This window comes from Saimiri boliviensis, chromosome 1 (genome assembly GCF_048565385.1).
Source record: "Saimiri boliviensis isolate mSaiBol1 chromosome 1, mSaiBol1.pri, whole genome shotgun sequence".
NCBI lineage: Eukaryota > Metazoa > Chordata > Mammalia > Primates > Cebidae > Saimiri > Saimiri boliviensis.
Window position 1 is genome coordinate 88,668,132 of NC_133449.1, and position 288,358 is coordinate 88,956,489.

A 288,358-nucleotide genomic window follows, 5' to 3' on the forward strand; every position below is an offset into this window, starting at 1 on the left:
TTAGTTTTCAGGCACACATGTAATTTTTACAAATGTTAACAGAGACCCCTACCTCATGGAGCTTATATTCTGCTGGAAGAAAACAGACAATAAATAAGTAAATAAAACATATAGTATATTAGATTATAATAAATAATAAGGAAAATAAATAAAACCATAAAGAGGAGAGGGAGTAGAGTGGGAAAGATTATTAATTTTAGATAGGTATGGCATGGAGAAAGAAAGATTTCAGTGAAGACCAGGAAGAGGTCGTGGAAGGAGCCATGCGTTACCTGGAGGGAAAGCATTCCAGGCAGATGAAACAGAAAACAAGAAGGGCCTGGGATTGATGGATGCCTAGTTTCACTAAAGTGGGCGATATAGCCGAAGCAGAATGACCCTGAAGGAGCATAGCGGGCAATAAGATAGGAGAGTTATGGGATGCCAGATCAGGTGGACACCAAAGATATTATAAGAAATGTTCATTTTTTACTATGAGTGAGAAAGTGGCCTGGATGTATTCTATTAGGCATCGTATAAAAGGTCTTAGTGATCTTAGTAGATAAAAATAAAAAAGGAAAATGTATAAAGATTAGCATGAAAGACACCCCACCTCATTATTTAAAAATTATATCATTATTTACAATGAAAACCAAACAGAGTCTATGGACAAAACATTAGTAAGAGTTTTAAAATATAATGTAATATTGGAAGAGAATTTGGCCTGATTTGTATTTTCAAAATACCACTCTGACATTTATGATGCCAATAGACTGAAAAGGCAAAACAAATGCCAGGAGACAAGTTAGGAAGCTATTACAAAATATAGGTGAGAAATCACAGTGGCTTGGAACTGGGTGGTAGCAGTCAAAGTGATGAGAAATGGCTGGGTTCCGGATTTATTGTGAAGGAGAGTCTATGGGATTTGCTGACAGATTGAATGCAAAGTATTAAAGTCAAGCAAGATGCCAAGGTTTTTGGTCCAAGCAACCAGAAAGATGAACTGTCATCTCCTAAAAGGAGAGGCTGTGGGAGGAACAGAAGCTCCATTTTGGATAGGTCAACCTTTGGATGTCCATTAGACATGCAGGAGAGATATCATATAGGCAGTTCAATATAAGAGTCTGGAATTCAGAGGAGTGGTACAGGTTAGAGATTATATATTTGACAGTCATCAGTCAATGGCTGGTATATAAAGCTATGCAACTTGGTGACCTTATCAAGAGAGTGTGTGTAGATAGAAAAGAAAAGCGATCCAAGGACTGATTTGGGGGTTAACTCACTGGTGGAGTTAGGAAGCTAAGGAGGAGGTAGTAATGCTGACTGAGGAGTAACCAGGCATGCAGGAGGAAAAGGAGAGTGATTAAATTCATCAAATGCAGTTGATAGGCTAAGAAGGCTAAGAACTGGATAACTGGATATCGATGCAAAAACCTTAAACAAAGTAACAGCAAATTATCTTTAGCATTGTTTGAAAATGAAATAATGTAATGATAAAACTGGATTTTTCACAGGGCTGCAAAACTAATATAGCATTAGAAAATCAACTCACATATTTACCATATTAACATTAAAAGGGGAAAAACCAAATGATCATATTAATGATGGAGAAAATAACTGAAGAAAATTCAACATTCATTTATAATAACAATTTCCAGCAAAGTGATAAAAGACTGAACAGTCCCTAACCTGACTGTGTTCACCAAAACATCTACAGCCATGATCCACTGGATATTCAAATAGGGGAACTGTCATTTTAAAATAAAAAATAAGGTAAGGATGCTTACTATTGAATGTATTCCATTAGGCATTGTATGGGAGGTCTCAGTGATCTCAGTAAATAAGAATAAAAAAGTAAAATGTATAGGATTAGCATGAAAGATACAACACCTCATTATTTAAAAATTATATCATTATTTACAATAAAAACTAAAAAGAGTCTATGGACAAAATGTTAGAGTTGAAAAATATAATTAGATAAAAATATTGGTTTAAAATTATTTTATTTCTCTACTCCAACAATAGTTAGAAAATATAATTTTAGAAAGATATCCTTATAGTAAAAACAGTAATATATATATTTTACCTAAGAACACAACTAAGGCGGGGTGTGGTGGCTCAAGCCTGTAATCCCAGCACTTTGGGAGGCTGAGGCGGGTGGATCACGAGGTCGAGAGATCAAGACCATCCTGGTCAACATGGTGAAACCCCGTCTCTACTAAAAATACAAAAAACTAGCTGGGCATGATGGCGCGTGCCTGTAATCCCAGCTACTCAGGAGGCTGAGGCAGGAGAATTGCCTGAACCCAGGAGGCAGAGGTTGCGGTGAGCCGACGAGATCGCGCCATTGCACTCCAGCCTGGGTAACAAGAGCGAAACTCCGTCTCAAAAAAAAAAAAAAAAGAACACAAGTAATAAAAGATATGTAAATCATTTGTTGAGAAAAATTATAAAACCTGCTCTAAAGACACTAAAGAAGAACTACGTAAGTGATCTTGGAGGTCAGTGATATACGATGACTTTGGATTAGAAGACTAAATACGATGAAGACATAAATTAACCCTAAATTGACCCGTAGTTTGAATGCAATGTCATCAACTTCTCAAGATGTTTTTAAAATAAATTCAGTAAGCTCATTTTAACATCTATGTGACAGACCAAAGGCCAAGAACAAGTAGTACTCTTAAGGAAGGGGTTCTTGCTCTACTAGAGAAAGAGATTTATCATAAAATTATCATAAATAAAACAATGGGAATTTGCTGATAAATCTAACACTAGAACAGAAAAGATAAACAAGAAACAAAACCTTACATAGATATATTTTACTATACTTATGGGTGTAGCATTACATGTAGAAAGACAAGGGACTATTTAATACATGATGTGAAAAAATGGCTACTCATATGGAAAATTTGAAATTATACCTCCAAGACACATACACAGAGCAATTTCTAATGAATTACAGACTTAAAGGTAAAAGGGAAAATTTTGAACCGTGTATTTATTACTTTGGGCTAGGGAAACAAGGATTGATCATAAAAGGAAAATATTTCATTAGAGTTTTAAAATTTTTTAACAACTCCTTTAATATTAAGAACTTTTGCTCATCAAAATATTCCAGAAAGAAAATGAAAAGACAAGCCATAAACTGTGAGGAAGATTAGAACAAAGATTCCATTTTAAAATATCTACAAAAATTCAACAAATAAGAGGCAAAAAAAAAAAAAACATCAAAATGGTCAAAATATATTAACAAGCATTTTCCAGAAGAAAAAAAATAAATGACTAATAAATATGTGGGAAAAAAATTTACCTGAAATGGTAATCAGAGAACTTCAAATAAGCCAAATGAAATACAATTTACAATCATCAATATGACAAAAATTTAAAAATCAGATAATACTAAGTATGAAAAGAATGTGGAGCAATGAGGATTATACACTAATAATGAGAATTCAAATTAGTACAACCATTTGGAAGTAAAATTAACCTCATCTTGCAAAACTGATGAAGATTACCCTTGGATTCAGAAGTTCCACTCCTAAGAATACATTATCCATACCCTAAAGCAGCACCATCCAATAGAAATTTAATACAAGCCACACGAGAAATTTAACAATCTCCATAGATACATTCAAAATAGTTTAAAAAGTGAACTTACTCTGAATAATAAATATAGTTAATTTAACCCAACATAACCAAAGTATAGTTTCAACATGCAATCAGTATAAAAAATATTAATTAGATATTTTCCTTTTCTGTTCTAAGTCTTTAGCGGTTGATGTTTATTTTATATGTAGAGCACACACCAATCCCAGCTTGCCACATTTCAAGTGCTGAATAGCTATGTGTCTAGCGGTTATCCTATTGGACACAATAACTTAAAGAATCACAGGAAACGTGTACAGCAGGTTTATCTTTATGGCAATTCATAACAATAAAAGCCTGTAAACACTCCAGATGTACATTGACAGGAGGGTAGTTAGTTTAATAATAGATTGCCCATATAATGGAATACTATGCAGCAATACAATGAAAGAATGACAGCCACAAGCACTCTTATTAGAATTTTAGAAAGAACTGTTGTCTGAGAAAAGCAAATTTCACAGGAACACATACAGTGTAACACCATTTTCATAAAGCCCAAAAAGAACAAAACTAGACAATATGTTGTTTAGGGATACATACATATGTGGTAATTCTATGAAGAAAAGCAGGGGAATAAAAACAAAGATAGTGGTTACCTCTGAGTAAGGAAGGGAAATGGAATCAGGAAAAATTACAGACATTTCAAGGACTGAGGCAACTATTCTGAAAGGTATTTTCTTAGGTAAGATGTTTATTATTTTGACTCATAGCTCACACATTGATTATTTTGTATTAAATGCATCATAATAAAATGAGGGAAAAAATGAAGAAGTTGTTCTGGAAAACACCAGATCACTTTGCCTGTGGCATTTCCTTTTTTCCCCTTCACACATTTTCAACATTTCTCTATAGCTGTGGAGAAAACACAAAATGGCCAGCCATGCTGTGTAAATGTCACAGTTTAAAAGCAAACATTTATCATGTGTCAAGAACTGGACTACATACTTTATATCCAATATCTTATTTAACCATCACAAAAACAACTGGGTAGGTGCTTCTAAGCTCCCCAATTCACACATTAGGAAATCAGCTTAGGAAGATGAAATGAATCCCAGATGAAATAGATTGCCTAAAGTCACCTGGTCAGGTAAGTGGCCCAGACAGAATTTGAACTCACATCTGATGACTCTTAGCTCCTGAACTTCTAACGATCAAGTTATAATGTTTCTTCTCAAGTTGCTACTGTCTCTTGGTCTTAGTATTTACTTACAAATGCACTTAGTTGCATCCTGTTGCAAACACGAAATGATCATGCCAGATTTTATTTTTTTTAATATGGGAAGGCTGCAGTTGGTGAAGCCAAGAGCTAAAGTAACATTAATCTGGACTATGAATAATAAATAAAGCAATTTTGTTTTAAGAGGAGGAGTCTCACTCTGTTGCCCAAGCTGGACTTGAAGTCCTAGGCTCAAGCGATCCTCCCACCTCAGCATCCCAAGGAGCTGGGACTACAGTTGCATGCTACCACACCCAGCTTGATCGAGAAAATTATTTAGGCCAGATGTGGTAGGTCATTCCTGTAATCCCAACACTTTGGGAGTCGAACGTAGGAGGCTCACTTGACCTCAGGAGTTCGAGACCAGCCTGGGCAACCATATTGAGATCTCCTCTCTATAAACATTTTTTTTTTAATTAGCCAGACATTGTGGCTCTTGGCTGTAGTCCCAGCTACTCAGGATGCTGAAGTAGGTGGATTGCTTGAGCCTAGGAGGTCAAGGCTGCAGTGAGCCATGATCACACCATTGTACTTTAGCCTGGGCAACAGAGCAAGACCTTGCCTCAAAAAAAAAAAAAAAAAAAAAAAAAAAAAAAAAATTATATATATATATATATATATTTACACCACTAGTTAAATACTTTCTCTATGCTGTATGCTGGGTAGGCATTCTGTCTCTAACCTTCACCATGCTGCTGGATATTTACTATCATCTTTTGCAGATGAGAAAACTGGGGCTCAGAAAGACTTCACTACTGGCCAAAGTCCCTACTTTAGTTGATGGCAGTATGGGAATACAAACCTAAGCTGTGGGTGCTTCCTGAGTCTTAAGAAATGCTGGGAAGCAGGTAGGCGGTCAATACCTTCTGTCATTAGAATTTGCAGCTGGGTTGATACTATACAAGAGCAATATTGTATCTTTCCATGTATGGTCAGGAAGGTATTTAAAATGAAGATGGTGACATTTATATGTAAACCTGATGACATATATAAACCACACCCTTGGCCTGGACATGCAAGAGGCAAGACAGGATGAATCCTCTACATTACTGGTGGTACAGAGGGAGGGCCGGTGTTAAAGCGAGAGAGAACCAAACCAAAAAAAAGACGGCCAGGAAGGAAAGTGAGTAATAATTCTAAAGATGTTGTTCAGTTAATGAAAATAAAGGCAGAAGCAAATTATTGGGTGGTTTGGGCAGTTTTACTTTTTAAAAAGTAAGCTTTTGAAAGCTTGATGCCATATACAGTGAATAATTCATGCCCTTTGGGATCACAGAAAGACTTTGAGATGCTCTTGGAAAAAGAAGAAGAGGAAAAAATCTGTCCAGAGGGTTTTGCGGTTTGCGAAGAGATGGGTATGTGTACTACATGCTAATGCAACTCTAACCAGATGCCCGCATCAGCAAATCTCACCACAGACCACATGAGAAGGAATCAGGCTGGCTTTCTATGGGATTTCAACCAGGTTTACAAGTGTTTTTTGTTGTTGTTGTTGTTGTTGTTGTTTTGTTTTTAAATCATCACAGTGAACATTCTATGTGGTCTGCAAGGCTGAAACAGCCTATTCTTTTACTTCTCTCTCCATTATCCATATAGCATTCTGTCTCGTTTCCATCAAGATCAGCCTAGCTCTTTGATATTTACCCAACCTTGGCCCCCATTCTCTCCCCAAATTCACGTAGCTCTGAGATGTCCTAACCAAATCTGAGAAACTTGTGATAACAGCAACTGAAGGAGGAGGCTAGGGTTGAAGGAACCCCACTGGACAATCTGATCAAGACTTCTGTTAGTTCTAAGAAATATATCTTCAAGATATGTTTCAACAAACCCTGGGCATTAAAGGAGAAGAACAAAAGGAGAAAATAATTTACACCATGAATTCCTCCCACCAGCCTTCTCATTCCCAGGAAGCTCTGGTTTCCCCTTTTGGGATCTGCGGAAACCCAGAGGGCATGACAGCCACAGGGGTCCCAAGAAACACAATGGGTGAGGCTAGGATGTTCCTTCAATAGCCACGGCAGACATAATCTGAAGAAAATCAAGAGCCAAGACCTGACCTACACAAAGGGATAGATGCAAGGGTGACTGTGAGAGTACAGGGCAGGGAGCTGTGCTGAGGAGTCAACACAGTGCTGGATGCATCAGTCTAAGAGAAAACAAGACTGTAACAACTGCTTTCATCCCCAGAGGTGACTAATGCTATAGTGCTGTTAGAGGGGGTGTGACCTCCAGGCAATGTGGTCTCCACAGACACACATCCTCAGTTGCTTCCAGAGACACTGGTAGTTCCTGCAGCTGCTGCAGTCCAATAACCTTTAAAAATTTGTTTCTATTAAAAGCAATGAGTCCTAGCAGATGCTCTGCCTGCATCTGCTACCTTCTTATCTGGTTGTGCCAACTCTTGGGTCTCTTAGACTGAAGTTTAAAAAATAAGGATGATGATAATGACTCATTTTTATTAAGCACTTACTATATGCCACAGATCTTTACACTGGGGAGCTATTACTTTATTTATTCCAATGATATGTTATTGTAATTATAATTATAATAATGATTATTGTTTTCAGTATATCAATAGCAGATCAAGAAAATGAAACACAATTCAATTAGATAACACATTCAAATTTACACAATTTTTAAGAGTGAGAGCTCAGGTTTTGAACACAGGTCTGATTTTAAACTCTGTGCTCTTAACCCCTGTACCAGTACCTCCAAAATTTGAATGATGCATAGATCCCTTTAAAAGAGAAAAACATTCCTGTGGATTTCCAATACTGACTAAAACTAGATATAAACGCCTTCAAAATCATTAAACCACAACCACACGTACACATTAAAAACATGTAATAACTAAACTATAAGACCGATAAAATTCAAATTAAAACCATTAATTCACTGTTGTTCTGCTGAAACTAGATCTTCAGTATTGGTTTTAATAAGAAAAAGATGAGCCTCAGGTCAGGTTCTGTACTGAATAATTTTTTGTTGGTATTTTGGCTTCAGTAATTCAGATAATGCCTGTTAGCATAAGTATGTTATTAATTATTTCAAAGCTTTGCTTGCTGGTTCACAACAAATAGTCCTCATATTTTTCCAAAACATTGCCAACAAGCCATCTTCAAGTGCCAATTTTAATTAAGTGTCATTTGATAACTCTGTAATGCTGTCTTGTTTGCTTGAAAAGAAGGTTATGATTGCAGCATTATTGAAATTTTCATTAAATAAATCCTGATTGCCAGAAGCAGGTCTCATTTCATGTGCCTGGCCACGCTTACAGGGAATGAGCAATGACAGTTTGGCTTGTTCAAAGATGGGATCTGTAGAGGGTGTCTGTACAATTTTGGAGTGCCTGTACAGGAGCATATTGTGAATTTGACGGGCCTGTCTGCCCTTACACCCTCTGATGGCTCAGCTCTCCCATCACGTGTCTTCCTGTGATACTTTCATTAATGCATCACTCCCTGACACCATTTGACTTTCATTTAGTGAAAATAACATTTATAAAAACAAATGTAAATGTCCGCATGGGAAGTGTGTTCCAGTCTTGGAATAAGTGATCTTTAAAATGCCTAAATATGCCTGTCATGCATTGCATTATAATTGAAATGCAACAGAATTTTTAAAACCTTCTTTTATGAAACATTTGGGCTGCTGAAAGCTTTTGTCCATGAGCTCCAGTCTGAGACTCACAGACCATGTATGCTCATTTCCTAGCATCCAGTAAGTAGGGAGTGGCACAGCTCTTTCAAGGCTTCTCCACTATTGAAAACCTTGGTCCTAAAGTCAACTCTCAGATACGTGCAGAGCCTCCATTCTCAGCACCTTTCCACTAGAACCTAAACATAGGCTCACACTCCCATTTCTGTGTGCCTTACCCACAGATACAGAACCATCTATTTCCCAGGCACCCAGATTTCCCCAAGAGAGGTTTACCAGTAAGTAAAGGAATAGCTTTGTGTCCTATATTGACTTGTGAGAAGACAAGCCTCATCACCCTCTCTGAATAAGGAAATTGTAGTCCAAATATTTTTGTCCAAAATCATGAGAAGAAGTTACATATCTCCGTTTATGCTTTTCTCATGCAAACACACTGCTTCATCTGAGTAAGATTTGTAGAAGCAGGGGATTCTCACATTATGAATATGATTCAAAAGGGAAGAGTACACAAGAACAGGGAAGAATCAAGAACCTTTTTTCTTCTCTATTAAGATGAAATACCACCACTTCCTATTTTCAAAATAACAGCAACAATAATGTGCTGATGATGCAGAATTTTAGAGGAACTTCTCTAACCATTACGGTTTTCTCTATTTGCCATTGTTTGAGAAGCAATTATTAAGAGTAAAGGGTTTCTTAATCACAAGACTCTAAAATCCATTTAATTCAATATATACTTATATAATGGGGTTCCAATCAAGACAAATGTGTTAATTGTACTTTAATGACAACACTGCTATTCGGGAATCAGAAACTTTTGACACCAGCTTCCTCAGTTTTGGGGAAATGAACAGAATTACTCAGACATCATGTAAATGCCAACAATTCCTCTCAGAGAAAACTGTTATTCCCCCACAAATGTGAATGCAGATGGTGTAGGCTGAAGTTTGCATTTTTTGGTTGGATAAATTTGATCCACCCACAGTCAGTGAGAATGTGCCCTTAAAGATTGTGATAACTGTTCTAAAAAGCAGGTTTAATAATTAATGCTCCTTAAATGGCATTGTTTAAAGAAGAATACTGCCGACTTGGGAAAATCATTGTTGACTATTGCCAGTGACTCTTCTAGAGTTCCCTTGAAACAAATGGAAGAGGAAATAAAACCTTCTCAGGCTCACGGATTAGTGTCTGTGGGTCACAGAAGCAGCCACTGCTGTGACAATGCACATTATACTTGGGGTGGTTCTTCTATTACTTCATCAGCAATCCATAAATGAATCTGGCCTTCGCTGTACTTTTGAAGAGGAAACTGTGCTCACTTGCAGCCGGGAGAAATGAATTATAAGATAACATGATAATGTGGCATTGGGGGAAACCAATGGTTTAGAGCTGAGTTGGTGGATGGGATAACAAATGACTAGCAAGATTAGTTTGAAGAACCTCTAAGCCTTCCTTGAGGAGGCCCTCTGGAAGAAAAAACTACGAGAAAGATGGATTTTCAAAAACATGTATTCATAAAACATTTGTACCCATTTTAGGAGCAAAATAAGATGGGGGGGGCCTCCAGTTACATTTACAATTTGTATGATAAATATGCCAGACACAGTGTCTGGAATTAGAGATACAAGGTAAATAAAACATGGCTGCTTCTCTCAAAGCAGTTCACATCTATTGGGTGGCCATGTGCGGGTGAATGTTGTTGCCTAGGTTAGGAGGTTTGCATTTTAACAGCAGGATTTCAAAGTATGAATAGACGTTTCCAGGTTCATAATTTGTCTGTATAAGAGGAAAGTTTTTGGTGCCTCAGATTGCTCCTTCTCTGTAACAAGCTACTGGTTAACCTAAAGCAACTCGGTTAACACACAAGGACATAGCAAAAGCCACTCCTCAGTCACAGGTTCTGTGGGAGGAAGAGATTGCTCCATGGAAACTGTAGCTTATTTCACTCTTTACAAACTAAATAGATAGATTTTTAGAGATGTTTTAGAAAGAAAAAAGAAAATTAACATTTGTTAATTTAACATTTGTTAAAAATATCAGGAGAACGCAAATCATAAAATGAATTTCTGTGGAGTGAATAATTAGCTTCAACCACTAGTAAAGAAGAGGAAGTTTATCCCCTGGTTTCAGTTTCTGTGGTCTTTCTCATTAACATGGTGAAGTTTCTTCCTCAGGATCACCTGGGCAGAGGGCAGCCACTTATGAGTCCTACAGCAGAGATGGCAATCACTGTAGGCATGGCCTCATGAAAAATGATGGTGGCTCATTCAGAGAATCAAAACACACTATTTCTGACTAAAGAGGTCAAGACAAAGTAAGCTTCAGATTAGGAAAAGCCACCTCTTTTCCCACCTCTCCCCATCATCATTCAGTTTACTGCCAAGTTATTAAAAGGTTTTAAATGGCTGGCCACATAAAAAGTCAGAATTGAGTTCTACTGGGGGCAAAGGGTCAGAGGAAAAGGAGGCTTCTGATGCCTTGATCAGCCTCTGTATTTGGAAGAAGTGGACTCTGTTATTAAGAAAAGTTAGCTGGTCACTGGAGCTAAGGGTGTTTTGTTCCCTTAACTGCAGAGGTTTGCTGTATTTACAATGCAATTGTCTCCAGAGTTTTCATGTCCAGAAAGCTAGTGAAAGAATAATAAAACAAATATGGCAGGAACTACTTCACTTATGGTTGCCAATTATATCTATATGGTTAAAAGAGAATGGGCAGTTCTCTGCCCTCCTAATTTCCTTACACTGTTAACCATTTCCCTCTGTTAAAGTTCTCCCCTCCCTTTGCTCACACTCTGATTCTCCTACAACTTCTCTGACCTCTCCTTCTCAGCATCTTTCACAAATTTCATGCTTCAGCCCATCATAGGGTGACATTCCCTCTTTCTCTTCTGTCCCTCTGTTAGTAAGGTTTTAATCTGGACTGATGTAACAAGCTTCTTCTTTGCCCCCTGATTTTAATTTTGTTTATCTACCATTCAGCCTCTATATAGATGCCAGAGAAATTTTCCAGAGTAAACCTCATCAATCTCTGCCTTACTTTAAAGCACTCCAAGGTCCCCCATTGTCCATAGAACACAGACTCCTTGGTCAGTCATAAAATAACTTTATGATCTGGCTCCTGTCTCACCTCTCCAAACTTAACTTTCACCACACCTCTCCGCACGATCTGGTCATGCACAATTATTTGCAGCTCCACAAGGTTGCATTACCATATTAGTCCATTTTCATACTGCCGATAAAGACACACCCAAGATTGGGAAATTTACAAAAGAAAGAGGTTTTATTGGACTGGAGAGGCCTCACAATCATGGTAGGAGGCAAGGAGGAGCAAGTCCCATCTTAGGCCTCACAATCATGGTAGGAGGCAAGGAGGAGCAAGTCCCATCTTACATGGGAGGTGGCAGGCAAAGAGAGGGCTTGTGCAGGACAACTCCCATTTAAAACCATCAAATCTCTTAAGACCCATTCACTATTATGAGAACAGCATGGGAAAGATCTACCCAATAATTCAATCATCTCCCACCAGGTACCTCCCACAAGACATGGGAATTATGGGAGCGGCAAGATGAGATTTGGGACACAAAGCCAAACCATATCATTCTTCCCCTGGCCCCTCCCAAACCTCATATCTTCACATTTCAAAACCAATCATGCCTTCCCAGCAGTCCCCCAAAGTCACTAACTCAAAAGTCCACAGTCCAAAGTCTCATTCAAGAAAATGCAAGTTCCTTCCGCCTAGGAGCCTGTAAAAGCAAAAGCAAGTTAGTTACTTCCTAGATACTACGGGGGACAGGCATTAGGTAAATACAGCCATCCCCAATGAGAGAAATTGGCCAAAATGAAGGGGCTACAGGCCCCATGCAAGTCTGAGATCCATCAGGCCAGTCAAATCTTAAAGCTCTAAAATGATCTCCTTTGACTCCATATCTCACATTTAGGTCACACTGACACAAAAGGTAGGTTCTCATAGTCTTGGGATATTCCACCCCTGTGTCTTTGCAGGGTACAGAATTCCTCCCAGCTGCCTCAGTGGGCTGGCACTGAATGCTTGCGGCTTTTCCAGGCACACAGTGCAAGCTGTCTGTGGATCTACAATTCTGGGGTCTGGAGGAAGGTGGCCCTCTTCTCACAGCTCCATTAGGTGGTGCCCCAGTAGGGACCCTATGTGGAGGCTCCAACCCCACATTTCTTCTGAAATCTAAGCGGAAGTTCCCAAACCTCAATTCTTGACTTCTGTGCACTCACCAGCTTAACATCACATGGAAGCTGTCAAGGCTTGAGGCTTGCACCCTCTGAAGCCACAGCCTGAGCTGTATGTTGGCCCCTTTCAGTCATTTCTGGAGTGGCTGAGATGCAGGGTACGAAGTTCCTAGGCTGCACACAGCACAGGGACCCTGGGCCTGGCCCTTGAAACTACTTTTTCCTCTTAAACCTCTGGGCCTGTGATGGGAGGGGCTGCCACAAAGGTCTCTGACATGCGCTGGAGACATTTTCCCCATCGTCTTGGTGATTAATATTCAGTTCTTTGTTACTTATGCAAATTTTTGCAGCCAGCTTGAATTTCTCCTCAGAAAATGGGATTTTCTTTTCTATCACATTGTCAGGCTACAAATTTTTCAAGCATTTTTGCTCTGTTTCCCTTTTAAAACTGAATGCCTTTAATAGCACCCGAGTCACCTCTTGAATGCTTTGCTACTTAGAAATTTCTTCTGCCAGATACCCTAAATCATCTCTCAAGTTCATAGTTCCACAAATCTCTAGGGCAGGGGCAAAATGCCACCAGTCTCTTTGCTAACACATAACAAGAGTCACCTTTTCTCCAGTTCTCAAAAAGTTCCTCATCTCCATCTGATGCCACCTCAGCCTAGACCTTATGTTTCATATCACTATCAGAATTTTTTCAAAGCCATTCAACAAGTCTCTAGGAAGTTCCAAACGTTCCCACATTTTCCTGTCTTTTTCTGAGCCCTCCAAACTGTTCCAACCTCTGCCTGTTTCCCAGTTCCAAAGTTGCTTCCACATTTTTGGGTATCTTTTTAACATGCCCCACTCCACTGGAACCAATTTACTATATTAGTCCATTTTCACACTGCTAATAAAGATATACCAGAGTTTGGGAAGTTTACAAAAGAAAGAGGTTTAATAGGACTTACAGTTCCACATGGCTGAGGAGGCTTCACAATCATGGTGGAAGGCAAGGAGGAGCAAGTCACATCTTACATGGATGCCAGCAGGCAAAGAGAGAGCTTGTGCAGGGAAACTTCTATGTTTTTAAACCATCAGATCTCATGAGATCTATTCACTATCACAAGAACAGCATGGGAAAGATCTGCCTCCATAATTCAATCATCTCCTACCAGTCCCTTCCACAACACATGGGAATTATGGGAGCTACAAGATGAGACTTGGGTGGTGATACAGAGCCAAACCATATCACATACCATCTCACTGGAATGCCCTTACCAGCTTCACCAGGCCTGCCTCACCTAGTCCTAGAAGCCTTCCCTGATCAGGCTCATGGCACCACCAAATATGGGTGAGATAGCATTCCTTTCTGATCTTCCTTAATTCCCACTACCTGTCTTCATTACAATATCCTCTTGTAAGGGTTTGTATAGCATTCAGACAGAAAATTTGATTTACTATAAGTATTATGGGAATAAAGAATTTATTGTAGGAGTTAGCCCTTACACAAATATGGGAGGAGCTGAGGAAAAGAAAATCTAGAAGGGAGAGTCGGATGGTCAAAAAGAAAAAAAAAATAGTACCAGGCAGGTGCTTTGAAGCAAAGGTGTGAGTCAACCAGCAGGAACTTGAAGTGAAATTGAAAAAGCCATCAAAGTGAGACCACAAAAGGAGAGCTCATGAAGGAGAGCTATGAAAATTGTTTCTCCTGGAAAGAGTTGCCTGTGCAGAGATGCACTTTTGATGTGTCCCCAGCCAAGCACTCGGTGGTGGACCTGGGGTCACTGTTTGAAAACAAGCTGGAGGGAAAGAAGAGGAGCCCATTGAGCACTTCTGCATCTATCTATCACCACAGTCAATGGTAACAACCTTCTGAGAGTAATGAATTCTACTTCATTTCTGCAAGTAGATTTCAAGCAAGTTCTTCTTTCAAAAAACCAGTCAGAGAAATTATTGTCCTGGGAAATAAAATTTCCGTCTTTGGCTGAGTTCACCTAACAGAATCCAGCACACCTTCACAGTCTGTACTCTAGACTGTGAAATAAGAAGATAGGGAGTATGTTGCATCCATTTTAAATTATTCAGCATCAAGCACAGTGCCTAAGACATAGGGAGGACTCAATAGAGGTCTGGACAATGAGTGAAGAGCACTAACATGGCAGATATGGCCTTTGTGTTTTCAATCATTCTCAAAGCATATGGTGGAAATGGTGCTATGCACTCTTGGGTCCAAAATATCTCATGTGTCAAGCAAGACTGGACTCTAGTGACTAAATAATTGTAAAATAATTCTACTTTGAAAATAAATGTAATTATATATATCAACATACTTGAAATTTAAAAAAGGAAGACAATGTTAAATAAAATCAAGTTTACCTTTTTCCTTTAATGTTATCAACATCTTCAGTTTTATTGTGTTTTATTTTGACTTTAAGGTGGTCATTCATTTTTGGTTTTCTTATTTTTTTAGGATGCTGACAGTAATGTCTATTTTTTAGGATGCTGACAGTAATGCATAATGAAAGACCATATTATGTCAACAAATTTATCCTGAGGTTAATTGTTCTTATTAGAAAATCAAAATGTTGGAAGTACATCGGATTTCTGTTTTAAGTCTACTCCAAGAATGCCCAAGTTTGTATTTGTCTGTCCTTACCTCCAAGAAATAAAAGCAAGTCTCCATCGACAGAAAAAGAAAAGTAAATTTAGTTATTAAAAGTCCTCAGTTGGGTGTAGTGGCTTACACCTATAACCCTAGCACTTTGAGAGGCCAAGGTGGGAGTTGTTTGAGGCCAAGAGTTCAATATCAGCCTGGGCAATACAGATAGACCTCAACTCTACTAAAAATTTAAAAACTGGCTGGGCATGGTGACACATGCCTGTAGTCCTAGCTACTCAGGAGGCTGAGGCAGGAGGATCACTTAAGCCTGGGAGGTAGAGGCTGCGGTGAGCTGTCATCACACCACTGCACTTTGGTCCCCCAGCCTGGGCAATAGAGTGAGATTCCATCTCAAACAAAACAAAGAACAAAACAACAACAAAAAAAACTTCACATACAATTTTGTGACTTCATTCTTCATTTTAATTCTACTTACCCTGAATTTCAAAATTGTAGATTATCTTTCTGATAAAAAACAAGGGAATACTTATGGATAATGGAATATTTCGGGAGAAAAGGGTCACTAAAGGTTTTACTTGGTCCGTACAAAGACTTTAGTACACATTTCTCTCTCTGTATACTCTCCCTATCTTCCTTGTCAGCCAATATGTGTAGTAACATCATCAGAACAACTTCTTTATTCAGTACTGTGCTTCTGGTTTAATAAACTACTTTTTAAAGCTTTGAAATGAAATTAGTATTTCTAGATTCTCAGTTGACTTTTATCATCAAAAATCTGTGTCTATAACTCTTAAAATAATTAACTCTTCCCTTCTGTTAGCTGCTCTGGGGTGGTTTTATCCCCATATTCTCAGAATGAAGGGGCTAGCATGATGCCAAAGGGAAACATGAAGCCACAGAATAAAAATGGCTCATGTTTCATCTCTGCACATATCTCTTACTAAAAATATTTTGAGAAATTTGATAGTAAAATAAACATGACTATATTATAAAAGAGAATGTAAAATGTTCATACATTTGTAATATAAAATAAGGGACACCAAAGAAATATTGACCTTACTGGGGCTCTCTTTGGAAAACTTCTCCCTCATTAAACGTAGTTTGATGAGAATTGTTGATGACCCTCTCATCTCAGAATAAGCATTATTTTCATCATGACTAATGAAAAACACCTTGGTTTTAGATAAATGGAATTTGTTTTCATTCTCAGAGAGATTTAGGTCTGGAAGTTACTATCTAAATTGGCACTGTCAAGTTATTCCAAGAAGCATTTTTATGTCTCTTTTTATTACCAGACATAATAGAAGACAACGTGTCATTTGATCAATGATGCTGTCATAAACCAACACCCACGTGTCAGCCCAAAAAGAACAAATGACAAGGGGGTCAGGGATTGAAAAGAGGAGTCTTGTGTTAGAAGGCCACTGTCACACTGGAAGATGTTCCTGGATCATGTTGGTTTAAAACCACCTAGACTGAACTCTCTCCCTCCCTTCCTCCTCCCATCTTCCCTTCTTCCCTCCCCATTCCTCACCTCCTTTGTTTCTTTTGGAGCCCAGCTTGTCAGCATGTGATTTTTTCCAGATTCTTGCCAGATTTTCTGTTTGGGTAAACATCAGTATTTGTGGTTGCAGTTCAATTTGTAAATTTTAAGCAGAAACGATTTAAAAGGTCTTCAAGGATGAGAAATTATTTAAATCCTGTAAGTTAGAACAGTGCAAATTCACTAACTCTGGCAGTAAGCAAGAGGTTTCCACATAACAGTGTCACCCTGACACAGTAAATCAGGGCTGCCTTGGCTTAGAAAGGGGTGGGTGAAGGTTGAGGACTAAGTTGCCCAAATTTGTGCCCTGACATCAGGCAGCAGATAATCACTCTTGCTGTTAATGGCATTCACTTCCACTTGGCTGCTCCATGCCCTAAAGATGTTCTAGTTTGAATACTGTGGGTCTCATTTCCATGTTAACTACATCCTTTGATCCCATATTGGTAGAATGATTTTAAGTCCTGGATGCCTGGGATAGTCCTGGCAGTAATTACTAACAGAGTCTCCTTTCACTCTCAAAATTGTTCTGGTTTACAAAGTAAGTTAAATCATTTCTTTAGAAATCTCACTCTAAAAACTAGCATTAAAACTGAGCTATTTCTCATTATGTCAGAGCCACAGAAATAAAAATATAGAATTAAGGCAGGTAATTTAGCCACAGTGAGGTGGGAATGATTCAGCAGGACCATCTGGCAGAAACAAAAGAAGGATCGCGGTCTTTTTGGGTCACCGAGGCAACGGAGGGAGAGGCTCTTCTCCCCAGAAAGGGTGGCTGTACGGTCCGGTTCTGCAGAAGTCAGTGTCAGCCTGCCAGTCAACCAGCCTCAGCCTGCCGCTTCCTTGTCTGGTCCCTAGGTCCCTCTCCCTGCTGCTCTGGCTTTCTAGGACAGAGCTGCCCCCAAGGAATGGGGTGGTAGCTTGAAAACTGTAACACCTGCGTTGGAAGCTTATGCTTATCACTTACCAGCTGTGTGACTTAGGGCACATTCACTTCACCTCTCTAAGCCTCACCCTTTCTATCAACAAAATGAGAATAATCAGCTGGCTGGTAGGGTTGGAATGAGGATCAGAGATTATGTAAGTACAGTATTTAGCCTGATGTCTAGCACAAAATTAGCACACAGTAAGTAGAAGCTGTTTCATAGCCTAAATCTGAATTCTGAACAATTTAGGTATGTGACACTCCGTGTCTTATAAATGGGCTCCTCTTGTTATACTCCTTACTCTCATAGTAAATCCCTTGAGGACAAAGTCTCCATGTTATACCTCAGTTTTGCCTGCAGCCCTTCAATACATTTCTGATCAATTAATCGGGTGCCTCCCAAGCTGAGCGAATACTCCCAGCCAGAGCCCACCAGCTTTCTTTCCCCTTCCCCAGCAGGAGCTAAGATTTCATACCACCAAGGTTGCCTGAGGTACCCACAGGGAAGGGGAGATTGTGAAGAAAGGCGAAAGGCCCCATGTGGAATCAAAATAAATTATTCTTTGAAAGCAGTGAAATTTCACTGCTTTTTTTAACCATGTTCATAAATAATGGAAACGCAGCATTATTTTTCTTCATTCCAAAGTATAAAAATAGAAAAAAGGCCTTGGATTTTCAGCTTGCAGTGCTGCATTGCTGACAACTGACACTCCCGCTTTCATAAACAATGACCCTACCCTGAGATGTTGTTACGTCTTGAATATGTGTATATGCTGCATATATATACATACTGAAAGTATTTTGTTTAACTAGGAGTTTGATTGAGAGGTTTAAGAGAGTGCAAGAACCAGATAAGCTAGAAAATTGCCAAATCTATTTATCCTCACTGCCAGCTCAGCTTAAAATCAGTGTTTCCTCAAGCACTACAGCATACATAGCTACTAAGTATAATGCTATACTTTAATTTGATTATATGCCTGTGAAGAAAAGAATGTTACATGATTCAGTCATGTTGTCATAGCTAAATGTTTGAGTTTTCCAAGGGAAGGGGCAGTATTCTGCAAGGTTCTTTGAACTGACTGCACCATGGACTATACCATAGTGAAGCCATGGACCTCTGTGACCCATACGTGCACCTCCAGTTGACCTCCCAGAGCCAGGAAGTCTAAGGTAACAGAGAAACCGCAAGAGAAGAAAAAGAGCTAGCTCCTGCAGTGCCTGATTAACCGACCTTGTGACATTCTACCACCGTTCCTGCCTCAACTGATAGGTCAACCTTGTGACATTGGGCCCTGTGACACCCCTCCAGCTTGCAAAAAAACTGCTCTAAATTGTAACTTTCCATTACCTACCCCCAACCTATAAAACAAGCTCCTAACCCACCACCCTCTGCTGACTCTCTTTTTGTACTCAGCCTGCTTGCACCCAAGTGAATAAACAGCCTTGTTGCTTACACAAAGCCTGTTGAGGTGGTCTCTTCATTCAGAGCATGCTTAACAATTCTAGATGGATACACATCAACTCCTAGGACCCAACTTCTTTTGCAGGTATTGGGTATAAATTTACATTAATACTGGTCTTACTACAAGTATTTCTGAGAACACTTATTTGCCCTGAGATTTTTATAAAGCTTTCCCTGGTCAAATCAGGGACTACTGCTTCCCTTCTTCCCACTGACTCCCGATGTCAAAACATAAGACATATGACTTCCATATTAGTGCACCCCAATGCTCAATCATGACCCCACTTCAATTTCTGCTTACTCTGAAATCTAGAAATGTGGGAATAAAAACAATGACCTACAGATCATTTGCTACAACTAAAATGTGATGCAGATTTACTCCATCTAATTTTTTAAAGAGGCCAAGACCAGTCTCTCTGCAAGAAACTAAACTAATATGAGAATTTCAGAATCCACTTTGTTCAACCAAAAGCAGCACCAAATTCCCCAACAAGCTTACAATTACATTTTCCCCCACCTCTGCTTAGTTTTCACAGTAACATTTTTGTTATGTAAATTGGCCCATACACTTCACTTGTTATCCAAAGAGATCAAAGACAAGTCCACTAAGGCGAATCTTCACTCTGCCTGCAACAGTTGGCCTTGACCTCCTCTAGTCCTGAGTGGGAGAATGGGTTCAAAAGGGGAAGTGCAGGTGAGTGGAGGTACGTGTTACCAATGGCAGAATTGTGGCGGCCAGCTCAGGCGGGGTCAGTGGTGTGGAGGTCCAAACATCCGTAGGGCCAAAGCAGTCCACGTACCCCTTCACCACGTAAGCAAACTGGAAAATTGCCATTGAAAAGGCCCCTACTTTTGCAGTGATGAGCGGTCTGCTTCTCCCTGTCATGACAACAGCTGGGAGGAGAATAATATAATACTTTCACACCAGGCTCTCTTACAGTACTTCTGCATGCTTCTCTTATTTTATCTTCGTGAGAGCCCTTTAAGTTAAGTGTTCACACCCCCATTTTGGAGAAGAAGAAACGCGCTTCCAGATAAGTGTAACGTCCTGAGATTCTACAATAAGGACAAAGCCACGACTGGAGCCGAGGTCTCCGTCTCCAGCACACTGCGCCTTCCTTCGCTGGTTGCTGGCCACCTCCCAACACTCTAAGTCGTCTGTCAGGTGCCTCTCCTCAGCCTCTACTGCCCGTATCCGATGAACTTACCCTCCCCAGGTCTAGCAGTCATCACTGGCACTTATCCTGAGCCCTCGAGTGCAGGACCACCAGGTGCCATTATGTAGGTCGTGCACTGCTCAGCGAAGAGGATTGATTAACATGATGGCTGGCATGACTGTCCTGTCTCAGTAAGGAAAAGGTATGCCATGCCCCAACAGGCCAGGTGTGGCTGGTTGTACAGCTGGTATGCTAGGCTCATATATGACAGCCTGCTACACTTACATAATCCCATCTAATTCCATCTATATGCTCTATCCTTAATTTGTACTCTATGGAATCATATAATTTATATTATGTGGTATAAAATATATTATATGGTATAATATAAATTACATGATAGAGCAATAAAATACCATGAAAATTTAATGTGTAAAAGAACAAGTGTACTAAGAACTACAATGTTCTAATATTAATAATAATGTGAATTTAAGGAGGCTAACTTGAAAGATTTAGTGTTCAAAGATCATCGTGTTGTACTAAAAATTCACAAGCTAAATCTTTATGGTCTCGCCATATTACAAGGAATTTTTATTCCTGCCATAAATCTCATAGTATACATTATAAAGCCTATCATTTTATAGTAAGCCTACATTAGATTCACAGAAATAATTGAAATTACAGGATAATAATGTGTTAAATAGAAAAGGAATTCGTTTTTTAAACTCTAAAAACCTCCAAATTAAGAATTTCTGAATGGCAAATAAATGTCTCTGGTCACTTCATAATGTCATAATTTTAAAAAGACCAACCCACATTATTTTCCCTCTTGGGATAGCAACATGCTTAGTTAGTAACTGAACAAATTTCTATAGGCTGAAAATCAGTCTTTGACATTATTGTTGTCAGTCTCTCTATTGGCTCACCTAACTTCTACTTGGAAAACAGTAATAAAGAAAGTAAAGATTACCTAGCATGGACAATGATGTCCTCCAAGTGCTGGGGTGCCTGTGGTAAATTGTTGGCAGAAGTGGCTGTCATTATGCCTGCCTTTGTTTGCACACCACTTTATAATGTGACATTATGTTTCTCTCCTCAAGAGGTGGTGTCAACAGAATCCAGTTGACTCCTTGAATCTGTTCTGGGCTTTGTGACTTGGTGGGACCAACAGACCACAGCAAAAGTTATGTGTAGTGTGGCAGTTCTGAGCCTCTTGGAATGCCACCAGGTGAATACCACACCAAGGCAGTCTGCTGAGGAATGTGAAGCACAGCTAAGATATCCCAGGCAAAGTCATCTTGGACCAGCCAGCTCCCAAATGACTCAATAGCTGATCACAGCCAAGTCTAAAACAGCTCAACTGAAAACCCAGACCAAACTGCTAGCCTCCAGAATCACAAACGAAATGAACAGTGGTTGTTTTCAGATATGATGATTTGGTGTTGTTTGTTAAGTATCAAAATGTAACTGATTCAATACACAAGGAAGGAAACAACATCGTCCTGTATTTAGATCAAGTTTCCTTTAGACAGAAAAGTCCTTGTATACATTTCTCTACTTCAACTCATTCTACTCTCCTACGTGTAGAATTTTATTCTTTAGATAGTAACTTTCACCACTGTTAGGATGCCTTTCTTTCCAGCCAAACTGATACACAAGTGCTTTCCCATTGACCCCAGAGACCTTAGCTTCTCATGACTGCCGTGAAAAGAAAAACTGACCAGGAAATTAATTTCACAGATTTGTTTATAAACCATTTCAAATATCTAACCTGTGACAAATCTTCCCTGATTAAGAATTATATCGTTTTGTGAAAGTCCGGGGAATAAAATCTGCTTGAAAGACCTACTTAGTCCTCCAGCCCTGTGGTGTAAAAATGTGCTACTGCCTCAGCGTTGAGATTTGAGATCTTTGAGAGGTAAGAAACTTTTCAGTTATAAAATCATGAATCTAAAATGGAACTTGACTTTTTAGTACAATTCCTAACAGATAGATTCCTAAGATGTCAATCATAATCATTACCATCATAATCATCACCACCTGTTGTTTGCACAGTTCTTAACCCCTACGGAAGTCTGAGCAACCTGAAGGTGGTACTAAATGCAAGGTGTCATCTGAGATAAGGAAGAACTAGGAAATAACCTCAAAAAAAAATTTCTTCATAAAGTAGAAAAATTGTGAGGACACACACAGAGTGCCAGTAACAAGTTTAAAAGAATGAAGGTGGTCAGGTGGGAGATTTACAGAGGTAGAAAAAAGATCTGTATTCCACATAATTCATAAGGGTTGAACATTTAGTAATAAGGCATTTAATTCCAGTTTATCACCACTAATCTCCTGCTTAGATGTTAAAGCCTCATTTTTCTTTGCCTTCTGCACTTAATACTGCAGCCAAAGAGCTATGTCCAGTTGCCACAACAGCTATGCCCAGTTCTCTAATTCCGGTATGAATAGTCTTTCTTCTCATTCTGGAAAAAGAGTGCAACTCCATATAGCTGCTTCTGAGAGCAGGCCATATATATTCACACTCTAAAACACTTTGTCTGTATGAGCGCTCATAAAGTGCATACAACTTAGGTGGAGTTAAACAACCCAGAATAACATTGTAAATTCTAGCCCCTGAGGTAAAGCAACTGACACTGGAGGTTATTCTGGAATGAAAATCCAGATAAAGTGCAACACATTTAAAATTATGCCAGATAAAGAATGGACATGGCCTCAACAAGTAAAAAAGATGATTCAATAAAAAAGATGACTCAAGAAGTACAAAATAGCTGGTGATGCGCTGGAACCAGCTCCTACCAGCTCACGAGAGCAGATTGCTAAATGTTTGGGAATTTTGCAGCCTGACTGACATCACGTGGGTAGCTTGATATAAGCTGTGGTGGGAGAAGTTACACCATGGAAATTAACAAGTGCTACAAATGCGTTTTTTCTGGAGAGCTGGTTGTTGAACATTTACTAACATATCTGTGAAGTTCACTGTCTCCAATTATTTGCAGGCTTTTTTTGGAATGAGATTATATTTGGTTATAAGGAATGTTTCTCAAGGCTTTGCAATACAGTATCTGCAAAGGAAAATGAAAATAAACTCCCAGGAACTCCAGTGACATGCTCTAAAGTGGCAAGGAATCTAAATAAATATTGAATGTATAAAACAATGAGGGTATATAATAATGGCAAAACTAAGATCCCAGACAACAATAAATGCGTGCTACCTAACCAATGAGTAGTCTTAAAAATGTAAAGTTCATGTATTTATTAGAAGGAGAGCTAGAATACTGAAAAAATTAAACTTCATCAAGTAAAAGGGCTAAGTATACAGTAAAAGCATGAATAAAAGTCAAAGATGAAAAGTCAAAGAGTCACCATAAACATTTGTAAAGAAAGTTCTAAAACTCACAATACAGTAAATGGAACAAAATGAAATAGGAAAACAAAACAGAAAGCAATTTAAAAAACAGCACACACACCAAATACACACACACACACACACACACACACACACACACAAACTCAACAAATAAAGCAAAAAGCATAAAAGAGAAAAAAAAAGCATGTAAAACTAGAACAAATGGCATGTTGCATGGTAGAAAATAAGCATTTATATAGATCAATATTATATAGTTCAATAAAATGTAAATGACTAAACTTACCTGTTAAAAGAATGAGACTGTAGAAATGGATTAAGACACAAAATTCAGTTAAGTGATTATGAAAGTCACACGTAGAACATAAAGACACAGAAAGGTTGAAAGTGCAAAGCTGGAAAAAGCTGGTATAATTATATTTAATATCAGATAACAAAGACTTTGAGGTAAGACTGGATAAAGAAAATGTGGCACATATACACCATGGAATACTATGCAGTCATAAAAAGGATGAGTTCATGTCCTTTGCAGGAACATGGATGAAGCTGGAAACCATCATTCTCAGCAAACTAACACAAGAAAAGAAAACCAAATACTGCATGTTCTCACTCATAAGTGGGAGCTGAATAACGAGAACACATGTACACAGGGAGGGGAACATCACACACCAGGGCCTGTTAGAGGCTGGGGGGCTAGGGTAGAGATAGAATTAGGAGAAATACCTAATGTAGATCTACAGGGTAATGGCTGCAGCCAACTACCATAGCACATGTATAACTGTGTAACAATTATACATTCTGCACATGAACCCCAGGACTTAAAGTATAATTTTAAAATAAGAAAAACTGACAGAACTATAGAGACTTGCATCATCCTGATCATATAAAATTTCAATAGAAATATCTCAATTAGTTTAAATAAAACTTAAAATGTTAGTAAATATAAAGATTTTAGGAAAATAATAAGCTGAATGTATGGGGCAAAAATAGAAACTGGATACAAGTAAACAGAGAATTTGTTGATTCTTCTCAAACTCACATTAAGTATTTGTAAAAATTAACTTGTGTACCAAGCCATAAAGCACATCTCAACATGTTTAGAGGAAAAATAGAATCAATACAGAACACATTCTCCAATCATTATGCAATTTAGTTGGAGGTCAGTAACAAAAAAGATAAATTTAAATATTTCTGAAGTTTGTAAATTTCAAAAACACACCTCTCAATTATTTATGTGCCAAAGAAGAAATCCTAATGGGAAATTGAGAAATACTTAAAAATAAGTTGTAATGAAAGATCTTATTTGTAGAAGATCAATATTTGTAGAAGAGGGCCAAGGCAGAAATTACAGAAAAATTTACAGCTTCAGTATGTTATTAGAAAGGAAGAAAGGTTGAAAACTAATGATCTGACATATAAATAAAAAGTTTTAGAAAGGAACAAACAAATAGAGGAAAAATAAAAGCAAAAATCATGGAAACAAAACATAAAGATAGAATTGGATCAGCAAAGGGTTAAGGCAAAAGTTAGTTTTTTGAAAGAACAAGTATAATAAAGACAATTCTGGTAAGTTTGATTCATAAAAAGATATTAGACAGAAATAAACAATACTAGAAATTGTTTAGAATAGATTTAAAAAGGGAATACTAAAAACCTTTGTGATAATAATTTTTAAAACTTAAGTAAAATGAAAAGTTCCTAGAAAAACATAACTTAACAAATTTAAGAAGAAAATTTAAGTAAAATAGTAAGTAGCAAAAGACTACTTAAAGAGTGACAAACTTTGTATAAAATCTAAAAACAGGCAAGAAATTAAATAACTTATTCTTTGGAGATACATACGTTTGGTGACAAGATTAATTTTACAAAACAAAAGAAATAATAAACACAAAATTCAGATTAATGGTCACCTTGGGCATAGGAACATAAGAAGGTAATAAAGGAAAATCTACTAAGTAGATGCAACAGCACTGGCTATTTCCTTTATTCTCTAGCCCACAACTGTTTGTTGCATTATTATGCTTAATAAATTACATTTATGTTATCTGTAAGTTGTGAATATGACATAGCTTTTAAAATAAAAATTTCAATTTTGAAAAGATTTGTGCTTATTACATAAAGACTAATTACAGAGCTCTCCAAAAGCTAGATGGGGGCTTCTGGAGCAGAGGAATTGGGTAAAATGTTTAATTGGTAGTGAGTTTCTTGTCACTGGAATTATTCAAGTACAGAGGAGAAAACCCTTTTAAATTAATATGAATACTTAAAGTAAACGTAAGTATTACTTGGTTGATTGAATTAACTTCCATCTACATCTGAAATACTATAATTTCTTGGCTCAGTTGTTAAGCAAACTAATTTAACTGTTCATGTTAGCCAGTTTGTTAAAAATATGAAGTCCAGATAGATACTGCCCTTGTCTGCCAATTCCAGAATTAGAATAAATCAGTTATTCCCAGAAAAAGCTAGGGATCAACTTTACCCAGCAAATCACTTGCTTCTGTTTTTTTCTTAATAATTCAATCATTCGTTACATGTTTTTCCTTGGTAAGGCAGGGGAGAGGAAAGGAGGGGTGGGATAGGCATATATTTTTAGCATTTTCATGAAGCTCAATTTGATGCAACTAATTATCTAAAGATAGTATTGAAGCTAATTTTAGCATGTAATAAGTTTAGGCAGGATCTTAGAGAATATTCTGCCTTTTCATCTTCATAGGTTCTAGAATTGAAAGTAGAAAGTCACTTTTCTAAAAGTGTTGCCAAACGTTCCTCGGATCCTTCACTATCAAGGAGGGGAATGCCAGCAAAAGTGCTGGGCTGTCACCTCAGGGAACATTTAAAACTAAGTTAAAAGCAGAGATGAAATAAATTCATTTACGCCAACTGCCAAAAGGCAAGGGCAATCTTCAGAGTCTGGAAATGACAGAAGGCAGGCAAGATATGCATGAGGAGGTGGATATTCTGTATTTACTAAATCCCCGCTGGAAACATAGCCGATTTCTTAGATCACTCAGTTCAGTCAATTATCCCTGCAGATAACCCTATCAGAGGTACCTCCCACCTACAGAAATCTGCCTAGGGTTTGCTAACCCACCTGGTTATTAATTACAGAAAAAAAAGAAGAGAAAAAAAAAAAAGAGGATCACTGAATACAACCCAGAAGGGCTAGTTTTCTCTCAGGTGGGCTGACAAAAGAAACTGATGCTGAAAACTGAAAATAGCCCCAGCCCTTCACTTATTATTAGCCCTCTTAGTGATGTGTCATATGGCAGGTTGTGTCTTCTTTGGAGAAAGTCAATCACGTCACTCTGTTGAGAAGAGAATGGTGAACAGCAAGGAGACTTTTGCAATGAAATAATGCAAACTATTCCAGACATGCATAACGGTTCTATTTGCCGTGTTCCTTAGGTCAGGGTGTAAGAAACCCAATCTTGAAGGAAAATGCAGTAGCTTATCTTGCCCCAGAAATCACTGCTGATACACAGGGATTTGGCTATTCAGCTGGAAGTAACAAAAAAAAAAAAAAAAAAAAAAAAAAAAAAAAAAAAAAAAAAATCCCTTATTGGGTCACATGACCCTACCCCTTCTCAAGTCAGATCTCTTTTTCATAAGGGCACTGTGTGGAGCTTCTGAGATCCGTGGAGGTTTTCTCTGCAAATACAGGAAGAAAGCAGGTGGATAAATGCATAACGATGGCCCTGCTTCTGGCCTCTTTGCTGGCATTCCTGAGCTTGGGATCAGGATGTCATCATCGGATCTGTCACTGCTCTAACCGGGTTTTTCTCTGCCAAGAGAGCAAGGTGACAGAGATTCCTTCTGACCTCCCGAGGAATGCGGTTGAGCTGTGAGTATCAGAGGGAGTGGGAACAACTGTATGGCTAGCATTTGTGCATTGAGTACTATTATTATTTTTACATTAGGCTAATATCTGTCAGGCTGAAACATTTCTGCCCGTTGACCGAAGTCCTGAATAAAACAACAGACTCCCCAGCCCAACCCTCCCCAGCCTGTGGCTTTCCAAATATCTTAGATGAGAGTTTGTCAGGGAACAGCAGTGTGAAAACCTGAATCCAAAGGCGAAGGGAAAAGTTTTTAGTCTTTTCACTGCATTTGCTCTTTGGTTTCATACTCTCTTTAGTGGAACCGGAGATGGAAAATGATGGCAAAGTAGAAACTTAGGAGACCTAGAATTGGAGGCAGAAAGGTGGCTTTGGTGTAAGCAGAATACACAAGGTATGTCGCCTGAGGACACTGAATCTAAAAGGCCAGAGTCTTTGCGGCTTTGAAGATACCAGCAAATAATTCCTGAACTAAGATTCTACTTTTGGGGGTAAAAAGGAGGTGGTGGAGAGGAGAAAATGTGTGAAAGAAGCAGAGAGATGGAGAAGTACAGGATAATCTTTTACACAGCTGGAAAAATGTGATTAATAATTTAGAAACTTACTTAACTATTTTAACAGGAAGTAGACTTCTAGAGTTGGACAGGAATTTATGCACGATCTCACTCTATCTCTTTCTTTTGTAAATTAGAAGTCTGGTGTCTGAAGAGTAAAGAGAGAAAGGCCTTTTGACTCACAGTCTACTATTTTGTTTTGTTTTGTTTTGTTTTCTCAATTCCCTGTGTCCTACTCCATTAGAGCAACAGTGAGGCAAATTGTCCAGTTACTGCTTCCCCTGAGAACTGGCAAGTTGGGACTCAGGGACTTTAGACACCCTCTTTGTTTTTGTTCCAAGGATTTTAAACAGAAGCCTGTTTCAATCTTTGTCACTGAAACCTATGGACGATTTGTATTTAATTGAAGAAGGTGGTCATTTCTTCAGTTCACCAATTACCATGTTTACACTAAAACATTTTAGTGTTGCATTTCAGATTTTCACCCAGGGACAATGAGTTGCAGAATTACAGACCTGGTTGACTCTGCTTGCCACTTTTCCCCTTAACATCTCAAGTCTTCAGTTCTTATCCAGAGGCAGCTGCAGAGGCAGGGAAAATAGCTGGCCAGTTCTGTGTTTTGGCTACACTATCTCAGATTAGACAGTTACTCCTGATTATGCTGAAGAATGTGCCCATGTACAAAAACAGTCTGGTTTATTAGGTAAACATAAGCACGGGAGAGGGCCAATGTACCTGAGCTTTTAAAAGTCATTTGCTCCTAAGTGACTCTGAACAATTACTTAAACCCCATCTGAGCCTCAAGTTCCTCATATCTGAAGCCATTTTAATGCAACCCACTTGGTTAAATTGTTTTGAACACTAAAAGATATAGATGCCCCCCCTGCACCATAATTTCCACCTCTCTGGGACATACTCCACTTCTTCCAGTGTTTCTATGTGGGCCAATCAGTGCCATCCAGTTGATAAAGCAAACAGCCCCAAACAAGTTTTAATTTTAGGGTGATTCCACACTAGCCTGTCTGCTTTCTGAAATGTCATTACCAGAAGAGAGATTTTCTTTTTTTATTCTGCAAAGAAAACATGGGGGGAGGGGAGCGGGGGGAGAGGAAGAGATGGAGGGAGAAAGGAAAAGAGAAAGAAAAGAAAGAGAAGAAAGAAAATTCACCTTAAACCTTCAGGAAGTATATTTGTATGAATTACTATGAGAGGAGCAGGATGATGAATTTTTGAAAAAAGATAATACTAAGGTATAAATGACTAAAACATATCTCTGGCCAAGAGCATTTTGCAGCTAAGGAAAGAGGGCATGAGGTATTGAGATAGTATGGAAGGAGATTGTGGAAAAGAGCATGACGGACAGAGCACCAGAAACAAATTTCACAATCTTGACAAAGGCTAGCTCTGGGTCAATTCCTTACTTCGGTGTATGTAACAGAAGACAAAGTTGCATAAAACTAAGAAAGGGATAGAACGTGCTTGCCAGTTGGTGCCATTTTCCCCCACCTGTGGAAGGAGTATAGTTAAGAGCTTTAGAAGCTCTCCCAGATACCCAATCTTCTCAAGATTCTCTCCTCTCCACACTCATCAGTAGGGCTTGAGTTGGACCATCCCAGAGTTTGGCTTTGCAATCTTCTTGGAAAGGTGTACTAAGATAAGAAGAGAAATTTTTCTTTGTCTATTAAATTTTTAAGAAGGAAAATGTTTTGAGGCCAGTGTGTCCATTACTGAAGACCAGATAAAATGTCAAGTGAATTAGAACTTGGACATACCGTTAGAATGAAAGAGCAATTGCCTTTATTTCTGCTTCCTTAAAAAGACCAAATCAAGGTTATCTAAGACATTGGCAGAAGAAAGATGAAATGGCCTGCTCAACTAAGTATCTCTAATTCACCTTCTAGTCTTCCAGGTTTGGGTATCGACTTTAATGATGATTGCATAAATATAGGTAGATGTATTATTGGACTTCATTGACCACAACTGCTTAATCCATCAACATGTCACAGCTTCCCTGTTACTCAGGCTCACCTGGTGGAAAACAAATCCTATGTTTTACTATGTACATTTTTATCCTATCATTCCATTCACCTTGCAGCAGTTTCATTTCATTTGATATATCTGCCAGATATCACAAACATTGCTAATTTCCTATGATCTGCACATGCTGATCTTAATGCTAAAAGAACAGAAGCACCATCAACAGGAAGGTAGATTTCATTTACTAGGGAGCTCCTACTGTTTGCTTTATGCACTGTGTTTTGCATATACCACTTCATTAAAACTTCACAAAAAGCTGCAAGTTTGGTATTATTATTGCTCTGTTTTTCAAATAAGACAAACCAAAGCACAAAAAAGTGAGTAACTTGGGCAGTTATCCCTGCAGCTCCTGGATAGCAGAGCTGGGATCCAAACTTGAGTCTTTTATATCTCCTCTACATGCCATATGACATGAACATCATTTGACTCTGTACCTTTCTTATTCTAGGGAAAAATAAAGTAATCCTTTACTTTTTTTTCTTTTTTTTTTTTTTTTTTTTTTTTTTTTGAGACAGAGTTTCGCTCTTGTTACCCAGGCTAGAGTGCAATGGCGCAATCTTGGCTCACCGCAACCTCCACCTCCTGGGTTCAAGTAATTCTCCTGCCTCAGCCTCCCGAGTAGCTGGGACTACAGGCATGCACCACCATGCCCAGCTAATTTTTGTATTTTTAGTAGAGATGGGGTTTCACTATGTTGACCAGGATGATCTCTTGACCTCGTGATCCACCCCCCTCGGCCTCCCAAAGTGCTGGGATTATAGGCGTGAGCCACCATGCCCAGCCTAGTCCTTTGCTTTTTAAACCAGAAATCAGCTTTATGGGCTGTACAATTTCTTGCAACTATTCACCTCTATCACAGAAACAGAAAAGCAGACATAAACAACATGTAAATTAATGAACATAGACTTGTTCCAAGAAAACTTTATGAACACAGAATTTGAATTTCATATTACTGTCATGTCACAAAGAAAGCATTATTTTTATTTTTTCAACCATGTAAAACTATGAGAAAGATTCTTAGCTCATTGGTCGTAAAGAACATGGGGCAAGCCAAATTTGGCCCTAGACTATACATTGCCTGCTTTAGACTACAGCTGAGAGATTGGGTCAATATTACTGGTTTGAGTGGGATTTAGGCAGCCTAAGGCCGCAAGGCACCATGGAGAAACTACTAACCTAGGTGAGCAGGGTCACTCATGGGCAGCCTTAAAATGGTTCTGATGAGTCAGAGATGGTAGAGCACAGTGTCTAAAATTTGAGATACCAGAATTTAAACCCAGGATTTGCCACTAAACTTTAATCCTGTTATCTGGACCCTTGGCTGTGTAATGGCAATTACTATGTATGCCTACCTGGCAGAGTTGCTATGAGGATTACATGAGACAATACAGGTAAAACCCTTGGTACAATGTCTCTCACGATGTTGTTATTGTTGATGAGAATAATGTTATTCTCAACTGTAGAATATTAGGCAAAAATTGCCTACCACAGAGGGCTTTCATGAGGATCATGTCAGTCAAGAGGTATGAGACTGATTTGGAAAACTGATATAAAGATCTTTGTAACTCTGAGGTAGCTTGCAACCTCCCCTTTGTTTAAGAATAATCTTCCCCCAGTGTACGTAGCAGTTAATTTCCATGGACTTACTTTCTGGGTAAGAAAATGTGTCCCTTAATGCTGTCAATATTTGCCAAGAACTCAGGGAGCAGGTTCATTCTAACCATATAGTCAAAGGAATCGTGGTTTCTGACTTATCCTAGAAACTCAGCTTTACCTAGAGGTGGTCAGTGGATCTAGAAAAGTGCCTTTGATCTTACTTTATTCTTCCTGGAGTTAGAATTCCTAAGGAGAATGCGTACACCCATTCTACGTCTGAAATTTGAAGTCTAAGCAACAGTATGGATGCAATGATCTTTTTCTTCAGCAGGGTCAGATGATTATAATACTGAAGAAGAAAAGGGTCTATTGATGATCATTCTTGTCTTAGGGAGACCTGTCCTGAGATTATATTATAGACTACCTGTGTTAAGCCCTGTCCTCATAGCAAGTTCCCATGTTTTGTTGCAATCTCATTTCACTAGCCTTTACTTCTAATTATCTTTTCTCCCCTTACTTTCTTTTTTGCCTTATATTCCTTGTTGTCTTGTCCTGGTTTAGATCCCCATATTCTATAACCATAGATTATTTAGTTACGAATTTTAAAGTGTGTCTAGGTGAGGCTTTGATACGTCCTTAGTTCTGAGGAATGTATCAGTTGTGTACAAAAAGGGTAGCCTTTGCTATACCGAGGCGTTCTGTGATGTCCAACAATGAAACAGATTTTTTGATGTTTGTAAACATGCTTAACTGCACCATTTTCTAAGAGCATTCTGAGGCTTAACATTCTACAGAGCACTTTGGGAAAGGGTGGTCTATCCAACCCCAGCCACCAGGATAAATTCCTTCTAAAGCCTGAACCACAACCCAGAACATTTGACTCACCAATTCAGTTCTCAATATCACAGCCAGAAAAGGACCATTGGGTGGGTTTTTATGGCTTTGTGCCTGAGAAGTAAGTATTTTAAAATGTGCTGTGTTCTCATGAAGAAGATGGCTCTGAAGTATAGACTACAGGTAACCCTGAGGTAACTAGGTATTACCTGTTCTGAGGTGAAGAAAGAAAAGATCAAACAATGGATTACAAAACTATGAAAACTACTCCTAACTTCCTCATTTTTGAATGTTGACAATTTACTTCTCATCATATAGGTTTCAAACTTTTCCAATCACACACCTAATCAGTTTACAAATTCCTTTCACATTTCTACTACTGATAATAATATTCTTTTAAAAAAAAAAAAATTGCCATCATCTTTGCTTGGGCCTTGACAATCTAAATTCTGGATTAAATAATTACTTTCTAATTCATCTCTTTCCTATCAATCCCTCTTTTCTCCAAACTAGCCTGCACGCCATCATTCTATTTTCTCCATAAAACACCACAGCCACCATGTTGTGATTTCCCAGTTCAAAACCATTCAACAGCTCATCTTTCTGACTTTATTCTCCAACAGGAGACTACTCCACAAGCTGATATGGCCTTGTCCGCAAGCAGAGTTGGTGCATTTCCACTTCTCTGTGTCTTTACGTTATGCCTCTTGTTTATACTATTCTCAGTTTATTCTTTGTCTCTTGAAATCCAACCTACCTATTATCATCATGCTCAAAGGCTGCCTCTTTCATGAAGTCTTCCCTTCCCACTCTGACTTTATTTAAACTTGCTTTCATTCAAACACTGGTGCAGTTCATTTCACGCTTAATCTTGCCTTGCATTTAATTTTTCAGGTCTGTCTTATTTCCTCAATTGCAGCGAAAATTTCCTTTGTACTCCTTAGTGTGTCTGGTTCAATACAATGTGTGTTCTGGACCTTCAATTACATGTAGAACAAATGATTCAATAAATCAGGAGGTATTATATCTGTTTATTTGCTCTGCTCCTCAGTATTGAATAAAAGATTCTTATAAAAGATGATTATTGCTTTCTTCTGCAGTGAACTAGTATAGGATTTATTATTTTCCTTGTTTTTTTTTAAGAAAATGCTTGTGTGTTATTCCAGAATACATTAATTTATACAGAAAGAAAGATACATTGACTAGAAACAAGGTCTACTAAGTTAAAAGTTGAATATTCTATACTCCAGGCACATCAGTCAATTTTTTTGACTTATGTAATAATACTTGCCTCTCTATACCTAATAAAAACATTGAAAAGAGGAAAGTGATTTTGCCCAAACAAAATCACTTTAAACCAGGCAGAAATGTTCGAAAAATATAATTTTTGCCAATTAAGGTCAGATTCTAGACCCTGAGTTTTAAGTTTTCTATACTCCTCAGATATACTGTGATTGCTGTAGTTCTGTGTAATTATGAAAACCAAATACCCCACTGTGCAAATTGCCCTGCGTGCCCATGTTTGGAGTCTCCTATAGCCTTGTTTAGTATACTTCTTTGAAAGAAACAAACAGCACAGTGTTCACGCTAATATATACATAATCCTTTTTCTTGACATAAAATCCTGTACCTACTTTTGTGAAAAATGATATATCTATGTCCAACATTTGGAATTTAATTGGGCTGGGGGAAAGGGAGGTTTATATCCCCTGCAGAAGAATCAGAAAAACGACTAAAGGAACAGCTATAGAATGCAGTACCTGGAAAGAGACAAAGTGGAAATTACATTGCAGGGAAAGAATACTTTAAAGTAGAAGATGAACTTTATCCTGAGAATTGGCTAAGAGCTACAATTTACAGAGTCATTATTAGCAATTGAAGAGTAGGGGTTTGATAGCACAGAACTGTACTTGCTTAGTGATGATAAAACCCCCTTGTTTACCTAAAGGTGCATGCTATCCTTTCTTACCCGAGTCCTCTACTAAAGAAGCCTATGCTTCAAAAGTAGGACATCTTGGCAGCAAATGGGAAATTCATTTAACTTTTGATTATCCTTCTCCAAAGCCACTAATTGGGTTATCTAGACACTGTGGTTGATTGGACTATACTTTTCTTTAGGCTCTTAGATTTAGACTCTTCAATTTAGCTTTATTTAGACTAGATTCTAGCTTATATAGCGCACAAGGCCAGCTAGAAAAGACAGTAATTATTTTTAATTGCTGAGGATCTGATTATAATGAGATATAGATGTTTGTTCTTAATCTGACCTCTCCCTGAAGTATCTCAGAGCATGTTTTGTGTCTCTGACCTGAACATGCCATTACCTTGTTCTTTCATATGAAATAGGCTAGCTGATCTGAAAATCTTCAAAGGATATGCAAAATAATATTTGAATAAAGCAGCCAAACCCGTGCTATACACTTGAATTCAATTATATTTTTAGCCTTCAGAGTGACGTGAGTCCACTTTCTTTCATATCTTCTCTCAGACCTTTTTCAGCAAAAGCCAACGTAGTTATCACAGAGTCCTATGTCAGAAACCATGAAGAATGCACAGCTGAGCCCATTTTTGTATCTTTCTAATGGCAAGCTTGATGAATACCCCTAAGAAATAGGGACCTCAAACGTTTAACTGTTTCGATGAAACAGAAAGATCAACAAATCGAGGATATTGAGAGAAAACTCATTAGTAGACTAATGAAAGTTTGATGTAAAATGAGCTGAGATTTTTTCCATTCTCAAATGCTTTTTACAAACATCTTCAGGCACCAAACTTCCTAAAACCAACAGACTTTGTCTAGGCCTTAGACAGATTCCAGCAGCTGTGTAATCCTTAAGCTCCTCTGATACCACTTGTGGGATTTCGGGAGTAAGCATGTTTCCCTTGAGCTGAATGGTTGTGTTACGTTAAGATGCAGCATGGAAACCCCCCACACAAACCTCTCCTGTTATTTTCAATTTGGTGAGGGGTTTTTTAACAAATAATTTGTGAGGGCTCCTATCTCCAGCAATGATTTAATAACTAAACAGGGTCTGATTCATCACTGAGAATTGCATCCCTCATAAATTTTCCTGGAATAAGGACAGGAGAAAGACTCCTTATATGAAAGGGCCACATCCTTGAGCACTAGGATTTCTGAAGTGCCTTCAATTTCAAATATTCTGTCCCTTTTAATAAAGTCTACAAAATTTTGGTTTATAAGATAGGAATACATCCCTAGAAGATGGCGTTGCCTCTTGTGGTTCCTTATCATCTCACAGCAGTAGCCTCTGAATTGGTCTCTGAGAGTGCCATTTTCTCTCCTAGCAGATCCCTGCTCTGAAATCTCATCCTGGTTTAATTCCTCTATGGGCACCAATTCCCAAATTCAGAACAAAAATCCAAAGTCACAAGTTTGACTTTCAGATCTGCTGTATTGTGGCCTCAAATTAACTCTTCTGTCTCATCTCTTCTCTCCGTCCTCTCAACCCTATGCTCTGTGTGCTATTTTCTACTCTCCAGCTTCCAAATATGTTTTAGATTCCCCTACTCAAGTACTATTATTTTCTCCAGCCTGAATATACTCTCCTACTCCAATATTATTTACCTTTGAGACCAAAGAAAAGATGCTCATTTTTCATGAAGAATTTTTTGAACAGCAAATATTCACTGATTATACACATGCAAGGTTCTGTATTAGGCACTGGAGAGGAAACAATAGGAAAGGCAAACTCCCTGTTCTCATGAAGCTGCTGAAAAAGAACTCAGACAAGCATTAACAATGTTTTTCCTTGCTCTTACCCACAACTATCACTATCTCTCTTGGAATTCAGAATAGTCATTGTCAAAATCATCATTAATTTGACAATTAATTGATTGCTACTTTGTACAATCTGAACCTGCCTGATGCCAGAAGAGAGGTGATGAAAAGATGGCCATTGGCCAGTCCCCTCTAGACTTGTCTTTTTGACCACCCTGGGATGATTTCAGGAGCTATACAGGGCCACTTCCAAAATACTCCATTGCTTTAAACCTAGTAAATCCTTGCTTTATTTTATAAGAAGGGCACCAACCTGAACTAAAATATAATGAACAAGCAGCAAATTAATGATGGGGTTCAATGGAGACATGTCCAAATATTTAAATTTAACTAGAAGTTTTCAAATGGTCAAAATGCAGTGGACTGAATCTTTTGAGTCTGGATAAAAGGTTAACACAGAGGTAGAAAAGAGCACCAAAGGGGAAATGTAGGCTGAATTGTTTCCTTTGCCAACTTCACCATTTTTCCAAAACTGCTTGTATTCATAAATACTATTTTATGTCTGTTGGGTAAAAGTTTACCTGTCAATGGGCTGTGTATGCCAGCTTCCCCCAAAGCAGCTGGGATAATCCTGAATCTAGTAACAGACCAGAGCTAATCTTAACAAAGCCCATAGGCCTCCAAAAGTGGCACCCCTTAAAAGATTCTCCCTTGGCATAAGGGGGACAGTAATACTGAATGATCTTGAACTTATAAGTAATTTCCTTGTCCTCTAAATTTCAAATTATTTTGCTTGGTTATATTAGCTTTAGGATAGAAAAATACATTAAATGCAAAAGAATGATCACTGTCCACCATCAGATCCCAGCCTGAGCAGGTATCCACAGTCAGCACCAAACCCTTGCCACTGCCACGTACCCATCAAAGCAAATTTCTTGTCAGGGTAGGAAAGGAAGAAACCTTCATTTAATTGCTGTTTGTTTGGTGGGCAAGCAGTATAGCATTTCTGTAAGTAAATACATTGGAGAGGACAGTAGAAAATGCAACAAGAAACATTGTTGTAAGTTAGAAAACAAACTGGAAAAGCAATGAGAGAAAATATGAGAATTATGATGAACAGCAAAGAAGTAATCTGGAATCCTGCATACAGTAGCAAAGTTGCTTATCATTCCCCTGATTGTGCGAATCTACTGAACTCCTTAAATAAGAACACACAGCCTTGGAATGGCATCTCATTCCCCCCAAACAAACACTAGAAACAAGGGGAAAGAAGCACAGCAGTTATGCTATCAGATAGGAAAATTACAAAGTAGCCCTGGAAGCAGATGCTTGGGGTAAGATTCTGGAGGAAAAGGAGCAGCAACAGCAGCAGAAGATGTCAGAACCTCAATAAAAGAAACCACTAGGCTGTTTGTTGGGGGAATTGCTGCATCAAAATCTTTATGTCTTGACTCAGGGTGGTTGGATTTCCCAGAGAAGATTCCTCCAAACTTCTTCTGGAGGATGGTGTCCTGACTACCAGCATTCTGGTGGCTGGGAAAAGAACTAGAGCCTCAGCCTCCAGCAGTCATGAGTGGCACCTGGCATCCTCAAGTCCAGAAACCCTGTTTTATGCTCTCTAAACAGTAAATCTTTGGAGTTTTGCTTGGGTGGGTAGAGGCACTCCCTTGATCGTTCTGAGGGGAAAGTCTGGATGTCTCTTAAATATACTCTATATATTTATAAAATATCCTCTTTATTTTATCCATTTTATCCTATTTCCACCCCTGCCCCACTCCTAGAGATACCCAGGATCTCCAATCCTGAGTATTTCAGGGATGATGCAGTATAAATCACTTTGACTTAGGATTCTATTTTCTAGAGTCTACCATTCAACACTTCTCAACCTTTAATGTTCCTGCAAAGCAGAGGAACACACTGTGAAACGCAGATTCCAATTTGGCTTTCAGGGATGCTGCCAGTGCTAGTTCCAGAACCGTATTCCTCCATCTCTGCAATCCTAAAATCTTCCTGCTCTTGTCCTTCTGTCCTTGTTGCTTTATTCATTTAAAAACCAAATTCCCTTATTTTCTTCTCAGTGGAGTTCCAGGAGGAAACAAATAGTTGTTTGTTTAATATGCCATTTCTACCCAGAAATTCCCATTCATTATTCACCCACTCAATCTGGCTCTGTCTCCATGGTTCCAATGAGCTGAAAATTATTCTTGTCACAGGTACCAATAAACTTCTCTTTATTTTCGATATGTTTTATATGGTGGTTACATTGCATTTTACATCTTACAACTCTGAATGTAAGAGGAATGTGCACAATTCATATGACAGAGTCAGTGGTCACTTCTCTGTTCACATGTTACACGCCTCTCAGGAACACTCCACACAAGCCACCATTTAAGTACATGACACACCTTTCTCTTTTGACTTTCAGTTTCTGTGATAACCACACTAGTTTTCCTCCTACAACTCAGGCCAAACTTTGGTCTTCTCTGCTGAATTCTCTATTGCTTTTCACTCTCTAAATGTTGAAGTGCCCAGGCTTCATCCTAGACCTTCTTCTGTCATGCATTTGTTCTCTCTGTATGGTGAGCTCATCCAGACAGCTTCAAATACAACCTATATTCAGAATATGTGTGCCATTTCTGACTACTTTATGGAGCCTGAGACATGTAATATTCAACTGAAACCTTGACTTCTCCACTTACCTCTTTTACAAGCATCTCAAAACCAGTAAATAGAAAATAGTACACTTAATTGCCTTCCCTCAAGCTCCACAGAATCTCTTCTCCCAGCCTTCATCATCTGTACAAATGCACATGTCATCAAATTCTCACTCCCAAATCCAATCCATCAACAGGTGCTGGGGATTTGACACATAAAATACAGCTCCAAAGACTCCACTTACCCATATCGTCCCTACCATCACTCTAGCTTAATCCACCATCACCCCTCACCTGGGCTACTGCAGTATGCCCTACCTTTTCTATTTTCTGTTTCACTTGAATTAATAGTCTATCCCCTTGCAGCAGCTAGAGAAACATTTCAAAAGCATATGGCATCCAATTATATAGAACTTCATCTAGAATAAAATTTATTAGACTTATGTTTTATGACTGCCTACTATGACAGGCACTGTTTGAGGTGCTGGAGAGTCAGCAGTGAGCAAAACAGACAAATTAACTTTCCTTGTGAAGCCAACACCCTGGACCCTTTCTACTCTTCAGATACACTAAGCTCTTTCCTACCTTAGATCTTTTCACTTACTTTTCTTTCTGCCCAGAATGTTTTTCTCACTTCTCTTCACATCATTCAGCTTGATGAGATAATATGAGAAGACTTTTCATCTTTTCAGTCTCTACCCAAATGCCACCCCCCTTAGAAGGGTCTTTTTGACCACTCTGTTATTAGTAACACATCCATTGCTCTAGCATGTGACACTTTTATTTCTTTCATGAACTTACTGTAACTTAAATGTTCTCATTTATTTATTTTCCTTCCCACCACTTCGTCACTAGAAACTAGAACTAAAGTTGAATGATGGCAAAGATTTCAACATGTTCAACAGTCCCTGGCACAGGGTAAACAGTCATTACATATATGAGTTGAAAGAATAGATGAAATGGCTTCTCAAGCAAACAGTAATTAGAAGGAAAGACTGAACGTAACATACATCTGCCAAGTCCTACTGTGTCACTATGCCACATGTCACCTATAGCATCTTGCCCAACAGTTTTGCACTGTTTTTTGTTTTGTTTTGTTTTGTTTTGTTTTGTTTTGTTTTGTTTTGTTTTGTTTTTGGATGTCAAAGCCCTCACATTTTTTGCCTGAAAAGAACATTCTTCATACAGCTCTGGGGGTGGTAGTTCCTAAGTGATGCTAAGTAGTAATCAAATTATTTTTGAGGCTAATGAGCACATCACACCCTGGCACTCGGCCACATCAGCTCAGAGGCGGCTTCACAAAAGCTTCCTCTTCCTCATCACCCAGGCCTTGGTTGGTATGTTTCGAGAGCTGGTGGCCAGCAAGGGCCCATGTAAACAGGCAGGACCTTGCTGGGCTAATGTGAACAGAAGGACCCACAAAGGTCTTGGTTTGCTTTGGTTTTTCAGGCCCTTCTCACTGCAATTCAGCAGACATGGATGGAACATGTCTTCCATGTGACCCACTGACAGGGGACACAGGTGCCAGGACTCCATCCTCAGGACTCTAGTCTAAGTGGAGAAGGCACACATCCAATGAATGATAAAATAAGGCAGAAGGAAAGTCCTAAAAGAGTCAGGAAGAAGACTGTGGGATCAGAGGAACACAGGCAGGATGAATCGGGGCACTGGGAGAAGGGCACGCAGAGGTGGCACGGGTGGAGGGTTCAAGGAACCTGAGAGGTGGGAATTTGGGAAGCCCAGGAGAGGCACTTTGAAAATAAGAAAAATAAAATAAAATTAAGAACTAGTCCAAAGTCACTCAGCTTCTCAGTATCAGAATTGAAATTGATATCTCTTACATACCTGATTCTAAAATGCCCAGTATTTGTACAAACCAGGAAAAAAAAAAAAGAGACAGAGGACTTCTTTTTATTCTGAACTCCTAAAGTAAAAGTCTAAACTCTTTATCTGAGCACTTACATATGCACAATGCTGGACTCATCTTTGATACAGAATTTATGTATTATTTTGTCTCCCATATATAGCAAACTGAGGGTTAGCACTGTATTCTTCTCCTGCACCCAGCCATGGTTGGCGACATAGTTTGGATGTGTACCCCCTCTATATCTCATGTTGCAGTGTAATCCCCATTGTTGGAAGTGGAGCCTGGTGGGAGGTATTTGGGTCATAGGGGCAGATCCTTCATGGCTTGGTGCTGTTCTCCTGAGTGAGTTCTCATGAACTCTGGCTGTTGTACAGTGTGGTATCTCCCCCTACCTTGCTCCTGCTCTGCCATGTGAGATGCCTGTTTTCCCTCTTCAACTCTCACCATGAGTAAAAGCTCCCTGAGACCTCTGCAGAAGCCAAACAGATGCCACATCACACGCTTCCTGTTTAGCCTGCAGAACCTGAGTCAATGAAAGCTCTTTTCTTTATAAATTAACCAGTCTCAGGTATTTTTTAATAGCAATGCAAGAACAGCCTAACACAGATGGATACAAGCAACTACTCAATGAGGAGGAGAGATAAACAGAGATTGAATCAGTGGGGTTGTGAAAAGTAGAAGGCTAAAAAGTAAATACAATGACCATTTCCAGAAATAAATTACAAAGTAATCAGAAGCTGTCTAATGTCAAGGAGCTGCCTGGGCAATATGTATGTCTGTCTATAGAGCAGGCGATAGACAGGGCTAGCTCCAATTATCTGTTGCCTTTTACACGTTGCTTATGAAGATGGTGCCCAGAAGTAATTGACTCTCAGCAAGCTGAATAGCTGATCTTCTGCAGATGTAGAGGCTTAGCAGAAGTGAATGCCATGTGAAAATGGAGGATAAAGGAGGCTCAGGAAATCACTGTAAATACTCCCTAAATGCTCCTCACTGAATTAGATAAACCTTGATGATGATATTTCAAAAATCGCATAGAGTTCAGGAAAAAAAATTACAGATCTATCATGACCTCATAGCCTTTTCTAAGATTTATTTCTAGCTATGGGGAATCGAACCTCTGTCTTCTCATTTTGGAGCTTGAATTAGGCCATTCTTGCAGTACTATAAAGGAATACCTGAGACTGGGTAATTTATGATGAAAAGAGGTTTAATTGGCTCACAGTTAAGCATGCTGTGCAGGAAGCATAGAGCTGAAATCACTGTTTCTGGGGAGACCTCAGGGAGCTTTTATTCATGACAGACAACAAAGTGGGAGCTTGTGCATCACATGGCAATAGCAGGAGCAAGAGACAGAACGTTGGGGGTAGGGCAATGCCACACACTTTCAAATGACCAGATTTGTGTGAACTCAAGGCAATACTCACTTAAAACCAAGGGGATGACCCAAGCCATTCATGAGGGATCCACCCCCAAGACCAAAACACCTCCCATCAGGTCCCACCTCCAACCTTGGAGATTACATTTTAACATGAGAGTTGGATGAGGACAAGTATCCAAACTACATCAGATGTGATTTAATATTCAGGCCAAAGCTGCCTGACAAATCCATAGTTCCCTATGTAATACAATCTGAGAAGGACAAAACTGTCACAGCTGCCCCCAAATATATCCTCTGCTACTTATCACAATACCACCATTAATAAATCAATCCTTGGAGCTTTAAAAGTTGCCCTAACTTCCAGTACTCTGTATTTGAAACATAAAATTTCTTGGAACTTAAAAATTGTAAGCTTTTAAAGGCTGGCCCTTTAGCATTTCTCCAAGTATATTCCTCACAACCCTAATTTTACGGGACATTTCATAAAAAGTAAAATTTTTAAAGGTCTTCCATGGTCAGCTTGGTTTGGAAAATGCTGCTCACTATACCCCCATTCTAGCGATTCACATGCACACACATATTAAAGGTGCTCAGAGGCACTCCAATTTTGTATCACTCTAAGTATTATACCTTCCACACTTCAGGAAACTGATTTAATAAAATGCAGCTAACTGAAAATACGATTTGGCAAATGGGTCTCCATATACACCCAGAGGAACTTAAGGGTTGAAAAAGGTACTATGGATAACCCAAAATAGATGGTAAACCAAAATCCGTTTTTAAAGTTCCATGTGGGCCAAGTCTCCTGGGAAAACCTGCATTGTTCTTCAAATTAGAAAACTTTTTGCCAGATGAACTTGAGACAGTATATATTACCCCCTTCCCCTTGTTTTAGGAATGAATAATGAAGCCCAGTGAAATGAAATGATTTGTCTAAGATCACGGGGGTAGTTAAATGCATTGGTTGTCCTTTATTGCCAAAGCCAACAATTTTAAGCTTGCTATTTCTAAATTTCTAGGGCAGACATGGTGATAAAACACTTTTCTACTCATACGAAGTACACATGACCTCCAACTACCACCTTTACCTCATACCCCACACACCCAAGGAAATATCTTCCAGATACTATGAGCATTAGAATTCCACTGGCATTTTGTTTTACTTTTGCATTATTTAAAATAAAAAAACAGCTTTGAAATATAACTTACATACAATACAATCTTCTAATTTAAAGTTTACATTTCAATGGCTTGTTTTAAAAAACTTTATTATCCGAAAAGAAAAACCCATACATGTAAGCTATCATCCTCCTTCCTACCCATCCTCCATTCATCCTGAGCAACCACTAATCTACTTTCTGCCTCTATAGATTTCTCTATTCTGGACTTTCATATAAGTAGGATCATACAATATAAAATCTTGTTAGCATCTTCTTTCACTTAGCGTAGTATTTTCAAGGTTCATTCAAATTAGAATGTTATCAGGACTATTATTTTTGGGGTCAGAAATATTCAATTGTATGGATATGCCACACTTAGTTTATCCATTCATCTGTTGATGGACATTTGGGCTGTTTTCACTTTTGGGCTCTTATGAATAATGCTGTTTTAAACATTTGTGTACAAGTTTTAGAGTTGGCATATGTTTTCAGTTTTCTTAGTATACACCTAGGAGTACAATAGCCGATTCATATTTAATTCTTTATGGGATCACCAGACTATTTTTCCAAAGTGGCTGAGCCATTTTACATTCCCATGAATAGTGCAGAAAGTTTACTATTTTTTCATGTTATTATCATTGCTTAATATCTGACTTCTTGATTCCAGCAATCCTTTTGAGAATAAAGTGCTATCTCATTGTGGATTTTTATTTGCCTTTCCCTAATGGCTAATGATGCCAAGCATCTTTTCATGCATTTATTGGACAATTATATCTCTTCCCTAAATTTCTATTCAGATTCTTTGCTTATTTTTCAGCTGGATTATTTGTCTTTTAACTTGTGAGAGTTCTTTGTACAATCTAGATATAAATTCCTTATCACATGTATAATTTAAAAATGTTTTTTCCCGTTATGTGAGCCTTTAAACTTTTTTGAAGGTGTCCTTTGAAGCATAAATGTTTTTAATTTTGATAACATTCAAAGTATTTTTAAAATTCTGCTGTTTGTGCTTTTGGTGTCGTATCCAATAATCCTTTGCCAAATCCAAGATTAAGAAGATATATATCTTTATGGCTTCTGGAAGTTTTATAATTTTAGCTCTTACATGTGGTATTTGATCCATTTTTAGTTAATTTTTGTATATGATGTTTGGTAAGTGTCCAGCTTCAATCTTGCATGTGAATATTTAATTGTCCCTTACTAAACAATTGGGGACTTTATTGAAAATCAGTTTGACCATAGATATACAGTGTTGTTGTTGTTTTTTTTTCCCCCCCTCTGGGCTGTCATTATTTCTGTTCCATTTACCAACATATCTATCTTTGTGTCACTATCACACTGTCTTGATTACTGTTTCTTTTTAGTAAGTTTTGAAGTCAGGAAGTACAATCCTCCAACTTTGTTCTCCTTCAGGATGGTAGCTATTTAGAGGCTCTTGCAATTCCATATACATTTTAGAATCAGCCTGTCAATTTCTACAAAGAAATAAGCTGGGATACTAACAGGAATTGCATTGAACCTGTAGACTAGTTTAGGGAGTATTGCCATCCTAACAATATTAAGTTTTCTGATCTATGAATATGTAATGTTGTCCTATTTTAATTTTCTTTCAATCATTACAGTTTTCAAGAAAGAAGTTTTACACTTCTTTTGTTAAATCTATTTCTAAGTTCTTTTTATAATACTATCATGAATGAAATTTTTCTCTTAATTTTATTTTTAATTTGTTCATTACAAGTATAGAGAAATATAATTGATTTTAGTATACTCATTTTGTATATTGATTTGCTGAACTCATTTATTAGTTCTAATAGTTTTTTAGTAGATTCCATAGGACTTTCCATATACAGGAATATATCATCCATGAATAGAAATAGTTTAACTTCTTTCTAGTCGGTATGCCTTTTATTACTTTTTCTTATCTAATTACTTTAGCTAGAACCTTCACTTAAGTGTTGAATGGAAGTAGCAGGAGTGTACATCCTTGTCTTTGTCCTGATCTTAAGGAAAATCATCCAGTTTCTCACCATCAAGTGTGATGTTAGTGGTGGTTTTTTCATAGATGCCTTATTATCAGATTGAGTAACTATGAACTATATGGGGCCACTTATATGTATGTTTTCTTTCACCTTTGCCAGCCCTCCAAGAAAGCAAGATCAACCCCTTGTCCTTCTCCTCCCCTCAGCCTACTCAATGTGAAGATGACAAGGATGAAGACCTTTATGATGATCAATTTCTGCTTAATAAATAGTAAACATATCCCACTCTCCTTAAGTTTCTCAATATTTTTTCTCTAGCTTACTTTATTGTAAGAATGCAGTATGTAACATACATATAAAACGTGTTAATATTTTATATTATGAATAGGGCTTTTGGTCAACAGTAAGCTATTAGTAGTTAAGTGCTAGGGGATTCAAAGTTATACATAAATTTTTTGCTGCATGGGGGTTGATGACCCTAACCCCTACATTATTCAAGGGTCAACTATAGTCTTTATTATTTCCTTCCTTCAGCTTGCATTAGATTTAATTTGTACTTCTTTTCCCAGGGTCTTATGATGAAGGTTGGGTTATTAATTTGAGATCTTTTTTTTTCAAATACAGGTATTTATAGCTACAAACTTTTCTATAAGCTTTACTTTAGCTGGATTCCATAAGTTTAGTATGTTGTCTTAATTTTCATTGATCTCATGTTTTGTTTTGTTTTTTCACTTTAGGTGCATACTATATCCGGCATTTCTCCCCATGTGATCCCTCCCCAACCTCCCCACCCTCCCCACTTCTGCTGTCCCTCCCCTACCCCCCTCAACTGCATCCAGTGTGTGATGCTCCCCTCCCTGTGTCCATGTGTTCTCATTGTTCAACACCCACCTAATGAGTGAGAACATGCAGTGTTTGATTTTCTGTTCTTGAGTCAGTTTGCTGAGAATGATGGTTTTCAGATTCATCCAAGTCCCTACAAAGGACATGAACTCATCGTTTTTTATGGCTGTGTAGTATTCCATGGTGTACATGTGCCACATTTTCTTTGTCCAGTCTATCATTGATGGGCATTTGGGTTGGTTCCAGGTCTTTGCTATTGTACACAGGGCTGCAATGAACATACATGTGCATGTGTCTTTATAGTGAAATGATTTATAGTTCCTTGGATATATACCCAGTAATGGAATTGCTGGGTCAAATGGTATTTCTATTTCTAGATCCTTGAGAAATCACCACACTGTCTTCCACAATGGTTGAACTAATTTACACTCCCACCAACAGTGTAAAAGTGTTCCTATTTCTCCACATCCTCTCCAGCATCTATTGTCTCCAGATTTTTTAAGGATCGTCATTCTAACTGGTGTGAAATGGTATCTCAATGTGGTTTTGATTTGCATTTCTCTAATGACCAGTGATGATGAGCATTTTTTCATATGTTTGTTGGCCTCATATATGTCTTCTTTTGAAAAATGTCTGTTCATATCCTTCATCCACTTTTGAATGGGGTCGTCTGTTTTTTTCCTGTATATCTGTTTTAGTTCTTTGTAGATTCTGGATATTAGCCCTTTGTCAGATGGGGAGATTGCAAAAATTTTTTAACATTCTGTTGGTTGCTGATTCACTCTAATGATGGTTTCTTTTGCTGTACAGAAAGCTCTGAATGTTAATTAGATCCCATTTGTCTATTTTGGCTTTTATTGCCATTGCTTTTGGTGTTTCAGTCATGAAGTCCTGCCTATGCCTATGTACTGAATGGTTTTGCCTACATTTTCTTATAATGTTTTTATGGTGTTAAGTTTTATGTTTAAATCTTTAATCCATCTGGAGTTAATGTCCGTGTAAGGTGACAGGAAGGGGTCCAGTTTCTGCTTTCTACACATTGCTAGCCAGTTTTCCCAACACCATTTATTAAACATAGAGTCCTTTCCCCATTGCTTGTTTTTGTCGGGTTTGTCAAAGATCAGATGGTTGTAGATGTGTGATGTTGCTTCTGGGGCCTCTGTTCTGCTCCATTGGTCTATGCCTTTGTTTTGGTACCAGTAACATGCTCTTTTGATTACTGTAGCCTTGTAGTATAGTTTGAAGTCTGGCAGTGTGATGACTCCGGCTTTGTTCTTTTTGCTTAGGATTGCCTTGGCTATGCGGGCTCTCTTGTGATTCCATATGAAGTTTAAAGTAGTTTTTTTCCAGTTCTGTGAAGAAGGTCATAGGTAGCTTGATGGAGATAGCATTGAATCTATAGATTAGTTTGGGCAGTATGGCCATTTTCACAATATTTATTCTTCCTAACTGTGAGCATGGAATGTTTTTCCATCTGTTTGTGTCCTCTCTTATTTCATTGAGCAGTGGTTTGTAGTTCTCCTTGAAGAGGTCCTTTATATTCTTTGCTAGTTGTATTCCTAGGTATTTTACTCTCTTTGTAGCAATTGTGAATGGCAGTTCATTCTTGATTTGGCTCTCTTTAAGTCTGTTATTGGTATATAGGAATGCTTGTGATTTCTGCACATTGATTTTGTATCCTGAGACTTTGCTGAAGTTGCTTATCAGTTTAAGAAGATTTTGGGCTGACACAATGGGGTCTTCTATATGTACAATCATGTCATCTGCAAATAGAGACAGTTTGACTTCCTCCATTCCTAATTGAATACTCTTTACTTCTATTTCTTGCCTGATTGCTCTGGCTAGAACTTCCAATACTATATTGAATAGGAGTGCTGACAGAGGGCATCCTTGTCTAATGCCTGATTTCAAAGGGAATTCTTCTAGCTTCTGCCCATTAGTATGATATTGGCTGTAGGTTTGTCATACATAGCTTTTATCATTTTATGATACATTTCCCTCTTGACACTATATTAAAGGTGTCTCAGAGATTCTGGTGAGTTGTGTCATCATTCTGATTGGTTTCAAAGAACATCTTTATTTCTGCCTTCATTTCATTGTTTATCTAGTCAACACTCAGAAGCAAGTTGTTCAGTTTCCAAGTGGTTGTGCGGGTTTGAGTGTGTTTCTTAATTCTGAGTTCTAGTCTGATTGCGCTGTGGTCTGATAGACTGTTTGTTACGATTTCCATTCTTTTGCATTTGTTGATGAGTGATTTGCTTCCAATGATGTGGTCAATTTTAGAGTAAGTTTAATGTGGTACTGAGAAAAAATGGATATTCTGTGGATTTGGGGTGGAGCATTCTGCATATGTCTATTAGGTCCACTTGATCCAGCTCTACATTCAAGTCCTGGATGTCCTTGTTAATTTTCTGTCTTGTTGATCTGTCTAATATTGACAGTGGAGTGTTGAAGTCTCCCACCATTACTGTGTGGGAGTCTAAATCTCGTTTTAGGTCATTAAGAACTTACTTTATGTATCTGGGTGCTCCTATGTTGGGTGCATATATGTTTAAGATAGTTAGCTCTTCTTGTTGGATTGATCCTTTTACCATTATGTAATGTCCTTGTCTGTTTTGATCTTTGTTGGTTTGAAGTCTATTTTATCAGAGATTAGGAATGCAACTCCTGCTTTTTTTTTTGTTCTCCATTTGCTTTGTAAATCTTCTTCCATCCCTTTATTTTGACTCTATTTTTGTCTTTGTATGTGAGATGGGTTTCCTGGATACAGCACACCGATGGGTCTTGACTTTTTATCCAGTTTGCCAGTCTGTGTCTTTTGATTGGGGTGTTTAGGCCATTTACATTCAATGTTAATATTCTTATGTGTAAATTTGATCCTGCCATTTTGTTACTGGATGGTTTTCTTTCTCATTAGTTGACTCGTTTTCTTCATTGCATTTTTGGTCTTTGCTAACTGGTTTGCTTTTGCAGTGGCTTGTGCTTGTTCCTTTCCATGCTTAGTGTTTCTTTCAGGAGCTCTTGTAGGGCAGGTCTGGTAGTGATGAAATCTCTTAGTAATTGCTTGTCCGTAAAGGATTTTATTTCTCCTTCACTTACAAAGCCTACTTTGGCTGGATATGAAATTCTGGGTTGAAAGTTCTTTCCTTTAAGGATGTTGAATATTGGCCCCCACTCTCTTCTGGCTTGCAGGGTTTCTGCCAAGAGATCTGCTGTGAGTCTGATGGGCTTCCCTTTGTGGGTGACCTAACCTTTCTCTCTGGGTGCTCTTAGCATTTCTTCCTTCATTTCAACCCTGGTGAATCTGACAATTATGCGCCTTGGGGTTGCTCTTCTTGAGGAATATCTTTGTGGAGTTCTCTGCATTTCTTGAATTTGAATGTTGGATTGCCTTGCTAGGCTTGGGAAGTTCTCCTGGATAATATCCTGAAGCATGTTCTCCAGCTTGGATTCATTTTCCCCATCATATTCAGGTACACTGATCAGGTATACACTGATCATGTATAGATTAGGTCTTTTCACATAGTCCCATATTTCTTGGAGACTTTGTTCATTTCTTTTCACTCTTTTTTCTCGTCTTGCCTTCTCTTTTTATTTCATTGAGTTGATCTTCAGTCTCTGATATCCTTTCTTCTGCTTGATCGATTCATCTGTTAAAACTTGTGTTTGCTTCATGAAGTTCTCATGCTGTGTTTTTCAACTCCATAAAGTCGATTATGTTCTTCTCTAAGCTGGTTATTCTAGTTAGCATTTCGTCTAACCTTTTTTCAAGGGTTCTGGTTTCTTTGCATTGAGTTAGAACATGTTCCTTTACCTCAGAAAAGTTTGTTATTATCCACCTTCTGAAGCCTGTTTCTGTCCATTTGTTGCACTCTTTCTTGGTCAAGTTGTGATCCTGCATTGTTGAGGAGTTGTGATCCCTTGAAGGAGAAGAGGTGTTCTGGTCTTTGATGGTCTCATCTTTTTTGTGCTGTTTTATCCCATCTTCATGGATTTACCTGGCTGTGGTCTCAGGAAGCTCCTTGATGAGGTTGCTTATCTTCCTGCCAAGGCACTACTGGGTTTCTAGGGACTCCTTCAGGTTACTAGGGAAGCTTCCTTTTATATTTACCTGGGAGATTAGGCCCACCTCTTCCACCAACCTGGAGATGTTGCTGGGTGGTCAAGAATGCCTTTCTGTTGCTATGTAGGCTTCCTGTCTTGTTAAAATATGTAGCCCAGTCCCACCCATCTAATGGTGGGTTGAGCCCTTCCTCTGCTGGGCTGGATCATCCAGGTTCAGCTCAGACTGTGGAACTGGCTGCACAACCTGCCAGAGTCAGAGCTTCAGCCCTCTGGGGTTTGTGGGGGAGGGTAGGGACCCACACAGCTGCACCTGGCCATCTCTCCCTTTCAGCTGCCTCTCTCTCTGGTCATGGGGTAGGGGCCCACCCAGCTGTTCTGTCTGTCCTCCTCCCGCTTACAGCTCCCTCTCTCTCTGGGCAGGGGGAGGGAGCGATAGCTAGGTCTGGAGGCTCTCCTGGCAGACTTTCAGGCTTATGCATCTGTTTAGGTTGGTGCACCAATCCAGGACACTGTCCTAGATAATTATTCAACTCCATGCTTGTAATTCCCAGCACTTGACTGGCAAAGATCCCCTGTTCTGTGTATTGCTGGGGCTTTGGGGAAAGTGTTGTATCTGGACCAGAGTGCCAGAGGGGGAGCCTCCAACTCACTGGTCAGATGCACTTTCTGGGTGAAGCAACACCCCTTCCCACCTTGGTCTGCCCTGCCTGGGCTTTTCTCACCATTGAACTAGACCCATTGAAATGCACCTGGTACCTTAGTTGGAGCTAGGAGATCTCTGGATTTCTGTATCTATCTTGCTGGGTGTTGTGTGCCGGAGTTGTGTCTATTCAGCCATCTTGGAGGGTTTCTCATCTCATGTTTTCTGTTTTCCTTTTTTTTTTTTTTTTTTTTTTCAATTTATCATCTATTTGTTATTGAGTACTATGCTTGTTAATTTTGACATATTTGTGACTTCTCAAATATTTTCCTAATATTTATTTTTTATTCCATTTCATTGTAGTTGGAGCACATACTTCGTATTATTTCTATTCAATCAAAATTGTTGCCATTTTTTTAAATGGCTTAGCAAATAGTCTATCTTGGAGAATGTTCCATGTGAACTTAAGAAGAATGTGTATCTTTTATTGTTGAATTAACTATTCTATATATATCTGTCAGGTCTAGTTGATTGATAACATTGATCAAGTTTTTTATTTCCTTGTTGATATTCTGTCTAGTGGTTGCGTCCATTATTGAAAATAAGTACTGACATCTTCAAGTATTATTTTTACATCTATTTCTCCCTTAATTTCTGTTGAGTTTTGCCTCAGTTATTTTGGTGCTCTGTTGTTAAGAACATATATGCTTATCACTGCTATATCTTCTCGATGGAGTGATTTTTTAATATTATAAAATATTACTCTTTATCTCCAGTAACACTTTTGCTTTAAAGTCTCTTTTGTTGGATAATATTTTAGCAACTCTAGCTTTCCTGTAGTTGCTGTTTGCATGACATACCTACTTATTTATTTGTGTTATAGAATACAATATGTGCATCCCTTTGAAACTACTGTTGGATCATATTTAACTTAGTTTAAAAATTTTTGCCTTATAAATTAAATTGTTTAATCTATTCATATTTTATGCTATTATTGATATAGTTGGATTTACATTCACCATTTGGTTTTTATGTCTCATCTTGTTTCTCTATTCTTGCTTTAATATTTTCTTTTTCATTTCATTAAGTGAATATTTTCTAACATTGTTCTTTAATTTCTTTAATGACTTTTTACTATGTGTTTTAATTTTTTTAATATGCTTGCTCTAAGATTTACCATATACACATTATCTCATGAGGATAAGCTTCAGATTTTCAAAAGATTAATTCCATTTTGTATGTGTGTGAGAGAGAGAGATAAATAGAGAGAGAGAGAGATTGTTATACCTATATAACTCTGTTTCCTATCAGAGAAGAAATGAGAAAAATATGTATTTATAGAATCCTTTTAGATTACTTCATTACCATTTTTGGTGTAGATTCAAATTACCATTATGGGTTATTAGCTTTAGTCTCAGGAATTTTCTTTGGTATTTATTATGAAGCAGGTCTGCTGGCAACAAATTTTCTGAGTTTGTATTTATCTTGGAAAATATTTTGCCTTCATTTTTGAAAGATAGCAAATATGAACATGGTATTCTTGGTTGACATTTTTTTCTTTGAACACTTTAAATATGTTATCACACAGCATCTGTCCTCCAATATTTTCAAAGAGAAGTGAACTGATCATCCTACTGGATTTCCTTACACATAATGTCATTTTTTCCCCTACTCTTTTCAAGGTTTTCTTTGATTTTCAGCATTTTTACTATGATGTGTTTGTCTGTGGGTCTCTTGATGTTATCTCCTACTGCAGCTTGTCAAGCTTCCTAGATGTGTAGGACATTATTTTTTTAATATATTTGAGTTGTCAGCCATTATTTTTTCATTTTTTTCTTTCTTTCTCTCCTCTCCTACAGTTCCCATTATGCCTATATTGGTGTGCTTAATTTTGCCCTTCATTTCTCTAAGTCTTTTTCATTTTGCTTCATTCTTTTTTCTCTTTGTTCTTTGGCTTGCAAATATCTACTGATCTATTTTTAAGTTTGCTAAATATGTCATCTGCAAGTTCAAATCTACTTTGGAGCTCCTCTAGTGATTTTTAAAATTTTAGCGATTTTACTGTTTGACTCCAGAATTTTATTTGGTTTTTAAAATATTTTTAATTTCTTCACTGATAGTCATTATCTGATGCAATATTTTTATATCTTTATTTCCTTAATCATGTTTTCCTTTACTTACATATTTATAATGGCTACTTTGAATTCTTTGTTGGCTAAATATGACATCTGATCACTATCATTGGCAGTTTCTGTTGCCTGCTTTCTTTCCAGTTTATGGGTCATACTATCTTGTTTCTTTCATGTCTGGCAACTTTTTGCTGAAAACTTCACATTTAAATAATATATTGCAGCATTCTGCATATTGGTTCCTCCTTACATGGCATTTATTTATTTATTTATTTATTTATTTATTTATTATGTACTTATTTATTTAGTGACCTTGTGGGTTACTTTAGTGAAAGCCTCTAATGTTACTCTTCAAGGACTTATAGCTTTGAATTGCTCAGTCGGGGAGATAATGGTGGTACAGATAGGGCTCTCTTCCACTGTTTCCCTGACCACACCCAGTTGTTAGATTTCACTAACTGCAATCAGACAGTGCTATTGTTCTCAACAATTCCCGAGGGCATAAATTTCTCTGCAGATTAATTTAATCCGATCATGGCTCCTTCAAAGAGATCATTCTGAGGCTAGTGCTTATTATTTGTTCTGTCTCCCAGATGGCTCCTTAGCATTGTACAGTTTACCCAGTTCTATCTACCTGGCCTAAATTAGAGCTTCATTAACTCAATGAATTTCCAAATTGCCTGTCACAATAACCTCTATTGTTCTCGAGCATGCTCTCAGGCTTAAACTTCTCCACATTCTATTGCAAATAAAATTTGTTCTTTTGAGGGGGAAAAAAACAGCCAGTAATCTGTTGTACAGTCTGCCTGTCCTCCAAGTCAAAATCTCTTAGCTGGGCTCAGAAATGGCAAGCTTCTCTCAGAGACCACCAGTCTAGGAGCTAAGCACTCAGTGGAAGAGGTTATTAGCTTGAGATCTTCTAACTTGACTCTCCTGACATGGATCTGCTGTCTCATAAACTGAGACAAGAGGTGTCAGAGACCCATATTCTTAAGCAAGTCATGGTCACGGTAGAGTCTTGCTTGCATAAGTGTGGCTTGAACAACATTCTCCTCTTAACTGCAGTTGCACAGGACTTAGCCTCAGCAACAGGCAGCTGACAGAAGAATGAGACATGCTGAAGTCTTCCTTATCTTGGGAAGAAAGTCCTATAGTTAGGAGATAGGGAAGAGGGAACTATGTGTTCTTTACTGCGGCAGTCTGGAGTGGGGTCTCCACCCACTCTGAAGTGGGAGGAGAAAGGGAGAAAGTGGTCTTGGTTCAAGTACTACAAACTTGCCTTTTTTTTTTTTTTAAACTGGGTTTTAATAAATGTTCTTGAATAAACGTGTTCTCCTTTGCTCTTCTGCCTTAGAATAATTTCGAGAAACTGAATAGTTTTTGTTTGGTGTTTATAATTTTTATCAGTTCACTATGGAACAAGGACAGCAGAGCTCCTTAAATTTTCATGCTAGAAGTCAATCCCACAACTATGTTCTTGACCAAGCAAAACAGAGTAAGTGGGCTGTGGTTGAAAGAAGCAAAGCAGTTAGGTACCCAGGATTATCATCTCTGACGTTTTTGGTGTGCCCTTGAACAAAAAAGAACAGTTGGGCAAGCCAGAGGAAATAAATGGTATTGCAATGAAGTTACTTATATCATTTTTTACTTCAATGTTTTCCATGTACATTATTAGTGTTAAATAATTCAGTATGCATGTCCTAAATACTGGTCTGGTGAATGGTAATGGCTCTACCACCTGCAAAATAAGGCCAGTAACAGCTCTTTTTGGCAGACATAACAGTTTCTTAAACAGTGTGATATGGAGAGCAAAATATCAAAATAAAATTATAACAAAAAAAAGGATACTTCCCAGTAGGCCTTGGTTTTTTAGATTAAAGGGGAAGAACAGATTTATTTTCTTTGAGTAGGATAGAAACAAAAATGACCTTTTCCCTGAGTATTTACAGCCTGACCATTTGACTGAAGTAATTTCAGCAACAGAGAGCAAGCAGTTGTACCAAATGGAAAACAAGCCAAAAGTTATATCGAAGTCCTGAGTTCAGCATCTTCACAGCAAATCACTGAGACTCTAAACAAAGCAGTACATCATCCAAGACCTGTAACTACAGGCAACACATCTTTATTGAACACTTACAGTGTATACTGCCATGTGCTGGGATTTAAGTGCCAAGGATACAGCCCTGACACAAAAACCCTTTTAATGCAGCTAAAGACACACACACACACACACACACACACACACACACACACACAGAAAAATAGAACAAAGCTTTTCAGGTTGTCATGTGATAACATAAGGATAGGAAGGGCAGAGCAATATTTGAGTCCTGCAGAAGTTCTTTAAAAGAAGAGGTAACTACACTAGAATAAACATAGGATAGGACACTTTCTTGAAAAGGTGAGAAATGTGCTGGGTATAAAAAAGGACTTACATATATGATAGTAAGAGAGAATGCATAGTAGGTAGAAAGAACTTCTGGAGAACAAATCAAATAGCAGCAAATTGAAGATATAATTTTCACTCCTGAAGAAAATAGTATTTCTCTGAATTATCTATTTTATTTCTAGAAACATGACAAGTACAATGCTTGAGTGGGGAGAAGGTAGTTGAAGCGTTTCCATGTCATATCTTTACATTCAAGATAATAGAGCAAGAAATAATGTAGTTCCTTTAAAAATGTGTGGAGGTTTGGGTGGAAAGAACCAAAATGTGGTGTAGAGAAACTTTCTGAGGTGAAATAAATGGCTTCTCAAATCTCTATAACTGAATATAGACTCTGCCTTAGTTTGCAGTTGAAAAATACAAATGTCTTTTAGCAAAGAATTGATTCTTTATTCATTTATTCATTTTTATTGCCTGGAGCAGGGACTGGCTCAGATCACACTATACCTAGAGTCTTTGGATTCAACATCATATGTTTCTGACCTACTTAAACATGGTGTTAATTTAGTATTTTATGCATAAAAGCAAATAAGCTCCAATTAGATATAAATAACTTTTCCCAAAATTAACTTGAATTTATCTCTTGTTTGTTGGTCTTCAACTTATCTTTCTTTTAAAGAAAGAAAATAACAAATAAGTAAAGGACTGAGTATAAATAATAAATATTATGAATATGTTTTAAATATCCTATCTCCCCATTTATTGTGTTTTTCTAACTCTGCTTTCAGGTGAGCCCACCAGCTACTGATACATGGCTCATTTAATTTCATTTTTGCATCACTCTGTTAAGCTGCCTTCCTTCTAATAATCATTATGGTATAAGTAACACTCCTGGAGAAATCAATTTTTTTTTTTTCACTAAATGGAAAAGCCCATTTACCTCCCCAGAATCATGATTGGGGCTTTCTTTATTTTTCTGTAGTTTGAATTCTGTAACACCCCCCTTCTTATTTTCACCTAAGTTGAGTAGCTTGTCTGATACACCCTCTGGGGAAGACTAGTCAGCCTCAAGGAACATACCCCTGGAGTAGGAAATAATTTGAACCATTTAGAAATCAGAAGTACATTTCTGAGTAACTGGGTAAATGTCATTTTGCTAAAGATCGTTTAAAGGATAAGTCCCTTAAGCCCCTGAGGGATAAAGTGTCTTATTTTCTTTCCACTAAGAAATATGCAAAGATTCAAAAGGCATTCAGATTTGTAAGAACATAGGTCTGAAAGTGTTATGCATGTCTTAAACCTCAAGAGATATTTTTGAATAAATGAAATTCATGACTTGCACTAAATTGAATTAATGAGTTAAACTAAATTGGACTGGATTGAACTAAATTAAATTGACTTCTCTAGGCTGACAGAATGACTATCATGAGAGCAGAGGGGCCAGAGTGTTCCATTCACCAGATAATCAAGGCCAGAACTTGGAATGATCAGGGAGTCCAGACCCTCCTGGCCATTGAGGAAATTAAGATTAAGTTATTTACCCAAGGACAGATAGCAAAATGGAAGTAGAGCAGAGACTCCACACATAATAACAATATAGGCAAATATTAAGTAAAGTATGTACTTAATATGTGTGAGCCCAATTATTGTAATTATTACAAGAAAGCTCTAAGTGCTTCCTTGTACCACCTTATTTATTCCTCCTAGAAACACATCAGGGTAGACCCCTCTATTATCCTCTTTCTCAGATAAAGCAAATGAGGTACAAAATAATTAAGTAACTTGCCTAAGTGGTATATCCAGGATTTGAACCCAGGAAGTAAGATCTCAAGACATTGCTCATATCCGTTTAAAGACATCACAGTCCTTTGAGAAAGAGAGTTTATAGCATAGCACAAATAAGATTTGAAACCAAATAAAATAAAACATGTTAAGGCAATGAAGAAATAGAAGAATTTTCTCCCTCTGGAAAACTTGAAATTATAAATTGTCCTAATTTCCTGAACTTAAATATTTTAAAATAACCAGGTTTTACAACTTCAAGTTTCCTGAATTTCGACCTCAGTAGGGTCTGACACACCATATTGTACAGAATCTTGGAGGTGTGTCAGGATTCTAATTTCTGAGAATACTATATAAACTAAAGGCTTTTGAGATAACACATCATCTCACATTTATATATATGTATCCTTTATATTTGAAAACACAGCTCCACGATGTTAAAAAAATGTTCAGTTACTATCTTGGGATTTGTAGGCTCCAGTCAGTGATGGACACCATGCTACATCCTCAGCTCCAGAATGGCCAGCAATCCTAACATGGTATTATTTCCCTGCCTTATACACAAAAAGGCCCATCTATCTCTGGATCTGCTGCTCACATCGGTGAGGACTAATTGAGTGCTTCCAGTGAGACCTGAACATCGAGAAGCACTTATCCTATTGGAATCAGAAATACACAAGTGATTCTAGTTATTGACTATTCTAGTAGTGACGATCTGCATTCGATAGACTTCTGAGGACATGGAAGTCATCCTGTGGATAGGTTACTTAGCAGCCCCTACTAACTAGAAACTAAATAGAAATCAGGCTCTCTGGCCTGGCTGTGAGGTCAGGGAAGCAAGGGATGACTCAGAATCCTTAGGAGTTAATGGATGACATGAGGTATGAGGAAGAGTGGAAGACAGTGGCATTTATGGAGCTGTGTGAGGAGCAAGACAGTCAGGGGAAAGGGATAGTGAAAACAAAGTATAGTTTGGGACAAAAATTTTAGAGGAATTTCAAACAGATAACTGGGAAAAAAAAAAACCAGAAAACAGATAAACAATCTAGATGATTCATATGCTTTAACAACCCTCAAAGATGGGAATGTGAAATTAGGATTGTGAAAAAATAATAAAGTGATGTTAAATTTTCTTGTCTAAAATTCCTAAATTCTGTTTTCTACCTTCTGAAAAATTGAAACATTACATGTTATTCGCCGGTCTTCTGATATCACTTCTAGTCTTCGTCATCCTACAATGATTAAGAAGTTTCCTATTTACATGTCCAAGTTTTTCCAGAGCTTTGAGATGTCACTCATCTAGGTCTGAATTAGATACTCATTTAAAGCAGCTGTTCCTGCCCTCTCTCCTCCCACATATTGAACTTCATTTTTATAGGAAACAAAAAAAAAAGACTATTTGACACTTTCCTGGACAATTCTCCCTGATTAAGAAGGTAGATGTCAAAGAGAAGACAGGTACTTTAGTGTTGTTATCTGTGAATGTTACAGTAGAGCAGGCTCATCATGCCTTGCTTTTCTTCTTGAACTGAATAAAGATGAAAAGTCAGCTCTGTGTAGGTCTTAGCATTTTTTTCCAAGATCCCAGCTCACTGTAGGGTTTAGGTTCCTGCTATCCGTTTGTCTTTACCCTTAATATTATGTTCCTTTATTTTGTGCATGAATAACTTTCTTAATACAATATTTTTCAAGTTTTTTTTCTCTGTATTTGGTCCATTTGTATGTGGTATCAATTATAAATGCTTATAATTTTACTTTATTACATTAAGAAAATTCACCCATTTATTCACTCATTTATTCAACAATTGTCTATTCAGCATGCACTGAGATAGTCACTGTGAAGCACAGAGAAACTAGACACAGATCTGAGTTCAAGAATAAACTGACCCAGTGTGATGGCTCATGCCTATAATTCCAGCACTTGGGAGGCCAAGGCAGGCAGATCAGTTCAGGTCAGCAGTTTGAGACCAGCCTGGCCAACATAGTGAAAGCTCATCTCTACTGAAAATACAAAAATTAGCCTGTTGTCATGGCATGCACCTGTAATCCCAGCTACTCAGGAGGCTGAGGCCTAGGAATTGCTTGAACCCAGGAGGCAGAGGTTGCAGTGAGCAGAGATCGCACCACTGGACTCCATCCAGCCTAGGCAACGAAGTGAGACTCCATCTCTAAATAAATAAATAAAGCACAAATCAATGTGCCGCAAAAGATACAAAAGTCTTGGGTGAATTCAGAGAAGACAGATAGCAGAGGCAGGATTGGCAAGATGAGAGCGTGTATCAGAAAAGGAAACTTCACTGTATGGATGTCAGTAGATCTTTACCTTGGATGATTTAGATAAGGGAAGACAAAAAGATGTATTTGTGTGTAGACTGTGTGTGTGTGTGTGTGTGTGTGTGTGTGTGTGTGTGTTTATTGTGATGATGGTCACTGAGAAAGAAATGGAGTATTTCAAAGAAATGAAAGGACAGGTTCAACTTTTTTCCTCCTTCTCCATGATGCACTTTTCTTGTTACTTTTCATCTCTATTATTTTATATGCTTAGATATTTCAGTTATTTTGCTACTGTAAGACTTTTTTCCTTTCTTTTCTTTTCTTTCTTTTTTTTTTTTTTTTTTTTTTTTTTTTTTTTTTTGAGATACAGTCTCGCTCTGATGCCCAGGCTGTAGAGCAATGGTGTGATCTCAGCTCTCCGCAACCTCCACCTCCCAGGTTCAAGCAATTCTCCTGCCTTAGCTTCCCATGTAGCTGGGATTACAGGTGCACACCACCATGCCCAGGTAATTTTTGTATTTTTAGTAGAGACGGGGTTTCACCATGTTGGCCAGGCTGGTCTCGAACTCCTGACCTCACTGATCCACCAGCCACAGCCACCCCAAGGGCTGGGATTTCAAGCATGAGCCACTGAACCCAACTCTCATCCAAGATTATTATTCTGTCTTTCCCACGTTTCCTTTTCCTTCTACTGACTTTTCTCATATCCATTCTTAGTTGCCCACTATTTCTCCACCAGCTTACGGAAGTGAATACTCTTTCTATCTGATGAATTTAGGAAGCAGACATATTGCATGAATGCCTCCTTGTGAGGGAGGCTTGTAAGGCATCTCTATCAGTTTCACATTCCATCTTGAGAGTTATGTCCTAGGACAAGGAGTGAACCCAAGATTAGAAGTGAGAAGACCTGGGCAGTGACTGCAGAACCAAGAGCACATCATTACACAACCTAAGAAAAGTATCTAACTTTTCTGGGCCTCAGTTTACTCCTCTATACAGTGACAGAATTGAACACAGTGATCCCCAGTCCCTTCCAATCCCACTAAACAGAAGGAAAACTTGAGCCCTGGAGATTACTGTAACTGAGGCCACTCAATCATTTGATTTTACAATCAGCTTCATGTCCAGTTTACTGTTCTTTCGGTATTATTTGAATATGTCCCCCGAAGTTTGTGTTGGAAACTTAATCCCCAATGCAACAATTGTATCAGGTGGGGCCTTATGGGAGATGTTTAGGTCATGAAGGCAGAGAGCTCTCATAAATGGATCAATATTGTTATATTATTGCATTATTGCAGGAATGGGGTTTTTTATAAACATGAGTTTAATCCCTTCTGGCCTTCTCTCTCTCCTTTCTATCTCCTCCTTTTTTGCCTTTCCACCCTCCCCCATGGGATAAAAAAAAACCCTTGCCAGACATGGGACCCCTAATCTTGGACTTTTCAGTCTCTAAAACTGTAACAAATAAACCTCTATTCTTTATAAATTGCCCAGTCTCAGACATTCTGTTATAGTACCACAAAACAGACTAAGACACCTTCCCAGCTTACCATTTCCAGAGATCCTTTACCGTTGTTTCATTTGTGATTCTAGGAATCCCACTTGGGTAGTGGAAATTTTGCTTCTCTTACCAGCCTTTTTCTCCTGGCTTGTTATGATTAAGTGGCAGCAGGGATAAGCTAGAAATACCCAGTGTCTACTTATGGATAGTTTGCCCGCTAAACCCTACCCTGGGAGGAGGAATAGGAGAGGTTAACTGAGCTCATCAGCCATTCAGTTTCCTAGTCCTTAGGTCTGTTAGAAACTGGCATTTCATCTGTACCACAACAGCTAATGGCAAGACCGTGGAGTTAGGAACACTTTAAATTGAAGTGCATGGCTGGTTCTGGCTTTCCTTATCTAAGTCCAATATTTACAACCAACAACAGTCCTACAAATTTGAGGCAGTGATAGATTTTAGATTCCTTGGGTAATTGAATGTTATTTCCTAAGGAAAGAAGAAAGCAGAGATTGTTTATCATCAATTCATTCATTAATTCAACAAATACTTATTGATTGACTACTGTGTGTGAGGCAGTACTCTACATGCTATAGATACAGCAGAGAACACAGCTGACTACAGGAAGAGATGATCAGCTCTCATGGAGTTGATATTCTATAGCAGATGACTGATAATGAAAATGAAAAACAGGTAATGAGATATATAATATGTTAGGTCAAGCTTTCAACCAGCAGCTCACAGGCTGCATGAGGCCCAGGATGGTTTTGAATGCAGCCCAACACAACCTTGTAAACTTTCTTTTTTTTTTTTTTTTTTTTTTATTGCATTTTAGGTTTTGGGGTACATGTGATGAACATGCAAGATTGTTGCATAGGTACACACATGGCAGTGTGCTTTGCTGCCTTCCGTCCCCTCACCTGTATCTGTCGTTTCTCCCCATGCTATCTCTTCCCACCTCCCCACCCCCCGCCCCTCCCCCATTTCCCCCCAACAGACCCCAGTGTGTAGTGCTCCCCTCCCTGTGTCCATGTGTTCTCATTGTTCAACACCCGCCTATGAGCGAGAATATACGGTGTTTGATTTTCTGCTCTTGTGTCAGTTTGCTGAGAATGATGGTTTCCAGGTTCATCCATGTCCCTATAAAGGACGTGAACTCATCGTTTTTAATGGCTGCATAATATTCCATGGTGTATATGTACCACATTTTCCCTATCCAGTCTATCATCGTTGGGCATTTGGGTTGGTTCCAGGTCTTTGCTATTGTAAACAGTGCTGCAATGAACATTCGTGTGCACGTGTCCTTGTAGTAGAATGATTTATAATCCTTTGGATATATACCCAGTAATGGGATTGCTGGGTCAAATGGGATTTCTATTTTTAGGTCCTTGAGGAATCGCCACACTGTCTTCCACAATGGTTGAATTAATTTACATTCCCACCAACAGTGTAAAAGTGTTCCTATTTCTCCACATCCTCTCCAGCATCTGTTGTTTCCCGATTTTTTAATGATCGCCATTCTAACTGGTGTGAGATGGTATCTCAATGTGGTTTTGATTTGCATTTCTCTGATGACCAGTGATGATGAGCATTTTTTCATATGTTTGTTGGCCTCCTGTATGTCTTCTTTTGTAAAGTATCTGTTCATATCCTTTGCCCATTTTTGAATGGGCTTGTTTGTTTTTTTCTTGTAGATCTGCTTTAGTTCTTTGTAAATTCTGGATATCAGCCCCTTGTCAGATGGGTAGACTGCAAAAATTTTTTCCCATTCTGTTGGTTGCCGATTCACTCTACTGACTGTTTCTTTTGCCGTGCAGAAGCTGTGGAGTTTGATTAGGTCCCATTTGTCTATTTTGGCTTTTGTTGCCATTGCTTTTGGCGTTTTGGTCATGAAGTCCTTGCCTACACCTATGTCCTGAATGGTTTTGCCTAGATTTTCTTCTAAGGTTTTTATGGTATTAGGTCTGATGTTTAAGTCTTTAATCCATCTGGAGTTAATTTTGGTGTAAGGTGTCAGGAAGGGGTCCTGTTTCTGCTTTCTGCACATGGCTAGCCAGTTTTCCCAACACCATTTATTAAACAGGGAGTCCTTTCCCCATTGCTTGTTTTTGTCAGGTTTGTCGAAGATCAGATGGTTGTGGGTATGTTGTATTTCCTGTGAGGCCTCTGTTCTGTTCCATTGGTCTATATCTCTGTTTTGGTACCAGTACCATGCTGTTTTGATTACTGTAGACTTGTAGTATAGTTTGAAGTCCGGTAGTGTGATGCCTCCCACTTTGTTCTTTTTGCCCAGAATTGACTTGGCTATGCGGGCTCTCTTTTGGTTCCATATGAAGTTTAAGGTGTTTTTTTCCAGTTCTGTGAAGAAGGTCATTGGTAGCTTGATGGGAATAGCATTGAATCTGTAAATTACTTTGGGCAGTATGGCCATTTTCACGATGTTGATTCTTCCTAACCATGAACATGGAATGTTTCTCCATCTGTTTGTATCCTCTCTTATTTCGTTGAGCAATGGCTTGTAGTTCTCCTTGAAGAGGTCCTTTACGTTCCTTGTTAGTTGTATTCCTAGGTACTTTATTCTCTTTGTAGCAATTGTGAATGGCAGTTCGTTCTTGATTTGGCTCTCTTGAAGTCTATTACTGGTGTATAGGAATGCTTGTGATTTTTGCACGTTGATTTTGTATCCTGAGACTTTGCTGAAGTTGTTTATCAGTTTCAGGAGATTTTGGGCTGAGATGATGGGGTCTTCCAGATATACAATCATGTCATCTGCAAATAGAGACAATTTGATTTCCTCCTTTCCAATTTGGATACCCTTTATTTCTTTTTCTTGCCTGATTGCTCTGGCTAGAACTTCCAGTACTATATTGAATAGGAGTGGTGAGAGAGGGCATCCTTGTCTAGTGCCAGATTTCAAAGGGAATGCTTCCAGTTTTTGCCCATTCAGTATGATATTGGCTGTTGGTTTGTCGTAAATAGCTTTTATTGTTTTGAGATACGTTCCGTCAATACCTAGTTTATTGAGGGTTTTTAGCATAAAGGGTTGTTGAATTTTGTCAAAAGCCTTCTCTGCATCAATTGAGATAATCATGTGGTTTTTGTCTTTGGTTCTGTTTATGTGGTGGATTACGTTTATGGACTTGCGTATGTTGAACCAGCCTTGCATCCCCGGGATGAATCCTACTTGATCATGGTGGATGAGCTTTTTGATATGCTGTTGCAATCGGTTTGCCAGTATTTTATTGAAGATTTTTGCATCTATGTTCATCATGGATATTGGCCTGAAATTTTCTTTTCTTGTTGAGTCTCTGCCGGGTTTTGGTATCAGGATGATGTTTGTCTCGTAAAATGATTTGGGAAGGATTCCCTCTTTTTGGATTGTCTGGAATAGTTTCAGAAGGAATGGTATCAGCTCCTCCTTGTATGTCTGGTAGAATTCAGCTGTGAACCCATCTGGACCTGGGCTTTTTTTGGGTGGTAGGCTCTTTATTGCTGCCTCGACTTCAGACCATGTTATTGGTCTATTCAGGGTTTCGGCTTCTTCCAGGTTTAGGCTTGGGAGGTTGCAGGTGTCCAGGAATTTATCCATTTCTTCCAGGTTTACTAGTTTATGTGCATAGAGTTGTTTGTAATAATCTCTGATGATGGTTTGGATTTCTGTGGAATCTGTGGTGATATCCCCTTTATCGTTTTTTATTGCATCAATTTGGTTATTCTCTCTTTTCTTTTTTATTAATCTGGCTAGTGGTCTGTCTATTTTGTTGATCTTTTCAAAAAACCAGCTCCTGGATTTATTGATTTTTTGAAGAGTTTTTTGTGTCTCTATTTCCTTCAGTTCTGCTCTGATCTTAGTTATTTCCTGTCTTCTGCTAGGTTTTGAGTTTTTTTGATCTTGCTCCTCTAGCTCTTTCAATTTTGATGATAGGGTGTCAATTTTAGATCTCTCCTTTCTTCTCATGTGGGCACTCATTGCTATATATTTTCCTCTAGAGACTGCTTTAAATGTGTCCCAGAGATTCTGGTATGTTGTGTCTTCGTTCTCATTGGTTTCGAAGAACATCTTTATTTCTGCCTTCATTTCATTGTTTATCCAGTCAACATTCAAGAGCAAGTTGTTCAGTTTCCATGAAGCTGTGCGGTTCTGAGTTAGTTTCTGCATTCTGAGTTCTAACTCGATTGCACTGTGGTCTGAGAGACTGTTTGTTATGATTTCTGTTCTTTTGCATTTGCTGAGGAGTGATTTATTGCCAATTATGTGGTCAATTTTAGAGTAGGTGTGATGTGGTGCTGAGAAGAATGTATATTCTGTGGATTTGGGGTGGAGAGTTCTGTAAATGTCTATTAGGTTTGCTCGTTCCAGGTCTGTGTTCAGGTCCTGGATATCCTTGTTGATTTTCTGTCTGGTTGATCTGTCTAATATTGACAATGGGGTGTTAAAGTCTCCCACTATTATTGTGTGGGAGTCTAAGTCTCTTTGTAAGTCATTAAGAACTTGCCTTATGTATCTGGGTGCTCCTGTATTGGGTGCATATATATTTAGGATCGTTAGCTCTTCTTGTTGCAGTGATCCTTTTACCATTATGTAATGTCCTTCTTTGTCTCTTTTGATCTTTGTTGCTTTAAAGTCTATTTTATCAGAGACGAGAATTGCAACTCCTGCCTTTTTTTGCTCTCCATTTGCTTGGTAGATCTTCCTCCATCCCTTTATTTTGAGCCTTTGTGTATCCTTGCATGCAAGATGGGTTTCCTGGATACAGCACACTGATGGGTTTTGGCTTTTTATCCAATTTGCCAGTCTGTGTCTTTTGATTGGGGCATTTAGTCCATTGACATTTAGGGATAGTATTGTTATGTGTGAATTTGATGCTGTCATTTTGATGCTACCTGGCTGTTTTGTTGGTTAGTTGATGCAGATTCTTGATTGTGTTGCTGCTTTTTTACCATTTGGTGTGTTTTTGGAGTGGCTGGTACTGGTTGTTCCTTTATATGTGTAGAGCCTCTTTCAGGAGTTCTTGTAGAGCAGGTTTGGTGGTGATGAAATCTCTGAGTGCTTGCTTGTTCACAAAGGATTTTATTTTTCCTTCACTTATGAAGCTGAGTTTGGCTGGATAGGAGATTCTGGGTTGAAAGTTCTTTTCTTTAAGGATGTTGAATATTGGCCCCCAGTCTCTTCTGGCTTGTAGGGTTTCTGCTGAGAGATCTGCTGTGAGTCTAATGGGCTTCCCTTTGTGGGTAACCCGACCTTTCTCTCTGGCTGCCCTTAGCATTTTCTCTTTCATTTCAACCCTGGTGAATCTGACGATTATGTGCCTTGGGGTTGCTCTTCTTGAGGAATATCTCTGTGGTGTTCTCTGTATTTCCTGGATTTGAATATTGGTCTGCCTTGCTAGGTTGGGGAAGTTTTCCTGGATAATATCCTGAAGAGTATTTTCCAGCTTGGATTCATTCTCTTCATCACATTCAGGTACACCTATCAGACGTAGATTAGGTCTTTTCACATAGTCCCACATTTCTTGAAGATTTTGTTCATTCCTTTTTGCGCTTTTTTCTCTGTTCTTGCCTTCTCTTTTTATTTCATTGAGTTGGTCTTCGACCTCTGATATCCTTTCTTCTGCTTGGTCAATTCGGCTGTTGAAGCTTGCGCATGCTTCACGAAGTTTTCGTGTTGCGTTTTTCAGCTCCATCAATTCACTTATTCTCCTCTCTATGCTGTCCATTCTCGTCAGCAGTTCGTCCAATCTTTTTTCAAGGTTCCTATTTTCTTTGCGATGGGTTAGAACATGTTCTTTTAGCTCATTGTAGTTTCTTACTACCCATCTTCTGAAGTCTGATTCTGTCATTTCATCACCCTCCTTCTCCATCCGGTCTGGTTCCCTTGCTGGTGAGGAGTTGTGATCACTTTTAGGAGGAGAGGTGTTCTGGTTTCGGGAGTTTTCATCCTTTTTACGCTGGTTTCTACCCATTTTTGTGGGTTTATCCACCTGTTGTCTGTCTCTGTCCCAGGGAGTTGGAGCTTTATGAGTTTCCGTTGCACTACTGCCTTTTTTGATTTTTTTTTTTTTCAGGTCGGACCCGCCTAGCTAGCAGCACGCCTAGCCTCTGCCTGCCCGCAGGGGCTTTGCTGAGCTGCTGTGGGCTCCGCCCAGCTGCCCTGAGCTCTTCCCTGTAGTCCTTTTTATATGGGCGTAGTTAGAACTGTCTGGGCAATGGTGGCCCCGCCTCTGTTATGGCAGACTCTCTCTGTTGTGGCAGGTTGCCTCGGCAACGGCGGGTTGCCTCGGCAACGGCAGCCTGCCTCCGTAGCGGTGCAGAGTCTCAGTAATGGCGGAAGCCCCTCCCCCACGGAGCCGGACCGTCCGGGTTCAGCTGTGCTTGGTTTGAAGGGCTCAACCCAGAGGGTTTCCAATTACTGTTTTTGTTTTTCGTTTTTGTTGGGGGTGGAGGGGTGGGACCAACCGAGCCTGATCACCTGGCTCCCTGACTCAGAGTCTTTTCTTTTAAGTTGAACGACCCCGCGTTCCGGTCGCTTGTTGAAAAGGCGCCGGGATTTCCCGTGCTGCGACTCACGGAGTCGGCTCGAACCGCGGCGCGGCTCCTGGCGGATTTTTTGCCTAGGAATCTCCTGGCCTGGCTCGCTATTTCAGATGAATGGGCTATTCTGCCGTCTCAGGGCTCTGCTCGCCAGCTAAGAGGGCTCCCAGACCAGTGGCTTTTGTACGGAGAACCGCAGCAACAGGGAGTGGTCACAGCAGCCGCGCGGGCGGAATCAGCCCCGCGGGGGCCAAAACAGCCGCACCGGCTGGGACTGCGACGCTGGCGACCCCTCTGCCTGGGTATCTCCTGGTCTGTGGGCAATAAGAGTTCGTCTAGAAATGCGGCGTCCACTCACCCTCTGCACTTTCACTGGGAGCTGAAGTCCTGAGCTGTTCTTAGGCGGCCATCTTGAAAGTCGGATCCCGTAAACTTTCTTAAAGCATTACAAGATGTTTTCGTGATTTTTAAAATCTCATTAGCTATTGTTAGTGTTATCGTATTTTACGTGTGGCCCAACACAATTCCTCTTGTTCCAGTGTGGTCCAAGGAAGCCGAAAGATTGAGCATCCCTATGCTAGACGGTGATGTACACTACTGAAAAAGTAAGAAAACAAAGAAAGGGAATAGGGAGGGTCAGACATAGCAGATACACTGTCCAGGAAGCCCCTCAGCAAAAGAACCAATTGAGTGAAGCCTCCATGTGGTGAAGGATGGAACCACGTGGGTATCTGAGGGATGAACGTTCCAGGAGAGACAAGCAAGAGCAGTGACTCTGAGGCAGGAACACATTTGCTTGTAAAAGGAACAACAAACAAGTCAGTGACAGGTGACAGGAATGGATGAGTGGACAGGGATTAGTGTCAGATAAGATCAGAGAGTAACAGAGAAAGTTGCATGTAATGAGGGGCTGGTGGACCCTTGTAAAGACACCAGTTTCCCTTCAGGGTGAGGCAGGAAGCGATTGAAAGGATGTGATCTGATTAAAGCTTTACGAAAATTACTGTTGACTAAAGGAGGTCAAAGGAGAAGCGGGAAGACCACATAGGAGCCTATTAAAATAATCCATCTGACAGGAGATGATAGATCATATAAACGTGTAACAGAGAAGGTGATGAGAAGGGGTCAGATTCTGGGCACAGTTTGAAGACAGTGACAACAAGATTGCTGACAAATCAGATTGGGGACATGAGAGAAAATAGTGTCAAAATGGTTATAGTGTTATAAACCTGAACAATTAAAAAAAAAAAAATGAAGCTACCGTTTCCGAGGCTGAGGAAGAATGCAGCAGAAACAAGGCAGGGAGGATGAAGATCGTGAGAGAGACTTAACCTAGGAACAAGTCTTTATACTTTCAGAAACAATTCTATAGCCTAAAGATTGTGATTTGGATATTTAATTACATTTTGGTTTTTTGATGCCACCCAGGCTAAACTTTTGCCCATCCCTTGCCCTTAGAACATTACACTAAAAACTTACACTTCAAGAAAACTCAAGAGCTCTTGAAGCGTTACATTATACCTCAGTAATAGCTTAAAAAACTCTCCTAATAGCTAAGCGAGATCCCTCCAGCTACAGGCTTAAGCCACGTACTCTAGTATGTCTAGTGAAGATGCAGAGAGACCCCTCTCTCCTCTGATGATAACTGCTCATTTTATTGTCAACACTCTGCACACTTCTTCCTTGCTTTGTCCTCTCCCAGTGCTTCTGCTGAATCCCTTATCTCCCTCCCCTGGGGAGTAACACTGAGTGGAGGTCTCTGGTATCTGAATCTTGCTTGAAGGGCATGATTCCTTTTATTTGAAACTTTGTATTTTCTTTTTAATTGACAAATAATTATTATATAAATTATGGGGAACAATGTGATGCTTCAATACACATATACACTGTAGACTTATCAAATTAAGCTAATTAACATATTCATCACCTCAAATATTTGTCATTTTATTATTATTATTTTTTTAATTTGAGATGGGGTCTCACTCTGTCACCCAGGCTGGAGTACAATGATGTAATCACAGCTCCCTGAAACCCGAACCTCCTGGGCTCAAGCAATACCCCTAGCTCAGCTTCCCTAGTAGCTGGGACTACAGGTGCGAGCCACCACGCCTGGCTAATTATTGCATTTCTTGTAAAGACGGTATTCTGCCATGCTGCCCAGGCTGGTATCAAGCAATCTGCCGGCCTCAGCCTTCCAAAGTGCTAGGATTATAGGTGTGAACCACCACGCCTGACTGAAAACATTTTAAATTCTTGCTTTTAGCTATTTTAAAACATGAAATCACGATTCCTCTTAAAACAGAGTTTATAGACCTGATAGGGAAAATAGACTCTATGTGACTCGGGTATATAAGTCTCTTAAATTCTTTATGCTATGGATGTGTCTCATCTCAAACCAAAATGTGCAGGAAAGGAAGGAAGAAGGAGAGGAAGGATAAAGGAAAGGAGGGAGGGAGGAAAGTAAGGGAAGAGGAAGACTGCAGTACTTGGAAAAGGGGATGACAGTGGGCTAGGGAGACAGACTCTGTATGTCTTCATAACCCCAAGACACCCTTCATTTGATAAATGTAGAAGATGAAATTTAGAAGGGTGACATGACCTTTTCAAAGATACAGAGCCAGGATTTGGCAAGGCCAAGATTGGAACCCAAGATCCTGGGTGTTAACCTTCAGCAGAAGTGAGTCAGCCCTCTTCACCAGGAAGGACTTTAAAGTGAGGCAGAGAATAATAGCTTCCATATAACAGACAATGGAAAGCTATGGCACACCCTGGAGCATGAGTTGGAAATCATGTTTCTGGAGTGTTCTCTGGGTAAGTGTCCAAGACACAAGACAAATTGGAAAAGGGAGAGACTTGTAAAATGGAGGAGACAGAATGCAGGCCATAAGGTTATTTAGTCGTGAGGAGTCCAAGACTCTTAGCCAGTATAAAACTAAAAATTAAGAAGAAATAGTGTATCCAAGACAGATTTTCAAGGAAGAAGTGATCAGACTTTTGAGTAATGAGAATTGAGAGCAAGAGACAAGTAAAAGAAGACCCCGACTGTAGTAACCATGGAAGCTGATTCACTGTTTCATAAGCTTGTTGTCGCCCTGTGAATCCATTTGTAGAGAAGGCTAGAGCCACCTTCCCCACCCCTCCTTTATGCATTAGGAAGATGACAGTTCTGTCAGCAAAATCAGTAAGGCTCCAGCTCATTGCTGTGTAAGCCAAGAATATGCCCGTGTAGGTCTGTCAATCTGTTTTCAGCTCCTTCTTTCCATCATGAAGGTACAAAGGAAAATGTTCAGAACATGCTTTACGAAAAGCATATTATATCCTAAAGCTGAAAAAAAGGAAAAGTTCACCTCTCTCACCATCAATGCCAGGATTTGAAAAGCACCAAAAAATGGGTAAAAGAAAATAGGCTACAGCAAGGGCTCTGATTCTTTAGTTAGGAACAATTTGCAGGGGCATGCATGTTGCCTGACTGAGCAGGTATCAGGAGGGTAAATACAAAAGATTTGACTGAAGTGCTTTGGATGACAAGTTTCTCAAATAAATAAATAACTGGGAAAACATCCTGTTCAAGAGAACGGGTATTGCTTTATTTTTGTCCTGAAGATACAGATCACGAAAAGATGAGGCAGAGAAGAAATACTTCCTCAGGGATATTTTTCTTAAGAAAAAGAAATCATTGGTATTAAAAATGAAAGACTCATGGACTTTGATAGGGTGGCAACCAGTCTTTTGTTGCCAGGCTCCAATGTTGGAGTTAAGGTTGCAATGCATATAGCTCTTCCTTGAGCTGCTATCTATATACGCACCAAGATATCCAGAATGACAACTTTAGGGCAAAGAAAGTCATTAAGTCACACAGAAGTCTGTACTGATACCCAGAACCTCAGCTAGGTATGGACAGCCCCCAGAGAATATCTGGAATCTAGCAGACACCTAATAAACAATAAGCCCACTTCCTGCACTGCTTTCCACTATAGAGATGCTTAGGACTAGGGGCTTTTAGAGACATCAATACAGGCCAGATTTCTGTTCCTGAGAGTTTTTTTTTTTTTTTCATTCATAATAGCTGCCATTTACGGGTACTTTTCAGTTTACAAAGCACTTTTGCATTATCTTAGTTGGTTCCCACAAAGGAAGATAGAGGTTATTATTTTGTACTGATGAGAACACTGAAGGTCAGAGAGGTTAAATGACTTTCTCAAAGGTATACACTTTACAAATAATGAAATAGACTCTGATCCAAAGTGGTAAAACTTTGAAGTCCAAAGGTAGGTTATGGAAATCACTCGGCAGTATCGGGCATATAGAAGCTGCTCAATAAATAGCAGCACATTACTCCCTAACACACAAGAACTTCACTGACACCCATTATTCAAAACAACTTGTCACATACTTCAGCAATTCTTCTTTCAAAGGATGACCATGTTAGACAGAATAATTTAGTTTATTATCACTTGTGGTCTGAAAGTCTCAAAAGGACTTCTAATTCCTGATAATTTATTAAGCTATGAAGAAAAACCCAAAATCACTAGTGTTCTCCGAGCCTGTCACAATGCATCTCACTCTTGTATTCTTTGTTCAACCTATGTGGGTATAATGTTGGTTTAGACCTAAAAATATGGAAGCAAAGTGGAAAAAAACAAAGATATACTCAGCATCGACTAAAGATCAGCAACTGTGGTAAGCCTTTTAAAAACAACTTTCAAAGAGCTGGCCTTGTAGCAACTCTTTTCATGGAAGAGAGTGAGGCTTAGGGAGGTTTTATGATACGTCCAAAGCATAATTGGTATGAGAATGAGCCAGGATTTGAACCCAGAAAGAGTGTCTAGCTCCAGATCTGTCCTATTTCAGTTAGACTCAAAATCTCTTGATTCTAGAGATTGCTAGAATGCTATGGAATGCAACTTGCACCAACAAATTCTAACTTTTTCAAGGACATATAATATCTCTGTATCAATACAATTTGAAGTGCTACATTCTTCCCTGACTTATTTTATATAAATGTCAGCCAACTACACAAGACCATCCTGTCCAACAACAGGAACCAGAATTCATCAGTATTATCCACAAGGGAACATAATACATTTTCCTCAAGTTTTGATTTATAATGAATTTCGCTACCATCCTGACTTAGGAGATGAAATTCTGTACCTAAAATATAGGGTTGCAATAGTTTCCTTTCCTTTTTTTTTTTTTTTTTTTTTTTTTTTGAGATGGAATCTCACTCTGTCCCCCAGGTTGGAGTGCAGCGGCATGATCTCAGCTCACTGTAACCTTCGCCTCCCCTGTCCCAGAGATTCCTCTGCCTCAGCCTCCCAAGTACCCAAGGTTACAGGTGTACGCCACCATGCCCAGCTAATTTTTTTGTATTTTTAGTGAAGACAGGGTTTCACCATGTTGGCCAGGTGGATCTTGGGCTCCTAACTGATCAGTGATCCACCTGCCTCGGCCTCCAAAAGTGCTGGGATTACAGGTGTGAGCCACCACACCCAGCCTCCTTCCTCTTTAAAGAACCATCATAGAGCCCGCTGTATACCTGCTGCTGCCACTTGCTGTAATCACATTCTATCATTAATTTCTCATAGTAACCCTACAATGTAGACTATTCTTAGCCCCAGTTTGCAGATGGGCAAGCTAAGGCTCAGCAAGGTTGTGCAACATGCTGGCTCTAAGTGCGAAATCAGAAACACACCCTGAGTCTGGATTCCTTTCCTCATTTTTGTACTTCTGTCCACTGGTTTTATGTTGAAAATTACAATCATAACAACTATAAAGGGAGAGTGTCCAAAGGTGTACATGTTACCTGGGATTTCAGTGGCAAACTGTTCTAAACATTTATATAATATTTGCACAAAAATCCTGCAAGATAATTCCGTGATAACAGGTCTTATCAAAGAAAGCAAAACAAACCAGTGATCTAAAATGTGTCATTGCAAAAAAGAAAAAAAAGAAATAATTTGCAGGTGCGAGACAAATTGAACTGATGGGCGTAAAATGGAAATTAAGAAAATATTTTAGGTTTCTGGCATGTAAGTTTCTAGAGAACAGAGATGGGAAAAAAAAAAAAAAAAAAAAGATGGTCCTTCTTGTCTCAGCATTTGGCTAAAGTACGTATTATTTGCTTTTGGAACACTGCTTACCAATGTATGTAACCTAAATTTGCTCACACTTACAAGCACAGTAGCAAAAAATCACTTTGAAGTAACTGAATTATAAAGGCTCTAGCTTCTTGCCCCACTCTCTTATTCCCCAATAATGTTAAGTATTCATTCTTAAAGGGTCCCTGAATTACACTGGACATTTCCGGGGTCCAGATCACATGTCCAGAAGTAGTCTTATCCTACTCACTGATGTCCACTGCCCATGTAACTGGTGGAGGTCCCCAAACACTGGTGGGACCTCCATTCTGTTGGTGTCTAGGCTCTTGACACCATCGTAAGAAGGAATTCAAGGACAAGTTGGAAAATAGAGAAAGTAAAGAGATTTATTGCAAAGCAATAAATACATATTAAGAAAGGGGAGTGCGGGTGTACTCAAGAGAGAGAATCCCATCCAAAGGGGTTTGGCTTCTATCTTTATGGGTTTCTTTAAAACTAAGGGGTGGAATATTCATGAAGATTTCTGGAAAAAGGTGAAGAGTTCTCAGAACTGTGGTGCCACTCACATTTACACCAAATATGGGTGTTCTTGAAACTGACATGGTGCTGGTGGATGTGTGACTGAGTATGTTATTGAGCATATAATGAGGTCCTAGGTGAAACCTAGGTCAAGTCCAGTGCCACACTGGGTCCAGTCAGTCTTAGCCAACGTGGCCCACATCTGGTTTTCAGGGTCTAATCAGCCTCTAGCTTATACAGCTATTTCAACAGCTCTCTTTTTGTAGTCATGTGAAACTGCTGCCTGAAATTTTCTATTCTCCCCTGACCACCCTGTATTATTCCTGTCTCACATGAAGCTCCTTCACATGAAACCTCTCCAGTCCCACTGCTGCCAAGTGAGAGCCACAGGGGTGCCAAAGCCACTGTTTCTCAAGGCGCAGTTGGTGCCAGGACCCCTTTGTGACTGAGCTCACTAGTTGAGCTGAGGCGGGGAGAAAGCATCTTTTCCCCCATTTAACCCCATTCAGCAAGCCACTCACAGAAGCCTCTCGACTTGGCTGTGTCTCTGAAACCTTCCCACTGCCCTCCCTTCCACTCCTTCATCCTTTCCTCCTTGGGAATAGCTCTCCCAACTTCTACCTGGAGACCCTCTCTGCAGAATGCTCAGGCACAAGTCCACCACCTTGGAGTAGAGAGACACCTTTTTAGCTTTTTCTCTTTCCACCCAACCATCCATCAAATTAACATTTCCCAAGAGATGTCTCAGGGCTATTGGCTACATCTACTCATCAGGTTGGCCCAGACACCTGTAAATCATCTGAAACCCATACCCCAGTTTGTAGTTCAGGGCTCAGCAATATTTGCTAAGTGATTAAACTATGGTGCTCCTTTATAATTTCCTAAAATAATTCTATACATCTCCTTTGTGTTGCGTTTTCTATCCCTTTGCTACAATGGGTGAGCATCACTGTGATGTAAAATAGAGCTTATGGAGGTACATACAAAGGATAACATGATCTCAGTGAAACAAATGAAATAATTCCCTCTCAAGAATGGTTCAAGCAAATTAAACAGCAAAGTCAAAGATAAGAGCACACAGAAAAGAAATCTGAAAAACAGAAAGTGAGGCAGGAGTGAGAAGGTTAAATGGTTTTTCCTTGGTGCTGCTATACTTAATCTCATTGGTGCACAATTATTGGGCTTTTGATACGATTGAACCTTTTTGATCCTCTGTCAGCTTTATGTCACAGTGCTTCCAAAAAGACACTCCATTTATCTGGAATAAAACCCCAGCCTTCAAAACTCTTATGGTCCTCAGCATAGATACACAGGAACACTGCTAATTTTTATGAGTCATATTGAATTCCAGAAAAGCAAAAGGTAACATGACTATCTACTTAGAAACTAACTCTTCTTTGTATCTACCTTGTCATCAGTACGCTATTATTATACAGACAGTACAGCCAGAGCAAGCTCTATCACAGTATATGTGTATGATATGTCCCATTCACTAGAGAGGTTCCCCCTAATTATACTGATGACACACTAGAGATGCAGTGATGTGTGTTGTGGTCAGGGAAAGGATTACTTTGATTTGAAAAGTACAGCTGAGAAGTCTAGAAGGGTGACTATTAAACACCGAAGCTAGATATTCCATAGTTGCCCTTGGTGATTTTTTTTTTTAATCTAAAACAGAATTTCCTCCTGTCAACCTTTATTCCTGACCTGCTCTTAGGATGGCCAAACTCTAACCAGGCCTGTAACAATTCTAGCTAACACTGACCGGGTTCACAAAGTGCCAGGGCCATGTTTTAAACAATGGTAGACAAAGAAAGGGAAGGATGCTTCCCTCCCTTTCCTCCTAGAGTTAGCTGGATTGAAAATGTTTCCACTCATATCAAAGTCTCAAACAGAAATACAGTGGGATAGGGCATGAATGCTCCTTTATTTTCATTTTGTCTTCTAATTGAGCCACCAAAGCAGATGCTGGGAAAAGAGGCCAGAATCTTGAAATAAGAGAGTTACATTAAGAACTCTGATTTGACCATTCTACAATGTATATGTGCATCAAACTATCACAGTGTACCCCATTATTTTTCAATTAAAAATAAAATTTAAATGTAAAAAATTTAAAGAATACAGTTAGCACAATGTGGGTGCATAGAAAGCTATTGGTTACATACTTGGAGGTTAAGAAAAATTCTAGCTGACATTTTCAACTATCATTTATCAAGCACTTAGCCATGTGTTAGGCACAGTGCTGAGAACTTTATGTGCATTTACATTACCTCATTTAATCCTCACAACACATTTATTAGGAAGTCCTATTTTTATTCTCATTTTATGAGGAGAAAACTAAGTTTCAGAGAACAGGTCGCTTATAAGTAGCCAAACAAAGACTAAAACTCTCATCTGCCTAAGGCTAGAGCCCATATCCTCCACCTTACCATATTGCCTCTAGGTAACATGAGTGTCAGAGACTTCAAACTCCTAGGTCAGCTGTTATCTCATCCCCACCATATTGCAGCTGAGAAAACTTTGGAAACTCAAGTTTGATTGCTTCAGTCCCTTGCTTAAAAACTCTCAGGGTTCCCTATTTTCATCCAGGACAAAGTCCAAATTTCCCAATATGACTGAAAAAAGCCTTCCTGATTTGACTCCTGCTCACTTATCAGACTTGGTTCTTATGAACTCTCCACCCCTCTGCTCTACCCAAGATGATTCTGCTAAAATTACTAAAAAATGCCAAGATCTTGCTTACTTGCAGGTTTTTGCCAAGATCTCACTTACTCGCAGGTTTTGGTATGAGATACTCCCCTTATCAAAAATAGTCTCCTCCCTCTCTCCTTTGCCCTGATGACTTGTTTCATGCTGATACAAATGCAGGATTTGGATTCGACATAGTGTCACCTCCTCTTAGAAAGCTTCGAGTCTCCCACTATTACTAGGTATATACCGAAAGGATTATAAATCATTCTATTATAAAGACATGTGTATATATATGTTCATTGTGGCACTGTTTACAATAGCAAAGACCTGGAACCAACCCAAATGTCCATCAATGATAAACTCTTTGATTTATCATTGGACAAGGACAATGTGGCACATATATACCACGGAATACTATGCAGCCACAGAAAACAATGAGTTTGTGTCCTTTGTAGGGACGTGGATGAATCTGGAAACCATCATTCTCAGCAAACTGACACAAGAACAGAAAATCAAACACCGCATGTTCTCACTCATAGGCAGATGTTGAACAATGAGAACACATGGACACAGGGAGGGGAGCATCACACACTGAGGTCTGTTGGAGGGACTAGGGGAGGGATGGGGATGGGGAGGCTGGGGAGGGATAACATGGTGGAAAATGCCAGGTAAAGGTGACAGGGGGATGGAGGCAGCAAACCACATTGCCATGTATGTACCTATGCAACAATCCTGCATGATCTGCACATGTACCCCAGAACCTAAAGTACAATTTTAAAAAAAAAGAAAGAAAAGAAAAAGAAAGAAAGCTTCAAGTCCCCACAAGGCTCAGTTAGCTGCCCTTTATCCTGGGCGCCGATAACCAACCCTTCACATATATCATGCACATATCACACCAAATTGCAGTTTCCTCTCCTGCCCCTAGATTGAGGTCCTAGAGAATAATATTTATATCATATTCATCGTTTTAGTTCCAGCACTTTGCACCATAACTGGACCTCTGCCAGTCAGCAAAATGAATGAAGACACCATGGCACTACAGCTGATTCTCACAAATGATGCAACAGGGCCAGTAGGTCATGACAGCATGATTTCTTTACTCTTTTCATGATACAGCAGAGCACGATTTAAGAAGACTGTCTCTAGCAGCATGTGGCACCTAGGTTCAAATCCCAGCTCTATCACTAAAAGTTACCTAAAATCAGCCACATACAAGAGAAACTTTTCTTTACAGTTTCCTCATCTTCTCAAAAACGGCCCCATATTTGTTTTCACCCTAGCACTTATTCCAAATTACGAGTATTGCTCTACCAGATTACACAGTCTATAACAATCAGGACCATGCTGGCCATTTTTCCATCTTTCCACAGAGCTAGAATAGTGTCTGATCCACAGAAGGTGTTCGATAAATATGTGTTGAATGACCTTGACCTAGGTGTGAGAAAATAGTAAGCATCACAGAGACATGTTTCACATGTAAAAAATGCTGTGTTCAGAGCTGGTGTTCAAAACATTTCCAGAGGTATTAAGAAGTGTGTGCAGATGCAACATTCTCTCTCTGCTGTAGTGCCTTCAGGTGGCCTGGTTGGATCCTGTGAAGGGTCATACAAGTGGCCAAGTCCTTTTTCTCTCTCCCTTTCATCCTGTATGCCAGGTTTTCTCCATATACCACTCCAAGGTTTAAGGAAGCCAGCTCGTTTCCATGCACAATCTTGTCCACTAGAACTGGGCTTTCATTGGATCATGTTCTAAAGGCAGGCATGGGGCCAAACAAACTTTTTAACCAAATGGTCTAAACCAAATTCTAGCCCTCTGTTTTTCAGCATTGGGCACTGATCGCTTTTTCTGTATAATGTCTTAGTTTTCAAAGGATCCTCATTTCCTCACGCCACATTAATTCTACCACAATCAAAGGTTGCATGATCATTGTAACAACATTCATCTCTGAGCCTAGTATGCTTTGAATGCCCCCCCAACAATTTCCGCTTTTATTTGAATTCTGGGTGCCTCAGTTTCCCTAAGGCAGAATGAAAGATAAACCATCCCAACTTCTGGCTTCTTCAATAGTATAAAAGTACTGTGATTGTTGCTATTGTCTTGATTACACTCTCCAAGGCATTTTCACACATATTATCCCTTCTGAGTAACATGGTAATCCTACAAGAGTACTTACTCTCCTGTTTATTTTTCATAATTGTGGCAACTGAGATTCAGAAACAGTAGTTCACTTACTCAGGGTTATATGGCTGTTAGTATTACAGCCAGTCTGAAGATAATGTGAAAACCTTCTCATTCATTCTTTTTTTTCTCTAAAGCACTTCCACAATGGCCAAGACTGTAGTTTATAAAGAAAGGAAATCCTAGCAAGTGGGTTCTGACATGTTATGTAAAAGCAATGCATTGGGAGAATACTGTTTTGGTCTAGAGTGAATGTGTGAGTTCACAGAAGCTCCCTGGGTTATAGAGTTGATAAGTCCCTAATCACCATGTTTAGCATTTAGATAATGCTAGGCCCTGTGGTATGAAAGCCAGCAAAGCCTCCCTAAGTGCAGGTGGTAGACCTGGCGATGTGGAGATGCTGGGATGCCAAAGTTATTTGTTTGCACAGTGGTCTCTGTGTCATCCTGTGGTAACCAAGGAGCAGATTAAGAAGATGGATTTTCTGGGAAGCAAGTCTTCAGTGAGAGAGGCTGGGAGGATAACCATCCTGCCAGGTGGAGAAGCAGCATGCTTTGCTGGTGTGACCTGGAAGTCAGAAAAATGAGCTCTTGACAAACTGCCACTTCTCTAAGCCTTAATTATTCCGTGCTCTTCATGAGGGTGACAAGGCTCACTTGAGACAACTCTGAGGTCACTTGAGGATGACAGGAGGCAATGGGCATGAAAACATTTAAGAAACTTTGCTTATGATCAATAGAAGGGCAACGTTTACTGCCAACACATCTGGCACTTGTGGAGGTCTATGTACGTGGGTGCCAAGACTTCCCTCAAAGTGTCCTGAGGCCTTTCTTGGCACAGTTTAAGTTCAGAAACCACTGTCTACAAAAATGTCACTGTCAAAATAGAAAACTGGAAGCTATGTCTCTAATAGGATTATTCAATTCAATTAAAACTAATTGTTTACAGGGAAAATGAAAAAATGAACAAAATCTTGTTCTCGTGGGTTAAAGTAAAAGGGAAAAATGCATTTGGGCAAAATAAAAACAAAACAAAACAAAGATTTGAATGGTTTTTTCATTTAAACCTCATTTCTTAACCTGCTGAGCTAACATTAGCTCTCTTCTTGTCTGTGCAAATCCACAGATTCCTAGAACATAAGGTGGGTATGTTGCTGGATTAACTATTTTCATTAATAATCATCCTTTTAAATTCCAGCACAAGGTGATAAGAACTCATAGGAGCTTAGAATTTAGTTTTTTTTTAGGGCTCAGCCTCTCACCCCGGGTGCCTACCAGACTTGCACAGCGCTGCATGCAGCCATCTGCCAGAGATTTCCAATCGTGTTTTGGCAGTGGGACAAGCAATGTGTTAAAATGGCTTAGCCTTGTCTGGTAGAACTAGCTCTGGGGACCTGGAGCCTCACATGTCTAGAGGTGCTGGCATCTGCTCAAGGTCACTGGTAGTCAAGGCTGGTAGTGAAGAACTCCCTTCCCACAGTGTCTCCGTTGTCACCCCTTAGTCATAACCCCTAGAGCCCCGACCCGGCTCCCATTCTGTCTGTTCCTCATACATGGTCTGTTAACTGGCCCGTTTTCTTTCCCTTCCACATACATGGAGGCTTTTCTTTTCCCTCCAATTGCTTCCTCCCAACTGAGCATTTGGGACTTGTCTCAGGAATAAAAGTTCTCAGGACTGGATCTCTAATGGCCCATTTTGCACTAATGTACCTTTCAAATATGCAGCATGACCAGCTCATAAAAATATCTTGGTGCAACCTAAAAACTTAAGAAAGTATTGTTCACAAAAGTTTACAGGGGCAAGAAGGTCTTACTATCCTTGTTATTTAGTTAACTATTGGGAAGTTTCTCTCTCCAAAATAAAAATTAAATGGCAGTCAGCATTTGGTTCTAGTTGTTGCAGGGATCCTCTCACCTAATATTCTCTTTAATAGATTCACAAAGTGATCTGCTACTTCTGCTTAAAGACTTCAAAGCCATGGTCTTCTCTACCTATTAAAGCATCTTTATACATTTAGTATTTTGTTTTGAAATTTCTAACATATTCAAAAATATACAAAAATAACATAATAACCCCAATGTACCTAAGACCCAGCTTCAATAATTATCAGTAAATGGTTAATCTTGTTTCATCTATGTTTCCCAACTTTCCCCAAATCCTCCTCTACTGCATTAATTTAAAGCAAGTCCCAGACATGACTGTTTCATCATAAATATTTATGTGTTCTATTGTGTGTGTATTCTATTGCATGTGTTCTATTTGTGTATTTTAGAAAAGACAATGGCATTTCCCTTACTCAACTTCACTGTCTATTACAACACATATATATTACCCTGAAGCTCTTTGGTCACACCTAGTTGCAGTTTTGTGAATGGAAATTTAATAAAATGGGGTTTTTCTCTTTGCTGAGTTTTAGGACTCCAACTAAAGGAAGTTCACATATATAACGAAAGCATTAATTTCATAATCCATGAGAAGTGACACTATGAGGTAAAAAGAATGTATAAGAGATTCTAGTTGCTACTGTGTCACTTGGAAGCTGTGTTACCTTGAGTAAATTGTTTGATCTTTCCTCAGGTCCCTCTTATATAAGTTAGGGGCAATATCATCAGCCCCACTTCCTTCACCAAGATTTTGTAAGAATCCCATGAGATGATTCACATGGAATAACTTTGTAAAGACAATGTACTATTTGAGAGTAAGAAGTAATTACTGAGAGAGGATAAAGAGACATTGTAGAAGCAGAGCTCAGTAGGAAAGCATAAAGAATATGGAGATTTTCCCTGCCAACTAAGCCATTATGGTTCCCAGAGCCTTCTGTGAAAACATAATGGACCCTTGCTGAAGAGCCATGGGGAGCACCAGCTGCAGAGCTGTGTCAGGAGAGGCCCCATCATATATGATCTCAATCAATAAACCCACCATCCAGGCGACAACGGCTTCCTCCACCACTGTGCATGCTGTTCAGACAAAAGTCACCAGAAAAAGTATATTTTTCACCTTCTTTTGAGACCTGAACAGAGGAACAAATCACTGCTCTTTCCCCTTAGAGAGAAGAAAAATTGTCTAATAATAATACTTTCCTCAGCCGACTGGAGAAATGAAGTGACCAGCTGAGCCACAAGTAGATGATTATTCTTTTGGCAAAAAGGATGATCGGTCTGAATTCAAAGACCAAAAGTATTTTAAAGGCAAAAACACCTGGGGAGAAGAATGGACAGTGGATTAAAACAAAAATTTCCCTCACCTGTTTCCCTCACACGGCAGGCCAAAAAAGAACTCAGGAGGCAGAACAGCTACTGGGAAGGAAGAAAGTAATACCTGGTTATACAATGGCCCTTTGTCTGTCAGGGAAGCGCTCTGGGGCTGCTATTCTCTCCAACATATAGAACAGGGCTCTCACAGGCCCTAATGGCTTGATAAGGACATGATAATGACAACTGAACTAATCCAGACAAAGCCAAGCCCCCAGGGGGGTCTCTGCCTACAGTCAAGCCACACGGCCAAAGGCCATACGTAGAGCAGGGCTCCAGTTTTCCATTTAAAGGACTGATTCCATTCATAATCTTCCATTTAAAAAACCTTATTAACCACTGTGTGTTACTAAAGGTAGGCTAGCTGCTGTAACAAGCAGCCCCCTTAAGTTACAGTGGCTTCACGTAACAAAAATTCATTTTCCTTCCAACAAAGTCTACATTTGTCTGGGTGACTCTTCCACACAATTCCATTGCCAGAATTCCAAACAGCCCCAGTTGGATACAAGGGGGCTGGAAATGTTGGCTGGACAGCCACTCCCCAGCAGCAACTCCACATCATGGGAGAAATTGCAGCTTGCTGAGTCTGACAAGAATGGGAAATTGTGAAAAATTGACTAATCGCCATTTATAAACACCTACTTTTTGCAAAATCCTATACCAGCTGTGACAGGGAAACGGGAAATAGGATTCTTGATCTTCAAGAGGCTGAAAACATGATGAGCGTGACAAATATGCAGTCAACTAACAACTAACTAGATGTTGAAACTCCATCCCTTTCTTTCCTTGAACTATGCCAGCTAATTTACTTTTATGGAATATTGACGGATGTGATATCCCCCTTAGAAATAAATGATTCACAATTCAAGTGTTCTTCACAATAAAGTTTACTGAACTTTAATGTGCAGAGGCAGTATATTAAGTGGTTAAGAGAGTCAGCATTAGGGCCAGATAGCCCATGTTTAAATCTTGAGACTGCCACTTCCCAGTATTTCTCTGCTTTGGGCCTCAGTTTTTGTACTTATAAAATGAGGGAGATTGTTCATACCTCATGGGATACTGAGAGGACTAAATAAACTAACAAAGGTAAAAGCACTTAGGACCATGCCTGGCATATAGAAAACATCACATTAATGTAGGCTGTTGTTACTGGGTAATGACGTATTAAATATGAAGGGCATAAGCAACATAAAAACGTGAGAAATCCTGCGTGACTCAGTTTGCCAAACATCCACATGCAAACCCTGCTCCCAAATGCACTCCTCTTGACCTCCTCCTGCAGCTGTCCTGACCCTGCCTCTCAAATGCTCTCACACGATCTGACACCTGCACAGTCCAAGTTCTCATTATGGATGACTCTCTTATTCTTTATCTCTAGTCCCATTGAAACAGATTCATCTTGATTTCTTAGAAGTGGAAAGACTTTAATCTTTTTCACAGAAGAATACCTTACTCTTTTCCCAATTTAAAATTTTATTTTCATGTTCCTAATTTAGCAGAGTTGCTTCCCATCTCCCCATCATAATGGTGTAAAGGAAAAAGCAATTTCTGAGATATTGGAGAAGGTTCTTAGAAGATGTGATACAGAACTATGCAGGATTGTGGTAGGTGCAGGAAATGTTCCACGGCACGTGGCTGTCTCTTTATTGGACCAACTCTCAGTGTGCCTGGTCTACATAGTTAAAACTGGACATGGCCTGTTTCACCACACTGTCTCCCCAGTCCCCTAACATTTCTATGAACAGAACAACCACTGTGTCCTCTATGCCCTTGACCTCAGGGGAGGCTCTCTCACCACTCAGCTTCGCCCACTGCAGGCTGTTTCTACACTGTAGTCAGAATTATCTGTATGAAAGAGCATAAATTTGGCCATGGCACCTCCTCTCCCCAACCCAGCTAAAACACTTAAAGGAGACTTCATCTCTCATGGTAGAAAGTTCACATTTTTCTATGGGCATAAAGGCAGCTCTTCACACCAGCTCCCCTCTCAGCTGTCTCTCTCCACTGTTTCCCACCCACTCTGCTCCTGCAACACCAAGCTGCTCACTCTTCCCAGTTCTCAACTTTGCCCTTGGCCTGGAACACAATGCTCATCTTTCTGGCCCAGAGAAGTTCTCCTCCTCCTTTTATGCACAGCCAAATACACTCACATTTATCTATGGGGATCTCCAAAATATTCCCTGCATACCTTTCCCCATCTCACTCCCAGAATCCCAGGCAGATATGCTTCCTCTGCCCTCTCCTCCCTTAGTGAAGACATCTCCTCTGACATTTTAAACCCAGCAGGTGTGTTTAATGCCATCTACTTTTCTGGACTATGAGCACCACAAAGGTAGGAATTTGGTCCTAACTGTCCCTTTATTCCCCTTATGACACATATTAAGTTATATATGTTTAGAGAATAAATACATAAAGGACTCTTTAAAGACTCACACCTAATTAGAGATCTAAACTTTTGGCTCATTTTTAACTATCCCTTGAGCATATCCTCTCAACCCTATTCATTCTCATTCCTTCCCATTGCCTCCAGGCCACAATTCACCCCTCCACTCCTGCTCAAAGTGTTCTCAAAGTGTTCTCAGAAGCACACCCTGCAGGAATGCAGGTCTCTTTACTCTCTCTTTACCAACATACCTTGTTCTGTTTTGCTTCCATTTTTGAAAACTCCCATGCTCAGTTTCTCCATGAGAGGCTCTTGGCAGGAGAATTACAGGCAGAACATAGCTGAAACTCAGTGGGCCCCCAACTTCTGCCTACTTTATAGCCACATCTAAAGGTGCCAGAACTCTAAGCTGGGCATGGTTGGCCAGAGTAGGGAAGAATAAGGAGTGAGAGGAGCAAAAGACATGTAAGAGACAGAGACCAAATACACCCAGGTATGGATATGTATTTGTATTAGGTCAGGGTTCTCCAGAGAAACTAAAGCAATAGAACATACACATAGGAAGAAATCTACTATGAGAAATTTGCTGACATGATCGTGGAAGCTGACAATTCTCACAATCTACAATATGCCAGCAGGAGACCCAGGGAAACCAGTAGTATAGTACCAGTTTGAATCCGAAGACCTGAGAAGCAGGGTAATTGATATAAATCACAGTTAAAAGTTAAGAGAAGAACAATGTCCCAGCTCAAGCAGGCATGCAGGAAACAAAAGGGATGAGTTTATCCTCCTCAACATTTTTGTTCTATTCAGGCCCTCAACAGACTGGATGATGCTCATTCACATTAGAGAAGACAATCTACTGAGCCCACTGATTCCAATGTTAAATCTTATCCAGAAGCATCCTCACAGACATACCTGGAAATAATGTTTGCACTGGGCGCCTCTTGGTTGACAGAAAACATTCATGATCATAATATTCATGTGTCCAGGTGAAGAATGTGTACTCAAAATATTTTCAATATTCATTTGAAAGCCATGGGTTGGAAGGAAAAAAGAGATTCATCATCAGAGACAGGAATACTTTGTCTGTACTCATCTCTGCTGTTAAGAAATTATATGAATTTGTGAAAGTCGCCTGGTCTCTCTCAACCTCATTTTGCTCACCTACAAAGTTGGGAATAGTAGTTCTTACTTTGTAGGATTATCAGAATGACTACAGTGTAAGAAGATAAAGCCTACCAATAGTTCTTGCCACAGGGTAGATTCCCAATAAAAGATAATGACTATTAATATTAATTTTGTGATTAACCATTGTCAATCACTTTTCATTCTATAACCAAATTGTTTCTCTTTAGCATCATAGATGGATTAATTATTTTCCAGTAAGTATTCATTAAACACCTGTAATTTTTAAGACACAAGATGAGTGAAATACGGAGCCTGTTTTCCTGGGGCTAATTATAGCAGTGAAACACCTGGGTCAGCCACAAGTAAAGGCAGTAAGAGAAGGGCTATCAGTTGGGTGTGTACAAGGCAGCATGGTGATCTTAGCAGAGCCTAAGCACTTGCCCAGAGAAGAAAATATGGAAGACGGATTTTAAAGGAAGGGAGGGCATCCCCATGAGAACTAGGAAAGGAGGCCATTTCAAGGAGAGGGAATAGCATTTACAAAAAGTAGAGCTAAGAATAACATAGTGCATTCAAGAAACAGCAAGCAGCTTGAGGTGACCAGAAGACAGGACTAGGAACTAACGCAGGAGCCGGATCATACAGGAATTGTTCATAAATGCTGAGGAGCTTGAACTTTATTCTACAAGTGATAAGGAGTCACAGAAAGGTAATGAAGAGATAGGATTTTCATCTAGAAAGTTGTCTTTAAATATTGTAGAAAACAGATTAGAATAATGCTTTCCAACTTTTTTTTCCCCACACAATGGTACAAGCAAATTAGTATAATAAAGGTATGGCTCATTATGGTCAGCAACAGTATTTGTAAGGCAAGAGGCTGCCCCACACCCCACAGAGCTGCAGATTGCTGAGGGACTGGCCATCTTGCACATATGTAGCCTCCTCGAAGCCCACCATTGTGAAGTGGTACAGGGGTTAGGAAGCTCTGGATTAGAAGGAGCCACAACCATCAGGCAAGCAATGCTTTGGAGAATTAAGCACACTGAATTTATTTGTCTGGCTGAGTCCTAATAAGCAAAATACAGGGAACAGCCAGTGACATAGATTCAGTGTCAAGAACATTGCTTCATGCTCAAGAGTCTGCAGTTTGGTTGAATTTAATAAGCTGTCTCTTTATATTGCATAAAATTAAGAGCAGGGTTAAATAAAAATGGGTAAAAAATGTCTTTCTTCTCTCTTAATTGATTTCAACCTGTATCTCTGAAGAAAATCCCTGAATGGCAGGATCCATTCCCGGTAAAATTGTTGTAGTTCATTCTGGAATTTTAACTTTTTCCCCATCATTGTCCTCCCCCATGCACCCATATCCCCTATCTATGGGCCAGCTGCAGGAGCTTTTGCACTCTCTCTCCTTCCTCCATCAAACCTGGCTCCCAGAGACATCACTGATATATTCACTCACTCTCAGGTATAAGTCTGCTCTTGCATATCTTGTCCCTGGAGTGTTTCCACTTCCAATGTCATCTTGTTGCTGAGCATTAAGGCCTGCCTCCTTTTAAAGATATTTCAGGCCTGAGGTCTCAGGAAGGAGAGATGGGCAGGTAGAGAGTCTTCTCTTCATACTCCTGACATTGCACTTGAATGTTGTCTCTAATTGCTATTAAATATTGCCTCCTTTGGCCTTGCTAATAAGCTGCTCGGAAGGCAGAGTGGATAGTCATATGCCCATTTTACAGGGAAGAAAACTGAGATCCAGAGGGATTAAGTAATTTGCTTATGACTGCACAGTTTGCTTTTGAGAGTGAGGTCTAGTTTGCTGACTGGGAGGAAGGGGGAGAACCCTCACCTTGCCATGGAATCTTGTCTGAGTCAATGTTCTTCAATGTCCCTTGACTTGGAACATACAGCCAGTCTCATGCGGTGGAGAGAGTTCAAAACACCCAGATGCACCTCTTCCCAGAACTTTGTTTGTCTGCTCTGTGGCCTTGAGTGGGGCAGCTCCCAGCTGCCTGGCAGGGGAACACGGCTCCCAAAGACAGCAGTGCTTTGTCCTGAAAAACTGAATGTATCAATGTTGAGACTGGGATGGGCCTCTGGGAAATGAGAGCCAACAGGGCACATGGATGAGAATCAGCTCACAGAGTCCGATCTTTCTGAGCAAGCAGAAACTTAGTTGTTTTTCTCATTTAAATCTTTTTTATTTATTGTTGCCCAGCCTCAAGGCTTTTGAATTTTTATTGCCAACTTTTTTTTTAAGTGCAAAAGGGGAGGGGCCAGACTTTCTCAGGCATTAAGCAATGAACCCTCACCTTGCCCTTGAACTGCAGAAACGGGCATCCAGGCTCAGGAGTAACTGGGAAGGCAGCAGGTGGTGGAGTGAACTAAGGAGGGGAGTTTGCCAACGCAACATGATTAAGATACAGCAATGCAAGCAGCACTCCCCAAGCACACCAAGGCAAAGGGGAGAAAACTGTCCCTTGTTTTCAATACAGGCTCCCTTTTTCACTTTTCAAGGCTGTTCCTAATATGCAGATAACCTAGATTACATTGGTGAAAACACGCAAACTTTGTGCTTTGTGTTTGTGTTTGTTTGAAAAGTACAAAGTGTCATTGGTCTCAGTCCTCACTCCCTTCCCTCACCCGGTCCAGAATTGATGGTATGAGCCCCTTCCCCCAAAGTTTTCATATTTATGGATTTCTCAACTCATAGCAGGTGTTTCTGTTACCTGGCTATTCTCACCTCTAATTCAAAAGCCTCCATTGCCAAACCCTTCTCATTTTCCATATGCCCTCAGAAGTTTTTAGAAAGTTGGTCTCCTCTCTGTCACAGGTGAGTTCTGTGCCCACCTTCCCTTTCCCACTGCATACCAAGAGGGGGCACCTTGGGGCTAAGCAGAACTGGTGGAAATACTGGGCTGGGGTGGAGTTGACCACTCCCCTCTCTCTCTACCCTGCTGTATTGAGGATGACAATCAGAGACAGAGAAGAACCAAAAAAACACCCAACTGAAGCAACATTGGTCCTCTTAACATTCTTGTCACCTTCCAAACTTTCTCATGCCACTCCACATGCCCTTTGGAACACAGTATCTTTCTGCAAACCATTTCTCCCTTATTAATTTCTCAAGTCAACCTAGTTCTGTCAAAACTACAGCTCCACTAGAATGCAAAGAAAAGACTGAACAAGAACATTTTCTTTTCCTTAAGCTTTTCTTCTCTTCTATTTAAAAGAAAAGCCTCGATGGATATAAAACAGAAAGGAAGCAGAATGGCTCTCAGGACAACTTTCTGTGGTGAATTGTTTTGAACTCTGACCAAACAAAGGAAACTCTTCCCTCTTCACAAAGAGTTCTGGTTCAGGGGGCCTCTCTGTGGCACCACCTGTTTCTACCCAACACATAGCAATCCTCTGCCTATGCTCAGGAAGTGGCTGACCAGAAAGTCAAGGTGCCTTTTAATCTGATCAGCCTGCTGGGAGGCTGAAGAAAAGCAACTTCCCAGCTTCAAGGATCACCCTTTTTTTTCCCAAGGGCCATTGAGCCTGGGGTCAGCATTTTGCAAAGATTAAATCTACTCTAATCTTCGTCCAGGTAAGAGTTTGCTAGATAATGACCTTTCCTATAAGCTTCTCTGGCATGATTACTGATACTATCACCTCCCTGAAGCCTTTACACACTGAAATTGTAATGATAATAGTGAATTCTTTCAATATCTTTTTAGAGGATTTAAAAAAAAATAGCCCACATAGTCACAATAATCCATGGCATTTGAGCGCTGGGGAAACCCAGTGAGCACCAAGTCACACTAAAAGAAAACAAAACAAAGCACCCGTTGTCCTCTACTCACAATGCAATAAAATGATCTGTCTTTATTCCAAATTTCATCCTGGGTATAGACAGAGCCATGACTGTGGTCTTTCTTTCTTATCCCTGATTATCATGAAAGGAAGACTCTGACCTTTATGTAAGTTATTCCAGTAAGGCCAAGAGAATCAGACACATTCTTTAGAGAGTTTGTCCCTCCCTTTCCTGCCATTTTTTTCCTTAATTTAAAAGATATGGATAGGACCTCACTGTACTGATGAGCCAGCCACTAGAGGCAGGCCACCAGTTCTATAGGGATGCCATCTCAGAACGTGCCCTTTGACATCCTTAGATGTCAGTTATTCGCTGCCCCCTGCCCCCAGATCCATGCTGAGGATCACATCTACCCGCAGAGGGTTCTGCAAAGCAAATTCTGAGTACTTGGCTTTGAAGAAGACAAGCAGAGGAGGCCTCCATAGTTCTACCTGAAACAGGCCCTCCCTTTGTTTCTAAATCTTGTCTTGTGACTGACTGTGTTGCGAGAGATTTGTCAATGCTGCTTTTTGATGTAAGCCTGAGTTTATTTATGATCCTTTAATTTCTACAAAAGAGAGGATCTTTTAAATTATAAGAGGAGCCGCACTAACATTTCTATATCAATCTCTTACTAGATATGCTCAGGGGCTCCTATTTCCTTTCAAGTAACATCCAAACCTAGGAAATTTCTTCTCAATAGAGCAATTGCTCCCAAAGAGGCAAAAATTGTTTTGGGGAGGGGAGAGGAGGTAAGACAGTCCTTACACCTTTTATTATGAAGAACAGATATACATACACTGCATAAACAGATATACAATATAACTGTGGCATTAAATTTTCATGGGCAAATAAAGGGGTTAGGATTAGAGAAAAAAATGTATGTAGGAAAAGTACCTTAGGGAAGCACTAATGGGAGAAAAAGCTGAGAAACACTGAGATAAACTAACAACTTTTACAATCTGATTTCAACATGCCTTTCCATCCTTTCTCTCACTCTACGTTTATGTCAAAGAATAACAAATGGTTTAGATGGCAGAAATCCTGAAAATCATGGAGGTTTTTGTAGAAATATTTACATGTTGGAATTAAATAAATAAATACGCATTATATTACTTCAGATACAACTCAATAATAGATTATATCTCAGATTAAAAATACTAGATTATACATCATCCAAGATTTCAATGCCCATGAAGCTAATCCATTCAATAACTGACTTTCTATTTACTGGACTATGTTAACTCTATTAAAGACTCACTTTACTGAACTTTAGCACTCACTTTCAGAGGATATAATTCTATTTATTGCCCAGTACTGGTCCACCCTAATGAGCATTTAAGTGCACTTGTCTATTCTATGATCCACACCTCCTAACTTACCAACTCTCACATTGCTGTTAACACTATATGTCCTGATTTTGACCTCCTAACCAAACTCCAAACTCATAGTGCTTTAGTTTTTTTCCAGGCTGTCACATACCTCGTGGCCTCCCACCCTTTTATAGACTTAGACTCCCTTGATGAACGTCCACTTTATTGTCTCATCAGCATTAATTTTTTGTACTTCTTTGCTGCCCCACACCTTCCCAGTAAAGTCCCAAAGGTGGATGACTATGGATCATTGCCACAGCTCAACGTCTTCCCCTCATGCCCAGGTCACTATTCACTGCTGGTAGAAATGCACACACCTAGGCAAATAGCCAGTAATACAAAACTTTGTATATAATCCTGGACTATAGGTGTCCCTCCACACGGCCCATCATGCTTAGTTTCCCTTGATTAGCTTCTTTGTTGATTACCTTTGCTGTGTTTGAATATTTGTCCCCTCCAAAACTCATGCTGGAATTTAATATCCAATGTGGCAGTATTTAGACGCAGGGCCTTTAAAAGGTGATTAGGTCGGCCGGGCGCGGTGGCTCAAGCCTGTAATCCCAGCACTTTGGGAGGCCGAGGCGGGTGGATCACGAGGTCGAGAGATCGAGACCATCCTGGTCAACATGGTGAAACCCCGTCTCTACTAAAAATACAAAAAATTAGCTGGGCGTGGTGGCACGTGCCTGTAATCCCAGCTACTCAGGAGGCTGAGGTAGGAGAATTGCCTGAACCCAGGAGGCGGAGGTTGCGGTGAGCCGAGATCGCGCCATTGCACTCCAGCCTGGGTAACAAGAGCGAAACTCCGTCTCAAAAAAAAAAAAAAAAAAAAAAATGGTGATTAGGTCATGAGGGCTCTGATAGGAACTTCAATGGGACTGATGGCTTTAGAAGAAGAGGAAGAGACAGCTGAGCTAGCACACTCAGTCCTCTTGTCATATAATGCCCTGTGCCCCATTAGGACTCTACAGAGTCCCCAACAGAAAGGCCGTCATAAGATGCGGCCCTTTGTCCTTGGATTTCTCAGACTCCATAACGGTAAGAAGTCAATTTCTTTTTTTTTTTTTTTTTAAATAGATTTCAGATTCCTTCAGATTCTTTATGGATTTTCAGATTCCTGAAATTTATAAAGGAAAGTTTCAGATATTCCGATATAATCCACAGACAATGGACAAAGATTCCCTTCGTTCGGGAGCTAAATCCCTGCTACTCTTCTCATGTGTTCTTCTGAACCCTACCCGTACAACTGCAGTAAATGTTCTTGCCTTCTTTGTAATTTACAAAATTGAGCCCTCTGACATAATCTCTTTCTCTCTTTGTTTTCTGCTTTCTTATCATTAGAATTAACTACAATCTTACCCTTCTCTGTTTAATTTTCTCCAGTCTCAGTGGACAAGAGTCTTTCCGTTCCATTCAAGATTAGCGTCTCTTCCAATCTGCCGTTCACTCCCAGTTCTAGAGGGACTCCACATTATCACACTTCCCTGCTCTCCTAACTTGCTCTTTCTTTTCCAGCCTATAAACATCTTTGAGTCACTCACAACTGGGTAGGAAAAACACTTTTTCTTTAACTTTCTCTCCTTCTAGCTACCCTCCAACATCTCTTCCCTGGTTCATCCAAAATTTTTAGAAAGTTATTTTACATGTGTTGTCTTTACTTCCTTAACATTTGCACATCTTTCACCAGTACAATGCAATCAAATGTTTTCTTCAACGATGCACAGAAATTTTTTTTAATAAAGTCACCAATGACCTCTCAATGATTATACCCAATGCATACTTTTCAGTTTTTATCTTATGATATCTCTTTGATGCACTTGCCATTTTTATCACTAGTCTTTTAAAAATTCTATACTTCCTTTGATTTCTTAACACAACATTTTCCAGCTCTCCTTGAAGCTCCCTGATCATTCTTTCTCAATCTCCTTCCCTGGTTTTCTTCCACAGTGCCTTTTTTTGGAGGGTCAGCTTTCCTCAGTGCTTCTTTCACTATAAACACTCTCCTAATGTATCAGTTGGATTTGCTTTCAGGTGCAAGTGATAGAATAATAATGGTTTAGAGTGATAGAGCTACATTTTTCTTACATAACAAAAGGCCCAGCTGTAGACAACCCAGAGCTAACTATTCAAGGATCTTATCGGGGTCTGGGATCTATCCCTCTCTCCACTCCATTTTTACCTAGCATTTGTCTCCCATCTTCAGGATCACAGGATGGGAGCTGCATGCATGCGTCTCATCCAGGTAGAAAGATTAGGTGAGGGTTTTGGGAGAAACACAAAGACTTTCTACTCCCAAGACTTTCCTTTATTTCAGAATGAGAATTCTTTTCCAAGGACTTCCATAAGAAATATCTTACATGGCCACCTTAGCTGCAATGATGACTGAACAGTTGAGTATTTTATTTTGCAGCCTCTGAAACTGAAGAAATCAAAAGAGAATGTATTGTGAATTTCTGAAGTTGACTAGCTAATACTAATTGTCTGCCTCTGAGTATAATTCTACCTTCTTTTTTGTATCAATTAACTCTTACAAGCAGTAAAGCAAAATGCCAAAAGCATGGATGCTAGAGCAAGCATGTTCCTAGAACTGAATTCTGGCACTACCACCTTCTATCTAGCTTTGTGACTTTAGGCAAGTCATTTTGATGTTCTGTGCTTAGGCTTCCTCATCTAAAAACTTGGAATGATCATAGTACCTACATACATTTGTTGTGAAAATTACATAAGTTAATATGTGTAAAAGAGCCTGTAATGGAGCAAGCACTATGAAAGTGAGCTATTACCATTATTATTATTAGTGCTCACAAACATACACTTACTTAGTTGTAAACCTCATAAAATAGATATAGGACCTGTATCATAAAGCTACAAAATGCTGATGAAAAAAATCAGAGAAGACCTAATTAACGGAAAGCCATACTGTGTTGTGGTCACAATCAGAAAATTCACCATAGTTAAGATGTTAATTCTCCCCAACTTGATCTGTAGGTTAACATAATTCCAAACAAAATCACTGCAGGATTTTTTGTAGATACAAATGAGCTGATTCTAAAATTTATATGAAAACGAAAAGGGATTAAAACAGTCAAAATAATTTTTGACAAAGAACCAAATCAGAAAACTAACATTAATCAATATAAAGACTTACTATAAAACTGCAGTAATCAAGAAAATGTAACATTGGCAAAAAGATAGATTCATAGATCTATCTCTTTAACAGAATAGACCCATACAATTATAACTAATTAACTTTTGAACAGGAATCTAATGTAATTCACCAGCAAAGGATAGTATTTTTAAACAAATAGGATTGGAGCATGTTTTTAAAAATGTTATTGGCTGGGCATGGTGGCTCATGCCTGTAATCCCAGAACTTTGGGAGGTCAAGTTGGGTGGATCACTTGAGGTCAGGAGTTCAAGACCAGTCTGGGCAACATGATGAGACATACACACACACACACACACACTCACACACACACACACACACACACACACACACACACACACACACACACAAATATTAGCCAGGCATGGTGGCATGCACCTGTAGTCCCAGCTACTAAGTTGGCTAAGGGGAAAGGTTCACAGGAGCTTGGAAGGTCAAGACTGCAGAGAGCAGTGATTGTGCCACTGCACTCCAGCCTGAGTGACAGAACAAGATTGTGTCTCAAAAAAAGTTTTTTAATGTCCTAACCCCCATACCATACACAAAATTAACCCAAATTGTATCATAAAACTAAATGTAAAACATAAAAGTTATAAAACATTTAGAAGAAAATATTAGAGAAAATCTCCAAGATTTTAGGCAAAGAGTTTTAAAAAATACGATCCATTTTTAAAAAAGGTAAGTTGGACTTCATCAAAATGTAACACTTTTGTTCTATGTAAGCTACTTTCAAGAGAATGAAAGACAAACTACAGATTGGGAGAAAATATTTGTAAACCCTATGTCTAAAAAAAGGACTTGTATCCAGTATATATAAAGAATTCTCAAAACTCCAGAAAGAAAATAAGAAAAAATAATTTTTTTTAATCATGGAAAAGGCGCAGACACTTCACCAAAAAACATACAAGAATGACAAATAAGCACAAAAGAAGATGTTCAACACTAAAAAATAATATAGCCATTAAGCAATTCATTAAAACCACAATGTGATGAAACTTGATAGCTATCAGAACAGCTCAAAACAAAACTGACTACTGTATGCTGACAATGTAGAGCACCTGGAACTCTCATAAATACCTCCCGAGAGTCCAGTGTGGTACAGCTGCTCTTGAAAACAATTTAGCAAATTTTATATAATTAAACATATTTACCATATGACCCAGTAATTTCACTCCTATATATTTATCATGAAAAATGAAAAGTTCTATTCATAAAAAACCTCCGCATAAGTATTTATAGCAGCTCTATTCATAATCGCCCAAAAACAAGAACAACCCAAAGTACTTCAACAGGTGAATGGGTAAACAAGCTGTTGTATATTCATACAATGGAATAGTACTCAGCAACAAAAAGGAACTAACTGTGTATTGACCTATACAACTAAAACAGATGACTCACAAATGAACTGAAAGAAGCTACTCTCAAATGTTATATACTATATAATATCTTTATATAATATTTTAGAAAAGTCAAAGGTATAGTGACAGAGAACAGATTGGCCATTACCAGGAGTTGAAAGTGGAGGGACAGTGTTTCCTCAAAAAGTCAGTCCAAGGGAGTTTTGTGGTGATGGGGTTATTCTGAATCCTGATTGTGGTGGTTACATGAATCTATGCACATGTTCAAACTCATGGAATTGTATACACACACTCAATTTTACTGTGTGTGAGTTTAATTAAAAAATTGTTTTGTTGCACTGCAGTAAGAACTAAAAGCAAGATCACGTGATAAACAACCTTGGACAATGACTGTACATGGTAGGTCCTAAATAAATGGTAGGTCATTTCCCCTGGTCTCTTTGCCTCTAAGCCACAGGTAAGTCCTTTTCAAGTGGTCAGTGTCCCCACTAGCTAGAATCTACGTGCTTTGCACACACAGTTCAGAATTAGAAAAGCCGGGTGCAGACTATGGACATCTGCATCCTCAGCAGCAGTGACTCAGCTCTTCACTATCATTTTTCAGACTTACATTCGTGCAAAGGCCCCTTTTAACAGAAATATTTATTTCTTAGATTAATAGCTGCTGTCAAATTATGAACTGTCAAAAATCAAGACACATATCTCACTCTTAGAGTAACATGAAACATACCAGTGTTTTCTAGAAATTGGAGACACACTTTCTTTGTTAAATGCAAGGCTTTGATCCTATTATATCACTGTTGCACTGGAGCCTGGATGAGCTGTTGTTTTGTCATACAGTTACTCTAGAGATGAGAATTTAAAGATTTCAGTATTTTTTAATGAAGAGTCTCTGAGATTTGGTTGGCCATTGCTATTTATTTTTACGAATTAAGTACTGTAAAAGATAAACTGCTTTTCCTCTATTTCAACATGTATGCTAAAGGACTTGCTCTGTGCTAATAGTATCTAAAGAAGCAGAATGTGTCCTTGATATTATTTTATGGATGCAAAGCAGTTATTTATCTTGATTTCCAGTAAAAATCTCGGGTTCATATTTGAAAGAAACAATGCTAAAAAAAGGATACTTTCATTCTCTCCTTACAGAGGAAATTAAATTTTTCAGGGAATCTTTCCCTCTGCCAAAATACATGTTGTTCTTAAGGAATAGGTATAGATATCATCAGGTTATCACCACAAAGATTAAATAATTAAATAAATCATTCCTCAAACTCATATAATAAGTATCATATTTATTCCCTTAGAAGTGAATTTGAATGCATGATTGCATTCTGAGCACTAAGTCTTGTTCACTTTTCTCTGAATCTATTATAGTTTGATGCATTGGTTTTTATTTCTAATGGTTCATTTGAGCATTGGACACTTGCATTTCACACAGTCAGTAAAAGATAATTATTCAATGCATATGGTTTCTGATTAAATGTGTAAAACTTTGAAATAGAATACAGAAATTAGTTTAAGTGCATTATGAAAGACCTAAATTTATCTTTGGTTCATGGAGCAGTGATCAGCTTTCCCTGTGGCTTCATTCTCGGTGACTGTCAGTCAGCTGGAGTTCATGGATTCTAGAAGGAAGTTTACCTCTAGTTAATCCTTCTATATCTAAGCAGAAGTAGCCCCAAACGGACCTTTATGTGACAGTCACCTCACATTATTGCATCTTGAGCTAAATATTGTCAATAAAATTCACAGTTAAATCGGACGGATATTAACTGAAGGCACCTAAAGAACTGCTTTAGAGGCACAATGCATTTGTCATTCTGCCTGAAACTACAGGGAATCATTAAGGTCGAATTCTGTTTACTCACATTGACAGAGTAAAAGTAAGGGCAGCCCTGAATTTTCCCGACCAAGGTGCAGAATCTAGAGTAACAAAAATCCAATTCTGAATTAATTGTACACCAGACTGCCTTTCTGTAAAATTTCTGGTGAAATTTCTCCTTTCCCCTTCTTGGGGCATCTTTGTGTTTCCTCAGTCCCAGCACAACCTTAGATGACTGCTGTCTTTCTTTTGAATTAGCTTACCTGGTCCTACTTTTTAAAGAAACATCTAAGCTCCAGAACTGTTTGGTTAACACTCATTCTGTTTGCCCTCATTAAAACTGTACCAGCCCTGGGTCCCATTCCCTTATCCCTTTGCACTATATACACATGCAGGCTTGTGAGCATGGGCTTAGGGACCAGCCTTGGGTTTTGGAACTACATCTGCCACTTTCTAACTGTGTCCTTGATCAAGTTACTAAACCGTGCTTAGCCAATGCCCTCATCTGTAAGTGGACACAAGTATGGATAGTTACCTACTTCACAAGATGATTTTGAGGATTGTATTAGATAATGCAAGTGAAATATTTAGCACAGTGCCTGATACAGCAAGTACTAAACGCCACCATTGTCATCATCCCCACACACTCTATACTATAGTTATTAGACTACACATGTATCTCTCTCAATATAATTAAAATTGGTAGAGAAGGAAATGTGTCTGTCTTATCACTGTTTTTTTTTTTCTGAGAAACATAATGTGTATCATTTAGTAGATGTTCAATAAATAATTTGTAAATGGGTAACAGTATATGTTAGTCCCCCACATCTTTCTCCTTCCCTTTCTCCCTCCCTCTGTCTCCATCCATCCATCCACCACCTATCTATGCATATGCATGTAGATAATTTTAAAGCACTGTTTCTTTTTATCTCTATTACTTTATGCATCATTGATCCTCTTTTCATTCAAAGTAATTGCCTTCTGACTATACACGTTTTTATTTTTTCAAGCTATTGCTGATTATTTATTTCTCTGGCTAGAACATAAGCTCATTAGGGCAGATACTTTGTCTTTTTTTATCATTATGTCCTCAGAGCCTAGAGCAGTGTCAGACATATGAAAAGGAACACAGTAAATATTTGTCAAAAGAACAAGTGAATGCTCTCTGACTCTTTCAATATCTGCTCCTGGTTCTTCATTGTGAACTCCTCTCTCTGGCTTTCTTGTCTCACTTCCATCCAGTGCTCTTCTTTACCAGAGCACTACCCTTATTTACATACTATATACACCTGAGATAAAATAAGAGTCCTTTCCATCCTGATATGGTCCCAGTTACCCAAAAGCCTAACCTCCATTGAACAAAGAAGAGGCTCTCCAATGGAATATGTATATATCCTATTTATTTGCGTTGTTATTCCAATGGCTTGACTCATGACTGAAAGGAGAGAGATTTCGAATAGGAGTAGCTTTGTTAAAAAAAAAAAAAGTTTCCATCACGTCCACAGGGACCCTAAACTACTGATTGGAGCAACTTGCTGCTGGTTCTTTATGCCATCCTACAAAAGCAGGTTCTTAATCTTGACTATGCATGAAAAACATCTGGAGATTGTTTAAAATAAGGATGCCTGAGCCAGGCGCAGTGCCTCACCTGTAATCCCAGCACTTTGGGAAGCCAAGGCAGGCAGATTACCTGAGATCGAGAGTTTGAGACCAGCCTGGCCAACTATGGCCAACATGGTGAAACCCTGTCTCTAAGAAAAATACAAAAATTAGCAGGGCATGGTGGTAGGCGCTTGTAATCCCAGCTACATACTTGGGAGGCTGAGGTGGGAGAATTGCTTGAACCCAGGATGTAGAGGTTGCAGTGAGCTGAGATTTTGCCACTGCATTCCAGCCTGGGTGACAGAGCAAGACTTCATCTCAAAAAAAAAAAAGAAAAAAATCAAAAAGCAATAAAATAAGGATGCCTGATAGCACCCACCTCAAGGAGAGAGGCTCAGGCATTTATAGTAAGAAAAATCTTCCCCAGGTGATTATAAAATGAAGCAAGAGTTGAGAATCATTGAGTTCAAAAGCCAACTCAGACTGTAGCTTTCCAGGTACCAGAAATCTCAAACTCAAAGTCCTAAGTTAAAGACAGAAGAACAGATCAGCAGGGACTCTGACTCATAACTTATGCCATGTATAAGGTGTCACCCATCACTTAACTATAGCCAATTATGATTATGTGAGAATGAAGCTCAGTGTTGCTAGATCTTCTGTATCTTCAAGAGAAGCCATAAATCTGCAATTTCAGATGAACTCTTATAATGTAAAGTGCTGGCACCTATTCAAATATCTCTAAAATATGGTATGGGCTGAAAAAAAAAAAAACACACATCTTGGGTTGGATTACATTCATGGGCCAATAATTCACAGTTTTTACTTTATACCAACTGTTCTCCCATATCCTAAGAAAACCTCTCTATATTTTTCACCAAGTCTGTATTAAATTCTTTGAAAGCTAGATTGCTTTTTCATAATACATATATGCTCTAGGTGATGTTTCAAACAAAACCGATTTGTACGTTTATGATAATTTTTAAGGTCCTAAATATTTCTATGGTTTAAAGAATGAGATGCTAAAATGTCTTCAGCTTAGAGCAATTGCCAGTATAAACATAACCCCCCATTTTCTAATATTTATTAATACCTGAAATATGCAAAGCACTGACTAGGCCCTCGGGAATCAAGACAAATTCCTGTTCTACAGAACCATCCCATAGACACAGGGAAGGAGAATCTAAACCCATGAGATTTTGGTACAAATAAAACACAAGCCAATAAATGGTGAGAGCAGGGCTACAGTTGAGTTTATATGGAGGAGGAGGAGAACTTGTAGTTGAAAAGAAAGTGGAGACAGATTGTGGTGTGTTTAAAGTAAATGACAAATGAGTTAAGATTTTTTAGAGGCAGTCATGAGCAAAAAGGGACTTTGACTGTTTTTCATTTTTGTGGGCTTTTGTTTTGTCTTGTTGCTGAGTGGGAGAGTGTTGTGGCAAAAGTGCTTAGGAGGAACACACTAATCATGGTAGATGAGACAGATTGGACACTAGAAACCAGAGGAGGAAGACCTGTTGGTAGGAACAGCCAAGGCTGCAGACATGAGGGCATGAAGGTGAGTCCTGGGTGGTAACAGATAAATGGGAAGGAAGGTACAGGCTCAGGAGGTGTTGACCTTGACAAGAGTAAAAGGGCTGGCTACTATTCAGTAATCCCCTAGGATGGGCCTCATTCTGTGATGAGCACTTTACACAGAATTATCTTTATTACTTTAAATAGAATAATGATGAAATGGGAGAGCACTTGAAGAGGATTCCACTATATAACCACATCGTAAAATTTATCTTGGAGTCCTTAGAGAGCATCTGGTCCAACGTCCATAGTTTACAAATGGGACTTGACTTTTCCAAGTCACGTATGTACCTTGTGGCAGAGCCAGAATGGAGCTCAGACTTCTAATTTTCAACCCTACTGATGTTTTCTCTTCACCATGTGGCTTCTTCATCCAGGAGCCATTTAAAAATAAATGGCTTATAAATCAGGTATCAGACTCAGGAAAGAAGATGAAAGTGATCAGATGATTAAATGTGGTAAAGAGAGCAATTCCATAACCAGCCAATGCAAACAACAGAGGGTGTAGTCAAGAAGAAGAGTCTCCACAACCTCTATGTAGAGGGTGTATGAAGGAGGAGAAAAAGTCAGGAGTGATATACAGCAAGCAGTAGTGCCTGCATCCCTTTCATCAGCATAGCGCAGATGTTGAGATAAGGGGACATAAATGGAAATAAAAGGAAAGCAGGTTCAAAACAGCTATTAAAGCATTTGTTCACTGGGAGGCAATAAAAGTGAAGAATCACCCCTCTGGGAAGGTTTCTAAGAGAAAATCCTGGACAGAGACTCAGGGGACAATGAGGTGTGGTTAGAACCGGGCTTGGAGTGGTGCCGGCCTCGTGTGTTTCTGTCCCGTAAACATAAACTTTCTCTCCAAGACAAAACATCCTGTAATAAGTTAAGTGGCCTGTGGACGTATCTACATGAATGTTTAGCTGAATAAATGATCTGATGGAAACTGAGTATCTAGACGATTGGATTCTCCCTCCTTTGGACAGCCATTCTGGTATTACATGGAAAATCCCTGTGGCTGGGGCCCTGACTTGCAAACACTTCTTGGCTAACTGAAATCCTGCCTAGAGGTAAAGTCCAACTTCCTCTCTCTTCTAAATTGCTCAACAGCCCATGTAATAGCTAAATAAGAGAGAGGAAAATAGAAGTGAGAATGTTTTTCATGTCTTTCTATCCCCTCTCCCACTTAAGTCCATGATACTTTTTCTCCCACAGATAAAGGATTACAAAGAATGGCTTGGAGAAGGTTTTTTACCAACTCAAAAATCATAATCTACTCTGTTGACTCGTTTTGTCACACCTCAGAAGAACCTATGAGCAAGCACCATAGCTGTTCCAGTTTCATGAGTGCAGTAAAAGCCAGACATCTAACACTAAAGCCCTCTTCCTTCATCATATTTTGAACTTCTGTATTCTACTACATGGGCCTGCTTCAGGTTTGGAAACCCACCAAGGGTGAGGAAGAAGAAGTTTTTTTTCTTTCTTCCCTATCCTACTTCCTCCTTCAGTTGCTGTTGTTTCTGGCCCCACCTAGGTTGGACCAAAGAGGGAGGAAGATTAGAGGGGAAAAGGAGATGGATTTAACACTAATGGCACAGTGGCCATCTGGCTTTGGAGCTCTCTGGGTGTAGCAGATAACACAGACAATTTCTAAAAGCGAATTCTTATTTTCATAGGAGCTCCTGTGAGGTTTTCTGGACTCCTCATACTGGAGACCTCCCTCCATCTGCAATTCCTGAGAAAAGTGATACCTCTTCTCACTGGTTTCCAGCAGTCCACTCCACACAACCACTAATTTGGCGTCAATTCACTGTACAGACAAATCCATTTGTCTTAGGATGAGCAGTCCAGATCCCTTCTACTGATTCCAGGTCTGGCTCAAGGGAAGAGTCACATCTTCTCCCAATTCTCTGTGGACCTGTAACACTCTCTCTGAAAGCAACTGGCCATTTATCATCTTTAGAGGTCAGACCTGAGTCATGTTCCAGTACTGCACCCCCAAATTGCAGGAAATACTTGTCACCCTCTTTAATTAGTTCTCCTAATACTTCCCACATGTGGCTAAAGGTGAATGACAACCACGACTTCCGTACCATGAAAGAGGGATGTAGATAACGATGACACTTCTCTTTCTAGAATCCTCACTGGGAGACTGCCACCTGTCTTAGGCCATTTTGTGCTGCTATAAAGGACTACCAGAGGCTGGGGAATAGATAAAGAAAGAAGGCTTTATTTGGTTCATGATTCTGATAATTTGAAAGCTCAGGGCATCTGCCTCTGCTGAGGGCTTCAGACTGCTTACACTCATGGCAAAAGGTGAAGGTGAGCTGGCATCTGCAGAGATCCCACAGCAAGAGAGGAAGCAAGATACTAGGAGCAGGTGCCAGCCTGTTTATAACCACCAGCTTGGGGGAAAAGACCAAGAACTCACTCATCCTCCCCAAAGGAAAGCATTAATCTATTCACGAGGGATCCACCCTCATGATTCAAACACCTCCCATCATCCAAACACCTTCAACATTGGGGATCAAATTTCAAAATGAGGTTTGGAGGGGACAAATATCTGAACCATAGCAGCATCCCTGGTGAATCTTCTGCATTTACTTGCATACCCTGAAGGTGGTTGATAGCTAATCCTGTTGTTTAATTTAAGGTCAAATTATATATGGAAGCCCCTCTTCCTACCTAACAACTGCTCTTCCCTGCCCCACCTGGCTTCAAAACCCATGTGTAACAACATGAGAAATCCAACCAATTAGATGCCCAACTAATTTTGTAAGTGGGGTAATCATCTGCTGGGTCATGATAAATAGTCAATTCTAGTTATTTACATTCTATTTTTATCTGAATTATTTCCTAATTCAGTTCAATCTACCTCTTTGCATCATTTTCCTAAATATATTCCCAGAAAGTTAATAAGAGTGTAACCTAAAGAGTGTGAAGCACAAAACTCCTTAGCATTTTGAGGCCAAGAAGATAATCAATTGTGTTTCTGTATATCCTCTGCCAAGCTGTTCTCACTTTAACTTTTAAACTTGTGTGAAATTCAAAGAACACAGAGCCCAGTGTCATTTACACTTGGACCATCATAAAAAGGCAGCTTTTTCAAAAAGAATATTGGCTGTTTTCCAGACTGCAAGAAAGATTTTTATGGAATCTTTTAAACCATTTTCCTTTAAGCCAGAAAGGGAAATTAAATTTGGCCAAGGGTGAATGGACTGCCCAAAATATGAAATATCTCTTACACAGACAGAGTTTAAGGGAATCCTAAAGCTTCCCAATTTCAGGGAAGAAAATCTAAATTCCACCCACCCCATTTATCGTGGGAGAGACATTAAGTAACCTGCAGTACAGTGACAAAAAAACATTTTTAGTGTCATCTTGGTGAATTATTTAATCTTTACAAAATTCACTGAGGCACTTTATGCCCCTAACAGAGTGGGGTAGAGGTATTATCTGACAAGAATGATGTGATGATACTTTTAAACAGCTGTTTAAAAACAAATGAATTAATAAATGATGCTTGGGATATGCCCTGGTGAGAATTTCAATCTTGAAAAATCAATTATGAAATATTTCAAGCATGAAATATAGAAAATATTATAATAAACACCCATAAGACACCACTTAGCTTTGCCAAATTGTAACACTTGGTCATAATTGCTTAGTTTTTTTTTTTTAATATAAGATATTTTAGATACAATTGTGTACCTCTTCTCTTCTTGTCACAGAAGTGACTACACTGATTTTGGTGTTGGTCATCTTCAGAATGTTTTAAACTACAGGCTTTATTATTATTCATGTATAATGGTGAGGCCAACAGATCAAGAGACAACTACTGTTGAAAAGATCATTTGTTATACTCACAGATCCCAAGAGAAAGGAATCATACCCCGGGGTAGGGAGAGGAACACAAAGAAGCACAGGGTCCATCAGAAGGAAGAGAAAGTAAGGGGGAAATGTGGGTAAAACTCTCATTGTGCTTTCCATAGGAACAGACCAGAGACCAGGTAAGCAGGTTTGAATGCCTTTAGCAAATCCTGGACATAGGTAATTCGGTAGGGGAATAACACCCTGAGCCTTAAGAACCCTGTGAAGGAGGTGGCTGGGGGTATAGACTTTGGTTTGGTTGGTTTGCATATGAAAGGTGCATTCTTGAACCGTTTGTTTGCTGTCTCTGGGAATTAGCCAGGACTACTGGGAGGGGCAGGTTCTCCAGGGTCAGCAAAGCCCAAAGATGTCAAAGCATCAAAAATACAAAATAAAAAGACATGATTAATACAAAACAACATACCATGTTATTCTGCATGCTGTTAAGCTTTATCAAAATTGTATCATTCTGTTCATGTTGTAGATGTGTTTCGTCAACCTTTTGGGTTTTGCTCTGAACACTACACTTTGGGATTTTTTCCAGCTGGTTCATGCATCTCAGTTTATGCCTTTTTTCTTTTTTAAAATTTGACACTGTGCCAGTATACCACAGTATATTAATGTGTATTCATGTTCTTATTTGAGGGTACTTAAGGTGTTTCCAATTTTTTGCTATCAGTAATGAAGCTGCTATGATTAATGTTTTATTTGTCCCCAGGTACACATGTGGCAGAGAGCAAGACATGCAATAACTGGGTCCGAGGGCATTTTGTATCTTCTACTTTAATACATATTGACAAAGCACTCTTGAAAGCAGTTGTAGCAAATTATCCTTCCATCAAGATTGTAGAAAATATCCCACTGTTCCACAGCCTCACCAACATGGATACTGTGAGATTTTCCTTTCAGCGTTTGCCAATATAATGGAGCATAATAGTATCCAAGTATTGTTTACACTTGCATTTTCTTGGTTACTAGTGAAGTTGAATATCTTTTTTTATGTATGTTTATTGATCTCTTGAATTTTCTCTTCTATAAATTGCCTGTTCATATCTTTTGCCAATTTTTCTACTGGGTTGTATTTCTCTTATTATTTAGTAAATTTCTTTATATACTTTACTTGCATTTGTTGCAACTATCTTTCTCCGGTCTGAAGCTTAAACTACAGTTCAGTTTATGTGTCTTTGTTTTAGAGAAATTTTAAGTTTAATGTAGTTAAATTTATTAACTTTTCAATTTTAGTGCAGTTTTTGTGTCCTTTTTAAAGAAAGTCTTCTGAACAGATGTTTTATTTAAAAGTTTTAAAGTCTTGACTTTTCCCATTTATATCTTTAGTAAACTTGGAATTGAGATTTAACATGGTAATAAGGAAAAGTCTTAGTTTACTCCGCAAGGAAAATCAATAGTCTTAGCATCCCTTATTGATTAGTCCGTATCGTCCACCATTGATTTTTGATAATACACTGTCATTTATCATATTCTTTTGTTTGTAGTCTATTTCTGTGCTCTTTATTCTCTTCCACTGGTCTATTTTTTTAAAATCTCTGTCAATATCACAATATTTTAATCACTCTAACTTTAGAAAAATTGTTTTTCCTGGTATGCCAATCCCCTCAATCTTGTTCTACTTCTTTAAAATTGCTTTAGCTATTCTTTAAAACTTGCTCTTTCACGTGAGTATTAATAAGCTAGTCAATTTCCATGTAACCATACAAAAATAAGCAAAAAAACAACTGTGCTTTAGATGGCCTTGCATTTAATATATATATTAATGTGGATTAAAATGGATTATCTTCACAATATTGAAACCTCCCATTTATAAATGTGCTTATTTCTATTTGTTTTGGGTTTATAATTTTTTTTCAATTAAGTATTTGATTAATTCTCCTAAATCCTGGAGTGTGTTTTTTCTTAGACTAATTTCTTAATATTACTATATTTGGTTTAATATACTTAATGTTACTATATTTGTTTTGTGGTCACTGTAACTGAAATAGTTTAAAGTAATATGGGTGGATTATTTTTGTTCACTAATCATATACCCAGCTATCTGACTAGATTTTCTTAGTAGTTGTAACAGTGATGTCTTAGATTGGTTACAGAGTAGAGTTTGTGTGTGTGTATGCACGTGTGTGTGTGTGTGTGTGTGTGTGTGTGTGTGTGTGTGTACAGTGATGTTTTCTGTGGGTAATAGTAGTTTTTCACCAGTAATTCTGACATACCTTTTTCTTTTTCTATTCTTATTGTGTTGGCCAGAGTATCTAGCACAATCTGAAATAGAGGAGGTAACAGCACCATTGTCTCATTCCAATTTTAAGTAGAATGTATCTGAAATTTCTCCATTGAGTATGATATTTATTTTAGTGTTTAATAGAATTACCGCTTATCAGATTAAGAATTTTCTTTTGTCTCAAAACATTTATGATAATCGATTTCCATTTTTACCAAATACATTTTCTATGTCTATTAAGAAAATCATATGCTGCTTTCTCTTTTATTTATATGAAAATTTTCTTTGATAGAGCTTTCTGATATTTAGCAACTCTTGAATGCTATGACGCATTCATACTGATAATAATGTATTATTTATTTAGATTCTACTAAATGCACACTGTCCGTATATTATTTTCATTCTTTTATTGTCCCTGTCTATTTTTGTTACCAATGTTACACTAACCACATTAAAAAAGTTGGAGAGCATTCCTTCTTTTACTAGCTGATATGGAAGGACGCGGTGGGAGGTAATTGAATCATGGGGCGAGGCCTTTCCCATGCTGTTCTCATGATAGTGAATAAGTCTCATGAGATCTGATGGTTTTAAAAAGAGGAGTTCCCCTGCACAAGCTCCGTCTTTGCCTGCTACCATCCTTGTAAGATGCGATTTGTTCCTCCTTGCTTTCCACCATGACTGTGAGATCTTCTCAGCCATCTGGAACTATAAGTCCATTAAATCTCTTTCTTTTGTAAATTGCCCAGTCTCAGATATGTCTTTATTATAGCATGAAAATTGACTAATTCAGTAAATTGTTAAGAGTAGAGTGAGGCATTGCTGAAAAGACACCTGAAAATATAAAACTAACTTTGGAACTGGGTAGCAGGCAGAGGGCAAATCACGAAATGAAGGCAGAAATAAAGATGTTTTTTGAAACCACTGAGAACAAAGACACAACCTACCCGAATCTCTGTGACACATTTAAAGTAGTGTATAGAGGGAAATTTATAGCACTAAGTGTCCACAAGAAAAAGCAAGAACGATCTAAAATTGACACCCTAACATCACAATTAAAAGAACTAGAGAAGCAAGAGCAAACAAATGAAAAAGCCAGCAGAAGACAAGAAATAACTAAGATCAAAGCAGAACTGAAGCAGATAGAGACATGAAAAATCCTTCAAAAGATCAATGAATTCAGGAGCTGGTTTTTGAAAAGATCAAGAAAATAGATAAACTGCCAGCCAGGCTAATAAGGAAGAAAAGAGGAAAGAATCAAATAGACAGAATAAAAAATGATAAAGGGGATATCATCACCAATCCCACAGAAATACAAACTACCATTAGAGAATACTATAAACATCTTTATGTAAATAAACCAGAAAATCTAGAAGAAATGGATAAATTTCTGGACACATACACCCTTCCAAGACTGAACTAGGAAGAAGTCGAATCCCTGAATAGACCAGTAAAAAGTTCCGAATTTGAGGCAGAAATTAATATCCTATCAACCAAAAAAAGTCCAAGACCAGACAGATTAAAAATCAGATTCTACCAGAGGTACAAAAAGGAGCTGGTATCATTTTTTCTGAAGCTATTCAAAACAATAGAAAACAAGGAACTCCTCCCTAACCATTTCATGAGACCAGCATCATCCTGATATCAAAACCTGGCAGAGACACAACTAAAAAGAAACTGTCAGGCCAATATCCATGATGAACATTGATGTGAGAATCCTCAATAAAATACTAGCAAATTGAATCCAGCAGCATATCATAAAGCTTATCCACCATGATCAAGTCATTTTTATCCCTGGATGCAATGCTGGTTCAACATACACAAATAAATAAATGTAATCTATCACATAAACAGAACCAAAGACAACACACACATGGTTCTATCAATAGATGCAGAAAAGGCCTTCAACAACATTCAATAGCTCTTCATGCTAAAAACTCTCAATAAACTAGGTACTGATGGATGGTATCTCAATATAATAAGAACTATTTTTAATAAACCCACAGCCAATATCATACTCAATAGGCAAAAACTGAAAGCATTCCCTTTGAAAACCGACACAAGACAAGGATGCCCTCTCTCACCCCTATTCAACATATGACTGGAAGTTCTGGCCAGGGCAATCAGGCAAGAGAAAGAAATACAGGGAATTGAAACAAGAAAAGAGGAAGGCAAATTGTCCCTGTTGGCAGATGACATGATTGTATAGTTAGAAAACCACATCATCTCAGCCCCAAATCTCCTCAAGCTGATAAGCAACTTCAGAAAGTCTCAGGATACAAAAATCAATATGCAAAAATCACAAGCATTCCTATATACACTAATAACAGACAAACAGAGAGCCAAATCATGAGCAAACTCCCATTAACAATTGCTACTAAGAGAATAAAATACCTAGTAATACAGCTAACAACAGATATGAAGGGCCTCTTCAAGGAGAACTACAAACCACTGCTAAAGGAAATAAGAGAGGACACAAAGGGAAAAACACTCCATGCTTATGAATAGGAAGAATCAGTATCATGAAAATGGCCATACTGCCCAAAGTAATTTATAGATTCAATGCTATCCCCATCAAGCTACTACTGACTTCCTTCACAAAATTTTTTTTAAAAATTAAATTTCATATGGAACCAAAAAAGAGCCCACATAGCCAAGACACTCCTAAGCAAAAAGAACAAACCTGGAGGTATCATAATACCTGACTTCAAAATATATACTACAAGGCTACAGTAAAAAAGCAACATTGTAATAGTTCCAAAACAGATGTATAGACCAGTGGAACAGAACAGAGGCCTCAGAGGCCTCAGTAGTAATACCACACATCTACAGCCATCTGATCTTTGACAAATCTGACAAAAAAAGCAAAGGGGAAAGGATTTTCTATTTAATAAATGGTGTTGGGAAAACTGGCTAGCCATACACAGAAAGCTGAAACTGGATCCCTTTCTTACACCTTATACAAAAATTAACTCGAGATGGATTAAAGAGTTAAATGTAAAGCCCAGAACCATAAAAACCCTAGAAGAAAACCTAGGAAATACCATTCAGGACATAGGAATGGGCAAAGACTTCATGACTAAAGCACCAAAAGCAATGGCAATGAAACCCAAAACTGACTAATGGAATCTCATTAAACTAAAGACCTTCTGCACAGCAAAAGGAACTATCATCAGAGTGAACAGGCAACCTAGAAAATGGAAGAAAATTTTTGCAATCTATCCATCTGACAAAGGGCTAATATTCAGAATCTATAAAAAACTAAAATAGATTTACAAAAAAAAAAAAAACAAACACATTCAAAAGTGGGTGAAGGATATGAACAGATACTTTTCAAAAGAAGATATTTATGCAGCCAACAAACATATGAAAAAAAGCTCATCATCACTGGTCATTAGAGAAATGTAAATCAAAATCACATGGAGATATCATCTCACACCAGTTAGAATGGTGATCATTAAAAAGTCAGGAGACAACAGATGCTGGAGAGGATGTGGAGAAATAGGAACACTTTTATACTACTGGTGGGAGTGTAAATTAGTTCAACCATTGTGGAAGACAGTGGGGCAATTCCTCAAGGACCTAGAACTAGAAATACCATTTGACCCAGCAATCCCATTACTGAGCATATACCCAAAGGATTATAAATCATTCTAATATAAAGACACAGGCACATGTATGTTTACTGTGGCACTGTTCACAACAGCAAAGACTAGGACTCAACCCACATGCCCATCAATGACAGACTGGATAAAGAAAATGTGGCACATATACACATGGAATACTATGCAGCCATAAAAAAGGATGAGTTCATGTCCTTTTTCAGGGACATGGATGAAGCTGGAAACCATCATTCTTAGCAAAGTAATACAAGAACAGAAAACCAAAGACTGCATGTTCTCACTCATAAGTAGGAGTTGAACAATCAGAACACATGGACACAGGGAGGGGAACATCACATGCCAGGGCCTGTTGGGGCACTGGGGCTAGGGAGGGACACTGTTAGGAGAAATACCTAATGTAGATGACAGGTTGATGGGGTGCAGCAAACCACCACGGCACGTGTATACCTATATAACAAACCTGAACATTCTGCACATGTACCCAGAATTTAAAGTATAATTTAAAAGAAAAAAGAAAAAAAGTAATGTAATAAAATTTTTTATAATGTTATCTAATTTAAATCATTATATCTTTAGTTAAGTGCCACTTTTCATGGTTCTAATTGTTTGGGGGGTTTTTTTCTCTCTCAGTTTTTACTCTTTGCTGATTATGAACAAATATTCTTTCTAGTCCTAATCTTTCACAAGAATTAGCTTTTCATATTGTTGATCCTCTTTATTGTTATTTTTAATTCATTTCTATTCTTATCTTTATTCTTTCTCTCTACTCTTTTAGGTTTCCTCTCTCTCAAGGTAAACATAAATTTTGCAAAGTGTTTTTTAGATTTAACAAATAATAAGTATACATATTTATGGGGAACATGGTGATGTTTCAATGCATATAGTGTAAAGTGATCAGAACAGAATGATTAGCATACCCATCATCTCAAACATTTACCATTTATTTTTCTTGGGAATGTCAATATCATTTTTGGTATTTGAAATAGAACACTACAGTTTATATATAACTAGAGGTTATATATATACAACACTAGAGTTTCTTTCTATCTAGGTATAATTTTATATTCTTTAATAAATCTCTCCCTATCCTTCTCTTCCCCATACCTTTCCTAGCCTCTAGTATCCTCTGTTCTACGTTTTATTTCTTTGAGATTAACTTTTTCCAGCTTCTTCATATTAGTGAGAATATATGGTGTTCAACTTTCTGTTCCTGGCTTGTGTTATTTGGCATAATGTCCTCCAATTCCACCCATGTTGCTGCAAATGACAGGATTTTATTCTTTGGCTAATGATTTTATTCTACGGCTAAATAGCATTCCATTAGGTATATATACCACATTTGCTTTATTCATTCATCTGTTGTTGGACAACTAGGTTGATTCCATATGTTGGCTACTGAAGTAGTGTTGCAGTAAACATGGAAGTGTAGATGTCTCTTCAATGCAGTAATTTCTTTTCCTTTGGATAAATTCCAAGTAGTGGGATTTCTGGATCATATGGTAGCTCTATTTGCAGTTGTTGTTTTTTTCTGATGAACCTTCATACTGTTCTTTATAGAGTCTGCACTAGTTTACTTTCCCAAAAACAGTATTAAATTGATCCCTTTTCTCCTCATCCTCACCAACATTTGTTATTTTGTTGTCTTTTTGAGAATAGCCATCCTAACTGTGTGAGACAATACCTCACTGTGGTTTTAATTTGCATTTTTCTGGTGATTAGGGAGCATGTTTTCATGTATTTGTTGGTCATTTATATGTCTTATTTTGGGAAATGTCTGTTCAGATCATTTGCTCATTTTCTTAATCGACTTTTTTGTTGTTTTTTTGTTTTGTTTTGTTTTTTGGGTTTTTTTGGCGGTTGAGATGTTTGAGCTGGTCTTCTGTCAGATAAGTAGTTGGCAAATATAGGTTATCTTTTCATTCCGTTGATCTTTTTTTGTTTGTTTATATAATTGCATTTGTTTATTTTTGCTTTTGTTGCCTGTGCTTTTGAAGTCTTATTCAGAAAATCTTTTCCCAGATCAATATTCTGAAGCACTTCTACATTTTCTTCTGGTAGTTTTATCATTTCAGGTCTTACATTTAGGTCTTTGATTAATTTTGAGGTCATTTTTATATAGAGAGGTGGGAATATAGTTTTATTCTTCTGCATAGTGATAAACAGTTTTCCCAGCAGCATTTATTGAAAAGACTGTCCTTTCCCTAATGAGTGTTCTTGACACCTTTGTCAAAAATTAGTTGGACATCAATACATAGATTAATTTCTGGGTTCTCTATTCTGTTATCCTGGTCTATGTGTCTATTTTTATGCCAATACCTTGTTGTTTTGGTTATTATAAGTTTGTAGTATATTTTGATGTCTGACAATGCGATGCATATAGTTTTGTTCTTTTTGCTTAGAATGCTTTGGTTATTCAGTGTTTTTGGTGGTTCCATACAAATTTTAAGATTTTTTTTCTGTTTCTGTAAAGAATGTTATTGCCATTTTGGTTAGGGATTGCATTGAACCTGTAGATTGATTTAGGTAGTATCATCATGTTACCAATATTAATTATTCTGAATCATGAGTATGAGATGTCTTTATATTTGTATCCTCTTTAATTTCTTTTATCAGTGTTTTGTAGTTTCCCTTGTGGAGGTCTTTTATGTCCTTGGTTAAATTTTTTTCCTGGGTATTTTTTGTAGCTATTGTGAGATTGCCTTGTTGATTTCTCTTTCAGCCAGTTTGCTGTTTAGGTATTGATATGCTACTGGATTTGTATATTAGTTTTGTACCCCACAACTTTACTTAATTCCTTTATCAGTTCTAAGGGTTTGTTGATAGAGTCTAGGTTTTTCTGCACATAAGATCATGCAATCTGCAAGCAGGGACAATTTGCTTTCTTGCTTTCCCATTTGTATGACCTTTGTTTCTTTCTCTTGCCTAATTGCTCTGGCTAGAACTTCCAGTATAACTAGGAATAAAAGTGGTAATAAGAGTGAGCATCTTTGTCTTGTTCCAGTTCTGAGAGGAAAATGTGAAAGCATAAGATGAAAATTGTGGTGCAATGTATACTAAACTTTATCTATTGTACTCTTATTTACTTTGTTTAAAAAAATAAAAATTTATCAAGTTTAATACCATTACCTGTTTCTAATTTAAAGGAAATGTGTGCATACCTTTTGAATTTGTTAATTAGGACTGGATCAACAATGTCAGAGTAAAATGTCAGAAGGCTGCTGGCTAAAATAAGCCTTCTATAATAGGCAGACTTGGCAATGTTAAGTGTTAAATCCAGTTTTCTTCAATAAACATTCAAATAAGTTAGTTCTCTATAACAATCATTTTCAGTGTTAAAATTGTAAGTCAAGAGTCCATTAAACCATTTTAGTAAGCCTTTTGCTACTAGTAGAAAGCTTCTTACCCATCTCAGTAATAAACTCAAAGAAAAACTTAACCTTATAATTTCAAAATAGCAAGTTAGTGTAGATTAAACTTAAGCTTTATCTAATATGAAATTATAATGTCTACCCGAGTGTTTACCTTCTCAAACATCTCTATCAACAGTCTCTGCTTTTACCATTTCTTATTAAACATCTTTCAAGTATCACTTTAAGTTCTAGCCAGAAATGGAATAAAAAAATAATGGGTTCATAATTTTCTGTTTCCACAATTCTATTTTTCTTTTAGTAGTTTATTGTACTTGAAGCTTAGCTCATTAATTTATCTAATTATTTTCATTCCTTCTCTGATACAATAATTTACATCTACAAATTTCTGCTATAGGTAGCAATTTAATAATATTTCATGAGTTTGATATGTTTGATATGTATTTTCATTATAGTTCAATCTAAATAATTCCTAATTGTAATTTCTCACTTGACCCATGTATGATTTAAAAGGGTGTTCATTTGTTTGTTTGGCTGGGTGGTTGGGTTTGCTTTGCTTTTGGTTTTGGTTTTGGTTTTTCCATATAGGTGTATGTGTATTGAGGGAGGAGAGTTAATTATATTTATTACTGATTTCTAGGTAATTTAATTGCATCACCATCAAAGAAAGTAATTTTTCAATACTAATTTTCTTTATAACCTAGTTCTTGGTCAGTATGTTTTTTAGTGTTCTTTATTGACTCAGTAGGGTTTCCAGCCATTATGACAACTCACTTTTATTTGTTCCCTGCAAATTTCATGTTGGAATTTGATATCCAGTGTTGGACAAGTGACCTAGTGGGAGGTGTCTGTGTCATAGGGGCAGATCTCTCATGAGCTGCTTGGTGCCATCCTTGTAGTAATGAATTAATTCTCACTCTGTTAGTTTCCACAAGAGCTGATTGTTGAAAAGAGTCTGGCATCTCCCTTTCCTTCCTCGTCTTTCATCAATTGCCACTTCATGCTTATTCTCCTTCCCCTACTACCATGAGTGGAAGCTTTCTGAGGCCCTCACCAGAAGCAGACATTGATGCCATGCTTCTTGTGAAGCCTGCAGAACCATGAGTGAAATAACTCTTTTCTTTATAAATTAGTTTCAGGTTTTTCTTTGTAGCTACACAAATGAAGTAAGAAACTCACCTATTCAATCGGAAACACTAATTTCTTCGTCCACTATTCCTTCCTGTGTTTTGCACCTTTCTCCTGGATTAAATTTTCTTATCCTTCAAAGAAATTCTTTCTCTAAAAGTTTATTCGTAGCTAATTAAATTTGTTCAGACGTCATTTTATTTTCCCCTCACATTTGAATGATAATTTCTTACATTATAGAATTTTAAATTGGCAGGTATTTTCTCTAATAGTTTTGAAGATTTTTTATAAGGTTTTCTAATTATTTTTTTATTTGAAGACAGTCTATCTTTTTCCCTCCACTTGCATTTAAAATATCTTCTTTAATGGCTCTACAGTTTTAATTCATAGGTATCTGGCAGTGGATTTTTGTTTTCCTCCCTGGGATTTGTTGAGATCTCTGAATCTGAGGATTTATATCTTTCATAAGTTATGAAACATTTCTGGATGTTATTTCATTGCAATTTAAATGACTGGTTCTCCATTTTCTATACCTTTCTAGAATGTGTATGAGATGACAAGAAAAGATATCTTCACATTCTTTTCTCCACATCTCATCTCATGTGCCAGTTTGGCACTAAAATATAAATCCCTTTGCCTCTAAGTTCAGAAACTCCCCCAGGGTACCTTGGTTTTACTTTACCCTCTTAGAATTCTGACTGCATTCACCACTGCTCAGGGGTCCGTCTGGTATTCAGCTGCTTTACTTTGGGCCCCTGGGGATTTCTCATATCCTTTCAAGCTCTGTTATGCATTTAAAATAATATTTGTAATGTTTTATAGAAGACTTCTGGGTAATTTTTTGTGAAAATATCTTCAAATTATCTAGTTTATATAACATTTTAGGAAATAGAGGTCAATGAAGATTTTAAATGTCAAAAATATTTAATTATGTTAATAAATTTGAACTGCTTAATGCAGACATAGTCCTTGAAAATTTTAGAAAACATGCACACTACTGGGCTGAATCATAAAATGCTTTCTAGTTGATGTTATTAAATACAAGAGTCCGTTATTCAAGACCTCACTCTCCATGAATCTCATTAATTAATATTTTACTTTAATGTTACAATTTCCTTGACACTTTCAGAGTGTTGAGTAGTTTAAAGCAATTTTATTATCTTTAATTACTCGTTTATTTTCAACATTCTTCTGTCCTATGTTAAATAGGAACAAAAGGAACTTGGATGTATTAACCAAGGTTAAGTGAGTACAATTAAGGTAGAGTATTGAGCTAACTTTGATTCATTTTAGATGGATATTCTAGAAGTAGATACTCTTCTGTGATATTAAATTAAATCAGCTTTTATTTAAATGGCTTAACAAAGACAATGCTTTTAGTATGACCTAATATTTTTGAGGCTTGGGTTCAAAATTCATTCAACCTTAACAATCTTTCTGTTACATATTTGTGTACTTTGGGATCTTTCTCATCTTATTCCTTGTATAACATTTATTGCTATTATATTAACTATAGCTCTCAACTGTTTTCTAGCAGTTCCAAAGTTTCTGGTATTACCTTCCCAGTAAGAATATAAACTCCTACAGGACAGCAACAGCACACAGGGTTCTCTCTCATGATTCTTCACCATAGGGTTGGCACACCTTGTAGCCAAGCACAAGCAAGGTGAAATAAAAGACCTGATTGCCTGAGTAGCAGCTCTATCTGAAACAGAAATTTCACTAACACCAATAAATAATAGATGGTTAAAGCAACAAAATGTTTATGAAACTATCCAAGTCCAGGGTGTTTGATTACAATTCCTGCTCACAGACTGCCTTACAAAAGGAAGTGATAAAGATTAAAGAAAATCAAATCCCTATTAATCAGTTACAAATCAAGAAAAAGCCAGAGGGAAGAAGGCTGGGGAAAGAATAATATTATAAAGATTTCCAAAGGGTCACTTGTAACTACAATCTCAAATCTAGAATTTTCAGAATGCTCAGTAGCCATTAATCCAGTTATTCAACAAATATTTATTGACTACCTGTCATGTCAGGCACTGTTCTAGGCATTTGGTATACAGTCACAACAAATCAGGCCAACATTTTTGGCCTCATGGAACTTGAATTCTAGTTACAATAAATAAATACATACATACATACATACATACATACATAAAGATAAATAGAAGATATAACATGTCAGAATTGTTATGATAAAAAAAATTAAGCAGCAGGAAAGAGGGGTTGGGGCCAAGTTTGGGAGATTATTATTTTAATAAGCGGTTAGGGAAAGCGTCACTGAAATGGTAACATTTAAGCAAATAAAAAGCCATGAGGATATCTGGGAGAGAAATGTTCCAATCAGAGAGAACTGCAAGTGTGGAAACACTAAGCCAGAAGGAAACTGGCATATCCAAAGAGTTGCTAAAGGATACTGTGACAAGACCAGGATGAACAAAGGGTTGTTGTCAAAATTGAGAACACAGGGTCTATGGAAATAAAAAGCAGAAAGCTCTTGTAGAGTACTGAAGACCTTTGTAAACAACTTTGATTTTTCCCCTAGTGAGATGAGGAGCCATTGGAAGGAATTCTGAGGCAGGCGTGAGACAAATATTTCAAGCAGAAGAAAATGGCAAAAGCTGGAGGTGGCTGAGGTTAAGAGAAGACTTTTTTTAGATGAGAAACATTATGGCATGTTTTTATATTAGTAAGCAGAATCCAGGAAAGAAGGGGGGAAAAGGTGAATGAGATGTGTGAAGAAAATGGAAAATTGTCATAGCAGTTGCTGGGACTAGCCGAGAGGGAAACAGACCTATTGCATATTGGGGAAGCTATTCTTAGGCAGGACCCTGGACAGTTCACTCATTGCACCAAGAAAGAAGGCAATGTGTGTAAAGCACAAGTGCAAGCAGGTTGATTGGTCAGTGAACCCTAGGAGATCATAAAGACATTTTCTTCTATTGGTTTTATTTTCATCTTGGAATAGGAGGCAAGGTCAGCTGAGAATTACAGTAAAGGAAGAGGTAATGGGGGTTGGAGTAGAGAAAGAGAACAGGCCTTACACAGAACTACCGAAGGTAACATAAGGTGTGGGGACCAGCAAGGTTCATATTCCAACTCTGTGATGTATCAGCCATGTGACCCTGGGTAAGTTTTTTATTCTCCCTAAACTCTAGTTTCCTTATACAAAATGGAGAGACTAATAGTGCCAATATTGCCACTTTGTAGAGAGGATTAAGAGAGTGTAAAAGCAATTTCAACATTACTTTATGGCAAGCACTTACTATGTGTTAGCTGTTAGCTGATACTCTCTTAATACATTAGCAACTCAATTATTTATTAGTGGATAGGTTGTGATATTTTGTTTCTACTCTCTTTGCAGGAGGTTTGTCCTCACCAAGCTTCGAGTCATCCCAAAAGGTGCATTTTCAGGATTTGGGGACCTGGAGAGAATGTATGTACCTGACACTGCTGTGAGTGAATGCCTCAAGGGGGCTAGAGAAAGTAACCTCAGATCACATCTAGTAGGATGAACTGTACTTAGTAGCCAGACTGACATGACCAGACACACTTTCTGCATCTCTTCACGTTTTTTTGTCTCACCATGGTTTCTAAATGATAGCATGGAATCTTTCAGTGAGGCCATTGAAATGAGCAAAAGAGCACTCCAAGAAATTTTCCTCATTTCTCAAATAAGGGGTTGTTCCCAGAGTACCTGTGAGTGGAATTTTCATAAATCAAAGCCTCTTTTTTTCTGCAGACACCCAATCCCTTTCAAAAATACTTTCTACTATTTATGATTGATTTTTAATTCACAGCAGGATTTAACATCTGTGCTGTAGAGACTCTCTAGCCTTCTTGTTCCCAAGGTATGCATGCAGGCAAGTAGTAATTGATATATAAACATTTAAAAGTACTAGGAAAGTTTACAGCACTGATGAAGATTTCCTTTGAAAAGAGAAGACTCCTTTGTTACTGCAAACCTTCAGTTCACACTGGGCTGGTTTTATTTAGAGTTTTTCTAAGATCTGGTTTTCTCAAAGTGGGGTACAGTAATAAAAGACAGTAAAAGACTATTGGATATCCTCTTCACACTTAAAGTAATTCACCCTCCCTTTGAAAGCTCTTAGTACCACCTCCTGGGCATTGAGGAGGTAGATACGTTCTTCTCTGCCATGAGACAGACACGATTCAGGACTTTAATGGCAGTAAGTATAACAATGAATAAACAGAGTATATACAGAAGGGAATGAAAGCAAGGCAAGAAAGCAAACCTTCAGTTCATGTGTTTCTCTTTGTTGAAGTCATTAAATTTATCGTCTTGGTTCCTTTTTATCCCTTTAAGAATAGTACTTGCTGAAGTCAGAAGAAGTAAGAAAGGAATTCATTAACAAAAGAATCACAAAGTATGGATATCATTATGTTCCAGCAATTAAGCCACCTGATTAAAGGAGGGTGGTCAGAATCCTGGTTTCAGTGTTAGTTTTAATATAAAATTACTGCATAACCTTGATTAAAGCATTGTATCTTTTAGGGCCTTGGTTTCCTCATCTGTGTATTCGGAGGGGAGTTTTAAAAAGGGGCTTACGTGATTTCCAATTTCTATCCCCAAACTGGAGGAGAGCCCAATGTAAGACCTGTAATCTTCTAGGGTTTACTTCATTGAAGACATTCAACTATCACAGGGATTAGCAGATGGGGACACTCAGCTGAACAGAGTTCACCAAGGAAACCAGGGAAAGAGTACAGCTCAAGAGCTTTGTGCTCAAGATGTATTGCTGGATGAATTCACCATTCCCTCGCCTGTAGCTAACACAGACTAAATGATTATTGGATATCCCTGTGTCCCTAAACATCACAATAATTACATAGAATTCTAAAGACAGGCATTTCAGATGTCACAAATAAGCTACTTTAATCAAATTTAATCCAGCAAGTGTGAATGTCCCCTCACCGGGTATTCAACATCAGACAAGACTTTCTGTAGCAATACGAATGGTGGAACTGAGCTGACAAAGCAACAATCCAAGAGACACAGCAGCTGGCTCAGTAACTCCACTTGCCCATACAGAGCTTGTCCATTTTTACCTCATGTCTTTATTTATCAGCCTGTACTGACACAGTGAGATGCCAAAAATAAAACTGGTCTTTTTTATTTCACCCTTTTTATACCCTTAGGCTTTGAAGCATTTTCTAGCAGAGGGCCCAGCATTGGATTGAACCTGAGGAGACTTTGGTATCCCTCAGTCTTCATGCTCACCTTCGTCCAGTGTCTTGCCTTCTACTCTTGGTCACCAAAAAGTTCTCATCTTTCCAGACCTACCTCCTTCACTCATGTTCTTCCAGTTGTTAACCAGTTTTCTGAACTTAGTAACTATTGTCCTTTTCTTCACTATCTCCCTCTCCACAAATCACGGAGTCTCTTTCATTCATTCTGCACATGTGACCAACTTTCCACATTGGAAAGAAAAAAAGGAAAAGTTTTCTGTATAAATTCCACCTTCATATCATGCTACCTTTTTCTCTCTTCCCCATCAAGACCACTGTGTTGAAAGAGCTGCCTTCATTCACTGCTTCTCTTTCCTTTCTTTGCAATCACATCTTAGCCTACCCACTTGCTATTTGGCCAAAAATTCTTCAACACTATTAAACTACTCTATCGAAGATCTCAAAAACACCATAGCCACAAGATCCAATGACTTCTACTTTATCCTCTTCTATTTACCTTATACGTAGCTTATTTCATTAACCATTAATGTACTTCTTCTCAACACCCTTTCCCCGCTTAACTTCTGGGACACCACACTCTCCTGCCTCCCTGTTAACCTCCCAGATTGCTCCATATCCAGTTCTCTTCTCTCTGTTCTTTAACTGCCCTTCAAAAATTTAGGAATTCTAGAGCTCTACTTTCGGCAATTTTCTTTTCTTCTAACTCCACCCCCAAACAACTAGTTGTCAGATAATGTCTTAATACCTGGGTTCCTAAACTTTCATCTGCAACCTTCACCTCTCTTTTGAGACCGTAATTCTTGTTTTAAATTAGAAAAACGCCTACACGTCTACACCTGAGTAAACTGCAAATACCTGAAATTCAACATATTCAGAAATAGGACATCTTTATCCTTAAATTTCTCATCCTCCCATGTTGCCCAGTGAATAATGTCACCATCTGCCCAGGTTCCCAAGCAAGGAAAATCCAGTCTTCCTTGATGCAGGTGTATTCTGTATGCCTTATGCCAAGGTGCTCTTCCAGTCCTTCTAACTGCTTCTCAAATGTTCTCTGGTTTCCAGCCCTCTTCTCATTCCTGCTATTAGACCCAAAATCTCTTCAGCATTTATATAGCCTACTGTACGAAGCTGCCATGCCTATCCCAACTGCAATCTTCCTGCCACTCTGCTGCCAGATTTGCACTGTTCAAATTCTCTTGCACAAGAACCTCTAAGGATCCTCCTTGCTACATTCTTAAGTCATAAGTTCCTGGCACAGAAATCAAAACCCTTTATCTCATACCGTATGTACTGTGTACCTTACACTGCCACCAGGTGGGACAATTTTCTATTCCCCAAGCACTATTATTACCAGACATCATATTGCATATTTAGAATGTAACAGCTTGTTCTTTGGACAATGTCTGGCACATAAAGGGGTTAAAAATAATTGCAGGGGAATGAAACAATAAATAAACAAATGAACAAAATATACTTTTGCACTGTTCTTATGTAGATGCTGTCCCTCTGACTAAAATTTTACTTCATAAAATCCTGCTTGTCAGTCAGGGACCAGATGAAATGCTTACTTTTCTGCAGAGCTTTTCCAGAATTTTCCAAGTTTTTCCAAACCAGAATTCTATATTCATAATATTAACAGCACATTTATCAGATTGTATTCAAAATTTATAGTTTATCAGATCCCTTGATTATTTCTTAAGGCCAAGATCAGAATGTAGCAACTTTGTACTACAGTATAAGAGCAAGTCTGTCTAGCCTGTCCACTCATGTCTTTCTCCAGCTACCACAATCTTTCCTTGGTATCTTAGTCCATTAGTGCTGCTGTAACAAAATACCACAGACTAGATAATTTACAAGGAACAGAAATTTATTTTTTCACAGTTATGGAGACTTGAACGTCCAAGATCAAGGCTCCAGCCTCTGGTGACAGCTTTCTTACTGAGTTCTCAAATAATGGAAGGTAAAAGGGCAAAAGGGGACAAACATGCAAACATGTCCCTACATGGTGGAGGAGAAGAGAGAGAACCCATTCCCAAAAGCTTTTTTTAATAGCAACAGAGGAAGGCACAGGCAGCAATCTTTGCTGCTGTGCAGCCTCCACTGGTGATTTCCAGGCAAGCAGTGTCTGTTGTGGACCTCCAGCAAACTCCATCAGACCTGCAGCAGAGGGGCCTGACTATTAGAAGAAAAACTAACAAAAAGAAAGAAATAGCATCAACATCAACAAAAAGGAAGTCCATTCAGAGACCCCTTCCAAAGGTCACTGACCTCAAAAACCAAAGGGTAGATAAATCCATAAAGATGGGAAGAAAGAAGAGCAAAAAGGCTGAAAACTCCAAAAACCAGAATGCTGCTTCTCCTTTAAGGGATCACAGCTCCTCGTCAGCAAGGGAACAAAACTGGACAGAGAATGAGTTTGAAGAATTGACAGAAGCAGGCTTCAGAAGATGGGTAATAACAAAATTATATGAGCTAAAGCTCAAACTTCTATGAGCATGTTCTGATCCAATGCAAGGAAGCTAAGAAGCTTGATAAAAAGTTAGATGAGGCCGGGCGCGGTGGCTCAAGCCTGTAATCCCAGCACTTTGGGAGGCCGAGGCGGGTGGATCATGAGGTCAAGAGATCGAGACCATCCTGGTCAACATAGTGAAACCCCGTCTCTACTAAAAATACAAAAAATTAGCTGGGCATGGTGGCGCGTGCCTGTAATCCCAGCTACTCAGGAGGCCGAGACAGGAGAATTGCCTGAGCCCAGGAGGCGGAGGTTGCGGTGAGCCGAGATTGCGCCATTGCACTCCAGCCTGGGTAACAAGAGCGAAACTCCGTCTCAAAAAAAAAAAAAAAAAAAAAAAAAAGAGTTAGATGAAAACCTAACTAGAATAACCACTTTAGAGAAGAACATAAACAACCTGATGGAGCTGAAAAAGATAGCACAAGAACTTCATGAAGCATATACAAGTTTCAATAGCCAAAATGATCAAGCGGAAAAAATGATATCAGAGATTGAAGATCAACTCAATGAAATAAAGCTAAAAGACAAGATTAGAGGGGAAAAAAGAGTGAAAGGAAATGAACAAAGCCTCCAAGAAATATGGGATTATGTGAAAAGACCAAATCCACATTTAATCAGTGTACATAGAAGTGAAAGGGAAAATGAAACCAAGTTAGAAAGCACTTCTCAGGATGTTACCCAGGAGAACCTCCCCAATCCAGCAAGGCAGCCAAACATTCAAATTCAGGGAATACAGAGAACACCACAAACTCCTTGAGAAGAGCAACCCCAAGGCATATAATCACCAGATTCACCAAGGCTGAAATGAAGGAAAAAATGCTAACGGCAGACAGAGAGAAAGGTCAGGTTATCCACAAAGGAACCTCATCAGACTAATGGCAGATCTCTTGGCAGAAACTCTACAAGCCAGAAGACAGTGGGGCCAGTATTCAACATTCTTAAAGAAAAGAATTTTCAACCCTGAACTTTGTAACCAGCCAAACTAAGCTTCATAAGCGAAGAAGAAATAAAATCCTTTACATACAAGCATATGCTGAGAGGTTTTGTCACCACCAGGCCTGCCCTACAAGAGCTCCCAAATGAAGCACTAAACATGGAAAGGAACAACCAGTACCAGTCACTGCAAAAACATACCAAAATGTAAATTCTATTGACGCTAGGAAGAAACTGCATCAATTAATGGGCAAAACAACCAGCTAGTATCATAATGGCAGAGTCACATTTACACATAACAATATTAACCTTAGATGTAAATGGACTAAATGCCCAGTTAAAAGACACAGACTGGCAAATTGGATAAAGAGTCAAGACCCATTGGTGTGCTTTATTCAGGAGACCCATCTAATGTGCAGAGGCACACAAGGTTCAAAATAAAGGGAAGGAGGAATATTTGCCAAGCAAATGGAAAGTAAAAACAAATCAGGGGTTGTAATCCTATTCTCTGATAAAACAGACTTTAAATGATAAAATTGAAAAGAGACAAAGAAAGACATGAAGTTTTTTTAGTGAATGTGTGTGTGTGGTGAGGCAAATGTAGAAGATGACATAATCAGATATAAATTTAGAAAATATTACTATCTGGAAAATGGATGAGGGAGAGGGAAGAGCATGCTGGTACATGGGGACAGCACAAGTTGAAGGCTGTTGCAGTTACACAAGTGCTCTGTTTTAAATGTTTTTCCCCACCAAATTTCCTGTTAAAAGTCAATCTCCGATTCAACATTGGGAAATGTGGCCTTTTGAGAGTAGCTGGATCAATGCAACAAGAACAACTAACTATCCTAAATATATATATATATATATATATATATATATATATATGCCCCCACTGCAGAAGCACCCAGATTCATAAAGCAAGTTCTTAGAGACCTACAAAGAGACTTAGACTCCCACACAATAATAGCGGGAGACTTTAATGCCCCACTGTCAGTATTAGACAGATCAACGAAAAAGAAAATTAACAAGGACATCCAGAATTTGAAGTCAGCTCTGGACCAAGCAGACCTACTAGACATCTACAGAACTCTTCACCCCAAATCAACAGAATATACATTCTTCTCAGCATCACATTGCACCAATTCCAAAATTGACCACATAATTGGAAGTAAAACACTCCTCAGCAAATGCAAAAGAACAGAAATCATAACAGTCTCTCAGACTACAGTGCAATCAAATTAGAACTCAGGATTAAGAAACTCAATCAAAACCACACAAGTACGTGGAAACTGAACAACCTGCTCCTGAATGACTACTGGATAAATAACCAAATGAAGGCAGAAATAAAGATGTTCTTTGAAACCAATGAAAATGAAGACAAAATATACCAGAATCTCTGGGACACATTTAAAGCAGTGTGTAGAGGAAAATGTATAGCACTAAATGCCCAAAAGAGAAAGCAGGAAAGACCTAAAATAGATACCCTAATGTCAAAATTAAAAGAACTAGAGAAGCAAGAAAAATTCAAAAGCCAGCAGAAGCAACTATTCATCTATTCATGATGAGGAGACCCTTGTCTTATGGGCCCTAAACCACTCTCAAAAGGCCACATTTCCAAATGTTGAATTGGAGATTGAGTTTTAACAGGAAATGTAGAGGGGAAAAAACATTTAAACCAGAGCACTTGTGTAACTACAACAGCCTTCAACTTCTGCTGTCTCCATTTACCAGGATGTTTTTCCTTCTCATCCATGTTCAACATACAGTAATATTTTCTAAATTTGTATCTGATTATGTCATCTCCCATATTTGCCTTACCACGCACACACATACACCAAAAAACTCTTGATGTCTTACCTCTTTTTTCTATTTTTTTTTGTTCCACAGTTTTCCTTTTTCTTTTATTTTTCATTAACACATAATTGAACATATTTATAATCATGGTAACACATAATCATGCAATAATTGTGTACAATGTGTTATTTTAATACATATATACATTGGGTAAATAAATCAGGGTAATTAACATATCTCACATGAATATCATTTGTTTTGGAAACATTCAAAATCTCCTCTTCTGCATATTTCAAAATATACAGTAATAGTTGTTAATTATAGTTAATTATAGAGAACACTAGAACTTATTCCTCCTACTTTGCTGTACTTTTATAACTATTAACCAGCCTTTGGGTATCCCCTCTCCCACACAGACTTCCCTGCCTCCAATAACCACTCTTCTACTCTCTGCTTCTTTGAGGTCACATTTTTTATCTACCACATAAGAGCAAGAACATGCAGTATTTCCCTTTCTGTGCCTGACTAATTTCACTTAACATAATATCCTCCAAGATTATCTATGTTGCTGTGAATGACAGAATTTTGCTCCCTTTCATCACTAAATAGTATTCCATTGTATGTCATATATATTTATAATATGTAATTATAAATATAATGTAATATATTGATATTAAAATATTAATGTCAAATATTAATATTAAATAATATAATCCATATATATATATATATAAAATACACATAGCATTTTCTTTATCCATTTCTTTGTGAACTCGTAAATTGATTCCATACCTTGGCTATTGTGGATTGTGCTACAATAAACATCAGAATGCAAATAGGCCTTTGACATATTTACAGCACTGATAAAGATTTCCTTTGAAAAGAGAAGACTCCTTTGTTACTGCAAACATTCAATTCATATTGGGCTGGTATAATGTAGGGTTTTTCCAAGATTCAGTTTTCTCAAAGTGGGGTGTAGTAGTAAAAGACATAGCAAATCCTCCCACACTTCAAGTAATCCTCCCTCCCTTTGAAAGCTTTTCCTCAATCTAAATGATATCAGCTGAAGTTTTGTCATATATGGCCCTTATTGTGTTGAGGTACTTTCCTTCTACACCTAATTTACTGAGAGTTTTAAATCATGAAATCATGTTGAATTTTACCAAATGCTTTTTCTATATTTATTGACATGGTCATATGACTTTTGTCAGTCATTCTATTGCTGTACTGTATCATGTTTATTAATTTGCATATGTTAAAACATTCTTGTATTTCCCAGATAAACCTCACTTAATCACCATGTATTATCTCTTTGATGTCTTGTTGGTTTTGGATTGCTAGTATTTTGCTGTGGATTTTTGCATTTATCTTCATCAGGGTTATTGGCCTATGGTTTTTCTTTACCTTTTTCTTTTTTCTTTTTTTTTTTCTCTTTTTGCTATGTGTTTGTCTGGTATGTGGGCAATGTCAGCCTATGAGAATGAGTTAGAGTTCCCTCTGATTCAACTTTTAGAATAGTTTGAGAAGAACTTGTATTAATTCTTTTTCAAAGGTTCTATAGAATTCAATAGTGACACCATCTGGTCCTGGGCTTTTCTTTGTTGGGAGATTTTCAATTATCTGTTCAAACTTGTCACCTATTATTGGTTGGTTCAGGTTTTGTATTTTTTCTTGGTTCAACCTTGGTGGGTTGTATTTGTCTAGGAATTTACCCAGATTTTCAAATTTATTGGTGCATGCTTGTTCATAGCAATCTTTAATGATCCTCTGTATTTTTGTGGTAACTATTGTAATGTTACTGCTACTGCTACTGTGATTGTGTATGTTTTTCATTTCCTATTTTATTTATTTGGGTATTCTCCCTCTTTTTCTTAGTCTAGCTAATGGTTTGTTCATTTGGTGTATCATTTCAGAAAAGTAATTTTTGTTTCATTGATCTTCTATATTATTTTAGTGTTTATTTCTGCTCTGATATGTATTACTTCTCTCTTCTAATAATTTTTTGTTTGGTTTGTTGCTTTTTTAGTTCCTTGAACTTCATTGTTAATTGGTTTATTTGAAATCTTTCTTGTTCTTTGATATGTGGGTTTACTGCCATAAACTTGCCTCTTAATATTGCTTTTGCTGTGTCCCATAGGTTTTGGTATGTTATGTTTTCATTTTCATTTGTTTTAAGAAAGTTTTAAATTTTATTCTTAATTTTCTCTTTATCCATTGATTATTCAGAAATGTGCTGTTTAATTTCCATGTAGTGTATGCTTTCAAATGTTCTCTTGTTATTGATTTCTAGGTTTATTCCACTGTGGTATTCTAAGATACTTGATATGATTGATTTTTTGAAATTTTTTGAGACTTGTTTATTGTCCTGACAAAAACAATATGGCCAATTCTGAAAAGTATTTCATTTGCTAATGATGAGAATGTGTTTTCTTCAGCTGGTGGATTAAATGTTCTGTAAGCTTCTGGTCTGCGATGCAGTTTAAATCCAATGTATTTTTACTGATTTTCACTCTAAGCAATCTGTCCAGTGCTGAGAGTGGGGTATTGAAGTCTTCAACTACTAATGAATTGTGATCAATCTCTCCCTTCAGGTCTAACAATATTTGCATTTTATATCTGCATGCTTTAGTGTTGGGTACATATATATTCTAATTGCAATAATTTCTTGCTGAGTTGATCCTTTTATTATACAATGTTAATCTTTGTCTCTTTTTATATCTTTTAACTTAACTCTGTTTTTCTGATTCAAGTTTAGCTATTCCTGCTCTGTTTTGGGTTTACAAGGAATATCTCTTTTTAATCTTTTCACTTTCAGTCTGTGTCTTTACAGGTAAAGTAAGTTTCTTGCAGACAGCATATATTTGGGTCTTTAAAAAAAATCTATTTCACCAGTCTATGTATTTTAAATTAGGAATTTAATCTACTTACATTCAAGATTACTATTAATAGGTCAGGACTTACTCCTACCATTAATTGTTTTCTGCTTGTTATATATATATATATATATATATATATATATATATATATATATATCTCCTTTGCTTCTTACTTCCTCTCTTATTTGTATTATTGCAATTAGGTGGTTTTCTGTAGTGATGGGCTTGATTCCTTTCTCATTGTCCTTTGCGTATCAGTTCTAACAGTGAGTGTTAGAGTTCTGCATGTTGTCATGGTGTTGGTTTCAGTCTTTTTACTTCCCAATGGAAGAATCCTTTGAGCATTTCTGGTTTGGCAGGTCTAGTTGTGATCAATTTCCCTTAGTTTTTTCTCATCTATGAAAGATTTTTTCCCCCTTCATTTCTGAAGGGTAGCTTTGCTGGGTATAATATTCTTGTCTTGCAGCTGTTTCTTTTAGTACTTTGAATTTATCATCCTGCTCTCCTATGGTCCATAACGTCTGTGCTAAGAAATCTACTCTTCATCCAATGTGGATTTTTTAGTGTGTGACTTGAGGCTTTTCCCTTCTTGTTTTCACAACTTTCTCTTTTTATTTGATTTTTTGACTATTTGACTATAATGTGCCTTGGAAAGGACTTTGGGATTGACTCTCTTTGGGATTTTTTTCCCCAAGACTTGGGAGTGGATGTTCATCTGTCTATCAAGACTTAGGAAATTTTCAGCTATTATTTCATTAAATATGCTTTCTATACATTTTCTTTTCTTTTCTCCTTCTGGAATTCCCATAATATGAATATTTATTTGGTTAACAATGCCTCATAAATTCTATAGATTGTTATTTTTTATTTATTTTTGCCCATGTTCTTTCAAAAGACCTGTCTTCAAGTTCAGTTATTTTTTATTCTTCTTGGTCAATCTGTTGGTAAAGCTCTCAGTTGGCTCCTTTCATATTTTATTAATTGACTTCAGCTGCAGGATTTCTGTATGACTCTAAAATTTCTCATTCAAGTTATGAGTTGTTTTCCTGATTTGATTAAATTGTCTATAGTCTCTTGTATCTTACTGAGTTTCCTTATTATTTTCAATTCTTTTTCTGGCATTTTATATATTTCTTTGTAATTAGGGTCTGTGACTGGAGAATTTGTGTTCCTTTAGGTGTCATGTTTCCTTGCTTTTTCATCTTTGATGTATCCCTACATTGATTTGTATGTATCTGGTCAGTCACCTCTTCCAATTTTATAAAATAGGTTTTATAAGGAAAGACATTCATTTGGATGGGTCTTGGGGTGTTGTTGTGGTGAGGTGCTTTGACTTTGGTTCTAGGTGGGTACAATAGTGTAGTCTCTGTGTCATTTATTTTGCTGTAATCCATGCTAGTGATGTTTGCAACAGTATCAGCAGCCTAATCTGAGAAAGTCTGTGGTGGTTGTACTGTGGCTTTGCTAGAGGTAGGCTTGCCAGGCTGTTCCTCAGGTCATGGGTACATGTGTGTACACAATGAGTTGACCAACTCAGGGTCTAGCTCACTGGGGCTGGGGCCAATGTGGCTGTTATTCTGACCAAAGGCATGGGTGTATGGTTTCTCCACTGGCTTAAGGGCATGCCTATATGGGGCTATCTCACAAGCCCAGATATATGTGCATAGCTAGTTGGCTGACCTGAGGGTATGTCTGCTTGGGGTGGCCCACAGGGATGTTTTGCAGGCCTTGGACATGGTTGCATGGCCTATTGGCTGATGTGGGGCTGTGCATCTTCTTTGGGTGGATTGTGGGGCTGTTTCTTGATCCAGGATGTGGGTGCAAGGCTAACTGGCCAGCCTGGAGGCATGTTGCCAGTAGCAAAGCAACCTGTGGGCTATTTCTTATACCAAGACATGGGCACACAGCTGCTAGGTTGGCCTGGGAGCATACCCATTGGGGCCCACCCACAAAGCTACATTCATCATTTTCATCCTCCTGGACACGCAGGAGATAGGTAGCTTCATGAATGCTATGCTATGGATAGGAAAACAGGCTTAAATAGATCAAATTTTCTTTGTCCAAGGTAACACAGTGGGTAAACAATAGAAAAAGATATTGCAGAATAGAATGCACCTTGCCTACATGGAACTAGTTTGCAGAGATGCTGACTTTACACATCTTTATTTTTTTCTCTTTGGATCTGTCTCTATGTTGTACAAGTGTTTCTACCTCTCCAATCCTCATCTCCCTAATCTGTAAAATGCTAATACTAAGGTCTATTTCATAGAGTCGTCAAGTCCCTTAATACTCAACCTCAGTATCTGACACAACATGGGCATTTGATTAATTTATTTTTTCCCTATTCCTCTTGTTAGAATGATTAGGAAAACAATGCCCCAATCCTTGCTGATGATTCTGCCTTATTCATTAGCCCAGCTTAACCCAGCCTCCTCTACTTCTATCAGAAGTCAATGGGGAAACAACTTTTTTTTTTTTTTTGAAGAACCAGGAACAGAAGTTTCTCCATTAGAAATGAAATGGCCACTGTTCACACCTTAGCTTTTACCTGCATCACTATCTCAAACCTCCCTATTCTTCACTGCTTTGAGACTTGCTTGGGTAAAAAAGAAATCATTAAACTCTGCAATGTGAAGTGGCTTTGCAAAGTGCACTGTAAACTGTTTACATTGTCTTTAATTACTTTGAAGCCATATGTCAGCTTGGTATAAAGTGTGAAGATTACACTGAATAGGGTGGGGGGAGTAGGTGACAATGCAGTGATTTATGGTAACCAGAAAAATTATGTATGGAAATGAGTTCAATTTAAAAACACATCTATGTGTTATTATAACACTGGAGGTGGGGGGGAAAGCTAGTTTATAACAAAATATCTTTCGAAATAGGAGCATGATGAATATGTAAATGAGACCAATCAACATCAGCTGAGATATGGTATATGCAGATGAGGTGGCGATGAGCCAAAATGTGAAATAGCTCCCAAACCATAAATATGAACCACATAAAATTCATTTGAAATATTCATGATAACATAAGGACAAAAAAATATAATCAAGTGATTTATTTGCATATAAAAATGAGAACACTAGTCTGACACTCCAGCCTCCACCCCCAGATCACTGGGGAAAGAAAAGTTAACTTAACAGAGGGACTGTTAGAGAAAGAGATTTATTGAATGAGAATTGTTGCAAGCACATTAAAAAAGTTGAAGAGCGTCCCAATTCTCCATTCTTCAGGATCACTCAGCACAGATAAAAGGAAAGGAAGTAAATCAAGTAACTGTAACTACAACAGTGCTAGAAAATATGGATTCCACTCAGCTTTGCCCCTCAGAGAATCTCCTTGTTAGATGACTTAAGTTCATTCCTAACCCAACCTTCTGTGATTCTGGGAGTTAATGGGCAAAGCAGCCTCAAGTCCTACTTACTCAAAGCAAAAAGGAGAAGCTGATGATTCTACTGGCTCCTGGCTTAAAAAAAAAAAGAAAAAGAAAGAAAGAAAAGAAAAAAAAATGGAAGTCCAGTGTTACACGGGTTAGATCTTTGAATGGGAAGAGATTTGAGTCCCTGGGAATAACAAGGAAATGATGTTGAGTGGTTCTCTTCTTAGGTTGCACTTTAGAATCCCCTAAAGAACTTTAAAAATAATGTACAAGCCCAAATATCATTTCCAGAGATTTTTATTCCATTTATCCAGGGCAGAGTCTAAACACTAATCATTGATTAAATCTCCCTTGATGATTCTAATGTACATCTAGAGTTGAAAACCACTGAGGTAGATGATAGTTTAGTCAGAATCCGATTTGTACAAAGAACATCCATGACCATGTAAAGTGTATCTACATGCTGTAGCTAGAGAAGAATAAAACAAAGAGGAGATTCGCAGGACATAAGATCAAAGGGTAAGCTGGGAGTGAGGTCATATAGTACCTGACAGACCATGGGGACACATTTGGGTGTCAGTGTGATTGAGATTAAATGGGATGTTTTGAGCAACAAAGTGACATGATCTGATTTGTATTTGTTAAAAATGGTCCACACACATTAACAAATTTTGACTTGCTAATATTTTGTTTAAAATGTTTTATCTATATTTGTGGCAGTATTAATCTGTATATTTTCTTGTCATTTCTTGTTTGATTTTGTTCTACCTGTATTATAAAATGAGTTGGGAAAATTCTCTCATCGATATCCTGAAGGAATTTATTTTATAGAATTCAATAGGGAAAGAATAGGTTTTTTCCCCCAAATGATGCTGAATCAACTTTGTATCCATGTAGGAAAAACAATAAACCCCACCCTTACCTCATGTTATACACAAAATTTAGCTTCAAATGGATAATTGACTTAAATGCAAAAACTAAAAAGTTAAAACTGTTAGGAGAAAATATTTGACAATCTCAGGACAGGCAAAGATTCCTTAAGTAGAACACATTAAACATAAAAGTGTTATTTTGGACTTCATTAAAAGGAAAAACTTTTGCTTTTCAAAAGACACAATTTAAAAAAAAAAAAAAAAAAAAAAAAAAAACAGGAACAAAAGACACCATCAGGAAAATGACAACCAAACCACATGAGAGAAAATATTGGTAATATATGTATATCTGAAAAGGGACTTGTATCAAGTACGTATCTTTACACATATAAAGAAGTAAAAAATAAGTAAACATACAATCTAATTTAAAATGGGCAAAATATCTGAACAGATAACTTCACAAAAGAAGATACACAAATTGGCAATAAGCACATGAAAAAATGCTCATCATTAGTTATTAGCAAAATGCAATTTTAAACCATAATGAAATATTATTCCATACTCACTAAAATGGCCAAAAGTAAAAGCTAATAATACTAGGTTATTGGTGAGGCTGTGGAGCAACTGGAACTCTTACACATCTTTAGTGAGAATTTAAAGTGGTACATCCTCTTTGGTAAACAGTCTGTACGTTTCTTATATTGACCCAAGATACATAAATACATATATTTCCACACAGAGACTGCAAGAATGTTCTTAACAGATGTATTCATAATAGCCCCAAACAGAAAGTCACTCAAATATCCATCAGCAGGTCAGTGGGTAAACAAATGGTATGACATTCACACAACTTAATACTAAACAGTCATAAAAAAGAATACACTGCTAATAAGTAAAGCAACATGGATAAATTTCTCAAAAGCACTATAGTAAGCAAAGAAGCCAGACACAGAAGGTATACCATATGATTCTATTTATATGAAACTCAAAAAAGAAGAAAATCTAATCTATGGTAACAGACAGATTAGTAGTTGCCTAGTTCCCAGGGTAATGATGAGGATTGTCTGGGAAGGCAGACAAGGAAACATTTTTAAGGTGGTGAAGATATTTTGTATCTTGATTGTGTTAGTAGTTACAGATGGAAGAGTTAAAATGAATGCATTTTATTGTTTGTCAAATTATACTTCAACAAAGTTGATTTTTAAATCGACAATTATTCCCCACTATTCTGGGTCTGGTGTTTTAAATACTACGTCTCAGTTAATCCACACTTTAAACACAGGGATACTGACATTCACAAAAGGTAAGAAACAAAGCAACATCAGAGGATCCTTACATGGTGAAGCTAGGATTTAAACCCAAGTCTGGTCCTTTCCGCTACACAAGGCTTCTTTTAGTTGGAATCTACCATTTTTCTACTTGTTCCTACTAATGTGAAAGAGGGATTGATGAGAAAATTGAATCTATTAACTTCCTTTCGTGACATTTATTATGAGAGGAGAGGATGTCTGTGCCTAAGCCCTTGGAACTGCCATAAACCAGAACCTAGAGTCATTTTCTACTGCTACAGTCACAAAGTGAAAGAAACCCCTTCTCGGAGCTATTTTACTTTCAAGTTCCAGCTTGCTAACTCACTTCTAAGTAAAGCTCCTGCTGACAGTAGCTGTAGTCCGAGGGCTTGCAAACTGAGCTGGCTGTTATGTTGCAAATTAACTTAGTTATCAGTTGTGAAATGCAGGAGTTGGGCCAATTAAGTTGTTATTATTGACCCAGGTCCAACGTGAGTTAATGTCTAGAAGGTGAAAGTCCTTATGTCATTTCCTGTTCTCCATAAGTATTCTGAAAATGACTATTTCTGTTGTATTTATTGCTTCAACCAAGAACACAAGAAGCTCTTTTCTTGTCACTTTTTAGGTTGATGTGGTTTTAATGTTTTCATTAAGTCTCCTTATTTTTAACTTGCTAGGTGTGTCCTTAAACTCTACAATATCTAAGAACTGCCCAGATCAGAAAGGGAGTAAGTTACTAGCTTTTTATTTAGATGTTTGGATTTTTCGCTTCTTTCTTTTGTTTGGGTTTTGTTTTTATTCTTTTTTATCTATTAGCATAGGGGCTATGAGAGTCTGATAAAGAAAGCAGAGTTTTTGAGATCTGTAATTTTATAGATGCCCCCAACCTTATACTCATTATAACTCTTCACAACTCAGTCACATATGCTTTATCCATGAGGATAGAGTGGGATTTCGTTGGCTGGAAGAGATTACAAGGAAGAAAATATAGGAAGAATGCAGGCAAGAGGACCACTGTGAGCTAATAAGCTTAGGGTAATAAAGATGTATGTCACAGATGCTCCCTGGCTTGAGAGAGCACAGATATGCCCTCATTTACATCAGTCATCTCTAATATTCTCCACCCTCTTGGCCATTTGATACTCCAAGCATTCATGGTCCTGGTGACTTCTGCTTGGTACCTTTCATTCAGCAGCTAAGACTTCCAGATGCCACAATAGAACAGAGGTTACTCAAAGCATGTCTGACTTGCCATCAAACACAATGTTCTCCCATTTTTTGAATCAACAGCCAAGTGAGGTTATCTTATCTTTTACGACTTCTGCTTCAGCCATGCTTTCCCTTTGGACTCTCCTTGACAAAGCCAGCTGTGAGATCTTCCAGTGAATTATACTTGTTGGTGCTCAGAGATATACCAGAAAATGAACTGGCCGTGTTTCCCCCTTGCCAGTAACTCAATGTCTATCCAGTGAAGATATAATTAAAGCAGCATAATACTCAAGTTAAAAATATCCTTGTGGCTCTGCTCTGGGGACTTTGCTAGCTTTTTTTTTTTTTTTAAAATAGATGGCTTTAAAATAAAAAGAAGCAATCTAAAGGTAAGCTCCAATCAATGCACAAACTACTTATTTTTATTTCCTCATTTAGCCCATGCCCATCACAACCACATCCATCTGGGCTGTTTATGACTTAATAAGATGCTTTAAACAGTAAAAGATTCAAATGGAATATGGACCCACTTGCCTGTCGACCTTCCAACAAATAAATTACCCAGATCTTATACTTCATAAATCTCCCCTTCAGTGCTCAGACTTACCCTGGCCAGCCTACACAGCAATCAAATGACCAAAGATGTGTTTTTATAGCTCAGACCATTCCAGAAGTTAAACAGGCAGAAAGGAAAAGCACAGGAGCTTGGAATAAATGCCAGAGGAGCCTAAACGAATAAAGCAGAAGTTAGCCATTCCAGTGGGTCTCACATTCTGAGAGAGTCTGGGCAGAGAGATCGCAATTGTTGATGCCAAATGTTTTATAAACATATAATTTGCACTTGGATGTGAGCACGCTTTGAATAGTTAAAAGTGCATACAAATTCAAGGTATGAATAATAAGGAGACCATGTTTGTTCTGTTTCCCATTCATAGTATCTCAGTCTGACTACACGTACATTGACTCCCAGTCCTGCCCCTTCCCTCTTCTCATATTCCTCCAAAGCCCCTAGCACAGGGTCAGGCACATTGGAATTAAAATGGCAGGTGAAGTTTATTAATTTGTAGTCTCTACCTCTTGGTTCCTTTCCCAACTTTTCAGAGCCCCACTTTTTTAAGAAAACCACTTTTTATTTTTTGTTTTACTATTTTTTTAATCATCCCAAACTTTTTCTTTCCAGTCTTGCTGAGGCATGACTGACATGTAAAAAATTGTATATATTTAAGCTGTACAGGCCAGCCATGGTGGCTCTTACCTGTAATCCCAGCACTTTGGGAGGCTGAGGTGGGTGGATCATTTGAGGTCAGAAGTTCAAGACCAGCCTAACCAACATGGTGAGCCTCTGTCTCTACTAAAAATACAGAAAAAAAACAAAAATAACTGGGCATGGTGGTGGGCACCTATAAACCCAGTTACTCGTGAGACTGAGGCAGGAGAATCACTTGAGCCTGGGAGGCAGAGGTTGCAGGAACCAAGATTATGCCATTGCACTCCAGCCTGGGCAACAAAGCAAGACTCCATCTCAAAAAAAAAAAAAAAATAGTAATAATAAGCTACAAAATGAGAAGTTTTGATATATGTACAGATCCATAAAATGGTAGTCAATCAAGCTAATAAAATGTTTATCACCTTATCTTTCTTAAGCACTCAGGTTTTTAAATCTTGTAATTCTTCTTTCCCAGTAAGCATAGCAGCATCTGAATAACTTATTGACACCAGAAGTCTAAGGAGTTTGGGAACTACCTCCTCCAACACAATTTGCCTTTTTAAAAAAAATCATGAAGTGGGTAATAGCCAATCCAAAGGACTGAATTGCTAATGGTGGGATTTTAGTCAGTATGGAACATATGCTTAAATACATTTGCTTTAATGCATTAAAAACCATATCCTGGCTGGCTGACTTGTTTGGACTGCAAAGTCTGTGTGTACATATACTTAGATTTGAGAGCAGGATGATCATCCCATAAGCACACTGACATTAGTGCTTTAAAGATCCCATCTATTGAGGATGGGCTCTTCACTCTCTGACCGGGTAGAAACTCAGGCTATTTTTCCTTTTCTTTACTGAATGTTAAAAATTGAGGTGCCAGTCATCACATACTTGTTTAAAATGTACTCCTTTTATACTTTCCCTTAAATTTCCTTTTCTGCTTCTCTTCACATGTACATATAACCTCCCAGTCCCATCAAGGCAGTTGAGATACAACTTTTCATTCAGTAAAGCAAACATTTGATTTGGGAGAAAAAGGGTGGTGGTTTACTGTAGCACCAAGTCCCAAAACAAAACAAAACAATTCTACATAGAGTAAGCTCCAGGCTAACTTTAAAGATGTGAGGCCAAATCTGAGATCACTGGTTGAGGCTTTTGAAAAGGAGATTTATAGACTTGAGTTAAGTAGTCAAGACAAGTGCAGGCTGATGAATGACACCAGCTAATCCATCAAGTGATTTATCAAGGTTCACAGAGTAAAGGATTGTGACTTCCATCAGTCCCTGCATATCTGTGAGGATGAGGCTTGTAGAGCTAATGAGCTTCCCCGGGCTGAGTACACCTCCTTCTGACTCACAAATATGCTGTTGTGTTTGTTCGGCTCTACTTGTGAGCAACTGTAAGAGACACCAAGAACTAAGGGAAGCATAATCCATCCACCAATCGATGATTCAACAAATTCTTCTTGAGCTACAAAATGTGTGCTAATTAGATGAGGACAGGATTTGATGAAATTTATGTGCTAGTCACTGCTAGGTGCTGTGAGCAATAAAGATGAAGATACATGGTCCCTGCACTCAAGGAGTTCTCATATTGCTTAACAACAATAATCACAGCTGCCATTTGTTGCGTGATTATTTTGCCAGAAACTGAGCTAAGTTACTTTATGTGCACTGTCTTAACTGATCTTAAGAATCTTATCATCATCCTAATTTTACAGTGAGCAGGTTGAAGCCAAAGTGTTTATGTGACTTGCCCAACAGCACACAGCTGATAAGTGATGAAGCCAGGATTTGAATCCAGGCATTCTTCCTCCAAAGTTCATGCATTAATCTATTCTGAGATAGTTATGAATGCAACAAGTATAGCCCAGATAATATATGATATAGGACAATGATAACCTTACTCCCTAATGGAAAGAAGTAGGACATATATAAACACAAATTCAGAGTTATCATCTATTTTGTTCGTAGTAGTAGCACTAATATCTTCATGTGGCTATCCTGTTTTATAATTTCAAAACATCTCATATACCTATTAGCTCATTAATCTTCCACACCTACCTTTAAGTAGCAGCTGGGCAACTATTTGTGCCTGTCTCGCAGGTGAGGAAATGAAGCTCAGAGAAATGCAGTAACTGGCCTGAGACTAACATCTAGGAAATCATGCAGGTGAGTTTCCTCTGATACCACATCCTATGTACTTTCTCCATATAACGCTTTGTTTTGTGCCATGTTGCCTCTCATCTATTAAAATAAATTAGATCTTGAGCGTCTTACAGTCACATCAGTACAGAATAGTGTGTCCAACTCTGAAGAAAACAGTAACCCTTAAATTTCTGCCAAGTAGGCAACCTTCATATGCAGATGTTTTTGCTCAGCATTTCTCATACTTCCCACTCAGCCTTGAGCACATGGCACTGGGGGAAAAGAAGAATGTTTTAGAAGTGGATGAATGTGTAATTCAAGCAGTAAAAATCCAAGTGCAAAGCTGGCCATTTCCACACCATAGGGAAAATGCTCCAATAAGGTATATCCATTAATAAAAATGGACCCAAGCTGTCCCAACAAAATGTTTTCTTTAAGAAAATTTCCTAAATCAACTAGGCTTACTGACTTTCTTTGTTCTTATTTTTGCCTATCTCTCTCTGCCTTGGCTTGAAATTAACATTCTAGTGACATGTAGATTCAACCAGAACCTCTTAGCCAAGATATAAGATTTCATCTCTGCAAGAGAGGATTTCTTCTTTTAGTTAAATTCAGTGAGCATTCCATGAGCTCCTGTTCAATGTCTCCTACATAAAGTGTCTCAAATTTTAACGTGCATACAAATCACTGGGGGATCTAACAACAGTGGAATCTGATTGAGTAGGTCTGGGTGGTACCTAAGATTCTGCTGCCTAAACCAGCTCCCAGGAGAAGCCAATGCTGCTGGGACCCGTGTGGTAGAGGATACAAGAGAAATGGCACATACCCTCTGCTTCATTTCCTGTTGATAAAATACACAGGAAACAGAGAAAAGCACAGAACAAACACATAACTCACTGCTATTAGCCAAATGATAGATTATGGGGGAAAAAAACAATTTTTGTATTCTCTTTGTCATTGTCAGATCATATTTAATTGTTAAAATAGTCCTCAGTTTTTAGTATGATTAGTCACTTATAAAAGTACTGTTGCAGTTTCTGAAAGCCCCTCTCTTGGTGCTCTGGAGACACAGCTGGACACTGAAAAATGCAATTTACATGGAACTGTTTCAGGCGCCCATTGTATGGTTCATCTGGGCTAACTGAGCCTGAGCACTCCCTCTTGTGACGGAAAATCTGTATCTCAGGCAAGAAGCAGGAGTTTAAATATACCCATTTATGTCCTGGCAGTCTAAGGTGAGCAAAGGTCAGAGAAAAAGTGCAGGTCAATGCAGCACGTAAGGTTTCTTCCAGATCAAACACAGCTACAATTGTGAGTGAAGTGGGTTGGGGGAGGTGAGATGAAGGCAGGCAGTAAGAGTGCTGGGAGGAAAAAAAAAAAAAAAAAAACAGAAAGACTTTCTTTGCTCCTTTCCTCCAGCCAAGGCCCAGTAGCATTTCTGCACACCCGATGGAGCCCACAGGAAACCTAGAGCAGAATGAAATCGACGCTGGTCTGCATGAGTTCCAAAGGAGGAATGCCGCAGAGCTAATCACTGGACTGAGATTGCCATTTAATGCCCTTCCTCCACAAGCCATTCATCAAGTTTATAGCGGCAACAAGAGTTCATTACCATGTTCCCGTTTTGCACATTCTTGAACAAGGTTATGTCTCCAATTTTAAGTGCGGTGTATAAAAGGAAGGAGGGAAGGTGGGAGGGCGAGAAGGTTCCTGGAGGAAACAGTAATAAACAAAATAGGTGCTCCTCGCCACCTGAAAATGTGAGTTTCACCCAGCTGTTTATGACTTTATGTTATCAGAAAAAAAAAAAGTACATCACTTGTATACTTATATTCATTCTTATTAGTAGCTCCTAAACTGTTTTTATCAATCTAGGTATCCATTCATCGCTGCCAGTCTTCCATATGAGGAGTTAAAACAACAGATAGGATTTGGTTCTAACCCCTAAGAAATTTATAATGTAGTTATAGAAATTGGAATTCATGTAAAACAGAGGATAAACCAGAATATCAGCAAGCCCTAAATGTTGCTGTCCAGATCCTGAGTGCTAAAGCAGGTGAAAGAGGTGGGAGTCAGATCTATGTGAGGCAGAGAAGCAGGAGAAGGTTTTATGGAAACAGTGGGATTTTCGTTATCAAAGAAGACAGAGGAAAGTGTTCTGAGTGGCAGATATTAATGATCAGATTCAAAGTCATACTGGAATCTGAGGTCTTCCTAAAGAGGTTACAGGCTTCCACAATCCTTGTCATTTGAGCACGTTATGCACAGTGGCTCCCACTGAGCTCTGAAAGTTCAAAGAGGAACAGAAGAAAAGAAGCTGCTTCATGCACTGGGATAACTGTATCTGAATTCATAAGAACATGTGTGGTGTTTTTTTTTTCTTTTTATGCCCCACCCATGGTTCTCTAGGCAAGATGCTAGGAATGTGTCCATCAATGTTCTGATAGTGTAGTAGCCTCTGTAGAATAGACAGATTCAAGTTACATCTAAAACTGCTTGGTGTCCTTGACTCAGGAGAGCCGAAGTCAAGTCAGGCCTCCAAAGAATGGACATACCTTAGCCTGGGCTTATGAGAACCAGAGAAATCTGAGCTATATATGCCATTTATATCAGCCTAATTACATAGTCAAATCAGGATACATATAAAATTCACTTTAGGGCTATTACTAATTGTTCAGTTTCTCTTTTGCTATGGATTGCATTCACTGAGTAAATAATAAATGTGCACACCACTTACCCACCCCCTACCCTGCCCATCCCAATCAGAAGCACACATAGGAGAAGTGGCAAACCATTTCTGGGATAGGTTAGTGCAACCAGAGCTCTCAGCTCTAAGAAGTGCTTCTCCTTGCTGAGGATAGAGTAAAATTTCTCAGTCCTTCCTTAAACTCGGACAGGAATGAAGCCACAAAAAGGCATAGTCTGCTCCAACTGAAAAAGCAACAGTGTTTTCCTGATCTCCTCTCGAGAAAGTCAAGTGAATAATGGCTATTCTCAAGCTTGGTTTTCTCAGTTGTAGAAATCGGATGGTCTTGGTATGCTTCTTCCAGTGCTATAGGATCTGCTATATTCTTCCTTTTTTCACAAACTGTTGTCAATGTTAGGCATAAAAAAATAGACTGGTCAGTACATGCCCTATAGCTAGTCTCTGCCTCTTAGCAATCCTCTATTTATATGAAAATGGAAAATTTTGACTGAACCAAATATGCCACATCTTCAGGCCTTCCTCCATTAACCTCTGTCTTTTTGTCACTAACCTGCTCCTGCCCCTGGAATCTAGGAATGACAAACCTCATCAATACATGTGGCTCTTTAGAGCTTACTATGCACCATTTGAAGTCATGAAAAAAGGAAATTACTGCTCCAGTGTTCACTAATAAGTGATTAAAAGCAAAACTATGTCCTTGGAAAGAATTAAAAAGATACAGTAATATATAAAACCACGTGGAGGCTCTGTGATCATCCTATATAGAGGAGAAAATGTTAATGGCAATGAATTCTTCAGCTTTTTATTAAGGGTATTGAATTCTGACTCCCACCTTTGTCAAATTATTTTCCCTTCCCCTTGTGAGACTTATCCCATTGCTCTGATAATTCTGTTTTCAGGATGTTGTGTTTTTCTGCTCTTGTTCTATCATTCCTTCTTTAGCATGCAAAATCTTCTCCTTCCCCCATTGATACTAGTCTGGTTTGCTTCTCATTTCAAATAATCCTTAATGACAGGGGTGGCTAACCAGCTTTGAGTCACAGGGTTAATACTGCAGAACTAAGTCACTAGGGGAAAAAAATTGGAAGATAAATTTCCAAAAATTGGAAGGTAAGTTTTCATATTAAGGACTCTATAGCATGCAGTATAATATCAAAGAATATGAACTTTTCTTGTCTATGCCCCTAGAAATATTTCTAAAATGAATGGCTATATACCTAGTGGGCAGGTGGTTAAGGTCCCTTTTTTTTTTTTTTTTTTTTTTTTTTTTTTGGCAGGGTCTTGCTCTGTCATGCAGGCTGGAATGCAGCAGGGCAATCACAGCACACTGTAGCCTCAACCTCCCTGGTCTCAGGTGATCCTCCCACCTCGGCCTCCCAAGTAGCTGGGACTACAGGCACACACTGACTAGTTTTTGTATTTCTTATAGAGACATGGTCTCGCCATATTGCCAGGCTGGTCTCGAACTCCTAGGCTCAAGCAATCCACCCGCCTTGGCCTCCCCACATGACAGAATAAAACGCATGAGCCATCGCGGCCAGCCTGGTTAGCTTAAGGTCCTTTAAGCTACTATCATTGCACCATTTCTCCGGTGTGTTTTCTTTTTCTTCACTTCTTTAAATGTCTGAGACAGGTTCCCTAAGGCTGAGAGAGTCCATCTTCTTCCCTTCAGGTAAGGATGTCAAGGGGATAATCTCAAGGAAATAACGCATTGCCCGGTATAGACCTCCTCAGATTTCCTTTCAGTTCTAGAATTGAAAGACCTATGTTGGGCCTTCCTTGGAATAATATAGAAATACTAAAATAAAATCCTCCAGGACCATCAATCAAAGAAGATGAAGACTAAAATACTTTTTCATGAGAGCTTGGAAATCTTATAACAGATATGCACATATCTGGAAAGAAGACAGTGTCTCAGTTCTGCCCATCCTAATCACAATTTCCATTTTCTAGTATAATTCATGATTTCTGCATGGCAGGAGGAGCTCTCTGACATGTCACCCTCAGAAGCTCAGCTAAGCAAAAAGCCTTGCTGTCTCTTTTCAGAAACAGCAAAGGCGTGCTCATTGTAGCATGTAAACATTTTATACTGAGTGAGTTCCATTTCTATCCATACTCATCACAAATGAGCACCACCAAAATACTCAAATACATATTCATGGTGTGCCTCCCAAATGCACTGGATGAAAAAAATCAGAGCTAGGCATGAGGCACAGATCCATTTCATTTAATTCGAGTTTCAAAGAAGCCTAAAGAAAAAGGTCTATGTCTCCCTAAGTGTTGTGTTTCTGCATGAGCATAGCTGTCTTGCATTGTCAGGTAGTTTGAAGAGAAAATAATTCCGAATGCAAAGCCTTTAAACTCTGAATGTTTGCCTCAGGTAATATGATTACAGACTGACAATGAAAGAAACCGTCTAGCCCATTCTTATTCCAAATCTCATACCAGTGCCCACTTTTCTTTTACAGTAAATCAATCAATGTTTCTGTATCAATGAATGCTGGAGCCCTTATTTAAGGCCATGTCAGGAAATCTTGCACTGCTCTCAGCCCATTCCCTTGAGTTTGCTCACCCCTTATTTTGATTCTCTTCTGTTTTATTTTCCAGCTCTTTATATCATCTTTTCCCAATCTAATCATTAAACTTTGTTTGCTACTATTCATCTTCAAGGACCCTCCCTGCAGCCAGGTCAGACTCCCCATGGCCCCACACCCATGCTATTCTTTTTCTTACCTTCTTATCTCCACTCATGCCATTCCCTTGCCTGCACTGTACCATACCTCTCTCCATAGAGACAACCATTTCACATTTATTCCTTCCTACCTTCAACACCATACTTACGGAGCACATACCATGTACTAGACACCACAGACAACATTGACCAAAACAGACAGAGATCCTTGCCTTCATATGGTTTAGATTCTTGGAACAGGAGACAAATGAACAATAACTTTTTTTAAAACTGAGTAACTTATATAGAAAGTAGATGATAAGTTCCGGAGCTGGCCAGGGAGAAAAATTAGAGGAGGGTTAGGATAGGGAGGTACTCCTCTAAGAAAGCTCACTCCCCTGGTCTGAGGTACACAGTCTGCAAGATAGAAATCCATGCTGGTCTTACCATCCCACAATATGTCTATGGCCACCTCTGAAACACTTCACTAGGCCTTTTAAAAAAATAAATAAACAAACCTACTTGCAATGGAATAGGAAAAACAAAGTAGACATCAAATTTGTTTTTCAAGAAGCTCACCAAATTCCAGGATATACGTTGTTAACCAGAACACCTCTATATACTCACTGAAGGCCTTCCTTTGATAACCTATAAACATTCCAAGCTGTGGATCCATGAATACTGCCCCTTATAGAAGTGCTTCAGATTTTGTTTTTCACAATTAAGAAAGGATTTTAACAATTATTAAAATAATACATGCCTGCTGTAGAAAAAACAACCAAATAATGTAGAAAATTATAAAGAACAAAAATTTTACATAATTCTACAGTAAGATATCCATGGTTAATATTTTGATGAAGAGCTTTCCACATCCTTTTCTCTATTTACATATATATTTTTAAAATGAGATTGTATTACACATGCTCTTTTATAACCTACTTTTTTCACATAAATGTATGTTGAAAAAATGTTTTAGGGGAAACCGATGGCCATTAAAATATTAAAAGAGATAAGAAAGAATTCATAGTCCAAGAAAACCAGAACTCACTCATGACTGTGATAAGTGGAAAGAATTCAGATTCTAATGTGGAAAACAGTAGAATCCTACAAGGATCCTGTTACCTCTAGTCTGAACCGAAGGCCTTCCCGAATAAAAACAAATCAGCAAGAAGACACTTTCATGAGAAAAGAAAATTTTTGTTAAACATTTTGGAAAGATAATAAAAAAGTAGAGCGTTGTTGACCATTTTGTGCTGCTCTGTGCCCTCCTCCACAAAGGCTGAGTCTAGACAGTGCTGCAGATGGAGACTTCTCTGAAAGCGATTCTGCGCTAGGTTATCATTACAGTCGATGGATGCTGAATATCATTAGAGAGAAATCAATGTAAGAGACATCACATCATCAGAACACAAGCTTGGCAACACAGGAAAAAGAAAGGCCTTGGGCTCCTTCAAAACCTGACCAGAAAACAGAGATGTAAAAGCGCCCCTAGAGGCACCTGCAGCCTGGTTTCCCAGAGAAAAAGAATCTATTGAGTGCAACAACATGTGGAATTGTACTTGCTGCAACAAAATAACCTGTAAAAAAAAAAAAAAAAAAAAAAAAAAAAAAAAAAAAAAAAAGACTTCATTCTGTGTCTACGGATGTGAAAACTATACTTTATATTTAATTAGGACATGTACAGGGCCTCACAGAAATAGAGAAGGTTTTTTTTGGTTTTTTGTCTTTTTTGAGATGTAGTCTCACTCTGTCGCCCAGGCTGGATGCAGTGGCGCAATCTTGGCTCATTGCAACCTCTGCCTCCCGGGTTCAAGTGATTCTCCTGCCTAAGCCTCCTGAGTAGCTGGGACTACAGGCACGTGCTACCATGCCTGGCTCATTTTTTGTATTTTTAGTGGAGACAGGGTTCATCATGTTAGCCAAGATGGTCTCAATCTCCTAACCTTTTTTGTAGTCTCAGAAGACATACTCATCCAGCACATATGCACATATGTTCACAAATACACATACAATAATAGAAGCTTTCCTGTTAGGGCTTGAAGTGTTACTACAATTTCTTTAGCCCTCCTTTTCACCTTCTTTATTGTTCTGGAAGTTATATGTTCTGTTCATAATATGTTATAGTTACTTTACAATTCTTAGAAATATATTTATGAAGTCTCAAAATTAGTGTCACTTTGCTTTATCTGAACAACATGAGAGCCTTAGAATGCTTTAATTCTAGTCTCCTTCTTGCAATTTTCTATGTCATTTTTGTTCAGTTTTTTAGTTGTATCTAGTTTTTAAATTCCCAAAAACTAGTGTTATTTTTAATTGCATAAGTATTTAATATTACTGTAACTTACCAGAGACTTTGCTTCTTAAACTCTATTTGTTTCTTCTGGGTATAATTTTCTTCTTGTTGAAGAAAATTGTTTAATTGTCCTTTTAGTTAAAATTTATGGCCGGGCGTGGTGGCTCACACCTATAATCCCAGCACTTTGGGAGGCCAAGGCGGGCAGATCACGAGGTTAAGAGATCAAGACCATCCTGGTCAACATGGTGAAACCCCATCTCTACTAAAAATAAAAAAATTAGCTGGGCATGGTGGCACATGCTTGTAGTCCCAGCTACTCGGGAAGCCAACGAAGAATTGCTTGAACCCGGGAGGCGGAGGTTGCAGTGAGCCGAGATCGCACCATTGCACTCCAGCCTGGGTAACAAGAGTGAAACTCCATCTCAAAAAAAAAAAAAAAAAAAAAATTATGAGTGGTTGCTTTCATCAGTTATTGCACATCTGAAAATGTCTTCTTTACCCCTCCTGAACTATTAATGAACTCATAAATCTGGGCTAACTATAATTTCTATCCAGCACATAAAGCTATTATCTTTTGATATCTATTGTTGCTTATGTGAAGTCAGCTGTCAGTCTAATTTTTAGTAATCTGTCTTTCCTCTGTGGGTTTTCAGATTTTTTTTTTGTAGTCTCAATAGTGAGTGTGGATTTTTTTTTTTAATGCTTGTTGTTTAGTGGTTTCCTTAAACTGAGGCAGTCTTTCCTCCATTCTAGAAATGTTTTTATTGCTATTTTTATCCTCTTTCTCTTTTGTCATTCTCTCTTTCTGGATACCCTGTTAGGACTATGTTGTAATTTCTTATACTACCCTCTACATTTCTTCACTTGTCTTTCCAATTTAACATCTTTTGTTTGTGAGCAATATTATGAGCATCCATTTTCCAATTCATTAATTTCATTGTTTATACTTATTCCATTATTCATTTACTGAGTGTTTAATTATCGTAACTTTACATTATTCTATTAGTATTTTCCATTAGTTCTTTTTTCAAATTGGTTCTTTTTCATACTTCCTTGTCTTCTAATTTCTTTTATCTTTCTATATCTCTTTGAGCATTTAAAAGTACCCATTTAAAAATCTCCTACAGTTTCTTTAAAAATCTTGATTAATGAAACATAAATATTCTCTCTAGTATGGTAATTCCTTTTATGGTTTGTAACATTTACCCTCATCCCATGAAATGGGTGAGAAGCAGGAGGGATGAAGCCTGTTCAATGGGAATCTGATGCTCTCGGTATGAAAATATCCTAACATTTGCTGCTATCAAGCATTGTAATTTTCTCCAGTTCTAACATTTAAATTAGTTTCTTGAGGTCACCGAATACAGTGGATGCTGTGAATTCTCACCCAACATAATCATGTGTCACTGGCCTGATGTTATAAATAGTTGCAGGTGACTATTTCCACTAACGGCCTCAGGATACTCCTTTGATGTTTCCCCTCATTTAAAGTCCCCAGTTTCTCTAATGGGAAGCTTTTCCTTATTTCAGACTTTATGCAAATAGTTCATCTCTAGTTCTTCTCAGACAAAGAAGTCTGGAACTTAGGCTCATCTTCCCAAGTGGGTTTTGAAGCTCCAAGATCAAGCCATTATGCTAATTAAAAAATTTCCTTCGTTTTTGGCTTCAGTGTATGCTCAGCATTCTGACCATATTGAAGACGGAGTTTCTAAATTTTCTAAAAGTTTATTTAATGTCTGACATATTTTATTCAGCATTTCTGTGGATCTGAATCTGGAGAGGCTTTCATCTCAGATTTCCATGTCAGCCAGAACTCCCAACATCACTGTTTTAGTCTGTGTGACAGTTTATCAACATCTCCTTTAAATATAAGAAAATGCCAGAGAGGCAACCAATAGATTAGTAAAAGCCATAGTGTAGATTACATTCTACCTTAACAAACTGGGGCTACCTGATGATACTGAGCATCTAGACAAAGAAGAAATGCTAGAAAGAGGGAAGATATGATAGAAACAAAATGCTGAGGACACACAACAAAGGCCATTTTTCCAAAGCTGCAGCACTGACTGTGCCCTATGTATTGATATATATAGATGTATACTGTAAATAGAGATAGGTAAGATATAACAATATATAACAGATTTTTATATTTATATACAAAATATTCCTATATAAATAGTGATATAGGTATCTATATATAACAATATATCTATATATAATATACATTATATATAGTGTGTATATATACACACACATGCACACACACATACAGGGAAAAGTTCCTATATATCCTGAATCAAAGACCAGAGGAGAAAATAAAAGCTCCTATATAAATATTCAAATATCAAAGCACGTACCCAGCAACAGAAAGTGAACAAGCTAAATCTTATCATTCCCATGTAAGAATTGTTGGGAATCTAAATTATAGGACAGAGAAATATCTTCAAACTATGGGAGGAGAAAAAGTTGGGATTGAGACAACAAATCTACAAATTAGAACTGAGTAAGTCTGATCACAAACTGAGCAAGTCACACCACCATAGCTGCTCTACAGCCAGGCGAGAGAATCAGGCTTACAGTTGTTGCATACTTTGCCTTTGTCAGAATATAGTTGACTTTTCAAAACACTTTCCTACCTACTCTTTATCTATCTATTCAGCACATGTTGTTAAGTAGATCCTAACATCATCCTAGAAAAGTGATATAGGTATTATCATTTTTATGTAAATCATAAAATTACCTGGCCCCATTTAATGTACTATCCCATGAGCCAACAGCTAGTTTGCAGAACAGGTAGGACTAGAATGTGATTCTCCTGACTCCTGACTCTATTCTCTGTCTAACATAGCAGTAGACTATCTTTTCCAGTTTACAGTTAGGTATCATTGGAGAGAAGTCGATCCAAAGATGGAACAAAGGCATGTCTGGCATATGGTTGCTGCCCTTCTAAGCTTGACTTTCAGACTTCCTCAGCATCCTTCCTCAGCATCAATCTTCCAGCTTTTTCCTCTTGCTATCTCCAAGTATATTATATTCCAGCTTCAGCACTATCTTTTGTCAGAATCAATCTTTTTCTAGCTTTCTCCTTTCTCTATCTCCAAGTATGTTACATTTATGAGGATTTTGTGTTTGGGGGGGAAAAGCAAGAGCCACATTTTATTTTATTATTATTTGTTTTTAACTTTTTAATTTTTTTTACTTTAAGTTCCAGGATACATGTGCAGAATGTTCAGAACATTGTTACATAGATATACGTGTACCATGGTCGTTTACTACACCTATCAACCTGTTACCTAGGTTTTAAGCCACACATGCATTTAAGCTATGTGTTCTGATGCTCTCCCTCCCCTCACCCACTGCAATTACAGCCCCTCATGTCTGTTGTTCCCCTCCTTGTGTCCATGTCTTCTTATCGTTCAACTCCCACTTATGAGTGAGAACAGATGGTGTTGTTTCCTGTTCCTGTGTTAGTTTGCTGAGGATGATGGCTTCCAGCTTCATCCATGTCCCTGCAAAGGACATGATCTCATTCCTTTTTGTGGTCGCATAGTATTCCATGGTATATATGTACCATATTTTATTTATCCAGTCTATCATTGATGGGCATTTGGGTTGGTTCCATGTCTTTGCTATTGTAAATAGTGCTGAAATAAATATACATGTGCATGTGTCTTTACAGAATGATTTACATTCCTTTCAGTATATACCCAATAATGGGACTGCTGGGTCAAATGATATTTCTGGTTCTAGATACTTGAGGAATCACTGTACTGTCTTCCAGAATGGTTGAACTAATTTACACTCCCACCAACAATGTAAAACTGTTCCTATTTCTCCACAGCCTCACCAGCATCTATTGTTTCCTGACTTTTTAATAATTGCCATTCTGACTGGCATGAGATGGTATCTCATGGTGGTTTTGATTTGCATTTCTCTGATGATCAGTAATTTTTTTTTGATAAGTTTGTTGGCTGCATAAATGCCTTCTTTTGAGAAGTGACTGTTAATATCCTTTGCCCACTTTTAGATGGGGTAACTTTTTTCTCGTAAATATGTTTAAGTTCCTTATAAATTCTGGATGTTAGACCTTTATTAGATGGATAGATGGCAAACATTTTCTCCCCTCTGTAGGTTGCCTGTTCACTCTGATGATAGTTTCTTCTGCTGTGAGGAGGCTCTTTAGTCTAATTAGATCCCATTTGTCATTTTTAGCTTTTGTTGCAATTTCTTTTGGTGTTTTTGCCACAAAGTCTTTGCCTATGCCTATGTCCTGAATGGTATTGCCTAGGTTTTCTTCTATGATTTGTATGATTTGGGGTTTTACATTTAAGTCTTTAATCAATTTTGAGTAATTTTTGTATAAGGTGTAAGGAAGGGGTCCAGTTTCAGTTTTCTGCATATGGCTAGCCAGTTTTCCCAGCACCATTTATTAAACAGAAAATCCTTTCCCCATTGCTTGTTTCTGTCAGGTTTGTCAAAGATCAGATGGTTGTAGATGTGTGGTTCTATTTCTGAGGTTTCTTTTCTGTTTTGTTGGTCTATATGTCTGTTTTGGTACCAGTACCATGTTGTTTTGGTTACTATAGCCTTGTGGTATAGTTTGAAGTCATGTAGCATGATACCTCCAGCTTTGTGATTTTTCCTTAGTATCATCTTGGCTAACAGGCTTTTTCAGTTCCATATGAATTTTAAGGTAGTGTAATTCTATGAAGAATGTCAGTGGTGGCTTGATGAGAATAGCATTGACTCTATAAATTACTGTGGACAGTATGGCCATTTTCACAATATTCCTTCTACTTATCCATGAGGATGGAATGATTTTCCATTTGTTTGTGTCCTCGCTTATTTCCTTGTACACTGGTTTGTAGTTCTCCTTGAAGAGGTCCTTCATATCCCTTTTTAGCTGTATTCCTAGGTATTTTATTCTCTTTGTAGCAACTGTGAATGGGAGTTCACTCATGATTTGGCTCTCTGCTTGTCTATTGGTGTATAGGAATGCTTATGATTTTTACACATTGATTTTTAATCCTGAAACTTTGCTGAAGTTGCTTATCATCCTAAAGATTTTTTAGGCTGAGTGCTCCCAAGAGGGCTTGAAATTGTTACCTTCTTCATGGTTTAAGGACTATAGTCCTTTATTAAAAACAATGGGGTTTTCTAGATATAGAATCATGTCATCTGCAAAAAAAATTTGACCTCTGCTTTTCCAATCTGAATACCATTTCTTTCTTTCTCTTCCCTGACTAGCCTGACCAGATCTTCCAATACTATGTTGAATAGGAGTGGTGAGAGAGGGCATCCTTGTCTTGTACCAGTTTTCAAAGGAAATGCTTCCAGCTTTTGCCCATTCAGTATGATATTGGTTGTGGGTTTGTCATAAATAGCTCTTCTAATTTTGATGTTCCATCAATACCTAGTTTATTGAAAGTTTGTAACATGAAGGGATGTTGAATTTTATCAAAGGTTTCTCTGCATCTATTGAGATAATTATGTGGTTTTTATTATTGGTTCTGCTTATGTGATGGATAACATTTACTGATTTGCATATGTTGAACCAGCCTTGCATCCCAGGGATGAATCCAACTTGATTGTGGTGGATAAGCTTTTTGATGTGCTCCTGGATTTGGCTTGCCAGTATTTTATTGAGGATTTTTTGCATCAATGAAGAACCATACTTTAAACTCCTAGAACCATGACTGAATATGAAATTCCAATGTTCAACAGGCTTTTTAGAAGCTGAGATTTTAAAGCAAAATAATGTAAAACTGATAGCCAGCATCGAAAATCCTTAGGAAGAGAGCCTATCCAGGTTTTTTTGAGCAAAGCTTTGGAAGACATTCAAAGCTTCAAAGTGGCCCAGTGTTTAAGTGGAGAGTGGAAAGTAAATAAATAAACAAAATAAATGAACATAGAAAAAAGGATGACTGGAGATGATGAAACAGAGATCAAAGATAACCAGTTTACTTCTTTTTTGGTGGTAATAAATTTCAGACCCCAAAAGAGGAAGAAAATAATTTCTTTGAGAACAAAATCAGCCACTGTGCCTCTCATCAGTTTGGATAAATGTTTCCAGTGGGAGTGTCCTTGTAGTATAATCATGGCTAAAGATGTTGGTTAATGTCCACAGCAGAAAATCTAAAATATATGGTACATATATCGACCTTTCTTTTTGTTAGAATCTAGTAGTATAGTATCTATATCTACCTACCCATGTATTGATCATGGGTTTGAGAGAAAAGAAAGAGAGGGAGTAAGAGAAGTGTTGTTCAACTTTTCTAATGAAATCTACATGCTTGAACTTACTAATGGTGTTTACCTCAAGTGAAAGTTATCAAGTTCTACATCTTATGATCTGAGAAATACCTATCTAAAGCTCTGCTTGCTCAAAGATTTCTCTTCCTACTGGCTTGCCAGAGAGCCTGAAATTTTCATCTTTCTCATGGTTTAATGACTATAGTCCTTTATTAAAATGCAAAGTTGTTGCCTGGAAATAGTAACATATACACCGCCAGCACCCATGAGTTGTTTTGAGCAACTGGGACCAGTCACTTTTTTGAAGCCTGAGATTCCTGAGAGAGTCAAAATAAACCATCTCTTAGGTTCCTCCTCTCAGTAAGCATTATTCTGTAGTTCTGTAATTCCATAATATGATAATCTCACAGGCTGATGTTTTGATAGAGGATTAGGAAGTCAAGGTGGAACATGAGCCTTAAATGCGACTTATGGAAGTTGGGGTGGAATGGAGGGGTGGTTAGAGCCAAGACAGGCATAGCCACAAAGGTCTCTGGCTCTAAAACACTTCCCTGGTGGGAAGCAGAGAAAAGGATACCACTGAGGAGTTACATTCCATGGCTTTGACCCTTGGATGGGCATGATGTTAATATACATATAAAATGCTAATTGTCCTTGGTCTCTTCTGTCACTGGCAAAGGCCCTTTGAAAATGAAAGGCAATGTGAAATCAAATAAAGCATCTAAGAAAACCATGCCCATGGGAGCAAGTTGCATACAAGGACCTCTTTAGGATATTGTTAACATTTCTGTCCCCCTCCCTCTCCTATAATTATCAGTGATTTGCCTTTCAGCAGCAATAAAGAACATAGTTTAACAGAGTCATCCCAATTTCTAAAAGAGCAATGCTTCATATAAAGTATCAACCCTATAAAGACCAGCCTTAGTGCTTAAAGACATTGAAACACATTGAATTTAACATTAAATTCAATAGATAGCCACCTGTCTAAGTAGAGGAAGGAGCCCCTTCTGCAGCATTGCGTGAGGGGCACTGGGAGGGCTTGTTGCCACAGAAGAGAAGGTTACAACAAAATACCTTCTCTGGCTTATCCCTAATGCCTAAATTCCACCTTCTAACACCATCATCTGTGTTAAATGTCACCCTCCATCTAACCCTTCCATATATTTCTCCAGGGGTATGAACTGCTAGGTCTAGGCTCACGCCTGTAATCCCAGCACTTTGGGAGGCCGAGGCAGGCAGATTATCTGAGGTCGGGAGTTAAAGACCAGAGTTACTAACACAGAGAAACCCCGTCTCTACTAAAAATACAAAATTAGCCGAGCATGGTGACCCGTGCCTGTAATCCCAGCTACTCAGGAGGCTGAAGCAGGAGAATCGCTTGAACCCGGGAGATAGAGGTTGCGGTGAGCCGAGATTGTGCCATTGCACTCCAGCCTGGGCTACAGGAGCGAAATTCCATCTCAAAAATAAAATTAAGAAAAAAAGAAAAATGCTAGGTCTAGACTAATAGATCTGGAAGTTCATTTATCAAGTCAATTATGAGTTTCATCTCAAAAATGGGAAAGAAAAGCATAATGGAAAGTTGAAAGAGGAATATAGATTCTGGCATGGAATCACAGTATCATCGTAAAAACTAGCTGTAGTAATACCAGTGATAATAATCATTCTAATCTTTCCAAAAAGGTGTTTATGTGCTAAATGCTTTACAGTTTCCCAAATGCTTTCACAGACATAATTTAATCTTTATGTTGATCACATGGAATAGATAAGAGACAGTTATTTACTTACTTTACGCATGAGATTCAGAGAACTAAAGGGTCTTGTCCCAGGCCACACCACTAATAAGCAAACAGAAAACTAAAACTAGATGCTAGCTATTGACATCTGCATACACTCCTTTGCTCTAAAGGTATCCACAGGGCCACAGTGATCCCATATTAGAGAGATTTGGGGAAGTTAACCACAGGCTTTGCTGATCAGACTTTTCTTAACTCCTTGGGATCTTGGAAGGAGGTCGGACAATACTCAGAAAACCCAAGGCCTCATCTCACCAGCTTTCATGACCTCCAGCTCTCATCCTCCCACGTGTTAGAACTGGCTTCTTCCTACTCAGTCTTCAGGTTAAGAATAACCAGGGAAGGGCAGAGGCCTGAGGGAATGGCAGGCAGAAAGTCCATCACTGTAAGTTCTCCTACAGATATTAGACACTTGAGCCCTCCAGACTCTGGGTCTTGTTTCCTCAACACAAATGCTCCCTGATAGCTGGCTTTGCGTTTATTTTCTGTGGCGTTGCACTGTGCCTGAGAGGCGTCGACAATTCAGCCGCTAGAACAATTACCTCACTTCATCTTTTCCTCCAGTGGCTGAGGACCTAAAGCTCATTTATATCCAGCCTGCTATGAAATCATAGTAGGTGACAGATGTGATATAAGGGGCTCCAGAAAGGACTTAAAGCTTTAAAAATACCTCCAGTCCCTGCTCCTTTATGCCCCATAGTCATAAGAATTCTCTTATTAAAGCTTTGCTCCCTATTAAAATCTAGTCCCCTCCCCTCCAATCAGACACTGACACTTGGGGGCAAATATTTTTTTTTTCTTACAGCAGAGACTAGTATAGGGAAACAGCAGGGAGGAGGGCTCTCAAAGGGACCCAGGGATGCTGGGTGACAGGTCGGCCATGCTTCCCATGGTGCTATATGCCAGGCTGCAGCTCGCACACAGTCCCCAGTGCAGGCAGCTCGGTTGTGGCCCATCCATTTTCCTCTCAAATACCCTCGTTCCTTATCTGAGCTGAAAACAACCTTCCTGCGTTGGCCTCTTCATCAACTCCCCTTTCAGCTACTATTTATTCTCGCTTTCAAATTGGTCATTTTCTCTCTTTAGTTTTGCACAGTGTTTGGGTACTAGAAAAAAGAAAAACCAGCCATAACCGAACATCCTTTAGCATCCTTTCCCAGGTTCTTGTTGGCAGGTTATAAACTGTTGCTACTGTAAGACATATCTTTAGGATATACAAGGAGCAAGCAATGAAAAAAATCACACTCAACTCTGGGAGAGATTTCCAGTAGTTTTCACATTTCTTCATTGTCCCTACACATCTCTAGCTCTCTTTAAGGACTACTGGGCTTACTCAGTCAGTGACCTTGTCTAATCATATTGATTGTCAGCAATTGCGGTCTAATTGGAAAGCCAGTTGCTATGGTAATTCCTGTGTCTTATGTCTTGCATTTAAAGACACAATGATCCTAAAAACAGGAAAATTGCTTGTGGTTGGTGACAGAGGAAAACATAATTAGATATGCAAATTATAAAACTAATGTATTCAAATGAATTCTGAAATCTAAATAAGGATTTGATGTAATAAACTGGTCCCAGAATTTCCACCAAAAGTACATTTGGTCAGAAGGTATTCTTTTTCTCCAAATATTTATTTTTAGGAAAAATAAATAAAGACAATGTATCATAGACAAGTGGGAAGGGAGTGGCTATTCACAGCTGAAAACTGGGGATAGGATCCTTAACACTGGGATGCTGCATTGTGTGCCTGAAGGAACACCAGCATGGGAGTTAGCAGACCCAGATTCTACTCTGCCTTCTATCTTTAACTTGCTGTATAGCTGTGGGTAAATCACCTAACTTTTATGTGCCTTATTATTCTTCACTAACAAACAAAATATCCGCTTTTGCTTTTTTCATTCATTTTACCCATCAATGATCACACACTGAGCATCTACTATGTTCCAAGCTATTAGCAGGAAACACTGAAAGTCAGTCTCTCTGGTCACTATGTACTCCAAAGAGAGTACAATTTCTATTCAATTAGATGCTCCTTGAAGGCAGAAACTATGTTCTTTTGAATATGTATGAAGAAGAGGCCTGCGAAGGAATTTGCACCAGAAATAAAGTATGGCTCATTCCTGTTCCCTCCAACTAAATAAAAATTGAGAGACTGCCAAGTGTGATTTGAGGGGCCTGGTATTACGGAGAATGTGACAGGTGCCACAGCTCCAGCACTCTGGGGCCTACACACATAAGGGCAGCTGGTGTGACAGCCTGACTATGATAAAATACTTTGATAAAGGCAAAAGCAGTGTGCTAGGCAAGCTCAGAGAAGGGAAAATGTCTTAATTCCAGAGGATAAGGGAAGGCTTCCTTGGAGAAAACTTTAAAGGTTGGGCCTTAAAATTGGAATGGGGTTTTCTTCCCACTCCACTGCTCGGGTCGGGGAGTTAAGGATTTTACTTTACTCAATATAAGGCAAAGGACTTCAATGCTGAGGATGTCATTTGTCCATTCAACACACATTTATGGAGTACTTGCTGAGTGCACGATGCAAGCTATGAATATAACAAAGTCCTTGACCCTAAGGGATTTATAGTCAGTAGACCAGACTCTAACAGAAAATAATAACAACAACAATAATAAATACCATTCCTTTAGCGATTACTAAGCTTCCGATACTTAACATGGAACTATTTCATAAATAATTCTCACACAGTTTTATACAGGTAAATACCATTATCCCCATTTCAAAGATGAGAAAACCAAGGCTCAGAGAGGCTAAACAACCTTCATCAGCTTCACACAGCTAGTAAGTGCTTATATGGTTATACAGTGCTACCTCTGCTGCCTAGCTCATAACCTAGGTAACCCCCTCCCTGGAAGTAATAGCTTTGATCCATTGGTTCTGCAGCTCCAGCAAGACCCATGGAACTTAAGCAGATTAATGAAAATACACTCCTACTGTCATAGATCAAGAGCAACTTAACCTAGATCAGCTCCATTATTAATTAGTCATGTAATTACAGCTTCTTATATCTTTGTTACTTTATGTGTTGAAAAAAGTGGAGGGGGGAGGCATGTGCAGGAAAATAAATCTAGGAGATAGCTGATAAAATCTCTTCCTTTGCCGATTACTCTGAAATTCTAATTTCAGGGTCATTGAAAAAACAAAACAAAATTTCTAAAAAGCATCTTTTTAACAGGATCCCCATTACCTGAAATTATGTTAGTAAAGGACAAACGTGTACTTCACAATTAAATTACGCACATCAATAGGGGTACAGAGGACCCCTTCCAAAGCTGCTAACATGAGGAATAATATCTCGTTTCTCCCAACCCTCCCCACACAACCAGCACCCCTCCATCGTCAATAGGAGCTATTCCATTGTTTTTGATGCTACTCTCTAAGTTTTTATTTAAACAAGGGGTCCCAAGGCACAGCAAAGGCCTGAACATATACTGAGCCGGGTTGTTGATCCCCAACATCTTGGGTGGCTTAACTGGCTGAATAACTCACATAAAAGGTATACGTTAAAAAATAATCCACTCTTCTTATTCCTCCCTAGAATGATGGCATTTTTCTCTAGGCATTAGTAGTCTCATAAAAAAAGGAAGTCTTTAAAAACCATTCCTTTTTCCTGACCTTGCAGGTCCCTTCACTATAAAAATATGGACCATCTCAGGATCAATAGGAGGCAAAGGAGGTGCAGGAATAGGGCTTTTGCCTATAATTTGGGGGTATGGGGGATAACTACTATTCTGAAATGGATATAAAACCAGTTAAATATGAAGTCAGAGAATAGAGACCCCTAGATTTCTGAATGGTTGCCAAGGGCAGGATGGATAACAGCTTTGCATGCAGGGCACTTACGGGGTGCTACACTCAAGGATTCCAAAGAGGAAAATAAGACCATCAATGTGACTCAAATACAAAAGCAGCCAAATGTGAGCTCCTTGTTGCTCCTTCACTGCAGCTCATAAAGGAAGCTCTTTCATGCCAAGATAAGAGTTAATGAGGTGGAAAATGGAGGGCCATAAAAAATAGAGTAATTATGAATTACAGAGTGAAAACAGAGACTGGAAGCAGCAAGAAAGCCATTGGAGGAAGGGGGGATTATGTTACAGGTATGGGATCAAAAAAACACAGTCAAACCTAGAGAGAATAATTAAGGAGTGCTTTGGGGTGCTCTGAGGTGGCAGCAATGGACAGGACAGCCTCCAACAACTCACACACACGCAAACACACACACACACACACACACATACACACTTGCTATTTCTTTAGCAAAGAGACTCAAGACATATGTCAAGGAGGAAATCAACGCCAGCTTACTGGCTTATAGAGGGTATCAATGGATCCCTCTTTAAGCTGACAATAAAACATATGCTGTCTTCAAGAGAATAATGGCTCAGGTCAGGGGTCCTTTCTCACCCTTGCCCAGCGCTTCAAGTGGTAAATGGCCCTTACTGGCTACCTTACTGCTGCTCCCTCATAGGTCCACCACAGAGCTACTCCCAAAGACGCAGTGCCTTAAGAAGCAGGCTTCATGGAGCCCCACCACATCTCAGCTTGTTAAAAATGAAAGCTGGCTGTCATGGAGGACTGCCGATGAGATGAGGCTGGCTGCCTTTTAATAACAGAATCACAGAAATAATTAAAATCACAGAATTCTAGGACTAACAGGGACCCTGGAGATCATTTGGATCAACAGTGTTGTTTTATAGATGAGGAACAAAGGCCCAGAGAAGGCAACTGATTTGACTCAAGGAGAGTGGTTAATCAGTGGCAGTCAGGACTAGAAACTAGGCCTCCTGACTCCACTGAAATAATAAAAATAATAATAAGCAGCATCACCTTTGCTTAACACTATGTGCTTTTTTCCCTAGTGCATGACATGCATTATTCATGTGATCTTCAACAGCCCAGCTAACTACAAAGGATTGAGTATAAAATGTACTGAGGGACAGAGAACCTTCGCGACATCTTACAGAGGAAAACGGATCTCAGAAGCTCCAGTGATTTGCCAATGTGATAAAAGGCTCCCTTCTGACCACTCAAGAGACCTATCCTCACACAACTGTGCATTTCTGGAGCTTAGAGAGCTGGGGGTTCAAATTTCTTAATCTTAACACCCTCCCAGGCTCTGTGTGCTAATGGATTTAGTAGTTCCCATCTTAAACAGTTCTTTCTGGCATGCCAGAGTTTTGTTGTGGTTGTTGTTTTTTCACGAAACAATTGAAAAAGGGAATAAAACAGCTAATGCCCTGTAATTCAACAACAGCTGCCTGATGTGCTGACAAGAGGCCAGGCAGCTCAATCACAGGTGGCAAATACTGTGTCACTGAGGAAGAGCAGTCTCTGGCTAAATTAGGTCAAATATAGAATTAGTTTTGAGGAAGACATTTTGATTATTTCTTTTCTTCAAATTGGCCAAGCAATACTAATTAATCCATCAATAAAAATTTATTTAACACTGTATGTATATATACCCACTTTTCACCAAATGGTAGATGTAAAACTCTTACCTGCCCTGATATAAGGAGCATTTGCTGAACAAGTACTAGCAACCACAGAGGGTGCTAGACCTTAAGTATTGGTGTAGGATATATGATGACTAACTCCAAAATGTCAGGGACTTTCAGAACAAGTTTCTTTCTTCCTCATCGAGAAGTCCAGGTCAGGTTGGTATTCCTCAGCACTATATTTAGGACCCCAGGGCAAAAGCAGCATTACTGTTTTCGACTGTGGCTTTCAAGATTGTTCTGGGCACCTCCAAGCAACAGCTAAAAAGGAAGCAGTGTATGGAGGAGCACAATGGTGGGTGCAGGACCAGGCCTGAAATAGCACACATCACTTTTACTCACCTTCCACAGGAAGGGCTTTCTTCTCACAATGCTACAGCTAACTGTAAGACTGGCCAAGAAATGTCACCCAGCTGTGCTCCCAGGAATAAGAGGAGGGAAACTGATTTTGGAGGACAATTAGCAATCTATTCCATGCCATGTATTATCTCCATAATTCTCACAAAAAATCCTAACAGGTGGATTAATATGTCATGCACATTAATTATCCCCATTAAAATAGATGTCATGCCTATTAATTGGCTTGTCCAAGGTCACATGATTGGGCAATGATAAAGCTAGAATTTGAATCCAGGCCTGTCTGGCTTCCAGGTTCATTCTGCTATTCACATGTGTGTGTAAACCAAGGCAAATATGAGTCAGCAGGGCCCTGATAAGACAAAGCCATTAGCGAGATTACCCATGCAGAGCATTTAGCACTATGCCTGCTACACAGCAAACATCCAATAAAGATTCATTATTATCATTGTCATCATTATTCCTGCAGCCTTGAGTTATAGAACGCAAGCTTACAAGTGTCCCAAACCTATGGACAATTTACTGTCCCTGTCCCTTGTGTGTCAAAGGCTACTCCAACCTCACACCTCACTTTCCTCTGCCTCTGCCAAAGCTGTCAGGTCACATCAAACCCAAACGACCTGATCAACCTGCCTGTTCTTTCTCCTCTCCACAGGATATCCACTCCCTTACTACCTGCCAAACTCCTTGTCTTTCATCACTAGGAACTCAGTAAATTCCTGTTTAAAAAAGAAATTGACTACCTTTTCTAGCTTCCAACTCTAATCTGGTTCTATCGCCAGAAAATCTCTTTGTCCTTCCTTCACCTATTTTTTTTTTTTTTAATTAGAGTCTTGCTCTGTCACCAGGCTGGAGTGCAGTGGCATGTTCTCTGCTCACTGCAACCTCTGCCTCCTGAGCTCAAGTGATTCTCACAACCCAGCTTCTCAAGCAGCCAGGACTACAGGCGTGCACCACCGCACCTGGTTAATTTTTGTAATTTTAGTAGAGACAGGGTTTCCCCATGTTGGCCAGGTTGGTCTCAAACTCTTGACCTCAAGTTATCCGCCCACCTTGGCCTCCCTAAGTGCAGAAATTATAGGCATGAGCCACTGCTCCCGGCCCTTCCTTCACTTTTTATCATACTCTTTCAATTCCATTAGCTTTCTCAAATAATTATCCTATGCACAGCTCCCAAGCACAAGGACTAGCTGCACTCCTGTGTCCAGGTAGGGTTGGACTCATAAGCCACCAGCTTCCAATTCCCAGTATTCTCTATTTGTCCCTCCATTCTTAGTTGTGCATATTATGTACATAACCTTAAATATCTCCCAAATATTAATAATTGATACACTTAATTTGTTTGAAAAAAGATGACCCATGACCAACATCATACCATTCCTGAGTACTTCTGAGTCATTAACACGACTGTTAAAAACTGCTGGTCTAGTGGAAATTGCAAAGTAGACAATGTTGGTGGGAAATAAGGAAGGTTTGCAAGAAATACAGAAGTGAGTGATTGAGAGAATTTAAGATCTGTTTGGACACTAAATGGTGGAAAGAAGTCAAAGGTGACCCCTGAATTCAAAACAGGTTAGTCCAGTGGGCCAGTAGGGATGTCAGACAGAGCCGCTGGCTTTGGGTCATGACTGGGGAGGAGAAGACAGTTGGGAGAGGAAAAGAATCAAGCTGCTGTAGACTGATCGTCTGTGATGGGTTCACAAAAACATGTGTGTCTTAGGCTGTTGCAGACAAGGGATGCTGGTCTCAGAGGGAAGCTCATTCTGATGATGTATAATTCATCAGCAGAGACATCCTAACTGAGAGGCTGTGAGGAATAAGGTGGCCCCAGGGTGTGTTAACAGGAAAAGGAAAAGCTTGAGGGACACTAAGGCTTAAGAGATGCTGACATTTAGAGAGAGTGTGACGGGGGAAATGTGGTGTATAGGGATATTTACAATAAAATGTACTGAAGCCCCACTGTTTACTCGGCTGTGTTGGGCACCTGGCATCCTTCCCACACTGTCCTCCACTTCTGTTCTGTTGACTCTGCACTCACAACTTTTCATACATGTGACCAAACTGCAGATGTATATAAGATAAAGGCAGTACTATTTACCATCTTACATGCTTTATACTTGCATGGAAAATGTACTAAAAGGTGTTTATTATATGAGTTGCTGCTTGGAACTTTGATTTATGTGTGCTATTGGGGAAATTACTTAACTTCTGTGTGCCAGCCTTTCTGTAGAAGGGGCTAAGGATGGCACTTAGCTCACAAGCTTGATATGAGGATTAAGCAACTTCATAAATATGAAGCACAGAAAAACTGCCTGACACGTAAGTGCTTGATAAACGTTAGCTAGTATGACTGTGATTTTTAGTCCCTTTTCTCATCTGCTGAGGGAAGAAAGGGAGATGTTTTATAACAAATTTTAGATTAAAGTTTAAGTTAAGATAAAACTAAAAATGAACACAATAGTTTGTTGTTGATGTATTTGAAAGCAAGAGCATTTAATTCAAATTTCTGGATTAGGCTGAGCCACTGAAGCTACTTTTATCTCTGTCTCATTTTGGGGTATCTTTAGGATGACTCCAACAAAGACTGATCTTGCCCATGGGAAGGAAGCAGATGTGGGAAGACCAGACAGTCTCAGCCATGTCAGGAAAGGGCAGAACCACCGGCTGCCATCTAAGGAGGCGAAACCAGCCCTTTGGCAACATCCTCACCACATCCTGACCCTCTCCTAAAGGGAAAAGCATGCGTTTTAGGCTATGATTTCCATGTGGAGACAATCCATGTTGAGGCATATGCCTGCTCCACCTAATCTCCTTTGTGTGGCCAGTGGACCAGATGGGCAATCTCACTGTAAGACTTAGAATAGGGCTGGGGTTAGGATAATAACATAGCCTGGTTTAAGAATTTAAATGATTCTATAGGTGAGGTTAAGGGAACAAACTGAATTTCTCTACGTAAAGCTTAAAGCAGCATTCCTAGGACCTTTGCTGGAGAGTGTTACCTCAGCACAGTGGTCGACTGGCACAAGATCCCCCAGCTGCAGATGAATTCCATCCAAAACTCCATAAAGAGAGGAAGGCAGGCAATCAGCAGGCATGCTGACATTCGAGTTTACCATGTGACAAGCACAGTACTTTCACACATCCCTTCCTATTTTATCCCTTTGACAAGCCTTTGAAGTAGTTATTCCCATCTTATAAACGAGGAACTGAAGCTCAGAAGACTCTCACAGTGGCCCAGTTACTCAGCTAGGAGAAAATGGAGGCAGGACTCCAACTCAGGTCTCAACTTTATTTGTAAAGTTTCTGGATATAATGTTCAGATAATTATTTTTTGTTTATATAGATAGACAGACAGACAGATAAATAGATTATTGTACTTTAGGTTCTAGGGTACATGTGAAGAACATGCAGGATTGTTGCATAGATACATACATGGCAATGTGGTTTGCTGCCTCCATCCCGTCACCTATATCTGGTATTTCTTCCCACATTATCCCTCCCCAACTCCCTACTCTCCACTGTCCCTCCCCTCTTCCCCCCAACCCCCGCAGCAGACCCCAGTGTGTGATGCTCCCTTTCCTGTGTCCATGTGGTCTCCTTGTTCAACACCCACCTATGAGTGAGAACATGTGCTGTTTGATTTTCTGTTCTTGTGTCAGTTTGCTGAGAATGATGGTTTCCAGGTTCATCCATGTCCCTACAAAGGACACAAACGCATCATTTTTTATGGCTGCATAGTATTCCATGGTGTATATGTGCCACATTTTCCCGGTCCAGTCTATCATCAATTGGCATTTGGGTTGGTTCCAGGTTTTTGCTATTGTAAAGAGTGCCACAGTGAACATATGTGTGCATGTGTCTTTATAACAGAACAATTTATAATCCTTTGGATATATACTCAGTAATGGGATTGCTGGGTCAAATGGAATTTCTATTTCTAGGTCCTTGAGAAATCGCCACACTATCTTACACAATGGTTGAACTAATTTACACTCCCACCAACAGTGTAAAAGTGTTCCTATTTCTCCACATCCTCTCCAGCATCTGTTGTTTCCCGATTTTTTAATGATCACCATTCTAACTGGTGTGAGATGGTATCTCAATGCGGTTTTGATTTGCATTTCTCTAATGACCAGTGAGGATGAGCATTTTTTCATGTTTGTTGGCCTCATGTATGTCTTCTTTTGAAAAATGTCTGTTCATGTCCTTCACCCACTTTTGAATGGGTTTGATTTTTCTTGTAAATCTGTTTTAGTTCTTTGTATATTTGGGATATAAGACCTTTATCAGATGGATAGATTGCAAAAAATTTTTTCCATTCTCTTGATTGCTGGTTCAACTCTAATGATTGTTTCTTTGGCTGTACAGAAGCTCTGGAGTTTAATTAGATCCCATTTGTCTATTGTGGCTTTTGTTGCCAATGCTTTTGGTGTTTTAGTCATGAAATCCTTGCCTATGCCTATGTCCTGAATGGTTTTGCCTAGGTTTTCTTCTGGTGGGGCGGCGGTGGGGGGTGGCGGTTTGGTGTTAGGTCTTATGTTTAAGTCTTTAATCCATCTGGAGTTAATTTTAGTGTAGGGTGTCAGGAAGGGGTCCAGTTTCTGCTTTCTGCACATGGCTAGCCAGTTTTCCCAACACCTTCTGTCAGCCACAGTTGATCCCTCATAGAGGTGGGGCCATTTAACTAATGTGGTGACAAAAATTCCAACCTCGCAGGCTTGTCAGAAGGATTACAGACTATGCAGGTAAAGTGCCTGATAAACAGTAAACACTCAATATATTTTAACAGTAATAACTAGAGACAGAATTGGCTTAGATCAGAACAAGATGTCTAAATTTCTCAATGAAGTACTTTTCCATGGCTGTACCCTGTTCACCTGCCCCCAGTCCTCATCTAGCCAAAGGCATCCCCCTACCCAACCCTAACACCCAGTACGGTCTCTGAAGTTGAGACCATTAAAATATGGACTACTTTCTAAAATCACTAATTTAGAAGTGTTTCTTTACTTTGTTTGTTCTAATAATTTCTATTTCTTTTGGAAACATAATCCAGATAAGGGAATTCTCAACACATGAATTTGGGCAAGAACATATGTCTCTCTGAGTGGTGACCAAATGTACTGCTAACTGCTAGTAGTGAACCTGGAGATAGCTTTTGGAGGAGATGGTTTTACTTGCATTTGAGCCCTTCCTGTTATCTAGCCTTTTCCTGCATGCCTTATTCTCTACCCCGAGCTATTCTTTCACTCTACTGTATTCAAATAAATGCTTTCTTCTTCCATTCCTTTCCCCCTCCTTCTCAATTCTGTACCTCCCAGAACTCCCTGTACATATATGTAATTACATATATATATATAATTAGGTTTTATTATATATAAAAAATAATTACCAAAAATTCTAAATATATAATTTAATATATATTATTATATAGACTATAATATAGATGATTATATATTATATAGAGAATATATTAAATATATATATTAAAAATATATAATTAGATATATACATAATTAGAAACACACATACACCACCGTTGTCTACGTTCAATTGTGCAAATGGTGAGGACTTTAATTTACCAAATGAACCATGAAAGATATTATTATGGAATAAGAGGAACTCTTCTCACAAAATATCTCCTCATTCATGGGGGCTTGTGAGAAACAGCCCTGCCACCACTGGGTTAACAAGCCACAGATGTCACCAGCCCCCTCACAGACACTGCTGCTGCTCATAGTCACAATTCCCCTCCCCCATGGGCCTTCTCTTTCCCTCCCCTCCAGCCTTTCTCTTGATCAAGAGCCTTTCTAGAGTTCTTCCGCTAAATCCTAGGCCAGCAGACAGCACTTCTACCTCAGCCACTTTGAATGCATGCTGCCTGGGAGATTTCCTGAGACACTCTCAGCTGCCACATTTATACTGCGTAAGAGTCTTCCTCAGGAGGCCTAGTCATAGCACATTTCATCTGTGAGACACTTTATAAACATTAACTGATTACACTGCCCTGTCTTCTCGCAACCTCTGGGCTTCTGCATAGTAGACATCATTCTCCTCTGCCCTCAGATTACTCTGGGAGAAAAAAAGCTGAGACCTGAAGAATTCTTTTCTGGAGATTCTAGGCTAAGACATCACTAATACCAATGGCCTTGCCACAACCTCCACCTAAGTTATGGCTTGGAGTGGGAAGGGATTTAAATCTATGTTTATTTTGTTATTTTTCTTAATTTTTAAGTTCCAGGTTACATGTGCAGGATGTGCAGGTTTGCTGCATAGGGAAACGTGTGCCATGGCCATTTGCTGTATCTATCAACCCATCACTTAGGTATTGAGCCCAGCATGCATTAGCTATTTTTCCTAATGCTCTCCCTCCCTCAACCCTTCCCCATGACAGACCCCAGTGTGTGTTCTTCCCTTCCCTGTGTTCATGTGTTCTTATTATTCAGCTCCCACTTATAAGTGAGAACATGCAGTTTTCTGTTCCTGCATTAGAAATTTATGTGGCCGACAAACGTATGTTTATTTTAAGAGACTGGATTGAGGTTCTCATCTCCGAAAGCCAGATTAGCAGAGAAAAAACAACTCAACGATCCAGGGCAGTGTTACTGAAGTACAGCCAATGGGTCAAGTCCAGTCTGACACCTGTTTTTATTGATAAAATTTTATTGGAACACAGTCAGGCTAATTCATTCTTGTGTTACCTATGGTTACATTTGGGCTACCACATCAGTTGAGCAGTTGTGACAGAGAACAAGAACAGCAAAGGCCAAAAAAATATTTACTATCTAGCCCTGTAAAAAAAAAAGGCTACTGACCCCCAGTCTAGGGAATTTAAATTTTGTTCTCAACCTGTATGATACCTAAATTTCTTTAAGGAAATCGCTTCCTTCCTGGACCTCACTTTCTACATCTGCAGACTGGATAATATCCAGGGTGAACCACTGCCTTCAACTTACTCTCCCACTGTTCTTTAAGTGTTAGCATCTAGTATGATAGTTTTGTCTTATTACTACAGCTGACTTCTTTGAGGGCAGGAAGGAGTTTTGTGTGTCTCATGAATCCTCCGAGTCACAAGGCTCTATGCTGAGCCCTAAAAATATTCATGGAGTGTAACTTAACTGGCTTGAATTATATTTTTTTTCTCCACAGAGAGATCTCTCAGAATGACGTCTTGGAGGTGATAGAGGCAGATGTGTTCTCCAACCTTCCCAAGTTACATGAAATGTAAGCAAGAAGGCTGGGGAATTTGCTCATGGCCATTCTTGAAAATATCCTTAGAGTTCTCCTATATTCCTAGGAAGCCCTGGCTCTGCCATGGCCTCAGATCCCTAGATTGTCATTAGAAGATGTCTAAGTCAGCCTAAAAGGCACTGTAATGTCTCTATCTAGTGATGCAGGCCACAGCTCAAAGCCTAGTCTCATCCTGTGCTGGCCTGTCATCATTTTTTGCATCATAGACCCAAGAACATTGCCAGTGACTGTATGCAAGTACCTCTATGTCATCCTTTCATTCAAAGTTATTCCAGTCAAGCCCAAAATAAGTCCCACATGATGTACTTGAAGTTGGTTAGACCTTGTCTGACTACTAGCCTTGCCGTATATTTACCATGAAACCTTGGCCAAGATAGATAACTATCTGAGACTTAGTTTCCTCATCTATAAAACTGAAATGATAAAATTACCTATGTCATAGGATTGCTGTGATGGATAAAGGAAATGATAGAGGTCAATTAGATCTAGTATATTGACTGGCCTAGAGTGAGTCTGTTATAATGATCCTTAGTTCCTTTACTACTCCAGCAAATTTACTTTCTCTTCTTAACGTTCCAGTTTTATGTAACAGCACTGCTCACACAGATCCACTTCTGTTTTATACCAGTTTGTAATTACTATAAATTATTTCACAGAGTCAGAGAATGTCAAAGCCAGAAGAGACTTTAGGGACTGGTCAACGATTTTTCAATATATATTCTGTGTATCACTAAAAACTCAGGAAATTATTAAGTATTTTTACAAAAGGAAAACTCTTTAGGGTCAAATAAGACTAGGAATCATTAGGTTAATAAAATTAGATAGGTTTGCTTATTTGAAGAAAACTTTTCAGAGTCTATAATATGCTAGTACACGTTTAGAATCTCCAAGAAGGATACTGTATAAATGTTTGTCAACTAATGTTCCTGGAAAGTGTTCTTTTAGAGATTGTTGATTTCCATCTCACAAAATTCCCACGGAACACATTTAGGAAGGCCAGTGAACTGCCTCCTGATTTTACAGATGAAGAAGGAAAGGCAAAGAGAAGTTGTAAGGCTTATCTAAAGTCACCCGCCTAAATCCACACACGAATAAGAACTTGAACATTAATCTTTTGACTCTTTTGTATCTTTTGAACAAGGATGGATTTTGTTTTTAGCATTTGCCAAATATCAGTAGGGGACAAATACATACATACTGTGTGTATGTGTGTGCATATGTGTGTGTGAATTTCTTTAGGAATGATATTCAGTCTGTTCATTTAGCAATTCCTCTCTCCCTTTTCCTTTCCTCTACCCTCTCTGCCTCCCACCTTCATTTTTCCTCATTACCTCTGCACTCTGCAACTGATGTTCTCCCTCCCTCTCCTCATTATCTTCATGCTTCTTCCTTTCTTCTCTTTCTGCTTGGCCTAGTTGGGAAGAACCCACAGATTATCAGAGAAATGAACCAAAGGGCAGCCAGGCCTCTGGGCAAGGTCAAGCAGGCATCCTTTGATACAGTTCAATGGACAGTCAAGGTAATGGTTTGGGTCTTTCATCTCTTTCTTGCATGAAGAGGTGCTCACCTCCATGTAGCACTGACTGCACTTAAAATTATTAATTGCCTAGTACTTAGATCTGGGTAGCTACAGGTTACAGCAACATAAAAGCTAATGAAACAGGAAGGAACTAATTAACAGAGAGCATCTTTGCAAATACACATTGATCCAGCAAGACAAGGAAAGGGCAGGCTCTCTATGTTGGAATCCAAACGTGAACATGCTCACTTCCAGACTGTTGATCAAGAAACAGCACAGGCCAACACAGGGCAGAAGTCACCCCTTTCCATGAGCTCTGAGTGAGCAGCCTCAGTCTGCTGCATAAAGGGAATCAATGGCCATTCCCAGCTACTGTACGCTTGGATTTCATCGCTAAAAACAAAGAGATATTGTTTTTCTCCCAACTTTCATTTTTCTTTGCCATTTCATTCTCTTTCCCTCCAATCTATTTTTGCCCGTTACTCTTTTTCCTTATCTTCTTTTCACCTACTTTTGTTCTTTTTCATTCCTTTTTCTCTTGTCTCCCAACCAAACAAAAGCTCATTTCCCTATATCAGTCTCATTCCTACCCTCTTAGCCTCCTCCAACCCTGAAAGTCTTACTGCTAAAAGATGCAGCTCTGCTCAGGGTGAAGACAACTCACCCAGCCAATGCTCTCTTTGCATCTGGTGGACAGGGCCCAGGTAATGAGAATTAAACATTTAGTTTGCACAGATTAGTGTAATAAAAGGCACTGAATGCTTCCTCAATATTTGTTGAAATGATGGATGGATAGATAGATGAATAGATGAGTGGATATATGGATGGGATGAATGATTTACTATGTACTCTGCAAAATGTGAAAAAATACTATAGCATTCCTTACCACTGAGATCACGAGCATGTTTTTACTTCTTTTATAGTAGAATTGAAAAAGCCAACAACCTGCTCTACATCAACGCTGAGGCCTTCCAGAACCTTCCCAACCTTCGATATCTGTAAGAACTCATGTACTTTGATACCCCCGTTATGATTACATTGTCCAACCCTTTTATTTTACAAAAAGGCTCACTTGTCTCTGGGGAGCAATTGCTTTTGATCAAGGATGGTCATAGGGGCAGAAGTGGAGGTGGAGAGATACTTGGCGATGGATTTTAGTTTAGTCTAATGAGCAAATTCTACTAATATAATTGGATTTTGTTTTCATTTGCAAAAACAGACATAAGAAATGCCATTTGCATTAATGGGATTGTCACATGGACCTCTTCCAGAACTCGGTAATAATTTAGCGTTAATGAGATGCAGCCAAAATTTCTGCTAGCATTTAGCTTGTGACCTTGACTTCAAAGCCATTGTCTCTCTTGTTTTGCATATATGCATTTTTCCTTTGATAAATTACAGCATTTTATTTTGTATGTTTTGGTTAATAACAGACATAGTATTTTATCAGCAGAGATTCCTAGTATTTCGGCTATATCCTTTGGGCCTGCCCCTACCAGCAAAAGCACTGCTTCCTCCACCCAAATGGCTTTCAGATTAGCTGAGGGCTTGACAGAGCCATGAGTGTTATAATGGGACCCCACACAATAACAGATAAGAATTTGGACTCCGGAGTTAAACTTTCTGGGTTCAATTACTAGCCAGTGATCATAGGTATGGACTTAACCTCACATATTGTTTCCTCATCAAGAGAATGGAAATAATAATAATGCATGTATACCGGTTATCTGTTAGCATCATAATCATACAAAACCAACCACTACCCAAAGATGGGGGCTTAAAGAAACAACTATTTATGATTTTTCATCTGTCTGTGAGTTCATCAGTGGAATAGTCCTGCTGATCTGAACTATGTCTACCCAGCCTCAACTAAGCTCATTCATGCATCTACTGATAATTGGCAGGTCAACTGGAGGTTGGCCCCGCTGGATGGTCTCAATGGGGATGACTCAGCTTTCCTCCAAGAGGCACTCATTTCTAACAGGGTAGTAGAGTAGGCTTGTTTTCATGGCAATCCCAGGATTTTAAGAGAGACAGCTGAAGATTGCATGCATCTTAAGGCCAAAATTCTGAGCTAGCACACCCTCTCTTTTAATGCATTCCGTTAGCCAAAACAATTCACTGAATCATCCAGATTCAAAAGATGAAGACGTTACTTCTTGATGGGAAAAGCTGCAAAGTCACAACACAAGGGATAGAGAAGATACAGAATCGAAGCCACTTTCGCAATCAGTTTAAAGTATTTAAAAATTTTTGCACCGTGCCTCTCATAGTAGATGCTGAGTAAATATTAGCTATTAATGATGATATGATTCTGTGTCTAAATTTTCATTCGTAAGAACTGGAGTTAACAGGTATAATAAGAAAACACTGGGGCATCCTGTGCCTTAGCTCTCTAAATGAGAACTTAGGGAATAAGACTTAATAGACAGTCCATATGGCCTAGAACTTCTGCTCTCTAATACGTACCCCAAAAAGGGTTTCAAAAAGAGAAACAAGGTCATCTGCTTCTAAGTTACTGTTAGAGGTAAGCTGGCTTCATGGGCACATAGGACTTTGTGCTCAGAACGGCCCCCGCACTCAGAGGACTGCACACTGGGTTTCATTCTCTATTACCATCTTGAAATGCTTAAACAAGAGGCTTTGCATTTTCATTTATACTGCATCCCACAAATTATGTAACCAGTCCTGCTTAGAGGTTAGGGTTATGAGCTCTTCTAGTTTCAGGCTTGGGAGTCTTAATCTCTAAGTTGATCATGTTCCTTAGGGACAGAGGCTTTGCTATACTCTCTGCAGAGGCTAACCTGCCTAGGCACACAGCAGTGGAGGAAACGTGACAACAGAGAAAGCATGAACCTCAAAATCAGAAAACCTAAGGCTTCATCCTGATTCCAGCACTCAATAGTTGAGAAATCCTGGGCCAATCACTGGATTACTGAGATGCACATGACTTATATGAGCCTCAAACGATTTAGATATGAAAATATTTTGTCAACTACAAAGTCCTCAAAAACATTAATAAATGTATTTGTAGACAAATTATTTCTGGTCAACTACTCAGTCTACCATCCCATCCTCAGAAAAATTCTAATAAGTGTTGAATAGAGAATTATGCTGCCAATTAAGACCTGCAGCTTTTACCTGCAAGTGCTTGGCAAGGGTTCAAAAGGGGGAAGTTCGAGCATGCCTTTGCATTTAAATGAACAGAATGAAAAAGAACCTATATATGAAAAACTATGACTTCAGAAGGACTGGAATCCAAATAGAACATTGATATTTATTAGCTAGCTAGTTAATTACTGTCTCTAAACCTCAGTTTCCTTATCTATAAATGGAGTGGTTGGAAAAAACAAATAAGATTATGCCTTTAATAAAAAACACTTTGCAAATTGTTTTTGTATAAAAACTACAGAGAATTATACAAATATAAAATTATTTAGGACCTGTTACCAACTTAGTTTCCTTCATTCTTTCGTTTCTTTCCTTCTTTCTCTCAACTCCATCTCTCCCTTCCAGATTCTTCTCTTTCTTTGTTTTTGGAAAATGCCAGGGTGGAATATGGGGACCCTAAAGCCTTGAGTGACAGAACAAATGCTGTCTAGGACATGGAGAGGCATCCCAGAGGCACCTTCATTCATAAACTATTAAAAATGGCTAATGCAAAGCACCCCTCCCAAAGACAGACCCAAGAAGAAAACCAGCCCGTCACATAGAGATATTCCCTAGCCCAAGGTAATAATAGCATATCTGAGAATGGTGGATTGGGAACAGGTAAATGAGAAATGAGGGATCATTGCAAAATTTGAAACCAAAGGATCCAGAATTTGACCTCAATATTGGCTAACACCTTGCAGCCAGCACCATTTGTTCTTATTAATGAGGACCCTTGGCCCTTCCCTCAGGAGATGAGGGCAGGAGAGATACTTGAACTTGTAAGGATGTGGGCATGCAAAGAACAGTTCCAGACCAAGGAACGGAGAGAGGGAGATCCTTGGCAGAAAATAGAAAATACAGCTATGCCTTTGCCTCTGAAAAAGGTTGTAATCTATGCCATCTGCCACTAAGTCCATCCTCCTCTTTGTATCTTTTTGTCTCACTTTGGGGTACTGAATAGTTCTCAGTCTTGTATCAAGTTCACACAAAGCTGGAGGTGACTGATTCCAGGCACATCGTTTTCTGAGAGAAGATTATTGTTCCCAGGGCATTTGAAACCTGCTCTCTAACTAAACCTGAGGAAAGAAAAGCACAAGTAAGGATTTGGAAGAGATTATGTCCTTGTCAAGGGATTCTCCTTGATTGCTCTGAAAAATAACATATCATTGTCTTAGTCAGTTTGAGCTGCTCTAACAGACTCCTGTAGCTTAGGTAGCTTAAACAATAAACATTTGTTTCTCATGGTCCTGGAGGCTGGAAGGCCAAGGCCAGCTAGTCAATCCTTGGTCAAGGCCCTCTTACTGGTTTGCATACAGCCATCTTCCCATTATATCCTCACATGGCCTGACCTTGATGCATACACACAGAGAGAAAGAGAGATCCCATGTCTCTTCCTCTTTTTGTGAGGGCATTCACCCTATCATGACGATCTTGCCCTCATGACCTTATCTAACTGGAGTTACCTTCCAAAGGCTCCACCTCTAAATATCATCCCCATTGGGGGTTAGGGTTTCAACATAGACCTTTGGGGAGGACACAAATGTTCAGCTCATAGCAGCTATATAATTCTACACTGTACAAAATGTTTGCACACCCACTGCTATGTAGATCTCCCATTAGGGAGTTGAGACTAAGAGTGTTCTGTCTTAAGCCTTTGACTTATTACCAAGGGTGGACTTTTCCCAATTGTGTGCTCCTCCTCAGTGCATGGCAACTCTGCCCTCCAAAGGCACTTCTACCTGCCGTGTGTGTGTGTGTGTGTGTGTGTGTGTGTGTGTGTGTGGTTTATATATATAGCATATATATATATATATATAGCAGGTAGAAGTGCCTTTGGAGGGCAGAGTTGCCATATTTTATATGTATATATATGGTTAAAACTCTCTAGCCCTCTGAAATATTTTCCAAACTGCTAAGAGGGATTACCTAAATTCATAGGTAGTCTTCTAAATTGGAAAGATTTTGTCAGAGAAACAAAACCTAGTTAAGCTTCCATCTTACAGCAGTTAGCTTGGGCTACCCTAACAAAATACATAGGCTGAATAGATTAAACAACAGAAATTTATTTCTGACAGTTCCGGAGGCTGTTAAGTCCAAGATGTACTGGCCAATTTCATTTCTGGCTTGCAGACAGCTGCCTTCTCCCTGTATACCATTAAAGTGAGAGTGAAAAGGGGGGAGGGAGAGAGAGAGAGAGAGAGAAAGAGAGAGAGAGAGAGAGAGAGAGAATGAGAGTGAAAGAGAGAGAGAGAGAAAGAGAGAGAGAATGAGAGTGAAAGAGAGAGAGAGAGAGAGAGAGAGAGACTGAGAGTTGAGTGAGCAAGAGTGAGTTTCTGGTGTCTTTTCTTACATAAGGACAATAATCCTAACAGGTTAGAGCCCTACTCTTATGACCGCATTAATTACCTGCTGTAAGTTCTATTTCCAAATACAGTTACTGTGGGGATTAGAGTTTTAACAATTAAGTTTTGTGAGGACACAGTTCAGTCCATAGGACATCTTCTGTGCTTATTTTCATCTGAGCAGCAGTCCTAACAGCTTTGTAATCCAGCAGCGAGGTAGAGGTAGATGGCAATGATTTCATATATTCTTTGGGATGATGAACTACTTGCTTCAAGACAAAGAGAAAATGCAAAATGGATGAAGGAATCCAGTGGGTACCAGTATGATTGAGTTGTTGGCTTTGTTTCATTTTGTTTTTTTCTTAAGCCAGGATAAATGTTAATCATGACAGCCACTGAAGCAGGAGATTACAAGGGGCAGGGGCGAGCCACTACTTGACTTAAACGTCCTAATTGCTGCGCATGCGTCCATAAAACATTGTTCTGAAGTTCTCCCTGTTGATGCCATTTCACGCTGCTCATTTGATGGCACAGAATTCAAGACAACTAGAAATCAGTGCTCTTCATCAATGCCTTCATGCTTCGCTGAGGAACTTGAAGTGGTTAGGGAAAAAAACCTCATGAATAAAGAAATGTTCCTTAAGTTGAAGAATATGCATCAAAGGATTCGTCTGGGTGGACTTTTTAAAGTCAATATTGTATTTACAGGCAATATTTCTTTCTTTACGGCTCTGCCCTCCTGGAGCTGACCTTTAGTGTATGAAAGATTATCTATTGATCTGTAAATAAGGTTTACACAATATTTTCTTGTCTTTGCATCCTGTCACAGTCATTCTCAGGCAGCTGGATGTTTCTCTTGCTTTGCTACTCAATAAACCATAGTGCCATTTTAGCAAACCTTTCACAAAGTGCTGTGGGCCCCAGCCCCATGCCCCACTAACAGCCATCTTCCACCCAGATGTAGGCCTGTTAGACCTCCTTACCACGCCTGTTAATGGCTGCCATGCCATCTGCTTTCTCCTGTTGGGACCAATTCCAGGAGATTCTTCACTGGGACTCCCCTCAGCAATCCAGGCTGTTTCATTCCCAACCCTCTGCTAGGTCCCTCTCTCTCTTTTCTGTGTTCCTCCCTTTAATTTGGTCTGTTCGGAGTATTAAAAATAGCTTTTCTGGTTATAAAAGCCGAACTGTTTTTTGGAGTAGCACGGCAAACGGACAGAGGGCGCGGAGTCAAGAGGCGGCTGAGAGTGATAAGGAAGTGCCCAGACTCTAGTCCTACCTGCCTGGGCACAGGTCTCAGCTCCTTCACTCTTTAGCTGCATAAACTTGCATATTTGGCTTCACTTTCTTTTCTGAAAAGTAGTAATCTTAACATTCCTTGCATCACTGAGTTGTATTCATTGAATTAAAACAAATGAAGTGTTTAGAGAAATGATCGACATTTAGAAAATTCACAACAAATATAATTCATTCTTATTAAATTCCTGACCCTGTGATTTACTAGTTAGGATGCTCATGCAAGAGACTTCATCTCCTTGTACCTCAGCTCTCTCCTCTTCTTAAAAAAATAATTAAATGTAAAAATAAAATTATGGTAATTCCTACCTTTTAAGACCGGTGTAGGATTAAATGAGATACTGATTGGAAAGCTTCTGGTTTATCATCCAGGCATAACAAATGTTTCTGATTTGATGATGATGATCATGATGATAGTGGTGATGGTAGTGATGATGCTTCTTTTCCCTTCCATTATTGCTAAGGTTTTGAAGGCCTCTTTAACTGCTTCTTTTGGACAAAATCCACCACTCAGCATTCTATCATGGAAATACACCATTCATGTTTCTCAAAAGACAAAAGGAGCCTTCTTACAGAACCCCTGACATACCCAAAAAGGTCCTTCCAACAAGCAAAACTACATGATCCTGCAGAGTTCTAATAGTTCTTAACCCTGACTTTTATGTTTATTTTATTTTCGACACTAGTGGTCCACGGCCTCCCTTGCCATCCCCATTCAAAATAATTCCAGTTTTTCACACAAACAGCTGGTTGAATAACGCTTCCCATTTTTATGTTTATTCATAATTTGACACTTATCATCCTTTGTTGCATTTGAACTCAACAATCCACAGGGTAAGCGGGACACATAGCCATTTTACAGGAGATGTAAGCTGACTTGTTATAGTCCTTGGTTATAAGGCTCTTCTGACAGGAGGAGGCAATGTCTACAGAATGAATCATTCTTATTCTTTTGGTGCTTACCTATGTTCACTTCTCTATGATGGTGGAAAAAGAGCCATATTTGGGTTCATTTTTAGAAGTTATGATAGCATGTGCATGGTGGAAAGGCCTGGTGGCTCCCCATTTCTCCTTCATTCTTTTTGAAGTGAATTGGCCAATTGGTAAGAACTCATTCACTCAACCAATCATTCAACAGCCAATTACTGAGGTCATAATACACCCCAGGCTTTGTGGTAGCTATTAGTCTCTCCAACTAAAATGTAAGCTCGATAAGGGCAGGGGCTTTATCTGTCCTGTCAAACAGCATGGGGTAATGTCAGGTGGTGATGATGCTATGAATAAAAATAAAGCAGGGAAAGGAGAGAGAGGCATGTTTTAGAAAGGGTGGTTGAGACATGTTCTCACTCATAGGCCGGTGCTGAACAATGAAAACACATGGACACAGGGAGGGAGCATCACACACTGGGGTCTATTGCAGGGGTGGGGGATAGGGGAAGGAAAGCAGAGGTAGGGAGGTTGGGGAGGAATAACATGGGGAGAAATGCCAGATATAGGTGACAGGGGGATGGAGGCAGCAAACCACATTGCCATATATGTACTTATGCAACAATCCTGCATGATCTGCACATGTACCCCAGAACCAATTTTTAAAATTAATTAATTTTTTAAATAAAAAATAAAATAAAAAGAAAGGGTGGTTGAGAAAGGATGAAAGGAATGGCTTGTGTAAGATACAGGAGCTATCAATTCACAGCTCTCACTTCGAGGAGCTCAGTTCTTTGGGGAGAAAAGACTAACAAACGTTAACAACCGGAGATAGCAATGCCTCTGTAGAGCTGTGCAGTGCCGATTGTGAATGAGAAGACTGACCCTGTGCCTTAGTCCAGACTAGTCACGGAAAGATTCTTGTGGCCATCTTGGGGGTAACATAGCTGGAACTTGAGTGATAAATATGATTTGGAAAGATATAAAGGAATAAATTTCCTATGAAAGAAAGAAATGAGTACTTTAAATGCATAGAATGCAAGAACCATGGAGAAGATAAAGGATGGAAAGAAACTGAGTCCCAACTAAAAAGAAGGTGTGTAGTGGGAAGGATTATGACTAGATTTAGACGGATTGGGTTGGATAGGATTCAGAGAATAATTAAGGCAGAGAAATGTAGGCCTAACACCACAGGAAGAAACAAGTTATATTCTTGAGCAGCAGAGTGACATAATGAGAATGATTTGGACTGTAAATTGTCTGGGTAGCAGGATACAGACTATATTGCAGGGAAACCTGTTAACGGGCATGTATTAGTCAGGGTTCTCTAGAGGGACAGAACTAATAGGTTAGATGTCTGTGTACAGGGGAGTTTATTAACTATTATTAACTCACATGATCATAAAGATCCACAATAGGCCATCTGCAAGCTGAGGAGCAAGGAAGCCAGTCTGAGTCCCAAAGCTGAAGAACCTGGAGTCTAATGTTTGAGCACAGAAAGCATCCAGCATGGGAGAAAGATGTAGTCTGGGAGGCTAAGCCAGTCTAATCTTTTCACATTTTTCTGCCTGATTTATATTCTAGCTGCACTGGCAGCTGATTAGATGGTGCCCACCCAGATTAAGGGTGGGTCTGCCTTTCCCAGCCACTGACTCAAATGTTAATCTTCTTTGGCAACATCCTTAGAGACACACCCAAGATCAATACTTTACATCCTTCGATCCATTCAAGTTGACACTCAATATTAACCATCACAGGGCAGTTGCCATAATCCAGGGATACAGTAATGGTGGCACCTAGAGGGCTAGAAAGGCATGGTTCAATGGGATACATTTCCAAGACAGAATCACTGGAATATGCTTCACCTCTCAGTTGGACATGGATCTAAGTGGTCGAGTGTTTTTTTGTTTGTTTGTTTGTTCCCCCACTCACTTTTAGTAACCCCTAAAAGCCTCTCTTCCCCCAATACCCTCCACTTAGCACCTCCCACACAGAGTCATCCTGCAGATATCACTCATCAAGAATTCAGTTACCTTATACAGGACTGTGATTATAGTGAAGAAATTGTTAGCCATCTCCCCGGCTGTCAGTGTTGCAAGTATCTAAGGATGTTGCCATGACTACGAGGATATCTGGGCACAATCAAGATTTACAATTGCTTCTTTTCTCAGTAACCTGTCTGGCAGAGCCAACTTTGCCTACCATTGTCAACTCTAGGAAAATGTGGCCAGCTCCTCCTTGCAGAACACTGATGTTCAAGGTGAGATTTTACTGTAAGCCTGTCATCTTCAGGAAGGCAAGGACCACCTCTTGAATGTAAAGGTGGTGACGTGTTCATGCTGCTAACCTTCCCTCCCTCTTCTCCTCTAACCTGTTCAGTATGCTCTCTCCTGCAAGAAGCCCAATTCCTTTCCATCAGCAAAGAGATCACTTGGTCCATCAATTCATATCAACATATCCAGGTTCTGATAGTCTCCTTTCAAGGAGAATTTGTGTTTTTGAAAGAGGAACCTGAAAAAGGTAATGCTAAACCCAAGAGTTGGTAAGTCCCCTGACAGGGGGACTTCCAAGAGGGAGAGAAAAGCGCCACAGGACCCACTCAAATAACACATAGGTGACCATCTCTTCTGCCCATTTGCAGATTTGGTGCAATTTAATTTTCATAGGATATGCTTTCTTACAGGGTAGGTGTATCCTTACCTCATTAATTTTGAAATAAGACCTGTCTCTCTCATCACCAGAAGTCAGATATAAGGATAAGTCTAAAGAGGATTAGGTGAGAAGCAAGTCTCAGATTAACCTAGTAAAGCTCAGCTCTGATTTATTTCTTATCTCTGGTATCATCCTCATCAGACACCCCCCATCAGCCAGCGATGTACTAATCCCTTCAGACCTCGGTTTCTTCATCTGCAAACTGAAAATAACAAAATATGCTTCAAGAGGTGAGTCAAATGAAGAAAATGAAAAATCTTCCAAGATCTACTCTAGCCCTCAAGTGCTCGGTTTCTGAACTGTGACCTTCATGAATCTGGGGTTCCCGGTGTCACTGCCTGTCCTGAGTTCAGCATATTCAGGCCCAACACGAGGGTCCCTGTATGGAAAGAGGAAGTGATTTTGCAAGATAAGAACATTTAGCATCTTGCAGCCACTTCACTTCCCAGATGAGGCTCAAATCCTTCCCCAGGATTCAAACAGACCCTTTAAATGCTGAGATCCTGCCGCAGCAGTGAGAAACTTAAATCAGCAGTAAATATTTCATAAATTAAGGACTACTAAAGTACAGCTCCTAGAGCTAAAGGACAGTCATGGATGTATCCCTGTCACCTTCAGTCCCTGACAAATTTGTTCTCACAACCACCTTAGCAGAGCCTGAGAGGCACTGGATGTGAAAATGATGTTTAAGAGGCAGAAAGCACCAAGCAGCCATTAGAGCTGGCCTCGGAAGGAGAAATCCTCAGCAGGGCCTGCCTGAGGCACAGGCAGAATGACAGCTTGGACAGTGCAAACCGAAGAGACTTTAGGCAAAACTCCACCCCCATAGAAAATAAACTGCTGCCTCTTATTCCATGACTAAAGACTCATGTTGGGAGGTTTAAAAGGTATCTTTGTCCTTACAGACTCTTTTAGATTTGCAATTATCCCTCGGACAGGCCACACATTAACAGCTACCATCTCCATGGGATGGGCCAGAGGAGGCAGGGCACGGCAGTGTGCAGCCATGGTCGTCAGGACATGGAGAGAAGGGAGAGTGTCACTCAAGTGAACTCAACCAGATTCTGCACTACTCCAGGGGGTGGGGTGGGGTGGGGGTGGGGACCAGGTTTTCTACATCACTATATCCCCAGTGCAGGGAGGGAGGATTACTCATTTTTTCTTCATAGAAACCTGGTTGTGATGCAGGCGCTTGCACCTGGTTCTCACGCCACTCTGAAATACTTGCTGGGAGAGACCCGCTGTTTCCTTGCTTCCGTGTATTTGTTCATCTCATCTACTATATCTTTTATAACATGTGCTCTTAGACTGTAAGATCCCGGTACAGAATGTTCTAGCTGAATTGTCCCAGCTGCCCCCAAACTCTTGATTTGTCCTTCTGGGAGGAACATTGTCTTCCCAAAGGGCAAGTCTGCAGAAGGAATACATCCAGGGACTCACCAGCCAGCCAGATCAGGACCAGGAAACCATGAACTAGCTGGAGATTTCTCTGCTAGATTCCGCTGACATCTGATCCAGAGCAAGGGCTGTGTCCCATTTATCTCATGGCCACCACAGAGTACAGGGTCTGCACACAGTGGCCCTTCATAAGAATATGGGCAGGGGTGGTTGGAACCTTTCTGTTTGGGTAGAGAGAGGGGAGCAGCTGCTGTTTTTAGAGAAATATCTTGGGGCGTCACAGAGTATGAACACTGAAGTGACAAATGCTTCACAGAAGAATATTTTCATCTTCAACAGACATCACAAAAACGTTTTGCTGTGGTTTAATCACGAGCTCACCCACAGCAAACAATCCACAAATAACATCTAGTTCAAGAGGCAGTGAGCTTTTCCCTCACTCATTTTGAATTCAAAGAGAGAAGTGCTAAGAAGAGAAAGCCTGGCATGCTTGAAGGACTTGCAGGGGAACCATCAAGGTCTCTCTGGACAAGGACCAAATCACGGGACCCACACGAACACAGATGCATTCAGCAAACCATCAGGGAAAAGCTCTTTTCTTTACAGGAGAGCCAAAGACCCAGGTTCCAGCCCTGGCCCTGCCTGTGAGAACTTGTAAGCAAGTAACAGGGCTTCCCTGGGTGATATGGTCTGGCTCTGTGTCCCCAGCCAAATCTCATCTTGGTTTGTAATCCAAATTGTAATCCCCATGTGTTAGGGAGGGACCTCATGGAGGGTAGCTGAATCATGGAGCTGTTACCCGCATGCTGTTCTTGTGATAGTGAGCGCATACTCACAAGATCTGATGGTATTATAATGGACTTTTCCCCTTTGCTCAGCCCTTCTCCTTGCTGCTGCCATGTGAAGAAGACACATTTGCTTTCCCTTTCACCATGATTGTAAGTTTCCTGAGCCCTCCCCATCCCTGAGGAACTGTGCATCAATTAAATCTCTCCTTTTTATAAATTACCTAATCTCAGGCATTTCTTCAGAGCAGCATGAGAATGGACTAATACACTGGGCCTCAAGGAAAATGGAGGAAAAAAATAACTCCCTTATTTCTTAACAAAAGGTTATTGTAAAGAGAGAAGAGGAAGGAAGGGGCAAGATGAAACTGGGTGTGGGAACATTTTGAAAGTTAAAAGCAAACAACAAATGCAAGCGTTGCTAGTTGTATAAGGCATGGCTGGATGATACGGGCATGAGTGACGGAAATCTTAATGCAGAAAGCACTTTCACCTTGTATTAATTAACTAGTCTTACAGAAGACCTGTGAAATATTTACTGGTGGCTCCATTTTACAGATAAGAAGCTTGAGGTTCAGAAATGCTGACTGTATTGGCCCAAACTTACAAAACGGGATTAAGAAATTATAATCAGGAAGAAGTCCCAGGGACACTGAACTTACTGAGCATCTACCAGATGACAGACTCTGATTCTAGTCACACACATTACGTTCCAATCTTCTAGAACAGTGAGGTATGCATTTTTCCCAATCTACAGAGGAAGTCTTTGAAACTCAGAGATTACATAGTTGATAGAATTAAGAACTGAGCCCAGGAACGTCAGACTCCAACCCAGTTCATCCTGTCTTCCAGCACAGCACAGCTAGAGAGATACAGGGTGTGGATGAAGCCAACGCCAATATGCCCAGTGCTCAGCGCACAACACTGACACTTTATTACTATGTTTGCCACTAGGAATTTGTGATCATCTTCTTGGGCTCAGTTGAAGTGTACATAAGAAAGAACTTTCTAAATAATTAATATTAGAAATTAGTTGTGGGAAGGGTGTGCAAACTGTTTAAAATATTAACTCTTTTGCAAATCCCTTACGTAATTTAAAAGTAATTGCTTGTCACAAATTGGTAGTTAGATTAAAGTTATTCTAACATCAGCATCCAAGAAGGTCTCAAAAGGTTGCTGCAACTCTGTTTGCTGTGACTCTCACCTAGAGGTATCTTCAGGTTTTAGAAGTTCTTACACAGCCAGTACACGGTGATAGAAGCAACATCACCAAGAGGCAGGGGAGCCAGAGCGCCTGGGTTCAGCTTCCATCTGTCCTACTTCCCATCAGACAAGCTATAATGATTTGAACTCTCTAAGCCTGTTTTCATATCTATAAAATAAAGATTATAATAGTACCTTCTTCCTAGCATTATGGGTAGGATTAAATGACTTTAATACAGGTAAGACATTTACAATGGTGTCTAGCTTGTGGCAATAAAATAGGTGAGCGTTAACCATTACTACTTCTGATCCAGATCTAGAAATTTTGAGGTCATTTACTCTCTGTGAGCCTTGCCTCTCCTATCAGTAAAATGGTAATCATAATTAGGCTCACCTTAGAAGCCTACTGTGAAGTCAAATGAAATCCTATAAAATGCCTTTGTCAGGTATGTGCTACACAAATAATAAGGCAAGTTTATTTTTGAGTCTTTTTTTCTTAGGAGAAAAATCTGGGTCAGATTTGTGACCTGTGTAACCACTTCCTAAGAGTGCAGCTTCTTTTCAGTTAGCAGTGTTCTGGTCTATTGCCGCTTTAGCCAGCCGCTCGCTCAGCCCAAATTCAGACCCTGGTCACTGTGTTCCCCAAGCTGGAGAGGGCAGTTGTGACACTTTCTACATGGTCTTTTTAAAGTCCCTCTTTCAACCTAAGTGAAGCAGCAAGCAGCGCTGGGACAGGGATAGGAAGGGGAAAATCCAGAGCTTTCTCCAGAAACCCTGCTCACAAAGTCTCTCCCCAAACTCAGCTCTCCACACTGTTTTCATGCCCAGTGTGCATGAGAGGTTAAGAATTGTGTAACTCGTTTCCGGAAACCTGGAATGTGACATTTTTTCTACCTTTGTTTCTCAGGGAAAACTCCAACTATGACCCCGGCTACACTGAGCTCTGCCTTAGCCACAGAGATATCCTATAGCTTGCTCCCAATTAAAAGTACCAACAACATCAATAGTGACAGCCCATCACAAACTTCATTTATTTATTTTTCTACGTGCAAGTCAGGCCTATTTTGTCAAAGATTTCTCCTTGGTTTAGTTCCCTTTTGACTTACTTTGCCATGATTCTTTTTACCCTAATCTGGTTACACGTAGAAGTTAATTGTTGAACTAGGGGTAGGAATCTGACCTTGTGACTGGCGTGTACTTATACAGAGTCCCTTGCTTTACCTCTCCCAGTTGTAAGAGGTCCATCCTAAAATATACAAACTTGCTGGTAGAAAGTAAACTAAAGTTCACTGGACATAGTCTGCCCTTTCACCAATACAGTTCTGATTTTGTATATTGTGAAATTTCTGATGTATATCATGGTAGAAGAATGGAGTGTGCTGACTGATGGAATACTCTACCTAAGAGAAAGTTTACCAACCATGTCCTAATAGTAATAGCATCTTTAAAGAATTAGTCTACAATAAAAGAAGTTGGCATAAATGCTTTAGCTTTCAGCAGAGCTTCCAAGGTTGAACTAGGAAACACCAAACTCGGGATATACTATACAATGGAGTGGGAGTCCAAAGCCAGCATGTCTGGGAAAAGCCAGCATAGTATTTCCTTCTCCTAAAAATTTATAGTGAGTAATATCATGGTAAAGGCTCTGAGAGTCTCACAGCAAAGAAGCTGCTTAACCTTATTAAACCAGCATTTCCCAAACTTATCTGACCATTGTAGCATTTCATTCATAAACAGTGATTGTATCTTCCGGAAATATTGTTTCTAGAGAAATGCTCAGTTTCTATGCTGGAAGGCATCTTAGAGGTCACAGAGTCCAAGGCCCTCCTCAAGAATAAAGCTTTCCATACAGTTACTTGGATATAGTAACTCTGTGGTTGCAGAGGTGGGAACCACATTCTTAGCACAACAATCCATTTCTTGTTGGGCAACTGCCATAATGAATTAGAATCTGTCTTTAAGTTGAGACAACAATAACCACCCATGCTCTAGATTAAGAAAGATCTATATTCAACCTCTAGCTCCACCTCTCCTTACGTGGTTTTGAGAAAGCTACTGGACTTCTCTCAGCTAAGCATCCTCAACTCTAATATGAGGATGGTAGTGCTACCTATCTCTTAAGGTAGTGAAAAGGAATACCTAAAATAATCGATGGTAAGTGCTTGGTGCGGTACCTGGTACATAGGATGTGTTCAGTAAATGTTGACCATTATTATTATAAATCCTATATCTACTTTCCAGAACAGAAAAGCACATATCTATTACCATTTCCACCTGGCAGCTCTCCAGAATTACAAGCTTCTCTTCCCAAACCAAGTATCCTATGCATTGGACAGTATGATCTTGATTCCTCATTCCATCAGTGAACACACACACACACACACACACACACACACACACACACACAAATAAACAAATAAAGCTTAAGTCCACAAATAAACAAATAAAGCATAAGTCCCCAAATAAGTTTATTGATAAAGTAGATACATATATCTTGTGTGCATTATACACATATGCAAAAATAATATTTTAAAGAATGAAATCAAGATGAATAATATGCTTCTACATTTTCCTCTTATTATATACAAGTTCGCATAGCACAAAAAACCTGTTTTGCTCTCACTAAATTATAATAACAATATTTGAGACAAAGAAATTTCATGGGATGTGCTTATTTTTTCAATCCTTAGTTTAACTAAGAGGTCATTGTAATATTAGATTTTAAGGGCTGTCAAAGCTGAGAACAAAACTTCACTAAAATAGGTAGATCCAATGGAAGAACAGCTCCTTACATATACTCACTTAGTCATCATACTTAGCGTTCATACTCTTTCTATGCAAATACTTTTCTAAAATTCAGCTAGCATATTTTTTCCCTAACATCAATCAGATGTTCTGGCTGATGTTAGGGAAAAAATAGACCAGCTGAATTTTACTAGTACCTGGAAACTACCTGGAAATGTTGAATTTTTTATATTTTTAATGAAAGCATTCAAAACTCCATGAAAAACTCAAACTGGTTGGAAAATTGCATTTCCTTATGTTTAAAATACATGCCGTGAGAGTCTTCATACATGAGGAAATACATCACTTTCTGCAATAAATTAGCAATTTCCATACATTTTTCCCAGTGCTTTTTCCATAGCACAGACGTTTTTTCAAAACTGTTGCTTTCCTCCCCATTATAAATATATTACCTTTCCCTTAAAAAGACAAATCAAGTGTGTCTAATTAGAAAATATCTGCTTAGTACCATTATTTCTGACAGCCACTTGTCTTAGAAAAACTCAACAAATTTGGATCACTTGTCTTTTTGTAGAAAAAAGTGCAAGTCATCTTTAGTTTATCAACTCTGGATAGTAATTGACTTCAACAAACCTCTAAGTGATAGTATGATCCTGATCAGAAAAGCCAGGAGCCAGAGGCTAAACAGAGTCAGACAGATAGAAAGGTTGATCCAGGCAGGTTTATCAGAAGGAAGCAGAAGGCAATTAGAGAAAGAGGGCAGGAGGAATCTGGGAAACTCCACTGTGGCTTCCACCAGCCATCCCATCAGCCTACCCAGGTGTCCTCTAGGTCGCAGAGGGACTCCGACAAGGAAACCATATTTCGGCACCCAAGAGAACTAGGGAGAGGTAAGACATGACCCAGGTCCTAGTGGATGGAGGAAATCAGAGTCTCAGATACAGCAACTGGAATGTATGGCTGGAACATGACCACAGCAGTAACAGTGCCTGGACGTGGGGCTAATTTTTCCTAAAAGGTAAATCTTATTTCCCTGTGTAAAAGGTAAGAGATCTGAGAGCCCTGGAGACTTCAACTAATCCCTAAGGCTACACGTCTTAGAAAATGATAAAGCCAGGACTTGAAACCAGACCATCTGGCACCAGAGCTATTACCTTTGAAGCTATGCCCTGCTCAAAAACAGGCTGATTGCTAATCTAGGATGGTAGGTCCAAACAGAATCTGCAGCCAGGCCGATACGACTGACCTCTAGGAAATGTTACCCTGGAGCTCCTTCAATTTCCCCTGATTACTAGGGAGTCTGGTTTCCATGGAAACTGAGACAAAGAGTCCTAGTTAAATATGAGAGTTAAATTGTTCTAGTTTTGAAAATTGAGATTGAAAAGGCAAGAAACTGAGCTCTCCTACTCTCTAACATAATTTCTTACACAAAATCATTTTACAGAGAGAAACTAAGACTCTGAAAAGGTAAGTGAACTGTTTGGTGTTATTCAGTAGCTAAAGGGACAACACTGGAAGCCAGGGTCTCTAAACATTAAGTCGAAGACCCTTTTCAATACACCTTGTTACATGCTCTGCCATCTAACTCCAAGATTCTGTGATACTATACCTAGCAAATGTTTATCTAATGATTCAGAAAGCATATGTTAGCATATTTTACCATGCTGTATATAGATATGCAAATTCCCAGTTAAGAAGGATCTGTAATTAATAGAAACATCAATATTAGCAAACCTCATAAAGTAAGGAGTCTTTTCATATACCATGATCCTCATTATTTTCAGATTCTGTATTTGCTATTTAATCTACTTGTTAAAATGTTTTTGCAACCCAAAATCAATACCTGAAACACTTTTGCATTATTCTTGGACATGTGCTTGCGCAGGAAGACAAAAATTTGAGTGTCTTGTCATAGGTTCCCAACTGAGGTTGAATAAGCCTGTATGCTGACACCTGGTTTCCGCTGTCATGCTGAAAAGCAAGTGCCCTTTGCATGGTCTATCTAGTGCGTTTTCTCCCCATGTTTGTGCTTTTTGTTGGTGATGTCACTGTTTAAAAGGCCTCCATGTGTAGTGCTGAAGTGCCATCTAGGTTCCTAACTTCAAGAAAGCCGTGATGTGCCAAAAATATATGTTAGATGAGCTTCCTTCAGACATGAGTTATAGTACTCCAGAACATGAGTTCCATGTTCATGAATCAATAATAAATATTAAATAAGGTATCTTTAAACAGAAACACATATAAAACAAGGTTTTATGTTGATCAAACCATGACAAATATGTTTCGACCAAAGGCTCAAAGGAATCTAACCCTGAATTTCCCCTGAGGCCAGTGATTCACTAATTCCATGTTTGAGGTGACTTTTGAAACATACTGCTGTGAATACAGAGAATCAACTGTATATAATTAAGATCAGCCCACTCTCCCTATTCCTATCCATCATCGCCCTGACTTCTCTCAGAATGGTCAGGAGGAAGGAGTCAACTTCAGCATTACGCAAGAGAATTTAAAAATGTAATTATAAATGTAAAAGAATCGAATGGCTTAAAAGCAAACAAATCCTATTTTATCAGAAACCAATCAGTAGGTAGAGAAAAGAGTTCAACTCCAAACCCTCAGCCTTGGTTACTAGGAAATGTGCTTTGGCAAAAATGATAAACTGGACACAGAACTGGCAGCATCCTCTGCTTTAATCAAATTTGCCTAAAGCATCTTAAAGATCTACTCAAGCCATAGCATGAACTCTGTGGCTGCCTTAAGTCTAGACTAAGAGAGGGCTGGTTCATACAGTCTCAGAATTGATCATTCCATGCCATGGTAGATTTGGTATGGAATAGAGGTTAAATATATATATATATATATATATATATATATATATATATATATATATATATGTGTGTGTACTTGGTTGTCATGTGTAATAAGAAGGGATGTCTTGTCCTTTCTTCTGGTTTACTTCTCTTACTCCAGTAGCTTAGGAGCTCACTCCACAGCTGGTTCTCAACCACCATCAGTTTGGTCTCATTATTACTGCGAAGTCCTGAGGTGATAGGCTGGTAAAAACATGGGTCACCTCTGCTCAGGGAACCCTCAAGTCTTCTTGCTGCCCCTTGCAGCCCCAAAAAGTGGCCTCTAATGCTTGCCCATCAAGCCCATGCTTTCTTTACCACACTTCTTTACCTAGCTTTAAAGTTTCTGAAATTCTGCCTCCGCCCTGCTTTTAGTTTTATTTTTCTCTGCTTCCCATCCTTTCATCCAATATGCACACTTGCTACTCTTAGTTTAGGCCAGAAGGCTCTATACTTTCTAAGATATCTCACTTTTTTCCTCCAGCCCATATTGTTCCTCCAGCCCCTTCTCTGAACTCATAAGGCATTCACAATCAGTAGCAGACAGTTTGCCACCAGACCATTCTAAGTGTTTCATCTGTGCTAATCTTAATTCACTCACAAACTCCCTGAAACCAGCACACTGTCTCCGGCTTCCTCTTGTATAAAACAGAGGTGTTATTGGAAGGATGGCACATAGTCCAGTGCAACACAAGCAAACACAGACCCTGTTAACTTAAGAAAAAATAAGAGCCCATAAACACTACTGAAGATTAATAAAAGCACTAACGATTTAGGACAAGGAGTCTCAGTGCCACAGGGTCACCTGTTTATGAAAGGCAAGCATATTCTCCTGTGCAGAATAGGTGAGAATGGTTCCCAGCAATTACAGGACCCCACTAAGTTTATCTTGATGGGAGAGCAGCTCACTTTCATTATTGCAACCTAGAGATTAAGGACAATCAGGCATTAAAGATGCTAACACCAGCTTAGAATGTAAAACTGGCTGCAGAGAGGGAAAACTCCGAGTCAGTTACCTTTCTCTAAAAGACCCATTTGCAGAACTTAAATTCACTGACATTTTACCCTCAGGCCTTTAACTGTTTTTTGAAGATAAACCATGGTTGAGTGAATCAAAATAATTTTGCAGCAAACAGTCATTTGACAAAAGCAAACCCATTGAGACATACAGTTCCTAGCTGATTACCCACTTCCAGCCTCCATCAGACATGAATTTATTGATCAGAGGGGAAAAATGAATTGAAAACTAAGTGTTCATCCGAACTCCATTTCCTGTATTATCTTGGGGTTTTAGAGAGTCTCAACTACAGAATTATCACCAATAATCCATCTCACTAGATGGTCACTAGATCTTTTTAAGTATCTTAAACTCAGCACTGCTGGAATAATTTTAGCCATTTTTTGCAATAAATTTAGCCATTTTTTTGCAGTCTGTTTTCTTTCTATAAAGACCAAAAATCTCAATGTGCATCTACAGATATCTATAGATATTCCATAAGTACAGTGGAAGCTCATGCTGTTGATGTTAAATGATGCATTTTTAACTTTCTTATTGAGTAATCATGAATTCTTCATTCCTTCAATTATATAAAATTTATTCATTCACTAACAGAGGCGGGGAAACTGCTCCCCATATAACGTCAAATGAGTAAGGTGTAACAAACAAAGGCAGTGAATAATTCCTTGTGAACTCATCTGTTGACAGCACATAGCATATTACCTGGAATAAAGAGCTTGGTAAACAGTGAGCCCATTATATGTGTCAACTACTGTGCCAACACTGAGTTTTCAGGAAAAACATGAATCCTGCCCTCTTATGAGTCACAATCTGGTTGAAGAGGCAGATGTTGAATAAATAACACAAAATAATATATGGCTCAGAGTTTTGAGGAGTGATGAAAAGGACGCAGTCATACTGAGAATAAATCAGGGGCCCCAATTTAGATTGGCATATAGGGAGCTCCCTTCTGAAAAAGTGACATGTGTAACTAAACTCTGAAGGGTGAGGCGAAGTTGGCCAGGTGAAGAGTGGATGGTTAGCCTTCTAGAGAAAGTACATGCAAATATCTGGAGAAAGGAAAGAAATTAATAAATCTGAGGAACCGAGAGAAAACCACTGGGGATAAAGTGCACTGAGGAAATAGCACAAGATAAAGGTGCAAAAGGAGGCAGTGAGGAGTGTCAGTAAGGAGTGTCAGTTTTACTCTAAGTGTTATGGGAATGAACTAAGCTTTAACAGCAAAGGAGTAAAGCAATCTGATATACATTTTTGAAAAATTCCCAGAGTGTTGCATTGAGAATGAATTGGGAAAGAAAGGAGGATAATATTACAGAAATTCCTAGGGCTTTTTTTTTTTTTTTTTCCTGAGACGGAGTTTCGCTCTTGTTACCCAGGAGTAACAATGGAGTGCAATGGTGCGATCTCAGCTCACCGCAACCTCTGCCTCCTGGGTTCAGGCAATTCTCCTGCCTCAGCCTCCTGAGTAGCTGGGATTACAGGCACGTGCCACCATGCCCAGCTAATTTTTTGTATTTTTAGTAGAGACGGGGTTTTACCATGTTAACCAGGATGGTCTCGATCTCTTGACCTTGTGATCCACCTGCCTGGGCCTCCCAAAGTGCTGGGATTACAGGCATGAGCCACTGCACCCGGCCCCCTAGGGCTTTTTTTAAGAATGGTTTCAGTGGAGATGGGCAAAACTTCATAGAGTCAAGACATATTTTGGAAATGGAATCTAACAGGATTTTGAGATGGACTAGTTATTAGAACTTAAAAAAAGAAGAAGCCAAGCCAACTTTAACTGTCAACTTACAATTGATGGATGGCAATTCTATCTATGGAGAATAATGGAGGAAAAGCAGTTTGGTGGAGATGATAATGGGGGAAACAAGTTTAGTTGGCTATATCAGTGAGACATTCAGGAGGATACGCAAAATAAGCTTTAATTAGCAATCGACTAGCGAGGTCAGAGAGCAAGTATGAATCTAGGAGTAACAATATTGATACTACTTAAAATCACAGGAAACAAGACCTATGTAGTGAGAGCATAGAGAAGAGACACAAAAGACCGAGAGTACAAATAGAGGAAAACGAATCAACAAAGAATGCTAACAAGGAGTAACAGAGAAGGAGCAGTAACAAAAGAGTGCAAAATGACAGAAACCAACAGGAAAGAGAGTTCGAAAAAAAAAAAAAAAACACTAAATAATCCAGAAAAGTCTAAGAAAGGGACCGTTTACAGTTTAAAGTGTTTGTAGTAGTTAGTGAGTTTGTAGACTTTGGCATGATAATCACAGTATCAGTTAAGAGTTATGGGATGAAAAGAGATTGGAACAGGTTGAAGATCAATGGGATATGAGAAAATGAAGACAGCATGTGCAGACAACTCTTTCTAGAAGCTTTGCTGTGAATGAATCAAGAGAAATAGGGAGTTAGGCTAAGTGAAAAAAGCTAGACCCAAGTTACTTTCTAGAGGATTCCACTGATAGAGACAGAACAAGATGGCAGAATAGAAAGCTCCACCAATTGTCCCCCCTGCAAAGACCCCAAATTAACAACTATCTACACAGAAAAAAAACACCTTCATGAGAACCAGAAATCGGGTGAGCAGTCACAGTACCTGGTTTTAACTTGATATTGCTGAAAGAGGCACCGAAGAGATAGAAAAAACAGTCCTGAATCACTGACCACCACTCCAGCATGCCCTGGCAGTGGCCGTGTGGTGTTAAGAGCATCTCTGAGCTCTAGTGGGGAAGACCACAGATGGTTCCATTGACATAATATTTTGGAAAAGGCAAAATTATAGGAACAGATAACTGATCAGTGTGTGCTAGGGATATGAAGTAGATGAAGAGATGAAGTACAAAGGGAAAACACGAGTGAATTTAGAGAGTGATGGCACTGTTCTATATCTGTACTATGCTCATGGTTACATATGTATTTCTCTTACCTCATAGACCTCTACACTCAAAAGAGTTTAGTTTTCTGTATGTAATTTTAAGTGAATTAACAACACAATAAATTCTCCAAAAAGAACCTCTTTTCCTGGATAAAAAGCAAAGGGAGATCAACTTAAGGGCTGTTGAAGTAATTAAAATTGCCAAGAGACCTTTGATGTGGATGTCAGGGAACCAAGACAGTGGAAAAAACTCTGAGAACCATCACCTAGAACCCATAGACTGGAGTCACTTCCTCTCTAAATACAGAAGCAGAGTACAAGGCACCAAATCTTCTTGAATCATAACCTCAAAAGGACATATGGTCCTTCACAATGATGAATGTATCAATGAGGTTCTTTAGATTGCATGTAACTATGACCACCTCCAACTTTGGTAAGCCACATATAGAGAAGAGAAATGGGAGTAGAGAGATAGTAGGATTTTAAGTAACTCACAGGAGTCAGGAAAATGACAAAAAACAATGTGTCCAATAATTTCTATGAGTCCCCAAAAACTCTCACCATTATTATGGCAGCCAGTTCCACCCAAATTTCATCCAGCTTCATTCAAGTGCAACTGAGCAACACCCAGCCTAGTCTTGTACACTTCTTCCTTCTTGCTCTGGGGCTTCTTGGGCACCACTGTGAGAGATGCCCATCAAGAACTTGCTGGTTATTCACAAATGTGCAAGCCATAAATGGGGAATTAACACTATGGAATCAGCTTTTACCAACAGGAAATAGGAGTCAATGGACACATCCCTCCCTCACTACTATCCCCCACTCCAATCAACAGTTCTGAGATGTATTTTTTAAATATCCTAAATCAAGTCCTTGGAATTAGGAACTAGTCATCAGTAGTGCTGGTATTGCTTAACTTCCCTGCTACCCTGTTTCACTCCCTGTCCTGAATGCTCTGAAATCTTACTATGAAATATATACTCACAACTAGCCTTCTTCTCAGGCTCTGCTTCCTGGGAAAGTCAGGCCAATATAACCAGACCTTGGGAAGGATCCAGGCTAGGTCCGCAATTTTCAGCTGTAGAAATTTATAATCATCTCTTAAGGGTGATGACAGCAGAAGCTCTAACCAACCTCCAACCACATCCCAGGAGAGAGTCTGATTGGCCCAGCTTAGGTCATATGCATACCCTAGGGTCATAGGGCATGAAATCTCATGCTCAAATCCCGGGAGAATCACTTGGAGTGAAGAAGGCACAGTTTTCCAACAAGTATCATGAGGTTGGAAACAGAGGATAATTTAAGAAAATTTTGTTACTAGTTGGAAGTTGCTTTAGGGTCAGATTAATTTATCAATCTTCATTTTTTTAAAAATGTATACTGTGGCATCCTAATCCCTTTGTGATTGAACTGTAAGTTTCTTTTCTCTAAGGAATCACCAGCTTTTAAGACCCTGGAATGAACATTAAAATAGAAAACATGAGCATAATTCAGGTATATATGGGCTTTTCTTGTAGGTTTTTCTGATGGTTCAAAATTGATATTTTGATCCTGGAAAGTTCATGCTCTAATAACTGTTTAAACAGCTAGCTACATTTTCACTCATTCACATTTTGTTTCTCTCTAGGTTAATATCCAACACAGGTATTAAGCACCTTCCAGATGTTCACAAGATTCATTCTCTCCACAAGGTTATACTGTAAGTTTTTCCTTGAGTGACTACTAACTCTTTACTCAGTATCTGTCTTGGCCAACAGCCATGTGGGCCTTTAATATGCATTGTGTAGGCTACATCCTCCAAATGCATTGCTCTGGGTTAGCAAAGATAAGGAGGCCAGAGTGAGGTCCCTGATTTTACCTGCAGGACAGTCAATATTAGTTTGGAGAAAATTGACAGACCCCTCTATAAGAGCATTGTTCACAAAACCAGCATATAGCAAAATCAAAAAGTTGCTCATTTTTTCACTATTTAATGCTTTAATTACTGCCCCCCACACACATATACAACGCCCTTTGTATTCCAGCATCCTCTCCTCTTCTTTCCAGAATTTCTATGCTACCCTGGCCATAAAGAAACTATCTAACACACACATTCATATTAAAGAGTTAATGACAGGCTGTGTTTGCCTTTTCCCAAGGTATTTGTATTTTGTAAAAAGGAAGAGCAAAGGTAGCATGTAATGGCAACTATTTCCAATAGTGAAATTGTAAGAATATGGACAGACCCAAAAGGAAGAGATCAGGAAGGGGTGTAGGAGCTAAGGAGGGAGGAAGAAGCTAAGCAGGGTGGGAAAAGAGAAAGAGAAAAAAATTGAATATCTTTCAGAATGTCTCATATTTTTCCAAGCTGTTTACTACATTACTTCTATAGCCCTTACTTCTACATTTACTTCTACATGTTAGATCAGACCTAAGAGGGAGGTTGATGGGGGATGAGTACTACAAACAGAAAATGAGGCTCTTCCCATCCTTTCATTCAGGAAAAGAAAAATCAATGATAAAATTGTTATGAGACCCAAGGAGAACAGAGGGAAGGAAACTAGCTGTAAGAAGGGGATTGAGATGGGGAGAAGCCCAACCAAGACAAACATAGAAGTTAGGAGGTGAAAAGTTTGTTACATTAGGGTGAAATTGTTTAAGAAAACCTTCAGAAGAATAAAGTAGGCCACACACAGCGGCCAACAGCTGTCATCCAGCACTTTGAGAAGCCGAGGCAGGAGGATCGCTTAAACACAAGTGTTTGAAACCAGCCTGAGCAACAGGGTGAAACCTTGACTTTACAAAAAATACAAAACTTAGCTGGTCATGGTGGTGCACACCTGTAGTCCCAGCTATTCCAGAGGCTGAGGTGGGAGGATCACTTGAGCCTGGGAGGTCGAGGCTACAGTGAGTTGTAATGGCACCACAGCACTCCAGCCTAAGTGACAGAGCAAGAGACCATGTCTCAAAAAAAAAGAAGAAAACGGGGGGTTGGGGGGGAACACTAAGTATCTACAATTCCATTTGTAAGAACTAATATACTAAATATAAATTAGGGACAATTTTTTCCCCAAACTTTGAGCTAAACAACAACTAACTACATTAATACATTACCTAAGCTAAAGACCACATTATTCCAGTTAAACTAAATGTGGGAAGATTACATCAGTCGGGCTGATGTAAATATCTATTTGTCTGTACTTTCTTCTAGAGACATTCAAGATAACATAAACATCCACACAGTTGAAAGAAATTCTTTCGCGGGGCTGAGTTTTGAAAGTGTGACTCTGTAAGTAAGGGGAAAAAATTCAACAGACTAACATTTGCTTTTTCATTTAGTGATCTCTTATAATTGGATGCTCCTTTTTTATTCGGGTAACTTTGGCATTTCTCCACTTAAATCACTCTCTGGTTCTTTTTTTTCTCTTGTCTTTACATTTCAGAATCCCAGTGTGGAGTCATGTCAATAATTTATGATTCTGTGGTGTGATTCAACTATTTAAAATTGCTGTTTGAATGATGATTTCCTGTGATACAACATCTGTTCCAAAGGACAGAATAACTCATGCATCAATAAAGCTAGTTATTGCCTGGCAAGCTTTTGTTGCCCAGAGAAAAAGATCAGGAAGGAAACCCAATCAGGAAGATATGGTGATTCCCTCATAACCATTCCAAGCAGCTCCTCTTCAGGCCCATGCTGAGCATAAGACGACTTCTCATTTTCTTAAAACAATTAAATTTTTTAATGAGCTTGAGTTACTCTCTCTGATTTTTGGGAAAGTTTTTAAATGCACTCTGTCTTGTTATTGAAGACCTTCTAATCTTTTATGCCAGTAGCCCCTGTAGCAGTTCATCCACTCACCAGGATGGCCAAGAAATAGGAGAGTATGGGCCACCTAAGTATGCCTGGGATCCATGAAACTTAGATGCACAGAATGACATTTGGGGGAGCCAGTAATTGCAATTACATCTGTAAGATATGAAAAGCATTTGATCTATTTTACAAATTGTTGTGTTTTTTAAAAAATATACCAATATGAGTTTTTAAAATATGCCTATATGTGCAAAAGGTAAGTTCCAGTTCATAAAGAATTGTAGCCCTTTTCAATTATATGATTCAGAGACCCAGTAGCTAAAAGAAAAAGAAATAGTGGACAGATTATGACACTTTGATCAGTAAAGCTAAGCACTGTATTTGATGTAGAGAACAACAGAAAAAGTTTGAAAACAGATTAGCTTAGAAATAGAATATATTAAAGAAGCAATAAAATTAAATCAAAGGCATGCATTCAAAATACATAGGTATTAGGATAAAAGCTACAGGTGAGTAATACTGAATCATTTCACTTAAGCTCATGATATTTGAAGTGAAGGGATGTGTGTGTGTGTGTTGAGATGAGGTGATGAGGCAGAAAAGACGAGAAAGAGAAAGCAAAAGGAATAAACTAAAATGCAAGCAGAATGATAGACAAAGTAAAAGAAAAAGCAATCATTCTAAGAGTAAAGAATGAATAATTTAATCTGACTAGCCTGTGATGCCAGAGTTAAAGGAGGAGTTAAATAAAGGAAAGCAAGCTGAGAAAAAGTTGTTTTTAAAATGGGTTTTAAAGATGAGGGGCAGTTAGCTAGGGAGTTGGCAAAGGGCATGCAGAGAGAACAGAATAATCAAGGCTGTGAAGGCCACCTGCCTTTTATCAAAATAAAACTAATAACACAAAGAGCTGTGGAAAACAGTGAGTACATAAGTCTTATTGGCCTGTTGCAAGACACAACAGTAAAAGGATTTCTGGACTACATCACAGAGGGAGATTAGTGATAAATGTAATCAGTTATATCAGGATGTTTGTTTATTTGGATCTTGCCTGAAATATATGTTTATTTTAAATACAGAGACTTAAAATGAATGTTGTAATATGGCAAACTCATTCATTTTTATAGAAAATATATAATTCAGTGGGAATGTGCTCATACCATTCTCATAGTTTTGCATAGTGTGCTCATATCATTCTCACAGTATCATTGACCTGTTTTTTTTTTTCTGTCCAGACCGTAAGACAGAAGGCAAAGCACTCTAAGTGCCCTGGTCTCAACTCTCCCCAACTAGAGCCAAAGAACCTGAGGAAATAAGAAATTCTGACATACTTTTGCAAACCCAAAGCTACAAAAGGAATATACAGATTCTGTCTGCTCTTTACTAACTCCTGTTCATGGACACTGATTTCTCAGAATTTAGGAACACCCTTTTCAGGAAAGGAGTTTTCTTTTAAGAGTGAATGTTTCTCAGACATGTCTCTAAAGGATAAATTCCAATTTGTGGAAACAATATATATTGTTCTTATTGTGGCTGCCCCTTAATCTATAGACAATAAAATCAGTTCATTCATACTCAACACAGTTTAAGTCTCCAATCGTTTCTAGTCTGGCAGCTTTGATGCAGAGTGGCTTTTTTCCCCTGGGGACATTTGAGCACACTCAGGAAAAATAAAGCATGGCAGTGGCACTGACAACTGACAAAGTATTCTATTGACAGCAATTTTCAAAATTCTGGGAATACTACACAGTTATAAAAAAAAAAAGAACAAGATCACCCCCTTTGCAGCAACATGGATAAAGCTGGAGGCCAGTATTCTAAGCAAACTAACACAGGAACAGAAAACCAAATACCACATGTTCTCTCATAAATGGGAGATAAATAACAAGAAGACATGGATTTTAGGAAGGAAACAACAGACACTGGGGTCTACGTGAGGGAGGAGGGAGAGGATCAGAAAAAATACCTTTTGGGTACTATGCTTATTACCCAGGTGATGAAATTATCTGTACACCAAACCCCCATGACATGCAGACTACCTATATAAAAAACCTGTACATGCTCCCCTGAAACTAAAAGTTAAAAAAAAATCTGAGGCCCTGTTCTAAAAGTAAATATAAATATATTTTTTAAGTAGCCAGCAATGAAGGATTATCAGACACTTGCCTAGTGAATCTAAGAAATGAACAATAAAAACCCATTGTGCAGAAGCTTCTGACCCCTTCCCTACCGCCACTCTGCCCTAGTAAGCAGAGAGCCTAAATAGGGAAAGCACCTAGCTTTGGCCAGCCAGGAGAATATCCTAACAGAAGAAATAAAACAATACATGAGTAACAGCTCCCAGCACACTCTGGCCTCCGGAGAGGCCTGCTTCATGCGTGTTTCCTCTGTTTCTCAGTCAGTTCATCTCCCCTGCCTACCCCTCAATGAGTTTTAAAGGGCCGAGTCTCCAGCACCTCCACTCTTTAGGAGGAGAGCAGAGTGTGCTTCTGTAGCTTCCTGAGCCTCTGCTGAGTGAGCACACTGGTCTCGTCCCCAAAGACACAAAAGGGTTAAGGTAGGCCTGTGATTCAGTTATTCCTTAGTTGATGTTCTGCCCAAGTTATGTAGTCATCCTTGACGTTGTCATCGTCACCATCATCATCATCTGGTTTTAAAATAGGTAGTTCCTCTCTTAAGAGACCAGGGTTGTGCGTGACAAATGTGGGTTTCTCTATGGTACCAGTTTCAGATTCCCACAAACTAACATAAACCCAAGGACAGCAGTTCTGAACATAATTTGTTTTTTGTGTGATGATCCACTGTTGATATCAAGAAATACCATCCTCCTCCCCACATGAAGGTATCTGTTGATTGAGATAATCCATAAAGACAAAGGGATATTTGAATACAATAATTATTTAAAATTAGTTTATGTTTTATTTGATTATAGCAACATTCATTGACAGGACAGTTATATGCAGGAAATATCAATTATCTAGACTCTAGGAAAATAGGTGGAGGCTTTATGGATTTGTACACCCCTCATGTTAAATTAAAGGCCAGCTAATTACATATAACCCAGAGGTGAAACCCAGCTCATGAGCTAAGACAGGAAACATTAACATTGGATCTAAGTTAAGCAAAATGTTATCCCCCAGAAAAAATTATTTATAATATTAGACCTACATTACAAAAGAAGTACTCAATTATTACACTTTAAATTTGGTCAATAAAAAAATTGTGGAAATTGTTTTATAAGTACCTAAGGTACTTATATAATATTTTTTATTTTTGCCTTTAGGCCCATAAAACCTAACCTTTACTGTCAGGCCCTTTACAGAAAAAGTTTGCTGAATCCTGTATTTGATCCAAATCCCCCAGGGATCTACATCGCACAGGTTGGGGGCAGCGGCCACAGCAACGCCTACTACTCTGTAACTGTCAAGAGTCCGGATGTGCCTGCGAAATGCTTTCTCAAACGGCATGGGGTTGCATAGCCACTTCTTTGCCATCAGAACCCACCAGTTGCTTATGAATGTCTTAAAAGATTTACCTGGCTCCTCTGATTTTTTAGCTAATTAGTTTTCAAGAGGAGGAAAAAGACATACGGTTGTTCTCCTATGATTTTAAGTGTTTTCTGGCTACCCATGGCAGCCCAAGAAATAGAGTTGTGGACACACAAAAGCTTCTCTGGGTTAGCTTTCTGAACAGTGTTATCTGCAAACCCACTAAGCTGGGAAAAGGAAAAAGAACCTGACAGCAAAACAGGAGCAGGTGGTCAGAAGCTCTTCGGGCTAAGCCCTCCTGACCTTGGTATCTGTTTTTGTTCTCAGATCCACTCAGGAGCAGAGCAAGGCAGAGCTATAGCCCAAGGTGTCCTTGGGCTCCCCTGTCCAGGGAACCCTGCTCACTGACCTTCTTAGCGCAATCAGGATAGCTGTTCTATACCCATCTCCGCCTCCCCGAGAACCTCCTCCCCCGCCCATTCACATTACCTCGCCCTGCCACAGCCCACATTCTCTGTAATTGATTTCTCTTCCTTTCTGGCTTAACCCAGAGCCACCTACACAAACCTCCAATAACCAGGTCCCTACGGGTCACGGGAGATGTTCAGGTTGTCTGACAACTTAATTAGATCACTTTTGATGACAGCCAGACCTGCTGCTGTGGGTGATCATGGGTGAAAGGCTTAAGCCCTTAGAGAAAGGTGACATAAAGTGTTCTTTTTCGGTCTTATAAACACTTGTTCAATAATTGTACGATTCCTGTCCTTCAGGATGAGAAAGATCTGTCCGTTCCCCGCATTGCATCTCTACACACAGATGACGTGTGTAAAGACCTTACAGTGAAAGAATCCAGGCTGCTCTGCCTAAGTGTGCCTTTTCAAACTCGAATTTCATTTATTCCTTTGAATAGGCAATACATGCACATAATGCAAACTTCAAGAGTTACAAAAGATTATGCAGCAATAAATCAGTCTTCTTCCCGCCCATGTCCCCAAGCTTTAAAGGTGGCATTTTCTTTATTCCACTAACCTGTGCTGTCTGCCCTTGCTCAGTGCTTCCAATTATGAAACCCTTGTATTGTTTGCATCTGACATTATTGGTTTTTTAATAGGCCTTTTATTTCAGATGGCTGAATAAGAATGGGATTCAAGAAATACACAACTGTGCATTCAATGGAACCCAACTAGATGAGCTGTAAGTAGCCCCGACTATTCTTCCAGCCCATTTAAAGGGAAATGGCTCTTACAACAGCAGTATTTATGTGGCTTTATGTTTTCCTCTTTCTTCAACCCATCCCCAGGAATCTAAGCAATAACAATAATTTAAAAGAATTGCCTAATGATGTTTTCCATGGAGCCTCTGGACCAGTCGTTCTGTGAGTAGCTTTCCCCGTTTCTGTGTGTAAGAGCTCAGTTTGTTTAAGTTACAGGTCAACTCTCTGCAGCTAAGGGAGAACTTCCAAGGCAGGGCTGGCCATCAAGTTCAATTTTTATTCATGTCATCTGCAAAGATTTATAGAGACAATTTAAGGCTTATCCACAGTCTAACTCTCCATTTAAAAAGCAACACTAATAATAACATGTAATGAGCAAGTACAGAGTGTCAGATGGTGTTCTAAGAAGTTAAGATGCATTTTCTCATTTAATTCTTATAATCACCCTTTGTGGTAGGAGCTATTATTCCCATTTTACAGAAGGAAAAACTGGCTTTCCTGGAGAGGTTAATTCACTCACTCAAGATTATGCAAGAGTTACAGCAGGGATTTAAACTGATCTGACTCGTGGTACAGACTCACAACCACTTGACTACATGTCTCTTCGCTGGAAAGGAAAGCACAAATCTCTATCATCCTCAACACCGAGGAGGTTCCTTCAACCCAATGAGACCTACATACTCATTATTTTTGGATCCTCTTTTCAAATCTTTTGGGATACATCCCATGCCTCACAGCCCTCATGAGGACGTGTCCTCTTGTCATTTCCTTACTTCCGTCTTTCCCTCCAAAAATGACTTTCCCTCTTCTCTTCTTACCTATACTGCCCCTTCCATCAAGGATCATTCTGAAGTTCTATCTCCTCAAGTCTCTCTGACAACCTCAGCTATCAGTGACTTCCTGTGACTCTCGTAGCCTTTATGGCTTCTTTGGTGGGGGAAAACTCTGCATTGCAATTACCAAAAGGCTTTTTAAAACTGTGTTCCTGGGCTCTAAGCAAGACCTACTACACTTACTGAAGAAAGTACTTCAAGACAAATAAAGGAACCCAAAAGGAGGGAATGAGGTACAAGAAGAATGGTGAGCAAAGAAACAGATAAGCATGTTAACAGATCTACAGTTTTACTAGATGATTCTTACGTAGCCTGCCTAAAGTCAAGTCAGGCATTTGGAAGCCACCCACTGAACCCCTTACTTGGCAGTTAGCATAGGCTACCACGTGTGATCATCTACCCACCTACCAACCAGCCATCTATCTGCATCACTCTTGTTTTCACCTTCAGGCTGGAACCTGTGTACCTCTAGAATTAGACCTGGTATGGAAAGTGAGAATTCCATTAGTATTTTTTATTCATGATAAAGGGTGTGTTGTGATCCGTACATGAGATTCTGCTGTTTTGACAAAAGAAATATATACTTTAGGGTAGATTTGTCATCCTGACCATGTTCAAAGATTATTTAAGAATGCCTGGCTTGAGATAGGCCACCTGTGCAAATGGAGCAATAGTGTGATTAAAGCAGAGATACAGAGGAGATTGCCTTGGTTTAGACGAGTTCTTTTACCTCTCTAAGCCTCTGTTTCCTTGCCTAAAAATGGCTTTAAAAACACTATTTCCGCCGGGTGCGGTGGCTCACGCCTGTAATCCCAGCACTTTGGGAGGCCGATGCGGGTGGATCACGAGGTCAAGAGATCGAGACCATCCTGGTCAACATGGTGAAACCCCATCTCGACTAAAAATACAAAAAATTAGCTGGACATGGTGGTGCGTGCCTGTAATCCCAGCTACTCAGGAGGCTGAGGCAGGAGAATTGCTTGAACCCAGGAGGTGGAGGTTGCGGTGAGCCGAGATCACGCCATTGCACTCCAGCCTGGGTAACAAGAGAGAAACTCCGTCTCAAAAAAGAAAAAAAAAAAAACCAACACATTTCCTAATAATATTATTCAAAGCATAAAACACATACACACACACACACACACACACACAAATATTTTTTCACTCATCAAATTTTTAATTATCAGTCCTGTGCCATGTATTATACAAAGTGCAGGGAACAGAGTAAAGTTCTTCCTCATAGAAAGCTTATATTATCACTGGTGGTGGGGACAGAGAGGAGTCAGGCAATACATTAAATATACAACTTAAAATATCAAGTCATAATATGCCTAAGAAGTACAAGGACGGACCCGGGCTAACAAATGGAGAGTGTTGGGCATGTAGGCCATGTACTCAAGTATACAAAGTACTCAGAACCTGTACTCCTTAATTCATGTTCCCTGTTCTTAGAGTTCTTGGGAAACAGATGAATTTTGACAAAGTACTTTTGATGTCTTTGACCCCCTATGATAGCAGCATGTCAGTTTCCCTTAGCAAAAAGCCCTAAGAGTTTTGAATGTTCCTAAGTAGGCACCTCTATCTGTTCATAGCAGAATATATCAGTGATGGTTGTGTTTCCATATGTGACCTGTACCAGGTACAACATTGAATCTATGGCATCTTAACCTACTGTCTGCTCCTGAGAACAATGAAGTTGGATGAGATCCCCCAACTCATTTATTATCCAGCTGAAGAAATCAGAGCCAGAGGCCGGAAGTGAGCTGCTAAAAATCATACTGCTACTAGAAGGGGCAGAGCCTGGACCAGAAACTAGGTCTTCTACCTCACATTACATGTGTACCATGTTGCCATAAGTAGGTTTAATTGAACGTCTAAAAGTTATTCATTGAGGCCCCCTGCAACTGGTTGTGAGCTAAAATAGAGGAAAATAACTATTAATACTAGCCTCCCAGTCTAAGAATGCCAGTCAATGATACGTAAACATGGCACAGAAGAACATCTCCTGAGGCTGCGTAAGCAGGGTCCAGGTTAAGACACTGCACAATGTATCTCCTAAGAATTTTTAACAGAGAACACAAAACTTGAATTCCCCATCCAGTCCCACTGTGAATGCAGGCAAGAGAGCCTCTGTGAAAGCATCAGAAACAATTCCGCAACGTCCTCAAATTATAGGCACATTGTTTTATCCTTCTTACCACAGGAACACATCTGTCTAGAATTAAGCGAATAAAATTTACAGAAAATTCATGGAATTATGAAGCATTCCCAATGACTTAAAAAGATAGAGAGGGATAATACATTCCCACATATTTTCATCTCAGCGCAGGATCCTAGCTGGAAGCCCCGCCTACAATTACTAATTTCCTCTCCTCCCCCTGGGGCCAAAAGAACTGATCACTTTTCACCTTAGCATCAAGCCACCCTTTCTCTGAGGCCTTCAGGTTAGTCCACAGATGTTCTTCAAGCCTCTCCTTCTGCTGACTTGAGATGCAAGAAGACAACTGGCCTATCCCACATCCCACTTCTGCAACCAGATACACTAAACCATCTAAACCCTGGCCTGAGAGGTGCTTGTGCAGGTGTGCAGTAGATCAGCCCACCTCAGGCGATGAGTTAAGAGATGAAAGTAGGAGGTACACGAAGGCCATTCAGACCACAGTAGGTGGAGATCATGCTGATCATGAATGGGCCTTGGGTCAGATGCCACTCCCACATACACACAAAAAGACTATGATACAGCTGCATGCAGAAGGTTTACTAGACGGTAAACCTTCAGAATGTACAGGGAATGCTTGATGGAAGCAGAATCAGGGTAACGTATTTGCAACCAAAGGCTCAGCTGATCTCATGGGGAGATCTGGAGTTAAGATGGTCCTTCAAAGTTGTACTGAATTAAGGTAAGGGGCAAGTCCTCCATATTAAGAATCACTGGGTGCAGGCTGTCCCTGGGGAGGAGCCAAATGCCTGTGGAGGAGTAAGTCAGCTGAGGGCAATTCCCACAATAGACTCAGCTATGAGCCACCCCAGCTGTGAGTGGTTCTCAGCTGCCCCAGAGCAGCATCTTCAGAGTTGCGTGGGTTTTAGGTGGGTGTTTTGTTTTGTTTTGTTTTGTTTTGTTTTAATCACCAAGGCTGGAGTGCAGTGGTGCAATCATAGCTCACAGCAGCCTTAAACTCCTGAGCTCTAGCGATCCTCCTGTGTCAGCCTTCTGAGTAGCTGGGACTACAAGTGTGCACCACCACATCTAGCCATTTTTGTTGCTGTTGTAGAGACAGGGTCTCACTATGTTGCCAAGGCTGGTCTCAAACTCCTGGCCTCAAGTGATTCTCCTGCCCCAGCCTCCCAAAGCACTGGGATCACTGGCATGAGTCATGACACTCAGCCCCTGCGTTTAGGATTTTTGATTCAGCAGGTCAGGGTCGAGGCCTAAGAACTTGTATCTCTAATATCTTCCTGGCAAAACTGATGCTGCTGGTCCAGAGAGCACTCTGAGAATCACTGCCCTAGGACCCATGTTGGGAACTGGGAAGTCTTGCTTAGTCTCCAGAATATCTCCTCCACAAGCCAACTGCGGTGAATCTTCCTCCCTCACTGGCTTAGTCCTTTTTCCCCAGTGGATATATGCAAGGAATTCTAAGAAAATTAAGGGCCAAACATTCAAACTGATGATAGCACCTTTCCTGAAGGCAAAATTTCTAGTTGAGTGAAGAATAGGGAGCCTCTGAACACCTGAGGGTGCACGGTTGCACTGTTCCATTGCAAAGAGAGATAGATGCAGGAAAGCCAGGGGCACACTAACAAGCTTCATCGAGTTTCAGAGGAGGAGCTCAGCATCCCCACTTCCCCCTTATGAGTCTTGACCTTGAACATCAGCAGCCATCTGAGTTTTTATCTGATATTCTGAACTCACTCAAGGTTGAGGTTTGTTGGTTTTTTTTTTTTGTTTTTTTTTTTTTTTTTTTTTAAGCAATCGAGCAATTGCTGTTTCTTTGGGAAACAGTTTCCTGTGGAGAAAATTTAATGCATTGCCTTTGCAGGCTGGAGCCAGTACAATCATATTCTGATGGTTTATCAAATTGATTTGGCTATAGCTCAGATTCATTTGATAGTTCATATTCAAACACTGAGTTATTTGTATAAGAATGATTCTCTTCCATTACCAGTGTACCCACAGTCCTATAGATAGTAAATTGCCTTTTTATCCAGCCTGGGATCATGAAAAAGAGGTCTTCTAGCCATCTGTCAGTGTAGTATACACCAGAAATGTGCTCTCACTTATGGAAATGATTGACCTGTAATAACATCTTTGCTGGGAAAAATAGAAATTGTTCAAATCAAATTTGTGGCACTGGCTATAACACACTTTATTAAATGGGGCACAGAGTGCTTTTTAACTCCTGCCTCTCCTGTCTCAGCCTCTTATTATCTACCTACCCATGCAGTCTCTCTTGCTATTCTGTATCTCAAAATAAAGAATTCTAACAGTGTTGAAACAATTTAAAATTACTAAATCTCTTCTGTGCAAGTTATAATCCCATGGAGTCTCCACTTGTACTTTCCAGGTTTTAATTCACAAAATCACTCACTGTCTGAATATAGCATGTGTTGAAATTTTAAACAAAATGATATTTTTAAAAGACCAAAATCATTAGAACAGACCAGCTTGAAAGGTAAAGTTTAAAAACACCAGCCCACAACTACCCCTTCCCCCTTGTCCAGACCACCAGTTCCAGGCACAAGGGCAGGAACAAAGTAAACATTCTCAGCTACTCATTAAGAGCATCAGGTCTTACATTACATACATTTAGTGGATGTTGATTCAACACCTACTGTGTGTCTGGCAAGATGTAAGAAATAGATGTAAAAACAATAGTATCTACTGTTAGGCATCTGGACAAGGGATGAATGTCACTTCCCAGGACAATAACCACTGCAGAAATTTCCACAAATGGCTATAGTAATATAGAGCAAATGCCTAATAAATTCTTGTCATCATGTGACACAATGGCTTTTAACGCATGAAGTGATAGTGTGGGAGGAGAGAGCCTCTATCATCCTAGGCCTGAATTTCATCAATAGCTACCTGGTCCCCTTCTTACCCTCAATCCTTTCTTTTTCCAATTAGTTTACCAAGTATTTATTGAACACCCACTATATGCTGGTATCAAGGTTATCAAGACTACTCTTACAACAATCCAGTTTTGAATAAACCATTCTTCTGCTCATGTGAATCCTAAACTCTTCCACCTGACTTTCAAGGCTCAGAGATCTAATCCCATCCCATGGTTCCCTTTATTCCTCAAAGTGTGATTGCCCAAAATAACTATTCTAAATTCCCCTCACGGTGCTATAACTTGTATTCTGGGCCTCTCTTCAAGCCTCTCTTTAGCAAATAGTCATTGTATTGGTCAAGGTTCTTCAAAGACAGAAACAATAGAGAGAGAGGAGAGGGGATTTCTTATGGACATTGGGTCACATGACTGTGGAGGTTGAGGAGTCCAGGAGAGGCTCTCTGCAAGCTGCAGAACCAGGGAAGCTATAGCCTGGCTTGGTCTAAGTTTGAAAGCTTCAGAAACAGGGAGGCCACTGGTATAACTCTCAGTCCAAGAAAGAGGCCCAAGAACCAAGAAACTGATGGTATAACTCTCAGTTTGAGATCAAAGTCCTGAGAATCCAAGGGGGTGAGGGAGGGAAACTGGTACAAATTCCTGAGTCCAAAATCCTGAGAACCTGGAGTTCTGATGTCTAAGGAAGGAGGGGGTTCCAGCCTCTGGGTGAGGGCACATCTTCCTTACTCAGTCCATGGATTCACATGCCAATTTCTTCTGGCAATACCCTCAGGAACCCAGATATAGTGCTTTACCAGCTATCTGAGTATCCTTTAATGCCCTCAAGTTGACACCTAAAATTAACTATCAGGGTCGCAATAATATACTCCCATAAAGATGTGAATAACTGATGTCTTTGTTATTCTCCCCACCTATATTTGCATCATGAAAATGGAGAGTGTTTTCATAAAGGAATTAAAATCAATCGTAAGATTTTTAGGCCATGTGGAAGAACTGTAGCCAGCAAATAGACCCATGTGTGCGTGAGTGTATGTGCATGTTTTAGGAGAACAGAGAGCAAAAAAGGGAATCTACTGTAGTTAAGTCTCAAGTCACATTGAACAAGTCACTACTTATCTTGTCTTTGTCCCTGCTAATATAAATTACTATGGAATTTTCTTAATCCACAGAGATACTAGAGATATGTTGTATTCTGTCAGTCCAAAATTTGGAAGTCTTGCCAGGTTCCATGCTTGATCACTTCAGATAGTAAGCTTTAAGTAAACACCTCCTCAAAGACTTTTATTTCCTTGTCATCCAGGAACTGCTTTTGCTTAAAAATTTGCTTTATTGAACTTTAAGTAACTTTGACTCTTTTCTACCAAGAGCTCCCTCCTTCAACATCCACCAGTGAAAGATCTCAATCCCAGGACATGACAAGATGCCTCTTCTCACAGCAGCAAACCCACCTTGTGCAAAGGCAGCAGCACATATGTCTTGTAGCTGTGATAAGAAGGAATCCAAAACAACAAGCTAGCTCCAGAACACTGAGCAAATGGCAAGGCAATGAAGTTTACCAAGGAGGCTTCCCAATCTAACACCTAAACATTGGATCACATTCAAGTCAATCCACCCAGTGTATCATTCTGCTTACTCCACAAGACACGTCTGCCTCCCTGCTGACATTGCACAAGGTCGCTCCCTTTCTTGGTAACTTCGATATTCTCAGTCCCATATAATCACCCACTGCAGAAGAACCATTTTCTTGAGCTCACTTTAAATCTAGATTTCTGGATTTCTGAGTCTGCCTTTCATTCATCTCCCCTTAGAATTAGCTCTTTTATAAAATTTTCTCCGGCCTCTCATTTTTATTACAATGCTGAAGCATCTTTGCTTATCAGATAACTACTTACTGAATAGATTTCATGAGCCCAAATCTATGCCAGAAATGGAACAGAACACAAAAGTGTCTTAATAATGTCTGCTCTAGGGCAGTTGAAATCTGACTGAGGAGGCAAACATACATGAAAAGACAACTGTAGGAAACAATAGAAGACGCAACACAAGGTGCAAGACTCTGCAATTTCTGGAAGTCGGAGGACACCACAGTCGGCTGGGGTGATCTATTTCCTTTCCTAATCCTTCTCCAATGTCACTCCCCAGTATATCTTCAAACAAAGCAATTAAGTTTCTGGATACTTACTACATGAAAGGCACTTCTGAGAATGCTAGAGACTTCTACCTTCAAGAAGAGATAAAACACAAATAGCTAGTACATAAAGCAAAAGATAGTAAAGTGGTAAGAGAGGCAAAAAGTATACAGGCTATAATGCTATTGCACTCTTACTGGCTTTCAAGGAAAAAATACGTCTTCAACTGTTAAACATTACGAAGACCTCAACAGAGTCTGTTTTGGTTCTCTATTGCCTCATTAAAATTTCATGGTTTAAAACAATCATTCCATTTTGCTTACAATTTTGTGTGTCAGACATTTGGATGGCTGTCCCTGATCCATGCATCGTCAGCATGGGTGGCTGACTGTCTGCGAGTCCACTTCCAAATTGTCCCCATCACTTATGTGCCTGGCACACACATCTGTGCTTATTGGGGTGTGTGTGTGGAGGGGTGCCTTCTCTAACTCTGTCCGTATGGCATCTCATTGCCCAGGACCTCTCTGCATGGTTTAGGCTTTTACTAATGTGGCAGCTTCAGGGTATGCAGAGATCTTTCATGGCAGCCAAAGACTCTGTAAGGCCAATGTAGAAGATATCAGTGCTCTTAAAGGCTAAGTCTATAATGAATAGCAACACTTCTATCATACTCTTTTATCCAAAGACATCACAGTTCAGCCCAGATTCAAGGGGAGAATAAATAAACTCTCTGGTGGATTAAAGATGACTGCAAATTCTTTGACACTCTTCCCTTGATGGCAAAGAGTGTCAAAGAATTCGCAGTCATCTTTAATCCACCACTGAGTTTATGAGATAATACAATGATATTTCATGAAATGTAACAACTTGTTTTTCATTAGGATCTTCAATTAATCCAATTTTACATCATAAACTCAAGGAGGAGGCATAGTTAAGAAAAATCATGTTTTGTATTCCTCATTTGGAAAAATATAAAAAATGTTCAGGAAAGGAAATGATAGCCTTGATCTAAATTTTTCCTAAGAGACTTTTAAAATCTTTTAATCTCATTTCTTGGATGGAGTCTTGAATTGTTAGAGACAAAACAGGGAGTTGGGTCTCAGCCTTTGCTCTTTCCACATTTGAAAAAAAAAAAAAAAAAAGAGGAAGCCAAATGGCAGATGAGATAAGACCTTGGTCACAGAAAGCAGGGCAAGTGTCACTAACAGAACTGGCTAGAAGAGAGATTGCCAAAAGAGAGAAACCAGACAGATCTCCTGTAGCAAAGAAAAAAGTTGACAATCTCTAAAACAATGTTAAGTACAAATGAAAAGAAGGCAGGGACAGCAGCAGAGAGCAAAGAATCTTCACAGAGACAGGGTTCCTGGGCCAGACTCTGATCTCCAGGGCCCCCAAATCTGAAGAATCATAATACAAGGGAGGGAGCTAGATAAGATGCCCTGGAACACCAGGACGTTTGCCCTTTGGTGACAGCAATGAGTGTTATGAGAAGTAATTTGATTTCAGATATATGTGGTACAAAAAGTCAAAGTTTTCTGAGAGTTTTGATATGGGTTATGAGAGAATAAGAGGAGTCACGGATGGCATCAAAGCTTTTACACGAACAACTGGAAAGGTGGAGCACGTTTTCAGAAAAGACAGGGAAGGCCATTTTTATTATCCAAGGCCTGACCTGCCTATTAGACATACAAGCAGAGATTATAAGGAGGCAATTGAATATGAGTCTGGATTTCAAGAGAAAGAGGCAACCTAGAAATACGTATTTTAGAGTCATCAGCACATAAATGGTGTTTATGTCATAAGACTGGAAAAGCTCACCTACAGAGTAAGTGAAGATGGAGGAATAAAAGCATGGGTGCTGAGTTCATGGGTGCCCCTAAAGTCGGAGGTCAGGGAGGAACCAGCAGATAAGAAGGAACGTCCACTAAACTAGGAAACAAGTATTACTGGATATGAAGAAAGTTACCAGGAAGCTATAAAATTTCTGAATTTGTATGAGCCTTAAAACGTTATCAAAAATATATAAGGCAAAAATTAAGAAAACTAGAAGTATACAAATACAAAATCATAGTTGGAGATTATAATGCAATTTTCTCCATAGTGACAGAACATTGTGTGTGTGTGTGTGTGTGTGTGTGTGTGTGTGTGTGTGTGCATCTATATATATCATAAAGGTAACTTAGTTCTGAAAATGTAAGTCTGCCTGAATAACAAACAGGGGATCAGCAGTCCAGAGATTGGCAATGGTAATCACTACTAACCCCAGGACTTGAGGAACGAATGAGGAAATCATCTTACTGATGTCCAGGAACTAGGGCAACTGGTAGAAGCTGGATCCTCTGAGAATCTGTTCAGTGAGAGCTGGAGTCACAGAAAAGACTCAGTTGCTGCCTGAGTCAGAGGAGGGATGAGATATGCCCTTTTACCTACCCTCCAATCTCCCACAAGTACCATTTGCTAAATCCAATTGAAAGCTGATTGACAGGGTATACCTGGGAAACAGAACTGCAGGGATTATCCCTCCTGCAACACAGAGTGGAGCACAGAGAAGGGCATGAAATGGACGTGAAAGAAGTCAGGCAAATGGCCGGCACTCTATCCAGTGACTTGTCCTTCATCCTTAGAGCAATGAGGAGTCATTGAAGGGTTTGAAGCAGGAAGTCCCGATCTGATAGGCACTTTTTACAGATTGCCATTGATGGTCATCAGGACAGTTGTGAGACCATTGCATTTGTCTAGGCAGAGATTATGGTGACTTAGACCAAAGTAACAGGAGAGGAGGGAAGTAGACCAATTCAAAACACATGTAAAAGTTAGGCTTGAGAGAACGAGAGACTGATGTCCTATGAGGGAGTCAAGGACGGCACCCAGGTTTCCATTATGAACAACAGGGGAAACTGGAAGAGTCATTTGCTGAGACAGAAAAAAACAAGGAGGAAACATATTTACAAGAAACATGTTAAGTTCAGTTTTGATGCCTACAAGTTATCAGAATGGTGGGATTCAAAGAACTGATTATCTGGACTTGGAGTTCAGGAGTAGGATCTAACTGGGAATACACATTTTGGAAGCCATCAGCACATGCCTGGTACCTGAAACTAAGAGAATGAGTGAGATCACCTGAAAAGATTAGGTATAGTCAGAAGAGGTCTGGGTTTAGAGAAATACCAATATTTAAAGAACAGATAAAAGAGAAGTAAAACAAAAATTATCAAAAATAAGTCAAAGGAGAGGTCAGAGGAAAATGTATCAAAGAGAATATGATGCCAATAAAGAGAGTATCTCAGAAAGGAGGAGGATTCTACCTGTGAAATGTAATTGCAAAATCAGGGAGATCAGAAATAAGACATGGACTTAGTATTATTTCTCCCGAGGTTTGGGAGAAACGCAGTTGGATTGTGAGATGAGGAAATAGTGACATCAAGTACGAACAACTAGTATAAGTTTGCTTGGGAAATGGAACTGACAAATAGAGCAATAGTTAGGGATGGGCTTCACTGGACAGTAGGAAGCCATTATAAGTTTTTGAGCAAGATAATTACACAATGAAAAGAAGACTTTGAAAATGTAATTTTTACCAGATTGTGAGAGCATATGGGGTAGCAAATATATATTCACACCCCCAAGATTCATTACTCTGAGTGCCTACTGCTTTGATTTACAGGGAATGCCAACATTAAAAGAATCTTCTTCCTCAAGTATATCCAAGGGCCCCCAGGGATGCTGAAATGAACTCATCCTGGTCATCACTTGCTTCCATCCCCATCAGAAGCACCCACTCATGGCCAAGCTGTTGGCCCCAACAGGTCCAAGCTGGTGCCATTTAAATCTCATTCTCACCAGCTGGTCTTGGTTTTGAGGGTTGCAAGCTACCAGCGGTGCTGCCAGAAAGCACCCACATCACTGGTGTTGCTGCCAGAAGAGATGGAACTTGCAGCCCATCAGGGGAAGGGACCTGGTTAAGCTGGCCATTTGTGCTGAGGTCTAATGGACAGGCAGACCTTCCTATAAAACAAGAACAACTGTGTCTTTCTCACACTCTGTGCAACGTTTACTAAGAATAGTTGCCAGACGTTAAGTGCTGTCTGTTGGTTAGGAAGTTCTTTATGGACTTTAACTCATCTCATTTTCACAACAATCATCTGAGGTAGATATGATTTTTATATTCCCATTTTACAGCTTGGAAAACTGAACCATGAAGAAGTGACATACTTGACCAAGGTTATAAATCTAATAGGGAGAGGGGCAAGGTACATATGCAGGCAGGTCTGCTGTAGGTGTCAAGTTCATAACCACCGCTCTGTACTGCCACTCGGACTTTGTGCTAAGACTGCCCCTATTGCCTGCCAGACTCTTCTTCCCCTTGTGTGTTCCCTTCTTGCCCCTTTTTCTGAAATTTGGCCACAGATTCTACTCCAGCTCATCAGAAATATTTTTATAGCTGGTTTTATGGTACAGGCAAATGGTCTCAATCTCTTAGTCCCATGCAAATTAGCAGGTACAAATAGACTGTAGAAGGGAAGGTGGCTAATTCTACTCACCAGCAACACTTATGCCCCAAATTAGCCGGTATGTAAGTTTATCCAGGAATCAGAGTGGCCTGTTATCTAACTCCTCCCACCAGGAACAGAAGGACCAGGACTCCTACAGAACCAAATGTCCTATTAGCCAAATATTGATCTGGCCAAGGTGTGATGGAGGAATCAGAGTCTCTCTCCTCCATCCACATAAGAATATCACTAGAGTGTCTGCTATTTTGCCTGCTAACCAAGAACAAAAAGTTTTAAGTCCATAGTAATCCTGTTATATTTACCTTTTCTCTTTATAGAGATATTTCAAGAACAAGGATCCATTCCCTGCCCAGCTATGGCTTAGAAAATCTTAAGAAGCTGAGGGCCAGGTTGACTTACAACTTAAAAAGACTTCCTAGTCTGGAAGAGCTTGTCGCCCTCATGGAAGCCAGCCTCACCTATCCTAGCCATTGCTGTGCCTTTGCAAACTGGAGACGACAAATGTGAGTCCATCCTTTGGGCCCTGTTTGGGCATTTCCCTAGCGTAGAACTTACTCCACAATTTCTACCTATGTGTGACATGAAGAGAATCTACCAGCAGAGAGAGTTCCCTGTCTCAAGTTCTTTGGCACATTCTGGGTCAAAAATTCAGTTTTGTGGAGAGTGAGAAATGGTTGAATTCTTTCATTTCTTTGAAAATGGGCTCACAGGAGACAGCTACCCATGGGACAGAACATATACCAATACTAAATGTGAAAACGTTAAAAATCCTAAGCATAGTGCCTGACTCAGAGTTCGTGCATAATATCTGTTCCTTCTTTGTACCATTATGGATTTAATCCTTCAAGTCCCAAATTCTGCACCTGATAAATGCCCCAGCCTACTTTCATCCATGTCATCCTTGCCAGGGAGATACATAAATCCCATGCCAGAGACTGATGTACATATCTGCAGCACATCCCAATCACACTATGCCTCTCAAATCCACCTTAGGATCTTACGACCTCACAGGGAGGACAAAGTTTAAGATATCTCATTATTTTGGCTTTCAAAGAAAGCCAGGTTCAAAGAAGCCCAGACTTACAGAGGACAGTCTAAATAGAGACAAGTACTAGTGGCTAACTGGTTAAAAAAAAAAAAGGTGAGGTAATCATAGACAGGATCTGGAGACAGTGAAGAGAAAGTCGCCTTGCAGATTGCACACACATTCCAGACATTAAAACGATCCATTGGAGGTAAGAACTTACTGAGTATCAGAGTTCTCAAAGTTCTCACTCTCCTCTGAGCTCACCTACACAAGCCACACCATGTAGTTGCACTCATCAAACGATGTCTTTTCATTACTCTTATACAATAGCCTAGAACTAATACAGCTTTCCTATGATATTATTTCACTGTTTAACAATCTCCTCAACTATTCAACATTTAACATGCATTGACTGGTCTGTGTGGACATATCTCTTGCTCAAAAGCAAAACAAAAAAGGCAACAAAACAGTACACACGCTAAAATGTTTTCAAAGTAGCTGGCCGTCTCTGCTCAGACCCTTCTGGAGGATTTGTAGAAAAATAGCTGGTTTTCAGAATTCTCATGCATCACTGGGTTATTATCCAGAATGGGCACTCTTCATAGATTAGCTCAAGAGCCAGGAAATATTCTTCCCAATAACCAGAATTCTTACGGTCCTGGGCTGAAACATAAGCTTGCCTCTTTTATATTGTAGACAATAATTATTCTATCTAGAGTGAGAAAAACACCAATTTTCCACCAAGTCCCTGGAACTGAATACTCTGAAGGAGAAATAAAGAACATTAAGAGTGGTCAGGCAAGGTGGCTCACACCTATAATCCTAGCACTTTGGGAGGCCAAGGCAGAGTCATTCCTTGAGCCCAGGAATCTGAGACCGGCCTGGCCAACGTGGTGGGACCTCTTTTCTATAACAAATGAACAAAACTAGCCAGGTGGGGTGGCGCATGCCTGTGGTCTCAGCTACTTGGGAGGCTGAAATGGGAGGATTGCTCCAGCCTGGAGGTCAAGACTGCAGTAAGCCATATCGTGCCACTGTACTTGAGCCTGGGCAGCAGAATAAGACCCTGTCTTTTTTTTAAAAAAAAAAAAAAAAAAAAGGAAGGAATTGTTAAGGTCACTGTGAGTGCAGCTTGCCGAGTGCCATCTGGCCCAGTTCCAACACACCCCAATTTGTTATCTCATAGTGTTGCTCAGATTCCTCTAGACATGGCCTCAAGGCTCTCCCCACCAGAATCTCCACGTCTGCCTTATATTGTCCCAGGACATGAGGTCTCCTCTGATCCCCTCAGACCACTCGGCGCTCATCCCTCTAGGCTGCTGCTGTAACTTACCATCCAGACCTATCAGGGAACTGCAAGGGAGGGGAACATGGCTCTTTCACAACACGCCAAAATGGAGTAACAAATTGCAAAGGGTACTTTTTATTTTCTATTTTTAGCCATGAATATTTGACTTTATCAAATTCATACACACAAACAGCACAAAATAATTACACTATTCAGAAGGTAATTTCAGAAGTATTTTTTCAATAGTGTCATTTCATTGTATATCATAGTGGGTGTGGTTTGGTAGTGGAATTCGAATTTTAACTTGTATGATGAAATTATTCTTCTGATCCTCATTTGGAAATAATGCGCAGAGTGTAAACATGAGGCCCCTGTGACTAAATCATTGGCCAGTGGTCCTCCTGGACTCTTCCCAAAAGTCCCTATCAACTACACTCTTCATTTGTCATTGAACCAGATATTTCCTTGTCACAATTCTGTATTCAGTTTGCATTACTTTGCTCTTATTATTTTTTATTGTTAAATACAGTAAAAGTTGTGTTTCTTCACAACTCAGTGTTGTGAAGGCCATTTCTTCACAAAGAAGAGTTACATTGATGTGCTGTGGCGTATGATTCCAAGTACCCACATAGGGCCTAGACCTTGCCAAGAATTCCGTAAGTAACCACCGTCATGAAGAGGAACTTCTAGAAGCATCCACATTTTCACAATACAAAAAGGTTCATACTGCTGACATTTGCTGAGTACTCACTGACAAGCACTGTAACACTCTGTGTCTTTGTCTCGTTTAATTTCCACGAGATAATACTATTATTCCTTTCTCACAGAGACAGAAACTGGGGCTCAGAGATATAAATAACTTGACCTACACTGAGCAAACAGGTCCAAATCTGGTCTGCTGCCTCCAAAGCTCAGGCTGTGGGACACTGCTGTGCCTCCCCCAAGCATCTGTTCATTAACTGACCAGAGTCCAAGAGTGCCACTTTTCAAACTGACCCTGAAGTGAATTCCCAACTCCTTATGATAGTTAAGATTTTCCAAGGTACTACCGAGGCAAGACGTGATGTCCCTCAGTTTAACTTTTGTTTCTGTTCTTGTCTCAGAGACATAAGTTATTTACCTTTCTCCTTACTTCACGTCAGTGGGTCACCTCTGTTTCAGAAAAGGGAAGCACAATATTTAAAATACATGGACAGCAGTATCAACAATAAATATCTTCACAGACGCTGACCATAAGCCCCAGGATGTAAAGGCTATTTCTGGAGAGTTAAGTCAGATCTAAGGACAATGAACCCAACTGCAGTCAAGAAGTACCAGGTTACTTACGTTCTCTTCCTAGAATCAGGATGCAGCTAACTCACTGACAGGGTTTAAGAGTCCAGAGTCAGCCTAAGGACCACAGGATAACCCTCTTACCCCCTCTATGCCATGATGGAGCCTGCCTCACCTTTGTTGGAAGACTGCTGACTAAACCAAAACATTTTCCGGGCTCTATTTCCATTCGTTTGCAATTCTGTATATGTTAATCATTTAGTCTTAAAAAAAAAAAAATCCCTTGGGCCAAGGGAAACTGACTTCCTGGCAATTCAATTCACTCTTCCAGGGGTGAGAGGAGAGCATTGCTCCTAACAGCCCCTTCTCATCCAGGTGGATGGGGAAAGGTTCATGTATAATAGGTTGGAATACCTGGCAGGACTCATCCTTTAGCATCAGATGGAGTCTTTACCTCCTCCACTCTCCCGGCAACCTCTTTCCTTCTTCTGAGGGTTTTAGTACTCACTTCCCTACTTATATCTGAGATTATATCAAGGTTTAAGGAAAACAGTCACTTAATATTGCTGTGAACTTGCCCCTTGGGGAAGGAGGGAAATATAGGTATGTGTATGTGTGATTTTTTTTTTCATCCAAAAAGGTCACAGTATAAAATATTCCCATTCCATAAGCCTTTACTTAGAAACAGCAGTATTACCTTCCACGTCCCTACATGCAAACTATTGAGAGACACTACTCTTGAGTAGAATATTTATGGGTATACTCATGGATTGAGTATTTATCACCTGGATTTCATTCAAATCCCTCTGTACATACCTCTATCCTGTTGACAAGGCCCCTTGTACATTTGAGTTTAAAGGGAAAACCAAGACAGTAAAGTGAGCCCAAGGAAAGCTAGGCTCCCCAGAGGATGAGTTACATTCTTAGAATAAATTATGTCCTTTTGCAATTTGTACTTGCTCTTTGGGGAACTCACTAGAAAACTAATAGGAGAGCGCCAGGCTTATGTTGCAGACAAACACATGCCTGGGGCCTATTGTGGCCCCCAGAAAGTGAGATAATAAAGAATAGGAAAGACCCTAATAACATTTCAGGCAAATTAGCTGGCCTCCAAAGAACCTGAGTACCAAAGAGCCAGGGAGTAGGGGCTGGCTGGGAACTAGCTACAGATTCTGATCCCCTAATTTATGTAGATACGAGAAGCAAGTAAGTTCTCATTTGAGTGAGAGAACAGTCTGGATCTTCCAGTGATTTGAGTGTAGAGGAATAGGAGTTTGTGCTACCCAGGCATATTAAGAGACAGCTGGATAGAGATGGGAGAAGGAAAAGGGCAGCATTGATACCAGGTCTATAAATTATTTTCACTTAACAGCGAGGCTTAGTCTCAGGCGCCTTCCTCCCCACATTCAGGTTGTGGCAAGATGGTTTCCCCAGTGGGCCATCCAACTCTAGTAATATATATACAAGCTGTTATATTCACTTACAGTAAGCAGCATTAACCCTTGAGCTTAGCCTGAAGGGCAGATATGATGTGAGAAGAAAAAAAAAATCTCAGGAAGAAAGCCATAATTTCTACCTTGCACAAAGACAGTGATGTATTTGCTGTTCTGGATCTGAGATGTTGATTCTATTTCTTTTTGTATTTTTCTAGCTCTGAGCTTCATCCAATTTGCAACAAATCAATTTTAAGGCAAGAAGTTGATGATATGACTCAGGCTAAGGGTCAGAGAGTCTCCCCGGCAGAATACGATGAGTCCAGTTACAGCAGAGAATTTGACATAATGTACAGTGAGTTTGATTATGGTTTATGCAATGAAGTGGTTCATGTGACCTGCTCCCCTGAGCCAGATGCATTCAACCCATGTGAAGATATTATGGGGTACAACATCCTCAGAATCCTGATATGGTTTATCAGCATCCTGGCCATCACTGGGAACATCGTAGTGCTGGTGATCCTAACTACCAGCCAATATAAACTCACAGTCTCCCGGTTCCTTATGTGCAACCTGGCCTTTGCTGATCTCTGCATTGGAATCTACCTGCTGCTTATTGCCTCAGTTGATATCCATACCAAGAGCCAATATCACAACTATGCCATTGACTGGCAAACTGGAGGAGGCTGTGATGCTGCTGGCTTTTTCACTGTCTTTGCCAGTGAGCTGTCAGTGTACACTCTGACAGCCATCACCTTGGAAAGATGGTATACCATCACCCATGCCATGCAGCTGGACTGCAAGGTACAGCTCCGTCATGCTGCCAGTGTCATGGTGGTGGGCTGGATCTTTGCTTTTGCAGCTGCCCTCTTTCCCATCTTTGGCATCAGCAGCTACATGAAGGTAAGCATCTGCCTGCCCATGGATATCGACAGCCCTTTGTCACAGCTGTATGTCATGTCCCTTCTTGTGCTCAATGTCCTGGCCTTTGTGGTCATCTGTGGCTGCTACACCCACATCTACCTCACAGTGCGGAACCCCAACATCGTGTCCTCCTCTAGTGACACCAGGATCGCCAAGCGCATGGCCATGCTGATCTTCACCGACTTTGTCTGCATGGCACCCATTTCTTTCTTTGCCATTTCTGCCTCCCTCAAGGTGCCCCTCATTACTGTGTCCAAGGCAAAGATCCTCCTGGTCCTGTTTTACCCCATCAACTCCTGTGCCAACCCCTTCCTCTATGCCATCTTTACCAAAAACTTCCGCAGAGATTTCTTCATTCTGCTGAGCAAGTTTGGCTGCTACAAAATGCAAGCCCAAATTTATAAGACAGAAACCTCATCCATTGCCCACAACTCCCATCCAAGGAATGGCCACTGCTCTTCAGCTCCCAGAGTCACCAATGGTTCCAGTCACATACTTGTCCCTCTAAGTCATTTGACCCAAAAGCAAAAAATGTAAAAATGTATCTGAGTGATGAATGATACTTCAGTCTTGCCTTTGAAGAGTATGCCACAGATAGCTGACAGTGCTTTTACATATTTCATCTAATTTAATCTTCCTGGTATACCTTTAGAGTAAATTGGTCAAGAACTATTCATTCCACATGATACACTGGGAAGCTGAAATATTAGTAACAACAATAATCATTAAAAAATACAACACTACATCATATGTTTTATCCTTATGTATGTTGTTTTTGAACATTATGTTCAAAGTGCTTTTGTTCATTTTATCTCAACTAATCTCTGTTAAATAAACAAGACAGGGAATATCCTTAGAGTTTTACAAATGAGGAAACCAAGACTCAAAGAGTTAAAAGACTTGTTCAAAATTGTTTGGTTTGTAAGAGGCAGAGCCAGGATCAGGTATTCCAACTCCCAGAGAATTTCCAAGAGAAGCACCATGGTATTCATTCATTTATTCGTTCACTCAACAAATATTTATTGAACACCCATGTGAAGCCTTTGTAAGGTGTCAACGTGGATAGGTTTGAAATACCTTTCCCAGAATTCCCTTCCTCATGTGTTTCCAGCTAGGGTGGGCCACAGTGAAGACCTAGGAAAAGAGGAGAGCAGAGGGAAATGGCAGCCATTTAGTAGCTTGGCACACTTTGTTGTTGATGCTGATTCAGCTCACTGCTATGGAGCAGCAGCTGGGTCTGCAATTGCTCCACCTTTCCCTGCATCCTCCTTCAAGTTCACAGACTGGTCCTGGGCCAGGTGTATTTGTTAAGCTCCATGATAAAGGATCCAACTTCTGCAGGACACTGTTATCACCAAGATCAGAGGCAACAAGAATGTAAGCAGGGCTCTGTGTGTGCTTGTGGAGTTCTACCTGTGCTGCTGCTTCCAGCATGCTGTGATCTTGCCTTTATGATCGCCCCAGTCTGAGGACATCAAGCTCTAGCATCAGCTCTGGAGACATCCTTACAAAGACAGCTTAACCAGTTCCCCACAAATATGTAAGCCTGTAAAAAATATTTACCACCTATGTATATTTACATGCATGTAAATATATGACTGATTCTGATTCTCTACTTGAACCCTAACACCTATTATATGACATGCATATGGACTGTAAAGCTAAGAACACAGTAGTTTGGAATCAAACAGCACTGAGCTGTTATTAGGACCCCACAATAAGCCAGGACCTGACCTCACTAGGCTCAGCTGCGATTTCTGTAAACTAGAGCTTAGTTATATATCTAACTTTTGAGCTTACTGTAAGAAGTGGGTAAGAAAATGGTTGTGAAGTACCTAGTTCTGTAACTGGCTTGGTAAAGATTAGTTTACTTCTCTCGTCCCAGACCTGTGCCTGAACTAGTGCCCTCTCCTGATCTTCAGTCTAGAACTCATTCCATTATAGCATATTGTTCTCGATAAATAACCATACTACCCACATGTATTTTATAAATGACCCCATCAGGATAATTTGGGTCATAAATATCTACTATAAATTCCACCAAGCTCTGTGCCTTGGCTAGCACACAAAGCTCTGAGTCTCCTCTGAGTCTCCTCTTTCAATGTCAGAAGCCAGTCCTTCTTCCTCTTATCCTTTGGCAAACATTTTAAAAGTTGATCCCAAAAGCATCAATGAGGAAGTCCTTACAGAGCCAGAAGAAAAAGCAATCATCTCTTCCCATATGACCCGGCACTATTTCCATATGTTGTGAGCATCAAGTGCAAAGTAAAATAATTGTCCTTGTAAATAGCCTAGAGGTTCACTGTCTAGCACAGTGGCTGGCTGCTAGCCACATGTGGCTATTGAGCACCTGGACTGTGGCTAGCCTGAACTTAGATGTGCTGTAAGTGTAAAATACACACTGGATTCCAAATACTTAGTATTTAAAAAAAGGAAAATAGCTCAAAAATCGTTTTACTGATTACGTACTAGGACCATGTTATTCGGGAGGTATCAGGACAAAGACATTTAAAAATTAGTTTCACTTATTTATTTTAAAGTTTTTTAATGTGGCTATACAAAAATTTTAAATTACATATGTGGCTTGCATTTAAGGTTTACAGTACACTTCAATTGGAGAGCACTGATCTAGGACTATATAAAAATAAAGGGCTTTCAGCTAGCATTTTTCTTCCCAGCCCCCATGCACTCATTTGCTGCACTGTTGGGCTGTCCCAGCTCCATCTGCAGTCATTCGTCTTCCTTATTTTCGACCACAGGCTATGTATTTCTGAATTTAGACTCAAAAGCAAGTTGCAGCTAAATTAAAAATATGATAGAGTATTAATTATTCTACAACATAGCTGCTGATGACACATCACTTTAAGAAATCATGCTCTAAGAGGCAAGAATGTGTTCAGAGACAAATACACAGCAAGAGACACTCAGAAGACACTTTTCCCTCACTATAATACTTCCTGGTAAGAGATGAAACTTTTCTCAAATAAGCAAACATATTTATGGGTAAGCTAAATTCAGTGCTTCTAAATCCTTTAGACAATTCTGAAAGGAAAGACAAACATCCTACACTTCCTGTATTATAACAAAAACTATTGAAATCCAGTGTATCAATCACTCTTCCCTCTAAAGGCGATTATACAGGTAACACCTCTAAAGTTGTACCTCCTGGAGTGGTGATCCAGTTCCAGAGTAGTGACCCAGAGGGAACACACACACACACACACACACACACACACACACACACACACACAAGTTTCAGATTAATACAAGTCTGTTTTTTCTATTTTTTAAGTTTTTATTGCAAATCTCAAAACCATGAAGAGGACAATAGCTCCCAGAGAGTCCTTAAAGTACCCATATCTCCATGGGTAATACTGAAAATACTAATAACAAGTGCTGATCTCTCAGGATGGATATCGGCTGTGAACATTTTATTTGGCCATCCTGGTACAAACTGAATGAAATTCTTGCCTCTTATCCCCAACTACACACTGGACCTCAAATTTTCATGTCTATTTCCTCAAATTTTCACCCATCATAAATTCTTTCAGCCGCATCCTGGAAAGCCTCTCATTTTGTCTTCCCTTCTCCCCACTTTCCTTCACATACTCCTGTGACTAAATCCCAAGAATATCTGACAAGGTAGGATCCTCCTTGGCGGGGTCAAAGCAAGGAGACTGAATGAGTAAATCCAGAGTGAAGGGGCAGAGAGAAGAGATGAACTAGATACACGAGTTGATCATCAATTTTTATCTTGTCGCATACAGATGCAGTAGTTCTGGTGAAGGGGACAGGATGGGGGGCACCGTAGAGTATTATTTCACTACAAGGCTCCATGTGCTAATCTTGGGGAACACTTCAGACCTTGTTTCTGACAGAATAAATGGAGAAAGGAAGAGAATAAGACGAAAAGCCCCCGGCACTTCCATCACCAAGATACTGCAACTCTTACCACAGGCAGTACTGTGCCTATTTAGGTCAGTATCACATTTCATTAGAAAAATCAGGAAAAAAAAAGTCATTGAAACTGATGGCCACAAGCTTTAGGTTCATAAGGTATTTTATTTTATTAGGAAAGTTGGTAGAGGCACAAGCAGGGAATAAACTTTCAGCTATTGCATACTAAGGGACACTGAAGAAAGAAGACAAATATATAGGATACGTTGTTTGTTTAAAATGTAACTGAATCCATTATAGAGACTAAATAAAAGTCCACACAAAATAAAGCTCAACTATCAGGTTGTATTTGCTGGCCCTCATCAAAATGCTTTCAGTGGCAAAAAGCAGAAATCTAAAAAAAGGCCAGTCACACATAAAATGCTCGAGGCTTGGATTGGTAGCTCAATGATCTCAAAGACCCAGGACCTTTCCATCTTTTTGCTCTGCCATCTTTGGAATCTTCAGCCATGTCTTCCCTTATGAAAGTATGCTGCTGCAGCAGTTCCAGATGCACCAGGCAGACATGACCAAATCCAGAAATAAAGAGATGTCTTTTCTTCTGTGCATCTCTCTTTTCAAAGGGATTAAATTTCTCCTTAAAGGCTGTAATAAAGCCTTCCTTTCTATTCATTACCTAAGATTGCTGCCCTGATTCAGAGAAGTCACAGAATGAGCCTCTGCCACATTCAGCCTCAAGTGGAAGGCAAGGTCTGCCAGCAGGAAGGTGAAAGCAGGTACTAGAAGAGGGGGAATGAATGGGTAGGCAACCTCATCCTCCAACCCAAGTCAACCCAAATCCTCTCTCATGGGGTGAAGCCAGTAGGATTCAAGATCAGGATACATATGGTACCTTTACACCTCACATCTCCTGTCTTCATCCCTCTGTCCTCCTCCCTCCACCATAACCTGCAGTACAGCTTCTTCTCCCTGAGTAGTCTGTTCTATCCCTCCCTGAAACCAACCCTAGAAACTACTTAGATCTAAAGGCAACCACTAGAGTCCTGCATTGTCCATGAAATCCTGTTTAAGAATAGGAGTGGAAAAGGAAAAGGAGAAAGAAAAGAGACAAAAGAAAAAAGTAACAAAAAAAAGAAATGCACTAGGATAGGAAAGAGGAGACATGAGAGAAAAAGAATGTCAAGCAAGACAAATATCAAGGAGAGGGGTAATGTGAAAGAAAGCCACGTCCTAACTGCATCTCTTTGTGCCAATACTTGTTCATCTTTGTCTTAAGAAAACCTATTAAACTTGTTGCAAAGAGTTCAACTCCAAACACTGAATGAACTCAGTCTTAGATCCCAGCAGAAAGACCCAATGGACATACCATGTTGGTCTAGGTTTCCCATGCCTCCATATGCCATGGTCTGGGGTCCCCAGATCTGGTTCAAAAAATGAGTAATGGAAAATATTTCCGAAAATATTTAAAGCCTCCTTGTGGGAATTCACTCAGGGTGGTGGCAAAAAATATTATGGGAAAAATATTAGAGAAAGTTAAAGCATATAGTCTCAAACAGTTTTGAAAGGCCTAAGGGTTTTTTCATAGTTTCAGTAGAAGTTTCAGCTGAAGGCAGCCTAAATCCCCTTTACATTTAGTTAATAGAAAAGCAAACAGCTAGAATATGTGGGGGAGTTTACCTAAATAACTTATTTACTCATGTAGTCTTAAAACTAACCTTTGAGCCAAATGGACCTCTGGGAGGTAGGGGAGTCAACCAGGGAGATTACCCTCTAATGGAATTTGCTTTGGGCATGGGAACCTGTCCTTTAATCTTTCACTCTAGTGGTATTGACTCAAGCCTTTGTCAATTAAACTTTTGTGAATAAATGTGAGTCTTGCTGCCTGGTGGGAGCCAGCAGTTACAACTGTTTACAGCACTGTAAGTGGCCACAGACCCTCAGCCAAACTGGCAAAGCATAATATCTGTTTGTCATTGTACTTTATTCATCTGTTGTGCAGCTGGGGTCTGTGGAACGGACTCCCGCAGGTTATGACCCCAACACCTCCCCATGTCAGACATAAACTGTAAAGACAGCTTGATCCTTTTCATGACCCAAGGTCTTCATCATATTCTATTCTTCCCAACAGCATTAGTCACAGCTCCTGATTATTTTGATTTGGAATAGATAAGCTTCAAAAATATACTAAATCCCACCAAAGTCTGTAGGAGCAACCTATTTGTTGTGCTCTTGCTTCCTTTCCTTTTGTTATTTTGTATCACAGGAGTCCTTGAATCCTGAGACATTCCTTAAACACACACAAAAGAAGAATATAAACAATTACCTTATTTGTGCTTATATTTTCCACATAGTAAGATGAAAAGGACATTGTCAGCTCTGCACTTAAAGAACTGTCAGACAATTTTCCCCCATGTATCATTAGCAAAGGTCATTTAAACTGCCAGGTATTAATGAGTTGCTCAAAGATGTAGTTTGACCAGGGAAGATTTAAAAGTTATTGTTTCACAGGCAGCAAAACCTGTACCATAAGATTCCCATCTCAAAAGAATGAAGCTACCAAACAGCTTTGTGTTTCTATTCTGGAAATCAGGCAGCCAGCAGAGTGTGAAGGTGAAGGCCACCCAGGGCACCTAATGAGAGCTGGCCACCCAAATAACTACCTGCCTCCTGCAACTGAACAAGTCAAAAGGCATTGTGGCCCAGGAGTTGGAAAAATTATCTCTCCTTGTGCAAGTTGGGTTGGAGAATGAGCCTAGGAAGTGTGAAAACTGTTCCCAACACCATCTACTATCCAAGACAGTCTGGCTTTACTCCCTATTGCACAGTCATGGAATTTCAGGACTGCAAGAAACTTACTTATCCAAGACCCTCATTCAAAGATGAGAAATCAGGAGAATAAAGAGGAGAAATGACCTGTCCAAGGTAATATAATTAATAGTAATCAAGTATGGACTGAAATCCAGCTGTGACTTCAAACTGGAGCTCTTCCTTATAATTCCCCCTTTAAGTCATGGGACTTGGGAATACCTACAGCATGCTCATGACCCTGCCCCCCAGTACACACACACACAAACATGCAGCCCGCACTTAAACAGAGCCAGCCCTCTTGAACTGAGGAGTCAGCCTAAAAACTTCCCATTCTAGGTAATTAATATTGGTCTGGTTTTCTAAGACTTTGAAAGAACTATGAGAATTCGCATTCTTCCACATCTGTTTGTATTGATCTCTGAATGTACCATTGGGTGCAATGACTTCTGATGACTACCATAGAAGGTACAGAACCCCTGGCCTTTAACTCCACTCTTGCATGCTCCTCTAATATCCTTGAGGTAATCGCAAATGCTCTCTATCCAGAAGAGAGTTAGGTCACTGCCTCACCACAGAAAGCATAGGGAAGGGAAGCGAAAAGGAAATAAGGAGCAAAAAGGAAAGAAAGGAATGGGGCAGAGAAGAAGAGAGGGAATGAATGAAGAAAGAGAGGGAGGGAAAGAATAAAGAAAATGTGAAAAATGTCATGAAGAATAGACTGCCTCCATCTATGAAGTAATGGGAAACCTTCATATACCGCATCCGTACAGAGACCCCTGAAAAATTCCCACCTTCATCTATTCCCTGTGCAGTATGGTCTGCCACCAGCCTTGGCTTCCTAGTGCCACAAGCCAAGGCTTCTTCAGGAAATGGCCCCGGAAGCCCTCCCTCCACCTCGCACCATTGGAGCATTGACTACAGATCCATCAGGCTAGTGTACCAAGCCCTCCTTCCTAGGAAGTCTGGAATGTGTAAGGCAGTTTTCTGTGTATTTCAGTGAATACACAGAATGTACATCAACATTCAAGAAACTTATCTGTGAGAGGGAGCCTAACCAAAGACATAAGGGTCAGTATTTGGAGCTATGCAAATATTTGGTGTGGGGATGAATTATATCACTGGAAGCCACCTAGAGAAATCAAAAACTAACTCCAAACAAGCCCACACAATTCTGTTTTGCATTTATGCATTCCCTCATTCAACAAATATTTACTGAGTGCCTTCTTTAAAGCAAGCACTATTCCGGTCACTGGAAATACAGTAGTAAATAAACAAAAATTGCTTTCCTATATATTCTAGTAGAGGTGACCAATGACACACAAACTAAGTAAAATGCATGAATGTTAGGCAGTGACAAGTGCTGGTGACAAAAAAATAAATCAGGGAAGAGGGACATGATGTGTGACACTGGGGCCTCCCTGAGATGGTGACTTGAGTAGACGTGCAGGGAATGCAAAGTGAGACGTGCAGATATTGAGGGAAGAGTGTTCCAGGCAAAGGGCACAGCAAGCATAAAAGCCAAGGGACAGAAAACCTGGTTTGCTCCAGAAAAACAAGGTCCATGTGGCTGGAGCAGAGAAGACAGGGTGAGGGAGAGTGGCAAGAAATGAAGACAGAAGAAGTACAGGAAGCTAGATCATTTCAATTTCTCTATTTCTAAAGGGGTGGAAGCAGCATGATTAAGAATAAAAAAGATACCTGAAAGGTTGTAATAAGTATTAATTGAGCTTGTGTGTGTAGATTGCCTAGCCCAGTATTTAACACTAGATCATGAATTTCAGTCACTTTTCCTTCCTTTAACAGCTTGCTGCACCTCATCCTCCTCCTTTTCCACTCTGCTGGTTTCCCAGCCCTCACTCCAATTCTCTCCCACCATCAGCTCTCCGCCCTCCCCACAGCAAAGCTGCTCTCCTGTGGGGCTGTCACTTTCAGAAGAATATGATAAATGGTTCACACCATAGTGATAATAATCTCCTATATTTTGATGGGCTTTTTTTACACATTCCAAAAGACATCGGCTTATTAGATCCTCAAAACATTCCTGTGAGGTGGAAAGGAGGATACGGGTTCCCTTGTTATAAAAGAAGAAATTACCATTCAAAGGTTAAGTGACCTATCTAGGTTATGCAGCTAACCAATGGCAGAATACGTGTAGAATTCAAATCCCTTGGTTCCAGTCTGGACTGTGGCTTTAATGACTGTCGCAACTGAATGCGTCCACTTCCTAGGGTTACATAAAAGTAGAAGTATTAAAAGCACCAGCCTTAAAATGAATAAGGGCAGCAGCCTAGATCAGACACTACTGGCAGCAACACTAGGCCAGCAGCTGACCAGGCACTGCATTCTCACACAGCTGATGCTCACTGTCCACGCTGAAGCCTTGATGATATGAATTTAATCAGATGAACAAGGAAAATAGAGTCACAAAGCAAAGCCCAGTGCTCCAATGAGCAGAACTTTTCTAATTCCCTGTGATTCCTTTTTTCTTCCTGATCCCAGGCATAGGGTACCCCCTGACTGACATGCAGCTGAGCTCAGCAGAAGCCAGGGAGAGAGAAAAATAAAAGTCGGTGAAACGTACTCTGGCTCAGGAGAGCCCTAACTAGTTGGCCAAACTTGACTGTGAGCCAGTGTAGTTAAGAAGGAATTTGACAGCTCTAAGGTGTTTCCTCCAGAGAAGAATAATCTTTAAGTGTATCTTTGTTCATCCCTAAAACACACCGTTTTCTGGGAATGAATAAGACCATTGTATGGCTGTGGCTATTTTCTCTGCTTCATTCAGGCATTTCATATTTGAGTGCCGGTTTGTAATGAAGCAAGATACGGGCAGAAGTGTGGCCCCCTTCCTAGACACCATGCTTTAGAGAACCCTGCTCTCTCTTGCCCTCCTCTGGCCATGCTGCACCCACAGGCAAGGAATCTGGGAGGCATGAGGTCAACGGGACATGAGCGCACAAACTTGCACTGAACATGCTCTGATACTTGAGGCCCCAAAATCTCCTACCTGAATACTTAAGATCTCCCTTGACCCTCTGCGCCCAAGCATGGATTATACCTGCAGTGTGCACACCACAGGCCTGAGGATGGCTGTTTGCAGGGTGTAAACAGAACTCAGAGGTGCAGGCTGGAGTGGCATAATGCATGCTCAGTGCAACCAGGGCACGCAGAGAAAAGAAGCTCTGCAGGGCAGGACTTCCGCTTCCACCCTTGCTCGAGTCCTGCAGACATGAGTGGTGGTCTTCATGAAGGAGTAGAGGTGAGTCAGTGTTCTCCACCCCCGATGGCTGAGAAAATCATTCAAAGCACAGCTTGTAGGCCAGTGTCATCACCTTCACTTGGGACACATGCACTTTGGCCCTGGCTCTGCCCTTCAGATCATTCCATATTTATTAGCACCCTTGGCACCTAACTCAGTTGCCATCTCCTTCCCCACTGCTGCACCATCCTGAAGACTTAAGCATCCTCGTGGATCACCCAGCCTGGATCTTAGCCTCATGATGCTTTGACTTACCCATTCCCAGTGCTTTACACTTTCATAGACTTGGGTAACTTGTAGCCACAATCCCCATCTTGAAATTTCCAGAAATAGCCCCCTCACCTCTGAAGTCTTCACCTTCGGAAGCTGACTCCCTGCTCCCTTGCTATTCTACCAAATTCCTCAGCTTTCCTCCTGGAGCATGCCTTGCCTTTTAGGCTGCCATGCCTTTGCACATGATATGCACCCTGCCTAGAATGTCTTTCCTGGATATGCCTTCTTTATCTATAAAAACTCAGCTCAAATATCACTTTTCATTCAATGTCCATTGATTAAGCACCTACTAGGAAGCAGGCAGCAGGATTATAAAAATTAGTAAAAATGTCTTCCTTTCCCCACACAGACTAGCTCAGGAAATAGACAAGGAAACATAATTCCACCTGCATGGTCATTTGAACAAGTTACTGTGAGAACACAGAGGGTTTTACCAAATTCAGTTTTACCAGGCAGGGCACTGTGCCCAGTGAGAGAGCAGGATGTCCTACCTAGAGTTTTACACATTTATTTACCTTCTTCAAAATAACATATTCACTAGAGGCAAAATGGGAATATCCCATCTGATTTCTTCTACTGACTGACATCCACTCAGACAGAGGTTCATCTTAGGAAAAAGGAGCTAACATTAGTTCAGCTCTTATCATGCATCTGTCAAAAAGAAACTTTCCTCAACCCGCCTAGGGGTTGAGAAAGATGAATAGGAAAAAAAAATAAGAAAAAAATACAAATTTATTTGATCAAAGTTGTACATGTCACAGGAGCCTTCGGAAATTAAGACCCAAGTATCAAAGACAATTGTCCATTTGTATGCTCAAATTCAGTGAAGAATGGACAGCTGGGTCAAATATGGACAAAAAGGGCATGGTCCAATGGTAGCATGCAGAGGAAGGAAACCCAGCAAGATCTGTCTATTCACATTCTTCTTGGCCTCTGTGTGGCAGCTCTTTCTCCTGGGTATAGGGCAGGACTCATTCTGGAATGAGGGTCTCATGATCTCTTATCGGACAAGATAGGTTAGAGAATTTCTTTATGGCTAACTCCTTCACAGAAAGTCAGAGGAAGGTTAGAGTATATGTCCAGGTTTTATGGCTCTCTTTAGGGAAGAGGAGTGAAGAGGAATTCCAGCTTCTCTGGTCTCCCCTGGGGGAGCAAGGCGAGCAGGAGAAAGAAAGGTGGGAGTAGTTCAGAAAGACGTTTTCTGAGGCTCTTTCAGTTTCCTCCAGTTCAAATTACTTATCACGCCAAGACACTACGCTGTGGGGTATCACATTCTGCGCCCTAACACTTCCAATATCATGCTATGAATTTACATCACGATTTCAGGTAATTATTCCAACAATGGGGCAAGGTGAGTATTTGTGTTATCCAATTTCACGGATACAGAAACTGAAGTTGAAAATATTGACTGGCATTACATGGCTGGCAAGTAATCAAACAGGATTTTCTCATTATTTCATTTACTCAATAGTTACCGAGTTCATAGTGTATTATGTCAGACTTCCTAGATACAGACAGGTACACAATAAACAAGGTGGCCACTGCCCAAATGGAGCTTGCATTCTGGTGGGGAAGACAGACAACAAATAAGAAAGAAGCAATATAACAGATTGGGACAGTGCTATTAATATAAGTAAATGAAGGAGGGATGTCATCAGGAGAATCTGGGAAGGAGCGGATGCTACCTGAGACAGGACAGTCCAGGATCTGTCGAGTTGCAAAGCACTAGACTTTCTACAATCCCTTCTACCCTCTAGTGTGCCTCCGCAGTACATATGGCAACCAATTCTGATTTCACGTATTCTACCACTTACTCCAAGTCCAGCAAACACTTGCAAAGCTTACCATTGCCTACAAATCTCAGATATTTCCCCAAGATGCTCCGGAATCCTTATAATGTTTCTCAGCCTCAATAGAATAAAAAGGAGGTCTGTGCTTATACCACTTAATGCCTAAGGAGAAAGGAAATTTACAATTAACAAATTAATGTACATTTTGCCAACCGTGAATGAATTAGTTAGGTCACTGTGATCTACGAGTTAAATGTCTGTTCAGCAGTGTCCTCCATTGTGCCACTGTGATTCAGAGAAGGTTAAAGCTCACTACTCCCACCCCCAGCTCTCCTCTTTCCCTTACCTGTTTCCTCACACTAATTCAGAATCTCCTCCATGACCAGGCATGGTGGCTCACGCCTGTAATCTCAACACTTTGGGAGGCCAAAGTGGGTGGATCACCTGAGGTCAGGAGTTCGAGACCAGCCTGGCCAACATGGTGAAAACCCGTCTCTACTAAAAATACAAAAATTAGCCAGGTGTGGTGGTAGATGCCTGTAATTTCAGCTACTCAGGAGGCTGAGGCAGGAGAATTGCTGGAACCTGGGAGGCGGAGGTTGCAGTGAGCCAAAATCGTGCCATTGCACTGTAGCCCAAGCAACAACAGCAAGATTCCATCTCAAAAATAAATAAAACAGAACAACAAAAAAAAGAATCTCCTTATCAGTACCTTACAACACGCGAAATCCCCATCCTATCAATCAGACGCATGATGGTGGAAAGAGCATGAAACATGTCCAAAGACCTAGTTTAAACTAGTTTGAAATTTGAACCCTATCCTTCACTATTTCTACAACTGAAGAAACTACGATTGCCTAGAATTCTCAGTAATTTCTTCAAGATCACATGAATAGTGAAAGGGAAACACCCAGTTTGGGAAAGAATGAGTTGGAGTATAAGAAGGAATGTCAGAAACTGCCCAAATATCACAAATATTGGTCCAGCTGAAATATAAAGGTTGTTAGGAACAGTCTTTAACTAATGTGGTTTAATTGGCTCCTTGCACCACATTGCTTTACCTTAAGGAATGGGTGCACACAGGACTGTGTGATGGAGGTAGAAAAGTCAGGGCACTGGGGAGCCAGAGTGAACCTGTGTGGAATTAGAGCTTACTGGTCCACCAGATGGGCAGTCTTAAAGCTCTGGAGACATGGGTGCTTAAGGAGAAGAAACAGCCAAAAGAAAATGAAAGAGCGTTAAAGAGCAACCCAGCCATGTCACATGACTTGCACTCCTCCAGTGCCAGAGCCCAGCATGAGCCCCTAACAGTGGGTTACAGAGAATCCGGCAGCAAGGCATGATTAGCCATAGAAACTAGCTTAGCAAAATGCAGCTGTAACCCAAGAGGGCACAACTGTGACCCCTATCTGCCAACATTGGTCAAATGCAAGGACAGAGAACGTTTTCCAGAATACGATGACTAAAAGAGTTGTCTACCCCAGACCTGCGAAGAGAAGCAAAGCCAGAGGGAAATAGCAGCTCTAAGAGATAGATGTAAGTCCTTGTGATGCTTCGGATAAGAGAAGAGCTATCATAACTTTAGATGTAGAAAAAAATCCTTTAGTTAAGAATGTATGCTAAAAATAAAACAGCAATAACTGAATGAAAACACAATAAAGATAAAAGTGTATCTTTCAGTTTCTAAAAGCTAAAACTATAGAACTTTTAGGGAAAACTGTCTTTGTAAGTTTATAGCAGGCCAAGACTTTCTAGTCAGGACTCAAAAAGTGCTAACATTTAAAAATCGGATAAATTGGGCTTGATCAAGGCTAAATATCTCTGTTCATCAAAAGACACATTAAGAAATTGAAAAGGCAAGGCAAAGCCTGAGAGAAAACATTCAAGACACAGATCTAGCCCAGCACTCATTTCTAGAATACATAAAGAACTCCTGCAAATAAACAACAAAAAGATAAACAACCCAAAATAGGGAAGGACAAACATATCTACTGTAGGACTCAGCAGCTCCACTTCTAGTTACTTACACAATAGAAATTTTGAATATACGTAACAGAAAGTTAGGTATACAGCAGCCTCATTCATAAAAACCAAAAACTGGAAAAGCACCTAAATGTCTACCAAAAGGTGGATAAATAAATTGTAATATATTTATACCATGGAACACTACTCAGCCATAAAAATGAATAAGTTACTGATAGACATCACAGAATGATAAATTAATCTAAAAAACACAATATGAAGTGAATGAAGCCAGAGCCGAAGAGTAAATACTGTATTTTCCCATATATATAAAGTTCAAGAACAGAAAAAGCTGATGTGTAATGATATCAGTCTAAAAGCAGTCATCTCAGGGATAGAGCGTTGACTGAAAGGGAGAACTTTCTATAATAATGGAAATAGTCTACGCTTTGTGTGGCAGTTACACAGATGTAAACAATTATCAACCCAATCAAATGAACAATTAATATCTATCCATTCTGTTGTATGCAAATTATACCTCAATTTATTTTAAATCCACAAAAGAAATCTAATTACATTTCTTTAGTAACAGTTAGAAAATATAGTAGAAAAGGGGAAAAAATCTTCACAATAACACTATAAGGTACACAAGAGTAAATATAATAATAAGGACAAGACCCGCACAAGAAAATATAAAACTTATTGAGAGAAGACCTAAGTAAATGAGGAGATAAATTATGTTCACCAATGTGAATTTTCAATATTACAAATACATCAATTCACTTCCACATCAATGTTTAAATTTAATGCAATTCAATGAAATTCCAAATTTTAGTTTATGGGTAGGGATTTATAGAATTTTGGAGATCAATTTGGCTATAGTAAAAATGCTCATAAGACTTATTCACTTCTAGGAATATGCCCCAAAGAAGACTTAGTCTTATGCACAAGAAGACACATATAAGAATGACTATTGCACCATCTTTAAGAAATGCCAATAAATACCTAAGTCACTCTGAATAATTTCTGATTGTTGAACGGTTTCCTTAGGGATGAAAAACTGGTCTGTATGAGGCTGACTCTTTGGATTCAATGATAAATCCTTTGTGGGCTAATTTCACGGTAATTTTTAAAAATAAATCTTTGTGTACTCAAAATAATATGCGTTCTGTGTTTGTTCATTATTTATTCGCCTTTCCTCCTGGAGTCATTGCATGCTTTTGGATTTAATTACTTCATCCAAAATGCACTTAACTTTCTAGACACAAAACATACTGCAGGAGTTCCTTCAAAATAAATTCCTTGATAGCAATTATTATGTGATATTGTATGTCCCAAAATATCTGTATTTCAAATCTCACATTTAAGTAATAATTTTGCCCATTATGAAATTTTCGTTTTACTGTATTCTTTTCTTCTTCAACACTTTGAAGATATTAATTCATTGCTTTCCCACACCTGACATAGCTCCTGGAAACTATGATTGTCATCTAATTTTCATGTTCCTTTCGGGTAATACGCTTTTTGTCTTTGAAGCCTTTTAAATGTTTCTGTTTTTCTTTAATATTCTTTAATGTTACTGTAGAACATCCCTATGTAAGGAGGTCACCTCTCCTGTTTAGGAGCACGTACCAAGGTGCCCATCCTGAGAAATGGCTAAAAGTAGTCAACTCTTCACTAATCAACTCCCTATGTCCTTTCAATTTGAGGCCTTTTTTTCTTTCTACATGAACCCCTTGCACGGACATTGACACTTCAACTTCAGTCCTCCGTATCTGTTGACTTAGAATTGATATCTCTTTATCCTTCTCCAGTGTCTTCTGAAAAGGTTTCTTGTTTCAGTATTTTGGTCTACTGATTTGTTCTTTCGCTGTATGCATTCTGATATGTGGCCCACCTACTGAGTAATTTCAGCAATTATATTTAGACACTCAATATCGCCAACTTGTTCTTCATATTTGCTTCTCCCTGTATGTTTGAAGAGTCTCCTTTATGTCCCTAAGAATAATTACTATACTTATGTTTTAAGTTGTTGTCCATTCTGTTTCCTCTGGTTTAGCTTCTTCATTTTGTTATATTACTTTGACAGAACTCCTACTACTCACATCTTACCATTTTTTTCTCGTAAGCTCATCTTCCATTTCTTTTGCAAATAATGACTGCTTTTGACAATAATGTCTACTTAGAAGAGGGGTAAAAACTTAGGCCTTGCCCTTTCTCTATGTGAGTTGGAGGAGTCTTCAAGGTAGAAAGTCTCAAAGGTTGCAATATGAACGTAACCATTTCCCAATCCCCACCACCACTCCCCCAAGCATTCTCTGACCTCTCATCACCAGCTGTGTTCTTGAGAACAGAACGCCTGTGTAATTTCCTAGTCCACTGGGTAGAAGGAGAAGGCAAGAAGGCTCAGGGGGAATCCAGGGGAAGTGACTGCTGGCTTCACAGTTTGGCTCCAGAGCTGCGCTGATGTTAACCCCGCCACTTCTGCCTGATTCTGTCACTCTCTTGCCCACAGATCTAGGCAACCAGTCACCCAGAGTAATGTGAGGGAAAAAAAGCAAACACTAGAAAGCTGTTTCTAGTGTTTCATCCAATCCTTTGGATGTCCCTGGCTTTCCTCCTCTCTGGGCTGCCATTTCTCCCGGCCCAACAGCCAAATACATTCATCTTCCTAGGAGTCCTCACATTTTCATGTTAGCTAATGAGAATGGTTGAAATCTGCCAATGTTTTCTCCACTGTTGGTATTCTTTTCTGAACCCAACAATGGAGGACAACAATATGCAAACACTTGAGCCATATGGGACTCCAAAAATCCTAAGGCTACTTAATAAAAACTTTGTCATTAATACCCTCCATCTTACAGTTTATTTTTAAAAGTTATCTTGGCTAAAAGTACAGAGCTAAGTATGTTCTAGCTAAGCTCAGGCTACACAGCTTTCTCGATCATCCTCAATCCAAAGAGTTTCAGAATCAATTTAATTTGATCAAAGTTCACAAGAGGTATTAGAGAGAATATTTGACTACTTTTAGCCATTTCTCAGGGCAGGCACAGTGGTTCATGCCTATAATCCCAGCACTTTGGGAGGCCAAGGTGAGAGGATTGCTTGAGGCCAGGAATTCAAGACCAGCCTGGGGAACATAGGAAGACCCTGTCTCTAAAAAAATGTTTCATTAGCTGGGTGTGGTGGTGCATACCTGTATTCCTAGCTACTTGGGAGGCAGAGGCTGGAGGAGCATCATGAGCCCAGGAGTTTAAGGTTACAGTGAGCTATGATCATGCCACAGTAGACTATTTCTAGCCTGGGCAACAAAGTGAGATCCTATCTCAAAACAAATAAACAAAAACCAAAAATTTCTCAAAGGCAGAAACTCATGAGGGGACTGAATAGACAGTCACAAAACCATATCCTCTGTAGGGTACAGTTCCTGCCCTCATCTAACTCATTTTTTTATCTCAGTGTATGCTTTCAAACTCCCAAGTCTTTATCTGTTTCTTTCCTTCCAGGAATGATCAAATCTTTATCTATTTTGATTTTGTTTTATTCCAATAGGATCGAGACAATGGTTAGGATAAAGTCTTTCATGGGTTCTCCTATCAGAAAGGATACAATCCAGTTCCTTCAATAAAGTCAGGGTGATCACTAATTACTCTGAAATTGAGCAAGACACTTTCTGTGGCTCCATTATGGAATTTCTGGATCAGAGAGAACAGAATCAAAATCCTTTTCTCTGCCAAAGGCAGTTTAGCATTTGAATAGCATCCTGTGGAAAACTGAGAAAAACCGTTGTAACTTGAGCCTCCAAGAAATTTACCCCACTAAACATATTATTTTCTCCTAGTGAAATAATATCAATTTATAAGCCAAGTAATTTCTGCATACATGGCTCAGTCCCTCATACAAGACCCTTTGATTAAGTATGAAATAAAACCCACTGCCATTATTAATTATACTGACTCTGAAATTGAAAATAAGGCCGTAACATTAAATAAAGATAATAATAACAAGCCCTTTTTAAGTCCCTCAACTGTAAAATTAGGGCACAAGACCATCATCATGATTTTTCATGAGACTTCAGTGACAGCAAAGAAGACTCAGCTAATCAATAACAATGGAATTCCCAGGAATAATGAACATTCTCTACTTCTCCACCTTTCTGTGGCTCTAGATCTAAGTAGACACACATGCAGACACACACGCAGACATACATGCACACGCGCGCGCGCACACACACACACACACACACACACCCCACAATGCCTTTATAGAACATTTCTTCTTTCAGCTTTTTTCTCTATTCCTTTCTCTGTTCTCCGTCTGTATCAGACTCTCAGTCTCTCAGTTCTGATTCTCCCAATGAGAGAAATATCATTTACTAAGACTTTAGCCACCTGACCAAGAAAGAAAATTAAAATTAGAAAAACGTTGACAATGACCATCCAAGATTCCTTAGTGCCTTCCTTCTTCTCCTCCTGAAGACACACCTCTTTTCTGCCACCACTGAAATAACAGGAAAAGGTCTTGGGGAAAACTGGCACAGCCCCTGACGAGGTAGATATGATCATCTCTCACTGTACAGGTGAAGTTACTGAAGCCCTTAGAAATAAAATGACTTGCCAAATATGCCACAAGCAAGCAGCAAGAGGTGAACGAGAATGCAGATTTGGGGCTTCTTAAAACCGTATTCTCCATTATTTCCCCCACTGTAGGTTTCTAACCAGATACTCAAGTGTTCTCACTTCATCATAGTCTGTACAGAGTCAGAACAGTAACATTCCCTAATTTTTATTACTTCGAATATCATCAACCATTTTATTTCACAACATCGAAAAACCTTCTCTACTTCAACGTAATAGGTTTCAACCACCTGTAGTCGACTTCATGCCCCCTTTGTTAGTGGGCAGTTTGCCAGGCTAATGCAAGATCTCCATCTAGTGGTAAAATCCAGTAACTGCAGGCTACACCGTAAATCTTAAGGTGCTTCTCTGTAACCCCCAGATCTAACCCCAAGCCTACTACCTATGAGCTAAGCCACAGCTTATGTTATTTTCAGCAAACTTCCAAAAATAATTTATGAATAAAATCATTAATTTTCCATTACATAAAACATGACGTAATTTTAAAATTATTTGGAGATTTAGGCATCTACTAAGTCAATATAAATATACTTGGACTCACATTGCTCTTAGCACCCTGGAGCTTGACATTCAATGAGGCTCCTGGTGAAAACTAGAAACAAACCACCCACAGATAAGTGTAGATAATCACAACTTCAGGTAAGTGCTGGACTCACTTTCATTAAAGTTGTTCCAGAGGCAATATAAGCAAGTACTCCCCAACAAAAATATCTGCTTCTAAAAAGAATGTGAATGTTATTTCACTCTCAAACAAGTATTTCTTGAACATCTATTATAAGCTACAAATAACAATCTGAAGTATCTTAGATGAGCATGGAACAGTCCTTTAGCAATCTAGATTTTGTCCACTACTCATTATTTTATGGAAACTGCTACCATCACAGTAAACAAATATACGTATTTTAAATGCAAAATTCTATCATCATTTTTAACACAAACACCAAGAGCTTTTCTGCTGCTCTTAACACCATTGACAAGGTACTCTCTCCCATTTTGCATTTTTTGACCTGTACCCCTCTGATAACGCTTCTAGTTTTTAGTTTCTCCATGCCTCCCAACGACATATGTATCCCCCAAGGATCTAACTTGGGGCTCCCTTTCTCTCTCTTTTTGTCTTTATTTTGACAATCTATCACATTATGGTTTCCACTGTCATGTCTGTATATCCATTCCTGACTTCTACTCTAAGCTCTATTTCACATTTTTCTCTGTCTTGTGGATTATCTCCCATTGGAACTTCAGACTCAACATACCCAAATCAGAGACCACAGCTTTGCTCCCAACTTCACTTCTCTGTCCTCATCATTTCAGTCCATCAGGCTCCATACCTTGCTGCTACTCTAACTCTTTCCTTTCCCAATGCCCTCTATCTAATCGTTTCCCAGGACAGTGGGCGCTGCATCTGCAGTGATGGCGCATCATCCCAGTTCTCTGTCTCTCTCTAGGGTCACTACGCGCATTCATGTGATTATTCCCACCTACTCTGACCACATCTTTCAGCACATATTTGTTCTAAATATATTTTTGAAGAAACTAGCAGACAGCTGACACTGACTAGGCATTGGGAATATACCAGGAACCAAACAAGACAGCAGTCTTACAATGATGGGGCTTATGTGTTATTGGAGGGAAAGAAAAACCAGAGGAGGAGTAAAGAAAAGCAAAAGAAAAACTTCCACATTCTCTATCACCGGCTCACACCGTATTCTGCACTAAAGTGAACTGTAATGAAACCTAGGAAATTTGAGAGATGTTTTACATAGCTAATGGTAAAAAGAGGAAAAGCAAATACCTACATTGCTTCCCTAAACCTCAACTCTTGCTTAACTGTATAAAGTCTTTTGTTTTTTTTTTGTTTTTTTTTTGTTTTTTTTTTTTTTTTTGAGACAGAGTCTCGCCCCGTCGCCAGTCACCAGACTAGAGGGCAGTGGCGGGATCTTGGCTCACTGCAACCTCCACCTCCTGGGTTCAAGCAATTCTCCTGCCTCAGCCTCCCAAGTAGCTGTGAATACAGGCACCCACCACCACGCCCAGCTAATTTTTCTATGTTTAGTAGAGATGGGGTTTCACCATGTTGGCTAGTATGGGGGTCTCAATCTCTTGACCTCATGATCCGCCCACCTCAGCCTCCCAAAGTGAGGCACTGCGCCCGGCCCATAAAGTCATTTTTCTAAGGAAACAACTTCTAAACTTCTGAGGGTAGATGGAGTTAATTAGGAAAAAAAGGGGGGTATGTGTGCCTTGCGATAGCTAAAACTGCAAAACAACAGCTTTTGTCATTAGGAGGAAAATTAGTAGCCTGTGCCTGTTTTGATCATTTCTTTGGAAACCTAAAAATCTAAATTATGCTTATTACAGCTGAAAGGATTAGCTCAGGCATCCCCAAACTACAGTCCGCGGGCCGCATGCAGCCCCCTGAGGCCATTTATCTGCCCACTTCAGGAAGGGGCACCTCTTTCATTGGTGGTCAGTGAGAGGAGCACAGTATGTGGCGGCCCTCCAACGGTCTGAGGGACAGTAAACTGGCCCCCTGTGTAAAAAGTCTGGGGGTGCCTGGATTAGCTCATCAAATTGATGCTTATTGAGCCTAAAAAGCAATCAGCAAGACTCGTGTTTGTTCACACCCCAACATTAATTGCTAATTTTAAGGACTTATATATTTGTGTGATTGATTTATCCATTCCTTCCTTCACTCATTGAACAAATGTTTATAGCATGTCTACCCATGTGCCAGGTATGGGATTGATTTCTGGGGTAGAGAAATACTATGTTGTAATTATCCTTAAGGAATTTGCATTCTAGCATGACAAGAAATTGTGAAACAGTGAGAAAAATGAAAGGTGTAAATACAAATCAGACAAGGTTCTACACAGAAGGTTCTGTGGAAGACAGTAATTTGGAGTCCCACAAATCTTCACCAAAAAGAGACACCCAGGTTGGACCTTGAAGGGGGAATGTTTTTCAGGCAAGAGGAAGAAGAATATTGCAGACAGAAGGAAGAGGATGTACGTACTCAGAGCATGGAACAGCAGAACGTTGTCCATTGGGGCAACTGCTAATAGGAGACATGATAAGAGTTCCTACTTCAGACAACAGAGGAGGAATGGACCAGCTACCAAACTTGAGCAGAAATATCGATGCAGTGTCAGACTTGCACAAAATTAGCCGATATTGGCCAGTTTCCAGTGTTAGCTTGTTTGACATGTACTCAAATGACCAACAACCATGCAATATGAATAGACATATGCATGAATCTATTCCAAAAGCATAAGTCACTGGTAAACTTTCAGACTAGTGAGTCTGTCTTAAACATTTCGCAATTCCTCCACAACCTTAAATTAACATACCGTGAATGTGCTTGGTCTAAGGCAGCCATGCATTTATTAAAAGAAATTTTTGTTCTCCCTGCCAGTTTGTGTTATCTAGTGTTTGGCTGTTTGTGTTGTTACCACAGCAACATTTGGACAGATAAATTTGGCACGGACCATGTGGTACTGCTAAAATACTGCTTGTGAAGTACTTTCTGGTATTATTTCCACCAGGAGAGTCAAAGACAATGTAAGGGTATAGAGTCCAGGCCTACAGGGGTCTGTGAGCCGCTCCCAGCTGGTGCGGAGACGAGAAATTGTAGAAATAAAAGGCACAAGACACAGAGATGGAGAGAAGAGATTTTGGGCCCCGGGGTCCACTGCTACCCAAATCGCAGAGACCAGCAGTGGGTCCAAATGCTGGGACGCTCTCACTTTTATTGAGTCGCAAATCTGGGGTCAGGGTAGGTAGGGCGTGGCAGTGATAGGGTAAAGTACATCATGTGTCCTTCAGGTAGGAGCTCAGGAATTTTTCGCACCCGAAGTGAGGTCAGGAGCGTAATGCATCAGCACTTTTTCCATACTTATCCAGAAAGAACTAAAACATTAAGATTTAAATTACTATTACTGAGTATCTTTTCTAAGAAAAACGGAACCAGATGCAGAAGCAGAACATGAGAGTAGACACAGAACGTGACCGCTGAAGCACAGCATCGCACAGAGACAGCTAAGCCCCCGGATGTCTGTGGGCCCACCCGCCGGCCCTCAGGCCTTACCACTAGGGCTTGGAGAAGCGGAGTTTTCTCCAAACTTCCCCAGGAAGGAGACGTCTTGGCCATTTTGGCCATCTCCTTCTCTAGCTGGCTCAACAGCGGGCGCTTTCACAGTGCTGGCGCTGCTGCACAGCCCAGGCGCCCTCCAGCCCCCCTTATGTGGGCGTGACAGGGGGCTTAAAGCAACTTGCCTCAGAGTCATTCATTTCACAGTGTTGCCCCAGGATCACACTTGTGACCTGACAGGCGTTAGTAAGATCACCTATGAATAACTAATAACTACTATGGTTATATTTGTAGTTACTTTCTTCTTCATTATTTATATGGAAATAGGCTGAGGCCTTCTGCGCCTGCCTCGCGCTGATAGGATCTCCCCCGTACATAAGGGAGCCACTGTTTGGGCAGCAATCAAAACTGAAAGGGGGATAAAATAAGGCACTGGGTTAGACGAGGGCTTTGTGAACCATGTCCTGCAGCACGTGATCGATAGTTCTTTCTGGAACAGTCTCTGAGGCAAACGGTGGGTTAAGTGATGCTAATAATGCGGATGTGAACTTGACCCTCCCAAAGGAGAAAAGGGTTGTCAGGTTTTCCAACCTAATTGGCCATGAATCACTTTTTCACCTAAAGGCTCAGTGACCTTCCATGAAACACACATTGAAAAAAGGCTGGGTTCGATATCTTATAGCTTTAAAAAAACTCTATCAACAGAAGCAGCTTAAATGCATATTACCAAGCAAAAGACGCTTATCTTAAAAGGCTACGTGCTACACAATTCCAATGATACGACATTCTGGAAAACGCAAATCTACAGAGACGGTTAAAAAGAGCAACAGTTGCCAGGGATTACGAACAAAGGAGAGATGACGAGCAGAGCACAGAGGATTCTAGGGATGGTACCATATCATGATACTCTGCATGATACCGTAATGATGGACACATTGCTATACATTTGCCCAGACCCATGGAATGTGCAACATCAAGAGTGAACCCTAATGTCAACGATGGGCTTGGGTGATAATGATGTGTCAGTGTAGGTCCACCTATGGTGACACCTGTGCCACTCTGGTGGGGGAAGTTGTGGGTGTGGTGGGGGGGCTGCGGGTGGGTGGGGCGAGGGTATATGGTACTGCCCTATGCTTTCTGCTTAATTTTGCTGTGATTCTAAAACTGCTCTAAAAATTAGTTTTTCAAAAAAAATTCAATTACATTCTACATAGAATAACTGCAAAATTGAAGGAACATCTTCTCACTGAGCTGTGAGCCCCACAGTCCCTTCTCTTTATAGTAAAAACCATGTTTGGGTTTTTCTTTTTTTTTTTTTTTTTTTTTTTCCTCAGTTACAGCCTTACCCACATTTCTAAACACAACTTTCAGTTATTTGGGGGACTATATTATTACCAAATCTTGGCTTTGGGAGTACATCATATAGGTCTTATGAATTCATTTCTACCGAGAATGAGTTTATTTGCCCCATGTACCTACATACACATGGTCAGGAAATGTCTGCTTTTTTGGGGGACAGTACTTTTCTCCTCAAGTTGTGGGCACAGCTATTGAATAAGCCCTATATTAGGTACTGTGATAGAAACACAAGAAGTGGAAATCTTGGTTCCTAAATACAAAGAGTTTGCAAACTGATTGGGAAAAATTAAAAATTGCAAGGGGCAGGGAAGAGACAATTAGTAAACTATATCGAATGTTGACTGGCCAGGTGTAACGGTAGGCTGGGGTATTTAGTAATAAGCTGTGGCCCTTCTCCTCATGGAGCTGAAGTCAAGGCAGGAAGAAAAATGTTAAATCAGCAAAAACACAAACAAGTATATGTGATCAGTGGCACAAAAGAGAACATGTGTTATGGAGACTAATGAAGCTTAATTTGGGATCTGGAGTAGGCTTTTCTCAGGACGTGACATTAGTCCATTGAAAAGCCAGGGGGCAGCTTTCTAGGCAGAGGAAGAGCATGTGCAAGGTCTGAGATGAGAAACAGCTTTCAGTCCCTGAACAGACGCACTGCAACGCGGGCATGAGGGGAAAACGGGGAGGTGGAGGGGTGAGTAGCATGCAGGGCCTTGAGGGCAAAGGAAGAAGTTTGCCTTTTATTCCAGTGAAAACAGAAAGCTTTTGGAGCTTTCCATGCAGAGAAGTGCCATCATCTCATCATTTTAACAGCAGAGGACCCTGGGAATCACTCATCAAATTTGCTGATTCAGTCACTGATCCATTCTCTAATGAAATGAAGTCCGGAGGAGGAGGAAACCACTTGGGTTAATATTTAAACATCATGAGTCACTGAAATCTGACTAACTATTCGGGGAGGGGGTGAATCATTCATTGGCAGAAAGAGCTTACCCTAGGGTTACAAGAAGCTTCTTAAACTATCAGTGGAGGTGGTATCTCTGTGTGTATGTGGTGGAGAAGAGGTAGGTTTTCTCATTCGAAGAGCTTGATTTGAGCCAGGAGGAGACAAAGATACTGCAAAAAGGAAGGACAAGCTAAAAGCCCTCACTTGCTCCTTAGCATCAGTGCATCAATCTTATGCCCAAGCCACTGCTATTATAACACAGTTTTCTTTGAGGGATGTAACACCATCAGCTGCTATTCAAGTTGGTGACATGCTTTGGCCAGGGATTGGGTAGTTAATAGTTCACTGAAAACAAAATAGGTTAGCAGAGCCCAAGTGAGTGGAACTCAGAGCAAAGAAGTAGCTGGTGATGTGGTATAAGACTCCCTCTTCCACATTCTTTTCCTCACCAACGCTGAACTAGGAATCAGGAGGCTCAATCCTAGACCTTGTGCTGCTGGAATCTAGCTGTGTAGCCTTGGGGAAATTATCTACTTCTCTGAGCCCTTCTGAAGCACTTGTAAATTGTGGGAGTTGAGCTATATACTCATGAAGGCCCTTTTCCATTCTTGCTTTGACTCTATGATTCTCCCTATTGAAAGAAAGCCCATCTTTGAGACCTCTTCACAGCAAAAGTCAGGGGAGGATGTGCAAGGGAAAGGACAGGAGGAGGATTCTGCATTTGAACAGCTGCCAAGCTCACAGCAGCGTTGTAATATGCCTGTGTTGCTCCCTAGAGACAAGGACTGGGCTTAAAGAAAAGCCCAGGGGCTGAGATAATACAAAAAAGCAGAAGCATTTTCCTGCATGCTCCGCACAGCCCATTTCATTTTTAATATTGCAAGCAAATTCATGACGTGCAATTCTGCCTCATACTATCAAGGTGGAGAGAGCCTCTTGTCCTGGGAGGCAGAGATGCTTTTAGAGGATGAACTCAGAATGCCTGGTCCCCAGGAGTCACTGATGATAATCAAATACCATACATAAGATAAGCCTGCTTTTGAAAATATCCAAAGTTTGATTTGTGTAGATTAAAAACTCCTATTTTATTAAATGTTCTTTGAAATTTTTTATTTTATTTTAATATACAATATTCTCATACACAAAAATAGTATATAATGAGGTGGGTAGTCAAAATAAGATTTTCCTTGTATTGATAATTGTCGAAACTGGGTGACTGGGTACATGTGAACTCACTATACTACTGTCTTTACTTTCATGTCTGTTTGAAATTTTGCATAGTGAAGTTTTTAAAAGAGAATGAACTTGGTCACTTTAAAACGTACCCAAATGGGATTTTTCAAATACATTTCTAAGTTCCATTGAAAAACTAGATCTCTGCACAGATCAGGGCTTAGCAAATTATGGCCCATGGGTCCAATCTGGCCTACTACCTGTTTTTATAAATAAAGTTTTATTGAAACACAGATAGGCTTACGTTTTTATGTACCATCTGTAGGTGCTTTCGTACCATGGTAGCGAAGTTGAATACTTACAGACCATTCAGTAGAGACCGTATGGTCCAGTCGCCAAAAATGTACTCCTAAGCCTTTACAGAAAAAACTTGCTGACCCCCTAATCTATAGATTGCAGTGTAAACTGCCTTTGGCATATGTGAATTGAGGAGACAACACACACCCAACTCTAATCCTCCTACCTCAGACTGGACCACGATACCAAACACCCAACAGAAACGAAACAGCTAGTCTGGGCTGCCCAGTACTTTCTGTCATAATGGAAACTTTCCATATCTTCACCTATACAGTAGCCAGTTAGCCACATGTGCTTACAATAATATGCATTTTGAACATTGCTAGGGAGACTGAGAGGCTGAATGTTTTATTCCATTTTAATTTTATTTTTATTTTTATTTTCTTCCATTTTAATTAATTTAAATGTAAATATCCACATACAGCTAGTGACTACCATATTGGACAGCAGAGCTAGAATTGTGATGCCTTAGCCAGTGAGCGATGCACCGGTGAATGTTTAATAACAAGGTGGGCGCGTGCATACGCACATACCCCTCGATCTGTAGTGTTCGCCAAGTTTGCTGATTTCCATGGTGTAAATACTCCCACTATGGCAGATTTCAAACCACTGATGTGATGTCACCAAATGCTGAGTTGAGAGATACACAGGACTGGTGCTCATGGGCCAGTGCCAGCTGGCTGCGGCATACCAATGTCTAGCCTTCTGTTTGGGGATACAGGCTCCTTAGCAGCCATGCGTGATAAAGCATACGAGGTGGCAAAGAAGCTTGGATAAGCCAGCAGTGAGCAGAGATACCAAGTTCATCTGTGGCTCTGAATAAAGGCAGAAAAAGAGAACAGATACGAAGAGCAAAACTGCCTAAAGACAGAGTTCTACTAAAGAATAAAGTGGACTCCAAAGGGGCAGCACAGGGAAGAAAGCTTGATTTCTACAGAATAGCCTCCTTCCAAATAAGCCTCATCTTTTTGAGGAATAACTAGGCCAAGCAGGGTATCTTTCCACACATCTCAGATTTCCGGTGCCTGAGAAGACCAAGAACAATGTTGCACACTTCTGAGATCTGCAATGCTTGAAGATTCACACGAAATTTAACATTAGGAGTAGTAGTCACCCCGGCAGCCATCCTACTTCAAACCTACAGTCATGAAAAGGACCAAATTGTAAAGGGAGGTAGCAGAGGTAAAGACTTACAAGCAAGAACACCTGCTAAAGAGAATTAATTCATCAGTGCCTCAAAAAGAAGCAGAGATCTTATAGGCTAGGAAATTCTGGGCTCCTATTTTTCTTATTCCAAGGTCATATCGCCTAGACACTTTTATTCTTGGAGCGTACTTTCACAAAAGGAGCCAGCCATTCAGCTTAGTCACTATTTTAAGATGGGGAAAGAGTGAGAAGAGAATTTGAGCTATGTAGCACAAGACATAGTGGAAGCAGAGAAGAGAAAAGAATAAGCCTGCTGGAAGTAAAAAGGGTGAGGATGAAAACTAAGGAACAGAGGAACCAGAAGTAAGCCATACGAAACTAAATACTGGAAAATACTATAGAGGACACTAAAGACTCAAGGCACCAGAACAGAGGAAGGAGAGAGGGAGGGAGGGAAAGGAGGAGGGAAATCAGTGTAGCATTCAATAAATGTTTACTAAGCTGCAATCAAGAAGCTAGTTGCTATGCCGCAGAGACAAGGTAAATAGTGTGCCCAGCCCCAGAGCCCTGTGTGCATACGAGAGAAAGAACATGTGCACGTGCATGATGGTGTGATGGCTGTGACAAGGAAGGAGAAGTTTTGTTGGTTTTTTCATTTCTAATTTTGATTTTTGTGGGTACATAGTAGGTGTATATATTTATGAGGTACATGAGATGTTTTGATACAGGTATGAAATGTGTAATAATCACATCATACAAGGAAAGAAGAGAGGACACAAACAGATGGAAAAACATTCCATGCTCATGGTTAGAAAGAATCAATATTGTGAAAATGGCCCTACTGCCCAAAGTAATTTATAGATTCAATGCTATCCCCATCAAGCTACCTATGACCTTCTTCATAGAACTGCAAAAAATCACCTTAAACTTCATATGGAACCAAAAGAGAACCTGCATAGCCAAGACAATCCTAAGCAAAAAGAACAAAGCTGGAGGCATCATGCTACCTGACTTCAAACTATACTACAAGGCTACAGTAATCAAACAGCATGGTACTGGTACCAAAACGGAGATAAAGACCAATGGAACACAACAGAAGCCTCAGAGGCAATGCAGCTACAACCATCTGATCTTTGACAAACCTCACAAAAACAAGCAATGGGGAAAGGACTCCCTGTTCAATAAATGGTGTTGGGAAAACTGGCTAGCCATGTGCAGAAAGCAGAAACTGGAACCCTTCCTGACACCTTACACTAAAATTAACTCCAGATGGATTAAAGACTCAAACATAAGACCTAATACCATAAAAACCCTAGAAGAAAACCTAGGCAAAAACATTCAGGACATAGGCATAAGCAAGGACTTCATTACCAAAATACCAAAAGCATTGACAACAAAAGCCAAAACAGACAAATGGGATCTAATTAAACTCCAGAGCTTCTGCACAGCAAAAGAAACAATCATTAGAGTGAAGTGGCAACCAATAGAATGGGAAAAATCTTTTGCAATCTACCCATCTGACAAAGGACTAATATCTAGAATCTACAAAGAACGAAAACAGATTTACAAGAAAAAAAAAACCCATTCAAAAGTGGGCAAAGGACATGAACACTTTTCAAAAGAAGACATACATGAGGCCAAGAAACATATGAAAAAATGCTCATCATCACTGATCATTAGAGAAATGCAAATCAAAACCACAGTGAGATACCATCTCGCACCAGTTAGAATGGCAATCATTAAAAAATCTGGAGACAACAGATGCTGGAGAGGATGTGGAGAAACAGGAACACTTTTACACTGTTGGTGGGAGTGTAAATTAGTTCAACCATTGTGGAAGACAGTGTGGCGATTCCTCAAGGACCTAGAAATAGAAATTCCATTTGACCCAGCAATCCCATTACTGCGTGTATATCCAAAGGATTAGAAATCATTCTATTATAAAGACACATGCACATGTATGTTCATTACGGAACTGTTTACAATAGCAAAGACCTGGAACCAATCCAAATGCCCATCAATTACACTCAAGGAAAATGTGGCACATATGGGAATACTATGAAGCCGTAAAAAAAAGATGAGTTTGTGTCCTTTGTAGGGACATGGATAAACGTGGAAACCATCATTCTCAACAAACTGACACAAGAACCGAAATTCAAACACCACATGTTCTCACTCATAGGCAGGTGTTGAACAATGAAAACACACAGACACAGGGAGGGGAGCATCGCACAATGGGGTCTGTTGTGGGGGAAGGGGGAAGGGACAGCGGTGGGTAGGGAGGTTGGGAGGGATAACATGGGGAGAAATGCCAGATATAGGTGACGGGGGATGGAGGCAGCAAACCACATTACATGTACCTATGCAACAATCCTGCATGTTCTGCATGTGTATCCGAGAACCTAAAGTGCAATAAAAATTTTTTTTTTCTTTTTTACCCAGCCATTTTTAAAACATATATATATTTTAAAATATATATATATTTTATATATATATATTTTATATATATATATCAAATATATATATTTAAATATATATATCAAATATATATATTTAAATAAATATTTTTAAATGGCTGGGTAAAAAATAAAAATATATTTTTTTAATATATTTATATATATAGTATTTTTAAATGGCTGGGTAAAAAATAAAAATCTTCATCTTTATTAAAAAAAGAATCAAAGAAATATTTTCATATTAAAAAAAAATCACATCACGGAGAATGGTACATCCATCCCCTCAAGCATTTATCCTTTGTGTTACAAACAATACAATTATACTCTTAGTTATTTGTAAATTTAAAATTAAATTATTATTGATTATTGTTGCCCTCTTGTGCTAGCAAATATTAAGTCTTATTGATTCTAATTTTTTTTTTTTGGTGGTGGGAGGAAGGGGACATTTTGGAAGTAGGGTCTCTAATCAGCCCTAGGGGAGGATCAGGGAAGTTTTCCTAGCAGAAATGTCATCATCCAGAGCGAAACCTGAAGAATGAATGAAGAGGAATTAACAAGGATAAGATATGAGAAGATCATTCCAGATAGCCACAATGGCATATTTAAAGACCTATAGCCAAAGAATGCCCAGTCCATTGGCGTGGGGTCCATACAACCCTGTTTGCCTAGAATGGTCCTGGTTTGTTCTTATAATCCAGGTGTAATTATCAATACCTGTCAACAGACAGTCTCTATAAGTGTCCCCTGTGTGGTCTCTGGCAGGACTTGGAAGGGAACCTACAGGGAGAAAGATAATGACCACCTCCGCAGCCCACCTGTTTTTCTGCAGCAAAAGGAACCCCTGGGGATTCCTGGTGGAATGCCCTTCACACTGGAAGGATAGATGGGCCAGTGTTGTGGCGAGCTGAATTAAGGATAGTTCCTTCCAGTATGGAGAAACAAACAGGAAAGACTGACGGAGAGGCAAGTATTTCGAAAAGCCAGAACCAAGTACAACAGCTAAATCCCCGATTCTCCCAGAAAGTGGTTTAAAAGTCCCTCCAGGCAAAACCAGACAGAAACTTTAGTGCTATTGACCAGTTAGCACATGATTTTGATCCTTCATCTAAACTATTTGGAACAAAGTTACAGGGGAATTTAATTGGAGAAAATGGACAAAGAGAGTCAGATCCAGAATCCCTCCCCTAAAACACATCACAAGTGAAGAAGCCAGAGGGGAGCTGAAATTCCTAAAATGTTCTGTTGCCATCACAACAGAAGAGACTATAACCTCTTTATTACCAGAGCAGGCAATTATCTGAGTGCTCTTTGAAATCTGATCCCCTTTGTAAGTTGGAGTTGATGGAATAATAATGAAAGAAAGACAACCCTTTTATCACCAGAAAATAAGTGCTGGTTTTCAAATAACATTTATGCATCTCAACACATGAGTGATATTTTTCAGCGACCACAATAGGACTTAGAAGGAGAAGTTACGTCAGATTGTTCAAGGTGACCAACAGCTGGTCTTGTTCCTGGTTTCATGTGGGTAAAGCTGACCTAAAGAGACTGAGATAGGACCCTTGAGCTACCCAGCATTGTGCTGGGTCACTGGGTCCTAATTCTGTCCCTTAACAGGAAGCCAGAGACCCTTACCTTTAGCACCTGTGTTTGCTTTCCTGCTGAACATTCTATGGCATCTCCTCTCCCATCCCAGGTTCGCAGTGCCCATGCGGTCTATGAGCTTGGTTCTGTGGAGTTCCCAACTTACTGCCACGATCACTGGGAAAGCGACCAGTGTAAACCAATATCAACAGCTGGTCCCACCAGTTGCCATTATTCAACTAAATTCTCCTAATTTTGACCTGTTGTGCCTACGTGAGCTCTCGTATTTCCCCCCAGGAGAGATTTGGCCAGCTGGGTATTCTTACAGAATTAGCCAAAAATATTTAAGGAGAGAGAACTGTTCACTCCAGTTCTCTATGGAAACCAGTTTTCTCAGAATCAAGAATCAAGCTGGACTCTATGTTAAACAGAAGATTCAAAAACAGTGCCAGAATTACAATCGGCTGTGGCATAATGGACGATGAGGGGGAGTCCTTCGTTGCCTATTGTTTATGCCTGAAACCATGGACTCGTAGAACATTAAAGCTTCAAAATATAGTTTGGAAACCATCTAGTTCAGCCCATTCATTTTACAGGTAAACTGAGTCTAGGGATATTGAGTTACCCAAGTGATGTGTCTGATTATAACAAAAGGATGTTTGTTACAAGGGCAATGGTCATATGACAGACAGAGATGGGTCCCACCTTCTGATGCTTCTGATGACTGTCAAGGTCTCTTCTCTTTTGATGTACAGTTATTTATCAAAGGTCTAACATGTGGTCCCCAATATTAAGACAAGAAGGGAGGAACAGATCCTAGTACTCAAATAGAGAAGGGACTTAATGAATATTGGGTCACTCATCCAAAAATCTTAGAAATTTTTCTATTTGGGTCAAGGTTCCATTTTCTACAGGGATGGAAGATTGGTAGTGGGAGGTAAAAGTGGCCCTGGTCACCTCTTGGTGAGTTCAAGAAAAAGACAAAGTTGTTTCTTGTTTCCATAGTGGGTAATGTACGGCCAGTAAAATTATACTTCAATGAAATTTAAGCAACAGCAAACTTGTAATTTGCTGCTATGCTGCAACATCAACTAGCATCACTATGAGAAATGAGAGGAAACACAGTGGTTCATGCCTGCAATCCCAGAACTTTGAGAAGCTGAGACAGGAGAATCGCTTCAGCCCAGGAGTTTGAGATCAGACTGAGCAACATAGGGAGACCCCATATTGATTTTAAAAGTTTAAAAAATAACTGGGTGTGGTGGCACACAGCTCCTGGGGAGGCTCAGGTGGGAGGATCACTTGGGCCCAAGAGTTTGAGACTATAATGAGCTATGATCATGCCACTGCACTCCAGCCTGTATGACAGAGCAAGATCCTATCTCAGAAAAATTTAAAAAGAGAGAAAAAAAGACAGGCATCTGTTTTCTCGATTTTGCTGATACTTCACACTTATAACCCTTTGAACCAGGCCCATTTTCCAGGTTAAAAAATGCCCACTTATACAAAAGTGCCCTGTGAACATGAGTTATCGTGGCTAATACCAAGTGTGTTGGCATAAAAACCTCAAATCCATGACCAACCTAGCAGACACCTCAGAGAGAAGTCACAGTTAAAGAGATACAGCCTAGGAACCCAAAATGTATTTTCAAAACAATTTTGCTTGTGTTTATCAAACACTGACTGGGGACATGGTTTATAAGGTTCCCTTTCCCTCCCCATCCACTTTCCTCACCTGGGGAGTTCACAGAGGGCCCCTCTACTCCAAACATTTCACAAAACTTTTTCCCACCTCTGTCACAAGAATCTTATTTTCCTCATCACTTTATGGTGGTCTTGAGGATACCTTTAACCCAGTCTTAATCTTTTTAGCCCTAACATCTTGGTACCATCACGTGCAATCATCCTGTGATTCCTAGTATCTAGGTATCGTTCTATGGAGACCGAACCAGAGATGGCCTGAGGCCTGTGTCTATACTCAAAATCAGTTCCCCATTTCAGCTGGAGACTCATCTGTCCAGAGAGAGAGAGAAGACTTAGCTCGCTCTCTCTTTCACTGAGAAGTTGTTCATTCCCAGACACTCTCCAGTCTCCCACACAAATAGATTTTCGGCAAGCACAACCCACCTTTCCTTGGGACTCATCGGGACCCTAGGGTAATAGTTTCATCTCAAGCCAAGATCCCTTCTACTTACAATATGTCTCCCCAGGGAGGCAGCGCAATGCCACGAAGAGGTCAGCTGTCAGCCTCACAAAGACCAGGGTTTTAATGCAGATCTGTCATTATCTATAAAATCAGATTAAATCGTATATGTAAAATACTCAGCAAGGATATCTGTTATTTTTATTTTTTATCATCTTGGTCACTCTAGGGGCTGGCAGCTATCCTGGCTTGCTCCCATCGATATCATTTATCCGTTGCATTCTACAGCTCATCTCCATAAATGGCCCCTTGTCTCCCCTCCCAAGTGGCTCATGTACATGTTTTCTAACTCCCCTTGCTCCAGGGCTCAGCGTCTCCCACTTCAGTCACTGACGAATATGTGTGCATGGTCATGATGAACTGCCACCGTACCCGCACTGACGCTAACCCTTGGCAGTTGTATGGCCATATAAAGGTAGTCGCCCTCATCCCTTTTGCCCAAGGCTCACAGCATCTGCTCCCTAAGTCATTGAAATTGTCTTGGTTTTGAATGGAGGTTTGTCAAAATTCTCATAAAGTGCTCATATGCAATTCTATTATCAAGAGTCTTATCTAGAAATGACAATGGTAATGAAAAATAGTGACTAGAGTATCAAAGCTCAATTTTTAGCAGTCAAGATTATATTGTTTCATTAAATTGAGACTGCAAAGCAAAAAAAAATTAATCAAACTTATAATGAAAAATTACAGATAACATATTCCTGCTCAAAGTAATCAAAACTGTAGATACTCGGAGGAAAAACAGCGTGATGCAGAGGAATCTGAGGGAGCTGCCTCCATGGAGCATTTAAATTGTCATCTCTTCCCACAAAAAACAGCTTCCTTCTCAGCACTCCTCAGAGTCAACTTTTGAATGAGTGTCAGACCAGCAAATGACATCTCTGGCCTCCAGGAGAAATTCAGGGAACTCAACAACAAATAGAATCCCATAAAAGAAACTTCAGAGGGCAACATCTGGGCTTGTAAAGCACAGTCAGTTATTTCTGCTCACAACCCGCCAGGGGTGGCTGTCATCTATTGTAGCAAGACCTAGCTACCCAGCTTTGCATCCAAGGCTCTCTCCAAGCCTGCACAGGCCTGCTTTCCCCACCTGGGCTCCCACTGCTCTCCACTAGCACCCTCTCTGAGGGCTAAGCCAATTCCTTCCCCACAGCATGCTCCCTCCCACCACCTCCCCTTTGTCCACGCTGTGCCCACAACCACCTTTTCCAACCCTCACTGATGCCTCATGTCTCCAAATTCTCAATGCACTGATGTCTTTATTTGTTCCAGGTCAGTTACTACCCTCACCTTAATTAGACTGTTCGTTCATTGAAAGCAGGAGACGGAAAGTTTACATTTCTGTATGCCCCATTGTCCCTACTATAGGCTGGATTCGTATCAAGTGTTCAGTAAATGTCATTGAGCAGTTAACTTTCTTCTGGGTAAAGAGTTGAATGTAAATGAACATATTTCTTGGCAAAAGTGAAGATCAAAAAAAGGGAAAAGAACATTTGATGAATACTGACAAGGAACTACATTGTGCTTTTCATGTTATCTCAAAAATTCTTCACAATAATTCTATGAGATTGTTTTTTAATCTGTAAAATGGGAAAGCACAAAGTTCTGAGGAGGTTAAGCAACTCTACCAAGGGTATACAATTTGTTATGAAAAGAGCGCAATTTAAACTCAGGTCCATCTGACTCCAGAGCACATGCTCATTCCAAGAATTTTTATGATTGTCATCACTGTCATCATGGCCATGTACATCTGCAATGGCACTGAGCCATTGAGCTGTAGAGAGACTTTTCATGGCTGTATCTTTGCAGGCCACAGGCCTCAGGTCAACAACTGGAGACACAAATCTATCCACAGCAAGGCACAAGCCTTCCCATTTTTCTTGACCCCTTCTCCGGAAGAGTCCATAAAACAGGCAGAGAGCACCAGTTCTTTGGGCCCCTTCCCACGTCTATGCTTCTCCTACCTTTGGTCAACTCACCGATTGGGACAATGGTGAAGAAAGACGTGGGTCATTCAAATACATAATAACTAAAGGTAGTGCGAGTAAAAGGAGACTGCTTTCTCTATCCCATCCTAGCCACGTGTTCCTGGGTAAATCTCTTCATTTTCCTGAGATTTAATTGGCTCGTCAGTAACTTAAGACCCTTTGAGGCTCCACAAGATGGTATGACTCTTAAGTGTTTCATAAATGTTGAAAATTAAGAGCCTAGATTTTCACATTAAAGAGCAAATTCAATTTTACCTCTTTTGGAAAAGGTATTCAGCTAAATAATCAAAGTTCATTTTAAAGGACAATGTTTTTTTTTTTTTTTGAGATGGAGTTTCACTCTTGTTACCCAGGCTGGAATGCAATGGCGCGTTCTCGGCTCACTGCAACCTCCACCTCCTGGGTTCAGGCAATTCTCCTGCCTCAGCCTCCTGAGTAGCTGGGATTACAAGCACGCACCACCATGGCCAGCTGATTTTTTTGTATTTTTAGTAGAGACGGGGTTTCACCATGTTGACCAGGATGGTCTTGATCTCTTGACCTTGTGATCCACCCGCCTTGGCCTCCCAAAGTGCTGGGATTACAGGCTTGAGCCACCGTGCCCAGCCCAATTTTTTAAGGGTAAAGTTGTAACTCCTGCACAAATACAAAATATAAAAGGAACTTGTGTCACATATTTTATATAACCTATTAATTGATGAGAGAACAGTAAAATGTTACACTCAGTACAAATAATTCAAAAAACATATTGACAATCAGGAATGCCAAAATAAATTTTAGAATAGATGTGGTCAATATCCACGTGGTAATAATGCATTGCATTTCATGGGACAAGAATCACTGGCATTATGCTTAGGTTCTATTATACAACTTAAAAGAGATTTAAAACCAGCTTATAAACAATGAGAGGAAAAAACCACGATAGCATCAGATAATCCAGATGGGTATACTAGAGAATACCTAGAATCCCATAGAATACCTATTAATCTCTCTTTCATTTTTTTAAATTTATTTTAGGGGGGATTATTGTAAAGTCTCTACAATTAACACATATCCTATCTTTCTCACATTATATTCCATGGGAGAAGCAGGAAAACAGTGACAAAGTCAACAATGAAAGAGAAAAAAAATGAACTGAACAGTAAGAGCCTTACAAGCCAGACCTGGCCTTTCTGATTTTATGGGATATACTCTATTTAGCGGGCATGTCCTGATGAGAATCCACGCCAGGTCACTAGCCTTGAGTGCCTCAGCCTTCCTCCCATGTCTTAACACAATCCTTTCTGGAGGAGGTATTCAGAAATGGCTTGCAATTAGGTCCCTGTAACATAATGTTTTTTAAAATCATAGTGTAGAAACATCATAGAGAAACATCAATATCCTCTGGGAGAATGTTAGAATGCAGATTCTAGGCCATGACTCTGATGTCCTGAATCAGAATCTGCATTTTTAACATGTTTTCCATGTGATTTGTATGAAAATAAGTGTTTGAGAAGCCGTGGTTTAATTAACATGTAGCTCTGCCACTAGTCAAGTAACTGTGCCACCTTGATCAGGTCAATTCACTCTCTGGGCCTCAGTTTCCTCACTGTAAAATAAACAGGCTGGGTACCTGGCCTTGGAGAACCCCTTCTGGTCTCTGAATCCATTTTCTAAAGATCTCTCTCTGACGTCAAGCTCCAAGGCCAATGTCATGCCACCAACCTCTGGAGCTTGAGTCATGCAGAGATTTAGCTAAGTCGTGCTTACATTTTCCTCTTGTGTCCTTTTCTGGGGAAAAACAAATTGACACAGCGACTCTAATGACCTGATCCCTCTTTCTGGAGTACCAGCAAAGTGCCAGGATTCCCTGAGAAGCGAATGAGTAAGAAATTGCACCATCTGCTTTCACGTCAGGAATTTCCACAGTTTTGCTCCCTGATTGAGTGTATTGCCTTTTAAAACCCAAAATAATCAATTCTGACAAGATAAAAGTCAGATATGCTTTTCAAATTACAAAAACACACACAACACTCACAAATTTCCTGACAGCCTGATATAAGGAGAAGGTGAATTACCCACTTGTTATTTTTAACTTGTTTTCTTCAAGCCAGCCTGCACATTCTGCAGGAAACTTCTGACCTCAGTGCTACAGAGAGAAGCAAAGAACTTTACAAAGCCCTCTCCTCCCCATGGCAACCTACAGCCCCCTCTGTAATGAGCCAGAACTGGGCTAGGTCCATGTTTAGGGAAAGGGGTGGGGGTGGGGAGGGTCCTTTAAGTACCTTCCACATTTGGATGCAAATAATGCTACCTACAGGCAGATGAGGTATTTTCTGCTATTGTCCTTTATTACATGAACATGAGTACTAACCCAGAGTTTGTTCCCAGACGAACTCCAATGCTTACTTGAAATCTATGTAGAGCACAAAGATTCTGAACCAGTGGGCTCCACAGCCATATTTAAGCCCTCACTGTACTACAAACATCACCGCACTCATTACAAAAAACTAGCTTGCAGCCATTTCCCACTTTTGTTCATTCAGTCCCCAACTCAGCCCCTGCGTTCCAGAACCCTCCTGCTACCTCACTGATCTCTCCTCTCTCCCTAGATTATTCAACTACTTACTGGGAATTTGTGGAACACCTACTCTCTGACAAGTCCTGTACTTAGAGCTTGGGCTTTGGTGGTAAGCAAGACAGACACAGTCTTAGATCTCTCGTGAAGCTCAGAGTTTGTTGCGACGCACAAATGTTACATGAATAGAGACCCAAGTTACTTCAGTACATAATTTCAGACTAAAACAGTGGGGCCTGATCCAGTCCTGACACTGGAGCACCTTCCGTGGTGGATTAATTTCCTGAACAAAGTACTTCTCCCCATATCCTACAATTTCTTAGAGTGATTCTCCCATATAAAGTCAGAATTCTATATTCTAAAAAATGAGCAGAATTTTTATAAAAATACAAAGGCAAAGAAACAGTCCATTCACAGATTTTGAGTTCCAAAATACACTTTTAAATCTGCTCTAAGAGCAAACTGACTTTGAAACCAAAGCTTTCATTGGCAAGAGCTGGGTTTCTTGAGAAATAAGAGTGTTCTGAGTTCTCAAAGCCTACAATTGAGGATCAATCAGAAAACACTGAAGGACTCAGAGTATCAGATTAGTCCATGATAATGCTTTAAAAGGAAAATAATTGAAGAGTGAATTTACATATTTACATTGTCCCAGGAGTTAGCTGTAAGAGGGAAAGTCAGCACATTTCGTGGATGTCTTATGACCAGGAAAAGCAGCATATTATCAGGGGCTGGGTGGTGGACTGCCCTGCTACAGAGGATATGAGAACGTATTTAATTCTCTCTTGAAAATGACAACCACTCCATGATCAGACAAGACGGCACACCTTGATAGAAGCCAACAGGACAGACACCATAACTAGAGATAAGCCTCAAAGCAGTCACAGAAATAAACACCGTGTGGCTAGAGACCAAGGACTTGATATCCTCCCAAATGCCTTGACAATTTTCAAGCACCCCATAAATTAGACATATCCCCATGGAGACCTAAAGGTGAGAAAAAACATCCAGATGACTAAATTTAATTCTGGAATTACAGAGAAAATCCTGGAAGTGACTGGGTTTAATGGATTAACAAGATTGTGGGGGTTCTTCCCCACCATTAGACAACGTAAGGCTTAAAAGTTAAGATAGTTGAGATATAGAATATACAGCAGTCTGTATCTGTTACACACCCGAGTTATGTGCACACTTGGGTTAAACAGAGGACACCTACTATACTTCTCTGAAGTGGGACATTAAGCAGGGACATACTAGAGAAGTAGGTATTTGCAGGGGAATCACATTGTGAGAGGGAACAGCACAAATGATGTTGAGACCCTTAATGCAAGATTTGCTTAGCCTAAGAATTAATGGTCAATGTGTCTGGAACAGGGTGAGGTGTGACATAGCATGAGACAGGGTGCACATCAAAGCAGAGGTTTTTTTTTTTTTTCTCTCTCTCTCTCTTTTTTGAGACAGAGTCTTGCTCTGTCCCCAAGGCTGGAGTGCAGTGGTACAATCTCAGCTCGCTGCAAACTCCTCCTCCTGGGTTCAAGAGATTCTCCTGCCTCAGCTTCCCAAGTAGCTGGGATTACAGGCACATGTCACCATGCCCAGCTAATTATTATTTTTTGTTTGTTTGTTTTTGTTTTTTTTAGTAGAGACAGAGTTTTGCCATGTAGGCCACGCTGATCTTGAACTTCTGACCTCAAAGATCTGCCCACTTTGGATTACACACGTGAGCCACCACACCCAGCCTGAGGTTTCTTGCTAAAGAGTTTGGACTTGATCCTCAGAATGAGCAATGGGGAGGCACTGTAGAGTTGTTAAATTATCAGCCATATGTTTTCACAAGGTAATTCACTGATTTAAAAAGTTTATCCTCTACCATCATCAGTCCCACCACCCACATCCTCACACACATTCATCTGCCCCAAAGGTTCTCCTAGTCCACTATCCCATGTTCCAGGACTTCTTTCTTTCAGCTGGTGGCCTTTTCCCCCTTTCTACAGAGCATTTCCTGCCCTTGGTCTTTATGTCTCAATGAGAGATTACCTTAGAAGTTAGGATGAGAGTACCAGGTGCTATTTTCACGTATAACAACATTTTGGTCAGGAACCAGAGAATGACGTCATCTTGCCCAGTTAATTACCACAGCCCCTCCCAGCAAAGTTCTAGGAAGGTATTCACAGAAAACAAATGCAGAATGGAAATCAGAGTACCATTTTGTTCCCAGCTGCACAAGAATGCTTTACGCCTGTGCACAGTTCTGATTAAAGGCTGAGTTGGATCAATGTTCAAGGTCAAAGAGAGGATCCCTTAGTTACTCTCTCCCTTATCTACATATTGCAGCAAAGATACTCCTGACTATCAACTTCGAATGAGAGAAACAGCTGAGACCATTAAAAAATGTAAAAAGACTGGGTTCAGATTGTTTTAGACCTGATTAACCCCACTGTACCCCTCCCTTTGAAGCTAACCAGTTTCAGGCTCTGACCAATCACCTGAGCAGAAGGGAGATGGTTTTGAAACCTCCAACCTGACAGAAAGAGAGAGGTGAAAGTATTCAACCCCACCTTTGTACCCAAACTTGATGTTACAGCTTAATCCATTAGATTGATGGGCTAGTCCAGTATCAATCACAAAATGCGGCCACCTCCCTTGAGGCTAGAGCCAAAAAAATTCTTGGAGAAGTCTTGTTCAAAAAACTGTTGTGTGAATCAGAGGAGGAGACAGGCTCATAGACAGCTTACTGCTGGTTAAAAACATGTCCTCGGTGCATTGCCTCACCTGTGAAAACCTGCATTGTGAAAAAGGACTGCAGGAGGAGGCTCAGAGGAAATCACTGCTATCCTTGCAAAGTCAAACAGGAAGAAAAGCCCATGGAGGATAAATTTTTGATCAGGGATGTTTTCAAAAACCTCTCAAAAATTACAAACCAGAGGTTACTTTCATCTTTCTCTTCATCTCTTCATTGTTCTTATCAGGCTAGATCTTAGATAATTTTATAAGAAAAGCTGACTCAAGAAAAAAAATCATAAAATATTTTCGCTATCATGCTACCAATCAAGCATGACCAAAGTTCAAATTTTATTCCCAGGTTTTCTCCAAAGTACTATCTCAAACACTGATTTACAGTCTGTTTTCTACCATCTGATAATAAAAAGTTAGAGAGGTTATTATTTTTTTTTCTAGAGGAAAACAAGAGAGACTTGATTGTTACATCTTATACATCAGATTTTTAAAAATTAAGACTATGGATGTGATCACTTAAATGCCAGCTGAAGTGGAGAAACAAATTAGAGTGATAAATTAATCTAGCCACAGGAATGGTGGACTTTCTTCTTTTGAGTCAGGCATGCTGAGGGACATTTCTAGTCACTGCCAGATGCCAACATCCCGGGGTCCTCCTATGGGAACCTTGAAATGATCATTTGAACACGATGGCAAAGAATCAACAATTCCTTTTTTTTTTTTTTTTTTTTTTTTGAGACAGAGTGGCTGGAGTGTAGTGGCTGGATCTTGATCTCAGAGGAGGTTGCCATATTTCCTTCTTATTGTCTTGGGGAAAAAAATACAAAATTATGCAAAAGTAGCAAGAAAGAGAAACAATAAGCAAGTCCACCTTCAGCAAAACTGGAAGGTAGTTAAAACCTCAGATCCCTTCCTTGAATGTTTGTGCCCCTCCAAAATTCACGTTGAAATTTAATCTCCGAAGCAACAGTATTAAGAGGTAGGGCTTTAGGAGGTGATTTGGGTCATGAGGGCTCCTCCCTTGTGAATAGAATTAGGAAGGTTTTGCTCTTCCACCTTCTGCCATGTGAGAACACAGCAACAAAGCATCATCTCACAAGCAAAGACCGGGCCTTTACCAAACATCAGACCTACTTGTGCCTTAATCTTAGACTTCCCAGCCTCCACAGTGTGAGAAATAAATTTCTATTATTTATAAAGTACCCAGTTTCAGGCATTTCATTATAGCAACACAACAAAGACAAAAATTGATACTGAGTGTGGGATGTTGTTATAATAACTAAAAACGCGGACGTGGCTTTGGAAACTGGTAATGGGCAGAGGTTGAAAGAATTTGGAGGAACAGGCAAGAAAAAGCCTGTATTGATGTGAACAGAGCATTACAGGGGATTCTGATGAGGGCTCACAAGAAGAGGGCTGTAGGAAGAGCCGCGATTCTCTCAGAGATTATCTAAATGGTTGTGAACAGAATGTTGGTAGAAATCGACACTAAAGACCATTCTAATGAGGTCTTAGAGGGAAATGGGTATTCATATATGATATAGGAAGCTGGAGGAAAGGCCATCCTTGCTGTAAAGTGGCAAAGCACTTGACTGAATTGTGTCCTTGTCCTAGTGTTTTATGGAAGATGAAACTTAAGAGTGAAGAACTGCGATACTGGGCAGAAGAAATCCCTGAACAAAGAAAGTATTGAAGGGGCTGCCTGGCTATTCTTCACAGCTAACAGTAAAATATACAAAGAGAAAAATTAAAGGCACAATTTTTAACCAAAAGGGATGTAGAACTTAATCGGAAGATTCCCAGCCTGTAAAAATGAGAAAGCATGTTCTGGAGATAACACCAAAGATGTAGCCAAGCAAACATTTTGATAAGGAGATTAGTATAAATAGAAGAAAGTTGGGTGCTATTCATCAAGATAATGGAAGAATGACCTGAAAAGTATTTTGGAGATCTTTGAGTCTACCGCTCTCACCATAGGTCAGAGTATCAGGGCTTTGAAGGCAGAACAGCTTCAAGGGACGAGTGCAGGGCAGCCATAGGACTTGGGACTTGCTGCCCAGGGCCACCTCAAGTTTTTGCTCCACATATGCTAATTCAGCAATCCTTAGCCATCCTGGGTGTGGTTTGGGCTACCACTCCAGAGGGCACAAGCAATAAGCCTTGGTGGTGTCTACATGGTACTGATTCTGCAGGTGCACAGAATGCACAAGCTGAGGAGGCATGGCTACCTCCACCTAGATTCCAAAAGGTGCCTTGGAGAGACCTGGAGCCCAGGCAGAGAACTTCCACAGAGGTGGGCCACCACAGAGTGTCTCCGTTAAGGCAATGCCCATCAGAGCTACTGGGTCAGGGCCACTGCAGAGAGCCTCCACTAAAAGGATGCCCTGTGAAGCCATGGGGGTGTGGCTTCCCCCAAGACTGAATAACTGTAGAGCCACCAATGTGCAACTCTAGCCCAGGAGAGGCACAGGCTCTAGGCTTGAACCCATGAGAGCTGTAGCATGGGCTGTACCCAGCAATGCCATGGAGCAGGGTTCCCTGAAGCCTTGGGTACCTAATCCCCATTCAAGTATCTAAAAAGTAGGACCTGGAGTCAGAGATTATTCTCAAGTGCCAAGATTTAATGTTTGCCTTGTCAGGTGTCAGACTTACTTGGGATTTGTTACCCCTTTTTTCCTTCCTATTTCTCCCCATTAGAAAGGTGTACCCTGTGCTTGTCCCACCAGTGTATCTTGGAAGCAGATAGCTTGTTTGATTTCATAGGCTCACAGCTGGAGGAGAATTTGACTCAGAATGAATCATACCTTGAGTCTCATCCATATCTGATTTAGATGATATTTAGATGAGACTCTGAACTTCAGACTTTTGAGTTCAATCTGCAATGAGTTAAGACTTTAGGGGCCACTGAGATAGAAAGAATGCATTTTGTATATGTGAAGGACTTGAATTTTGGGGGATTGGGGGTGAAATGGTATGGTTTGATTGATTGTGTGCCTCCAAAATTCACGTTCAAAATCTCCAATGCAGCAGTATAAAGAGATAAAGCCTTTAGGAGGTGATTAGGTCATGAGGGCTCCACTTTTGTGAATGAAATTAAGGCCTTTAAAGGGGATTTATATAGCATTTGGCTCTTTCGTCCTTTTGTTTCTTTGGCTATGTGAGGACACAGCATTAGTCCCCTCAAGAGGGCATAGTAACAAGAAGCTACCATGGAAGCAGAGACCAAGCTCTCACCAGACACCGAATCTACCACAGCCTTGATCGTAGACTTCCCAGACTTCAGACTATGAGACACAAATTTCTGTCATTTATAAATTACCCAGTCTCAGGTATTCTGTTACAGCGGCACAGACAGACACCCAAACACACATCACCTCACCCTACAAAACTTCAAGAGCTGCCAACAACAACTGTCACTTAGAAGGGGCCGTGCAGGAAGGAGCTGAATAACAGATTCTAGAGAGAAAGTCTAAACTGCAGCTTAAACGTGTGAGATAATATATACTCCTTGAAAGAGGCCAGGCCCAGTGGCTCAACCAGTAATCCCAACACTTTGGGAGGCCAAGGTGGGAGGATCATGAAGTCAGGGGATCAAGACCATCCTGGCTAACATGGTGAAATCCCATCTCTACTTAAAAAAAAAAAAATACAAAACGATTAGCCAGCCGTGGTGGCACGTGCCTGTAGTCCCAGCTACTCGGGAGGCTGAGGCAGGAGAATCGCTTGAACCGGGAGGTGGGGGTTACAGTGAGCTGAGGTTGCACCACTGCACTCCCTGAACCAATCATAAAACATACCACTTCTAGTTAAGCTACTGTCTAGGCTAAACAACAACAACAACAAAAATTAGAGTCACAAAGTCAAGAGGGAAAACAGCCTGGTGTCACATTTCTTCATAGCCATGTTCAGTGGTAGAAGAGAGTGGCACAACACCTATGAAACCTTCTGAAAAGAAGGTGAGATCCAAGGATTTTTATATTTATTGAAACTGTGATGTAGTTGTAAATAAAATGGACAAATTGGATTATTTGCATAAACCTTCTTATTTGCATCAGGAATCTACTAGAAGCCAAACTTCATCCAACCAAAAGATTACTAGAAAATTTATGACAAGCCGGGCGCGGTGGCTCAAGCCTGTAATCCCAGTACTTTGGGAGGCCGAGGCGGGTGGATCACGAGGTCGAGAGATCGAGACCATCCTGGTCAACGTGGTGAAACCCCGTCTCTACTAAAAATACAAAAAATTAGCTGGGCGTGGTGGCGCGTGCCTGTAATCCCAGCTACTCAGGAGGCTGAGGCGGGAGAATTGCCTGAACCCAGGAGGCGGAGGTTGCGGTGAGCCGAGATCACGCCATTGCACTCCAGCCTGGGCAACAAGAGCGAAACTCCGTCTCAAAAAAAAAAAAAGAAAAAAAAAAAAAAGAAAATTTATGACAAAAAGACAAGACAACGTCCTCTTTTCTTAAATAGATTACTAAGCTTAAAACAAATGCCAAGTGAAGTCAGAACAAAAATGCAAATGTCATATGCCCTGACAATGTAGAATTATTATAACTAACAAAAATCAACAGAGGAAGAGAAAAAGATGAGAGGCATGGTAGACATAATGGTTCTGCTGAGGATAAAGGATAAACTTTTAAAAAATCAAATCAAAGACCTAATTATATGGAACAGTACAAAGGCAAACAGTAAGAAAGATAATATCATTGTAGTACCAGGAGGCAGAGAGGAAAAGATATGCCCTCATTCTATCCATTGGACATATCCAATAGGTACTATGTAAAGCAACAGAGGACTGGGATATTAGATTTATGAAACTAATAAATGTAAAAGAGTTAAACTCACCTCTTTAAAAAGATATATTCAGATTATATCACAACATAAAATTGAATTCTGTGCTGAATATAAATTCTCAGAAAAGCTGAAAATAATAGAATGGACAAAAATATATTAGGCAAACACATACAAAAAGAAGAAAATCACAATCTGAATATTATACAAAGTTGAATTCAGGCTAAAAAGCATTTAACAAGTCAGAGAAGGGTATTTTATAATACCAAAGGGTATAAATTTCAATGAGGATAAAACAATGTGAATATATATGAGCTCTAGAGTAATACAAAGGACATTCAAAGTGAAGTAGAGAAAAATCACATCAGTCTATAGAGTTAGTGGACAGATTTATATTGGGTTCATAATGGCATCACGCACACAGACTCCTGCAAGTTCCCCTAAGTTCTTAGAGGATTGCTTTGTCTTTTGATCTGAGATTTGCACAGTTCCATAAAGAATGGCTCCTGTGGATAAGCACAAGGTCAAAAGACAGTAATTGGACAGAATCTGTCAAGGAATCCGCCCCCAGGTATCCCACCCCTTGCAGCACTGCTGGACCACTGCAAATGCACCGTGGAGATGCCCATCCTGAAGGACCTGGCCACCGTGGCCTTCTGTGATGCAGAGTCCACGCAAGAGATCCACCAGAAGGTTTTAGATGAAGCCTTGGGCACTATGACCTACCACAAAATCACCGTCACCAGGGAGGACCCGGAGAAGTTCAAGGTCCTGAGACTGATTGTGCAGTTAGGCAGTGGCCAGGACAATGTGGACATCAAGGCTACCTGAGAGCTCAGGATTGCTGTGTGCAATGTCCCTTCCAAAGTCGAGAAAGAAACACCCAACTCCACCATCTGCTACATCAGCCATCTGTACCAGAGGAACTGTGGCTGTACCAGGCACTGTGGGAAGGCATGCCGGTACAGAGTGTGGAGCAGATCCACCAGGTGGATCAGGAGCAGCCTGCATCCCTGGGAAGATGCTGGGCCTCAGCTGCATTGGTCACACGGAGCAGACCGTTGCAGTTCAGCCCAAGACCTTTGGATTCAGGGTCATACTTTATAACCCCTACTTGCAGTGTGGGATAGAGCAGCCCTGGGCTGCAGAGGGTCTGTGCCCTGCAGGATTTGGTGCATCAGAATGACTGCCTCTCCTTACACTGCGATTTCAACGAACATAACCACAACCTCACCAATGACTTTACTATAAAGCAAATGAGACACGGAGAATTACTTGTGAACACAGCCTGTGCTGGCCTGGTGGATGAGAAAGCTTTAGAACAGGCCCTCACAGAGAGCAGGATATGCGGGGCAGCCCTCAACATGCACCAATCAGAGCCCTTTAGCTTTGCTCAGGGTCCATTGAAAGATATCCCGAATTTCATCCTTATTCCCCACACTGCCTGATACAGAAAATGAGATGAACTAAAAGAACTTGACAGTCTTTTTAACTGATTCTGGACACATGCATCATTGATGGTGCAGTGTTAAAACTACAAGACCTAGAAAACTGAAAATGTCGTCTGCTTATGGAAGCGCTAAAAGACCAGGATGTGATTTATTAACAACCGGCTTCTGTTACTGTGTGTTATGTTTTTCATCTGTGCATCAAATCCCACAAAATAAACAGAGCTTTTTCCTTTGTCAGTCCCTTGGTCCTAGCAGGTCCTGAACACCCTGTTCTAGAATGTTGCATCAAGAGTTCAAACATCAAAATAAAAAATACAGAAGAGTGAAAATGTCGTCTGCTTACGGAAGCGCTCAAAGACCAGGATGTGATAATAATTATTAACAACCAACTTCTGTTATTGTGTTATGTTTTTTATCTGTGCATCAAATCACACCAAATAAATAGAGCTTTTGCCTTTGTCAGTCCCTTAGGCATAGCAGGTCCTGAACACCCTGTTCTAGAATGTTGCATCAAGAGTTCAAACATCAAAATAAAACATATAAAGAGGAAATCCTTAGCCTGTGACTCTGGTCCCTTTGGTCTACAGGAGCTGGTTACCTCTTTTTGCTAACAGGAAGATTGCATTACTACAAAATGGGGAGAAAACCGTTTGCCTGTGGTAGACACTTGACGCATAGGATCGAAGACAGTACAGGCTCCTGTACAGAGAAGCGTCTTCTCACATTTGAACCACCTACTGAGCGGACAAGTTGGTTTAAGTTCAGTAAAACCCTCTAATAATGAAAAGAAAGTTAAGTTTCACAAGCTGTTTGTACTTAAATATATTTTTTCAATTTCAGATCCTCTGCTCTTTATTGAGTGGAAAGTCTTGAACTAAAAGGGTTCAAGAAGATAATGTTGCATTTCCTTATGTCTCGGGAAACTTGTCAGATTGTCTATGAGCAAACCCACTTTTTTAGACATTAATAAAGTCTTTTCTTCATGTGATATTTCATACAAGGACACTTCAGATGAATTAGATGTGACTGATTTTAACAAATCCTGTTAGATTTGTATCAACTAGTTACATGCTCTATTCATAGTCTTTTGTGAATCATTGCCTTTTTGTTTAAAAGAATGGCCTATTTTGAGCCTCTGTATAGGTACATTCTTGTTTTGTCACAAAAGAGATTTTAAAATGTCCCAAACAGAAAAATAACAGCTATCAGAAGTATATTTTGTTTTAGTCTGAGTTGCCATGATTCATACTCAAGTATTTGTTTATTGTAAAGGTGGACATTTAGCATTCACTGCCATTTTTAATAAAGAGAAGTAAAAGAAATTATAGTAGCATAGAGCTGACAAGGAGCCCATATGCAGAACAGATAAGAATTGCCTATTTTATATTGGGTTGTTAAATAAACAACCCAATATAAAAATAGGTAGGAAACTTAACAGTGACTTAACAAAAAGAATGTTCAAATGGCTTATCAACATTTGAAAAGTTTCCTAACCTTATGAGCTCCTTAGAGAAATGTAAGTTAAAAATACAATGAGATGTCACTTTATTCCCACCAATTGTGATCAAAATTAAAAAGATCAACAATACCAAGCATTGGTGAAAATGAGGAGGAACAGGAATATTCATATCCTGCTGTTAGAAGAATAAACTGTAAAACCACTTTGAAAACAGTGTCTTTTTTTGGCTGGGTACAGTAGCTTATGCCTATAATCCCAGCACTTTGGGAGGCCCAGGCAGGTGGATCATGAGATCAAGAGATCGAGACCATCCTGGTTAACAAGGCGAAACTCCGACTCTACTAAAAATACAAAAATTAGCTGGGCATGGTGGTGTGCGCCTGTAGTCCCAGCTACTCAAGAGGCTGAGGCAGAATTGCTTGAACCCAGGAGGTGGAGGTTGGGGTGAGCCAAGATCACGCCATTGCACTCCAGCCTGGGTAACAAGAAACTCCGTCTCCAGAAAAAAAAAAAAAAGAAAAGAAAACGGTGTTTTTTTAACAATACAATGCCTGAATCTGTCTATAGAAATGGGCAACACTCACACGCACACACACCCCACCCAAATAATGTCTGAGAATGTTCATAGTAGCATTATCCATAATAATCCAAATATCCATTAACAGAGGATGCATAAATTTTGGTGTATTCATATAATAGAATACCATGAAACAATCAGTATTAGTGAATTGCTGCTACATACAACAATATGTATGAATCTCATGATTATAGCTCTTTCAGAGAAGTTAAACACAAGAGTATATGTACTTTATGCATATCAGTGGTAATACATGATTTCATTTATATGGTATATGAAAACTAGTAAAACTAAGTTATGATTTTCAAAGTCAGAATGGTGGTTGCTTTGAAGAATTTGTAGGTGGGAGTGATTTGAGAACTAAAGAAAATGTTTCTGGGATGCTGCTACAAAGGTATTCACTTATTCATAACTTAATTGAACTACACTTTTGATTTGTGCATTTTTCAGCATGCATGCCCTACTTCAATCAAAAATTTCATTTAAAAAAGAAAAAAAAATCAGCAGCCAAAAGTATTTTTAAGTTTATTTCTGTTGGATTGAGCCACTGGAATTGTGGAGTTTGTTACAGCAGCTAAAACTACTCTAACTACTACAGAACTTTAGAGGTTATCAACAGTCATTTTACAGATAAGGCAACTGTGGCCTACAAAATTAAGGGACTTAACCAATGTCACAGAGCTAGTTAGTGACAAGCTGTGGTCTATTAGCCTCCAAATCTAGCAGGTCATTTTTTTTTTCTTTTTTACTATGTTTCACTGCCTCAACTTAATGTGCACACCACTTAACACTCTCATCCCACTTGGCTCCCAATAAACAAACCATAATAATAGAAAGTGTTATCTACCCACTCAGCAGACAATTTCATATGATAGTACCTACTGAAATTGCTTCTCAAATTACCCAAAAGTCTTCCTGTAAATCTTAGTAATTGAGTTTTACATATAACACTTTGAAAAAGAAATAATACTTCTCCCAAATTGAAAACCTTATTAGCTAATTCCAAGTGTTTTGCTACCCCAAAATCAGGCAACCATTTTACAGTTTTTTTAACTTATTAGTGATGTGATGGATTAGACCTTCTGATTAAGCCAAATGATCCCCTCTAATGTCCCAAAAGAGTGGTACAAATGGAAAATGTCTTTAAAATAAACATGTCTGAACAAAAATCAAAAGTATGAACAAAGAAAATCATGTGTTAACCACTCAAAAGAGCAAACCACAGAAGCTTAAGAATCTTTCAAGAGAACTTATTAGCATTTCTGGGCATTTGTCTTCCAGTGAAAATCTCAGCCAGTCCTAGGCAGCTGTCCCCAGTTTTTAGCTTAAGTGAAAAAACACACACTGGAGGCTGAGTGGCAGAAGAGAACGCAATCCCACACTTCATCTTCCCCAGCTAGGACTCCTGTTCTGGGAGATGGGAGTCAGGTTCAGAGTCCTCCAGGTAAAAGCTGTGTTGATCTCATCATAAAGAAAACTCAGATTAATTCTGTGGAGCAACAGTGAAGCCAGCCTTCCCCATTTCTCTATCTTTTTTTTTTTCTTTCCTGAGCCAGGGTCTCATTTTGTCACCCAGGCTTGAGTGCAATGTCAAGATCACAGCTCACTGCAGCCTCATCTTCCTGGACTCAAGTGATCCTCCCACCCTAGCCTCAGAGTAGCTGGGACCACAGGCACATGCCACTATGCCCAGCTAATTTTTGTGCTTTTTGTAGAGATAGAATGTTGCCATGTTGCCCAGGCTGGTCTTGAACTCCTGGGCTCAAGTGATCTTTCCGCCTCGGCCTCCCAGTGCTGGGATTACAGATGTGAGCCACTGCACTCAGTCCCCAGTCTCCATTTTTGACCACACTCTAACTTCTAGTATGTTGCTGTATAGATTGAATTGTGTTCCCTCAAAATTCACATGTTGAAATCCTAACCCCTTGATGTAACTGTATTTGGAGATAGTGCCTTGAGGGAAGAAATTAAGGTCGAATGAGGTCATATGGGTGGGGACCTAAATATGACAGGACTCAGGTCCTTTATCAAAAGGGGAAGAAACATCAGAAATCTCTCTCCCCCTCCATATGCACAGAGGAAAGGCCATGTGAGGACATACCAAGAAGATAGCTATCTGCACTAGAGAGAGAGCCAGTATGAGAAACTGACTCAGCTAGCACCTTGATCATGGACTTCCCAGCCTCTAGAACTGTGAGAAAAATAATGTCTGTTGTTTAAGCCACCCAAGCTTAAACATTGTGTTACGGCAGCCCAAGCATACTAATACACTTGCTAATTTGGATAACTATGTTGCTGCCAGATCATTTCCGGGCAAAATCCCCTCTTGGTGACATTTGCAACTTCAGAGGGAGCACTTAAAGACCCCAAACTCTTCAATATCAAAAAACATCAATCCCAAGTAGTAAAATTCTAGGCATCATGACAGACCTTGCAGAAAGTTATGTGTAGGAAACAGACTGGCAAGTTTAGATGGAAACAGATCAAAGAACTTTAAATATCTAGCTAAGAAGTGTGGAATTTATTTCAGAGACAATGATGAGTCACTGAATGTGAGAAGAAGCTATCATGAAAAAAGCTGTACTTTGGAGACAGAACTCTGCCAGCAGTGCAGAAAATTTTTATTATTACTATTATTTCAATGATTTTTATAATAGCTAGCATTGATTGAGCACTTACTCTTTGTCAAGCACTCTGTATGCATTATCTCTATTTAATTAAATGAGGGAAAATTGTAAGAAAGACTAAAATGGACCAAAAAGATTACTGGGTGTCATAAATGGAAAACAAGGCATAATCTGGGTTATGATTATTTTTAGCTATTCTACAGCACTGTAAAATGCAGAAAACTGACAACGATGCAAATAACTTTCATCCATTGAAATGCAAATGAATCTCCTCAGCAGAATGCAAATCGATTGTTGCCTTTTAATAGACTCGGTTTGCACTTATTTGTAAATTTCATTTCGGCATTCCTTATTGTCTATATTATATGTGAATTATCTTGTAAGCCAGTTATGTCATCTCACTCATTTCTTGATGAGTTATATAAAATCTGACATATTATATATGTCATCTCATTCATTTGATGAGTTATATAAAATCTGACATACTTATTATATATATAATTGGTATTATCTCCAATTTACAGATAAAGAAACTGAGACTTTGAGAAGGACAGTAACCTGCCAAGTTCACATTGCGGCCTTCCAGTCAGAATGGAAGATTAATTGACTTTTCTGATGACCAGAATGGCTTCCATATGCCCTATTTCTGGAGCTTGTCTTTGAAGTCCTCCCCATCACCCCTCTGCAGGAAAGTCTCCCTTCTGTATTATATTATCCCACCATCCACAATGCTCCTACCACTGCCTGACCCATCTGGCCAAGTAGTAACTGTAAACCAATAATGAAAAAGTAATCACAAGAATTGCTGTTCTGTAAAATGGATTTGGAGAAACACAGCCTCCATTTTTTTAATATATTCTGTCAGTCACCATATTTTGTGTGTAAGTAGGTGGAGGAGGTGGAGGCAGGAGGGATGGACAGCTTGGTTGACCATATACAAACACTGCCCACCATCATAAACAGAGGCTCTACCTCTGTCTCTAATAATATTGGAAATATTAAAGATACTGTTCATGATGATTCCTAATCATTCAATTCACATATTCCTAGTATTATAGATTTATGATCTAAATGAAATCATAACATGATTCCTAAATGAAATAGTAACATGATAATAATTATTTAAATATGCGTACTCCTATATGTTATAAGCTCTTTCAGATGTACTATTATGAGGCAGCCTTGGGAAATAGGCCTAATTTATGTTATTATTCTCTCAATTTTACAAGTTCCATACAAATGAAGGGACTTACCCAACCCAAAGTTGGCCAGTCAGACATTATAAAAGCTGACTTTTTCCTCCTTAATCCAGATGAGGTCTTTCTTGACTATCCTAAACTGCACCACCCCATCCCATCTTTCTTTCCCCTTACACACACATACAACACCTCTGCATATATGCACACACAGTATTAACCTTGGCCCGCGACTGCAGGTCAGTACTCACAGCCTCTTAGACATTCCTTCTACTTCCCACACTCCCACCCTTTCCCTAAACCCACAGCTATAGGCTAAGACCTCCTCCTCCGGGTCTCTTGAGACAGAGTTTCACTGCTGTCACCCAGGCTGGAATGCAGTGGCCAGATCTCAGCTCATTGCAACCTCTCCCTCCTGGGTTGCAATTTCTCCTGCCTCAGCCTCCCAAGTAGCTGGGATTACAGGCATGCAGCACCATGTCCAGCTAATTTTTGTATTAGCAGAGATGGGGTTTCACTATGTTGGTCAGGCTGATCTCAAACTCCTGACCTCAGGTGATCCGCCTACCTTGGCCTCCCAAAGTGCTGGGATTACAGGCATGAGCCACCATGCCCGGCCCTCTTTTGGGTCTTCATTTACATGTTTCTTCTTCCACCATCCAGGACTGGGCCAGCTGTGTCTACCACTTGCTTCCATAATGTTCTATGCTTCTCTCATGAGAGCTTTTGTCACACTACAATGTAATTGCCTCTTTATTTGTCTATGTCACCTAATCAATTGTGAGCTCCACAAAGGCAGAAACGTGGCACATTGAAGATGATCAATAAATGCCTGTTGCATGTTTAAAAGAACTCATATGTTGTCTTAAGAACAGATCCAACCTCAGGCGAGACCCAGGTCTTCCCTCAAGTCTCAAATGGAAACCAGTAGCTGGGCTCAAACACAGCTTTGAGTGATGCTGAGCAGTCAAGTCTTTTGAATTTCCAACAAGCCATGCTTTCTAAGAGAAACAAATGTCCCCCTCAGGGCCAGCATTTCCCCAGGTCCAAATATCTTCCAAAAAAAGCAAACTAAGCTCTTCAGAAAACTGTTTACCAGCTTGTAGCCACCAAGGGAGTCACGCACTTATGTCTTCAGGGATGTCAAAAGGAAAACATTTTGCCCTCGGCTGTGTCAGTAGGGAATGGGAAGAGTCAGGTCTCCTGCCTTGGCTGGGAGGGAAGGTAAATTTGACCTGAATTCTCTTTCCTGCCTCTGAGATCTGGCTTCTCTTCCCTGACTACCAAACCTCCAGTCTTTAATAAAATTACCTAATATTTATTCAGCTTTTACTGGGTGTCAGGCACTATTTTCAGCACTTGAGATCTACCAATTCATTTAATCCTCAAAACAATCTATGAGGTAGGTGTTACTATTATCCCTATTTAATAAATGAAGAAACTGATGCACAGAAAGCTGCAGAAAGCTACCAAGGTCACTAGTAAGTGACAGAGTTGAGATTCAAAGCTAAACAGTCTTTTATCCGCCTTGAGGACTATCTCGGGACCCACTAGTTCAGGACTACATCCTCCAAGAAGCCTGCCTGACCACGTCAACACAGGCATCAACTCTGTCCCCACTCTGAAGTTTTCTAGCAATTACTTTCAGCACAATGTAATTGGTAATTAACTCCCCTTCCGGTGTTCTTATGTGGAAATCAAGGCTAAAAGATGCTGTCCCCTCTTCTTTTTTCAGTTCCAAGTGGGAACTTCACTCTGCATAGTATTTCACCTTCACAAAAGGAATGCAGGAGTTGGTCAAGTGAGAATGTGCTTCAGCTGTGCAAAGGGACAGCTTATTACCAGCTAAGGAAACATTTGTCGCTCAGCAGAATTGAAAAGTGGTATATATTCCTAAAGAAAACCTCCACTAGAGCATTTAGAAAGTTATCCTAGCTCTAGAAGGAGAAGAACCTCTTATGCTTCTCATTGCCTACAAGAACAAAAACTACTAAGAGATATACGTTGCCCTCCATGACATAAGATGAGAGCCCCGTAGCACTATCAGGATACAGCAGATCAGGGAGTTAAGCTCTGGGCTGCAGAGCCTGTTTCTTCATCTTCATTTCATAAATGCTTCATAACTAATGATGCTGAGATGACAATCTTTATCCTATTAGGCCAATTCTCTTGCAGAAATCAATAGTCTGTCAGGGGAAATCCTTTTGGGCAGAGATTATTTAATCATCTTCATTATCATCATCATGATGAGGGATAACATTTATTGAATTCTCATTATGGGCAAGTCACGGTAGATGAATTACCACTTCGCATTCTCCTTCTAGCCTTGGAAAACGTTTATTAAATATCAGGGGGCACAAGGCACTGATTACTCACATTAAACCAAGCCAGTGCCTGTCCTCAGAGGGCATTATTTCAGGCAGCCTGGAAGAGGACCCACAAAGAGGAGTAATGAAACCTGTCCGCACATTGTTGAAAAACAAGGTTTCTACATAAATGGTGATATGATATGTAATGCCCTAAGAAGTGGGTTCAAATCCTTCCTCAGCTACTATTTGCCTGCAGGCGAGTTACCTAGTAGCTCTGAGCCTGAGTTTCCCCAAAGGAAAAATGGAATAAAGAATAGCTCACCAGAGCTGTGATGACCAAATTATGCAATGGCTGAGAGCACCTAACAGAGTAAGCTCTCAGGGCAGGCCCAATCTCTTCTCCCAGATATGGACATCCCAAACTTCCCCTTTGATGTGTCAACATTGTTGACCAACTTTTATAGACTTTTAAAAACTCTTTTCTAACTTACCACACAGAACAAAATGTACATCTTTTAGCCTTTTCTTGATATTCCAGGGTCATAACTGAGATGCCAGACTGCTTCTACACTGAGTGGCTCCTGTCTGTAGATTTTACTGTGTTCTTCTTTTGGGGAACTTTTCAGAGTGTCAGCTTCAAGCAGCACTCCGGTCTTCCACCCTTATTCCCACCCCCAACTCCCCACCCCACCCCCCCACTCCCCACCCCACCCCACCACCACTCTACCCCATCCCCCACCCCCACCCCGGTCTCCCCAACTCCCACCTGGACTTTGCCACATCAGCAACCTCAATTTTCACAAAACTAATTCAAAATAGATTCCGGCCAGAAGACACCCCCACTATTATTTCCTGCAGAGTGATGTTCATAGACAGGCCTTGTGGCAGGTCCTCTCCTTTGTCCTCAGGGGTGTTTGGAGCTAACTTCCAAATCTGTGAGTTTCTTAGACGTTGAATTACCTCCCCACCCTCAAAAAAATTCAGGAGATAGGTTGCTGCTAAATACATGTGTAACTTACAACTTGTATTTTTCCTTTAGCCTGCATGAGTTACTTCTTAAGCCTTAGGTGGGAGAGTAAAAAGTAGGAAGAGATAGAGATAGCTTTCTGATAATTCCCCTTTATCCTTTCGTTCCCAAATACTTGGTGTGGGTGTTTGTAGCTAACACTGAGCATAGTTCTGAAATCAGTAAATTTCCCCATAAAATGGCAGACAAGTTCTGGCTGAACACCAAAGCAAATGGAGGTCTTTTTAGTAATATTCAAAGCGTTTCCTCTTCCTATTTGCCTGTCCAAATAAACCCAAGCTTGCAAATCCAGTTAAAATCTTGTCTTTTTATGACATGAAACCTTTCCTGACCAACCCAGTGCACCCTGACCTGTCCTTCTCTGCTCTTGACTCAGTTATTCATCCAGCCTCTTGAGACCACATTGGCAAGGTTGCCTCCCACTTGGATTTAACTCTTCACATGCAACCTTTCTGCATTAACCCATCCTCCCTCTGACCACATATAGAGCTTGTACTATCTGTAAATTTTACTGAAAATCATTTTTGGTAATGATCTTGTAGAAATGTCTGCCTTACCCCCCTACTCTCAACATCTAGTGGTTAAAACTTTGGGCTTTCTGGGTCATGGCTATACCCTGGGAAAAGCAGTGCCCACCTCCACAACACACACACACACACACACACACACGACCGTAAGCTAAAGGGGAAGTTGCTGGCAGCTTCAAAACTCTTGCTTCCAACTGGCCTGTTGTCTCAAGGGTAGAACTACTCAGCCAGTTTGGGTGCACAACTAACTGGCTCAAAATAAAACTCCAGGCCTCCAGAGTGTGAGGAGCTAATAAATCCTTAGTGAATAAGACTTTCTAAATTGAGTTTATTTTATGAGGCAATTTGAGAGCACTTCTGGCTTTTTGTACTAGAACAGCAAACTGCAACTGTAAATATTAACAAGATGGGGTTGAGGGGTTGGGAGGTGTGGGGTAAGGAAACTGGGCATCAGACATGGTTCCAAAACAGGATTGTCCTGTTAAGTGAGATTCCTTATCACTGACCCCTGCTCGCTAATCCAAGCTACCTTTAGGAAAATGCAGTTTCCAGAAAGACAAAACACTACATACTTGATGGAAGGGGACAGCGCTCTGCTGTGTTAAAAATCACATGAGCATGATTATTAATTCCATATTTGTCAAATTAAGGGTCTTTTTCAAACACAGATTCTCCCACACTACCTCCGTCATTTGTAGAACGTTTTATAAACTTGAGTGGCATGTATGTGCCTGTGTGTGCGAGTGTGTGTGCGTGTGTGTGTGTTTGGTTGCAGTTGTTTTGTGTTTGCTAAGTGCCAAGTATATTCCTTTGTGGGTTGCCACAGAGTAATTTGATAAAAGTTAACAGTTATAGAGATAGTTATGTGCCTTATGGTTTACATGGATCATCTCATAATCATATTGCTATTACTCCCAAATTACAGATGGAGAAACTAAGGCCCAGGAAAAATCACCTGCTGAAGGTTATACAACTTGCAATGTACGTATTGTATTATATAATATATCATATCACATTTTTTTTTAACACAGGGTCTCACTCTGTCGCCCAGGCTGGAGTGCAGTGGTGCGATCTCGACTCACTACAACCTCTGCCTCCCAGGTACAAGCGATTCTTGTGCCTCAACCTCCCGAGTAGGTAGTATTACAGGCGCCCACCACCACACCCAGGCTAATTTGTGTATTTTTAGTAGAGAGGGGGTTTCACCATATTACAACTTGCAATTTAAACATAGAGATTCAAATGTAGGTCCCCTCACTCCAGGGACAGGCTTCCCAGCCCGTTTAGTGTTGCTTCAAAGGCAGGGAGTCAACAGACCAAAGCTCCGAGGTTCTAAAGGAGATTATGAGCCTCGTTGGAGGTCTGCACTGAGGCCCTCACCCTAATGGGTAAGTGGACTTCTCCACTAGGCAGAATGCATACACGGTGGGAGGCATTTCTTGGTAATGGGCACATTCCCTGGGACTTCCAGCATCAGGTGGCAAGCAACCTATGCTCTTGCCTGGGCTCTGCCTCTGAAAGCTGCGTAAGCCTGGGCAGCTCATCCCGCCTTTATATTCTACGTCAAAGGACAGAGCTGTAACTCAGCAAGGAGCTGAGAAAAGGCTGAATCAAGGCCAGGGAGGAAGATGGGCTTTGGAGGTTCCAGAGTGTGAGCCACGGCATTAACATCACAGAAAGCTGCCTCCTGCTCTTTCTAGGTGGGCAGCTTGTCTTTGCTAAGTCCCAGTGAGTTTAGGATTTAGGCTGATGTGATCCAAAGATTATACCCTTTCCTAGGATACTGCAGTCAACTCATATGGCGTCAAAGTCTCATCCAAAGGACTCTATCACCAGAGGGGATATGAAGTCCCTTTCCTCCATCCACTTATCCCCCCATCCCACTCTGATATCCTCTGCCCTCCCCAGCTGAATCATCCCCAAACCCCACTGCTTTGTGGATAGGGCAGGTATGTGGTGTGGTAGGTATGCTTATAGCACTGTTAGGACTCCTGTGTCTCCACTCAGAGACAGTGTACTTGAAGAACAATAGCCAACATCAGATGGATCATGACACAGGACATTAGAACAGAGTGCATCTGCCTCAGTTTTGATGGAGACACCAAAACGACAGATAGCAGTATGTCAAAGGAAGTGGAAGGCAGACCTTCCAGGCAGACATGCACAGTGTAAGAATTTACAAAGAGAATGAAGACAAATCTGTTCCATGAGGCCTCAAGCAGATTAAGGATACAAATTGAGTCACAGAAGGATCTTAAATTGATTGAAAGAGACTCCTAAAATGCCTCTTCCCCCATTTCTCTTATTGGCCTGACCCGCTGTAGAAATCCCACCATTCCTTTGTCATAGCCACATGTTAGAGTTAAAAATTTCTTTGAAGGGAGTGGTTTTAGGATGTGATTTACCACTCCACTCTCGTTTCAGGGATAGGGATGAGCTGCCTCTAATAACTCACCAAAGAGGGTCTCCAAGGCAACCACTCAGGATGCGCTGTTGTGTGGCTTCTCCAACAGAAAACACTGGGGACTGGTACCTGGCTCATGTCTGAGAAAGATCACAAAGGACTATATACTGAAGTCTGACTCTGGCACAGGAAATGTAGAAGTTGATTTAAAAAAAAAAAAGCAACTGCGTGGTGATAGCTGAGAGAGGCTGCTGCAAAGGAACAAGCCCATGAGTGACATGTGAGCCACTCAGAAAAAAAAAGGCATGAGGTCTTCATGGACCCTGAGAGGGATGCCAGGAAGGGGCTGGCAATATATCCAGTGTCCAGAAGCTGAGGCAGGAGTCCCAAGGAACACCTGAAATAAGAGGACAGGGAGAGGGACCCAGTAGGAAAACCCCAAAGAACCTACAAAAGCACTCAACAGAGAGACACTTTCCAGGCTCCAGAAGCACATATCCACGCAGCCAGTAAAAACTGTCCTCTTCTCTCCTTCTCTCTCTCACCAATTAATGGGGGAATCAAAACAGCAGCAAAAAGGTGGTGAGAGAGTAGAGGGGAACATAGGGCAAGATCCCCCATTCCCACTCAAAAACTCCCAAAGTGAGGAGGTGCAATCTTGAGGGTGGAACAGGGAAATATTTCAGTTGGTCTAGATCAGAATTTTGATTTATATCTTTAGACTGGCTGTTCCCATTCCTGAACTGAGTCTGTGTGAATGATAGGGGCTGCTGGACCATCTGCTTCCTAAAGATAAGCATGGAGGCCATGAGCCTGCCCTCCAGGGGCAGAGAACGGATCTCCCCAATGAGTTAGTCTAGATATAGAGAAGGCAGTGTTCTTCTCTTTCCCTCACAAGTCCTGCTTCTTCCCTCTATGGGTTATAAGCAAAATGGCTATAACCAACAGTCTAGTTCAGTCTCTCAGACAATTAGAGCAAAATGATCTGATGGGTTCTCTCTCCATTCCAAACAAGGTCTTCTGTCCTTCACATCTTCATCCCTCACCACAAACACTCTGGCCTGGCAGCAGCTTCCCAAGGAGCAAAGAACCTTCATGGAGTCAAAGAGACCACTCAGAGGGTCAAGAAGGTCACAAAGGACTTGAACCTCCCCAATATGCTTTCAACCCCTTCATTGGGCCCGATGGAGTACAATTTGGGGCTGCTGAAAAGTCTCCTACTCCTAAAATGTCTCTCCTCCATTTCCCTCATTGGCCTGACCCACCGTAGAAATCCCATCATTCCTTTGTCATAGCCACATGTTAAAATATTCTGAGAAAGGGGAGATACTTTATGTTCATCTTTCAAACCTTATTTTAAATTACTATACTTCTTAAAATTTTAATCTGTGGTTTTTGATAAACTTATATTTCATGTATTCCTTTAATATTATTTAACATTATGATATGGTTTGGGTGTGTCCCCACCCAAATTTTATCTCCAAATGTAGTTCCCATAATCCCCAAGTGTCATGGGAGGAGCCTGGTGGGAGGTAATTGAATCATGGGGGTGGTTACCTCTCCATAAGGTTCTCATGATAGTGAGTGAGTTTAACATGATCTGGTGGTTTTATAAGGGGATTTTCCCCACCTTTGCTATGCACTTCTCCTTGCTGCTGCCATGTGAAGAAAGATGTGCTTGCTTCCCCTTCCACCACAATTGTAAGTTTCCTGACACCTCTCCAGCCATGCAGAACTGTGAGTCAATTAAATCTCTTTCCTTTATAAATTATCCAGTCTGGAGCATGTATTTAATAGCAGCATGAATGGACTAATACACATATCACCACAATTTAAGTATCATGAAATCAAATATAATATTGAATGTGCCTTAAAAAATACATGTCTCTTCAGAAATTCTGATCCTTCCATATGTGGGGGCTCACGCCTCCACTGCCACATTCTCTTGGTGGAATACCAGCTTAGAACTGGAAGAGAGCATAGCTTAGAGAGAGAGAAAAAAAGCAAGACTGCCCCATACTAGTTGGTCAGAGGGTGCAGACAAAAGGGAACAGGCTTGCTGATGATGGTACCAAAATAATAGGTTGTCATCTTAGGTCAAGGAGGCACAGCAGGCATGTCGGGATCTTAGGGTTTAAATTTTCTGACTTCTGATACAGAACCATAATTTCTTCCAAAAGGATAGAGAGTGGTATGTTTGGGTTTATGACTGTAAAACTCTGTCTCATAAATAGCATCCCATTTCTTACATACAATAATTCATTGTTCATCTATAAAGATGTTTGAGAAAACCAGCTGGGAATCAGAGCATGCAGGAGGCAATTTTGAAACCAGTTTTGCACCTTGTAACAAGCCACATGACCCTGGGCACCTCTCTTACCTTCTCTGAAACTATTTTCCTCAGTGGTAAAAATGGGATAAAAATAAATATCCTGAACATCTGCTGTGAAGCCTGAATCATCACTAGAAAATATGTTGAACACAGCGCATTGCACACAGTAGGTGTTTGATATCATTTTCAGCAATTTTATGACAGAAGCTTTCCCTACAGACTCTGAATACCAGGAGAAGCAAAAAGATGAGGGCTTCAGGGCCCCAAAACACAAACTACAATGTGAGCAAGATTTTTCCCAACGGGTATTGATACCATCTGCCTGGAATGTCAGACATACTCATAGCATCAGCTGGCAAGCAGTGGCCCCTGAGCAGATGCTGCTTCACTTTTCCTGTCTTGGGATCTTAGGAGATAATCATTATAGGAAGAACCTGGGATAATCCCACCCCCAGCTCACTGCAGGTCAACCAAGGGAAGGGATATGGAGGAATTCCAAAGGTGCTTAGCAGCTGAAGAGGAAAGAGCTGTAGAAATAGATAATGGGAAAGCCCCCAAAAGACTTTGTCAGTTTCCCAGTCCTGCCCCAGCCTCTCCCTCCTTCCATGGACTCTCCCCACCCCTTCCCTCATGCCAAACACACAGACACGCAGAGAATTAATTTGAGTCACACAAAGCCAGTCTTGTCACACTCCAGGCTAGGAAATGACAGGCTGCATTATCTGTGCCCAGCTATTCTTTTGTTGGCACTAACAGGAAGGCTTCCTACTATCTCTGCGGTCTCTCCTTATTTACAGCCCCAGGCGGCAGCCTCAGCAGCCCCAGCAGGTGCCTCCAGCCTGACTCAGGATGGGCCCCTCCCCTGTTCAGACAGTTTTGTTCCTAGAAGGAGGTCTCACACTCAAGCTGCACAGGACTCCAGGAGTCAGGTCTTGTCCTTACTGGGGGCAGATAGCACTGGGAAGATGCAGAGAAAAGGGATGGCAACTCATACCTGGTGTCCCTGGCTTGATAAAACGAGCCTGATCCCCAACTTTAAAGGAGGTTCTAGCCTGCTGGGGGCATCCCGACCCATCTTATAAGAGAAGTGTGTTCCTAAGGCTGTTTCTTAGCCTGTGAGTAAAACACAGCCTCTCTCCTCACTCCCTCTTTCCCAGCCACTACAGAGATCCCCTCCCAACTCCCTTCAGTGAGAAGTCTGCGAAGATCCCACCCCTGCTCTATGCCTGTCCTTTCCAGCACCATGACAGACATTATCTTACTTAAAAACAAGGTAGGCATTTTTGTACTATAATAAAGCATTTTAACATCGACGTAATTATACATATTTTACATCTGGGAATAACGAAGAGTAAGGATGTTAACTAACATACCCAAAATCACAAGTTTAGCAAGCAGTAAGTGACGATTTTAACTACATTTGCCTACCTGCAAAAACAACACTGTTTATTACAACAAACATAACAAACTGCCCTCTGGATGTAGACAAGTATGTGGGGTGGGCAATCAGGTGATTACCCCCCAACCCCCATTTACTCCCGCATAAGGGCTCTTTGAATTAACAACAGCCCTAAGCTTCTGTGCCACCAGTCAGATCTCACAGGGTCTGGAGAAGTCAACCTGTTGGCCCCAGGACACAAATGAATAAATGACCAAAATGCATGTCCCCTTGCCATAGCATAAAGCCACTGGCAGAAAATATCACCCAACCTGAGACTACATTTCACAGCCTACCTTGCACCCAGGGCAGCAACGTAGCTACTCTTACCAATGGAATGTGAGCAGAAGTAGTGTCCTCACCGACCACAGGCTGAGGTTTTTAAGAAGTAAATTCACCATCTTCACCATTGCTTTCCCTTTCTGAAGGCAAAAAGTACAAACTCCAAAACGTGCTAGTGGTTCTCAACGCTGGCTACACATAAGACACTCCTGAGCCTTTTTAAACCCCATTACAAGAGCCACACCGAAAACCAATTTAACCAGAATCCCCGGAGTGGGATCCTGGTATCAGTTGTTAAAGCTCCACAGGTGATTCACATGATCAGCCAACACGGGAACCACTGCCCTAGGCGGATGGTGAGTTGCAAGTTGGAAGAAACCTGGGTCTCTAAACAGTGCAAGGAGACAACTCACTCGCTAACAATGAAGACATACATTTGACTGTAACAGGGAGAAATAAATTTCTACCATTTTAAGCAGCTTTGGAAATTTATTTCTTATAGCAGCCAGTATTATTCCAACTAATGTAGTCCATTGGGAATCCAGATCTAATGGAATATTTTCATTTTTATTCCAAAGCAGAGTGAAGTTGCTTTTTGCTGCCACTATTTCCTTTCCATGGGTAGGGCCCAATCCTTGATGTCTGGGGACTAAAAGGCACTTTTCTGTGTCCATAGATCCATGGAATCAAGCTGAACTGTGCTGAAACAGCAAACAAGCCACCGTATTTCACATATAGAACAAATACCACTTCAAACATCTTGTCGTTTGTCATGTTAGTTTATCCTCTGTCTTAGTCCATTCAGGTTTCAATAACAATATCATAAACTCACAAGAAAACAAAAATTTACTTTTTATAGTTCAAGAGGCTGGAAAGTGCAGGATTAAGGTGCCAGTAGATTAGTGTCTGGTGAGGGTTCACTTTCTAATTCATAGATGGCCATCTTCTCACTGTGCCTTCACACAGTGAAAGGGGCAAGTAAGCTCCCTTGGGCCTCTTTAATAAAGGCACCAAATCCTATTCTTGATGGTTGGGTCCTCATGAACTAATCGTTGTTTTGAAGACCCTCCCTTTTAATACTGTTGCTTTGGGGATTCAATTTCAACATATGAATTTTGCAGGAACACAAAAATTCAGACCACTGCATGCTCCTAAGATGTCTGAGAGGAGGACCTCCTCCTGAATTACATGATAATATCATTTAAAGATATGGGAGAAATAATAACCCACAAAGGAAAACTAACCGTTCCAAAACATGTGGTCAATGAGTGGCAGAGCCCAAATCTAGAGATAATTTTGTGTATTCTAATGTATCTAATTTACCAAAGCAGAGTTCTTTTCAGCATACTCTGAAATTCTTACCCATTTGTTGGAGTCCCCAAGACAAAAGACAGGAACTAAGTTGCCAAGGGAGAAGATCCAAATATAAGAAAAGGAGACTGAGCCAGGTGAAAAACATGGGCTAAGCTTGGGGTGTGCCTCAAAACCCTGTACAGTGGCATCAGATCCTAGATAGAAGGGGTCAGGATTGACCCCTTTTGGGGTCCCCTTATAGGGCTTATGAAGAGACCCTATATCCAGAAACAGGGCGGATCCACAAGCTCAAGCTCTAATGTAAGGGACACACTACATTAGACAAATTAGTGTAACATAAGGGACACAGCCTGGTCAGCAAGACTTAAATCCCTTATTGCAGCGTCCTCTTCCCTTTAGGGGCAAGTATTGCTCTTTTCCAGTCTTCTGCTAAAATTTCAGTGTACCCTGAGCACTGAGTCCCTGCCACCCCAGGGTAATGAATTTCAGAAGTTTCTCACTCCTTCCCCCTCCCCACCCAGTAAGAGAGACCTGGGAAAGCATAAGAAGACTTGTTTAAAAAAAAAAAAAAAAAAAAAAATCCTGCTAATTTCAATCCCAGAAGGTTGTCAAAGGCTGGGCTTGCATCCCACTTTGCCAGACTCCAATATAGTGCTGAGTGGGGATGTGTGGGAAATAAAAGAGGCCCAAGTTTGCATAAGAAAAAACCTAGAAGTCATAGTCATGTCCCTGACGATATCACTGTGGCCCACACTCAATTGGGCTTAAGCAGCAGTGATACCCCAGTAGAGCTTATTTCCTTTAGCAATGCAGTCTGTTCACACTGCTTACTGACTGACCATGTCCTGCCCTCTAGACAGGTCACTGCAACCCAGAAAGTGCATTAGGAAGTACCTTCAAAGGCTTTATCTAAATCATTTTTTTTTCACATATGCAACATTTATTTTTTAAAGGAATGGATTTTGAGAGAAAACAACATGGCGCAGAAATATGGAATAGAAAATAAATACAAATGTAGGCTATTATGCTAATTGTTTTATAACCACAACAAACTAGTACAGAGAATGCCCTGTACAAAAAACAAAGGTTCAAACATCAAGGTGTTCCCTTAGCAAGGCTGAAAATTTCAGTCTCTGGTATTTGGAATTTAGGCTGCAGTCCTTGTTTTTGGATGGATCACTGGGTGTGTGGCACAACAACAGTCCATGCTTTTTTTTTTTTTTTTTTTTTAATGAGATGGAGTCTCACTCTGTTGCCCAGGTTGGAGTACAATGGCCTGATCTCAGCTCAATGCAGCCTCCACCTCCCAGATTCAAGTGATTCTCCTGCCTCAGCCTCCCAAGTAGCTAGGATTACAGGTGTGCACCACCACACCCAGCTAATTTTTGTATTTTTAGTAGAGATGGTGTTTCACCATGTTAGCCAGGGTGGTCTTGAACTCCTGACCTCAGGTGATCCACCCACCTCAGCCTCCCAAAGTGCTGGGATTACAGGCGTGAGCCACCATGCCCAGCCTTTTCAGTCCATGCTTTTAACCAGATTTGAACAGAAGAATGGCCACTTGGCCCAGGTAGAAGTAGATGAAGTGTTTGGTTTCATGTGTCACGTAACTACCAAAGTTCCTCCCCACGATGCAATGCCAGGTAGGATTGTACTTCTTATCAAATTCCTTCTTGATATGAGCCGCAATGTCCTTCTCCCAGGCCCTGAATTAAGGGAAGCTTTCACAGGCTCACCACATTGCAAAACTATGATGGCACCATTCCCATCATAGTCTACATTAATGTCACCCCCTGGAGTTGGGCAGTGCACAACTGGCATAGCAAAGCACTCTCAATCACAGCCCTGCCTCCTGCCTTCTGTTTGCAGGAAATTACACCTCGTCCAGCTGAATGCAAGATAACTCTGACAGGAATTTGCTGACTAGAAGATTATCAGCTGGCAACACTAAATAAATATTAGGCAGCAGCTTAAAATAGAACAGTCCCTTCCACTTGCCCTAGCATTTGGTAACACCCTGAAACATATTATATTTAAATTGAGTTACCGGTTCATAAATCTGTTTCCCTCACCAGATTATAAGCTCCACAAGGTAAGGGATGCTATCTTATCCCAGCACCTGACACAAAGTCTGGCACATAGTAGATGCTCAGTATCTTTGCTGACGGATGGATGAGTGAGTAAATGCATTCTTTTGTGAATGTTTTGACTTGGTACAAAATTATGCCAAACACTGTTTTAGGCGCTGGGAATGCAACAGTAAACAAAGCAGGCAAAAATCCCATTTCTGCCCTCATCGAGCTTACATTCTAGAAATTTAATGAGTAAAATAAATGAGTAAAAGTACCGAATAAATTTGGGCTTGAGGGAGCAGTATACAATAATAGTTGACACTTACTGAGTCCTAACCACATGCAAAAGTCTGGACTCTCATAATCTAGGCCATAGGGTGAACTAGTTAAGAGCAAAGCTGCAGAATCATACTGTTGAGTTATCCCCAATTCTGCCATTTGCCAATTATGAATCTTTGGGCAAGTTATTTAGCCCCTCCTAGCCTCAACTTCCTCAGCTACCAAATGGGCAAAATAACAGTTACTGCGAGCACAAAATTACATGGCTCCTGCAGAGACCATTTAGGCTGGTTCCTGGTATACACTAAGCATCCATAGGTAAATAGCTATTGTAACTATCCCATTTAAGCCTCACATCAATAAACCCTATGAGACAAGTAACAGCAGCATTTTGGTAATGCATATACTGAGGCTTTAAAAAGTAAAAGATATTATCTACGGTTATACGGATGAGGACTGACAAAGCCAGATTCAAACCATACCTGTTCAGTTCCATAATCCATGCTCTTAACTGCTAAGACTTGTGCAAAGACCGGCCTTGCCACAGTAACTGTCACAAGGAGCCTAGAGGGATTATGGGAAGAGCCTCTGCCCAAAATATATCCCTACTAGCCAAGTACAGTGTTTATTGGCCTTTCAAGGTAAAACATCATTCCAAGTTCCTTTTATAAAGTAAGAACCCCTTTGACTAATGCAGATGGCCAGCTACAAAAGGATCCCCAGAGAATGAAACTCTGAGGCTACTGATTTTATTCTAGGTTTTGTTTTATTTGGGGGGTTGGACTGGAGACCAACTTATCATCTGGGAAGATCAGGCTTGGGCAGAGCTGCACTGAGCTGGTAATATGAGGACTCCAAAGGAGAAGTGGTTACAGAAGGGAAAATTATCATAAGGATACAGCAGATTGTGGGGCATCGTATTTTTGTACATTCTAGAGCAGAAAAAAAAAGCAGGTAGAGATGGTGAGAAGGTGATACCACTGGAACACATATGTGGACAGACTCAGTGCAAATGCAGCCCTTCAGAATTGCCCCTCATGATTAATTCCTTAAACTAACTTATAAGGAGGAAAAAGGTAAGTTTTCTACCACGCTATAAGCACAGACCATTCTAACCTTCCTCCTCTGGTATCACAGAATAGGGACCAAGAACACAGGAGAGATACAGAGTGAGCTGAACCCATCCTCATCTCCACTGAAGAGGAAACATAGCTGACCCCAAACCTCTAAGAAAGCTGAACTGGAGGGGGTCAAGGATTTCACTCCAGCATAGAGAGATGAAAAGAGACGAGGAGAAGAAAGAGAGAAGAGGAGATAGAGAATGAAGGGAAAAGGGATCTCCCACCATCTCAGACCTAAGCAACAGAGCAGGTGGAGTTTTCTTCTCCTGTTCCTTTGGATGCCCCTACCCCTAAACATTTTTCATATTACCCTTTCCAAAATCTGGAATGAAAACTCTACCCATCCACGCGCTCATCCACCCAGCTCATCCACCCACTCCTTCCCACCAACCACCATAACGGGACTCTGTCTGCTCTTAGATCACCCACCCATATTAAAAAATATCAATCACTATATTTCCCATAGACAAGGAAATAAACAAGATCTAGACCCTAGAGACAAAGAAGGAAGAATGGAATTGCTGAGAGAAAGAAAAAAGAGCAAAATGTGTAAAGTTCACTGTTGAGGTTTATAAAACATTTTTAAGACTGACATCTGATCTCTGAAGGCTCTGGAATCTCTTTTTCAGGTTATTTCCCTTTTTCAGGTTTATTTCTTCAGGAGCTGAAGAAGTAAGAGGGAAAATGTTCAAATATCAGTTTTGGGGTTTAGGTCTGTCTGTTTGACAATTTTGCTCCAAGTAAAATTTCACTTTAATATCAATTGAGTGTTAAATTTATCAGTAGTGCTAAAAAGTCCCTATTCCTTGGCTTATTCTAGAATGGCCATAAATGTAGAGATTATGGATAGGTGAGTGGGTGGATAGGTAAGTGGGGTATAGGTGGATAAGTGAATGGATGGATGGCTAATATAAAGATGGATGGGTAGATGGAGAGATGAACAGGTAAACGGATGTAGGTATAGGTGAATAAAAGGATGGATAGATGGGTGGATAAATGGGTGGATCTCCATATCACAAAGAAAAATTTATTCTTTCCTTTCAGACAGTATATTTTTAAACAGTGGTCATTAGGAGTTGGCATATGGCATTGGAAATGGTACCATAACTAATTTAGCTTTC

The 288,358-nt window shown here is 39.7% G+C and overlaps 1 protein-coding gene and 1 pseudogene across 3 annotated transcripts; both read left to right on the plus strand.

Moving 5' to 3' along the window:
- Positions 1-27,355: 27,355 nt before the first annotated feature.
- Positions 27,356-220,009, plus strand: FSHR (follicle stimulating hormone receptor). Of its 3 annotated transcripts, none has more exons than XM_003922751.3 (10): positions 27,356-27,605; positions 118,106-118,177; positions 166,913-166,987; positions 169,457-169,531; positions 193,470-193,541; positions 195,033-195,110; positions 200,246-200,314; positions 200,421-200,495; positions 213,196-213,381; positions 218,117-220,009. In XM_003922751.3, exons 1-10 carry the CDS (start codon positions 27,454-27,456, stop codon positions 219,357-219,359), a joined length of 2,097 nt encoding a protein of 698 aa, XP_003922800.2. In that variant the 5' UTR covers positions 27,356-27,453; the 3' UTR covers positions 219,360-220,009. The 3 variants fall into 3 exon arrangements, with proteins under 3 accessions (XP_003922800.2, XP_074256373.1, XP_074256374.1); XM_074400272.1 differs by having other exon boundaries at positions 27,379-27,605; positions 169,460-169,531; positions 218,117-219,500; XM_074400273.1 differs by lacking the exons at positions 27,356-27,605; positions 118,106-118,177 and adding an exon at positions 161,330-161,338 and having other exon boundaries at positions 218,117-219,500.
- Positions 220,010-265,321: 45,312 nt separating this feature from the next.
- Positions 265,322-266,270, plus strand: LOC101037013 (C-terminal-binding protein 2 pseudogene; annotated as a pseudogene).
- Positions 266,271-288,358: the final 22,088 nt, after the last annotated feature.

Bases quoted from the DNA above. Each gene is read 5' to 3' on its own strand.
- FSHR (XM_003922751.3), top strand. From the start codon at position 27,454: ATGGCCCTGCTTCTGGCCTCTTTGCTGGCATTCCTGAGCTTGGGATCA. The intron at 118,178-166,912 runs GTATGTACCTGA...TTTTCTCCACAG, and splicing joins TTTGGGGACCTGGAGAGAAT to AGAGATCTCTCAGAATGACG. The intron at 195,111-200,245 runs GTAAGTAAGGGG...CTTTTATTTCAG, and splicing joins AGTTTTGAAAGTGTGACTCT to ATGGCTGAATAAGAATGGGA.